The sequence below is a fragment of the Serinus canaria genome, chromosome 2, assembly GCF_022539315.1.
Source record: "Serinus canaria isolate serCan28SL12 chromosome 2, serCan2020, whole genome shotgun sequence".
NCBI lineage: Eukaryota > Metazoa > Chordata > Aves > Passeriformes > Fringillidae > Serinus > Serinus canaria.
The window spans coordinates 105,170,599-105,406,285 of NC_066315.1; the positions used below are offsets into that span (position 1 = coordinate 105,170,599).

Below are 235,687 nucleotides of genomic sequence, written 5' to 3' on the forward strand. Positions count from 1 at the left end.
ATTTCACAGAACATTTCTTTTTAACACAATTCAGTTCAAAGCTTGATCCATTCATATGAGAAGTCATGGGATCAAGGCCTAATCAGGAAATATTTAAGAGTCTAAAGCAGAAGACTTATTTTTGAAAATTAAAAACTTAATAAGAAGACATAGGAATATATAGTTACTGTCCATGTCTTTCTGAATCAAAACCTACCAAAACCCATTTTCTTAATCAGTGCTTGTACAGCTGTGCAAGAATAATGATTTTTTCCCAGGGCAGCAGGACATTGCTTTGATATTCTGCTCACATATAAAGCTGTTAATTTTAGACTAATTAGATAGAGGGGAGCATGACAGTAATCTTCATACCCCAAAAGGCAGTTGCAAAGGAAAAGAAATAATCTCTTTTCACCAGGCTAAGTGCAGAGAGGGTAAGAAACATGCCGGTACTGCAACACTAGACAAAGCCACTCTTGCCAGCATTTGCAGTGCTGTAGTAACCAATGAACCTGATGATCTTAAATGTCTTTTACAACTTAAATGGTTCTATGATCCTAAAATGCCTTTTTGGCACAAGCCTGTGTTATGCCTGCAGGTTGTGTGTTACAGCCTGGATCCCTACCCTCTTCCAAATGGTTTGTCTTTTAGCTGGGAACTTTCTGGGGTAATGAACTCTGGAACAGAGTTCATTACCCAATCTCCTAATGAACTCTGGAACAGAGTTCATTAGGAGATTGTAATGTGTTACGTCATTGCAGGTTGCTAAGGACAAATAAGAAGAACTTTGGCTGACGAAGCTGATCCTTACATGGCTGAGAATTTATATGAATGGCCTTTACTGGGCCTGCCTGGCAGTACAGGCTTTGCCAGATGTAAAACAGGGAACTTACTCCGAGCAGGTTGGGGGATGCCACAGAAACTCTTACCACTTCTGCCCTTGCAGCCACCCAGCTTTCCTAGGCTGGTTTTCAGATTATCAGCAGTGACTGTGACAGCGCATTTGTCTGACTGCAGACAGATACCTTCAACAGATGGTGACCGGCCAGCCAGAGGAGATTTCTAGGTATTGCTTCCTTCCTTTAAGGAAACTTGCCCAAGTAGACCTAATGTGCCATAGCAAAACACTGTGTCCTGGAAATAGGGCATTTTAGTCACAATACTATTTTCCAGATAAACATTACATATAAAATCGAGATGTAAAAGGTAGCAAGTCACATACAAAGTATTTCAATTTATATCTACAGTGACTTACAGGATTGGGATAAAATTAATTTGGTAGCAAGTCACATATAAAGTATTTCAATTTATATCTACAGTGACTTACAGGATTGGGATAAAATTAATTTGCTTAAGGATTGGTTAATTTGTTGTATTTTTTCCTGTTCCCTCAGTTACTTCCTGTAATAAAAACAAATGCCAACTATTTCATTTCACAGAATCAATCAGGTTGGAAAAGACCTCTGAGACCGAGTCCAATCTATGACCAAACACCAAGTGGACTGGACCATGGCACTGAGTGCCACATCCAGTCCTTCCTTAAACACCTCCAGGAATGGTGACTTCATCACCCCCCCAGGGTAGTTCACTCCAATCTAATCACCCTTTCTGTGAAGAAACTCTTCCTAATGTCCAATCTAAACCTCCCCTGGCGCAGCTTGAGGCCTGTGTTCTCTGGTCCTGTTGCCTGGGAGAAGAAGCCGACCCCTAGCTGGCTACACCCTCTTTTCAGGTGATTGTTTAGAGCGGTAAGGTCACTCCTGAGTCTCCTTTTCTCCAGGATAAACACCCCCAGCCCCTTCAGCCGCTCTCCATCAGACTTGTGCTCCAGACGCTTCACCAGCTCCCTTGCCTTTCTCTGGACTCCATTTCATCCGTTTGTTTTGCCGCTGGCTTCCCGTTTGATTTGCTGGGTTTTTTTGTCCTCCCACCGTTCCCTTGGTTACGTCCCGAGATAGAAAACAAACGTCTCCAATTTAATTTCTCCCTTTCGCGTTACCGCCAGCCCGACTCTGTCCCTCAGCCCCCGGGCAGGGGCAGCCGGGCAGGTGTTCCGCCCGCAGACTCCGCACGCCGGCGGCGAGGCCGCGGCCGGCCCGGTGACATCACCGGAAAGGCGGGTCACCCCCGGCCAATGGGCCGCCTGACGGCCGCGGAGAAGCGCGGAGGACCCGGAAGGTTTCGCAGTCTGAGCGTTGCTGCCCCGCGGAGAGACCCCGCTCCTGCCGCCGCCCGCCCCTGCGTGCCCGATGGACTCGGTGGGAGTCGCTGCCGCCGCGCCCGAGGCCAGGCCGGGCCCCGCCTGGCAGAGCAAGGTGAGCGCTGTGCCGGCACTGCGGGGCCGCGCCCGACGCTGTCCCGGCTCCGGGCAGCTGGAGGAGGAGCAGGAGGAGAAGCACCGAGGCCGTGGAGAGGGCGCTGCGAGGTGGTGCCAGCACCCACCAGGGTGGCTGTCACTCGGTAGAGCGACCCGAGCGCGGTTTACTGCTACTGGCAATTATCTCCTTTGTGGTGAGAGCTGTTGTGACAGCCTGATAACTGAGCTGCTTCCCTCCGAGGGTGTTGGAGATGAGTGAGCTCGGTTATCCCGGCGGTAGGCAGCGAGTCCCGGCTTGCCTGGCTCGTCGTTGCCCAGCCCCCGCCTCCCCGAGCGAGGTGTTGTGTCCCTGTGCGGTTTTGAGATGGCATGTTTTACAATGGCTTTCAGGGCTCTAGGAGCGGGGCAGGAAGCTGTGCGTAAGCCACTGCTCTTGGGTTATTCCAAGAGAAGTTTTACATAGGTTGTGTGTCTCCTTGTGTGCAAACCTCCTGGGGAAGCTTTACCCCAGTCTGCAGAGGCTACCGACACTGACAAACTGACTCTTTTCCCTTCATTAGTTAGTGTCTATCAACAATTTTTCAACCCCCGTTCTCTCTGCTGAGTTTATGAAACTACTCTTTGAGTAGTTCCCCAAGTATCTGTAGAAGAGCCCTTACAAGATTACATGAGCTTATTTTGGATGCAGCGATAGCTAATTATCCTGATTGTTGTGTTGCCACTGCACGAGTCTTGCTGACTTGAATAAAATGTTTATTTACAGTGTCCATGGGGAGCCCCTAGCACAACATCAATATCATGTTCTCTTGCTGATGTAATGAGTGAACAACTGGCAAAAGAATTGCAGCTGGAAGAAGAAAATGCTGCTTTTCCTGAAGTGGTTGCGTAAGTTTAAGTCCTGGATTAGTGCTTTCCCATAGCTGTGATGCCATCTTCTCTCTCTTGTGCATTTTCTTACAATGTGCTCAGTGCATAGCAATATAGTGATTTGCCTGTTCCCTAACTCTGCTTCCTCTGATATTCTTCAGTGAAGATGGCTTCCCCAGCTAAAAGTCTTCCTTAGATTCTCTTCTCGGTTGCTTTTCCTTCCTTATTGATGTTTTCTTTGCATTTTCTGGGTGTGTTAACACAGTCTGTAAGCTATATTTAGAGAAATGTCAGAAATGCGTTTTTTCTACCCTTTTAGGGACTCTTGTCAACAGCGTACAATGTAATTTTGAGAACTATCAGGTATATCACCTGTATCCTCCCACTACCTGAAAGCTCTAAAGAAAGGCCAAGAGCTTACTAGTTCCAAAATTGTACAAATTTTGGCTATCTTTCCTGTGAAGCAAAACAAAGCAATACTATTTGGGATGTTTTAAACATATAAATAGGTATACACATGCATACACCTGTATACCCTTTTTTTTTCCCCTGAAGGACATCTTAAAAATAGAGCTTAATGCTTTTTGCTGAATGGTAAACAAGCAAAAATTTGAGTAAAATTTGCATCGTGAATGAGTAGCAAAGAGAAATGAAGTCATGATCTATTAATATTTAGTGTTGGCTTGGAGAGGAGGCAAACAGCTGAGATCCATTCCTTTCTGTCAGCTCTGCATGAAGTCTGTTGTATAGAGTGGGAAAGTGGTATAAAACAGTGTTTCTGCTTAGATTGCTGTGTTTAATTTTTTAAAAATTCCTGTTTTCATCTTATGTAGTGCTGCTGAAGGACCATTTATTACAGGAGAAAATATTGACACTTCTAGTGATCTAATGCTAGCTCAGATGCTGCAGATGGAATTTGACAGGGAATACGATGCGCAGCTTCGACGCGAAGAGAAGAAGATCAATGGAGATAGCAAAGGTACCTTCATCAAAAGGAATATTTTTGCTGTGGAGCTATTCTTGGCACGTAGCTTAAATTGGCAGAGGTGTGAAGAAGTAGCAAATCCCTGATAATCACAGACATACTTATTTGTTTTGTTTCTCAAGTCTCTATATCCTTTGAAAATTATCGGAAGGTGCATCCTTATGACAGTGACAGCTCAGAGGATGAGGTTGATTGGCAGGATACCCGTCATGATCCATACAGAGCAGGTATGTGACGGCTTTAAGCAATACAATTTCTTTAGCCAATAGACCTGAGAGTATGACAGAGTTAAATTAGGTCTTGTTTTAATGTGAGGAGAGACACTGGCTACATTTAAAATCAGGTCACCTCAATGGGAGGTGTCAGCAGGAGATTGGGTGGGTAACTTCAGGCTTCTGTGAGCCAGTATATTGGCTTCAGCGGCTGAATCTCGAAAAATAACCAGTGTACATAGGAAGTATTGTGGGATGTGCTCATCTGTCATCTACGTTTGGATGATATTGAATACTCATGTCGTAGCATGCCAGAAATGTGTCTGACACCTCAAAGAAGACAGAGAAGTAAGTTGTAACATAGCCAAAGAAGCTGTCGTGCTTAGGATAGGATAAGACTGCATTAAGATCATACAATTGAAGCAATTTATTCTGTTTTATAAATAAAATTATATTACTTTTGTGGGTATTGTGGACTTCTATGAGCATTGGTTATGTTTGTTTAGATGTAAAGTTTGGTTTCTTTTTCTCACTGCTGGCAGATAAACCTACTACTACACCAAGAAGGGGTTTCATAGGAAAAGGAAAAGACATTACTACGAAACATGATGAAGTGGTATGTGGAAGAAAAAACACTGCTCGCATGGAAAATGTAAGTGAAAACTTAAGGAAACTTATTTTGTGTGTAAAACTGGAATGCTGCAGTTCAGCCAAAGAACTAATGCTTGTCCACCAGTGCTGCTGCATAGGGTGCTGAGTTTTATTTTTTTCCCTGTTGGATGAAAGCAATGCAGTCTTTGCTTTATTGGTTATTCACATTGGCAGTTTGAGTTTTGTGGGTTTTCTGTTTAAAAGTAGTTTGTTATTGAGCAATTCAAGAATTTGCACAGAACTGTTTTGGGAAAACAAAACTATCAGCAAGTCTGGCACACAATCAAATAAAACACGAAAGTTATTTTTGAAAAGGATAGATGTTGTGTAATCTTTCTTCTAATTAATTTTGTCTGATAAGCCAAGTAACTTATTTTCAGTCAATTGTTTGACTTACAGCTTTTCAGTCTGTTTATCTTTAGTACATACCTTTCATTGTTTTTAAGGTAACTGCTGCAACTTCTGTAAGTAAGGAAATGCTGCAAGTGCTATTTTTGCAAGATGTTAGGTAATCTCATATCAATTTGGGCAGAACTTTGAGTTCTGAGTTTAAAGCATTGTGTTTGTGCAATGTTGTCATTATGTTCAAAAACAGTGGGTTTCAAATAGGTCCAAATCTATAATAAGTTTTTCCAAATCAGAATGAGAAATTTGTTTGTGCCAACTTTTGGCATCTGCTAGTAACAATGCTTAAATTCCTATTATTTCTGCTCGTAGTTTGCACCTGAATTCCAAGTTGGGGATGGAATTGGGATGGACTTAAAGCTGTCAAATCAAGTCTTCAATGCCTTAAAACAGCATGCATACTCTGAGGAACGTCGAAGTGCAAGGCTCCATGAGAAGAAGGAGCACTCTACTGCTGTATGTTTTTAATAAAGTCTCTCTATCTACTCCTTATCTTGTGTAATAGCTAAACTCTGCTGGGTAACTTCTTGCAACATTCCATTTTTAGTAAAACAGCTAAGCAACATTATGTTAACGTTGCTGAAGGAAATGATATCAGCTAGCTCCTTCTAGAAAAAGGCTCTTTGTTTGAGCTGCATTACTGTGAGAACCATGTTGAAGTAAGAGCAAGCAGCTACTGTTTTTTTCTCTTTGTCTTTCTAAACTTGTCTCTTAATCAGCTATGTTGAATAAACTGCCTGGAAGTTATTTATAGAAACATCCAGAGGACTAATCCTCTGCAGTTGAACCATATGGCTCTAAATATCTGTCTTCATAACAAGTTTCAGGAGGATGAGGTGACCAACTGACCTAATAATTTAGGAGTTTCCTTGGTAGAATGTATGGGTGAGTTTGAAGTAGGGCCTCTGGTAATTCCTGATGTGGACTTCTTCAAATTTGTGTGTTTTGCTTTGCTTTATTGTTACTTATATCAAACAAATATAATACTTTGGATATTGTGATTCATAATTTGTAAAGGCTTCTTGAAAACACTGTAGAAAGTGCTGTTGAGCCACAGTCTATATGTACAATTAGTAAAATATTCTATGTGCTGCACAGCTGATGGGAAACTAAGAATATTAAATCATTAAATCAGTCCTGAAGCAGATTTGCTTGCTTCAGATGTTTATTTTGGTTTGGCTTTTTTTTCTCCCTTCTGTCAGTTGAGAGAAATTTTATTAATATATATTCTTTCTGCTTAGTTGAGTTCTTGTGGTATATAAGTATTCTAAACTTATGGTAAAGCAAAGAATTGCTTTATTGAATTGAGTGTTCGTGTCTTGCCTATTAATCTTATTCATCTCTTGTAGGAGAAAGCAGTGGATCCTAAAACACGTTTACTTCTGTACAAGATGGTCAATTCTGGGATGCTGGAGACCATCACAGGCTGTATCAGCACGGGAAAAGAATCTGTTGTTTTTCATGCCTATGGAGGAAGGTGAGTATATTGTTTGTTACTGATGATAGCTTTAAGTACAAGAGATGATTTTAAAAGCAGAAAACACAAAAATATTTAAACATCTGCACATTTTTTATTTCTGAGACTTAAAGGCTGTATTTGTGTATATGCAGGTAATAATAAAATCTGAAATCCAAATGATACCAACCATAAAGTAAAAGAATCCCCACTTTCCTCCTTGGAGGCTATTAATGAATGGGGACAAATCCTCCATGCCTTTCTGTGGAAAAAATATGTACTCTTTTTATAAGAAAGATATCTTGAGATTTTTGAGACACTCTTTCCACCAACCTTCCCCAGACCACAGAGCTGATGTGAGGATCTTGGGCTACCTGAAGGTTGTCTCTCCATAGAGATTGCTCTATTGCCAGCTCTATATTTGCAGCTCAGTGGAGGTGCTGTTTGTTACTTTCAAGTTATCTTGAGAATAGTGTTGGGATGCTGCTCACTTCTTGAATCCTTCCCACCGTACTGGAAGGATTAGAGTGCATTATGACAGCTGCCTTGTATTTAACTGACTTTAAAGTAGTGACGTTTGAGAAAGAACTAATAAAACTCAAATACAGATAATGTATTTAGAGATGTCAAGGGAGAAATCGGGAATTTTGGAATTGGGAAAGTTGGAACTGGGGAGAAAAGATGTGCCTTAACAAATCGGGAGAGGCAATCTATTTGATAAGCAACTTATAATCAAAATGCCAAACCCCAAACATTGATATGTAAGTTTAATCATAGAATTGTTATAAACTTAAGTTGGCTTCTAAATGTGATAGAAAATTAGGTCCTCTCTTATATTAAAAATTGCTGTATGTGGCAATGTATAAAAACCCAAACCAATGCATTTGCTTGTAAATATGTGAAACAATGTTAACTTTGTTATATATTTGCCTTTTTCCATGAGCAGTGCAACTGAAGATAAAGTTATTCCTCCAGAATGTGCCATCAAAGTGTTTAAAACAACTCTTAATGAATTCAAGAACCGTGACAAATACATTAAGGATGACTACAGGTTTAAAGACCGCTTCAGTAAATTGAATCCACGAAAAATTATTCGTATGTGGGCTGAGAAAGAAATGCATAACTTAACAAGGTAAAGACAGATAAAGAAAGTGTAGCTGCCAAATGCCTGTCAATTTCCTGTTCCCTGTTTAAGGCAGATACTTTATGTCTGGGTATTTGACTTTTAGGCCAAAATAATATACAACCTGGCACAGATTGAATAAGCCTCTGGTTTTTTTACAGTTTAATAAGCTGTGTCAGCATCTTCAGTGATTTTGCAGCAGAATTTACAGGCTCATGAAGTTAACAGGTTCTAGTTGTAAAAGTGATTAGTATTTAGTGAGTATTTTTAGATTAACTTTCAAACTTCAGAATCTGAATTTTCCTGTGTAAAATACTGTGCAATATATATAATTATTCCATTTTTAATTCTTTCAAAGACTTTGTTTACTCTGGATCAGGTTTTTCACGCAGCTGTCAGATTGAGATAGCAGGAACTAGAACTTTGGGGACTTTGAAGCTTTTGTTCTGTCTTTCTTAATCAGTATCTATTTTCTGATCCACAGAATGCAAAATGCAGGAATTCCTTGTCCTCAAGTGGTTATCCTTAAGAAACACGTCTTGGTTATGTCTTTCATTGGCCAGGATCAAGTCCCAGCTCCTAAACTAAAGGATGTAACACTTAGTAGTGAAGATATGAAAAAGGCCTACTATCAGATTCTTAATGTAAGATGATGCTAATTTCTCCTCCAATTCTGGTTTGTATTTTCTTTTAAGAGAATAACTGTAAGGACAAATGAGCACATATTTACTTTTCAGGATGCTTACATAATTGTCAAGATACAAAGTCCAAAGTCTTATTTTGCTGCTGTTTAATGTGTGACTTAGTAAGAAAGTATGCACTTAAAAAAATACAATTAAATTTAATATTCATCTGAGTGGTAAACATACTGTAATTTGATGACAAACAGATGCTTAGCAGCAGAGGAACTGTGAGCAAGTTGTCCTCCTTTTACAGAAGCAGTATGTGGTTTAGAAAATTCTCTGAAGTCTTTCTGGGCTTACCAAACACTTAATTTACAATGCTTAAGCACTCTCCAGTGAATTGCCCGCCCCCTTTACAGCAAACCAAGAAATGGGAGAATTAATCAGAATATTGCATGGTGGATGCTTTAATTTCCTATTATCTGCTTGGTTCAAACACACCAACTGCTAACTGTCCACTTGCTGTTACGTTATAGAAATTAAAAAACCCCAACCAGGCAACCAGCCCCACAGCTTGGTTACAGGAGTGGTCTAAGTCTCAAATGAATGAGACCAGTGTGCAACACAGCTGTGTCTTAAGTGAATTTGTGTACTGCTTAGGACTCAGTCTCTACAACTGTGAGACTTCCTTCCCATGTTATAGGAGTGGAAATGACATATATTTAGAGAATATGCTTATCTGTCTCCTGCACTTGGACTGCCTGGCAGAGCTGACTTGAGTTTACCAGAGTAGCTCTTCTGACTTTGCCAAAGCTAAGCTCAGTGATAAGAACTTAGTTTGCTGGCATTTTGCCAGAACTGCAATTCCCTGGATGGAAGTGTATTGAAGACTTGGATACAAATGATGTAAATTATGTGGGTGATTAGGGAAAGGTTGGGGTTGTTTTGGTGTTTTGTTTTTTTTTTTTTTTTTAAGTCATGCCAGCAATATTTATTTGGAGTATAGCATACTTCCTTCATTAATTTGGTTCCTTGCAGATGATGCAGCAGTTGTATAGGGAGTGCAACCTGGTCCATGCAGATCTGAGTGAATACAACATGCTTTGGCATGATGGGAAGGTGAGTTTGTTCTTAATCTGTGAGGGAAAAGTTTCATCTACTGTGAAATACTAATACAAAGTGAATTGCTATTTCTCTGTGACTACAGGTCTGGCTCATTGATGTCAGTCAGTCTGTGGAGCCAACCCATCCTCATGGACTTGAGTTTTTGTTCAGAGACTGTAGGAATGTTTCACAGGTGGGACCTCCTTGTCTGACAATCTTCTGTTATGCTGTTTGTTTTCTAAGATACAAGATATCTTAGATATGTAGAAGATTGCTCTTGTACATTTCCTATGCTCATAGTGTCCTTCTCTGAAAGTAAAAAAAAATGTGGAAAAGTAAAATTGTACCACTAGAACTTAAAACTACTTTCAGTTACGTTTATCTGTGGGTCAGCAAAAACAAAAAAGGAATTCTGGGTAAATGTAGTAACTGAGGAAAGTCAAAGGAATATTTTGCTCTGTGTAGTAAAGTGTTTAATGTGTGCTCTTTATATTGACTAGTTCTTCCAGAAAGGAGGCGTGGCAGAAGCACTTAATGAGCGTGAACTCTTCAACGCTGTCTCAGGTTTAAATATTACAGCTGACAATGAAGTAGACTTCCAAGCAGAGGTATTGCTTTCTCTGTCTAACAATTTAAATTTGGTTAGCTGTGGTAGCTATTATAATACCTTAACTTTCTAGATTTAGTTTGTGTGATTGCTGTGAGAAAAATTTCAGCAGTCTTTCTGCATCTCTTTTTAAAACCTTGAGTATTCAACCTAGTTCAAACATTTCCAGAAACTCAGATTGACAGACCTCTCCACCGCCTTTCCTGATCTCCCCTGCTCCCAAGCAAAAAAGACTTCATGTTGAATATAGTTGCTTCATTTCAGCATTAAGGCAAATCTAGTGATCTGTTTTAGTTTAAAAGCTGTTGTCTTGCCTTACATACGTTAAAGGTACAACAAAAGGAAAGTTGGGTTTAAAATAATAATTATTCTACTGCTTATTTTTCATGGTCTAGATGTTAATTTATTTGAATTTAAAATTAGTCTAGCATTTTTAATTTTGAAGCTTAAAATCATGGTAATGTAAATATGGACTTAGGAATCTTTGGTCACTGTTGGCTTTTAGTTTTCAACCTTTGGCTGTAACTCCTCAAGGCCTGCATCCTGATATCAGATTTTAAAAAAACTGGTTGTCAAACGTTCCATATTTTCTACTTAAAGTAAGGGCAATGTGGCAATTCTACTCTCCCTGATTACTAATGACATTGCAGGTTTGTGCTAGTCCAGCGTGGAGTAGGTGGGAGCTGGTAATTAGGTGACTCCTGGGGCAGGTGGTCAAAGTAAGAAAGAGATAAAGGGAACACAGTGCCACAGTTCCACAATCTCTGTGTCATTGGAGAAAGGCACACTTCTGTACTTTGAGGAATACAGCTGAAGTCTTAAGAAATCCTCCGGTCTTCCCTGGTGCATTTTAGTTACATGGCTTCAAACTTTAAAGGAGTGCTGCTCATTTTAGTAACTTGGTGAGAACAGATGTTTTAAGGTGTACCTGGCTGTATTTGAGCTGTTACATGTGACTGAATATTTGAAATAGCAACAATTTACATACCTGCTCTGGCCTCAAAAGCTACTTTTTAATGCTGTTTAGAAGCCTTCTGCTGCTGGCATGGTTTTATGATTTCAGCATGGTTTTATTTTGGGCTCTCTAGATTGAAGCTTTGGAGAAGATGAATGAAGATCACGTGCAGAATCATGGAAAGAAACTGTCAACGTTTTCTAGTGATGGAGACCCACCTATATATGATGAATAGCACTGAGTTTGTAGCTGCTGATGAAACAAAACACAAATTTACTGCTTCTAACTACGTTGGTGCAGTGGGAAATGTCAACTGCCAATGTCAAGAGAGTGGTTGGTTGGGAATACCAAAATGGAAAACACAGCAAGCATATGGTGATGCCTCAGTGGTTTGCTTTTTTTTTTTTTAACTTGTCCCACACATCAGGCTGGCACTGTGAGAATGAACTGTCACTACCACTTTGAACAGACTGACAACTTCACCAATTGCCCAGTTACATTAGACTAATGTAGCTCAGATGGTCATACTTTGCATGATTTAGAGCTTACATATCTTTTAGTCTAAAAAAAATATTTTAAAATCATTTATATTGTCCGAAGTATCTAGCGGGAAAGCATACTAGAAGAGTCCCTCTCTTTTTTTTCCTAATGCAACTTGGAAAACTAATGAAACCTTGTTTATGGACACAGTGTTATTCATCCACCTCCACCAAGGGCAAAATGAAAAGGCAAACTATGCACTGCAATCATATGAAAATATTAATTTAGCAAAGTAATATATTTATAAATGCAGAAGTCTGGACTTTTAAATTTGAAGTACAGGGAATGTGGCTCTAATTATCTCTGTAAATGCTGTTGGGTATTATATGGAAAGCATATTCGAAATCCAACCAGCAGAGGACTTTCTTGGTGACATGCCAGGAAATCCTGAGTCAATGATGTATAACAAAGAGTCAGTTCAGGTAGCTTCACTCTTAATACACAAGTGGTTCCAAGAACTTGGTGTAAGCCAAAAACAAAACTATAATAATCCTGTCTATACCTAGAATATCAGTTTGGAGCATCAAATGTTCTTACCCTAAAGATAATCACAGACAAACCTGAGTATTCTTTTTGTACCTGTAAGCAAAAAAAGCTTTGTTTAGAAATAATGATTACTGATACTGGTTTCCACAGTCTATTTATTCTTAATGTCAGGGTTTTTTTGGGGTTTTTTTGGGTTTTTTTTTTTTTTTTTGTTTTTTTTTTTTTGGGTTTTTTTTTTTGTGAGCATCCTCTAAAAATCTACTGATGTTTCTCTCCATAAAACACATTTAAAGATGAACTGATGTGGTGGGATAGTTTGGAATTAAGGAATTCTAATCAACTTCTTTTTAACTGATTTCTGGTTTCTAGTTTCTGATGCTGCTCTTTATCAAGCAGAATATAGTGATGCTACATGTGACCTCACAGTGTGCTGTGAAAGTGACTTTTTAATCTCTTTTTGTTGGAAAACTGGTGGTGAAGTAAAAATTTAAGATCATGTGGTGGTATTCTTGCATGGTTCTTTGCATCACGGAGGCCTTCACTGATCTTTGGTGCTTCACTAGAGCATTCTTAGGGTAGGACTACAAGAATTCGTTACAACAATAAAAAAATGACTCTTTGGGTAGGTACTACATGAACAATAAATGACCTTGGTTTTGCCAGTTTCATCCCAACACTTCCTTTTTCTAAATCAGACAAGCATCTTGCATTTACCCCTTACTTTTGAAATAAAGTAGCTTGTATCTTTCGGGTACTTAAGTCTGTTCTGAATTTCTCAGTGAAACAATTTCCCAAAATAATGGTATCAGGGAAAGGACAGACTAGGTACTGCAAGGGAAGTGCTAACCTCTTTAGGAAGACTATAAGCTGCTGTTGTCAAAGATATCCAGATCTCCTTCAGAAGAGAAGGCTTTAAAAAAAAAAAAGATAGTACTATTCTTGGCTTATAACTAGTTTTAATATTAACATTTGTTAGGGGGGAAGATATCTCAGAACAGTTGCTAATGCCTTAAAATGTTCTTGTATAAGGAAGTTTTTAATTGCTACAGCTATTTGCATCAAGAGAGAGGAAGAAGGCAGAAATAACAGGAAGAGAGGGGAGAGTGATTTTTGAGCAATTTTTCTTGCGTCTAATTCAAAGCTACTGGGCCCAAATATATAATATATATTATACACTATATATCTTATCTATTGATATATTTTCACTTCCAGCAGTAAAATTGGCTCAGGAATTTGCTTTGAGATTTCAAGACACCTGGGCATGTTTCCAAGTAGTTGAAAACATGAATTTGCTAAAACAAGCATTTTCCTGGACTCCTTTGGAATAAAATGTTCCAGGATTATTATTGGGCAAATAGAACCTTAGTTTTGAAATTGGCCATTAAGGTTTATTACTGTCAGATGAGTTGTGTGTGTTATTTACTCATCAGCTGATTTCCCCTCAAAGATACCTCAGTTTCTATTGCACGTGTAGGAAGTCCATGCTGGTTTTTAGAGAAGTAGGAAAGGGTAAATGTCAGTAGAATTTCTTAAATTTTCACCCTGGACTAACTAAACTTCTGCCTAAAAAGCAATAAATTTTGTTACTTTGTCAAAAATTATAAACTTTAATGTACTTCAAATGCTTTGGATACACTTGGCATCTCCAGTTAACAGAGCTGTTTGATGATGCAGGAGTGTTCTGCAGAACAAACAGCTTGTTGTAATTCTTAGTTGTGACTTAAGTATCTTTATGTGAAATCTCTTTAATATCTGATGTGAAATTAGTGCAGGTGGACTAACTGGGTCACAAGTCATCCAGCAGTTGTTTCATGATACTGTATTAGTACCTGGTACTTAAATTTCTGTTCTTCCCATACTAAGCTGTGCTACCATTTTAATCTGAAATTTTAAAAATTGTTATGATCTTAGTCTTTTTTTCCCCCCCAATTCTTAACTTTTCCTTTCTAAACCAATAAGCAAATACACAATTGATATTCTCACACAATTTCTAGATCATAATGTAGGGCTTACAGGTAGTGAGCTAAGGCATCAGCCAGTGCATCAACAAAAAAAACCCATTGCTGTTTCATTGTCCAAACTAAAGTATATTCTCAGCATAAATGCTGAGGACCAAGCCAGACTTTGACTTCAATAATGCTTTATTAATATTTTTCCTGAACTATTTTGCAACACTAAAAAGCAGTAAAGGCAGATCTCAGAAGCAGTTGCTTCCTTTTTTTCTCCACATAAAAGTTTTGGGTTTGTTGGTTTAGGTTTTAGTTTGTTTAGGTTTGTTGGTTTTAAAATCATTTTAAAAGACTGGGCCAAAAGCCCCAGTCCGCTGCTGCAGCCTCCACACTTGGTTAAGGAAGACAGTGGTTTTGCTTGCCTGACATTTTAAAGTCCATTAGCTTTGCTTTTAAAAGCAGAATAAATCCTCCCAGCCAGAGCAGTGCCCTGATCGGTGACACCGGTTGGAGTCAGAGCTTACCCCGGCACCTTAATTCCTTTATTTCCCTCCTCTAATATGCGCCCTCCTAAATATTTGCAAGGTGGTCCCGCACTGTAACGCTATGTGCATTCCACGTCTTTCTTTTCTACCACCTTGCCATCATCCACGCCTTTCCTGACGCAGATTTTGCAGTTTCCCAGGTCTCTGTTTCCGTTTGTTAAGCTCACTGATACCTCTCATACCCCGGCGTTCAGAAGTGCTGGCCGTATCCCTGCTCCCGGTCCCTGATCCCTCTCCCGGGCCGCTGCGCCTTTAAGGCGGGAGCGTCCCGCGTCACGCGCGAGGGGAGTGTAAACAGGAAGCGGCCGCCCGCAAGACGGGGTGGGCAATGGCCGCCGCCATGGGCCGCGAGCCGTCGGGGCCGGCCGAGGACGAGACGCCGGGAGCGGCGGCAGCAGGAGCAGGAAGAGAAGGTGGAGGAGGAGGAGGAGAAGAGGGCGAGGGGCGAGCGCGGGGAGGCGCGGAGGCCGGCGGCTGCTACCTGGCGCTGTGCGCGCGGCCCGTGCACTTCGAGAAGGCGAACCCCGTGAACTGCGTGTTCTTCGACGAGGCCAACAAGCAGGTGGGGGCGGCGGGGCCCTGCCGCGGGCTGCGGGTCCGGGCCTGGGGGCCAGCCTGGCCCGCTGCTGCTCGCCGCCTTGGCTTTGGTTTCCTCCTGTCCCTCGGCCGCCGGGCATTAGCCCTGTTGTTCCCCTTCGGGATTTGTCATCGTGCTAGAGGCGGTAGAATTTTTTTTTCCTTTACCGATTTATTAGGTTGGTTTCACCTGCTTTACTCTCACCGCCCTAAGGTCTTTCTGGAATTCATCAGAGTCAGCACTTTTCCTTTCGGTTCCAAGTGTCCCCACCTGACCTGCAAACTTTGTCACTTTGCTCTTAGCTTAATTTCCCTGAATTTTTCACACCCCTTTCAATATAGTCATAAAAAAAATGAATAATTACGGCTTTCCTTGTGGCACAGACCCAAGTGGCTGTTTCTTGGCTTTAGTGCTTTTAAGCAAGCAGGCTCTCCTTAATATCCATGTGGGCTCCTGGGAGCTCAGCTCACTACAGCTAAAAGATCCACAGGCTGTCCTGAGGCTTATAGAGATGTGGATACATTCCACTGTAATTCCTCTAACTGTTTTTTGACCTCAGCATTCACGGAGTCAGAACCTTCAAGTTTTCTTCCCCATGTAGCTGGCATGTGTCGCCCCATGTGTGGACATGATCAGTGACATGTTTGGAGAGAGACAGCAATATTTCTGGGGTGTGTTTCTTGCTGTTGCACTCTGTTCAGAATGATTACAGAATCATTTAGGCTGGAAAAGTTCTCTGAGATCATCGAGTCCAATGTTTCACTGAACACCATCTTGTCAGCTAGGCCATGGCACTGAGTGCCACATCTAGTCTTTCCTTAAACAGTTCCAGGCGTGGTAACACCACCACCTCCCTGGGCAGAATATTCCCATGTCTAATCACCCTTTCAGGGAAGAAATTCTTCCTAATGTCCAACCTAAACCTTCCCCAGTGTAGCTTAAGGTGATGTCTTCTGGTTCTATCACTGGTTTCCAGGAGAAGAGGCTGGCCCCCACCTGGCTGCAGCCTTTTTCGGGGAGTTGTAGGGAGCAATAAGGTCACCCCTGAGCCTCCTTTTCCCCAGGCTCAAAAAACCCAACTCCCACAGCTGCTCCTTATAGCACTTGTGCTCCAGACCCTTCCCCAGCTCTGCTGCCCTTCTCTGAACACACTCCAGCACCTCAGTGTCCTTCCTGAACTGAGGGGCCCGGAATTGGACACAGCACTGGAGGTGTGGCCTCACCGGTGCTGAGCACAGGGGGACAGTCACTGCCCTGGTCCTGCTGGCCACACTATGGATGATACAGGCAGGATGCCATTGGTTCCTTGGCCACCTGAGCACATGCTGGCTCTTGTTCAGCTGCTGTCATCCAGCATCTCCAGGTCCTTTTCCACTGGGCCACTTTCCAGATTTTTCTTCTTATAAACCATTATCTTTGAGGGCTACTTGAAATACCCTATCAGGAGGCACTGTATCATAGTGTGGATGTGATATAACTACATAGAAACTGGTTGTTGAGAGCTCACTTAAAAGACTCATATTTTCCAGTGTAAATTTATTTCTCTGTGTTTTCTTGTTATCTAAAATAGTTTGAATTCCAGTGTGTCTCTGAATCATTTGTAACCTGCATTTCAATGACAGTTTCACATGAGAGATGTGTTCATGTAATCTACTCATCTTGCAGAGATTAAGAGAGTGTTGCTTTCTTTTTCAGTCTCCATAATACTAAAAATAGTTAAACCGAGTATTTATCATTCTAGTAGGGCTGTGGACTTGCTTGCAGTTTATAATCTCGATACGTATATTTCCTGCCTGAGCATAGCAGACTGGCAACATGGCTGATATTACAGAAAGATGCCCCTGTCACCCTGAGCCCTGCTCTGTGTGCCTAGTGCTGCTGCACATACAAAAGCTACCAATAAGGCATTTGCCTGACTTTCTTTTTCCAAGCTAGGTGTAGTTTGTAACAGCGTGACTTTTTTTTCTTCTTTTTTTTGGTTATCTTATTCCAGCTCAATATGTGTCATAGCTCCAGCAGGTTTTGTACACTTATATGTGATGCTGGGCTAAAGGAATTCTCAGTTGTAGGGCATATTGGCTGAATCTCCTTAGGTAAAATCTATTGAAAATCTCTATGAAAATCTATTACTATTAAACTATTCTATTTAATAACATGTTCTGACAGGATCAGGCTTCTGGGTCATTGAGTTACATCTATTCCCAGTCCCCAAGCTGAGGTCCTTTTTGTTTTAAACAATGCCCTGATGTCTTAGATACTTTTACTAGTACATGACTTAGAAAAATATAAAAGAAACAAAGCCAAGATAAAGGTTCATAAAGATTTGTACTGATTTAAATTGCCCAGTAGTTCAGAATATGCCTGCAAGACTGTTGCAGTACCATGCAGTCTGATAACTCTAAGTAAACTTGGAATTCCAGATTGTCTCAGTGTGAACTGTTAGATCTGCAGAAGAACAAAAACTGTGTCTAGTAAAAAAAAGAAAGGTGTGGCTTATAGAAGAGGAAGCAGGGGAAGGTTATGACTTTGAAAGAGTTAAAGATATATGTTCAAAACTTTTTTTGTAGGTTTTTGCTGTTCGATCTGGTGGAGCTACAGGAGTTGTTGTTAAAGGTTTGGAGGATAGAAATCCTATTTCCTTCAGGTAAGGCACCTTTCTCTTGGGATAGAATGATGCAGTCTTCAAATTATGTGGTGGTTGATCCTGATCCACTGTAATTCAGGCATAAAACTGAGAAGTAATTGTGATCATATTTTGACTTGTTCTTAGATATAATCTTGCAAGAGGGTATGCTTTTCCCTCCCTATGATCTCTGGGGGGAAAAAGTAATTAGGGTGTGACTTCTTTTTTTTAAACAACAGTCTTTTATTATAATGTGCTATACATATGAGAGAATGATTCCTACAGCAGCAATGACATATCCAAGGATACAGTTTAGCAAGTGATGTCTGTGATTCAATCACAATGTCCAAACCTAGATGTAGGTTTCTCATGTTCTGTTCCTTGTTTCATCTGAATGGGCTTGTGAAAACATTTTTGCAGAATTTGACAACAGTGAACTATTTTATATATGTCTCTGTTAAAAGTGATGGCTCTTTGTACTCTGCTGTGCATATGTAAGGAAGTATTCCTTTATTCCATATCAATCCAAATACAGATGAAGCAATTTGTAATCAAAATGTGTTTACTGTGATCTCTTGGATATTGCACAGGGCTTGTCCTGAAGGTTGCTGGGTTTATTTTACTTTTCTATTTGATTACATTTGTCAATCCTGAAGGAGCTGAAAATATTTAGTAAACTTTATGCTGTTCCAGCTATTTTCATACTTGACTGTCTCTCTCTTTGGCCTGACTTAATAGCATATTCTGGAGGAACTATATATACCTTATTCATGCCAATTGTGCTGATGCTTGTTTGGTAAGAATACTTTTAAAATTTATTTTAATGGTGTGAAAACAGCCTCACTCTCTTTTTAACATCAGAAGTTCTTCCAGAGGCTGTGTCCTAGTGGGAAAGGAAGGAGGCTTGTGTCAACTAGCAGTAGTTCTAGAAGTAACACAGCAGATTGCAGGATGCTGGTGTCCAGAACTGAGGCTGCAGGTGTGGATAGTCCCACAAGTCTTGCAGCTCCACATTACAGGCCAACAGAGCTGTGCATTTGTAGTGATTTCAGGTGCTAATTTGTGTGAGCTTAGCCGTGATTTCTGCAATGGATGTGTTCAGGACTTCTGAAGAGCAAGGTGCCATTTTCTTTCAGTCTGGGTTTTGAATATATTAGTCAGGCAAGAGTAATAATCTGTATTTAACAGTATTTGCATTGCACTTTTATTTTCTCCATCATTGTCTTTTTTGGGGGCATTTTCTTTAAGAAACTATTTTAGATTGTATTTCCATAACTTCTGTTTCTTTCTGTATAGGATGGAGGATAAAGGAGAAGTGAAGTGTATCAAATTTTCCTTGGGGAACAAGATTCTGGCTGTGCAGAGAACTTTGAAAAGTGTGGTAAGACATGTACACCCTGCAGCTAGGGAATTGGAGCTGGAAATCCTCTACTTCCAGAGTAAAATTCTTAGAGACAAATATTCAAGAAGACTGTTGGCTAACAACAGCTGTAGTGAAAATTCCTCCACCATTCTGAGAGGCTGGTCAGGCCTTGTTGTCTTGCTAGTATCATTTAAACAAAAAGTGTAAGGGGGAACCAACTCTGACAAGGGTGAGGTGGAACAGAAGTTTTTTTTCTGTATATATTTTGCATCTAAGACAATTTAAAGAGCTAATATCTATTCCTTGCTATCTATGTATGTATCTTGTCTGTGCTTTGTAATTGCTAATCCACTTAATGGGTATTTTTGCAGGATTTCTTGAATTTTATTCCAGATAGCCCTCAGCTAGAATATACACAGGAATGTAAGGTGAGTTAAATGTCCCAAGCTTATATGCTTATGTGAAACTCTAATGTTAGTTAGGCTGGTGACTACAAGAGAACTAACTGAGGTACCTTTCAAAACACTAACATCAAGGAAATGAGAGATGTAAGCACTACTGTCTGTTGAAATTGAGTGAACAAACATATATTAACAATACCAGAAAAAACTTCCCTGTCTTGTGAATGTAATTGTTTCCTAGAGGGATCAGAAATGCTGTGGGAGCAACTAATGTCAAGGTTTGGTAAGGAGAAGAGACAAAGTGCTGATGATACAGAAACAGTGGGCAGTGATCGTATTAGTGCCAGATATGTTAATGTGGATGTTCTCTCCTAATGTCACTAATCAGTAATAGTAAGCTATTACTAGTTTTCATACTATGTTTCCTATTAATAATCCTTCTAAATTTTGATGATTATTTACCAGAAACAAGTACCATTGTCATTGCTTGATATTTTCCAACTTTTAACTAAAACTAATTACATTTTTGGTAATAGAATGCTAAAGTAATTTTTTATACATCTGATTTACACAGATCTTTTTATCCTTGTAGTCTTTAAAGCTGAAACACTGTCTGCTTCATTATTTAGGATTATGAGTTTAAGTAAATCATTCTAGCAAAACCTTTATGGTAATGAAACTTCCGAGCATAATAGGAGTAGATTCTGAGTGAAGTCATGGCAAATTTTTCCATTTAGTTTTTAGTTTCTCTCAACATCTCTTCCTGCTTTTCATGTCAGGAACTGGTTGAATTTGCAGTAGAATTTGAAGCAGAGGAACTTAGTTTTATCTTGGGTGAAAATAAAATTTGATTATATAATAAATTTGTAAATCTTACATGCTGCCAAAGATCCAGGTCCTACAGTAATTGTGTTCATGTGCAGTTTGGGAATGCTTTATAAAAGCAACTGATGCATGCTGGGTGTCTGGTTGGCCAAAAGTATTAACTCCAGAGATTGGATACCTAAATTGCCTTTGGTCTCATGTTCTTCATTTAGTAATATTACCTTACCTGAATAGTTAATTTTTCCAAGTAAAAGAGTGTTTTTCTTGTTTGTTAAAAGACAAAGAATGCCAATATTCTAGGATTCTGCTGGACGAGTTCTACAGAAATTGTTTTCATCACAGATCAAGGAATTGAATTCTACCAGGTAATATAAATAATTCCCATAGGACATGTAAGAGATGTGAAAATGTAAATTTGTAACAGCATATTTGAATTCTTTTCTTGTCTCTGTAAATGAGAAAGTGTGCTGCTAAAAAAACCAATTTCTGCTATTTGGTTTGCAGACTGCAATTTACATTTTTTTAAGAAGAATACATTTTTAGGGCAGGGCCAATTTATCATTTACAGACTTTAAAACCTTGTATAAAGGAGTACTCAACTAAGCCTTGGGAGCTCTAGGTTAAGAGATGCTCTTGACTTGTATGGAAATGAGTATTTAAATCTAGTGTGAAATACCACTTCATGCAAAACAAATCAGCATTGGGGAAGATGTATAAATGCTTAAAAGGTGGCCAAGAACTAATAATTGACCAGCTAGTACCCTTCTGCAACTTGGAGCTTTCTCCTGTGTTGACCTCATTGAGCTCCTTTAGGTAACATGGAATTTCCTTTGCACGTGTTTTTAAAGATGTCTGATGAATAAATAACTCTTTCTAACATTCATGATGACAGATATTTAAATTTTAAACACTTCCTAAACACTTCCTTAAAAAAAAGTTGTACACTTTTCAGTAGTTTCAGTCCTGGAGCTAAGACACAATGTTTCTCATGGTTACTGTTACTAATAACTAGTACTAAAGAAAGTAACTGAAAAAGGAGCATTATTTCATGCTGATAAAGGGGGAAAATATATATTATGCACCTGAAAGGATTATGAATGTCAACCCTGCAGGTAAAAGGACTAAATCAAATAAGTGTCTTTTTAAAGAGAGGGTATTTAAGCCCTTGAAATGAAGAGAATTGATCTATATACTTCTTAAAATATAAAAGATGAAGGAGGCTGGGGAGTGAAGGCAGCAAGAATATTGTTAGAAAAACTTAGAAAAACTTTTATTAAAACTTCACTAGTTGTATCAAGCCAGGTGTTTTCTCCACTGTGCACAGAACTTGTACTCAGATCTGGATGAGTGGGAAAACACAGCACCTTTAAGTTCATTAGTACTTGATGTGAGTTCTTTCCTTAGCTACAGTAAAGTGGGGCCTCGGCTGTAATTGTCAGGTTTCTGATTTTTAATTCTAGCAAGGTAAACGTCTTTACACTTATCTGTTTCTTGCTTAACATTCCTTGCTCCTGTGCATTAATTACCATTTATGCTGTTGGAGTCCTGGTGGTAATATAATGCCAATATTCTGTGCTTCCAGGTATTGCCAGAGAAACGAAGTTTAAAGCTTCTGAAGAATCAGAGTATTAATGTCAATTGGTACATGTATTGTCCAGAGAGCTCTGTTATCCTTCTTTCAACCACTGTCCTTGGCAATGTCCTGCAGCCATTCTATTTCAAGGTAAAAGGATATGTTCCAAAGCTGCTTCTTCATCTGAATGTTCTATTACTTGAATTTCTTCCAAAAGGTGCATGTGTTCATATCCTTGTATGACAATAAGCAAATCTATAATGTAGCTTCTTAAAATGGCTCAAAATTAGGTAATTCACTCTTTCTTACATTGGAAAGATGTGTGCCCAGACAAGGCTGGACAGTTGACCTTGAGAAAGGAAAGAAAAAATTTGTGGTGACTAAATATTTTACAACTTAAATGTCTTTAATTTTTTTTTTCTCTTAAATAGGTATTAATGATTTTCTTTTAATATGAACATTTGCTCTCTGTAGTATGATAAAGAAAAAATAAGGGCCTTTTTCTTGTGGTTGTAATTATAACCTCCCACATATGACTGGTTGAAAAAGAGATAAACAAGTTAGCACTTAAGAAGCAACTCTTGTCCCAAGCCAGAGGGGGCTTGTCCACAGTAGTTATTTCTTTTGGTGTTCTTCCCTGTGGGCAACACTTATTGTTACTGGGAAAATATTTTTAACTTGGAAAAAGTGTGTTGTGAAAACCAGAATTTGTTTACAGTTAATGATGCAGTCAGGTGATTTTAAAAATTAGAAAAGAATGGCAGTATTTGTTTTGCTCCTGTCCATGGATTAGGATGATTTCTGTGGCAGTTTAAAGGGAAGAGATTAAAAAGCATCTTACTCACATGAGTTTCCTGGTCTGTGTTAATCTTGTGTACTGCATCCTGAAATTATGTTCCCTTAGGTGACTGGGAGGAACCTACTAGCCTTTCACAGTTTTCTTTTTAACAACTTAGGTTATGGTTCCCACTCCTTCACATTTTGTGTCAAGTTGTAGGTTGAAGCTAAATAATTTTTATCTTGTGTTCAGAAGGTCATATTTAAAGATCTCCTGAGAAAGATCCTGTACTAAAGTAATGCTTGAAAATAGAGATCTAGCAAAGGAAATAGTTCTGTAGTATTCACACTTCACTCTCAAGAATGAATCAGTAAGAACAGGAAGTTAATTTCAGTAGAAGCTTTGGAAACTGTGAAAACTTACTTAGGTATAAATTCCATAGAAAAGAGGAAGAGGAGAGCAGAAGCTTTGGGCAGGAGAAGAGATATGCTCTAAGTAGAAGGTAGGAACTAAAGGAGAGTGTGACTGGTAGGAAGTAGTGATATTTTCTCCTTCCCAGGAAGCAGTTAGTTAAGAATTGGAGCATATACTTTTCTGGAACAGGGAAAGTAAGTAAAGAGAACTGCTGTTTGAGATCTCCAGACCAATTGTACGTGGGATTTGCATACAAATTTGTCTTGACTGAATTGAAATAGTAATATTTTTGTAGCTGAAGTCATAAAATCGAGACGATAAAGCTTCTGAAGTTACAGAAGTGTGTGTTAAGAATCACTTGGGTGTTTTTAAGGAAAGCAAGTATAAACCCTTTCATTTGGGCGATGACCGCCCATCGCCTCGTGGGGGCGCTGGTGATGCAGCTTTTGGGCAAAGGCGGCTCCTCCCTTTCGGTTCCACTCGTGACAGTTCTTGTTTTGCCGTTCAACAGAGTGGGACCATGTCAAAACTATCAAAATTTGAAATTGAGTTGCCTGCAGCACCCAAGTCATCCAAGCTCAGCCTTTCTGAAAGAGATATTGCTATGGCTACAATGTACGTATGTCGGGTCTTTCTTGGGAAGGTGGGGCAGGTTGGGAATGCTGGAAGAAGGGAAGGACATAACAATGGTTGCACTTGTTTCTTGTTTTAGCAGTGCTGTTGCTTTAAAGCACTTCAGTTACTGCCTTAAACAAAACATGTAAACAGCTCTCTTGGGGCAAGGTGGGGAGGGGAAGCTAAGGGAGAAGTCTTACATTAAATTGTTATGGATTACCAAGAATTTTGGAGAATGTTTCATTTCTTAGTTGATATTTTGGTAGAGGAATCTTTCACAGATGCCAGACTTGATAAATCATAATGCATGGCCTATAGTCATGCAAGTACTGTTTAATCTTTCACTTTTAATTAAATGACTACCTGACTTAGAGTCAAACATTTTCTCCCAGAAGAAAGGATGAGATTACCTAAGAGACTGGTAGAGCTCTTAATTGAAAATAATGCTTTAATCCTGTTGTCTTGTTAGATACGGGCAGCTTTACGTTCTCTATTTGCGGCATCATTCAAGGACTTCCAACAGTACAGGAGCAGAAGTAGTGCTCTATCACTTACCCAGGTAAAAGCAGAATGAAGAACTTTAGTGGCAGTAAACATCTGTGTCAGTGTTGTGGTTTAACCCCAGTTGACAACTAAGTGCCGCCAGCTGCTCCCCCAAAACAGCTGGGGGAGGGGCAAGAAAATCAGAAAAAGGTAAAACTCATAGGTTGAATAAAACCAGTTTAATAAGTGAAATAAAGTAAAAAGTAATAGTAGTAGTAATAAAAAGTGCCTGGAGGAGGGAATAAAACCCATGAAAAGCAAGTGACACAGCAAAAATTATCACCCAGCCTGTCCCAAGCATTGATCTGTGCTTCGTGGCTAACTTCCCCCACTTTATTATACAAGCATGATGTCCTAGGATATGGAATATCCCCTTGGCCAGTTCAGGTCTGCTGTCCTGGCCCTGGTCCCTCCCAGCTTCTTGCACACCTGCTTGCTGGCAGCATGGGAAACTAAAAAGTCCTTGACTTAGAGTAAGCACTGTTCAGCAACAACTAAAATATCAGTGTCTTATCAGTGTTATTCTCATAATAAGTCCAAAATACAGCACTGTACCAATTCCTAGGAAGAAAATAAACTTAATCCCAGCAAAACTAGGACAAAAAGACATCTTATATTGGCTTGTTGACCAGTTCTCATTTCTCTTTGTTTCCATAGAGAGGGCTCCTGTAAGAAGACACATATTTTAAAGCTCAACAGAACTGGGAAGTTTGCACTGAATGTAGTGGATAACTTGGTGGTAGTACATCATCAGGATACTGAGGTCTGATTTATTTTTATTGTGTTGTGCCATAACTTTGAGAAGTTAGGGGCAGGTTTTAATAACTTAGAAAAATAATTTCTGAATTAAAATAATTTTGGGCTTAGCTTGGCCAAAACCCAGAGTATTTGCAGGAGCAAAACCAGAATATTGTAAGAGATTCAAATTTATCCTTTTATCCTGATGGGCTAACATATAATCAAGATTGCTGGTAATGCCTGCTTTTTTCTTACACTGCTTTTGCTTCTTGTCAATTTCTTATGATGCTTTGCTGCTCCACTGTGCAGGCTTTTAAGGCATTATACAAAGAAGTAGAGTTAAACTGGATACCAAATTGTCAATCCTGGGAAACTTATCATATCACAAACATTTGAATGATAATGTTTCTGTGACACAAACATATGCTCATTTAATCTGAAGGCCTGGCTCTCTAAAAACTTGTGTGAACACAAATCTTCTTGTGCATCTGGCAGCACAGGTAAAACTTCTTGTCTGTAGTCCCAGCAGCAAGGCTTGGTCAGTGGGTAAACTAAAGTGCTTCTCTGCTCTTAACTTGGCAGAAGGCTTGGACTCATTGTATTATCCTCTCTTGGACAACTTCAAGAACTGGGGCTTGTTACCTCCTTAGGAAGAGTAGTTGATGTTTCAGTTATATTTCATGTTAATTCTACACATTAGCATTTAACCCAGAGCACTTCCTCCCCAGTGTTTTGGTCAAGCTATAAACATGACTACAGAACCCCAGAAAACATTATTCACTTTGCCTTTGGGAGACACCAGTAATTGAATTTTCACTGGCACTGAAAGCAAAGCTGCTTTCCCTAGTGGTCCATACTGGGTTAGAAGTGTTAGTGACTTGAGTTAAACAAGACTGAACAGTAGAAGTATGAGGATATCAGAGGAAGATAGACAGTTTTCCTCAGAGTTTCTAGCATCCTTAACTATGCAGTGTCAAAGTCATGTGTTGTGCAAGACAGACTGGGAGAGACTTTTAGAGACTTTTTTCTAGGGTGTGTAGAGACAGTTCTAGGGGCAGTGGTTTTAGACTAAAGGGAGATGGATTTAGATGGGATGCAACGGATGCAGCTTTTTACAGTGAGGGTGACCCTGGAACAGGATTCCCCATTGCTGAAAGGGTTCAGTGCCAGGTTGGATGGAGTCTTGAGCAGCCTGATCAGTGAAAAATGTCATCACTACATCCCCCAGTACATCGCTTTCAATTCCAACCATTCTATGATTCCAACAGGGAATACTAGATGGAAATGTGAAAAGCAGACCAAATGCATGCAAGTGAGTAGTGATTCACATCCATCAATACTAACTTCCTCTTTTTAATTGCAGACTTCAGTTATATTTGACATCAAGCTAAAAGGAGAATTTGATGGGTCCACAACCATCCATCAGTTTGTACTTCCACCTCGATCAATACAACCCTATCAAATACCTGTAGCAGGTAAAACCACTATATAATGAATAACCTAACACTTAGCAAGAGTACTTAAATGTAACAGCTCACATACAGAAGTGCTTCAGCTTACTAACACTTCAGTTTTACATATTTGAGAAAGGGTGAGGAAGGAAGAAGGTAAGAAGCAATTGAGCAGAAGTTGGTGTTCCAAATGTGTGTGCCAGCTAGAGAAGAGTTGCTGTTTAAGGTGCACGTTTCCTATAGTACTTTGCTTTTACACTTGAAAAGTGTTGGGTGTGGGGAGGTTTTTGGCCATGAATCTCAAAGCTTGTGGGTGCTCAAAAAGCACTTCATGCTTTTCTGGCTTAAGTCAGGACTGTGTGACTTACAAAGTTGGAGGCTGAAAGACAATACAAGCTCAGAATCAAATTTGGCACCAGTTTAAAAGTAGTGCTACAATCAACCAATGTTAGGACTCCAGTGCTTAGATTCTTCTTGGATTACCTTTCTATTCTCCAGTCCTAGAAGTGTGACAGGAAGTTAAACCTCAAGCTGGGAATATAGAAATAGCCTGAGCATAGTTTCACTAGCAGGTGAGAAAGCAGTGAGGTTGTCTTTGTAGAAGAGAAAGATGCTTCTATACAAAAAGATTGCACATTAAAAGCTCTAATATCTGATAACAAGTATGATAAATCTGCAGATGGAGATTTGTATTAAACAAAGGTTAGGATCAGAATGTACCAACCACTTCCTTTTAAAGAGTATACATTTAAATACAGCAAAGGGAATCTGTGTATTTAGAATTACAGTACTAGAGCTGGAATATTTCTACATACATTATTTCACTTGGCTGAAAAACAAAACAGTCATGTTTTGAAGGATTTGTTTGCCTTCTCAATGTCAGATTGTCTTTGTAGATCTGGCTACACAGAGAAATGGATCTTTCTTTTTGACTGTATGCTAGAGTGTTACACTCAACTTACCTTTTTGGCATAAAACACTTGGTACAGGAGAGCTCCCAGTTACTACTGTTCTTCACCTGATGTTCTTTTTTTTGCAGGCCCAGCTTCTGTGACAAGTCAGGCTCCTGTTCCGTGTAAACTCTGTATCCTTTAAATCCTCTCAAAAAGTAAGAACCTCATTCTATGTATCAAGCAGGGAAGAAGGTAGCATTTGTTACCTTGGCTCCTTAACAGAGCAGTTTTAGCTGATTATGCACATGTACTTCAAGACAAAATATGCTTCATAGTAGCCTTATAATGCTTTCAGAGAGTTGTAAATACTGAAGTCTAGTATAATACCACATTTCCTGATTATTTGAGACGTGTATGAAATTATTGAATAGGTACACTATAAAATTGAAGATAGCATTCCAAGAGCATGGTTCAAAGCCTCAGAAGTAGAAGTGACAGTAAATGAAAGTATATTAATGGGATCTGCTTCTCTACAGTAATGTAAATTCAGGAGAAACAATTTAGCATCAATGCTAATATAGGTGTTAAAACCTTAACATTTAGATTCTTCATCTTGGATTGTCTTTCAACCTGATATTATCATCAGTGCAAGTGAAGGTAAGTGGTGAGCTCTTGGACTCTACAATATTCAATATCAGGATGGCTAGTTTACACTTGCAGTGCACAAAGCAGCTTAAAACTGAAGGGACTTACTAGGTATATCTGCTGAGTTGATTGCTCTTGCTAGTGTTAACTAGAGGATTAGCTATTTCTACTACAACTTTTCAAGGATAATGCTGCTCTAAAATATGGGCTTAGAAAAGCAAGTAAACAGTCTCAATGTGTTTTCATTTAAAGGTGGAAAAGTTGTAAGTCTAGGCTATACTGTGCAAGACAATTAATTTTGTTTACTCCTTCAAATCAAGGTTACCTCTGGAGTCTTCAAGTGAAACTTGAACCTGTAGTTAACCTCTTGCTAGATAAAGGAAAACTAATGGATTTTCTTCTCCAAAGAAAAGAATGCAAAATGGTTATCCTGTCTGTATGCTCTCAAAGTAAGTTCAAGTGCGTTTTCTGTATCTTGAAAGTACAATACTGCTTATTCATAAATACTCACTCAAGTTAGCTTGGTTGTTCTTAGAGATGAGATCACCTCTGAAGCTGCCTGGGTCCTTCGGATGTCATTTGCCTCAACTACCCTCAGTCACTATTCTGAAGGAATGTAACAGCATGAAAAATTTACGTTTCCCCCCACTTCAATTCAAATACACCTGACATGATTGAAAGTATTTCTTAAAAGTTAAAAATCAGATAGAGAATAGAAATCACCTTTTGAAAAAGGTAACTTTCAGGTTCCTGGTTATTTCTTCTCATAGTTATTTATTTTTATCTTTTCAGTGCTCAGTGAGCCAGAGAGAGGATCACTGTCTGTGATTGCAACTGTTTTTGACAAACTGAATCAGGAATATAAGAAGTACTTGGAAGCTGAGCAAAGCTATACAATGGTAAACCATGTTAGCTATAGCAGCTTACAGAGACACGACAATGCTCTTTGCTTTTCAGGTGGCATCAAGGTGAAGGCTTGCTCCTTTCTACTTAGGAAATTTGGGCTTACCTCAAAAAGTCCTGACTGCCTCAGTCTCTCAAGTAAAAGTCTACTGTGGAAAATGCACTAAGACCCCCACTTGACCCTTGTGTGGCAGGTGCTGCATGGCTCATCTCTAGAGTGATGAGTTGACGTACCCCAGCTTGAAAGCAGAGAGAAGGTAGAAGCTGAAAAAGCAGCTCTGAATCAATACCTACTACCTTGATTTCCAAAGCACTGATTTCACAGCACACTGTAGCATGGCATAACAGGCAGTCCTGATACATCTCAGTTACTTCTGTTAAAGTACCAAATTCAAGCACTAACTCGGTGACTCATGACTCTTCTAAGCCTGAGGGCCTGTGTCAGTGTAGTTAGATTCATCTCCCGGCTTTGAGGTATATAAGAGCAGCTGTATTTATATAACTTTAAAAAGCATTTTAAAATTTAATGTGAAATCCCCACTGAACAAGATGTATCGGATATAACATGGCCACAGATATGAATTTTCTTGTTAACACAACAAGTTTATTGTTGTGTTTCAAACAGAAAACAGTCTGTACAACTGAGATTGACTCAGAACTGTACTACACTACAGTTTTCTTTTTAAAAGACCTTTTTTTCTTCCTAGGTGGTAGAAACAGGCCTGAGTAGAAGTAATCCACTCCTGAAACGTCCTGTCCGCACTCAAGCAGTTATTGACCAGTCTGATATGTACACACATGTTTTATCTGTTTTTACAGAGAAGAAGGTAAGTTAATTTTAAGGGCTAATGAAATAAATTTAAGGGCTAATTTGGCAGCAGTCTCAGATCAGCCAAGCTAAGTTGATGGCTTGAAATTGGCTGCAGGAAGCTTTGTCAGGATTAGGGTATTTTGATGCCTACTTTTATGGGGTTAATAACAGAGAAGCCATGCAAATTCCACCTAACACTTGCTTCTTTGTCCAGGAAGCACCTCACAAGTTCACTATAGCTGTCTTGATGGAATACATTCGCTCTCTCAACCAGTTCCAGATTGCAGTTCAGGTAAATCACTTATGTGCTAAGTACATTGCCCCACTCCATGAAATTACATGCAGTTTTAGTCCAGTCTTGGTCACATATGTAAGTTCTATACAATATTGACTTGTAGATTCTAAAAACACATACAGAGACCTGCCTTTGATTGTCTTCTTCCTACATTCACAGCACTACTTGTATGAGCTGGTCATCAAAACCCTTGTTCAACACAACTTGTTCTACATGCTCCATCAGTTTCTGCAGTACCATGTGCTCAGTGACTCAAAGCCCTTGGTATGTAAGACAAGTAGCTCCAATAAGCTAGTGAGGGAGGTGGGAAGCCTTCAGAATTTTAAGGTTATTTCTACTTTTGCCCTAGGCTTGTCTCTTACTGTCCCTGGAAAGCATTTACCCTCCTGCACATCAGCTCTCACTGGATATGTTAAAAGTAAGCATTTCTGACTCTAATAACTCCATGTCAGATGTGGGTTAGACTGGTCAAACAGCTTCCCTGACCAGGCTTGAAGTCATAAACTAGCACCAATCATTTGCATGCATTAGAAGCATTGTCTTACAGGTGTGCTTGACTTCACAGAGACTTTCCACAGCAAATGATGAAATAGTGGAAGTTCTGTTGTCCAAACACCAAGTTTTGGCTGCCTTGAGATTCATCAGGGGTATTGGAGGACACGACAGCATTTCAGCCCGCAAATTCCTCGATGCAGCAAAACAAGCAGAAGATGAGATGCTTTTCTACACCATATTCCGATTCTTTGAACAAAGAAACCAGCGGTTACGAGGAAACCCCAGCTTCACACCAGGTGAGCAATAAGCAGTTTGACCAAGATACTCAGTTGTGCAAAATCCAGTTAAGCCTGTATTAGATGATAAAACTCTTGGCATAGTTTAGCCTATATTTTATGCTCACCTTTAAGCACAGTTCCAAATTAACTTGTCTTACTCCTTTGTCTACTGCACCCAGGAGTAAAAAGGTTGAACTAAAACTTGCAGATGAACCTGTTTGACTTGCATTTGCTCTCACTGCTTAGGTTAGCAGAGCCATTATCTCCAATTAGTGCTTTCTTCTGAAGTCAGCAACCAGCCTGGGAAACCTTTGAGTTCAATTGTCAAAAATTCAAGGCCTGCTTTATACTACAGTTCTTTCTTTAAAAGCCAAGCCAAACTGCTTGCACCAGCAACATGTTTGTAACCACCAGACATTCTGTAGGTGCAGAATCCCACCCTACACTCTTGCATCTTGACAGTAAAGGTCTCTCATGGCTGTGAATCTGCTGGTTAGATCCATGAACTAGATCAAACATCTGCTTCACCTCAAGAATGCCAGTCACAGGACTGGAAAGACTTCAGCATTCCAATGCTTTCTGTTTGTTCAACTCTGGTACTCAAACGGATTAAAGATAAGAATTAGTACAGATAAATGAAGTTAAGTGAAACTACACAATCTTGGTTCTTGGTTTGTGAGTTGTAAAGTGAACATGGAATTTTTATTTTGTCTCCTGTAGGTGAGCACTGTGAAGAACATGTCACCTTCTTCAAACAAGTTTTTGGAGAACACGCTCTCATGAAACCCACAACATTCTGAAAGACTCTTCAACTGAAATGTATAAACTTAATTTATTGCATTTAAGTAGATTTTTGAACTACAAAATTGCTATTTTATAATAAAGTATATACAAGACATTTTGGCAAATAGTACTAAAAATATTACAACTTGTGATGGCTTCCCCCTAAAAATAGAGACAAAAATTGCATTGACCTGCATTTAAAATTAGTGTCAGTGGTTTAGCAGTCCATTCTCATACACATCACCTACAGCTGGTTTGGGTTTCTGAAGGAAAAAGATGCAACCTCTTGAAAACAGAAGTGTTTTAGTAATCTTATTAACACATCTAGTTTTATAATACTGTTACTTGAGCCACACTTAGCATTTCCTGAGTTTAAAGCTATGTCCAAAGCTGCAGCTGGTATCTTCTAGTTGAATCTGTGCAGGAGTCAAGTCTGTGGTGGTTACAGTGTGATAGTCATAGAACATTGCTGCGCTTCAGTTCTTAGGAGTTGGGCCTAAGCCACAGTTCAGGCAGTCCACTGAACACTGTTAAAAACTAGAAGTAGAGGAGTCTCTCCCGTTCTGTACCTCTGGTCCTCTCTTGTGCAGCACGAGTTTTAGCTTTATTTACTGATGGGCCTGAGTGAGAGAACACAGTTATCCAAAGGCTCCGTATTTCAGCTGATCAGTCATCAGGAAGCATGCATCATCTTACTGTCTAGGGCCAGCTTAACAGCCAGAAACCTGCTTCAGCTCAGCTGTTAATAGCTGTCAGCCTCAACAAAGGCAGTGGTAGATGAATCCCCATCAGTCTTAAACCCATTAAACGTAGACTTAAACTGAGCCTTATTTAAGGACTATACTATATACATGCATTATCAAATTCAAGAGGACAGTGCTTGGCCCATCCTCACTGAAAGGCAAGACTGTTTCTGCAGATGCAGGAACAGTAACTCACAGGAGGTTTGTTGTTTCCACCCACCATCCTGTCCCCAGGTCGAAAGATGCTAATCATGCTGCTGTGTAGGACAGCAGGCACCTTCACAAAACACAGCAAAATGCAACCACGTGGGCCAGGCAGTGCTTGCTTCAGTTCAGCAAGCCCACAACAGTGAGCCTGCAGTGCCACCAGTCAGCCTCTGCTTTCCAAAGGACAGGCCTCTTGGATGAGAGAAGCACATTCAAGTGCTGCTTTTCATCTCTGCAAGCCTTTCCATGTCATGGAAAGTCCACAGGTGGCTATTTTTGTTTGAAGTGTGGTATAGAGCAGACTGTCACATCTTACCTATGTAACTAAGCAGAACTGGAAGAAATATCAGTCCATGTATTGCTCCCAGCACCACCATAGCTAGATACATCCTGAAGTAGAATATCTTGAAGATTTGAGATTTGGAAAAAGCCAATACTACAATTCCTCCAAATTTGGTCAGCGTGATACCACTGAACACCTGGCAATAAAAAAGTGGTAAGTAGGAATTTAGATAATCCATTTCCTTCAATTATTTAGCATTTGGTAATAGATTATGCATGTTCTGCATAATCTAAGGCTCCTATATGCAGTATACTTCCTGCCCTGCCAGTCTAGAACCAAATCAAGATGCACTCAGGAGAAAAGTTCATCTTTTTGGTCCCACAGGACAGGCTCAGTATTATTAAAAAACCACTCTGATCTGTGCAGCCACCTAATTAATTTTTGCTTCAGGCAGATACAAGTGAAAACCATTACTTAATTTAACTCACATTCCAGTTAAGTTCTGTACCTGGGTGTGGTACACACATCACAAGAACTGGCCATTCCAACCCTATACAAGTCACTTAGTCTTAAGACAAGTGACATGATACTACTGCCTAAACACCAAGTCCTGCCTGTTCTCTACAAGCTCCAACTACATCCCATATTCACAACCACCTTTCCTAGTCACCTCTGACTATCTGGAAGAGAAACATTTGAATTTTATTGGGACAATTTGAGGTTTATCAAAACTACTAGTTCAGCTAAAGCTTTTAGCTCTCTTCTACTATGAGGTAGTAGTAACAACAGATTAACCCCTATTACTAGTAGAAGCCTGCGTTGACCTTAAGAGCTTTAAGCATTCCAAAAAGAAAAAGCAAGGCCACCTTTATGACTTAAGACTGTCAACTATAACATTTCTTAAAATAGTAAGGCTGTTACTTGGCTATTTGTTTTCCCCTCCCCACCCAGCAGATACTCACTGAGCTGCCCATGTGAGACAGAGCTTCTTCTGCACGCTCCACTCTGCTGCCCTTGGTACTGATGGTGAATGCTCTTGTCACATGACTGCAGAATTCCACAGCGATTCCGCAGCTCTGGAGAGTGAAAGGAAACATGTGAAAACTTCAGTTAAATAAGCACTTGATGGCAATGTCTCTACTCAGAATTCTGGATGACCTAGAAAGATTCCCAGCAGCTGTCATCAGTCCCCAGAGTAAAAGTACCATGGGAAGTTACAAACTTAGTGTTGCTTCCCAGAGGCTGTTGCAGGTGTTTACCACACAGGTAAAAACACTGTGTGGTGTTTTACCACAGTCATTACTAAAAGACAAACAGGAAGTGGAACATGAGATTGTTTCAGAGGTCAAGTTTCCTGAGGCTGAAGCAAGCTGGCTTTGATGCTGCGCATGTAGTGAACATTGAACATTATAATCAGTTTAGAACTATTAGCTGCAATAACACTGCTTTAGAATAACACTGAATATACATCCTCATTTGATACCATGACAATTCAGCTGGTCAGTCATTTGCAACACTAACTGAACACTTGGCTAATCTCTAATCTTAGCCTTATCTAGTAGAGAGACTTGCTTGGATATACATCTCATTGTAACATGGGCCAACAGTTTACACTAGCCCTCAGACCTGCCATAAACCTCTAGAGAAGATGGTAAGCCAGAGCAATCTGCTTGCTGGAGCTAGTTCTGGAGTGCTTTACCAAGGCTCTCTCTGCCCAGATGATTCCATCCACTTATGTGGGAACATTGCTGGTGCTAGCACATCCCAGATCTACTCTGTAGAACATAAATACAGCAGACAAACATATGCATCCTCCCCTTCATCATGAGCCACCCGTGTTGATGTGGAGCAGCACCTAGCCTAGACAGCGGCAATGCAGCTGTTGCTGCAAAACAAGAGTGACCTCCACCATGATGCAGTATAGCTTCATACCAGATGCTGTATAGTTCAACTCCTACATCTTATTAGTACTAGGACTAGTTGTCAGAATAAACTTGTTTTCTCTTCTAGATGTGTTAAGATATTTCCACTACTGTTGGCCTCTCAAAGTTTAGTAGCAGAATACTGCTCAGTATCACAAGTATAAAAGTAGCACACAGAACTGTTTAAAACTGGAAAGAGAAGCAAAGAGAGGTCTTGTTGACTTACCATGACAAGATTTACTAATGAAACTGCATTCAAGCTGATGCCCCAGAGCCACATCACTCCAAACATGTTGACAATTATCATAGCAATAGTTATTGAAACCACAACAGCAGCCCATACTTCAAAACCAAGAAGCACAGTTGTCACCAGAAATATTGATCCCAAAGAGATGCAGAGGTTAAAGATAGCATCGTGCACAATTGTCAAGTATTGTTCATAGAAGACATAAAACACACTGTAGAAAAGAAGAAAGGTTGTCATTAGGCATCTTCCCTTTTATATGCTAATATCAGATTAGCTTCTGTGCTAAGGATAAAGTAGTTCCCCCACCCCTCCACAGAAGTCACCAACAGAAACTGGCTTCCTTGTATCAGTGGAATGTCATGTAACAGCCAGCATTTTGTAGGAGTTAACTCCTCACTAACACATCAAATAAAGATCACGGTCTCAAAGTCAGTGTAATTCCCATATTTCAATATAAGCAGCTATAGTAGATACCAGAAGGCAGGTTCTCCATTGTGATATCTACAGGAGCTACTGCAGGCGGGCCATAAGTGCTGGTAGGATTTTTTGATGCAGAGATCAGTATTTCAGATGCACAGATATCAACTCCAACTCAATTTCAGTGTGGCACTCCTATACTTGACAATTCTGTTGCATTTGCTTTACATTTAAATAACTTATCTGAAGTCAATACATTCACATCACAGCTTGCCATTACCCATGTCAACATATCTGCTTATGTTTGAACTATTAAACCCTACTATGAAAGCTATGAAACGCCCAAAATGGAGTCATACCTTTGTAGTGAAGGATTTAAATGAGTTATCAATGACGGCAGAAAGAGACCAGTGCTACGGATACAAATTATATCTTCCTAGTTTTACTAGAAATCCCCAAGTCTCTGCATTACCTTCTGTTAGACAAAACTCAGGTTTTTAATATGTTATTAGCCAGCACCTTTTCTGTGTTGATCAAGCATTTGTCACCGAGGCAAGGTAGATCTAACCATACCTGTAAGGAAACACCCGGTAGTTCTTCTCTTTGATGCCCATGGTTTCAGTAATATTGTCTGCTATAATCCGAGCTTTCCTCATAGCATCAATAAAATCAGATGATGTTTTCAATACAGTATGGTAAGTCATAAAATAAGTGGCTCCAACCTCAGTTTTGTTGTTTATAAAGTTGACAGCAGAGTTATATGCAGCATGTCCTCTATAGAAACAGGTATCAGATGTCAGCACCATTCAAATTTATTAGCTTTTAAAACAAATAATCTTATGGAATGGTTTGAGTTGCAAGGGAGTATAAGATCATCTATCTAGTTGCACCTCTGCCATGAGCAGGAACACCTTCCACTAGACTGTGACTGCTCACATCCCATCCCAACTCATCTTGAACACTTCCAGGGATGGGACACAGCTTCTCTAGGCAATCTGTTCCAGAGCCTCACCATCCTCAGAGTAAAGAATTTCTTCCTAACATCTATTCTAAACTTACCCTCTTTCATTTTAAAGCCATGCCTCCTTGTTTATCACTACATCCCCTTGTAAAAAGTCCCTCTCCAGCTCTTTTGTAGGTGCCCTTTAGAGGGCTAACAGCTGGTAGTTGTTTCTAGCAGTTTCTAAAACTATAAAAGCTTCAGAGCACAATACATTTCAAGATTGCACAGGATATTCTAGAACAGACTGACCATAGATACTGTCTCTCTTTGTGCAGGGGAAAACTGCTGTTCCATTTAGTTGATGACGCATTTGGGTTTTTTTCAGAAAATAGTACATAACTGGAGAGATGTCAATGTTTGTATGGCTTTTAGGAGGACATTAGATATCAAACCTCCAGACAAAACCCAGAACAATTTGACACATAGGTCTAAGCAGGGTCTATAGAATAAAGCTCTTACCCTTTGCCACATTTAGGATTAGGGTTGTCCGATAGGAACATTGGCAAAAAGGTCATGAAATCTTCACCCTGTGGTCTCTGCTTGCCCTCTTGAGTCAGTGGTCGACAGCGAGTGCACGATGGATCGCTGACTGAAGAAAGACAGGAAAAAGGTCATCTACAGGGTCAAGTATTCTTTTTCCTAACACTAGTAACTTCTGACTTGCATTAGTACAGGATGCAATTCCATAAAAAGCATTTTTACTGATGAACTAACTGATCCATCCTGAAATTCCATATTAGATTTGTAGCCCTTCATTTGATTTATTGCTACTAAGGCAAGGGCTGTCAGAGAACTCTTATTTGTGCATTTATCTCCATTAGATCCGATGAGAATTACACCCGGCTGAAGGACCTGAAAAGCAGAGCACCAAGTTTGTGTGCTCTAAGAAAGCGAACAGAAGGATCAGAATTATTATAGCAAGTTACATTGGCTGTCTAGGTAGGCTGTTTTCAGTCTGCAGCATTCCAGTAGAATACTTAAACTCACTCAAGCAGCAGTTCAAATAAATTAAGAGGACAACTCAAGAGGTTCCTACTTACAGCAAGAAAAGGTATTCACTTGACTCATACCATGAGAAAATGTTTTGGCTCTGAAACTTATAAACTAAGCTAATTCACTAGCAACAAGATGGATGCCAATACCTGAAGCATTGCAAAACTGGCCAGTGGTATTGTAGACTCTGCAACAGGACGACTGTGGCTTCACCCAATCAAAGTAGTCATCAATCCAGGATGATGGGGCATAGCCTATCCTTGTGCTAAAAATAACACAACATATCCATCATCAGTAATTTTATGTTTAATTCCAAAACATATCACTTGATCTCTCCAGTGCCAATTTATGCTATGTCAAATCTACTCAGCTCTTCGTATAGTCCCATGCTCCAGTACCCCATCCAAGAGCCATAATGTTCAGGTAGCTCAGAAAACTGCAGCTAGAAAACAGAAGGAGCTTTTTTACTGCATCCTGTTCTTCTGCCAAGCTCAGCTTTCCATTTTCCTGCCCACTCTGTTCCCCATCCTATTCCTGTTGCTCAGTTTTCAAGCAAAGCTCTTCCTTCAGTTTGGCTGAAATGAACTACAGTGGAATTAACTGGGAAAAGACTTCCTTGAGTTGATAGCTGCAGATAAAATTCCAGCTTAGTCTTCCCAGGCCAGTCTAGTTTATTCACCAGGTTTAGAAGCTGAGCATGCAGCCATTTTCCAAAACACCATAACCCCAAGGGGGATCAAGCCCCCTTTCCAAACCCAAGTACATCAATGTATCCCCCATCAGTCCAGACAGGTTTTATCCTCATTCTAGAAGACTGTCACAGCTACTTCCAACCCCCTTCCCTCCCAAACCCACAATATAAAGCAAATAAAATAGAATGTCAGTTTACAACCAGCAGCTGAGCCTGAACTAAATCAGGTGGACACACTGCTCAGCTACATCTCTTCCATGCAACTATGCAGAGACAAGCATGAAAGACTTACTAGCTACCAATTTCTGCAGCATTGAAGACTTGCTGGACAAGTGAATCATTATTACATCCCGTTCCACCACACACCATGTTCTGCCCTTCCAGAGAGGTGTAGTTGTGTCCTTCTTCTAGGACAAAGTAGACAGGGGGACCTGCATGCAGGTACTTGCTGATGTGGCTGAAGTAATCTATTACATAGGAGTCCTTCAAGGGAAAGCTTGGAGTTACTCTTATGGAATTTTGAGGTAGCACAACAAAGTTTCAATTCAGGCACAAACTGCTGAACAGCAACAGGATCATAAGACTTACATCTGGCATTGAGAGAGACTGATCCAGCCCAATCTCTACATTGTGCATAACTGCTGCACTGAATGACAGGATACCCACAAACACTGCTATCTGCAAAAAAAGCAAATCCATTAAGTGAGAATTGTACAGAAACAACAGGCAGTAGGAGTCATTTGTTAAGCTAATAGGAGCCATGCAAAGAGGCTCTAGTTTAAATATGCTACCCAGGCTTAATACAACAATGGTAGTACAACACAGCTACTCAGGGGTCCCTTTGCAACTGTGAGGAAATTTATTCTTAGAAATCATCAGTGAAGGTTACAAACACCTGTAAATAAGCATGGTAACCTTAAACTGAATCAGAGATTCATCAACAATGCTCTGGATTAATGCAGTGTAGAAGCCAACACATGCTGTTTTTTTACATAGGCTAAAGTAATTTGATTGACTGCAATGCAACACAACTCTTAAATCTGGGCTTTAGACAATCCACAATCAAGCCTCTATTTACTGAAATACTTTTGCACTTATAAAAGCTTATTTCTATTCTTATGCTGAGAACCAGAAAAATATACCAGAAGCTTCATTTGTTTCCCTGTATTGAAGATTTTTCTTCCGTATTTAGGCCTTCAGGCTTACTGCTCTTTTGCTCAAGTTTAGAAGACTGCTTACTTGAAATAGATTATACATACTACTATTGGTCTCATCCAATCCTTAAGCAGATATGGAGAAAACAGATTTTTGAAGAACAGAAATAACATGTTCTCAGAACGCTGGACTCCACTCATTTCTTCACTGCTTTTGATGCAACACAGAATATCCAGTCTATTACTCTGAAAACAGATTAAATGCCAGAGTTAGAGCAGTTCTGCATATGTCATCTTCCCTGTGACACTGCAGTCACAGATGCACTTATATTCACCTCTTGACGCTTAATATCCAAGCCCAGGAGACTGACGAAGCAAGTGACTTGAAGAATAAAGTCTATGAGCACAGCCATTCCAGCAAACAGGGAGAACGTGCGAACCGCTGGCATCGTAGACAGTGTCCCTGGAGGAAGTGACCCAGTTTGTTAAGAGAGCTCCCTTCTCCTAGAAATGCACGAGCATTTTCTAGACAAACATCCAGTTTAAGTGGTAGCCTTATAGCAGGACAAAGAGCCTTTCTTTCCAGAGCAAAGGAAACAGCCCATACAAGCCTGGCTACAGCTGCTGTCTTTGACCTATTTAACAGCACTGAGGCTGTGCAAAGGAGTGACTCGTTCTAAGCCATTTCTCAATTCCAAATTTAGGTGCAGACTGTGTAACAGGGCAGTTAGGGAGTGCTGTCAGGCAACATCTTGCTTCAATATTAAGCCACTCCAATGCAAGTTGATCCAATGACAAATTACTCTGCAGGTAAACAAAGCCATTATGAAACAAGGACAAATTATACTTGTAAGGCAACAAAAGACTTACTTCTAAAACATTATAAAGTGAGCCTCAAACATAAATCTGTCATAGGGACATTTTTCCAACCAAGGGGCATTTTGGCAAGATGAATAGACACAATATAGGAGTTCATACACCCTGGTATTTGATCTATTCCTAAGGTCAAATTTAGACTTGTCAACCCCTGCAAGTCAGTAAAAACCTCCAGCCTTTCAGGCTGAAAAGTTTGAAAGATTCAGAGTTGGATCTTTTTAACTATGCCAGACTCTTAAAGTACTCCAATGCCTATTCCGAGCAGAAGTTTAACTTGTTAGTAACAATGAACAACTAAGTTAAACAGCCTTTACAAATTCTTATTTTGCTTTTATATTTTAGTATTGCATTTATTCTTGAAACATGAAGTTTGATAAGGCCCTTATCTTCAAATATTAAAGGAGTCTTACCAAGAAAGAATGCCACAGTCTCTGAAAAGGATGAGAGAAACATACTGGGTGCCACATCTCCCAAGACTCTGCCAATCTGTTTATCCAGAGTTTCACCCTGAAGGCGTTCATCTCTCTGTTTTAAGGCAATAATTTACTATTATTATGAATCATGCAATTTATAAAGCTATTTCATATGGCTTTAAAAAACCTGAAACTTTTAAGATCTCCTAAGCTATCTTCCGTTGTTTCCACTGCATTAACAAGAGTTAGATAAAAAAACAGCTGAGACTGTAAAACAAGAGCAGCCTGAACATTACTTGTTGTCTTACTTCAAATTTAAAATATAGTACTAAGTTCAGTACTTCAGATAAAACTACACATGTATCAGAGGCAGTACCAGTTTCAGTGGGTTATTGAACCTGTCAAATTAAAAAGCTTGTTACCCACTAAGACTTAATGTCAGAAGTTCCTAGTCTTAAACATATAGTTTAGTTCATGACTACTGCTTACAATATGCTAAAATTACAAGTGATCAAAATACCAGTTGAGTTCTACAACTATTTTGATATCAAGCAGCAATACAAAAAATGCAGAGACATAAATTAGGGGTTTTTTTGTGAAGGTAGAATGTACACAGATTCTTGGCTCTCTTCCACTCTCACAAGATATCTTGTGAGTCCAGAGCTGCTCACACTGAGCTGAGCACTGGAACACAGAAGACTCCCTGCTCCAAGTTTACAGCCTTCAAAAATGACAGGCGCTTTTAGAGGACTCTGTATGCAAGAATAAATACCTGAAGTGTCTGAACCATAATGAAAATGTTGTCCACTCCAATAGCCAGCACCAAGAAAGGAATTACTTCTATCACAATCAGTGTCAGTGGGATTCCAAAGTAGCTGAAAATGCCTATAGAACATGCTACTGAGCTCAGTACAATCAGGATGCCTGCAATGCCCAGAGAGATCTTCGAATCCACCTAAAAAAAGTTGTACTGAACGTCAACCAAACAAGCATCATCCCACAGAACAGATTACTGCAAAAGCAAAAGCTGTATTCGAACATTAAGTCTAGGTAGCAGAAAACATTTCAGGGTTTTTTTGAAGATTCAGATATTTAAAAATAAAATTATCAACCTTGAAGCTGCCTTAAAGCTGATGTTAACTGAACATCAGGTGAAAGAACTTAGCTGAGACTATGAAATACACATGAATTGTCTAGCAGAAAAATAATGCTCCCCCTAACTCCTGCCCAGGAAAGACTCAATGCTGTAATAAAAACCTGAACATCAGCATTCTGCAAAAATATTAAAGTCACTTATAGCTATCAGCGAACTCTAGCTTCAGTCTTTATAGCAATGAAAACTATACACATACCAGCAGTCTTCTACAGCTCTGGATATGTCCCAAAGCTATGGAGATGTAGAGGAACATCACAATATAGCTTATCAACACAACGCTAATATCACTGTTGCTTTCGCGGTTGATCTCATCTTCAATACTCCGTTCAGCAGAAAATGATATTGTTAAGTTTGAATTATTGTAGTTCTTCAGAAAGTTAATAAATCTAAAAAACAAAACCAAGAGATTGATCACACTTTGAAAGGATAAAACATCTTCCACTAGATATACTTCAAAGTCAGTTGATGGCAAATGTACATCATCTGTGTGGTACAAGAGTACCTTTTGGCCAGACGATAGTTTGAGGGAACTTTTCTCAGTTGTAAAAGAGAGGTGCTGGCTACATATCCCTGGAACTCTACTCTAAGAACTAGAAATACACTACATTGAAATACTTTCCATGTTCTTTTAGCATGTGAGGACCAATAGCTACTTTGCATGAGCTATTTCAAACTCTAAGTACAATTTTCCTCAAAGCTAGACCTAGAAATACACACATGAAAGCTGACTGCATCTTGCTTACAGTACTGGGACAATTTATTAGCCCTTGTTTCAGTTCCCCAGCTTGGGAGGTGTTTGTGACACAGGCAGATGCTTGTCATACTTTTATTTTGTCACAAACTTTCTAGTACAGTAGTTTTTATCTGAACTGACAGCCAGAGCAGCTGGCCTGTGTAAGCTAGCTCTTCAAGGTGGTAGAGGGGACAAAAGCCTTAGATCTTCATCTGGATGACATTTTTAAAAATTAAAGGTAAAGAACTACAGCATCAGGCTCAACCTTTCCACCTATGGTTAATGGTCCAGTAAATTAAAGAGACTACCTGTGTAATTCTAGCCACAATTAAATAAATCCTTTCTGAAGTTACTTATTGGCAAGTAGTACTGGGCTAGATGGTCACTAAGAGGACTAGAACCTATGTCTCAAAGCAAATTAAGTGTGCCAGACAAACTGAAGGTCTTATGACCAGCATAGTCTGGTTTTAAGCAGTTTTGCTGCCTCTCAAAATGTCCCTGTAGTTATACTAAAAAACTGTCAGTACAGTGCAGGTGGGTTTTTTTAATCAACACTTAGAGCTGCTTTAAATCATGCATGCATTTCAGAACACAGGAAGACTACTTACTCTTTTTCCCATGCCAAGGCCTTCATCAGTTTTTTTGAGTCATTGTAGTAGTTATTGACAGGAAAAGTAATAACAAGAGCTGTAGCATTATTATAGTTATCATCTATAGAAGAAACAAAATGTTTGGCATTAAAATATGGAACTTATTTGTATCTGCTGTACTAGAATGTAAGTTTAAAATTAGCATTGTCCAAAGCAATCCCACCCCTACAACTCCACTGAACACCACTGAGTTCTCAAACACCCTACTGAAATAAGAACCAAAGCTGATAAACACTACAGATGCATTCCGGAGTAATTATTCATTGTTTAACAAGTTCATTGCACCACAATGTTACATTGTTGCACAGTTAAGACAAAAAGCTACTATATAACCACTGCTTATGACTTTCCATCTAATGAGAAACGTGGCTTCCTAAACACTGTACCTCTTGCATACTCAGATTTTACTCAAAGCAAATACAAATCCCCTAGAGTTTAACAAATAAGCGCTTGCCTTTAAACACTATTTTAGATATATTAAACACAAGTTTAATTCGATAAATTGCTTGAACAAAAACCTGGCTCAAGAACAATTATGAAAGAATTTCCTTTGTGAACACTTTAATCTATTCTCAATCACTTTATCAGATCAGTGACAAAATATTCTAACTCAAAGCAAAATACACATATGTCCTAGCATGTCAACCTGAGCTGCTTCATGTCTTTATCTTTTACCAGGCCCAAAGCAGACCAAACATTTCTCCTGTTGACAAGTATGTTTTAATTACAGATTGCTTGCATTTTGCATTTCCAGAGTAGTGTGCCTCTAATCCCAGCACTGGTCTACTGAAAATTTACTTAAAACACCCTTACTTACTGAAAGTTTAACAAAACTCCAGTTTCTCTAGACTGCATTTAAACATCTGTGTTAAATGAAAACGTACCTTTAGCACAACGAACAGCACGTAAGTATGTACTCTCAGACTTCTACTGCAATACTGTTTTTCCACTCACCATCATATCCTCCCAACACCAGCCATGGAAATACAGGTCCACCAAATGTTCCTAAGCAGGGATCGTGAAGCAAGCTTGTGTCATTCAGTGATGCTGGAGCCCTAAAGAGATCAGCAGCAATAACTGTTAGCTTCTGCTTGACAGCTGAGGTACAGAACAATAAAAAGCACAAAACAGTAAAAAGCTGTTGTGTTACAACTGAAAATCAAGACAAACAAGACAAGACTGCTAGTAGTACACTGCCCTTGTGCTGCATTTGCTTTGAATTTAAATACAGTTTTAAAGGTGTCTGCCTTATAGCCTTTAAGACCAGGAGCACCTCCTAACCAACTGAACTACAAACTAAAGAGAAAGCTTAGAAACTGATCTTCTGTTCAGAGCTCTCCAGTAGCATTGAAAACATGTTTAAGGTAAACCAGAGCCAGCATCCACACAAACCAAGCATAACTGTCAACGTGATTAAAACACATGCAATTGTACTGCTTACCGAACACAGTATAGGAAGTGAGTGTGGTAATCAGCATAGACAAAGAATTCATCCCCAACAGTGTGATCCAGAACAGAATGGCTGTTCTGAAAGTAGTTGAGTACGCTCAGGATAGTGCAGTTGTTGTTGTAGGGAGCAAGAGGAGCCAGGCAAATGTCCTTCAGCATTACAGTCTCATTGTCATAAGAAGCAGTTATGTTGACAATAGCATCCTGCAAATCCAGTACCTTTAAAACAAAACAAACCATAGTTTTAGAGCAGCATAAGAAAGCACTTCCCTTGCAAAACAGGACTTAAGTGCACACTATATTCTTGCAAGTTTCCAGAGACAGAGGCATATATCAATAGAAACACATTACAAAAACAATATTTCTGTGCTATACTATGAACAGAGACTTAGCTTGCAAGTGTCTCTCTAACAGAAGGGTTTGCAGCAAAAAAGCTTTTATAGTAAGGCTCTGATTTTTAATAAGACTATCTAGTGACTGTTTTGATGGATACATAACATTGCAGGTAGAAACCAACTTCATGTGGTTATATCTGTTAAGTATGCTTAGGTCTTTGCTCTTGGTAAATCCCAATTACCTGATGGAGAATATCTTTGGTAAGGGGAGGCCCAAAAGGTACATCTTCTCCTGATGGGTAAGGTGAGTAGGTGTCTGGGTGGCTCTTTGGTGCTTGAATAATAACTTGTTCAGTACGGAAGAAAGGTCCAAAGTGTGTGTCAAAGTATTCCTTCTCCTTGCGGGCTTGACTGCTTGGGGCTGACCAAAGATCTACAGGATTTGTAGTTGCTTTTATATATACAAAGCCTGAGCAGCACATTGCAATGAAGACCACAGAGAAGAGGATAACAGGACGTGGATTTCTGACACAGAAAGCCCCCCATGATGTAAATGTCATCCTCAGGCCATTCTCAAACCTTTCACCAAGCCTTTCACCACAGGTAATGTTTCCTGCAAGAGCAAGTAAAACAGTAAATATTTGAGAAGTCAGTAAAGTAGCATTTTCTTGGAGTCCACTCAGAAAGATGAAATTTTATTGTTTGTAGGAAGCACTAGAATCTATGTCTCCACTGACAGACAGATCCTGGGACCAATCCCTAACTGAGGCCAAGGGGCAGAAAACAGCTCATACCTATGTTGCTCTTGTAATGTAAGTTTGTGTTTGACAGCAGCAGATGTAGCAAATAAAGCTAAAATATATATAAGCAATAAAACAAGCTACCTTAGCTGGTACACAAGTAACAGTACAGTTTTTTCCTAGCATGCCTTAAATGGATATATGGATGAGTCAAAACACTATCAAACTGATTTTAGCATCATGTCCTCCATATACTCCTACAACAAAGCTCTCCAGAACTTCCTTGCAGCTTAGCTAGATCCATGAGGGGGTACCCAGGGCTTTCAGCATCCAGGGAAATAGGGGCAAGTACTACTCTGAAAGAAGAGAGATGCTGGTCAAAAGGCTGAAGGCCCTCTCAGAATGGCCTTTTTTTAGCCTAACAAAGCTAAAACTCCAGAGCCCAACCATAGGAAACGGATGCACTTGAGTTTGTAATAAACCTATTACTGTTACCCAAGACATACCATTGTCACGGTGGGAATTCACAGAAAAGGCTACATTGCTGTCAATTGGGGTGTACTCCGAGACAAAGTGCCGCCTCCTGCAAGGCAAGAAGCTGTGTTATCCTGCTTGTCCAAAAAGGCATTTGTACTGTGTACTGTTTGTACAAGTCTCCAGCTTTGTGATCTTTTGGAACACCATGTCAGCTACTTAAGAAACTTTTTCAGCTTACATCAAGCACCAATTCTTTATGCACATTTAGAAGATAACTAGCATTAACAACACAAAGAATTTCTTTAAATTGATCCTAAGTTGATATTTGCAAAAGATTTTTACATTAAAAATATGAACCAGGCATCTCAAACACACCACTTCATGATGCCAACTAAGGTAAGGCCACTAAACATATCAAATTGTCATACCCATTATCCTTTTCCAAGCAGACTTAATTCTTATTATAGAGCAATTTCAGTTTTCTGGTTATAACTGAACAGCCATAGAATCAGAGTGGTTTAGGTTGGAAGCAAACCTTTAAGATCATCTAATTCCAACTCCCCTGACATGAACAGGGACACCTTCACTAGATCAGTTTACTTAGAGCCCCATCGAGTCTGGTCTTGAACACCTCCAGAAACGGTGAGTGCACAACCTTTTCCACTGATTCAATACCTTTATAGGACAGAATTTGTTTTTAAGATCTAATCCATATCTACTCTCCCTCAGCTTAAGACCATTGCCCCTTGTCCTGTCACTACATGCCCTTGAAGAAGTGCCTCTCCAGCTCTCTTGCAGCCCCCCTTTAGTTACTGGAAGGTGCTGTAAGGAATCCCTAGAGCCTTTTCTTCTCCAGGCTGAACAGCCCTAACTCTCAGCCTGTCTTAATAGGAGAGGTGCTCCAACCTTGTGATCAAGTGTGATGCTATAATTACTGAAAGCTTAGCTTTCATTTAATTTTTTTCAAAATAGGAAAAAGTATTCATTATTTAATTTGCAATAGAGCAGTGACTGTTTTGTTACGAATGTCTGTTTTCCCAGACTTCTGTATACTTAGTTATGAAAGTTGAAGAATAGTGTATGTAATTCTGTAGCTAAGAATGCTATGACACGTGCATCAACTAAACCAACTTCTGCAATCGCTATTTCCCAGGTTGTTTTAGCTGTTAGAACATTTTTTGTAAGTATATGTGATATCTGCTACAAAACAGACTTTTGGCTGGCTGAAGTAGTCAAGACATAAGCATCTGATAAGGCAAAGAAGTTCTCAGAGATAAACAATTAACTTGAAGAGCTTGTTTTGAATGCTTTACCTGTAACACCAGACTCCAAAAACTAGTGCAAAAAATATGAGTAGAAAGCCCATGTATGAGATCCACATGATGACATACACAGCATCCAAACCAAACAATAGCCAAGGAGGAGGCAATGGAGGGGGCTGAGGTTTTGGACCACAGACAATTGAACAGTCCTGACAGCTGCATGGTCCTGTTGAATCATCCATGGACTCATTACAGCCTTTGGTAGCGTTATTCATAGGGTTCATTCCATGGACAGGAACATCTATGACAAATCACAAGTTGTAGAGCCAGTTTACTACAAGGAAAAATTCAGGCCTTCCCAGTTACGTGAGTTAACCCTTTATATGAAAGCCCACAGCCCCTGTGTACAGCAGCATTTCTTGGTCTTACAGATGAAGAATCTACTGCCTTTTCCACAGCAGATACCAACTATTTACGGTTGTCTAATAATTAAATGAGTGGTCATGTCTATAACACTTTAGTCTGTAAAAGTAATAAGCACATACTTCTATCACCCCAGCAATGATTTGTCATCCCTCTTATCTATTCAGATTGTGAAATGTGTAACAATAATTTCCAGTTAATGAAATCCTCAAGGATGAGGGTACTGCCCATTTCCCAAGGAATACAAGTAGCCAGTCACCTAGGCTCAGTCTACCACAGAGTTTTATAGATTTCTACAGGAAGAAGCTGTATAGAAAAAAACCCAAAGCAGAAATAAAAAACAGTAAGTTAATCTCACATTGCTTTGAAAGCCTGTGACTGCAGACTTCCATTGCTGGGCAGCCGTTTAAAAATCAATGCTCTAGCCATAGCACCCAGCCTTTGACAGGAGTTTCAAAGGCAAGGACTATTCAGTTTCTTACCTGAAAAGATTGGAATTATGCTGAAAGGAGTTTGTCCATTATCTTTACTAAACATGTACTCAATCCAGTTGGTTGCATTGCAGTCTTTAACATCCTTCCCACACAGCAACCCCAGTGCTTTGACATTGCTCGATGGAGCCTCCACATCTTTGCAGGCATTGTACATTGCTGGGAAAAGTCATTAAACCAATCTTATAATTTGAGTAAGCATTCCAAGTATTTCCAACATTATAGACTCTCCAAGTTCCAGGAACATACAGTTTTCAAGTAGAACCATCTTAGGATAGTGAACTAATGCTTTCAGTTGTATTTGTAGTATTCAAGGTTGCAATGCTTTGTTACAGCTACCTTGCTCTGAGAAAGCCACTCAAACCTGCATTATGCTAGAACCTACTTTTCTGCTTGACAGGAAACATTACCTAATATTATTTTCAGGGAAAGCTAGGAAAAGCATTTAAGGTGCTTTCAACTTGTAGACAGTATATGACTTTCCAGTGTCTCAATTTTATTAAAGTTTACTGCAAAAAGCATAACAAGACTGAATTAATGCTTTAAGCTTGCTACAAAATCAAAATACAACCCAAATGTATTGTTCTGTAAAAACATCTAATTTTGATAAAGGACAAGGCAGTCCATTTCAAGACTGAGTACCTCTTAGTGAACCACTGTGTGTACAAATTTTGTTGACATGCTTGCCAGACTGTTTTAGTATCAGGTAGACTTTGGACATTCAATACTTGGCAAAAACCTTAATTTTTGTGAAGTTAAAGTCATCAAGGTTATCAGCTATTAACCATTTGTATAGATGTTCATCCTCAACTGAACCTTTAAAACATTGTTATTTAACAGTGTCAGTGTAATGAATGTCCCCTGCCCGGGCAGAAGTTAAGTGTTCCATAAGTTTTAAGGGGGACCAACTGTTACCTATGTGATGACTCAAACTTCAGAAAGACAGAGAGATGTTTCCCCCTCCAAATTCTTTCTGAAAAAGCACTGGTTACCTGGACAAAAACCAAGGTAAATTAACAAACTGTTTACTCACCATTTGCAAATCGATCGCCAATGAAGTACTGCAGCTCTGTAATGCTACTTTTGTTCTCTTTTAAAACGGGATCATAGTAAGGTATGGTGCTTGTAACATTCAAAAACTCAGACTGATTTGGACTACAAGTCAGTTCACAGAAGAGGTTTATCAAGTTGTAAAAACATGATGGACATCTGTAAGGAAAGCCAATTGGTAGGAAAGCCAATGAACAGCAATCAGATTAAGAGGTAAAGGTGCTATGTAGGTCAAGTCAGATACACCTTGCAAATATAAACATTCTGCTCAGAGCAACAGAACAAAATATTTAAATTCTGTAAGACTTTAATCAGCAATATGACAATTGTTGTTGATGCTACAGATGAACAATTTTAAGCACCATAAATCACTAATAAAATTGCCTGCCTCAAATAGCAGATTGAAACAATTTTACTAGAATTTGAAAAAAAACTTAAATGTTGCTAGTAGAAAGACCTAGACTTCTTAATGCTTTAGTTAGAACAAGACCAAATGCTACATTGTCACCCTCTTCTGAAAGTTTCATTAGATAAAGTAGCTTGAGACAAGCTAAAGGAATGTTTATTCTTACTAGCTAAATAAATCCAGACTGCAAATAGTTGTTTCATGACATTGCAGCCCGCTGCTATGGATAAGAAAGTCACTCCAGCAGCTTGCTCCAATAATCCTTTAAATGAAATTACCACTTTTTCTCCTTTTCTACAGTCTACTTGAAGACAAGTGTTTTGATATCCTGTTATTAAATTAGTTGCTTTGTCATTCATTAGCATACCTGGAGAGAAACTGCAGAGGCAGCTGCAAGTTGTTTTTCAAAGTCTGAAGCTGATGAACATCACAGCAAGTGCTAACATTGCCAAAGAATAAACCCGGACAGAGTTCCTTAAGAAAAAACCAAAAAACAAACAACATTGAGATCAAGTGGAAAGGAAGAAAAAGCATGTTTAAGACTTCAAAACTCATTCTAGTCATAGGTTTTGCAGCAACATATTTCAGAACACAGTAGCTGTTGCTGTGGGAGACACAGAGGAGAAAAACAGTCCAGCAAACAAGATTTTTGTTTAGAGACTGGAGAGAAGAATCACTTTTTTCACTTCTTTCATTCAAGGCAGCACTTCCTTTTGAAAAGCTCCTTCAGATGATCTTTACTCACCAGGGTCTAAATATAGAATGATAATGGCATTTGAGAGCCTATTGGTAAGAGGACAACACATGTTTATCCAAGTTGAAAGTATTCCTGCAGCTTATCCTCTAGTACTCCTTCTGGATAGTATCAGATTTTAAAGTCTCAGAAGGCAAGCACTAACCATAAAACCAGTGATTACCTGGAAGAGGTGCTTCATGTTCAGTTTGTAGAAGAGACAAACACATTTAACACAAGTACAACTGATACTAACATACAAGAACTGTACATTAAGTCTTCAGAAACAATACACAACAGCAGTCAGCTGACCTACATATTTAATGAAGTCACTCCTCTCACCAGTCTAACCATTGTTTAACCTGTAGTTATTTCACTCTTTAAAGCTTTGAACTATCAGATGTCAGAAGGAAAATCTGGCAATATGCTGTGTTGTGCACGAAGAGAGAGACTTCTCATACCTCTGAAAAGAAACTGAGGTAAATTACCTTAACCCAGTTGGACCTGAGAAATCAGAGACAGTCTGTCTACTTTCTCATCAGGTTAGGATGAGAGGTCCATAGCACAGGTCCAAAAGAGCCCAATACAGAATTCTACTGTTGGAGAATTTTTTTTTCAGCAGGAAACCTACAAGAGAAGCTCACCTGCATTAAGTCATAGCCATCTTCTGGTAGTGCTATTGGTGGCCCATCATAAGCACAGTTGTATCTCTTGTCTCCAGAAGCAATTCCACACTCTCCATACCAGACACACATTTGTGGAAGTACCTAATCAACAAAACAAGTGAATAACTGCAAGGAATAGTTGCTGATATCTCAGCTATTGTAGAATTTATGTGCTACTACTCCAAAAACCAGTTGCAGTCCAGATCTGATAACTTCCTGCTAATTCAAACATCAGTGTGTACTACATAAAGCACCCATCAACAAAAGCAGGTGTTTTTGACATGGTGCACATCACCACTGATCTTCAGCTCAGCTCCCCACCTTCCCTTGATCATTACAGAAATAGGAGGTGCACAACCTATAGTTAAGATCAAGTATAAGAATTACTTAAGAAGAACCTAAACAATACCTGAAAAACATCTTCAAGAACAAGGTGATTTAGAAAATAATTTGTTCATGCAAGACAACACAATAATTGTTGGGTTAAACTGTCACATTAGAGCACGAGTCAGTGCACATGGAGAGAAACTCATTGCCTATGTGCAATTTCACTTCCTCCTGCCACCTCCTGATCCTTCCTAAAAATTCATTATAGTGACAGATTGAGGAAGCAGCAGCACAGAGAGGATTCTGAAACAGAACTTCATAGCTCTGCATCTGCCATACATACATTGTCACAATCTCAAAGGATGCCCTCCATCACCACTTTCAAGCCTAAGCATGGAACATTTAAATGGCATTACGGTGCTAAGAAAAGATCCTAATTTTAAAGATGTTTTAATTTAACGGAGGGACTATTGAAAATTCAGAAATTTGTTCTTTATTATGTGCATAAAAAAAATTGAAAAAGGGCAGTGGCACCTTGAAAGCCTTTCATTTTTGTTCAGTAGTACTGACACTGAAACGTCTGAGATACCAAGCCAAAATATTTATGCTGGAAATTAAAACATTTAATGCAATAACAAGCTATTTACAACAAAAGCTTTAATACAGCTCCTAAGTTTTCCTACTACCTGAGCCGCAAAGCAGACTGCACGAACATTTGCTACACTTCTGCCAGCTCTGATCAGGAGTTTGCTTAGTACAGTCTGAGATATAACTGACCTATTTTGATCTCCAAAACAACCTTGACTTAGCATTTTAGAGACACCATATGTTGTTGCTGCAAGGACAGACTGCTGTGCTTTGTGCTTGACCATGAATAGTATTGTTTACCGACCAGAGAGGCCCCTGAAAGGCTGTCCTGACAATACCTGATAGCTACCCAGAAACACAGTGCCTCCGTAACATCCATTTTTGTGCTGAACATCACTGACAGTTCTTCAAAAAGTACATCAGTAGTTGGTTGTTTATCAGGGACAATAACCATCACTAATTTACCCAACCCAAGACTTGTTTCCTCTTTCCCCTAACCAGGGCCAATTCAAAGTCACTCACTGCAAGCCCGTCTAAAAGTCAGTTTAAGTGCCACTCATCTAGATCACCATTTCATTTGTCTATTCTAGAACATCTTCTAGTTAAACCCACAACCAGCTGTTAAGTATTACAATGTTCTATGATACAAGCTGGATAACACCCTTTAAGATTGCACTTATAAACACTGAATGTTTAACACCAGCATAAGCCAAAAAGTCAAAATTCCATAACTTGTGGACTATATCTCAAAACCCCATTGTAAATTTGTTCATACATCAAGTTAATCCAAGAAGTTAACACTACTATGATGCAAATTTAGAAGTCATCATCTTCAACTCTGCTTCCTCACACCTATACGTCCCAGTTTTAACAGCAAACAATCTACTAGCAGTGAAAATGTTCTGCTGTTTGTACCAGCATCAGAAGTGAATGGTTTCTTCAAGAGGAAGCACAGATTCACTACTATTCTTGCAAAAGGGCAAGGAATTTGGAGCTGCTTTGCAACGCCCGTGAGAAAAGGATTAGTTATTTCTTCCATATCAGGCTGGCTTCGGTATTTAGTCTAGAATGATTTGTAAGCATCCTTTCTGAAAAACACTTCCTGTGCTTCATTACATCTTGGTATCTAGCAGTTCTTATTTTTTAAAACACGCAAAGTAATCAGCCTACTCTTTAGAGAAAGACTGTTTCTTCCAGAGTGGAATGTGTGGGGAAACCTGGTAATGTAGTTAACAGTTACAAAAAACTTATCAGGGCACCTCTTGCATAGAAAAGCTTGAGTACATTTCAGTTACCTTGTCAGTCGGACTGATAGTTCAATTGTTTTAAAAACATTATCTGTGTTTCAAGGCAGCACTTCCTTGGTTATAGCTACATGAATACAAAACATAATACAATCTGTCTTATGTTTATAAATTTACCTACAAGGCTTTCTGTCATCATTTTCAGGACAGAACATAAACCAACTTATTTGCACACAACACTTGGTAATGTACCAAAAGGTACATTAAACAGCTAATCACAAAAGAAAAATAAAGCAAGACAAAGTTCAGTCTAGTATTAGTTTATATTTGACTTTGGATAAAGAATTTCAAATCACATTCCTGAAGTTTCACAGCAATAAAACATACAATGGAAAAAACAATGTTTGCCACTCAAACTTTCAGCCTGTTTAAGAAAAGCTGAACAGATCAGCTGCTTTAAACTATTAGAAGAGCATTTGGGCCTAGAACTGTAAGTCTGAATACTCTGTTTCAGTAGTAACACCAAGAACATAGTTTCAGAAACAGTTCAAGATTTTACATTTATACCATTACCTAGCAGGATTTCACTAATAAAAGCTTAAGTTTGTCCTCTGAACCAGTAAGCTTTGGGGATGCTTGATTTACAGCAGTTGAACCAAGTCCATAAGCCTAAAAACCACCAAATCATTATGCATCAATAGCCTAAATTGAACAACACAGCTCTTGAACATTAACAAGTTAATAGCCTGCTTACCATTGAGTCAGCCCCAAAATACAGGAGAGGACTGGTCTCCTATGGCTGAAACAGCATTCAGGGATACAAATAACTACATAACTACTCCACTACCACAGATAAGATAGAGCTGACAGTTCTTCCCTCTGAAAACCCTCTAGTAAAAGCTAGATTAAGTTAGAGAGTAAGACAAGCACTTTGCTCTTTCCATTCTTTCGGACAAAATGCTCCTATGAGGGTAGGGTGAGATGGGGATGACTAAGTGTGGTTGTAAATAAGTCATAGTTGACAAAGATGCTGCTTGCAGAGTCAGACTTTTAGGTCAGATAATTGTTTACCTGGGTATTAAGTTTCTTAAGTGGATGAAAGCCTAGTAAAAAAAAAAGTAACAGAGAAATGCTATGTTAAACCAAACTGCCTTCTAAAAAAAGGCAAAATACTTAAAACACTCCATAAGTAACACAGGGCTAGTTCATGGTTTTGTTTTGGTTTTTTTTTTTTCTTCTCTGTATGTTTTCCTTTTAAGATCACATGACTAAGTACTTGTTATATTAGAATGGGACTTTCCTAAGTATTTCATAAAGCAACATAACCTTAGATAAAGACTGTTCCTTCCTGCCTCTAGCATATCTTAGAAACCACTTGCCAGTACACTAACACCAACCTTCAGTACATCCTCAGAGTTCAGAAAACTGTACTCCTATTTCTGGCAGGCTTAGCCTGTTTGAAGAGAAATTTCACCTCAGGCCAAGGCTCTAGGAGCCTTTAAAAAGAACTTGCACATGAGCAAGTATGGGCATTCTACAGAAGTTCTGTTAAGAGTTTTCTGGTTCCCAAGCATTACCATTCATTTGTAATAGAACTAGAGTTCCAACAGATCATAAACACATTTAATTCAGCCCATGTTTCTTCAACTGCAGGTTGAAACACACTGATAAATTTTGATGCTTCCAGCAGCATTCACCACCACCAATGAATACATACTGTTAAGGAGACAAAGAACAATGATGATGCTGTACACAGAAACAGCAACTGTTTGTGGTGTTACAAATACCAGATGACAAGTGAACACTGTTTGATTCTTCAAACTAGGATTACTAATGTATAGAAAAGGCAAGAGCATCAGATACAGCTGTTTCCCTTTCCTTCATCTAGGATGATGCATCTGGGATCTTGCAGGGCAAAAAGATCAATCCAGGAAAAAGCACACTCTTCCCCTGCATCCCTTAATATCTGCTATTGCCAGCTAGGTTGAGAGTTCTAAGGAAACACTACACCACCCCTAATAAATGGGTGGTGTATGGGTGAAGACTGGCTTAAGGAAACAGGAGAGCAGGTCAGATTCAGAGATCTGTCCCAGAAGTTGCGTTTTACCTCACAACCCTTCCTGTGGGAGAAAGAGGTGCATGGACTAAAGGAAACTTTACAGGTTTAGTTGTAATTCTTTGTCTATTTCAGTAGCTTGTTCAAAGCCATGCCTTATCTGCCAAGCTCTTCCAGTTCCTTTGCTCACCAGCCTGTTTCCTTTCAGATGGAAATATCATTACTACTCCTGGTCAGGCAAAGCAAGCTCTGGAGTTATCAAAGAGCATTTCAGATGCCACAGTAAAGTCAAAGTCAAGTAGGAAGAGAAAGCTGCAGTAACAGTAAGAATTCAGTATCTGTGGGGACAAGTTGATGTTAGCTGCAAGGATGCATGCATGATCAGGAAGTGTAGGGCCCCCAACTAGCACCTGTCTGCAGCTAAGTCCATCTGCACCAAAACAGCTCTGATGGCCTGCAGGTTAATAATAATACTACTGTACAACACCTGGATTGTTTTGGCTACTGCCCAGCTAGGTACTACTCAGTTCTACCAGTCACTCCCTTCAGTCATCTCTCCCCTTCTGAGGCAGCTTCCTCACCATCCAGAAAGGCTGAACAAGTCACTCCTGATTTTCCAGGAAGTAATTTAGATGAAGTGGTTACTGTCTTGTTCTGGAGCTACACTGCCATCCCTGTTCCAACAGACATTGCTCCAAATAGGAAACTGCTCCAAACAGACATTTCAGAACTTCATGTCCGAGGTCAGGTAACACCACACTGCAGCCACTTGGCATGAGCAGCACTTGTCATTAACACTTTCCCATGGGATTTCAGAAAATCAAATTTAGCTTGGGACCCCAGCTGCTGATAGGAAATCTGTATCCAACCTTGATTAGCCAGTGATTTAACAGCTTGTGTTTTAGTACAATTATACAAAGATCAATTGCAATAGTGGCCACTAAGCACACAAATACCATCTAGTGCATTAGGACATTCATAAGAAAATAAAATAGTAATGGATAGCTGGCAGAAATCTTGTACCATGCACTGTTCAGAGTGAAAGATACTGAACACTTCAAGTTCATTGTGAACACATATATAGTGGAAAGATTGTGAGCTGAAGTGCCACTCCAGCCCACCGACTGCTTTGAAGCAGAAAGAAACATGACACAGGGCACTTTGGATTACAAACATCACAACTGAAAGCACAAAACCATTACACCAGCAGTACACTTGAGGGAGAGAACAGTTTACCTTTATAATGCTTCTCTTCAGCAAGCATCTAACACTAAATAGGCTCAGTCTAACTGAAGGACCAGCTTCTCTTTGAAAGATATCAAGGGTCCTCTTTGTGAAGTGTCAGGCTGTAAATAAGAGTTAATGGCAAAAATTTCCAATAAAACCAGATTCTGCCTTCTTACGGTACACAACTGAGACTTGCATGGTTAGAGTAATTTTGTAATATTTACTTTGAGGGACCACAAAGCCTCTACAAGAATTCCCCTAAATATCTGGGGAACTTGTTTCAAGCTCCCATAGGTCAGTATCCTCCTGAAAAGGAAAGCCTTCTGTCATTTCTTTACCAGCCTAGGACACACCCCATTGCTCCAAGATGATATCTCCCTCCAAAAAACATCACATAAAGGTGCATTGGTTAGCTGTGAAATATCATTACTTACTCACCTGAAGATCACAAGTCACGACTAACAATCACCTTCTCCAGTGCTAATAGACGAATGAATACCTCATTTTATGTTCAAGCTCTTTAAAAGTTTTTTCGAAGAGGATGAGAACAGCACATACACAAGATGACAAGCTCCTAAGTTTAAAAAGAGCTAATCATAAAACTTGACCTAGAAAGTATGTTTTCAAGTAGGTAGAGAGGGAAAGAAAGCCAACCACTAAGGCTTACAAGACACTCCTTGTTTCTCCTGAGGAATGTGGAGTATCCCGCTCCTATCTTGCGCTACAGCATAACAAAACATGACTGAGAAGAGTGAATGTTTTACCATATTTTTTTCCTAAAGCTCCCAAGACACACTCGAGTCCTCAATTTTAAGGAAATATGTGGTCTTACTACTAGCACATGCGTAAACAGCAGCTCTCACTCCGCACAGACCATTACTTCTAAGAAGTCGTCACCTAGCGTAAGTTACACCCCAAGCAAAGCGAACCAGACACCGACGACATCTGCAAGCCTCTGCCGGGCATGTGACTGCGTGGCCACTCACATGCACTGGGCATTGCATAACCAGGGCACGCCACGGGAGCGCGGCATCCCGGGGGCTGCCGCTGCCGGCTGCGACCGCAGCCGACGGGGACTGGGCAGAGGCTGAAGTTCGCGGGTGCTTCCCAGCGGGCCTGCCGTGCCACCGGCTGACAGCCCCGTCCCGACGGGGAGCAGAGGCACAGGAGAAGGGGGGCGAGCCCCACCGGGGACGAGGAGGGGACACCCCGGTCCCTTGCTTCAGCTTCGCGCCGCCCCGAGCCCAGGGGCCTAAGCCGGGACACCGCCGCCTTTATCCAGCCCCGCCGCCTGGGACACCCCCGGTCGCGGGACGCCGCGGCTCCCTCCGCCCCAGGCAACACGCGTGGGATCCCGCTGCCCACCCGCCGCTCCCTCTCCTCCCCACCATGCCGGGAGGCCCGATATTCCCCATGGACTCACCCGCACGGGCGACAGAAGCAGGAGGAGGAAGAGGAACCGGAGGCCGCCTCGCCCAGGGCTGCCTTGAAGGGTCCCCATGGCGGCGCGGGCTGAAGCGGATGACCGGCAGGCGCTGTGGGCAGCAGCACGGAGCAGCAGCGGATGGAAACAGGAGAAGGGCGGCGAGGCAGCCGCGCCAGCGCAGTCTGGGAGGGCCGCTCTCGCCTACCGGGGCGGAGCCGCCAGCCCCTTCGAGGAGAGGCCGATGGCCGCCCCAGCACCGCCGCCAACCGCGACCGCCGGCCCGCCCCCAGCACCGCCTCACCCCGCGCAGCCGAAACAAGAACACGCTCCTCGATACCACCCCCTTCACAGCCTGCCCAGAAACACCGCCCCCGGCACCGCCTCCCCCCTCACGGCCTGCCTAGAAACACCGCCCCGGCACCGCCTTCCCGTCACCGCCCGCCTAGAAAAACCGCCCCGGCAGCGCCTCCCCGGCACGGCCTGTCCCGGCGGCGGCGGGCGGGGCGCCCATCACGCCACGGCCGCTCCGCTCCGCCAGAGTGCGGGGGGCGGGCGATGCTCTGTGGGGCCCCGGCGGGAAGCTCGTCCCGGTGCGGGTAGGGAGGCGTTCTCCTCCGGGATGGACTATCCCGCCCAAGCTGCACCGGCAGCCGGGCAGCAGCATCGTCCCCGCGCGGAAGTCTTAATCGCATAGTTTGTAAATATCAAGAGTCGCTTTAAAAGCCAATGGGTTTAGGAAAAACGCCTTAATTTGGCTTCAAAAGCCACTGATTGGTGATTTCTAAGGCCACGCGCGGCAGCCACGCATGCCGTGGGGGTACAATCAGATGCAATGATCGGGGACCTAGGCTGCCCGGCCAAGGGCCGCTGTCCCGGGCTCTGCCGCTGCCCGGTCCGCTCCCGGGTGGAGCTGACCGCTGTCGCAATCGGCAGTGCTGGGAGTGCTTGCTGCGTTCTGCCAGAGCTATCTGCGTGTCTGGGCTCTGTTACCTTGGGCCCTGCTTGTTTGGGCTCTGTTTGGGATCATTTCGGGACCTGGCTGGGAGGAGGCACAATAAAAGCAGCACGTGAGGCATTCCTGTGCATGCAGTCTCTAATTTCCCCACCTCTTTATTGCCTTCCTCGACAGGTAACTCGCATTGCCGTGCTGGAATAAACATGTAATTTAGCTGATATTGCCATCTGCTGACGGAAACGCAGACTAGTCTAGGTGTCAGAGCCAGACTGACTCGGGCTGGCGTGTTGGCCGGCAGCCTCCCCGGGGTCACATAATCCGACTTTCCGCTGAGGGTGGAACCCGGTTAAAGCAGGTGGCTCAGGGAATTGTCCGGCTATTAATAGCTTCAGAGATGGAGATTTCACAACTTCTTTGGACAAACTCTTTCACTGAGTGACAACACTTGGAGTAAAATGTTTTTCGTGTATCTCAAGAGAATTTCCCATCTGGAGGCTGCTGCCTCTTATGCTGTCATGATGCCTGACTTTGAGAAGAGTGTGACTCCTCCTTCTCCACATCCTCCCGTTTGGTAGCTACAGTGATTAGTAAAATGTCCCTACAGCCAGCTTTCTGCTTCAGGCTGAGCAAATGCAGCTCACAGCTCCAGCAGCCCCAGCTGTTGGGGGGGCAGTAAAATAGATTTTGCTACAATACGTCAGTATCTTTTTTGTTTGTTAGCTTCCTTTTTTTCTTCCTTTTTTTTTTTTTTTTTTTTTTTTTGGGGGGGGGGTGTGTTTGGTTTTTTGGTTTATTTTGCTTGTTTGTTTTGGGGAGCCTAAACCTGGACACAGCACTTTAGCTCTGGTCTGACATGTCCCAAAGAGAGAAAGAATCCTAACCCTTGACCTACTGACCACCCTCTTGCTGATGATGCAGCTTGCTGACTCATGTTCAGCATTTCACCCAACCACCCTGTTCTTTTCTTCTAAACTGTTTTCATCTAGCCACTGCCCAGCTTGTACTTTTCTGTGGGACTACTCCACCCTAAATGCAAGACTTGGCATTTGGCGAGTGCCAAACAAAGCTAGAGTAGTTAAAGTTATATTGTGTTTTAATTTTCATGTCATAAATAATAAATTTATTCAGGACTATGCAGTGTGATTCTAGAAGCGGGAGATCTAGTTCCAGGCACTCCACTTAAGCAGAGAATTCAGTGGGCATAGCTTGCATAGCTGCAAGGTAAAAAACTGCAAGAACCTTGTTTCAGTGCTTGTGAAAAAATGCAAAGGATAGCAAAACTGGCTGAACAGAAATGTTGTTTTCTTTCTGTATAAATTACATAGATAATACGTGATTTAAGAATGAGAGCTGAAAGAGAACCAAAGTACAGTGTTGTGGAACAAGCAAGAGGAAAGCTACTGCAAGGACAACTTTCACCATAAAGTAACATCACCCTTGTCTACCACCTACAGCACAAAGAGAGAGAAGGGGTAGTATTTTAATATTTATCTAACTCTCTCACAAGTATATCTAGATGACTGACTAAATTCACACTGTTACTCCAGTGCAATCCCTCCGAGTGCTGCCTTTTTGTACTCACAAGCTGAAGTGCTGTAAGTATGAAGACCAATTAACAAGAAATGAAATCCTGTGCCATGGCAGATGCTGAAACTCAAACAAGTATCTGTTTTTATGTGGCCTTGATACCCTGGCAGCCCCATGAACAGAACAGGGTATGCCTTCAGTCCTGCTGCAACCGTTGGTCTTGGTCACAACTCTGTGCCAGATTTGGGGAATGAGGATGCAGAGCTATACCTCATGGGCGTTTAAGTACAATTGCATGAGTGTTATCAATGACAAAGCTGGCACCATGACTGTGTCACCTTAAGGTTATCTCGTTCTTTGTGGGCAGGGAAAAAGTAGCCTGGAACAGTTAACCCTGGTCAACATGCTGACAACAGCTCATTGCCTTGTCTGTGACACACACAGCCCAAAAGAGAACATTCTCATTCCTTCCTGCTCCTTCAGAAGGACATTTACTAAGTTATGTTTTGTAAGGGTCCCTTTTAAATCCAGGATTATACATAACTGTTACGGACTTGGAAGGTTTATGGGAAACATTTACTCTGGTTCTCACCAGCATATACAAAACAAAATTTTCCTGCCTGGAAGAAGAACCTGCTACTAATTAATTTAATAAGTCCTTTAATTGTCCATTAGGGTCAAATCAGCCCATTCCCTCACTGGATACCCTGAATGGTGTAAAGTTGCCTGCCAGAAAGCTCATGTGAAACAACTTTGTTTTCTGTGTCTTTGATGGAAAGCTGGGACTGTTGCCTGCAGAGGTATGGGCTTTACTGTGTACCCATCCCTTTATTAAATGCAGAAATGAAACCTGTGTTACCACTTCCAGTAGAAACTGAACACCTAGTGGTAATGACTTTGCAATTTCTATATGGCAATCTGTCTGTCGAGTTACTTGTGCCTACCTATGGAAACACAGTACGTGACTGTTTTGCAGCAAAATCAATTAAAATGTCTATTGCTGTTTATTCTCTACAATTTATAATAAGCCTTTATTATTTCTATTGCAATAACACCCAGAGGCACTTGCAAGGACTGGGAGCTATGGTAAGCCACACCCTGCAGAAGCACATGGGAAAGCGGGATGTTCTCCTCGGGGATGTCTTGCAATCTGTGTGCAGACAAGTTGCAACAGGTGAGTGAGAAGTTTCACCCAGTTTCTCATATGTCTGGTTTTTGTAGGCTCACTCAGACAAAAACCACTGTAGCTTGTTCCAAGACTGTTTCTCCAGCTAAACCAGAATAATGCTAATACCAAACAAACCTGGTGTTTCCTATTTGGTGTTATAAACTACTTGTATTCTTTTGATAAGCTCTCATTTGTCTGCCTTCCCCAACTGTGGAGGCCGGCTCGGTTTTTAATTATACACAATTCAATGTACCTGTCATTTTGGTCAGATGCTCTTGGCTCCAGATTAACCATGTGGCATCAAATCAGAGTGAGGGGGCTGAGAGCAATGTGTCTGATGCTGCCAGTACTCACTTAAATATGCAAGTAGAGTGTCAGGTGATGCTTAATCAAGTCTGTTTATCATCTTTTCATCTTTTTATCTGCCCTAGTGTATTTTGCTCCACTAACTTGTGCCAGTGTGTCCTTATTTAACCTTTGACAGTTCTTAAATCACATCCTTTCTGCATTTATCATTGAAACTTGTTAATTTTTATTACACTTAGGTAAAATTATTTATTGCATTCTAGCAAATGCTTGGGACTTGAATTGAATCAACTCAATGTTTGTTCCAGCTTTGCTACAAACTTGATGGATGAAGTGTCCAGCAGGTTCCAATCTAGCCAATTTGATTTCCTCTTCTATAAAGAGCTGCCAATTGCATGGTAATATGTGGCCCAGGAGCTGCAAAACCAGGTGTCAACCACTGAGCTGTTGAAGGAAAACACTGTAGAAGTGCTGCTTATTATTGCAGTGGAATCTCCAGACACTCTGCACTTATTGCTGTGAGCAAATATGTGCAGTTTGTCCTCATGCCAGACACTATGCATAAGCACTGAAATGCTGACAAATTCAAAGTTTGACCTATGAGCTGTGTATGATTTGCATGACCATCAGTTTACTGAGCTCTCATAGCACCATGCTGCCACATGGTGACAATTAGCTGTCCAAGTGGAAAATATGGGCAGAACTGTCACAGAGGAGTGCATAAGGGCACTACCAAAATCTGATTTGTCAGGAAGAACAGGAGATGGGTTTCTGAACTACAATTCACCTGAGGAACAGACTGATTTTGTTTCAAAGTCGTTTTGTCAGTTTTATGTCAGTTTGTCCCAGTGAGTAGGGTCTGATGCAGTAGCATGGCCAAGGCACCACCTGCAGAAACTGTTCTTGGAGTCTTCAAAAGGAAAATAATTCTTCCGCCTCTAATGCAATCTATTCCAGGCAAGCACATCATGAGGTCAAGATATCACTTTTCCAAGGGGATTATGAGAACCTATATCCATATGCTAGATGCATGCATACGTGTGCATGTATATACCACACAAGAACATATCTGTATAAAATTGCAGAGTGTTTCAGCTCTGCACTGTAGCTTATTGTCATGCTCCATCTGTGCATCCAAGCCATTTGCCATTGCAAAAAGTTGTGTCCCATGTTCCTTCCTCACTTATCTATGTTACCCAACGGCACATCCCAGATCACTCTGCTGATCATTGTTCCTGGCAAGGTACAGCACTACACAGCTCTGGTGCCAGTTCTGAACCAACTGACTTGACATTAAAAGCAGGACATTAAAGCATTAGTCCAGTTAAAATGCCTTCTCAACATTGTGAGAGCAAAATGGATTATCTAGAGACAACTTAGGTATGTTTCTGGCAGATTTCATCTTGCCACAGTTGCTAGGCAAATGGTCCTGTTATTGATCCCGTGAGAGTTAGTATCTCTCTAAGTCACAGAGGAGGTGAAGCAAAAAGTTTATTGTTTCATAAATTTCAAGATCAAAGGGACTATTATGATCACAGAATGTTAGTTCCTGTATGTCATATAATTTCATCCAGTAGTTCCTGCATCAAACACAAAATGTTTCAGCTGATACACATCTTTCAGAATGAAAAGTAATTGTTGGGTTTTTTTTTAAACTCAGATGATGAAGGAACCATCTCAACAATTTGTTTGTGAAATAATCATTCTCAGTCTTGAAAATCCACAGATTGAAGTTTGAATTTGTCTAGTTTCAGCCTCTTGCTACTGTTTTGATATGCTTTCATGTGCAAAATTAAGGAGCTTTTCACTCCCAGAAATCATCCTTTGTAGTGATTTAGGCCATGAACAAGTCACAGTACTTTCCCTTTATATTCTCTGAATAGAGTGAGATGCTTTATTGAGTTATGACCATAGGAATTTTTGATGATGAGCTACTCAAAATGTAGCTCATCGCAACAGAAAATTGAAGAAATAAGGCAAAAAGCCTGGGATGTCAAACACAGTGAAAATATGTCAAAATATGGGCTTCAGTGTAGACTTTTTCCTTTTTATAATGCACATAATCCACTGCACACCATAATAAGCATATCAACAGGGTGTTGACTTTTTTAAGCTGAAATATGTCTGATCATTGTAAAGGCCAGTTTTACATCTAGGAATAAAACAGAACCACAGAAGACATGTTTAACTAATTAAAAGTACTCTCTTATTCCTTTGGTTCCTAATGTTACTTTTTATAGTCTTCCCTTCATAGAGATCTGACCTAATGGATGTTAATGTAAAGGGAGCTTTGTCAGTGATGTCTGGATGTTTGAAATAAACCTTGTTATGTTATGCTAAATTAATAAATTAAGTTTTCCTGTTCCCAAGCCACACCATTTGTTTTTTCTTTTCTACCTTTTTTTTTTTTTTTTTTTTTTTTTTTTTGGTGAATGCTATCTCATCTGTGAAGACCTGGAAAACAATAACAGTCTAATTAATTGACTGGAATAGAACAAAGTGGTCTTTGTGTAAATAAGAAACTAATTCTGGTATTGTAAAAAGAGTAGACTAGAGAAGAAAGTAAAGAAATCTTGAACTATGCAGAACAAGATTATCTGAGTAGTATATTTTTGTCGAAATTATATGAAAAAGCATATTTTAGTAAAGCAACATTCCGTTGCAGAGTAATAGTCTCACATGGAGCAACATAAATTTATATATGCTTTATCAAATGCATAAAAGATCAGGTCAAAAAAAAGGCAGAATTGAGAACAGTATGAAACTCTCATGACATTCCCAGGGGCCAAAAGCAGAGCTGCTGTGAGAAGGCACAACTCCATTTAGTCCCAGATGTGCAGTACAATATCCTGTTGCTGGGAAGAAGAGCCTTGTGTATTACTTTTGGTTAGGCCTGTAGCAAACATTACCATTCTAACATCAGTGACTCTAGACAAGGGCTGTATTTTATGTCTGTTCAGTGTTCATATCAAATAAGTACAAATGGGCTGGAGTTTGTGCTACCTCATATTCTGTACTACGGTTCTGAAATTTCTGAGACACCAGATTTGGTTAACTTGTGGATTTTCCGATAGTCACTAGGACTGGCTGGAAAAGGAAGTGTGAATTATTCTTGCAATTAACTCTGACACTGAGGCAGATCATCATCATTGTAAGGAGCATTAAATATAACCTGCAGCTATTTGATCTCATTCTCTAATTCTCTCAGCTCTTCTAAGCTAAACAAAGGTGCGTGAATCAATAGTGAGATGGTTTCATTCCAGGAGAAGAAGAGCATGTGCAAGTCAAGTGGAACAACATTGTCTTTTGTTTCATTACTGAATAGATGTCCCTGCACACTGCATTGCCGTGATAATCTAAATGAAGAGCTCCATGTGTTTTGGAACCTCTGAGGCTCCACCACTACTATGTCTATGCTGGGATGTCACTTCACTCTAAACCTTGCAGGTTTTTCCTTGTGCTCATCCCTACCACACAATGGCTTGATGTGGTGACAAGCAGCAGGCCTGTGTAAGGCCTTGCATACTGAGTCTTGGTTCAACATAGCCGTGGAAAAGCTAACAGGTCTTCATGAAAACAGAAGCAACAGCAAAAAATAATTCTACACATCAGGACTATTATTTCCTTGCACCTATTTCAACAATACCAACTGTCTCAGTAAAAGAACAAAAACAATATCCCACAAACAACCCTTTCTTGAACATAGACACCTTCTCCAAGGCTCACCAATTACTACGGGGTAACAGCTTGTAACCAACCAATAGGAGATACACATGAGATGGTTTATAAAACTCTGTATAAAGGGATGTGAAAAACAAAGTTTTAACTTTTTTCTCTCCTTGAAAGAGTGTGTCTCATTCCTCTGAAATGAGATCAACAGTGACAGCTTGATTCTAGTGAAATAGAAGGAAAATGCCCTATATTTTTCCTTGACTCATTGGTGTGGCCTTTTACTTGGTTGCACATCCATTGTACTCACTTGCAGCAGATGGGAGGTCACCAGGCTAACAGCACCTGCATAAATGTAGAGGGGATAGCAGGCTGAGCCTCGGCCTCTGAATGTGCAGAGAGGCAAACCTGAAATCTGTGCTAGTGGAGCTTATTGGTTTTGGGTGTAAGATGGAGATATATATGACACTTTCAAGGGAAAAGAAACCCCAAAACCCAACTCAGAAAAAATTGTTGTGTTATGCTGTCCCAGTTCTATTTCACATCTTTATGTTATATCTATCTTCATCCTGTTATCTATGAAATTAGTTTAGTGTCCCATAATTTCTAAATCTAAATTTACTCTTTTCTGTTGACATGAACTGATGAAGAGCTACTGTATTTCACTGGTCTGTGAATGAAATAAGTTACTTCCTTGCTTACCTCAGCAATACATTTTGGAACATACAAAGATAAATAAAGTCTGTAGAGCACTTGGAAATCCTTACACAAAAGGCACCACAACTATGCAAAGAGCAGCTGCCAGTATTAGTGAATCACTTTGGCCACTAAGGGAAAACGGGCTTCCTTTTTAATACAACAAACAAACAAACCACAGCAGTATTTACTGAACACTTTAAAGATAACAACAGCTACATAAATACTAATAATTATTAAGGTTTCTTCGTGAAAACATTAATTGCATGGTGATAAAGAGTATTGCAACTTTAGAGCCCATATACAGGCAGATTAAGCACCTTTGGGTTACAGGGAGCCCAAAACTGAAACCATCCCTCTCTCCAAAGGCTCCAAGATGAAACAAATGCTCCCAGAAAGAAGGTTTCCATGCCAGAAGTCTCATTTTGTTTGAACAGTGTCTTTGCTGAAGCTAGATTCAACTTCAGCCTGAATCAGGCAGAGAAAGGCTTCAGTGCCAGCTCTCCATGACAGCTCCTCCCAGACTGCCTGCGTGTTGTATCAGCCAGCACTAACAAGAGCAAGAAGAGTCCAGCAAATCTCTCCCTTTAACCTGTGCTAGCCTCGCATTTCAAATGTTGCTCAGAAATAAGAAAAGCCCATTATAGCACAGGATCACTCAAAAAAACCCAAAACCAAAGCCGAAACCAAAAACCAAAAAACAAACAAAACAAACCCAACCAAAAAGAAGAAAAAAAAACCCAAACAAAACAAAAAACCCAAAACAAAACAAAACCAACCAAACAAAAAACCAACAAAAACCCCAAACCTGATAGCCGCATCCTCTCAGAAGGCCAGCTGAGATGCTCTGTATGGGACACAGGGACCCAGGTGTTCTTCACATGTTTCAAGAGATCCCCAGCTGCAGTGACCATTCACAGCTGGACACAGGATTTGGAAAGTCCTACTCTAAGCGGTGAGGAGCAGACACGCATCTTCTCATGCACAGGCATAGCTGAAGAAGCTCTTTGCTGAGTATCTGCTCCCTTTGGGATGAGACAACTCTCCCAAGAAAACACAGCTGGCAGAAAGGAAGGGCCACCTGTAGATACCAGATACCTGCATTTGTTGTCTCAGCTTCCTTACTTCAGCTGTTGCAGGACCACTGTTGGCTTGCCTTGTCCTCTCTCCTATGCTCTGCTATGAGGAAAAAATTGGAGACCTTCACCAAAAATGGATGATTCACATTTTTTAGGACAACTGTGTGATTACTACAGCCTGTCTGATATTAAGAGTATTTCTTGCATAGCTACTGAAGACCTTCTAATTATTATTCACCTCCTTTAGAAATATGAAAGGGCTTTTCACTGAGATTGGGGTTGTTGCCCGTTGTTGATCTGTAGAAAATGCAGGGTGAAAGTTTAATATTGAGGCCAGGGTGCCCAGAGTCCCTCTACTGTTCTCCAAAATAGTATGTTCATCTTCAGCCCAGAGGCTCCAAATAAACCTGTCCTCTCCAGTGTTGTTTGTTAAAGAAGTTAGAGTGCAGTCCCTTGTAATGCTGTGCAATTTAAGATCCCAATAAGGCTCTTGAGATTTCTGCATGCTCAGTATTTGTTAGTCTCTTGCAGAAGTTAACCCTGGATACAGTCATCCTGTCAGCATCTTGCATAATTCTTTGGTCCTGTACCAGTTCATCTGCAAGTTTCTGTTAGGCACAACATTATTTTAATTTAAAAATACAGCAGCATAAATTACCTAAACAAATAAATTGTTCTTATTACATTGTTGGAAAACTTAAAGCTTTCCTATTTAATGCAGAATAGAAATTGAATAGGAATTCCAGCATGCAAGAAAAGGTACGCCTGGTTCTGTTCTCTTCACCAGAACACTGACTTCTTAACTAACTAACTCACAGGAAGAATAACTTTATAATTTGATAATTCATATGGCTAATGTGCAATACATAAACTACATTCATTTGTGTTAGCTCACTTATAGACTTCCTTTTAACTCACTAAAGCAAATATGCAGCAGTTCAGCTGAAACATAGGCAGACATTTCTTAAGCAAGAATTATTTTGTGTCCTTACAATCTTCCTTGTCTTCAACTTTTAAAGCAATTCAATAATTTGCCAAGGTTTGAAAGTGGGTGAAGTGCCTGGATTTATGTACTGTACTAACCTTTTACCACAACTCACTGTAAATTAATCTCTAATGTTTTTGTGGCTAACAGGACATGGTGTATATTGTTTATACTGCAGAAATGACTGGGTTTTAATGGGGTGTCTTAGAGCAACACGGTTAAAACATAGCTCCTCATAAGCCACCTGCAATTTGCACTGCCTTCCCCACATAGGCACTAGTAGCATGTCTAAGTGTCTTAACCACAATAAAGGCCAAAACTGCTGTTCAAACTTCATTTTCCATGTCTGCAATAATTAGTGGGTCTGTTCAGCTATGGCTAAGTGTAACTCCTCACTGACTGCTGGAACACCTGTGCATTGTGCATTTCTCTCTTAGCTCCTGCCACAGACCTGGGGAATGAGTGCTTTGCATAGTAGCTGTGGGTACCAAACCATAGTGTCACATATCTGGGTGCAGAACATACACATACCACTTGTGTAGCATCTGTGTGGTTTGATGTGCCTGACAGCTGAGTTTCTGATGTACTTGCTCCTGTGGAAAAATGCCCTTTTGGGCATTGTTGGTTTGCTCATCAACCAGTCCTCCTCTACCCACAAAAAGGCGCACAAGACTGGGGAAGGATCCCCATAAGCTGTGTAGGCATTTTGAAATAAGCTGTTCCACTGTGTTTTGTTGCTGGACAGATTGGCAGATCAAGATGCTGCAACTGAGAAGACTTCCCCTTGCTTTGTGTTTGGTTGGTAGCTTTTGGCATAATTTGTAATACTCTTGATCATTTTTATGGAGCTTCGTCTAGTAGCAAAAATGTTACCTCAGCCCTGGGCTGGCAGGAAAACTTTTGCTGTTGTGACGGCTCAGGCAGCATCTCACCTCTAGTCTCACGTGGCACTTGGAGGTAGAGAGGAATGGTCACTGTCAGCAAAGGGAGGGCAGGGATGTCATGGGGCTGCTCCATGGCCAACTGAATCGAAACAGCTGCAAGGTCCAGGTATCCTTCTGGCACGAGGGCCGAGTGCTCCCTATGCACGCTGTCACAGGTTGTGCCATGACAGTGTGGGGATGTGTGTCTGAAGCAGCAGGGGTGCTTGCCTGTGCTGGGAGGAGTGGGAAGCAAACATGGGTGCTGGGATCGGTGGGATCCCAGAGGACAGGCAGGGCTGTGGTGCAGAGGCAGCTCCTGGGCCACCCCCTGCTCTCATCACGGTCCCGCGTTCAGCGATGCCAGGCGGAGGCCCCAGCCTGTGGTAACTCTGTGGTGTTCAGGGAGCATCTACTGGACAGGCTAATCAGTTCTCAAACTGTTCCAACCTAGGATTACTGTCATGCTGCTTGTGGTCAGGGCACATCTCTGTCAAACTGCATCTTCTGTAGGGCTGCATTAGCTTTTCCTTTGCTTTTCCTTTGCACGGAGGAGTCGGAGGATGCGTTCATTTTTTGTTAGTTCTGCTGGCAATTCATTTGCCTGGAACAAAAAACCCTTGAGGTTAGCAGAAATAAAAGAGTATTTCCCAATCATGGTTGAAAGCATTACACTCTAGAGAAGATCGTACTGGTCTTTATAATGACGTGGTTTTTTTCTAGTGTTGTCTCCAGCACTGTTGAAAATATCTTAGGAAACCATCTTTCAGCATTCAAGTCTCATTTAAGTCTTCAAAACAATCCCATAATGGAATTTGAGTGACAGCTTATTTTGTGCTGACTGTCCAGGCTAAATGCCCTTGGGTTCCCTATGCTTCTGCCACAGAAGTAAAGGAGAGCATAGCTGCTGATTTTTCAGGGGAGATGAGGCAGGTCCTTATGTACTAATATCCATAAAACTCCAAGGGATGACTTAAAATAGAACCCTATTTTAGAACACTATGCTGTAAGGCTGGTAATAGAACATGAGTTTGTTATTGTTTTTTTTTATTTACTGAATACAACTTTGGTAACACAAAGAATTTATGATGAAGCTGCTTCTTAAAATCAGTAATTCTATCCTGCAAATGTACTCTGTCATGCCAAATGGCATGTTGTTTACAAAAATTGAAAAAAAAAAATCACTAGGAGAGGCTTCAGCCACACACTTTCTTCTACTGCACACCCCTGCTGCTGTAGATCATTATCAGTAGCAGAAAAACCTTGTGCATTTTCAGGTTATATTACAAACCCAAAATTTCTATTAACAGAGACTACTGTGTGAGTGGCATTAACTGTGCTGCCATCAAGTGGAATGATGAAGAAATTAAAAGCCACAGATTTTATATTAAATGACCAAAATATTTACAACATATGTCCTGGATTACTTGTTTTACAAACTTTCACTCACCCAGAAGTCAATGCCAGATCATTAATTTACAGCTTAACAAACCCATATGAAACCTGAGCAGCAAATAGTTCAGAAACATGTCAGAAGAAGATATATTCACAGAATTATCAAACAAGTAATTTTAAAACACTTCACAGGATAAAACTGTGAGAAGTTTTCTTAGATAAGAGCAATTTAAAAATTGCTGTTATCAAAAGTATGCAAAACTAATAAAAAAACCCTAACATATCTATGTAAGATATGGGAAAGGTGCATCTAATTGGGAGTGGGTTTTTTTTGGTTTTTTTTTGTAATGGCAATGCCCTGAATTCTACGCAGAAACATGGGCTGTCCCCACCTCGATGGCACACATGGCTCTATTGCTGAGCATTCCCCTGTGCCTGTGAGGATGGCGAGCCAGGACCTACCTTGTTCCTCAGGCACGGATCCGCTCCTGCCTCAAGGAGCAGCGCCACTGTCCTCACGTTGCCACTCAGGACGGCTGCATGGAGGGCAGAGGTCCCATTCTAGGAAATGCCAGCAGAGGTGTTTGTCCCGTGCATGGGAAGAAAAGCAAAAGGCAGTGAAACACAAATGCTTGCAAAGAACAGACCTACGAGTGAGAAAGAAGTAACGTGGGAGAGATTAGGTCATCAAAAGCATAGGGTCTGATTTAGGGTGCTGGCAGCCCTTAGTGGGGTATGAAGGATGTGGTTTTAAATGCTTTAATAAAAATGAGAGTCAAGATCACGTTACCACAGCAGTATTTCCTTTTAAGAATCAGCCTTGGCAGTAGATCAGAGGTGACATGAACGCAGCACTTGTTTCTGCCTGGCAAAATCAGTCCTTAACAAGTGAAACAGAAGCACAAGCAGTAATGGAAGCCATCTGTGCATTTTATCTTCTCTCTCTGGTGATTAATGGCCTCAGTGTCAGGCAGCTGATAGGTGGGGGTTTTTATGGCTGGCCTTTTGTTTGTTTGTGGTTGCAAACTGACAGTTCAAATATGTGTGGAAGCTATTTCATACTCAAAATTAATAACAAAGTTGATGCCACCTACATTTTCAAGTACATTAAGTTTGCCAATCATTTGCATGCACAGAGGCTATCAAAGTATGTGATTTATGGACGCTTAAAATTAGGTCAGCCATTAAAAAGCAGCTTCCAAATAGTTGTTATTTTTCAAGTCACTTTACAAATTCAGAGGAAAACAAAATCAAGTAGAGAATCTGCTCACAACAGAACTTTTACACTATTTTGCTGACTAAATGCAATAAAAGGCTGGGTATAATGTTAAAATTGTACAGTCAAGAGTAATCTGCTTAAAGTAGAAAGAAAATCAAGTGACAAAAAGCAGAATTTCTTCTGTGACACAATGTGCTTCCTCATTCCAAGAATTAAATTCACAGTTTTGTTTAAAAAGATTTGTGAGTGGAATTAAGGCTAAAAAAGATAATTTCTTTTTTTTTCTTGACTTTTTTTGGCTCAAATTCCTATCATCTTCCACTAGAGTAGTCATAAATGACAGATTTTTCATCAGACCCTTTGTCTTCTTTTGTTCTGCCTAAAAAAATCTCTGTGTTTCACTACTAACCTTCAGCAGGCCAAGTGTAGGAGAGAATTTCAGCAACTCTTCTATCACATTGTTGTAGCCTTTAATGGCAGCCTTCAGTAGAGCAGTGGTACCATCCTGTAAAAAAAGAGGAATGTCAAAAATGCCTTGCCTGCATTCCCCTATCAGGGGAATCTGGAGGGAAAGGAAAAGCTAGAGGGAAATGCCAGCTCTCCCCACATATCTGAGAGGAGAGTCTCCTCTGCTCATCACCTTTGAGGGAGCACCTCCCCAGCACGTGCTGCTGGTTTTAGGGTGCCTGGAGGACTGTTTCTCTGGTGAAAACTTCAGGATAAAATGAACCAGTGACACCATATACCATCTTTGTCTCTCAACTATGTGGACATTTCCATTCCCTTATTCCAGAAGGTCTCTCCAGGAAGCTGTCCCAGGCACAGCGGGGAAAAGGAAAGCTGTGGTGGGACTTTGCAACCTGACAAACAGGACAGACTCTGGAGGCACCAAGCCTCCATCCAGGCAGACTTACAGCCCCCAAGTGAGGCATTAAGCTGCAGGCAGAGCACAGGAGGAAGCGCTACTCACATCGCGCGCGGCGTCTCGCTCAGCTCCCCGGAGCAGCATCACTCGCACCACTTCGCTGTGACCCATCTGCGAGGCAATCCACAAGGGAGCTGTCCCGTCCTGCAAGCAAAATATGACTGCTGATGGCTTCACTTCAGGGCCCTCTGATATTTTACTGCCCAAGCCTGCTGGAACTGGTGTACATCAATTACTCAATCAAATCCTACAGGGAGACAAAAGCAAAGCTGTGTCCAAACCCGTGTGGTAGGTTGGCTTATTAAGTTAGGACTGCTTCAGTTTGTGGAGTAGAGCCCCCTTTTTGCCTTCTCTTGCATAGTTTGCCAGAAATGTGCATTGCTCAGTGAAATTAAAGCCCAGTAAGCCACCAGCCATGCCTAAAATACACAGGGAAGTTTGAAACACAGGGGCTAAAGGTATCCTGTGTACTTTGAACTCTAGGTGATTAGATGGGACAGAGGATACAGAAAACCTCAGCATGCACAGGCAGATTCTGCAGCTGGGTGCCTGCACATAGGGAGTGAAAGTTGTTTACAGAAGCTAGGGAGCAATGCAAGGTGGTCACCAACTTCAGTACTGAATTACATTATCCACCCTCAGGGAATTGGGTAAAAACATCCTGCCTTACAGTGAAGGTAAGTATTTCAGAAATTTTATCTTCAAAACTCCACTACAATACAAGGCAATTATCAAGAAATCCAGCATGAAACAATCAGCTTTGGAAAAGTCCTATGCAATCATTATTTGAGGCAAAGCCTCAGAAAATGTACATTCAGAGTAAGTTAAACTTTGCGATGAATTTTCCCCCCAAAGGCAAAAGTGAGTTGAAGCACTAGAAGTATTTCTCACTGCAAGCAGAATTTAGTTTTTTTTTGTGTCTTTTCCTCTTTTTGAGTCTAAATGGCTCGATTCCCCAGACTCCAGCAGTTATGTAGTGCCAAACTAATTTTCATGGGTCTTTAAAAAAGGTTTTGCCTGTATGGACTTTAACACAGAAGTGAGGCCTCACAAAGCAGGGTGCCTGCTTCTGCCTTTAGGGCTTGCCAGCTCCCCTCACCACCCTCTGCAGCCTGTAGGCTTGGCTTGAAAGAGGACGACAAACTAAACTGAGACTTCAAAAACAGCCTTAATGAGAAGTTTCAGGAGAAATCAGCTTTTTACCTTAAATAAGATATTGCCACCTTGGTGAAAGAAATAGTCTCTCTTCCTAGTGCCACCTGAAGATTCCTGTGACTTGTTCATGCAACCCAGAAAACCACTATTGAATCAGTTCTCTGCTTTCCATGGACTATGAATTAATCCTTTGAAGGAAACAGAAAAGTTATTTCTTCCTTTGATATAATAATCTGGGCTTCCCTTTTTCTGATTCTGAGAAGGAACATATTCATATCCTGAAACCTTCAGTATTCTCAAATGGTGATTAAGACAATCTTTGCCCACCCTTGTATAATTTCTCTATAAATTAACTCACTGAAGTTAGTGACTGAACTCATTCTGGTTATTATCCTGTTAATACAAGTGCTCTTTGTGATTCAAAAATAACAAAGGCTGTCTTGTATAGAGAGTAAGTGATGTTAGTTTGATGGCAAAACCTGTCCCTCTCCAATTTATTTATTTTAGTGTTCTCCCTACCGGTAAGCTGGCGTTTCATATTTTTCTAATCTCCCCCCACCAGAGGGCTCTAGAAAATAGCAATAGGTGCATTGAAAAAGCCTGTAAAACTTGGAAAATATCTGAGAGCAGCTTGCACAATTTAATCTGTGTGAAGAACCAATGCTGTGCAAATCCATATTTGTATTTACACTAGCAATGAAATCACAAGCTCAGCATAGGAAATAAAGTAGCTTTTGTTTACTCACAGTGAAATTTGTAAGAACAACCCCTATTTTCAGGTATGGAAAGGAGCAAAAGGAGGTGCAAATGTTGAGTAATATCACTGCTACAGTTAAATGTCAATAACAGTATTGCTGTCAGACGTTATCCTCAGCACCTCAGCTATAGGATAGAGACAAAAGTACTTTATGAGGAAGAGTGGCTGTATTGAAGGAGTTAGCCTGAAGAGAAGAAAGATAGTGAAGATAATGATGGGCTCACATTGACTATGGTCAGCTTCTTTCTCTTAAGCAAACAGCATCTAGCACTCAAATTTATGCAAATATCTATATTTATATGGAGTAGATGAGCTTTCTGTCCATTGTCATGTTGGTGAAGGATGCAAAGCAAATACTACATTTTACTGAGAAGTCACCTGAGAATTCATGTGTAAACTGATACACAGGGCTTAGAGATGAGTCAGGAAGAAAGTGAGAGTAGGGAAAGATGCAGTTCAAAAGCTACCCTCCTTTCCTTGTCCCTCTGCCCAGACAGCAGACTGCAGATCACTACATTCCTAGAATAATTTTAAATATCCTATCTGTTTGTAAGGTGTTCTTTTTTCCACATTTGGTTGCAAGCTAGTAAATACAGACAACACTTTATTATATCCAGCAGCCAGAAGTTCCAAATATACTCTGACTGAAATTATTAATGTTCTTTCTCTTACCATTAACTAATGACTTCATCTTGCAGCTCTGAATCTCAACTTTTGCTGATGGCTTGACATTTTAGAAAAGGTCAAACCTCTCAAATTTCCAGTAGGTATTTCCAGGGGCAGACCACCCCTACTCTCAGGCTACTCAGTGTCATATCCTCCACTGTTCTGCCTATTAGTCCACTTGCACTAATACAACTAATTTGTCAATAGCAAATTTCTTGCTTGCTGAAGTGCAACCCCATATGGATTTACCGGCTTGCATGTATGTGTAATTGCATATCAAGTGCTAAGAAAAAAGTCATTAATTTTCAGGTTATTTTGAATCTGCTTAGCCAGCCAGAATAAAGCCTGTTGGGACACAGACTGCCAAAACAGCATTGGCAAAGAATCTTACAGCTTTGTTTTGTAAGTCGAAGAAGCATAGAAACATCTCCTGTAGCAGGCTTCAGACATTGCCCCCAGCTCTGTCTAGACAAAAAGATGACAAAAGAATTCCTGACCAGCTCCTCAATTTTGGCAAGAGCAGAAGGCAATTACAACCCAAGAGAAAGGACACTGCCAGGGAAGAAACTTTTCAGGAAGCTTCACTATTTGGTCTTGTGAGAGCTGAAGGGCTTGCACGTGGACAGCCAGGACCATCCAAAATGCTCTGCAGTGTCAGAAATAGCCCCATGGGACGGGAGGTGGGACACCAGACTGAGGGGAAACTGGTACCCACCATAGCAGCAGGAGGAGACATAGAAGGCAGACACATGAGCAAGTCTGTGGGTTAAGCCACCAAATTCCCTAGGTAGAGAGGAAAACTTGGAAACCACGAGGAAGGAGAAGATGAACTCACACCTGGCACTCTGCAGCCCTGTATTTGAGGCAATGTTGCCTGGAAAAGTTTTTTACCACAGTGACAGCAATGTAGCTTGTAAATGAGAATTGTCTGGCATCAAAACTGCCCCTTCTAGAGCTACATTCCTCATGACCAACACACCCCCTTCTAACAAAGTACAAATCCATTTGTTAGTAAGAAACAGACTGCAGTCCATCCAACCATTACTTGACTAATTAAACAGTAAAAATGTTCCATTTGTTAAGGAAATGTTTCAGATTACAGTGGGCCCAAATACAAATGCCATGCACTTATCCAGGCATAATCTTAGCAGGGATCGGAGGTACCCTCAAGCAAAGAAAGTCTGTCCTGCTGGAGATGAAACACAGGAGCCAGGAGGAACATTCACACAGAGACAAGTCTTTGCCTCAACTAAGATTTAAAACTGCCTCGTGAAACATTGTGTTGCAGAAATTGGATTAGAGAGCTAAAAAAATAATGTCAGAAAGAATTAGCTGCATTATAATTACAGATAGCAGAAAGCAGTTTTAATGGCAACAGCATTCAGCCAGATCAAAAACTCCTCAACCTTATTTTGACTTACTCAAAAGGCATTAATGCATATTTTGGTCTCTCCTTCTACATTGAAACTTTAGACATAATTAACAGTTTTTAACATTTATTAAGCTTTTTCTAGGGAGACAGTGTGGAGTCAACCTAGAAGCAGCTAATGCACCAATCCAGGGGGTAGCTGCCAGCACAGCTCTGGTGCTCAGAGGTGGGGCTAGGGGCAGCAGGAAAACTATTTCAGTTAAGGCACTTAAAATACTAATCCTCTTTCCACAGCTAGGAGTGTACACAGACCTACACAAGCAGCAGAAGCATATAGATCAGTGTCTGTTGCCAGGCTATGATTTGTCAGGCTTTTTGTGCGCACGAAAGGAAATACTGAAAATACCTGGCAGAGATTGTCTCATGCCACGTTATCCACTGTTATTAGAGTTTTCACACTCATTTGCTCTTGCCTTCTGCTTTTTCACTTGCTGCAGTCAGTGATCACAGCCACCTGGCTGACATGCATGACTAATTACAAGGACAAGACCTTATCCCATCAATTTCAAATGTGCACTGAAGACCCAGGACAGCTACCTTGCCTGCAGGGTTTCAGCAGAACACAGGCAAGGGTCTCTTAAAGCAGGTAGAGATTCCTGAGAAGCTCCATCTCTAACCAGACATTTCTACATGCTGGGTGTGAAGCTAGCTGTGTAACTCCACCTCTGGCTGTTTAGGCACTGATTTTAGAGTCAAGAAACAGCTAAACAATTAAGAAACCCCTTTATTTGGAGATCAAGAGAGCTTTCATACTGTATACTACCTATGCTTACCTATCTCACAGTTAGTTTAAAACCTAGAAAGCCCCTTGCACCCTTACCTAACTCCAGCATCCAGTGATGCACAGTGGACCCAGCCCCTGACCCCCTAGCAGGTCTGAACCAGCCACAAATCTAGCTCACACTTCCCATTTAATGATCAAACATCAGCCCTACTGCTTCCAGAGGAGCTAATTTCATGTTTACAGCTGCCACTGCTTGTATGTGTTAGCAACATCAGGCCCACTAGTGTGAGTAGCTGGAAATGGGGAAAAAAGCTTTCCATATGTATCAAGAACTTCCAGAGATGAAAGCAACACTCATGCTTGAATTTCAGATTGCACAGGAATGACGCAAAGTAAAACAAACAAATAAATAAAAAGTTAAACTAAAAATAAAAACATTTGTCAAAGATAAACTTTGACACCAAAACCATGTCTGAAGGTCTGGAGATTTCAAATTTAGTGTTGCCTCCTCCTAGAGCACCCAGATTTTCAAAAGCTTTTCAAAAAATTTTCAAAAAATCTCAGGGATGTTGTAGGCAGTGTGGACCTTCAAGGGTAATGTCCAACACAAGCAGATTGGTAGTTGCAAGAGGTAGTGCAAGGCCCTTACATCAACATTCCATACTGGAGGGTTGGTGGAGGATTTTATTTTGATTTAGTTTGGCACCTGATCCAAACACACGTGTGGTCCTAACCTGTTTAAAGGAGCAGTCAGTGGTTTGATCTGCTCTAGAATCATAGCATCATTTAGGCTGGAAAAGGTCTCTGAGTCCAACCATTAATCCAGCAGGGCCAAGTCCACCACCAAACCACGTGTCCAAGTGCCACATCTACACTGTCTTTTAAAAACCTCCAGGGATGGTGGCTCATAGGGTGTAACATATAGATGTAGAGCCAGTTTCAATTCTTTCAGAAATAACTGTGTTATTGACTTCAAAATCATGTTACCAATCTGAACTAAAACACAGAATGTTGACACAGCTACAAACCACCTTCCAATGAAACACCTCCACAGGAACTCAATGCCTGGAGAAAATTCCAGTGTTAATTTTCATAACTATAAGATTAGAACTATAAAATTCTGCCCTGAAGTGTTGATCATACCTGTCGTGGCTGGTTGACCTTTGCTCCTGAAGAAAGCAGCAATCGGATGACATCCAGATATCCTCCTTGTGCTGCCAGGAAAATTGCAGAAGCTCCATCCTAAGAACAAACACATCAGTCTTACACTGTGTTGAAGTGATGCCATTTTTCCACACAAAACCAAATCAAATTGAATTAAGTTCTCAGTCTTTAGTCATTATGCTTTGTAACAGCAGATATACAGCCATGCTCAAGAAATAACTAACAAAATGCCAAGTCTAGTTCATAATAAATTCTGGCAACATTTTCATCCAGTATGCACAAATACTGGCTCCCATCTCATTTCAAATCCAGCATTAAATCCTGTGTCTGGAATACAAAGAGTCTAGTTCTTTGAGGCATTGAGCTACATAACTAGAAATTAGCTCCTGTACAGCAATACAGGTTCATTTAGCTTTTATATGTTCATGAAGAAGTGTTCTGCTACATGGATACATGGTGGAGAGATGTCAGGTACTTTGTAAGACTGCAGACCCCAGCACTGAAGGCTGCCCTTGAGGCTGAAGGAGTAAGGCCTGTGCCATACTACTGTGCCACCCCAGAAACCACCATGCTTCTGTTCTGGCACATCTTGTAGAAGAGCCTTCACCTGTAATATAGGTGATGGTTCTTCTACAAGAATACAGTAATCTAAAAGTAGCCATATCAGAAACCAGAATTTTCCTGCAAAAAAAGCTTGTGAAAGAATAAATTGTGAACAAATACAGGGTTTTGTTTTTCTTTGACATGTCTTTCATGTGCAGATGTTCTCAGAAGTTTACTTCAGAGAAACCCCTTCCATAGGAAAAAAAATTATAAGTCATATTTCATTAAGTGGTTTTGATGGAACATTTTCAAACAGCATTATAATCCATCTAACCAACTATAAGTAGCAATCTGTATCGAGGGTGGGACAGGTGTTTACCCATCCTACATCCACAGCACTAAGCACAGGATGTGCTAGGACAAGTTTTCCCAGGAGGCGAGAATCTTTTCATTTAAATACAGACAGGAATTAACCCCTTTACTTCATCTCAGATGTGCAAGTACACCTCTCATGCCAACTCAGGCAGGTGCTTATCACAAAATACAGAGCATTTTAGTGAAAGCCTGCTGTTGACCTTGTTGGTATATCACTATATTGGGACTAAATGCTGTTGTCTGCAGAGAGAGTGTGCACAGCTACTCCCCTAGCTGAAAAACTCAGCACAGATTTGGGGGAGCATGAGCTGAATATAGTGCCCCAGGGACTGAATTTAGGATGTTTGACATTGATTTCAAGACAAATATCCTGGTAAACAAAAGAGGTGTCTGCTGGAACTATTAATGCCTGTCCGTGGGCCCTCTGGTGGGCTGTTTTCTCTGGTTGCTGTGTGAGTAGATGAAAAAACCTGGCAGTACCAGAGCCAGAGAACACTCTCCTCCAGAGACAGAGAATACTTCAATTTAGAAAGTAAACAAAGTAATATTGTGTAATATTTAAAAAGCTCTTATTGTAGGATCAATCAAGATAGAGAACCTTGCATTCACTGGTATCTATTTGATTTGAATGGATGCTGTAATAAGAATGCTGTTTTGAGGCTATAAAGCATTTTCACAAGAAATACTATTTAGTTAGAGTATTCTTTTGTCTCTTGCTCTCCCGATCCCTCACATGAGTCAATTTAAGATTAAAACATTGATCTTGATGGTTTTGGGAGGCGTATCCAAATGTATGCTCAAAATCCCTCCCATTTGGCTGCCAGTGAAACTGCCATCCAGGTACCACTTGACAAATGCAGTTTGGCCCATAAAAAGAGCTGGACAACACTTATTTCAAGAGATAATATTCTTATTTTATTATACAGCTCTTTCTGACTGGCTTTGCCCAATGTCTGTGAGCAATAAAAGTACATTTTAAAATCTCATTGCAAATATTGCTCATTTCCAGAAGACACAACAAGGAAGTAATTTTACTGCCTTGACCTCTGGGTAAGAGTCTGCAGGTGTGGCAGCACAGCTATTTTTAAACTGAGTGCCCCTGGGATTACCCTGCAGAGGGATGAATCACTGCCCTCAGATCAGAAAGACAATTTGCACAACAGCAAGGGTGGAACAGCCTTGTTTATAAATGAGGGGTGAGGCAACACTGAGGTGGGATCCCCCTATGACCACTTCTGCAGTCACCAGCTCTCAGCTCCCCTGCAAGCCAGTAGGGATTGCAACAGCATCCTTCAGATCCAAAGCCAATGGAAACAGCTGAAAAACTCATATATCTCAGAGAAACAACTTCCTCTTTGTCAGTCTTGAGTGCCCTGGGGTAGGAAAGAGTGGGGTGGGAAGCAGAGGCAAAATCTGCTACTTGTTTCTGTTGAATGCTGAAAAGCTTAACTTATCTGTGTCTATGTTGGAGTAAATTAAATCCAGAGCTTCATTGGTTCAATCCAGCTTTCTGAAAAGTCAACTAAACAACATCAGTTCAGCCATTTTAACCTTACTTTGCCCAAAACACTGGCAAACTGGAGATTCACAAATACCAAATAACATAATTTTAATTGATATTTTAAAAAACTGCTTTGGAGTAATTTAAATATTTTAAATTTTGCTATTCTTTCTGGCAGAAAACTAATGTACTTCAGAGGCTCTAGGGCTATTCAGTCTCCTGCATATCATGGTAGAACATGACATGATCTTTCTTCCAGGGCTAATGGGTAGCACAAGTCTGTTCCACATTTGGTACATATTGTCCATACACATCATGAACCCAAAGGCAGCCAAAGAATCTTTTCTGATTTTGTGCTACTTCTCTCAGCATCATGAAAAGCAGACAGTTAACATAATCCACATCTTAGAGGAACAGAGTTCTGTAAAACTGCAGCGTTTGGCAAATGCCTGTCTGTGCTGGAGCCAGGGTGTCTGCTGTTGTCCAAGCAACAGCACATTTGTTCCACCACCACTATTGTCAATATTGTGTGTGTCAAATAACTCACATAGAGTTGATCGTGAATGTTGGCGCCGTGCTTCAGCAGAGTTTCCACTACTTTTGCATGCCCATACTGACAGGCAGCCAGCAGAGCTGTGCCTCCATCCTGTGAAAACAAAAAAAGAATGGGTACAGTCAGGTGAGAGGTCAGGTACTGGGCTGAACTTCACCATAAAAAATAAAAAGAGACAAACTTTAAGACTTTTCAGAATTTGGCTCACAGCAGTTCTGTGATGAGTAGCTACTGAATCTTTCATAACTTTAATGCCAAGTGTTGACATGTACATCTTTCAACTTGGCTCAGTCACGATATAAATTTTTCTCCTGAGTTTTTTTAGGGAGGGAAAGGAATGAAGAAAATTCTGTTTTTCATTCCTCATCTTCTGCCTTGCCATTAGAAGCTTTGTTCCTTTCACAGCTTCAAACTCCTCCACGTCTCTTCCTTTTACAGCCAAACTCCTCATGCCTGCCAAACTCTTCCACTGATGGAAGGACAGCACACCTTTCCACTGCTCCAGAGTCTACTGATCATCTGCTCTTCTTTGGCCAGAACCTTGTGCCCTGTTTTGTCCTGCCTCTCATTGGTGGCTTGTTGGCCTGAAGCTGAGCAGAGAAGGAAGCATTTTAAAGTGTGCTAGCTGACTGTGGATGTGTGAGTCTGGCCAAAGGCACGACCACCAGTGAAAGCACTGTTACTACTGCTTGAGAAGTGATCCCTGCAGGTGGGGTCAACCCCAGGCAGTTTGAGTTGTTGCATATCACCACTAAAGGGAGACCTAGGCACATGCATCAATCCCTGCTTGTAGAAACATTCCCTTGGGAGCCAGCTGAGAAGGGAAACACCTCAGTGTCACTGGTGATTGACTCCAAACCAGCTCAAACAACTGAGACAGCAAACATGGGCCTTGCCATCTTAAATGTGCTGTGCCCCACTCAGAAATTACCAGTATTTCAGAAACAGCTATGCACAGCAAGTTCTTGTCGTCTGCCTGGGATGGCACCAAGCCTTCAGGCAAAGATGATGCACACCCCAAAAGGTCGCCATCACAGGTCTTCTCTCTTCTCCCTAGCCTTCTCCCAGTCTCAAGCCTATCCTCCACAAAATAAACTGTCTAAAGTGTTTAATGTAAATGGTTTCTAGAGCTGCTATTAATGTGGACTCAAGACTGTGCTTTGGCTTAGACTTGTTCTCTGAAGCAACCCCAAAGTTGTCTGAAATTTTCCACACAGATATCCACAAAAGAAGTTGCAGCTTGAGTGATCAAATGTGTCTTTTATAATGAGAAGCGCCAATCAAATTTGTTAATCAATGGTGCAATTTCATGGCTGTAATAGCCTGGTGAAAACTCAAGCTCTGACATGACTGAACTAACCCACAGGAACTATTTATAACTACCCCCAAAACCTCATGTTCACCCTTCCTGCCACAACATTGAAAAAAGAAGGCTTGGGTGTCAGCAAAGCCAGAGATGTGAGGCTGTTTTGTGACAGTCTATGAATTGCCTATTAATTCTGGATTATTTCACTAAATACAGTGTGTAATCAGGTCAGTGGAATTGAGTTTCTCTTATGAGAAATTAGACCTTCCTGCCAAATTAAACTACTGTAACTTAATGGGAACTGCTGGAACAAAACATAAAAGCAATCACAATTGTTCTTGGATTTAAAAACACCTTATACACATTTAAAAGACAATGGAAGAGCTAATTGCTTCATGTAACCTATTTCCTCTCCCTAGCCAAGTGAAAGCCACTTTGTTCAAGGGGTGATTTACTGGATCAAAGGGCTATAAACAAAACAAAACAAAAAAACACAGAGAAATTTTTAAAGAATTTTTCCCTGAATGATGTTGAGAGAGAAAGGTTAGTGAATTAAGAAAAGAAACTGTGCTATCCAGACTGAAAGTCCTCTGTGGAGAGGCAGGGAAGGAAAAGTTTTAGGAAGCTTAAAAATAATTAACGTATGGAGGGTAAATGGACATGATCAGTTGGCTGCATATAGGAAAAGTTTGTTTAGTGCTTTATGGTCTGGCTTTTGTTTTCTAAAATTCTTGTGTTCTCCACAAACTTCTGTTATTTTTAGAAGATTGTTTGGTTATTATGTAATTTCTGTAGGGAACCAAGGGACACGTCCCAGGTAAAAGGCAGGCCTGCAAAGCTAACTCCAGTTAGCACAGCTGAGCTGAAGCCCAACAGGAATCCCAGTGTGTGATCCCACCTCAGGAGATGTGACAGCTTGAGGTTAAGAATGGCAACACTCTCTCAAGACATGTTTAATTAATTCAAAAAGGGGTTCCTGACCAAGTGTTTAGTTCAACCCAGTGAACAGTTTTAGACAAGTAATTTTTTTTTTTTTCCAAAGAGTAACACAATTCCAAAATATGCCATTTGGGTCTTTCAGACTAAAGTGACCAAGTTTTCCTAGATCAGTCTGGTCAGAGTCCAGGGATTAGAAGAGGATCACTGAATGGTCCCCAGTTTCATGTGTTCACTCTGAATCAAATATTTACTGTGGCAGAGAGAGGTGGGTAACAATTCCTGGGCTCAAAGATCTGTCCCTGATCAGGAGGACAACTGAGCTCTAAGACCTGCTCTACTGTCTGTCTGATAAATGAAGCTGAACACATTCAACAGAAGGGAGTAGGATTCCTCTGCATGCTCTGAGTTGGAGGTACCACTGTGAAAAATCAGATATACATTTTTCTGTAAGAAAGGGGGGCTAGGGGCAGGAAACTTCCACTGACCATGTGATAAGACAGCACTTAGTAAAATCAAGGAATTGTCAAACAGTGCAATGGTTTATTACTCAGTCCTCCTCTTGCCTCTGTTGAGCTTCCATCTGGTTTTCTCTTACACTTAACTCCAGCAAGCTCTAGCTGAAGACCCCAATGCCTTACAGACCATAGGGAAAGCAGATAAGTTCTGGGGAATAGAAAAAAAAAATTAATGACGGAGTTTTAACATCCCTTTCAGACATGTGATTACCTCTTTCCTTTTTTGCTTCAGCTGACATTAAGTAAAAAGCTGAAGCAGCGTCTTTGGTACTGGCAAGCCTCTTGGAAACTCTGAGCAGGGCAGCAAGTGGGAGCTGGCCATGTGAGCAAGCACTGAGGGGCTCCTGGGGCTATCTCCCCTTCTGCAGTGAGCAGGAGGCCACTGTGCAACCTCTTAGAGATGGCACATTGCCTTGGGTTCACTTCTTGCTCATATCCTGTTTTCCTGACAAAATGAAGCTTCTATTAATCCTGCAAATATTTCCAGCTCAGATAGGAGCTGGACTTTTCTCGGCTACCTCTGCAATTCTTCCCCCGAAACCATTTTTGTGCCCTGCCCAGGGTCTGTCCCCCTCACTGCCAGCAGATAACAGCAGCTGCCAATCTGCAGTGAAAATACTTGGAACAGCAGCACTGGGTAACACCATGATAAGTGGTGTAGAGGTCCCTATCTGTTTGCTGACCCCTTTCCTCTGTCATCATCACCTGAAATAGAATTAGAATTATACCTTTTTTTACCATCTCTTAAAATGGAACAGAGGAGAACTGAACTTCTGCAATCACTGCCTGCTGACAAACAGCCTCTGACATACTGTTCAACCTGCAGTGCTGCTCAGAAAATGTGCCACCATGCTTTTTAAGAACTCACATGCTTATCACATCTATCAGAATAAAAGAAAAAAGATTCAACCTATGTTAAATATTTCTGTGGATGTCAGACTGGGACAATGCAGAATAATATTAATGACTAATATTATATGTAATAATTATATAATAATTAACCTTCAATAGTACTATTCCTTCTCTTTAGAACATCAGCATTTATTGCTAATTACTTTATCACACTATTTTAGAATAATTTTACTTTGCCTGCCATAACAAATATCAATTCCAATGATACAAGGCTTAACAAGAATAGCATGCTTGTATTACGGCAGTTCTCCAGAATTCTCATATGTGAGTAATAAATGTAGTAATCACAATTTACAGATAAGTGCATAAAAAAGATGTTGGGCTTTGCATTTCCTTAAGCTAAGTCTCTGTTTTCTAGGATACATTTAATTTGTGTGCTTATTCTAAATCCATGTTGTAATTTATAATAGAAATACATATATATTCTTTGTTAATTGATTAATTTTGCATTGCCCTTTAAAAACAGGATCAGCCATATCTTTTCCAGTGCTGCTCCCAGATGAGTGTCTTAGTGAGAAAATGACTTGTCCCTAACCTGAAAAGGTTATTTTATCAACTATATTGTTTCTGGGGTATGGGAGGGATAGAGGAGCCTGTCACCTTGGTCACCTGTTAACAGAATGATGGAATTATTCCAAGCTATGAAAACCACATTATAAAATCAGAACACTGAACTCATACAGTGGAAGATGTGGACTGTCCATGCACTACATCTGACTGGTGCCTCCTTCTCAGGCACACGCTGGGTGATGCTGCTGGAAAATCATCTCACATGCACACCACATGCCAGTTTCCCATGTTACACCCATTGGGAGCTGGTGTTATCTTTCAACCAGCTTGTCTGGATGTAACAGAAAGCTGTGGCCTGGAGAGGAAGAGTAACCAGCAGCTCAAAAGACACCTGGGACTGGCATATGGACCAAGTCAGGTCTGGGTTCAGCAGCAGGGTCAGGCAGGAAAAGAGGGTCTGGAATGAAATTTTAAAGGTGAACAACAGTAGACCCCAAACTTGCATTTGTCCAAAGATGGAAGCCATTTGGAGCAGCTGAACACAGGAATATTCTTTTATAATTGAAATCTTTGCTCTCTTTTATCTGTGCTAGTGTTTCACATCAACATATTTTGCATGCTTCATAAAAGATTGTCATGAAGGATCAGACAATTTCAAGTCTGTGGTTCACTTCTTGGATCAAATCTTGGCCTTTTCACAAACTCCTAGTTCACAGGCTGTGGAAAGACTGAGTGAAGATGTAACTGTCTGTCTGGACAGAATAAGGTAGTGAGCCTCTGATTTGCCAGCTGAATGCAAGGGAAGATGACCCCTCTAAATCTTGCTAACCCCCAGCCATACCCTGAAATAAAAATCAGAGAAGCAACAGTTATTTGAACGTGCAAACTTACCCAAGAAATTTGTCCCACATAAGATTTTCCAGCACTGTAAGATACAGCTGTTGTATTTAACACTGCAACCTCCTCATTGCCAACTTTCACAGCTGCACTCTGTGTTGTGTTGTGTTAAACAGCTACAATTTCATTCATGTTTTTATTACTGGTTGCTGCTGCAGTCAGAGAGTCGCTCACCACAAGCACAGCTCCCTGGGGAATCAGAATCCTGCTCTATGGGCACGTGTGAACTCTGGCCACAAACAAAAGGATTTTTAGCCCCTAAAGCATAAGGAGCTGAGTTTCTCATGTTCCATCAATTCCCTTGTATTTAGAGCCTGTATTTCCAGGGACTACAGAAAGCAGGTATGGATTGAGAGAATAATTCAAATCACAGACTAATAAAATATCTTGAGAAATGGATTGCTGTGGGGTAAAGAACTAATGCTTCTTCAAAGACATCACTAGGGACGCCAGGATAAGTGACTGGCAAGTGTCCTCCTCCCCAGATTATGGGAACACTTCAAAATGTAGCCAGCATGTCAAGGACAAGTACACTTAATGAAAATATGTTGCTTTCCCCCCCTTTTGCTGACAGCAGAGGTGCTAATACTGGCTTGGGCAAAAAAAACCTGGGTTGATGTACTGCTGTCAGTGATGAACTGCTGATCTTGCTGCTGTTGACCCCATGAGGAGTGAGGAACCCAGGCCCTGCCACCTGTGGCTTTTGGCTATTCTAAGAAGATTTTGGAAAAGGACCTGCCCGAACAAAGAAATAAAAACTCTGAGGTGCATTTCATCTTCCTGTCAAAGATAGGAAAATAGGAATTTAGGGAGGACTGAAGGCATTATATTTTTATGTATCCTATGGTGGCATGCAGAGACATCCCAATGTTGATGAAATATAAGTTCTATGCAACCAGAGGACACAAACACCTAAGTCAGGATCCTACCTGGTATGTGCAAAAAGACCCTTTGATCTTGTGTTGGAAGATGGCTTATGAAGAAAGACTGGTATCACTATTAAGGGACTTTGATGAACTTATGCCATTCAGTCTAGGTAGGAAAAGCTAGTCCAAAGTTAATATTTCACAATGTTTCGCATTACTCAAAAATGTTTACATGAGGAAATTTCATCATCTTAACACTTCCCTGTCATGTTTCATGTAAATACAAAAACCCAGCCTTGACTGTCAGAATGTATCAGCATGCAAAAATAGACACATCATCTTACTTTATTCCTAAATTCAGTGGAGGCTCCAAATGAAAAGAGAAACTTCACTACATCGTTGTGGCCTTGCTGTGCAGCAAAGAACAGAGAAGTTGCACCTGACTGTAAAAGAAAAATGAATTAAAATAGTAACAAACACATAACACACTTGACTGAGGTATAGACCTTTCAAATAAAAAGTATTGAGCTCAATCAGTTGAATATCAACTGAAAAGACATGATGAATTTGAACACTCCAGAGGACACCAGGTATCTTAACTCAGTCTTCTGCCCATTGCACTGAAAAATCTGTCCAGCACCATACATTTGGGAGGGAGGGAGGGCTCTCCTGCCTTTGGGCTCTCTCACCCCATGTTGAAAGTACAGGAAATGGGAGCTAGATGTGAAATTCACTCCAGGGCCCAAAGCTTTTACAACAGTACGTTGGCCCATTTAGATAATTTCAGAGCCCTCTCTTCTGGCCACATTTATGAGACTCTCACTTCCCTGAGCTTCACAACTTCAGAGAACAAGAGCACTGTTTGGAGCAACTGCATTTAGCTGCAGAACAGAGCCCTAGGTCTTTAGCACTTAAACTTCATCTGTTTTGCTCCCTTTCTGCAACAGAGTGAGTTTGGAGGCTTTCAGTGTTTTTTTTTTTTTTGTTGGGTTGTTGAATCAGTATTTCCTGAGTGATAATCAAGAGCAGCCCCATAAAACTGTTCTTAACTTTTTCTTTTGTTGCTTCTTTCCAAGCAATGTTTACCTAAGGGAAGGGATGTATTTAAGTACATGTTTTGTTAGAACAGGACCCCACTGAAAGACACCAACAATCATGGTTAGAGCAAGTTTAGGCCAGTAAGTGCAAAGACATCTACATCATCAAACAGGGCATTCACTGACTCAGTAACTTGCAGATGTCAGTATGAGATTAATGCTCTGGTTCCCGGTAACCGAGGAAAGTAGGAAACCTTGGCTTGTACTGTTTGAGCAATGAGCACACTGCTATCCTGCACGACTGCCACCATGCCATGTAATTTTATGCCCTCCTTACACTCCTCTTCTCTTAAAACCAGTGGTTGTCCCAGAGCAATTCTGCTCTTTGAGCAGTCAACACGCAGACCAGAGCAACTGCAATCCTTACAACTGTCTGCATGGAGTATGAGTGAAAGGCAATTTCCCAAAAAAATCAGTTGCTGATGTATCTTCCATGCTGATGTCATGGTGCAAGACATGCCTTTAATGCCAAGCAGTGATGCAGGGAAGGGTACAGATGATAAAGCTGTGTGACTGCTAGAGATGAGTTGGCTCAGACAAAAAGGCAGAAACTCCAAAACATACAGGATCAAAAATAATCCCTGTACTAGCAATGGCATCCACTCTGTTTTAATGACCCGGCTGCAAATCAAAAGGTAAAGGTCTTCTTATTATTTATACCATCTGGAGATCTGTAAACTGTTGTGCCAAAAAGTAAAACTGCAACTACATAAATGGCATAACCCTGGGGGGTTACATTCCAGATGTAACTGACCCTCACCAACCAGATGTGCTGAAAATGTTTCATGAGTTATTATGAATTTACCTCTGGCATCTGATTTTCTATTGTAAACTCCAGGTATCTGATTCCCTGATGTCCTCAGAACAGCCGGTTGTACATGTTATAAATACACTATACAGCAAGTGACAAAGAAACAATTGGCAACAAGCAGCAGACAACACTCTTTTTTTGTAACAAACCAACAGTCGCTTAATCAAGCCCTGTTTGAATCCTACCTCTCTCTGCAGATTGATATCTGCTCCTTGCAACACCAATTCCCGTACACAATCTATGTGGCCATAGTAAGATGCTACCATCAGAGCTGTTGTGCCAAGCTGGGAGTAAGGAAAAACAAGTCAGTACCTTCAACAGACACCTACAGCAATGAATCAGGCTGTCTGGATGAGACAGCATCTCTGCCAAAAAGCTGGAGGGAGCTTATGATACCTTATTGTCCCAAAATAAGTGCAACAAGTATAAAAAGAATGGGCTTAGTTCTAAACAGCTTTTTTTCCCCTCTTTTAAAACAGAGAATCTCAAAGTTCTTTGCATCATTTCCAGAAGAATAACCCTCAGACACAGGAGCTGAGTGACTCAGCTGAGTCACTTAGAATTCTGAGTCATAGTCAGGAGAAGGGGCTGGGTGATTTGAACAGCAATTCCCTATCCAAATAATGAGAGCAAACTCACTCAGTGACTCTTCACATTATAAGAGAGAAATTTCTGTACAGAAATCTGTGTTCAACTCCCTCAGTACACTATAAGGTCACTTCCAGTGAATGAAGTAAGATTTATATGTATGCAGTGTATGGACAATATGCAGAAACCACATGCATAAGGACATGAAACACATCCTTCAAAACCATTCACACACAACAGCTCAATTTAAAGAAGGAATGGGTGACATTACAAAAAACAAACATGCCATCTTAATTGTAAAAAAAAGAATTTAGTCTAGAAAATGGGTATGTCTGATACAATTATTATTACAGTGCAGTGTGAAAGTCCTTGTCCAAAGTTAGCCTTTTTTTGAGAAAAAATGAACAGTAGTGACTATATTTTTTCATACTGATCTCTGTCCTGTTTACTACAAGCCTGTATTTGAACAACCTTCCGTCCCTTGTCAGAAGGACAGTCATAGCAGCAGCCCCAGAAGTGCTGTAGGACAAATACTTGCCTACAGGGCAAAAATGAAATGAAAATGAAAAGATACAATAAAGATCAATGGGCTTAGAAAATCTCTTAAACTTTGAAGGTATTCAAAGTGAGAGAAGCTGTGGCAATTCATGTTTTGGGCTGGAAGTGGCATCAATCCTTACCAACACCAGCATAACTCTGTGTCAGTCAGTCCCAATGCCAAACAAAAGGAACCTGCAACTTCTCACCCTCCTTTTCCCCTTGCTTTTTGACTCAGCTTAGCACAATCAAGTATCTCACCACGTGTTGTAGGCAGAATAGAAAGACCTGCTCATTATCTGTGTTATCAACCCATTTCTGATCTCAAAACAAATTTCAACCCATGTCAATCACAGTAAGGAAATTCCCATGAGATCTGTCATGCATCTGGGCTTATCTTGCTTGGCAATCTTGTGCCTTCATGTTGGTGTCCAGTCCAGAGATTAGGTGGAGGAGGAAGAATTCAGGAGGACAGCAGTTGCTCTAATTATGAGATCATTTAGCTGACAGAATCACTGCTACCTGGGCTCAATTCAGCCAACTCTTCTCTGTGATCTATTACTGCAATGACATTTCTTTGCAAAGAGAAGCCCGAGGTGCTAGGATGTGTGTTTTTAATGTCAGCACCACAAATAACTGTGTAAGACACATTTTTGAGTGCTGGCAAATTCTTAACCCCTTGCCACTGATGTAAATCATCACATTATTTTATCTTACATTTCAAGCTCGATTACTGACAGGAGAAGGTTTTAAATCATCCTGAAGTACCATAAGACTTTTCATTCATATGTTTCATGTTAGATCCCTACTACACTCTCTGCATGGTGGGCTATGGAAAGTGATGCAAAATGAGTGCTGTGGCTGTAGCTGCATGGTGTGCATACGCTGTCTTTGCAGTCCACATCTACTCGCCCACTGTTCAACAGCAGCTGGAGGAGAGCCAGGTTTCCTTTTCTTGCAGCCCAAAATGCAGCATTGGCAAGTGGTGTTTCTTTCTGGTGGAAAAAAGGAAAAGGAAAAAAAAAGAAAACAGAAATAAATCACTTTGGAAAATACACTGGGCAAGCATACACATCCCATACATTCTGCATTCAAGCCAGGAAAGTTTCAGCTTAGTGTGCTGTTCTTTCAAACTGAGAGCACAGAAAGGAAGTTAATTTAATTTCTTTTTGCAATTAAAGAGACCAGTCTTCCTGTGCTTCTTCATGTTATTTCAAGTCTTCCTTGTGTCCATGGCAGCCTATCTCTCTTAGATTGCTCTGTAATGAGAAACAATGATGCTAGGCCAGATCCAAAGGGAAACATCACAGAAAACAACATGCTCAGTGATGCCTGTATTGTCTGCTTCTGTGGTGGGGCTGGCCACAGTTAGGCTGAAGCATCCTGCTGACATGTCCTGCTGCAGGACATCCTCTTGGGTGTCAGATTAGCTTTCTGTCATCTCCTCCTTTTTTTCACACAAAGTTCCAATACAGGAAATGTATTGCTCATGCATCTCCCAGACTGCTTGTTCTACCTCCTGCCTAGAATTAACACCCTGGGACTGTGGGCATGTGCAATATCTCCTGGGCAGGAGTGAATGATGACTGCTCCGGCACAGGAAAAGGACAAAAAGAAAAGACATGGACTTTGCTCCTACCCTCTTTACCTAACCAAAGCAGACAGCTGCCAATATTCTGCCTCGACAGGTAAGCACTGTCAAGGGTGAAGTGTGGGGGGGAACACTGTGATGGCAATGATACATATCCTAGAGCAGGCCTGTGCTGTTGATTTTTTAATTAGGGCCCAAACCACCAACAGAAGTGTAAAACATCAGTTCACCAAAGCAGAGTCAAAAATACCCAGGATCATTGCTTTGTAGTGGATCCTGCCCTCAGGGTAACCCAAAGAGAGTGCAGAGTGGATATTAAAGTCAGTCATTCAGCTTCAGAAATGACATAGGCACTTCTTGTCTAAATGTCAATGTACACATGTAATATGGCAGGGAATCAGGATTCAATAGTTTTATGCTTTATAATTAAAATGCACAAATACAGCACAGTTTGAATTGCTTCCTTCACGGACATGAAGACAATAAACTTTGCAGAAACCAGCAGACACAAGAATCATGAATCTGAATCTATCTCAGGTCTGTCACACTTTCCATGGGTTGAATTTTTAATATCAATAGGTTGGAAAATTGGCAGCTGTTTCAGATGAGAGACATTCCAACCATCCAATAAATTATAAGTCACTTCCTATAAATTGATAGTGGTATTTCTTGTACCAGCACATGCAGGGGCAGGAGTCTAAAAATTTTAGCAATCACAACAAACTAAATTCTGATCTTCTTTTCACAGCTGTTGTATTTCCCTGGACTATCTGTAGATAATGTCGATTAAAGTAGAGATAGCAGTTTATACCCTTCTTGCTAGCAACACTGTAGTGTCTTCCTATCTTAACCCTTAGAACCACTAAAATTTTATGTAAAAGCAAACAATTGACCTAAGCACACAGAGGCTCATGTTGCCCTTTTCTGCTCTGATTTACTAGATAGATATTTATTTATAGAGCTGGCAGTTAGGAATATTGTCTTATTTGCTTTGTTATTATGATATTCACTGGAAAGCCATTGCAAAAGAATTATGTTTAGGCCTCACAGAAGAGACAATCAGATTCCTTGTCTTTTATTGTCCCAAATTACCTCTTAAAGTTTTAGAAAGTTTAGAGGTATGGCAATACATCCATAAAGGGAAAGATTGATTTAATCCACCCCAGTTTTAACTAGAAGAGCACAGTAGCAGACTGAATTTTATTATGGCTCATCAGACACCACCAATTTCAGTGGTTAGGTAGGCAAGAACTGGAATCCACAACCAGGAACTCCTTACCTGCTTTCACCAGTCACATGAGAAGAGAACTAAATGTCCAGTGTGACCCTGGATGGGAAGTAGAAGTTCAAAGTCTTTGGCCTTATGAGTCATAAATTCCTACCTCTTTTTTCTCTCCTGTACGTCCCACAGTAGCTCTCCAGCAGAGTTGTCCTTATACTTTGGCTCAGACTCAAGGAATGGAAGAATTCTTCAGTGCACCAAGGACACAAAACTAAGTTTTTTCTCATTTGAACTGACTCTAATTAAGCACTTTTACTTCACCTTGTGCTTCTGTGTTGCTTGGGATCCCTTCTATAAAAGTAGAGTCTACAGCACACTCAGACCATCAACCATCCAGTGATTGGATTAAGAAAAATCAGATGAAAATCTGAGCTATTTTACGTGCTAAGATGAATGAAAGTGCAAAATCATTCAGATGATCTGAGCACCTTACAAATACAGCCTCATTGTGTACTGTGTGGCAGTTTATATATCTGGATCTGTACCTCTGTGATCTTCATTTTCATCAGCAATACTGACATCAGTAGTAGGCAAAATGTAAGACAGCACTTTGGGGTTAATTATCCAATGAACTGAATTATTTTTTTAGCAATAAATGGGTTTATAGCTGCAGGATGTGACTGCTGTTGTTCAGTTATGAACTCAGTCATGTCTCATCAGATACTTCCTAGGGAGATGTAATGTTGAATTTCAAAAGATTAATTGGACAAAATTTTTATGTAATTTTTATCATAATGCTAGTCTGCTCCCAAAGCATACTCAAAGTAAACAACTGATCCTCAGCACTGACAGCCTGGGAGCAGAATGTAATAAACATTTGAAAATGATTAGCTAATAGCTTTCATGAAAATTGCTTGTTTCATTCTGTCACTTGTACCAGCATCAGCAACTTTCAGGATAAAAGTTCCTTCACTTCATCAAGTTCTCTAAAGTATTATTTAAAATCTGGCTGTGCTAATAATTTTGATTGTTTGTCTGCTTTTATGAGAACCCAAAGATGGAAAGCTGGCATTATATTCATGCTGTATTGACAATTAGAAAAAACACTTTTCCAAAAATGGCCTAGAGGAAAATATATTTAATAAATCTGACAAAACCATTTCTCTGCAGGCATACAGAAAAAAATGAATTGTGTTAAGGTATCTGTGTCATTTCAGGAATATTGAGGGGGAAAGTATAATTTAAATGCTGCGACCACCAGGTCCTGCTCCCTGCCCTACCTTTGATTTGCTGTTTGCAGAGAAAGGGCAGGTGACAGTGGGGTGACCGCTGAGGAGGAAGAGTGCAGTTCTTAAACGGGGATCTTGCAGGTGAAAGAAAAGGGGCTATAGACAAATAGAAAGAATAGAAAGGAAAAAGAGAACACTAGTCTGCCCACAGGCTTGTTCCTTGTGCTGGCATAATGCAAGAAATGTCCCTTCTCTTCCTTAGTTTCCAAACCAGTCCATGTTGTTTAGTCAGGCCAAATGTGGTAGAAGAGAGGATATTTGTGTGAGAAAGAAAGATAAATGCTATGCCATGGGTAAGTAGGATAATAAGATGGAAAATGTGAACAGCCAGTGGCAAACCAAGAATCCAAGTTAAGTTCATGATCTGAGAGAAAGAGAAAATGCCAAACAAAATGTCACAGGAAAGGGAGAGAAAACAGAGAGAGGGAGGTATGGTCTGCAGTTCTTCAGAGGAAAGGGAAAGCAGTGAGCTACTTTGAACAGGAAAACTTGAGGGAATACAATATGAGAAATAGGGCACAGAAAAGAAGCTGATAGGGATAGAACAGAAACGGAGACCTGAAGAACAAGTTAAATAAACAAGGATAAGAAAGGATAAGAAAAAGGATAAGAACGAAAAAGACGTTGGCATCACCAGGAACATGGGGCTGTTAGGGTGGATGCTTGTGAGTAATGATTGTGGGCAAAAACTCACATAGACAGAATGAAGGGACAGAAAAACTAAGAAAAAAAGAGAAAGAGGTGTGAGACCAATTCAGGACCAAAAAGGGGATGACCACAGAGACTGCAGTCCAGAAAACAAAGTGCATCCTGGGCTACATCAAAAGAATCCAGACCAGCAGGTTGAGGAAAGTGATTCTCTCCCTCAATTCTGCTCTGGTAAGACCACACCTGGAGTACTATGTTCAGCTCTGGGGCCTCCAACATAAGGATTTGGACCTGATGGAGCAAATCCAGAAGAGGACCATGAGGATGATCATGAGAGAGTGCCTCTCTTATGAAGACAGGCTGAGGGAATTGAGGTTGTTCAGCCTGGAGAAGAAAAGGCACTGAGGAAACCTTAGAGCGGCCTTCCAGTGGCTAAATGGCACCCACAAGACAGAAGCAGAGGGACATTTTACAAGGGCATGTGGTGATAGGACAAGGACAAATGTCTTTAAACTGAAAGGGGGTAGGTTTAGAGTGGATATTTGAAAGACATTCTTTACTGTGAAGGTGATGAGCACTGGAACATGTTGCCCAGAGAAGGTGTGGATGCCCCATCTCTGGAAGCGTCCACCACTAGGCTGGATGGGACTTTGAGCAATCTGGTGTGGCGGAAGGTGTCCCTGCTTATGGCAGGGAGCTGGAACATGATAATCTTTAAGGTCCCTTCCAACCCAAGGCATTCTATGATTTCACCACCAAGTGTAAGACTGAGCTGCCCCTGGAGCAAAGGTTCTCTGCTGCCTCCACAGGAGAGCTTTAACTGCAGGTGGGAACCACCTGCTGCGCCACCATTGAACTGACACGGTGACATCAAAGCACCAGCATTCCAGGGGGGAGACACCCTGACAGGAGAGAGGCAAGTACAGGGAATAATCCATCAAATCAAAAAAAGCAACACAAGCAATATGGCAAAGGACTGGCACTGAGCTGCTGATCAATAAGAGAAGGGCAAGCACAGCATCCAGAAAGTGCGTAACAGAGAAGATCATCCATCACAAATATTATCTGTTAACATCATTAGTAAATTGCTGCTCTTTGCCAAATAATCTTATTAATCCTGTCCTTAAATTAAAAAAAAAAAAAAACTTCTTTAAGGCAATCTTTTTAAATGACTGCTCTTGTGTGGGTTTGGATGGAAGGTGTACAAAAAGTGGCAGGAATCACATCTGGCAAAGGGAACGAAACAGTCTGGCTTCAGTGGCCACCACAGCCTGAAAGGAAGAGCACGGAAAAAGACTGCCTCCTAACTATTACACAACCAGCACCAGCAGAGATGGTCGCAAAAGTGAGGAGGAGGCTCCTGACTGCACCAAAACCCAGAGCACGGAGCCCGGCCACCCCAGAGCCAGCGTAAAGCTCCACGGAGGCTCTCAGTTTATGTAACACAAGGCACGCACCCATTTGGGGCTGTCAGCTGTGAAAAGCGCCCGCTCCATCAGCGGCCACCGCAGCACTCCCGGGGCACCCCAAAGCCCGGGAAGGACGTTACTGCTTCCTTCCTTCTGCCCTACACCACCGTCATTTTTCCTCAAAAAATAAAACAAATCAACCCCCAAATCCACGCACACGACAGAGCACTCCGCGGACTGCCGGCATGACAAGCGCAAAGCGGGATCCCAAACGCGCATCCCCCCGCCCCTCTCCCCTTGAGGCGCCCAGCTCACCTTGAACGACATCCTGCACATCGCAGCGCTCCGCCCCGCTCCGCTCCGCGCCCGCCCGCGCAGCCTGGTCCGCACCGCTCCGCGCCCGGGGCTGCGCGGGGCCGGGGCGGGGCGCGGCGCGGGGCCGGCGCCTCCCCCCGCAGCACCTTGTGCTCACGGGGTGCTGGCCACTACTGCTCTTTAAAGGTTGTCTTTGGGGCGGGAAGGGAGTATTTGGTTGTTTTTGTTGTTGTTATTATTATTATTATTATTATTATTATTATTATTATTATTATTATTATTATTATTATTATTATTATTATTATTATTATCGTCATCGTTGTTCTTCTTCTTATTATTATTACCTAGCAGATATATTAGATTATTATATTAGATTATAATATAATTAATTGTATTTGAACACATACTAATTATATCAGCATACAATTTTATATAATTACAGAAAATTATATGTTATTGCTATTTTTGTCGCATAATTATTATTACTCTATCATTGTTGTGGTTATTAGTTATAGTAGTAGTATTAGTATTATTTAAAGTGGGCCCCGGCTCCAGCAGCATCCTGAGAAGCCAGCACACAGGGTGGGGGACCCACGGCACTCAGCCTCTGGTTTAGACCTATGGGTCAGGCCTCTGTAGCTCAAGAATAGCTACTGGAATGGTCCAGACCCCAGGCACCCTCACCCCAGCCCTATCCTCATCACAGTACTAATGCCACCTGCACAGCACCACTTTTGTATTTCACAGCCTCTTCCCTTCATAGCTAGGCAAAACCTGTTAAGAGGTACTGTTGTGAGTACAGCCACAGTGCTGCCACCCAAATCTGTGGGGGGGGTGCAGGTTCCTTCACCTTGCCTGCATCCAGCTATCACCAACACTATCTCCCACAGCTGATGTGCTCTCATTAGGAAGCCAGTAAATTCTTAAGGGCTTAATTGTATGCCTTTAAAAATGAACAGTCATAAAGCCAATTCATGTCCTGTTTTGCCTGGCTGCCACAGATTTCATTCAAAGTCTTCGTGATATAAAGTAGGCAAAGCAGGGCATGCTCTGGTGAGAGATTCCTGAATTTCTTTGCTATTGTTGGTTTAAACTGAGCCCTTAGGGATTTTCCTCTTTTGATGTGCACACATAAATCCCATTCACGAGAAAATTATGCGTGTGCACTGAGAGAAAATACTTGTGCTGAGATCCAAATAGTTTATTCTACAAATCTGCAAGTGAAGGGGTTTCTGCAGATCTTTTTCCTGAGGCAATGTTCATCTGTGCATCTGTGCATAGAGTAAAACAAACGGGAGGCATGCAGATGAAAGCTGCTAATAGCACCAGCTCATCTCAGAATGCATGGCCTGGTGTGAACCTTAATTACTGAGATCCTATGATCCTGGATGATCACTCAGATTTCTTCTTGAACTTCAAAATACCAAATAAATTCAGCAGATTGCAGAGTTGAGAGATAGCCTTGCTCTGATCCAGTTGCACAGTGATGATTGTCCACTGAAAGAGGAAAATACTACTGAACTGTACACACTCCCTACCTCACCCCTGGAAAATCCCAGTGTTTATTCAATCTGTTGTGAATAACATGCCAAACTTTTCACTTTCATCAGACCAAATATTAAATTTCATGACCAAAAACCCCAAAGAATTCTTTCGATGAACAACAGAAAAGGAGATGAAAGCAATATACTTTTTTTGGGGGTATGTATTTATCTTGGGTGTTGGGAGAAAAAATTTAAAGTGCTTTTCTTAAATATCCCCAGAAAATCTGAAATATTTTCAGTTGCATGTGGTCTCTTGTCACTTTTCTGTTTTCATATTTAGGTACAATAATTTGTCAGAACAGTTGAATACAGAAATACATACATAAATTATGCTCCTTTCTAGTGGTCCTTTGAAAGTTTATCCCAGAAAGCAGTAGAAACAATAGTTTTTTATGTAGATGTCTGCCTATTGTTACACTTGTTTATGGGCACAGAGGACACACACCTCACATATATATACAAACACAAGAATTTGTAGTTATTATAACTGAATCTTAAGAGTCTAATATAAGAATCCTTACTAGAGCAGATGTAATTGTAGTGGAAAAAGAAAGATGTCTAAACAGAGAAAAATTCAGTATTAATAACATTACAGATAAAACTTATATATGCATCCTAGTTTTTACTCTTTTTCTGGATGTTATCCTCCTGCATCCTTTCGCCTGCTCTGCTAGGTCCCAGAGTTGGTGGTTTAATTCTGGTGATGATGGTTTGTGAATTTATGGTGAGCTGTAGCATCTGGAATTGGTCATTTCAGGGACTATGATATTCATGTTAATGGCTTCTTCTTCTTCTCCCCCTAGGATCTGCCTAATTCAGTTTTATACGTTTGCTAACATGCTGTTACCTCTGACTCTTTTTTCACTGGTCTGCAGCTCCATATTATAACCAAATTAATTCTCATTTCAATTAGAAAAGCTGCTGTTAGAGATAAGCCATGTAAAACAAAATTGAGGGAGGTCAAGAAAAGTTTAAAAAGAGCAAACCTGGCAAGCCTCAGTTCCTGAGGCCCTGCAAACTCCATGCCTGTTACTATCATGGGAATACTGTGTTTTAGGGCAACACATCTCTATTCTTTAGTTTTGGCACAATATTTAAGATTGCAAGATACTCGGACTGGTTGGGAGTTGTTAGCTGCTTGGCAGAATTCATCTGCAGGGCAGCAGGCTGCATTCCTCTCACCTAGTATTTCATCACAGTGATTATTTCAAATGTCCTGAGTCATGTTGTTTTGTCCAAATCTGAAGGCTACCTAAGATGAATTGCAGGAACAAATTAAATTATTGCATTTAAAAGCTGATCCAACCATTCTGTGTAAGTCACAGAAAATTGAATTGTTCTGAGCCAGAACAATTCAAGCACATCTATATATAGATGACTAAGAGAAATAGCACAAATTTTGGGTTAAAAATAATTCCTTCAGAGATTATAATCTAAATCTTTACAATTTTTAATGCAAAGATGACAGTAAATTCTATCTGCTTTAAAAAACATCAATAAATGAACAAATACCCATTTAGAAATGTGAATAGACAGCAATATAAGTTTGCCTGCTGTGTATGGAAATGGATAAATACATTTCAGCAGACAATGTGTGTTTTGTCAATGTGTGTTTTGTAACTTCAGGAACTGTGACATGGGATTCTGCCCCCATCTCAAAAACCTGTTGTTAAATTTGCCTGCCATCTTGCAGACTCCAGAGCTCTTTACTGCAGGGTGTGCCACACAACTGCATCTGTGTAACTCAGAAGATACTGCATTGACAAATATGTTTCTGCAATAGCTTTTGTCATTTCCCATATGGCTGTATGTCAATAATGTCAATGCTTTTGCTTTCAATATCACCTGTATAAAAATCATTGATGAAGGTCCATGACATTTATTCTCTGATTGTAACTTACTTTTTTTTCTGAAGCTTTGCAAATGGTGGAGATCTTAGTATAATGTTTTTGATTACAGCTGTATCTGCATTGCCTTCTCTCCTTGGACATTTGCTTCCATTAACATTTAGTTATTTAAATATTTTTAAAATGTAAATAGGTTTCTATTTTTTTCTAGAAATAAATTACTTTATCCAAACTATGAAAAAGAAAAGCAATTTAAAATGTAAAGTAGAGCAATCTTCAGCAGTTTCAGTTACAAATTTTGATGCCTGATTTTACCCAGACAACAACAGTAATAAGCCTTACTACAACAACAGTAATAAGCCTGATTTTACCCAGACAACAACAGTAATTAGCTAAGTGAATAGCAAATTCTATTTCTATTTTGCTAAAGGTATAGATGCTCTTTAATACTATAGCTCTCTCTGCATGATTTCAAAATCCTGGACCATTGCCTCTTACATGACTCTGTATTTTTCTGCCTATGACCTCCTATGTGGGCCTGGGCAAGCCTTTTGTGCCAAAATATTTAAAAATAACTTCTCAGTTTGTCTTCCTCATGATGGTGTCATCATTTTGCCTTGTAACTCAAAATGAGGACACCAAGACAAATACTACTTTTGAAACCATCAGCCTAAGGTTTTTGCACATCAGTTTTTGTCAGCAACACTCAATACCAGAACACAGTAAGAGAGCAGCTCTAAAACTTTTGTGCCTTTCCCAATCTTTGGACTCTATGTTGCTGAAATCATTCTTGATCTTGACTAAATCCCGCACTGTGCTATGGAGTGAACTGAGCTGGCAAGCTCAGACACCACCAGCAGTTCTGCTGTGCCAGCATGGACATCTGCATAGACCAGCAAATCCAACTGCTTGGCTGGCTAAATCAGTTCATGCTGACCTCTCTGGGACAGCTATTTTAATACTCTAGTCTGGGTGAGGAGTACATAGCTGAAGTGAATCTCCTGATTGTCTCCCCTTATGACACTCTTTTCTTATTGGCAAGGGATCCTGTACCATGAGAACTGGATCCAGTTTGAACTAACCTCAAAGAACTCCTCCAGGAGCAGACTCAGTGGACTGCAGCTGCCAACTGGGATTGAAAGAGAGCTAATCTGAATTAAAACTGACTCATCAGGAAATGGGTACATTGTAGACTTTAGGTCCTCGCACCGTTTTCTCTGCAGATTCACTCCTGTCAGGCTGCAGTACCCGCAAATGTAGACAGCCTGTGTTGTGCTACTACTACCCCAGCTATCTTAGACATCTCTAAACTGCAGTGCAATCTTTGGTACACAAAAAGTACCTTGTAATAAGATGTCTGGCACAGCCACATTGGCCCCTGTCTCCAGCCTGAAAAGTATCCGAAGTCTTGTGCCATGGCTCCTTTCCTTTGCCCTGTTCTTTGCCCTGGGTTCTCTCACCCACTGAAAATCTGGGAAGCTTCACTATTTGCCCAGGACTTGCAGATGTTCTGCAGCACCTACAAATGGGCCACAAACCATCAGGAAATCTGAGGCCTCTCCACTGCAGTCCATGGTGGGATTCATGTATGTTTGCTTCACCAACACATTTCAAGGACATGGTGAACCTGACCTTTTTCAGGGTGCACAATGCTAAGTCATGGTACATAACATACACAATAAATGTAATACTTTCTAAGTATGCTGTATCTACTTGTGTCATCAGCTTGTACATGTCCAACAGGAGTGATACGCCCTGGAGTGCCTGGGCTTGCCCATTCCCTGCCTGGGAGTATTAATCATTCCTAATCCAGCAGTCTATACCACCTAGGAATATTCATTCCTAAAGGAATCCTTGTCTGTTTCTTGGTTTGATGCCCTTTGGCTCCTTCACAGCACTCAGGGTTGAGTAACTGGGCTTGCTTCTTTCAATGAGAGTGGTGCTGCTCATCTCATGTTGAAACACTTGAATAGCCATGGAGAAAACCTCCTGGCATGTCTCAGATTGATCATTGCTTAGGTGCATAGCCAAAGTTTGCACGCAAAATTCTAGGACATTATGAGGTAGATATTAATTTGAATCCAAGGTATTATTGCTATTCAAACTGTCTTTTGATTAAAAAGAGGAATAGTGACAGATCTGAGAGGCATTTCTAAATTAATTCAGCAAACTGGTACTTTACTTCCACCCTTGCCTTGTGTGCACAAGGAGTTTTAAATCAAGAAAGCACCAGAACAGATCCATGAATGTGTCACTATGAAAGTGCACAGAAATACACAGAGCCTTGTTGCTGAGGTGGTATCTAATCCCCTAAATTTTTATCTTTATGAACAAAAAGGATGCTGCTCATAAGCCAAACATCTTATTCTTTCTGGCACTCCATAGACAAAGATTTCAATAACATAGCTTTGGAGAGATCTGCTACTTGAGACATTGAAATCAGGAAATCCTACCACACAGTGACAAGGATTAATTCATGGGACTGCATTAGGTTAATTCATGCTGTCATGCCTTTCCAGTACATTTTCACCCTGTGTCATGAGCCTGATTTCAGGATTTGTGAAGAACTTTTGGGTGATTCTTTAAGGAATACAAACTTGTTTGGTTATTTCTTTGTTGTAGGACCTACTTTAATTAGAAGATGGAATATTGCAAAATTTAAGGAAAACTAAGCTAATAGATTGACTTCAATTTTGTAATTATCAGGAACATTACAGTCTTCAAGTTATATATTGCACTTTTCATTATTATTTAAATTTACGTTCTTCATGTTGAAGAAAATGCATTTAAATCAACAGTAATAACTTTGATTAAACAGTCTATAAAAAAAAAGATTTCCCACCTGGTTTACTATTTCCACTAATCTTTCCCTTGCTAAACTGTAGAATTAATAGTACATGGCCTGTTCCTTACTTCCATAATATAAAAAAAACACAGGTCTATTTTACAAAAACTAGTTTATGATGAAAGTACTTTGAGTTACTCTTTTTTTTTTAATGTATTCTTGGAAATGAATAGGTATAATATTAGAAACAGCAAAAGTTACTTTGAAAATAAATCTTGCAGATTTATCAGGAAAACTGTACTAAGTATTTATGTGTCCCATAAACCTTTCAAAAATAGAATGGGAAATTTACAAAGCTGGACCTGGAAATGGAAAAGTTTATCTATTAATAGAAATAGTTTACCCAACATGTTGGTAACTGTATTCATTCATCCTTCTTGGGAACTCTTACCTTGAATCTTTCTTTTTACTACACAGCCATTTTGCTGAGGCCTCCTATGATATCCAACTTCCTATCAAATTTGCAGGTATAAGCTGGTGTAAGGCCATGTAGCTGCTGGGGACCATAAGAGTGTCATTAACTTCCTTCACATGAACCTTTGATCTGATGCCTGGGCTAATGACCAGGGAATCAGAGAGAAGTTAGCATTGCACTTGAATAAGCAGTAGAGAACAAATTCCACAAATTGCCACTTGAGTTTTTCAATGAGTTTGCTCTTTTCCTTCCTCTTTTCCATTTGTTCACAGCAAATTGACAGCTTCTGTCACAGATATGAAAGGACAGGTCAAGGAAATCAACGAAAGGACAACAACTACCATGTAACACCAATTTCTGTCCAGTATAGGCACCAGCATGCCATCTTCACTTAAGTGCAAATGCCTTCCAACCTTCAAACAGCTTAACTTAAGCTTCTCTATGTTAGCATCTGTATGTCATACTCAATTTTTTTATATTTCTCCACCCAGTCTTGGAATTTTTTTCTCTTCAAGTTATATTGCTTTAAGACAGTGTTTACAGGTTGTGACTGTATGTTATCTTCATCTGTCATTTCCTTTTGCTTTCTCTGCTTACCCTCTGTATATGCTGATTTTATGACTCAGTCTGATGTGAATTGTTTACCTATTATCCATCTGCTTAGCCAGGAAGAAGCCTGTGAGCCTGTGCTCAAGTTTACAATCTTTCTAACTCTATGCCTGGCATTTAAATGCTAATGGATAGTGGCACAGATAAATGAAACTGAGTCCATGAAAAATCTAAACTTCATTGCTAGTGAAGTTCTCTAAACAGAAAGACATATTCAAGTCAAACAATATCATATCCATTTTCCCCAGCCATTGTTTGTATATTATTGTATATAACTTTACTGCAAGAAGTGTTGTGGACCTGAAAACATATGTGTCACATGAGTGTGAGAACAACGCATGATATATCCCATATGCTAGTGCAGGTAGGAAAAATAGCAGATTATCCAGGGCTTGCTATTTTTTTTCCCCCATAGAATATAACAAACTTCTTGTAAGTGGAAGATTTGTGTACATTTACCAAGACAGAACAACCCCAGTGCAATAAATCAGGACAAATTCTAGTTATCCTCCTAAGCCTAAGTAAACAGAATTGTTAAAGGGGGCCACACCTCACTAGCACTGCACAGGAACCACGAAACTGCTCTGTATTTGGCATGGAAGTGTAAGATTCTCACTGTCTCATTCACATGACCAGCTGAATGGTGTGTGTTTAGCTATTTCTTCTCTGTCCCAAAAGCTTTGAGGACAACATAAGCTGTTGTGGAGCACAAATTTCAGAGTCCAGAGTCTGAGATGCCACCCTGAAACCTTAGAGCTCACCCCACCCAGTAAAACTTTTCTGGTAAATTAATTTCATCCTCACTTGGAGAGAGTGGAGGTCCTCAAAGGAAGGAAGTGAGACCTTGGACTGAGGGTATGGATGACATGGCACAAGCAAGTTCAATAGGAGTCAACTCTATGCATGTGAGAGAGAAAGTACTTGCCTTGCCAGGTAAAAAAAAATATGAGTTGTTGGCTACAGCTCAGTCAGTTTGAGTTCTCTGCCTTATGCTCTGCTGGTCAGAAAATCAGTCCACTACTTGAAAAGAAAGGATTTGGCTAAAGAACATATGCATACAACTGTATGATAAAACACCCAAATGACAAAATAATACCACAGTAGGGCTAGCAAGCACTATCACATCTCCTAATGAAGCTCCTGATAATTAACGTGATTGAAACTAATTATTACTAACCAAAAAAAAAAACCCAAAAAGCAACCAAACCAAGGCAATCAAACAAAAAAAGTGATTTATAAGAGCTGCAACTCTTTTAATTTTAAATTCTCTTCTATGAAGAATTTTTGAAGTGTATTATGTCTGTGTTACAGAAATCTGTAATTGTGCTCAAAAAACATAGCAAAAGTATTCTCCACTTCATTTTTGGCACTTTCACAAGTTTTAAATAAATAAATAAATATTCCTCAACTACATCTGTTCGGATTTTCAGTTACATTTTTTGCCTGATCCTCAGCTAGAATAAACTGATATAGCACTGGAGTCTCCTCAGTTTGTACTGCTGAAAGTCTGGCTTCCTATCACATTTAAACATAAGGTTCTATTTAAAAATTAGGAGCTTGATGAGACTATGGTCAGGCTAGAGCTGAGATTGAAGTAAACCCGAGGCAGTGCGTAAAAGCAACACTACCTAAAACCTTTCTGGAAACAAATCCCAGAAAAAAACACTGTCTTATTATTAGAGATCAGATCAAAGCCAATTCTGGCAAAGAAAAATATGAAATTCAAATGCCAATCTAATTTAACCAATGGCTAAAAAAGCCTCTTAGGAAAAGCAGTCTACACAGAAGTGGTTTCCATGAGTAGCTGCTTGGCGTACTGTGGCAAAGAGTCTGTGGAGTGCTGTTTTCCCTTATTATGATGGCCAAAGTAGCAATAATAGCATCAATGTCAGCAAATAGAAAAACAGGATGTGAAAAATACAAGAGCTGACATTTTAGTTTTCCCCAGATATCTGACTGACAAGTCATCGGGTACTGACCAAAGGGAGCATGTGCTTCACAAAAAATCAGCCATTTTATGAACAAGACTTGTTTTCTTCTTTTTGAACTTTTAAGTCCATGAGCAACTCTATAATAAAGTACAGGAAGCCAAGAATAAGAAGGAAATCCATTAAGAAACAAAACAATAAAGTGGATGGATTTTAATGTTGTCCAGTAGAAAGTTTATTCAAGTTAAAAAAAAAAAAAAAGATACATCAGCCTCTGTAGTTAACATGAGTTATGGTCAAGTGTAGTTTGCTTAGGGAGTCTCAGCTCTGCCTTTAGCTACATAGCCCAGAGTGTTCCTCTGGACTTATTCATTGGAACTGGATGACAAAGAAGTTGTGTCTCACTTCCAGGGTTGCCCTAGCCCCAGGATATCCACTGAGTAAACATAAAAAGATCAAAACTGGGGCGGACTGTCATGAGTTCTACGCACTGGCTAGAGATGAAGGGTTATGTTTTTGCCTTGAATGTATAATTTCCCTTCTCAGGAAAATGCAATTTGCCTTCCCATTAACGGGGAAAGTGTTGTAAACTAGCAAACACTCACCTTCCCTCCTCTTTTGTGTTGGCACTTTTCTGCAGTGAAAGAGCATGAAAATGCAAATCTGCCACAAAGCCATTTTAAAGTTTCTTGGCCCACAATCCCATCAAGCCATGACTGCTTACTAGTAAGTTGTTTGTAGGCAGGACATTTCAAGAAAGACAAGAGATAGGAAAGAAAGACAAAAGGTAAGAAAAAAATATAAGAGCTATGATGAGAATGCTCTTCAGATGTTTCAATTTAACTTGAGGGCCCTTAGAAACTGAGAGTATTTACAGTGGTTTTCTATTATAAGACTATGTCAAGTTAACTTAGGAAGCAGAATGTACAGTAAAATCTTAGTACATGAGATTGCTGTCTGGCAGAAGGAAAGACAGACCTTGTGTTAGGCTGTAAGACAATGCTAAGTAAATGGTAGCAACTAAACTTCCATACAACAAGCACATTTGCATGGTACAGCAACATTATGCAGCCATCTAATTATGAAAAGGTTCAGAAAGCATCAGCTGAAATACCTGAATCTTTTGAGATGATAGGACAGACAGTAAGAGAGGCTCCAATGGATGGATAACAAGATCTAGCGAGCACATTTCAAGGACATTCAGAAAAAGATGGTCTATTAAGGAGGATGGTGCAATCCTAGTGTATAAATCTAGAAAGAGACAGGTGAAAGAAACAAGAAAAAACATACTCAAACCAAAGGACAGAACAGAAGTGCAGTTCTGAATAAGTGAGTTTGGGATTACACTCAGTAATGTAGCAACCTAAACTATTTCTGCTGATAGAGCTGCATTTCAGACCTCAGGCCTAGCCTCTGTATGCCTCTCTTCCAGTTACAAAGAGGATAATTTATCTTTTTCAAAGTGACATGGTAGGGTCCTCAAATACTATAAGAATTTCTGGGAGATGAAAAAACTGCTTTTGTCAGAAAATCAGAGACCAAAATGATCTTAAACAGAAAGCATTTTATTTAATGATATTCATTAAATAAATGAGGTGAGGACACCTGTCTTGCAGCATGCTGCACCATTTTCCTATTAAACCAGAGTGCCTGCAAGTAACCTTATTTTACTCTAAGTTTACTGTGAAAAGCTGTTATGAAAACTAATGAAAGTTTACATACAGACACAAACTGAGTATTAGTCATGCACAAGCATTTATGACAGGATGTGATAAGTGCCTTATTTCCGTGATCAAAGTAGGGATCATTATCTGAGCTTGAAAGCTTCTGGTTGGGTATTTACACTCTAAGCTACAGTCATGCTTACCTGGTGAAGATTTAGTCTGTGGGAGAGTCTTCCTGCAAAGTATTGAGTCTCTCCTCAAGATTACTAAGACTGGCTTAAACATAAATAGGAAACATAGATAGGAAACATTAATGGGGTAACAAGATGCACAATTTAATCTATAATGATCACTGAGCAGAGACTCAGGACTATCTAATCTGAGAGACTTTCTGGCTACCTGGTAGGATATTGATTCATTATTATCACAAAAACAAAGAGCAAATTCCCATAACACCACGTGTGGCAACATGGGACGGTGAAGTAGGAGCTAAATATTACCACTAACTGCTCAGTGAGCAATAAAAAATGTTACTCACTGGGACTATCTATTGATGGTTTCATTTTCACTGGATGTTTAAAACATAACATACATGAAACAGCAGTACAAGATGAGATATGCTGTATTGCACATATCAATAAGAGAGTGAAACAGAATTACATCAGCAAGGCTAATTTTCAACAAACATTCTTGACTTGAAATTTTAAATGAACATTATTTAAAATAGAAAGAATGAGCTATATTCATAGTAGCGTAAATGCCTAATAATGTAATGTAATCTGCTTAGGTTTTAACAATACAGACCCAGTAACATCTTCAGTTGCTTACACTTATTCAAGAAAATGCTCAACATCAGTCAACTAACAAAGTTTACTCCTTGCAGATGGGAAGAAATAAGGAAAGCAAACCTTAAAAAGGCTGAAGGAAAATGGAGGAAAGGCTTTACTGGGAAGAAAAAATGGCAGATAGCTGGAGAAGAATGTTTTCTGCAGAGGTGCACTGTCTCATAAATGCTGACTGCAGAGAGCTGCCAGCTAATAAATTCTTACTTGTGTTTCTAGAACGTGTAATTACAAAAAAAAAAAAATTACATGAGGGGAAGATGAAGTATTACGTCATTAATTATTGATAGAGACCTTTTTAGAGGATCAAGTTCTACATTAGATAAGGTGAGCCAAAACTCAGTGAAGTCACAGAAAAACTTCAGTTTTCCAACTGCTAGTGACAGGCCATGCTGTTATCATCACCTCCACATACACACCCACACTAGTGCTCTGTCTGCTTCCTCATGCAAATTATTATCTCTGGCTTAGCATAGCTTCAGGGCTCTCTGCATAAAATTTTTGGATAATTCTGCATGAACTTTTTATAGGAATCAAGTTATTGAGTACCTGTGCTGGGAATGCCCCTATAAACATTTTTTCCAACCACTTTGAGTCAAAGGCAAAAATTGTCATTGCATGTTTCATAATACCTGCCCACATATTTAGAGAGATTTCTAGAGATTTTTCAAGAAAATCTAAAATCTCTAGAAATCTCTCTAAATCTAAAATCTTTAGAAAGAGAGATCAATATCTCTATTGATCTCTATTTCTAGAAAACACTGAATTTAAAAAAAACAAACCCTTGTTTGGAGTAAGTGATTTCCAAAAGGACAGAAATATCACAAAGGACAACAAAATGTTTTTAAATCTAGGTATACATTAAGGAAAATGCACACAATTTTATCAGGGAAAGAACAGGAAAATTTCTATCTCTCTTTTTCTATCTGATAGACTAATTTTGTGAATGTTTACAAAGTTTCCTGGTTTTAACTTTTAGAAAACTAGATCTAAGAACGTGTGATTATTTTACTAAACTATTAGATTCTTGCTTAAGTTGTGTTTTCTCATGAAATGCTTACCAATAAATTAAAACTCTTTGTTTGAAAATGGACATCTGGGTGAGCAACCCACCAAACAGCTCACAAGCACGTTCTCTTCAAAGTGAGGTTGCAAAGGATCTCCTGAAGCAAGGTTCCTTACCTGAACCCAAAAAAGTGGGCAGGCCTTTCTAAGAGCTTGCTTGTTCTGGACTTCCATCAGATACTTCCAGATCTCCATTTGTAAAAAGTGATATACTCCAGGATATACTTGGAATGTAATTGTTTTTCAACAAATGGTTTGACATGCTCAGTGGCTGTCCTATCTGACAGCATGGCATTTTGGTTAATGGAACAAACCTCTTGTATTTCTCATGAAGTGCAATCTGTATGATGAAGTGAAATGATGTACATATGCAATAAGATGTCACAATTAGAAAAGGGGAATATTTTTAAGATGCTCTAGAAGAGAAAAGCATTTTTGAAATCCAATATATTGACAGCATGCTATATTTATGAAAGTCAACTTTTATTATGGAGGACACAAAAATTGTCTCCCAGAGAAATGTCTCTATGGTCTGCTAAAGGCATGGCCAAACAAACAAGGGTGGTGAGATTTTCTTGTAGGCAAAATCAATAGCTTGGGGCTGGTGTTTCCTGAAACAGTACACCAGGGATCTCTCTTGCCACTGCTCATGGCATGTAGCAAAGCTTTCAGAAAGTTATGAAATGCTTTGCAACTCACATGAATCACTCTTAAACTATTGTAAGCACTTGTATCTACCCATATCTTCTGTCTGAATCCCTCAAATTGTTTTAAGAGGAATGAACACTGGATGCATGAGCATGTGTAGGATTGGAAATGTGAATTGGTATGAAACTTAGGGTAGCAATGCCATTAATCAGTGCAAATCCTGATGCAGATGACATGGTTCTTAGGCCTCCTTCTCCCTCCCCAGCCTTCCCCCTCACCCCCCCAGCTCCTGTGTTATCCAAAATCTGTGCCAAACAGCTTCAAAAAGACAGGAGACTCATTGTCTGCCCTGGATGAGCAGGAACACCCATTTCACAAGGAGCTGCGAGCACTGACTGTGCATTGCAGGAGGGTGGTCCAGACTGCAGGGTTTCCAGCAGCCTCAGAGCACTGAAAACAGCTGCGATGTCTGCGACAGTCACACAGGGTCTTCCTGAGGACCTGCAGAGAGCAGCAGGGTATACCTTGTGTGGAGATGCATCTCCTTGTGGGGGCATGTCCCTGCCCGTGGAGGAAGCTCGGACAGCTTAACTTTACTCCCCGTATGTGACATGGCAAGTCAGGGGTTATCAGCGAATCAGAATGGCTTGGGTTGGAAGGAACCTTAACGATCATCCAGTTTTCCAAGCTCCCCTGCCCTGGGCAGGGTCACTTCCCACTAGGAGGACGCTCAGAGCCCCATCCAGCCTGGCCTTGAACACTACCAGGAATGGGGCAGATTATGAGGGTGGCATGCTCTGAGACTTCTTCACGGTCTGTCACGAATACTGACCCGCGCACTTACCGGGGCAGAGGAGGCTCACAGAGCTCCAGCTCAGCCGGGGGCGGCACCTCGGGGCATGCCCGCGGAGCTGGGCGCCCAGACACACACCTGGGGCAACCTTGCCAGTCCGAGACCCTTCCCCCGTCCCGTCCCGCCCCGTCCAGCGCACCGCACGCCCCGAGGGACGGGGCTGCGCCTCGTCCCGCCCCAGCCCGCACCGCGCAGCGCAGCGCAGGCAGGACGCGCCAGAGGTGCAGGCAGCCCCCAGCCTGTTCCTGCTCCTGCTCCTTCTCCTTCTCAGTCGCCGTTCCTTCTCCTGCCCCGCTCCCGCACCGCCGCGGCAGTGCCCCCCGGGGCGGCGAGGGCAGGGCCCGGCGCAGGATGGCCGCGCCGCCGGGCCCCGCGCTGCTCTGGGCGCTGCTGCCGCCGCTGCTCGCCCTCGGCGCCGCGCAGCCGGGCTCCGCCGGGGCTCCGCCGGGGCTCAGCCTCCACCCGCCCTACTTCAACCTGGCGGCGGCCGCCCGCATCTGGGCCACGGCCACCTGCGGGGAGGCGGCGGGCGGCGGCGGGCGGCCGCAGCTCTTCTGCAAGCTGGTAGGGGGCCCGGCCGCCGCCCCGCTGGGACGCGCCATCCAGGTAACCGGGCGGCGGGACTCCTTCCCCGCCAGCACTTCCCCGTCCCCGCGGTGTGTGGCTTTTTGGGGGGGTCTGATGTGACTCTGCTGTGCGCGGTCTCGTTTCGTCCGGGCTGTGCATGTGCCACGGGCATAGGAAGGGAGCGTGGACCGGCGGGAGCCCAGGCAGGGAAGCGCCGGGCAGGATGGATGGAAGCGGACAGCGCACCTGCCCTCAGGTGTCCCGGCACCTCCTGGAGGCACACACCCGCACACCGCCCCTCGGCCGCGGTGCCACGGGGTTGCGGCTGCTGCCGGGCGTGCGTGAGCTGCTCGGGCTCCTGGAGTGCCCCGGGGCGCTGTGTTGTGGCCGCAGCGCCTGGCCCGTGGTCTGCGGTGAGCAGCGAGATCATCGCGGGTAAACCAGCGAGCTGGGGAGTGCATGGGACGGGGCTTCGCTAGCAGCTGCTGACTGGACAGCGGGCATCTCTCTGCAGGCGGTAGGAAAAGAGTCCTGGCTTTAGTCAAGTATTTTGTGGTGTTTTGGAAGCACTACATGTGAGGCTTATCGTTTGTGCCTTGTATTGCTTGTGGGAGGAAGCCAGAGACTTCTTGGGACTCTAACAGGGAGTATAAGTGCAGAGGGCAGCAAGGATCATGCTGTTCTTTCCTAGCATAGCTCAAGATTACTACACACGTTTTGTGCCAGTCACAAGAAAGATAACAATAAACTGCAAAACTTCTTAAAAAGGATTAATGGAAATATATCTTTCCTTTGGGAGAAACATGTATTTCCACATTTATTAGAGGATAAGGAAGGAGTAACAAATGCAGAAAACTGTTGTACTGTGATAGATGCTTGATATCTGTTTGATCAGAGCTTAGTTAAAAGAAGGGACTTTCCTGAAGCATCAGACCTTCCAAAGTTATTTTAATTGTATTCTCTCTTGTTGGGAGGAGAACCAGAAAGAAACTGCAATTTGAAAGGGATTTTGAAAGCTTAAAGGTCCACTGTCTGACTTTAGACAATACAGAAAGCATACAAGTAAATTTTTAGCATCTTGGAGGAAGAGCTAGTATTTCTAAGTCTTATGTATGTTTTCTAGTGAAATAACCATTAAGATATGGTTTTAGAACGGGTTGCAATGGATAACAGAGTAGTTCCTCTCATTTTAAATGAGAATAGGCACTCCAAAGAGGGGGAGGGGATGATACACATGCAATACAGCATGTGTATTGCCATGTGCCAGACGGGAGAGTGCCCCATCATGCAACCTGTCCGCACAGTTCATTGGGCAGCCACAGACAGCACTGTGCTTTGCTCTGGACTTCCCTCTGCCATAACTCCCTGCCTCACAATGAAATTTTCTTATCTCTCTCTCTCTCTTTATATTACCTTATATCTCTGTAGTGCTTTCAGTCATAAAAAAAGCTCAAAGTACTGAGTCGTATACAGTTCTAGTAGAAGGGAAACTGGGACACAGGTATTACATGCTTAAACTGAGGTTGCAAAAAAAGATTGTGATGATCAGGAAACTGCTTGATTTGCTGTTTCTAACGCACCTTTAAAGTTTAGGCTCCCATCCTTCCATACTGAATGCAACGCCCATGTTTAAAGTTGCCTGAAACAATCGTGCCGCTAGGTAAATTGTAAACCCAGCAATCTCTCAGCAACTCGCTACAGCCCACTGCTGCAATGAAATCTCAAACCGACATGCCTTGAAATATCAGAAATCACAGGGCAATAAAAATCAGCCAAAGCAAACATCAGATAAACTTGTCAAGCAAGCGGAACGAAGCCTGCGTGTTGCCTCTGATGGTTTTTGTAGTTGTTTCCTTTATATACTAACACTCAACTGGAAATGAGAGTTTGCTCTGTAAAGGAAGAGGGAGGCTAGAAAGGGGGGAGTTCTTCTTCTTAAATATTTGACCAGCAGGTCCTAGGTTAGAAGGCTCTTATGGTTCATGACCAATTAAATTTTCCAGAAGGACTACTGATAGCTCAGCCCTGGCATGAGAAAGCGTGTTGTGCCTCTCAGAGCGTTTGTGTAAGGACAGATACTTGCAGCATCTCTTTCCACTTTTAACAAAGCTCCATTGAGATACATAACATGAATACTTCTGTGGTTTACCAGTAGTTGTTGTGGTTCAAGAAGTGCTGGAAAGTCTTTCAAAAGGCCAGGAAAATCCAGACATGGAAAATGCACAATGTGTGTATTCTCAAGCCCCTTCACCTCTCAACTTCAAAGACACTGTAAATAAGAGAATTCTTCTTTCATGGAAAATTGGAGAGAATTGCATTAAACTTTAACAGAACATGAGCTTACATAGAAGGATTTAAAAGCAGCAATTTAAAATCAAGTGGTGTTTCTTGAGAGTCGTGAGGGAAGGTCATGCGGCTTTTATAAAGTGATAGGTGTAGTAGCCACTGTGTTGTGCTGGTTCAAGTTCAAGTGATACCACACACTTGAGTCACTCTCTTTTGGACTCTCTACAATGCTGGATTGCAGGAGTTGCTCTATGAAATTGGAAATTGGATGAATAGGGAAATTGGAAAGGAGGTGCAGAATGTGATCCTCATTCTGGCAAAGGGAGCAGACAGCTCTGTTGCCAGTGGTATCTGAAAATAAGGCAAAGAGGAAGAGCAGCCCCAGCATGATTACCATTGCTCTGCCATTGATTGTTCTCATTCAGCTTATCATTTAGTGATGTATCTTTTAATGAAGCCTGTAATATCCAGCAAATCCAAAAAGAGCATTTAGATGTTTAAAGGTGGTCAGTGGGGTGGCCGGTCCCTTAGTGGGCAACTCAACCAAGGCTCTTAAGGCAGTGCTGGACATACACTGTAAAAAGGTTGGTTTCCCTTATGTAGCATACTGGCATGTAGGAAATGACTTAATGAGAACAGTGTTGAGTGAAGAAATGCACAACAGTATAAAATATTTCAGCAGCTGATAGATAAGTGGCATGCCTGGTTTTGCCTGCCAGTCTGTCCGCAGTGGTGTGCGGGCGTGAGTTAAAGTCTAACTGCATACCTGTCCTGCCCTGCCAGTGGCACAGAGCTGCTGAGTATGAAAAAGTGAACAAATCCTTCATTGTTATCACTTTTCTATTACTTACAGGCAAGACATTTTCATCACTGTGTGTCCCTGGTCCACACTAGCATGTTTCAGCAAACTCTTTCATGCAGTTCCAGGTCTCTCCTTTGCTCAGGAGAAGTAGGGGAAAGGAGGGTAACAAGGTCACCAGTAAATGCACACCTGCCTGTCTTATGAACTGCAGCCAAAATCAAACCAAGTTTCAAGGCTCAGTTTACTAGGAATGGAGACGTGTCCTGTAACAACCAGGCTGAGCATGATGTGCCTGAGATACTGCCAGTGAGAAGGGAGGAAGGCTGCTCTGTCCAATAATTTTTTTCTTTCATTTTTGTTTTGCTGCCTAGTTGGCAAGGTTGCTGGAATGTAATTTAAATAACTGAAACTCCAGCTGTTGCAATGAAATTCTTTGAGTTATGTGCCCAAAAAGAGAAAGATGGTATCTTGAGTTCAGATCAAGTGATCTGGTATACTGAAATCACATAAGTGCATGTAAATTAAACTCTTGTGTTTAATACTCCCCATTGTTTTCTTCTCATTCAACCTTTCTTTGAGGTTGTTTCCAGATCAGAGCTGAAACTGCTGTAACAGCAACTGTTTCCTGTGTACTTCCAGCCTCATTGTGAATGTAATTTAGATCTAAAGACTACATTTCAAGCTCATTATGTGGAAGTTTGCCCTGTTGTAACATATGTCAGAACTCAGGTATGCATTTGTCAGGGAAGATGCTCTGATGTGGTAGTAAGTGCAGTTGCCAGTGCATAGATTGATTTCTCAGGGTATGGATTTTTGCAGATAGTGACATGATGTTCTTTGTCATCGCTGCACAAACTGGCAGCGTTGCCTGTAGCTAACGTGGGCTGATGTGTATCTGCTGCAGAGGGCTGGCCTATTGTAGTTTGTATTAAAGTCAGCCAAACCATCTTCCCTAAGAGAGCTGCGTGTTATAACATGACCCCAGCTGTAGTTAACCAATTTGTGTGTGTATTTAGTCTCTTTGAATTGTCAAGAGTTAACCCCCAGCCAGATTGGCATTGGCTGTGCTAAATCAGATCAGCTCATGGTAGCCATGTCTTCTGGAAACTGCATCATGTTCTGGGCTTTCTGGAAGAGCAGGATGAGGATGGAACTACTGCTAGATGCAGATGCTGAAATCACTGCTACTGATGCAGAAATAGTCAATTCAGTGAACATCTATTTCAGTTTCAAACATGAATTTTCTATTCAGTGAACATATTTAAAAGGCACAGGATGATCTATTTGTATCACATGAGATTGTTGAAGTATTTTCCAATCTGTTAATAACTATAGTAGATGTTAAATACATTCTGCTTAAACTCATCAAGCTTGCAAGACTGCATCCAGCAAGAGTGTGAGAGCTCTTCTGTTACTTCTCTGTAAAAAGTGGACAAGTATGATTGCTCCAGTTACTTTACACAGGTTAGTCTGACAGCAGTGACAAACAAAACAATGGCATTTATATACGAGTCTGTTAATTCTTAAAAGGTAGGAATGTGCTTCATGCCCAGCAGTGCAGATTGTGGAAACAACAAAAGATTTGTCACATGCTTTTGATGGTAACATGTGCTTAGTTGACAAGGTAACATTTGCCCCATTCCCTTTATTTTAAACAGGAGTCCAGCACAGTGTCAGTGACTCACAGACTGATGGATTAAGCAACTGTCCTACTGAAGTAGCCATGGGGGGTCTATTGCCATTCAATTAAAATGTTATTTTTCTACAAAGATCTGTAGCTGGCACAGTTTAGCATTTTCACTGATTATCTCCACCTAGTGTTGGAATAAGAAGTGAATGGGATGCTAAAAAGATCCCTTAATAACTAATTTCAGCAGTTCAGCACTAATCTTAGTAGACTGTAAAATCTGTTTTCTTGGAGATAAAAATACCTTGTGGGGGAAGCCAAGATATGAAAACAAAAGACAATTAATTTTCCTAAAGTTGATTCATCATTATTGTACAAAGAGCTTAAGAGACTCTCAAAGGGCATCTCCGGATTGCGGCTTTAGTTGTGAACTGGAAATTGGGCAGTAACTTCTTGAAATGAAGGTACAATGGCATTCTTTAAAGGGAACCGTCTGTTGCATTTTCCACCAGTATATATTGTTTAGAAAACTTGGATTCAGAATGTATTTTAATGGCATGAAAAAAAAAAAATGAAAACAGTGTTATAAAATTCTAATACCAAACTTATAGCCAAGTAACAGATCTTTTTTGTTATGGTTTTATTTCTACCAGGCAATGTGCATATGTGTTCATGGTGTTTTAGAAGAATTGAGGATAATTTGTTGGTTGTTCCTGATCCAGTTCTAAGAGCCTTTATTTCATTAATTTTCTGCAGATTTCCTGCAGACACCACTGTAGAAGTAATATAGGTAGTGTCATCGAATGTCAATAAGTTAATAAAGATTTTCTGTAGTTCCCTCATTGAGATTTATGAAGCCTTAGTTTGCAACATAAAAGTTAATGTGTTTCAGTGTGCAATTTAATTACCAGGGGAATAATCTATACATTAAAAATTATGCTCTATAAAGGAGCAAAATTTACCCATGTTTTTAGTCAGCACCCTAGTTCAGAATCTCCATTAACAACCATGTGTTATCAATGTGTAAGATGTTGTCTGAGACCATGTTTTTGATTGATTGTGTTTCAGGGCCAGTTTTGTGATTACTGCAATGCTGCTGATCCCAGCAAAGCTCACCCAATAACCAATGCCATTGATGGCACTGAGAGCTGGTGGCAAAGTCCCCCTCTTTCCATGGGCTTGAAGTACAACGAAGTCAATGTCACCTTAGATCTGGGGCAGGTGAGTGCCTGAGCCATGGGGTGAAGTGTGATCATTTCTTGCACTTGTGCACATGCTTTGCAGTTGGGAGAGATGTTTGAGCTGATGATTTTTATTTCCTGCCGTCACTTCTAGCTTTTTTGTCTGGTTTATGTTCTGTATTATTTTACCAAGTATACTGTATGAAGTGATTGTTTTCCTTTAGGCATTTTGATGATAGAGGTTCTTGCCACTGGGATCATACAGATCTAGTGATGGTGTACTTTCTTGCACAGACACTGTAACTCATTAATTTGAAGTGGCATAGGGGATCTCTCAGTTGAAACTCAAACTCTACCTTCTGTTTAATATTCCCCTTTTCCATGAGCTTGGAGAGAGAGAGGTTTCATGATCTCTGTGCATGCACGCATTTTGAGAATAATGTTTGGAATCTGCTTTTGCCTCAGGGGTCCTTGTGGTTTCTCTGTCATCCAGCAAGATCTTCAAGATAGACAGAAAAATACTGATAAGGTGGTCTAAAAGGGAAGGGACAGCAAAACCAGTGTAATATGAATTAGTAATGAGGCAGTAACAAGAACACCCATATTTCCCCTGCAAGCAAGAGGCAAGTAGCTGAGAGTGAAGCCTCTATCTGGTTTTTAAGCTACAGGGTTGGATTCTCAGCTGCCATGACTGGGTGCTGATCCAGTGAATTAGTTACACTGTGCAAGTTCACACAATGTGAAAACACATGTTTATAAATATATGTGTGGGCCTGCAAAATATATGTATCCACTTGCATATGTATTTTGGACTGCAGTAATTGTTTATTGACTGATTATATAGGACAGGACTTTTTGAGTAGGCTTTCAGTTTAGTTGACAGCAAAGTGGGAGATAACTAAGAAAGAAGAGAAGTATTTCTCACAGAGAAATACTTTCCCCATTTTGCTGGGGATTCAGGTGCAACTTAGTTTACATCTTGTCTTCCATGGTTTTCTAATACTCTTGTTCCTCCCACGGGTGGAATGGTTCTCATTTTGAGGATATCCTCAGTCAGCGTTTCTGCATCCAGTAGAGCTGCAGTGCAGAAAGGCCATACTAAGCCTATTTTCCTGCTGTGCATTTTTTACCTTCCTTGGAGGACCTGCTGACAGACACCTTACTTTTTATGTCCTGATTAAAGTTCTGAGAAACTTCTTTCCTTGAGAGGAGGGATATGAGCTAAGTGTCTTCTTTTCATGGGACTCCTTGGACACCAGCAGCTATGTGCTAAGATTTTTGTGGTTGTTAAAGGATTTCTTGGAGTGAGGTTGCGTGTTTCTCATTACTCTGGTACTACTTGGAAAGACGACTCTGAATCCCCTTTCCTGGAAATGAGGGTCATCAAAGGCAAAGGTGAAAATTACTCATGTCCTGTGATCAGGAATGAATCATTTTAGCTGGTGGATAGATGAGGGTTTGGTAAGATTCATATGATTTTTTTTTTTCCCCCCACTTTACAGACTTTCATCATTTAACTGCTTTCATCCTGAGGTTAAAGTTAAACTTTAACCTCAGGATTTGTTTAAACTTGAGATTCACGTTTGACATTTTGCTTAGTATTTTCACTCCCAAATTTATACAGTGGCACACAATACTACTAATAATGAAGAACGTTAATACTGTCACAGAGTAAGTCTACTCAAGTGAACAGGTAAGCACTGAGACCCCAATTCACCTTACCTTATTTCCTGATCCTAAATATTAAGAGCTTGATGTGTCTTAATGATGCAGACTTTCTTAGTAATGGACAATTTTTCAGAGTTCAATTCCCCCTCAGCTGAGCTGAGATGAAAGTTTTGTGTTTTAAGGAAAAATAAATCTTAGTTAGATGTGTATCTAAATACAGAACCACATACTGTAATATTGAAAAGATAACAGGGATGCATTTTTCCTCACTAATTATTTGTCCTTTTTGTTTGTTTTTTGTTTTGTTTTGTTTTGTTTCTTTTTAATACAAGTTACTTTTTTCTGCAAACAAAAAATGTAAAAGTTTTTTGGTGCGCAGAACATGACAAACATGTACAAATGCATGCAAGGAAGCAATGACTGAGTGTAAGCTGGTCATCAAGTATCCACAATTAGAGGAAGCAGGACATGGTGTGAAGTCAAAAGCTTTTATTTTCTGCATTCCTGCCATTATATCTTTATGACTGAGGGCAGAGTCCCAACGGAGCCTCCTACCATGGTCTCACGACAATATTAAGTTGAAGAGCTGCCCCATGATGGACGTTTCAGTGCTCACTACAGTGAAGTTGGAGCAGAACACCCACCTGGTGCTGCTTCTATTTCACAAGGGCTTGGGTGATTTTAAAAGTCAAATGCCTTCAGGCTGTTAAATCTGTTTGCAAGAAGAATGTTCATTTTGCTGTACTTCGTAATAGGAGAAAAAGCAAAAACCTGGAAGCAAAACTTCTGCTTTACTTCCCTTACTGACTTTCTGTACTATAGTTACATTTCTAATCAATCACAGTCCTTCCGAATAACAATTATAATGTTGATCCCTGAGGCACTCTCTCCATTCTGTTAACATACCTGCGTACACTGTGGCTATTCCTGACTTGTTTGAAATATTTGGATCAAATGAAATCTCAGTTATTCCTCTAATTGGTTATGTTTTTCCCAATGTAGTTTTTAACTGCCTTTAAACTTCTGAATCCAGTATGTCTGACTGAATTTCATTGCCCTTCACCTGACTCTTTGGATTGCCTAATTTCGACAGGTGTGTCCTCATCTTTGGCTTGCTTAATGCTCAGCAGATATTACAGTAACACTGCCCCAGGTATTTTTCTGAACTCTCTCTTCAGAAGAAATGAAAGTTCAGGATAGCATGATAGTGTATGATGAAAAAGAAATGTCCATCTACAATAGTTCAAAGAAGTAAAGCCTGTATACTTTATTGTTGCTTTTAGTCACAAATTTTTTTTTTTATTTTAGCTGTCCATTTTGGCAATAATATAGTGTTGAAAGACTCAGACTCAGTGAAGCCTTGAGCACTAATATGTTGAATAGTTTTTATGTAGCAATACTATTAGTCACTGATGTAAATTAAAAGTACACAGTGGAATGCAATGTCCAAATTAGTACTTTTATTAGGGATGGAGGGCAACTCAACCATAAATTTAAGCTAAGTGGTGTGGCCTGTGGAGGACTTCATGCTTTTATGTTTTCTATCAGTTAAAGCATATTTTGTAAATAGCGTCACAGTTTGGCAAATCTTCTGAGTTGCTTTTATATGGTAGAGGGCTAACTTTTATATTTGGTACAAGTCTTTGATTTACAAACAATATTTGTTGCTTGGAATATTATTCAGTTCTGGCTAAATTGTTGAGAACTAAAACCAGTTGTTCGTAACTTAAGAAAGACTGACATGGTAACTTAAAATATTTCTGAAGTTACAGTTAATTTAAGTGTCATTCTGTAAAATAAAGTGTCCTGTGATCACTTCTTCTGTAGGAAGAAACTCTCAAGGTGGTGGGAGATTTATCGCAACCTGCATTGAACTGTGCTCCCAAAAATAGGCATTGCACTCATTGTGCTTGGCTTTGTATTGTTGCTGACCCTGAAATCAGACCCAGCTCTAGCCTGAAGTTGCATAACTTCTATAATAACACTGGAAAATCCTTCAGATTAGGGCATGAGAACCACTGCACAAGGCTTCTGCAGTGCTGCAGAGCCTCAGGGACACAAAGCCCTTCCTCTGGAACCCCTTCACAGCACTGAATCCACAGCAGCACCTAGCCCTCCTCTGCTGTCTTGGTTCACACTGGGAAGAAAAGGGACTTTTAAGCCTGGGGAAGGTGCAATGCTGTCCCTATAGTACCCAAAAATGGGGATGCTAACAGCACAGAAGTGTTCCTTTGTATTAGAGAACTCTGGTTCTGAGTATTTCAGTTTGTGCAGGAAGCTGACTTGGGATTGTGCTGCAGAAGCAGAATGCTTTGAAGTTAGTTGTGATTTTTGGCTCATACCACAGGAAGGTGCATCTAGTTGTGAACTCTAGAGTAACACAACTTCATCTGATGAAGTAACATCTGTCTGATAGACTCTTCTAAAAGTTGGATCATGTAATACATGTTTAATTTATTCCTAGGTCATACTACAAGCAACTCATTCAGAGTTGAGCTACCAGCCTTAATAAGGAAAATACCTTAAAATACATTCTTTCTTGCTCATAGGTTTTCCTATAAGTTGTAGTCAAGGTATTGTGGGTTTTTTTAAGCTTTAATTAAAGACCTTTTCAATGGCTCAGCATTTTTTTCTTATGTTTGCATTAGTTGCATGTCATTGGTTTTAAAATGCATTTCTGATAATAATTTGATATTATTTTGAAAATGTACCGGAGAAAACCTCACAAGTGTTGTTCTCCTTTCCTTTTCTGACTGTCTTCCTTTGGCTCTTCTTCAGCATCCCTTTAGGAAGGTCTTGGTTCCCACTCACTAATCTCATTTCCCTCCCTTCTTATCTGTACTTCTACTTCCCCCTTCTTCCTTTCCATGCTCATTCCTACATGTAACTTCAATTTTGTGATATGTTGTTCTAAATACCTCAGTTTTAACCCAGTGCAGTAAAAGCAGAACCTCTGCTGATTGTCTCTAATCCTTTGCACTTCCCTGGGTTTCCTCTCAGTGTTGACAATCCTACTGTGTTCCTTCTTCTTTGGACTACAGCCCTCATAGGGAGACATTTTCTTCTGGACAACTGTGGGATGAATTGTACAAATCCTTTCCCATATCAATAGCTTCAGTGTTCTGTGAAGAAATGGGCCATATGTAAGAAACAATTATGAGCACTGAGTTGGTCTTTGTCCAAATCCTAATGGAAAAGTGGCTGCATGAAAAATTTCAGGGAAACAACCGAGACTCGTTGATGTAGCAGCCTGTAGCCTTGGCAAAAAGACCAAAGACTGGTTGAATGTGGAGAAAGGACTATCATTTTGTCTCTGGATGCAGTTCTTCCTTCTAGAGTACTGCCCATGCTATATAGGGACAGCTTCTCCCTTCTGGTCCTGCCATCACCTGGGTCAGAGCAAAGATCTCCAGATGTGTCTATGAGACCTTTTCAGAGGCACTGACTTACCTAACTAAAGATATTTTTCGGCATCAGTGGCTGGTTAAAGGAAAGCATGATGTGAATGCAGCACGGCCAGGGATAACTGAACAACATTGGAAATCCTGTGCTTATTGCTGGCTTCTTCACCTCAGACTAGGAAGCTGGAACACAAGGAATGACTTCAGCGTGCTGTGCAGTGGGAGCCTCTGCAGGCACTGTCACTGTTTGTGTAGTGTAGTCATTGCTGTGTACATGTATGCTCAGTTAAGCTGGATGGAACACACTCAGGGGGTCTGATGCCTCTCAGGTACTACCCACACACGATTTTCTCTGCACCTCTGCCACAGCTATTTTTCCACATACCCAGAAGAGTAGCTGGCAGAAATGCTGGCCCACCTCTCTCTCTAGTTGGCATTTTTTTGTATTGTCATTTATGTTACCAAATACATGGCTGGGAATTGATGAATACTGTCAGGAGTGCTTTATACAGTACCTGGATCTGCCAGGGTGCCTGAAACCCTACTGAGATGTTTGAATGAAAGGACTGCTTCCCTCTTTGCAGCATCAAGAAATCAAAGCCTTTAATTTTAGCCAGAGTTAGCAGGATTTTTATTTCATTTGAACAGATTGATGCTTTTGTGGCTTGGTCTCTAAAACATTGCTCAAGACCTTTTGGCTTCATTGCACCAGGAAACCAGTGGTCATGCACACGCCAAGCCTATGCAGTCAGTGGCACTAAGGTGTGTTCTGGAGCAGGTGCTGGGCACAGTTCACACTCCTTGAATCCCTCTCCTGCATCAGTCTCCCTTTGAAAAGTTTAATTTTTTACTGAGTCACATTGGATTTTTGTCTGTTCTGAGTAATCTGCAACATCAACCACATTTTTCAAGAAAATGAAAGAAACCCAGGATGACAACCATACTGTGTTGAGGGAAGTTTTGGTGGTGCAGCTGTATCTGCCAATAACAGTCTGAGGGAATTTTACCCTGTTGGAAATAGATTCAAATTAAATGAAGAAAGATTGCTGTGGTGTCTTTTTGAATGCATTTAAAGATCTACACAATGCCTCAGATAGATGGTCTACCTGGATTTAGTTGGATTCTTGCTACTGCCACATTCCAGGACTTTTTTTCTTCATGATCCAAAAAGGAAGAACAATCTTTTCCTACAGAAGCAACACACACAACATCATGATTGTTTGGAACATAGTGTGTTTTTTTCTTTTGTGCTAGTTTATGTCCAGCACTCATCTAAAGAGTCATTTCAGTGTTTTCATATCCTGGTTTGAGTTTATGGTGTCAGGAATGGAGGGTAATGCGCTAGACCTTTATATATTCATGTCTAACTTTTAGCCATTTTTAATGCTTTCTAGGAGTCAAAAAAATCTTGGAAATTTCTCTTTGTAAATAGTTGTTTAAACTTTTAAGGAGAAAATAGAGAAAACATTTTAAACTAATATTATTGAGAATTTTACCATTCTCTTGAAAATGCAGTGGGTAATAGGAAGTTTTCTTTCTGTTGGTTTAAAATAAGTACTGTGCTTGCTGTCAGAGATCATGAATATTGTATCATTAATGGTACAATGGTAGCTCTCAATCAGTTTAAATGACCTCTTTTAATATCATCTTAAGGTCACCTGAAAGAGTTTTTATAGAAATCTCTCTCTTTATAATGTAATATTTTTAATGCATGATCCTGAATTTTAATTTTCATTCTCAGAGGAGGAGGGCATTTTTTTCATTCTACTTGATGATTTAAAAAACTTTTTCTGGGTTTTTGTGATTCTTTAAGGCCATCGGCTGCTAGAACATTTTAAATCTGAACAATCCTGAGTGAACAATAAAAAGGTCACATCAATGTGGAATTGATTAAATTCCAGCTGTTGATAATCCATCAGGTTTGACCTATGGTGCTGGATTACAGCAGGATATGATGTTTGACTCTTACAGTAATATATCCTCTTTTACGCATGCATTTCCAGAGTGCTCTGTTACCATTACTGGAAATAAAATGACGTTTCCACTTTTAAATTCGGTTCTTTATTAATACAAGAAAATGGTTAGAATTTTGACAAAGTCATATTTCTGGAATTTTTAATGAAAATTTTTTACTATTGTATAATTATACCAAAATGCTGACTTACAGTTTTAACGTTCCTTTTTAGAGATTGTTGTTTTTTATGAAACAAATTTGGCTTAAAAGCAACCAAATAAGCTTTTTTTTTTTCAAAAATTAAGGCACTTTCTTTTTTCTCTCAGAACTAAATGGCTGAAGGAAAACATTGCTTTGAGTTTAGTCTGCCTTTTTTTCAGGATAGGTTTTAGATCAGTCTCAAGATTCAAAGTATTGAAATGCCAGCTTAGAATATGTGATTAAAATTGGCTTTAATGGTTGCTTTCTAGGTCTTATGTCAGCATGGTTACTCTTTTATCTTCAGATGGGATTTATTTGCTAAGCCAAGGATTATTTTTCTTCTCTTATTCTCTCATCAGCTTTGCAGAGAGACCATTCATCAACTTGGTCAGTATTTAATCTTAGTGGAGGTTTAGATGTTCAAGTGCCCTTCTACATCCTTGATCCAGGCCAAAACCAAGTCATAGGCACTCATGCGAAATCAGAAGCAGGACAGATATTAGGCATGGTGACTGTGTTTTGGTGGTATGTTTGTTTCAGTTATTTGTCATTAACTGAAACCAATTTAATTTTTATCAGACCTGTCCCTTTTCCCTTTCTGAATGTGCCTGTACAGACCTGAGCAGTGTTTCAAACTCAGAGATGGAAGGAGAGCATCATGCAAATACAAGATTTTCATGTACAACAGAATTGTGAAGTTGCCATACTTCTTTTTTTCCTGCCATTTGTTATTTGCATGGAAATATGCAAGGAGTGGTGCTGGGTGGCAGTTCTTTAAGCATTGGCTGACTTGCAGACTTCCTGATGTAATACACATTTTGAAGAGTAGGTATAAGGTCACTGTTGTAAATGCTCCACAATGTGACTACAAGCACTGGAGCCCTGGAAAAGACAGGACATTGTCTATGTGCTTCCTTTATTTCCCCTTGAGCTTTCTAAACCACTTGTTATCAGCACTTGCTAACATGCATGTCAAGATGGGACTCCCAAGGATCTCAAGACATAGGGGAAGAAAGACAATGTATTAATGCTGCCTGCCAGTGCAAACCTGGTTTTAACAGGCAAATGCCCCTTGAGAGATTCAGCTGACCAAAAGTGAGAATATTAAGCACTTTTTTTTTAGGAGTTTCAGAACTATTATGCTTTCCTAGAATAATACTAGTCTTTGCACTGAGTAGCCATACCAGATGACATGTAATGGCTGTATGGCTGATATCTCTGCTCTGAAACTTGACAGTGAAGTAGCAGAAGTTACTCAGACAAAGAGTATCAGAAACTCAGTAAGAGCAAATCTTGCCTCTGTCCGCAAAATATTCACCTATTTCTGACAATGTCTAAAATCAGGCTTTCCATCAGCATTTTGAGGGCATTACTCCACCTGTGCAGTCATAGGTCTGGGTTTTGTCACGGCTCTGTCGACAGAATGGCTGCCACTTACTCTGCTCAGTGTTGTTGTCTAGTAAGTAACTTTTCCTATGGAGGTGATGTCTGCTTGCTAATTTAATATCTCCGGAGATAAAGCTGGTGCTTTTCAGGCTGTGTTAAATAGCAGGTTAAATTTCAGCAAGAACAGAAAAGTTGGGTTATTTTTCTCCTGGTTCTCTCTGCACTGATCTAAGTCAGCATCATTCAGCAAAGCAAAGTTTCTGAAATAGTTGCAAGGTGCAATACCTGCTGCAGTGCCTGTGTGTGTGTGTAGAACAGGGGCTTGCCCTGGAAAGTAGTTGCACATACTACATAAATGAATGCACAACAAAAAAATACCTTTTTTTTTTTTCTTCTGAGATGTGAGTTATTATCATGAGAACATGCTCCATGAAGTGCCTGAATTCCTTCCATTTCTTCTTGAGGTTTTACTTTTTACTGTGAATACAGTATACAGGTATTCAGAAGCTGATGTCTGAAATAGATGTGTGAGCATGGAGGCTGCATGTGCCGAGCTGGTTAGGGACAAGTATTTTCAGGTATCTGCTTCACTGCATTATTCGCCATTTGCATCTGCCTCTTGGTGGTCCCAGTTGGTTTGACAGCTATTGAATTGTTCCTGGCTGACAGCTGAATGGGCCAGGCATGCCAAAAGATGCTGTTCCTAGTTCATGGTTGAGAGCTTGTATGCACTTGTGCTTTGGAGTCTAGTAAACTTTGTAAAGTATTAGTTTCAGGGTTATGACATTTATGAGGTATGAGCAAAGATAAACTGCTTGGGTGTATTTGATGTGGGGGCTCTGGCAGCAGTTACTTGACAGACTGCTGACTGCAGTCTCCCCCATCAAAGTGAGAATCTCCTGCCAGCAGATGATTCTCAGTTGAGGTTGTTGAGGGGGAAATTCCAGTGCAGCTTCACTTTAATATTGAGTGTACCTCAGTATTGGTTCACTTTCATTGACAGCTCCATCCATGTCATAATTTAATTTTTAAATAGCCTCTAGAATCAATCTGTGTTTACCTTTTTGTGTAAAGGAAATTTTTATTGATGTCCTGATTTTTAGATAGACTGTGGACTATCCCAAGACTCTTACGGTAAGACTTCCTGTCTTCTAAGACTCATTTCTTCTCTAGTGTTTGGGAGTCCTCTGTGTGATACACAATGAGCACCTAAAGAAGCCAAATTAAACTCTTGGTCTTGGGAACCTTGAGCTGATTGAGCTCTTTGAGCTGTTTCAGACACTGAATGAGCTACCAGTTACATAAATCTCTCCTGTGCTATTTGATCCCCACAAACTCTGGGGTGGCTTACTTCCATTACTTGGAAGGTCTGTCAAGTAGCAAATTCATCTGGAAATAATCTTAACATGAGGGAGCGGGTGGCTGGGATTATTATCAACCATGGGAGCCCCAGTATAAAGGGTATTTGCATTTTCTCTTCTATGATTTTGATATGCCTTAGCTACAAGCACAATTATGTGCTTGGAATGCATCACAAATATACCAGGGTGCTGCAAAAGCAGCTTAGTTGAGTGATACAATTTTCCAGGTTGAGTACTGGGCCCTTAACACACCCAAGCAATCAGCCAGCTGCACAACAGACCTGTTCTGCAATGTGGGAGATGGCATTTAACACAGTCCTCTTGCAGATGTCTTGATGTTCTTGAGCACATTGCCAGGTGAAGTAGCCAGCTGAGAATCTGGCCTCTGATTTTAGTAGGCATGAAACTGCAGAGAATAACCTTCTTCCTGTGCACTAAAGAAAAAGTGTTTATTTGCATTAGTTTTATTATTGCTGTGCTTTTATAGAGTTCTAAAAAAGCTCCTGATAAGATCTATGTATATTCTGTTACCAGCTCTTCCATGTTGCCTATATCCTTATCAAGTTTGCAAATTCTCCTCGTCCAGATCTCTGGGTCTTGGAAAGGTCAGTGGACTTTGGAAAAACTTACACTCCCTGGCAGTATTTTGCTTGTAAGTATCAATCATTGTGTCACTGGTCTTCTGGGGACAAGTTTCTTTAATAATTTCCTCAGTAGCAGCAAAATCAATCCATACCTCTGCTGAAGATTTCACCTGCAAAGAAGACAGTGAATATTAAATATGTTTATCTTTTCTTATTTAGCCACAATAAATTAGTGGTAGGAGTGTATGGGTATGGTATTTTGAAAGTGTAACTCAGTACATTAATATTTTTCACTTTTTTAGAAATTTCTGATTTGTTTTGTTTCTCTTGTTTTTTCGGAATGTCAGAACTTTGGTGTCCTTCATCCCTTAGCACCCTGGAGTTTCTTGCAAAAATCAAAGTGAAATACAAATGCAAAATCTTGGAGTAGCTATATAGCTTTTTTTTCTGTTTATGATATGAGAAATACTGTCTTGTCAGGCACCACAGAATTGCTTAGGAAGAGAGATTATTGTTTTGAGGAAGGTCTGTTACTCTGTGCTGAGTGACACAATCACTGTTATTACTCTGTTATTGGGAGAATTTACCTGAAAGTACAGCAGATACCTCTCTGCTAATTTAAATTAGAACAATAGGGCCCATTTTATATAAAATTAATTTTGTTCTTGCTTGATTAGACTCGAGAGCAGATTGCTTGGAGCGCTTTGGAAAAGAAGCAAATCTTCCCGTGACGAGGGACAGTGATGTCCTGTGCACCACTGAGTACTCTCGCATTCTGCCTCTTGAAAATGGAGAGGTAGGTGCTTTCAGGAAAGCATGTGTGATGCTGGAAGCAAACATCACTGGTTTCAGAAGTTTGTTGGAAGTAATTTTTTAGCTATGACTGCTTGAATCTCCATCAGTAAGTCCAAACCCTAAACCTCAGTGAAATTTTGGGAGCATGACCTGACTCCTCCCAATTTTCAGCATTCCCTATAGGGGTAGGGGCTGCTCAGGGAAACCTGTGTTTATATTTATCATAATTTGTGTACCTCACTATAGCCATGTGCATTTGAAGGTGTTGACTGCATTTTCTGAGTTCTTCCAATGTGTGTGGCAATACTTGGTACACCAGAATTGCTCATGCGAGTGAAGGCTGTTGAAACAGATATTTACCATTCAAGAAATAGTAGCTGTTAAACATTTTTTTAAAATGTTTATAATATAATACAAGTATTTGGAAAATACTGCTTTGATTTTAGCTATTGTTACTTGCTAGGCAGAGCTGTGGCTTGTATCCTTGTATTACTTGAATGAATGTTAAACTCCTGGATGTGCTGATGGCTCCTCCTGGCATTCTGCTCTTATGCCTGATGTTGTTAGAATCCAGATCTAAACTCCCAAGAGTTATTCAGAGTTTTGAGCAGATGGATCTAGGGTTTCATATTAGAATAGAATTTATTTGTAAAGTATCTGTAAAATTCTCCTAATCAGATATTGTAAGGAATAATTTCCACAGAAGAACACTGCTGGTGCCATTCCCTATTACATGCTCTATGATTTTTCTTGAAGGAATTGTGCTGCAATTGGAACAATCATCATACCTTTGTTATGTACTTCAGAATATAGGAGCCCTTTGAAAATAGAAATCTGTTATCTGGATGGTTGTAAAAAAATTCAAGTCTTTTACTGACATACAAACTGTCAGTACATACAAACGAGGTTTTTCATTCAGTAGAAATTCATGATTGCTAAGCTGCTGGCAGCTGTTTCTTTAAAAAATAAAAAAGTATTGGATCCCTTGTTTTGGAAGTCAGAGAAGTCTGCTTTCATGTGAGGGGATTTTCTAAAGAAACACTGTGTACTTTCTTCCAGAAGACCATTAGTATGCTCGCAGGCACTGGACCTGCTAACAATAATATTTTCCAGGAATGTTTATGCCTTGACCCAAAAATAAATGTGCTTTGGGAAAGAGCCAAAATCTGATGTTTTTAATCAGGGTAAACTTCCATTGACACTGTCAACTATTCAAACAACCACGTGCAACTATTCCTATTGTTCTTTTCCTATTAAAAATGAACTTTTTGCATGCTATACCTGCTGTTTTCAAAACAGATAGAAGTACTTCTTTTTTTTTCTGATTTGTTATATGGATAATTGGCAGGCTCCAATGCTAACAACACTATTTTTCCCAATATCCTGATTTCAGTATGAAATGCCTAATTGTTACTGCAAATATGTTAAGAAACAATAATAAGTTATTGGATTCTTTTATTGATCCTGCTTTATGCTGCTCTTGGCACTTGATGTATTTTAACAAGAGTGTGCTTACTTCTTTGTTAGATTGTAGTATCTTTGGTAAATGGCCGCCCAGGAGCAAAAAACTTCACTTATTCCCCTGGTCTTCAAGAATTCACAAAGGCAACAAACATCCTCCTCCGTTTTCTGAGAACTAATACTCTGCTTGGACACTTGATATCCAAAGCTCAGCGGGACCCCACTGTAACTCGTAGAGTAAGTACTGTTGTCACGGAGGTGTAAATACCCAACAATCATACCCAGCATGCTAGGGACCAAAAAACGGTCTGAATGTTTTAAGTTTGCAGCATCCTGACAATGAGATTTGCATTGACCCACCTTGAAATCCCCATATTTTTCTCCAGGTTTGTTTGAGACAAGAAGGTAACTGGGCCAGCATGGATTTATGGAGGGGCAATAATGATTAATGATTTTGTAACAGACCATTTTCATTCCCTGCTTTCCAATATGGAAGGAAGCTGGGTGCATCATGGGAGCTACAAAGAGCCAATGCAAAATTATTTTAAACTATCTTATGCAGAACTGAGGAGTTAAATCTCTTCAACTTTATTTGGTACTACTTTCTGATATTTATTCGCAAAAGCTTTTCAGAAAAAAGTACTTGAGTTTATGAAAGAGCAGAAATCAAAGGCCGTATTTGAAAGTTGCTCTCTTTCCACAAATCATTTGAAATGCCTAGGTGTTTCCAGTACATTTTGGGCTATCCAAGAGCTTGAAGGCCAGAGTTCCACTCCCATTCGGTGGGTAAATATAAGGAAATAGAGGGAACACCACACAGAAATTCATAAACTCACAGAGATTTCAGACTTCATATTGTATTGCTATTTTTAACCTTTTCATTTAAAATGAAGATTTGGTAACAATTGGAGGAAACCCTGGGGTGAGGCACCACACAAATGTCTGCACTGAAAAACATAAAGCTATTCCAGTTATTTGACAGCACTCCCATTAAATGTCCTTGCTGCCTTACGTAAATTTAAGACATTGCTCACAGGCAGAGGTAAATGCAGAATGCAGTTTACTTAGTTTACTTGGCAAGCAGCACAGCTTTAGTGTGAGGAACTTCTGGTGTTATCCTGGCCATGGGTTGTAGGATAGATGAATGAAATCTCAAGTGTTTTATTAAATTCCTAAAGGAGAGTAAAAATTTTTGTTGTAGAGACCTTCCAAATCTAGCGAACCTGATGTTGATATTTCTGACACAATACAAGCAAGGAAAGATCTATACCTACTTCTTGTGCTTGTTCCACAGTATTACTACAGTATAAAGGACATCAGTATTGGTGGTCGATGTGTTTGCCATGGCCATGCTGAAGTCTGTAATCCAAAGAGTGCTGAAAACCAATACCAGTAAGTAAATGGAGCCTCACATTTATCAGAGAAAACAATACATTAGTGCTTTCAAATAACCTTTTCTTATTATAGAATTATGTAGTTTTACAGGGATTTTTTTCTTTAAATTAAAAAAAAAAGAAATAGAACCTGCTAATGATTGGCAAGAAAATGTGTCAAGAGTGACTGTATGTGAAAGATAATAATAGAAAATATTTAGGTTTTTTTTTTAGGTTAGGTTTTTCATTTTAATTGAAATACAAGTTCGGCAGATTGAATAATTGCTTAGAAACCCAAAGTTCTTTGAGTTGAACATCACCTTCTGATGATTATATCATCAGACATGAGTTGATAGCACCTTCTTGCATCAGGAATTAGAAGTCCAACTCAGGAACAAAATTGTGGGGTGATAGAATCTCACCCCTGAGGAGTTGCAGCTGTACTAATTACCAAGGGCTAGGAACAGGCCTGCCCTTAATAGGCCACAGCTGTGTCCAGTTAGGATGAGTGCTATAAAAGAGTGGGTTAGGTAGTTGAGAAGGGAGCTGGAGTTTGTTGGCTGTACTGTGAGGAGCTGCCAATGAGAAATCATCAAGAAGGTCTGAAAGTTTTATAGTAAGATAACACAAAATCAGTTGACTTCATGGAGATATTGAGCACTATAATTGAGCTCATGCAATGTCCAGTGGCTTTAGATCATTACTGTAAAAACATAAAATCAAACTGAATGAAGTATTCCCTTTCCCTGTCAAGGTTTTAACCTCTGTGTTGATTTCACAAGGAGTTAGATTAGGCTACTTGGCTTGCCTGCTGCAGGGAAATAAATATGAATAAGCAGCCTGTCTCAAATATATTTTAAAAACCTACTCTAAACCCACTGTTGCTCTTATCCATGACTGTATTAAAACAAACTTTTATCAGGACGATGCAATATTTTAAGTTATGTTTTAATGAGGAATAAGTAGGGGAGATGTTTGCCTCCATTCCATGTGTCTCTGCTACTGAAAAATAAGTAAGGTGAAAAATCTATCCAAATAGGATGATTATACTGGAAAGTTTTATTGCGCTTGTGTTATTACACTTCATACATAAGAGAAGAATGTTGTGAAAGGCCTCCTGAGTCCCAAGGCCTTTGTTCCTCCTGGTATTCAGTTACTATGCAGGATGCTGAGTCCTAGCTCATAATTAGACCCTGCCTGTTAACTAGGGTATTCAGCTAAATAAATCAATAGTGTGCACTGTCTTAAAGATAACAAGATCAAGTTATAATCTTGGTTCACGAAAAACACTGATAATATTACTGTAAACAAAGCATAATGGAAAAGTTATGAAAGCATGCATTTAAAGGTGGTAAAAATTTTGATTACTGTAGGCCAACAAGCTTGAACCTTAGAACAAAGTTAAAATAAGATACATTCTAAACTATTGTATATCAGCTTGATTTAATAATCTACAATAGTTACATAATCTAGTCTATGGAATCCAACTATAAACATTTTCTATAAGGTATGGGTTCTAACAAACTCATAATCACATGATTGAAGTCATCAACATTGAAGAATTGTAGGAAAGTTCCAAAACATTTTAGTCTTACTGATTGACTTACCTACATGTGAGGTTTATGTCCTATCTTTTTCATACCATATGTGAGTCTTGGACTGCAGTAAAATGAAGAAAAAAACAATTATTTTTTATTTAAAAACTTAAGAGACAAATTTTAAGCCCAGCTTCATTAAGAGGCTTTTATTTCTGTAGGTTTCAGTGTGAATGTCAGCATAACACTTGTGGGGAAACCTGTGATCACTGCTGCCCTGGGTATAATCAGAAACAGTGGCAACCTGCAACAGCTGGGAGCACAAACATATGTGAACGTGAGTAGCCAAAAAGATGGTGGGTTAAAAGAGATACTGACAAGAGGGTGGGAATTAGCTGTAGCAGACATGTTCATGGAACATAACCAAAGTGCTTTAACACTTTTTTTTTTCCTGTATAGAGAAAATGCTTTCCATACAGGAATAAAGAATCAAAAATGCAGTGAATATTATTTATGTTCTTCTTTCTTATTAAACAGTGGAAGTAATAATTTGTGAGAATATGACATGAGAAAAGTAGAAGAATTTTTGTAGAGCATTGAGTCAACATTTCTCCCCAGTCATAACTGTCTGCTGACAATCTGTGGGTCTCCAAGCAGAGCAGAGACAGTAGGCGCCTCGTACAGCTCCAAAATGTTCCTTTCCATCACTTGGCCTCTTGGTGTTCAGATTGCAGAGAGGTTGTTCCGGGCTGCCACTGCTCATAGGTGCTTGAGCTGCCCTCCCTCCCTCCCTCCCAGGCTGAGAGCTGCCCCTCACTGGCCGTGTGCCAGTGGCACAAAGGTGTTTGTGGTGGGGAATCCTGGCCATTCCACACTTGTACCTCTTCCCATCCTTGTGTTTGGGCATTTGGAGAATGTTAGCCCTACAGACTGAGTAGTCAAGCTGGAGAAGCCCATTCATTTGCCTTTCTCCCTCTTTCCCAGTGTTTCATTCTTAAAGAAAGTAGCAGCATGGACCCTCTTTTGGTAATGGGTTTCTACTGTCACACACAGGTGTTTTGCATCCCCCAGGTAGGAAGCAGGTGGGGTGGTGCAGAGCATTGCAATCTCTGAGCACAACCATTTCCTTTGTGTCTGGCCTGATCTATTTTTCTCATCTGCCTTTCCTGAGAGTAGCATAGCCAGTGGGTACAAACTCTTTAGCAGGAGAACTTTATTTGAAAGCCAGAGATGTACCTGTATAATTAATCTGAGGAATAAAGAGATGACTTGTTTAATTAAAACTGCAGTACTAAGACTTAGGAGGGGGGAAGGAGGTTTTGTGTGATTAAAATGTTTGATAGGAGGTAGGCATGTTGGGACACAGTTTTTGAACAATATTTGAAACCTCATTCAAGTCCCTCTCTTTAAAGGAAAACTTTTTTGCCAGAATAGAGACAGACAAAGAGCATAAATAATGTCATGGTTTTTGAAGAATTGTGTACAGCAGATCATCTACAAGATTCTGAGCCAAAACCACTTCGTTTCTAACTATCTCTGAAAAAAAATCCTTTTTAGTTTGGATTGCTCCTAGCAGTTTGAAGTGATTTGTTGAGAGCATTTGCCAGGTGCAGGCCTCTTTAGCTGGCAGCCAGTAGTGAAGGAATTAAAAGAACCTTATTCAGCTTTCCAGAAGCCTGAGGTTCCTTGAGAGAAACTGATTGAAAGAGGTTGGTGAAGCTTGTAGGGATCAGCCCAACATTTTGCTGTGAGCTTCCTGGTATCTATGGATCAGCAAATGGCCCAAAGTGCTGGAAAGGTGCTTGATGAGGTAGAAGGAGTTTCTATTCCCCTGAAAGTGCTGCTACTGTAATCAGGGCAAATTTCCCATTGATGTTAGAAGACATAGCTGAGCTGTAGCTCACAGGTGGTTTGACCCTAAAGGCAAGGGAGGTTTTATTTACATTGTAATTATACATATGTATATATAATATTCTCCTTTTTTTTTTTCTGACTTAATATCTTGAGCCAGCATCTCATTTGTGTAATGTTTTATTTTCTTGAAGAATTTTATGAGTAAGAAAACCCAGAGATCTTCACAGGCTGTTACATCCTCGCTAGGGAACCCAGTCTTGAACCTTATCCAGTTCTTGTCAGCAGACCATAGGGGAGCCTGATGGCAGAGCACCTCCTCAGCTTTGTGGTTGGTAATTTCTAGGAAAAGTCGTCCTTATCCACAGCTCTTCAGATAAAAAGGCATAGGGAGAATGCAGAGAATGATCCAGTTTCTATTGTCTCTGTGATTATGTAGCAAGACACAGAAAATCCATTGTCCCTGAGTTATGCTCCCAGTTGTGCCAGGCACTTGGAATAGAGATTGGAAGGATTGCCTCCCATATGCTTTCCTTATCCTGAAGAAGGGCAGAGCCCTTAGCTTCTGTAACCCATTGTCTTCCAGAGTATTTTGTCCCCTGGTCCAGATGAAGGGAGGGTTTCCCTAAACATGAAGTAATACCTTTATCAAGTCATAACTTCAGGAATTTCCTGGGAAAGTAACTTCCTGTAATTAAAAGATCAGCTAGCACTCAGATGCTTGGGGAAGCCTGTTTTTGCTACCTGCATTCTTTCAAAAATATTCCCATTTGCCTCTCCAGCCAAGAAGTAAGATAAAATCAGAACAAAAAGAGGACATTGAATAAATTAATGGCCCTTTGGTTTATTCTATTTGTTTGTTGTTATGGTTGGTTTCTACACAGATTATAGCCAAGTTTGCTGGTATATCTGTAGCTACAGCTCAATATGAGAGTTCTTTGGTGTAGGTCGTTTTATTTGAATGTATCTTATCTATAATTGTTAATTTTAAATAAAGGTTTAGTGCACATAGCATTGGTCCAGATGTATATTTGAGACATGGCAAAATAAACTTTTGAGTATGTTTTTGATAATTAAAAAAATCCTGCTGTGGCCATTCTTCTGGAGCTTTCTACTTGCGCATTTATGCACAGCTATATAGTTTTGAGATGGTACAGCAGCTGCCTTCTCTAGTAAAACTAGCTGCACGTTTTCTTCATGTCCACATTATTGTACTATGTTTCTGGTATGAAAATCCAGTTGTTTATAGGTAAGTACATTCATTGGAGTATACTCCAGCATGCCTGAGAGTATGTACGCATAAAAAAAAATCTAACCTACTTTTACCTGCTGGAGGTAAATGCTGGATATTGCTAAATTCCAGCATTATAAAGAAAGCTGACTTGGAACATTACTTTTTCAGCCTGCAATTGCCATGGACATGCTACTGATTGCTACTATGATGCTGACGTTGAATGGCATCGAGCAAGCTTAAACATCCATGGGCATTATGAAGGTGGAGGAGTCTGCATTAACTGCCAGGTAAAAAGGTCATTTTGATCAGTTTAAAAATATGTTCACACCAGTAGTTTTGGGTCTGACCAGATGGGCCCATTTTTCTGATGGTGCTACTACTTGTACTCCAAGTGTGGAAAAAAGACACGTGAAAATAATCTATCTTGTTCAACATTGCTTGGTCATGTGTAAAAGACACATAAAAAATGTATTTATGCTCAGCCCTGTGTGATCAAAATAAAATCACACAATCAAAGCAAACAATTTGATCAGCTATAAAAATTCCCTTTCCTTTTGTTACAAAGTCTGCCATTTCCCTCCTTAACAGAAGGAAGTAAAATTTACCAAATAAAATGCCAGCTCAAGCCAGCTAGTTCTTTACTGCAGCAAAACACAGAGAATTCTCTCTCATCAGCAGAAATAAAGGAGGATCTAGACTATACCAAGATGGGAAGTTATAGATATTGGGAAAGAACAGAATCATGGAAGAGCCCTCTGGAATCTTTTTGGACTAGTGCTCCACTTAAACCAAGGCTGGATGCAAAATTGTCTCCAGTTGCACTGAGAAACATGCAGTTGAATTCTACAAATTTGTGAGGATGCACTTTACACACACTCTGGGTGATCTTTAACAGCACTTGATCACACTGCTGTTCAGCAGGAATTTTGCCAATTGCAGCTTGTGTTAGTTGGCTTTTGGGCTTGTGCTGTGCTTACGTGAGAAGAGTTGGTTTTGTCTTTTGTGTAGAGGAAAGATGACTTAGGTAGAGAAAAACGGCCATCAGGCACCTTCTCCCTCCACACCAACCAAATTCATTCCATCAGTTTCCCCTGAAAACTGAGGGGATGAGCTCCATAACTATCTTAGAGGCTCCACTGGATTGAATCAGAAGTTGTAAATTTGGAATCAGAGACTTTACACTGTGTCTGTCATAAATGGATAGCACATTCTTGGAAAGAACAAGAATTTCTTTCATTCTGACTTTGTTCTACTCTGGCAATGACTATGAAGAAAGATCAAATAAGACTCTGATAAAGATCTAATCTTGGCCTTATCTCTGCGGGACTGAACTACTTGACCTCCTGAGGTCCCTTACAACCTGAGTCATGCATTGGTTCAGTGATCTCGTGGTTAAATAAATCCAGACTTACTTGGAAGTCTGTCTTCCTTTTGTTGTCAAGTCATCTGATGTATGACAAGCAGCTGACCAGAATTTTGCATTGCAGGAAAATTATTATCAGTTCTATGTTCCTGTGAAGTCTATGCATCATGATTTATGTATTACCATGTTGTGTATTTTAAAATATAGCTGTATTCAAGCAACAAAAAAGGCAAATATCCAGTATAGATTATGTTTTCCTTATTCTTCCCACAGTATAATGAGATATTGTCCAAAAGGCATTCAGAAGAGAGTAGCGTTATTTTTACTAACATGAGTAGAAGAAATGTTCTTTGTCTTCCCATTGACTTTTCTGTGCAGAACTTTGTTCTTACAGTGTAGTAAGATTTACCATGCTGGTCCTTTCTATCAGCTCTTTGTTCATGAAAGAACATTTCTTTTAATACTCTTCAAATATAGAAAATAGCAAAATTAGTCTAAATCTACAAATCCTACTTATATGACTGATATGAATTGTTTGTAATTAAGTTTGTGGAAGTTAAGGTGGATTAAATGAGTTTAAATCCAATTATAGCTTTCTTTTTTTTTTTTTTTTCCCTTTTGTTTTCATTGACAAAAGGGATGAATTTTAGTTTACTTTTTCTGTTTGTGTCAGGGGAAAGCAAAGTTTTAGGAATGGATGCCTGAATGAAGAAGTGATATAAATGAAGTGTTGCACAAAAAGATAGAATCAGTTCCTTTAGCGTATGATGACAGAGGTGCTCTGGAAACCACACAATCCTACTCAGAGTAGGTCTAATTTGATCAGGTTGCTGAGGAACTCATTCTTCCAAGCTTTGAACACTTCCATAGACTGGAATGCTGCAGCTACTCATGGCAACCTTTTTCAGTGTTTGACTGCCTGCATGACCTATTTTGTCCCTACCATCTAATTGAAATTTTCCATGTTCCAGTCTGTGCCTGTTGCCTCTCATCCTTTTTCTGTGCACCTCTGACAGGAGTCTGGGTCCATCCCCTCTGTATTCTCTGATCCAGTAGTAGTAGTTAGCAATAAATTCACCCTTCTCTTCTTAATGCTGAAGAAACCCAACCATCTTCTTGGATGTCATGTGCTTCAGTCTCTCACCATCTGCATGGGTCTGCCCACAGCACCTGTTGTCATATCACAGAGGTCCATGAGGTTGATTTGGGAATATTTTGCACTGGGTAAACTTGTCTGGATATGTCCCATCACCTTCCTGTCCTTTATGTGTTCTAAATTTGTTCACTGAATCTCCTTTGCCACTGAGCAATGGGCCCCTACCCCCATTAGCTTTTCTTTTGCTGCTCCTCTACTCTTGGAATATTTCTTTTGGCTCTTCACCTTCCTTGCTAATTTTAACTCTGCTAAGTTTTGGCTTTCTGAACTCCCCTACTGCATATTTGGGCGATGTCTTTGTATTGCCACCAAGTAGCCTGCCCTGCTTCCACCTTCCATGCACTTTCTTTTTGAGTTTGAGATCAGTCAGAAACTCTGCTTATCCATGCTGGCCTTCTGCCATGCTTGCATGTTGGAAAAAGCTGTTCTAGTTCTAAGGAGGCTGTCCATGAGAGTCAACTCTCTTGGTCCCCTGTCCCATCCAAGACACTTTCACACAGGATCTTGTCAAGCAGCTATCTGAGCAAGGACAAATCTACTTTTCAGAAGCCTAGAACTGTAATTCTGCTATTTGTCTTGTTTGCTTGTCTTTCTTTCACACATTCAAAATAACTTCTGGACTACTTGCATCCTGCTGCATTGTCCTTCTGGCATCTTCCCGAAGTTCTGTTTGGGCTGGTGCTGCTGATGTGCCACTGGAGTGAGCAGAGCTGAAGAACATGCAGAGTCCTGAGTGCCCTGCTCATGAACTGCTCACCAGTCCAGCCAGGAAATGCTGTGCCCCTGCTTAGCCCTGAATTGCAACACCCCCTAAGGAGGAACTAAACAGGGAGTGGGAGCTGGGGTAAATGTTTTGGTTGCTCCAGGGCAGAGCTTCCTGCTCTGGTTCCCTGGCTCTCATGTCTGAGCTCATCAGGGTACCTCATGACCATGATTTACTCAACTTGTACTTGCCATCACTGCTCTAGTTCAAATTACTTAGGGTTTTTTTCTTTTTCTGGTGTGCCTAAACCACTTTTTAATAGAGGCAGACACTTTTCTAGTGGAAAATCTATTTTGTGCTGGCTGGACTGTTCAGTTTTTTGTTTCTGCTGGTATGGCTGATCTCAGAAAATTAATATGTAGTATAAGAAAAAATTAATGTTGCAGTTTCTTGAACATGGCGATAAGAAAGTAATCTAAAAAGAGATATTTTATGATAGAAAGAGATGTTTTTCCAAAGGTTTTTTTAATGGGACAAGAGGTTTAGAGTGCTTTAAAGAAAAAGTTCAGCTGCTTTGTGTGAGAATACAATGATTCAGAACCTGTAGAGAACAGGTAGTTAAAGAACACCACATGATTGACTCTTTATTGCAGTCCTATTTAGTTTTTTCCACTTCTTAGTTGTATATAGACACGGTGTAAAGGATGTTATTGTTTCTTAATTCTTTTAAGTTCCTCTCTTTATCTTGTACTATCCTTTTGTTTTACTTTGCACAGCATAACACAGCTGGGATTAACTGTGAGAAGTGTGCAAAAGGTTACTATCGTCCTTATGGTGTTCCTGTTAGAGCTCCCGATGGTTGCATACGTGAGTCCTTCTCTATGGAGTATCTTCTCTTGCTGGCTTGAGGGGTTTGGGCTGTAATCAATGCATAGGATGTGTCTTTGTGGAGGAAAAAATGAAAGAGTGGGCAAAAGATGTTGGAGGAGAGCTACAAATGAATTACTGTGTTGCTTTAAACCTTTTAAATTATATTCTTCTCCTGTGTTGCATGAGCATATTGAGAACAGCAGAAAGAAAATAGGCCATAAAAGGATATGGAAGAGATAGAATCATGGAAAAATGTGATGATGCTACACACCCCACAGTGAGGAGGATCTCAGCACCCCTGGGAAGCCATTCTCATCTCCTGTTCTCGTGATCTTGTTTCTCTTAGCTCTCTGATGTACATGTGAGCTATCCTTTGACCCTTGGTCACTTGAAAATTTTATTCTATAGCTCAAAAGGTCACAAGGATCACTGCATCTGATCTCATGCAGTGCTGAGCCCATCAACTAATAAGTGATGCAATAAGGTAATTACTAATAGCACACTTGGAAAAGAACTGAGTATAGGTAAGAGGAAGGTGTTGGATTACAAAGAGGCTGAAGGAGACATGTGACAGGCAGGAGGAAACTACAGTTAAATTGTGTTTGGGGATTAAAAGCAGTGGGAAGCCGGCAGAACTGTTGTCATAGTGTCGCATGTAGTGTGTAAATCAAAGTAAATAGTGTGGTGCTTAGCCTGGACTATAGAGAGAGATGAATGGTTGCCACAGAAAAATTGCTGTGGAGGAACAACATGCAGCTTTTGGAATTTAAAAACTCCTAAATGCTCTAAGAAAATAACACAGGTTTTGCTTTTAAGAGATGTATTGGTGATATTTAATATTTGGGAAATGTTCACTCTTTAAATAATGAGTCATTCACATCTGCAGGTTTGTTGTTACAATGCCGTTGTGCACTGCTGTAAAAGAAAAATTGATTATTTTCCAATTGCCTAATTGCTGGTACTTTTATTTAGCCTGCAGTTGTAACTTGGAGCATGCAGACGGCTGCGAGGAAGGGTCCGGCCGCTGCTTCTGTAAGCAGAATTTCCAGGGAGACCACTGTGAACGCTGTGCTGATGGATTCTATGGTTATCCATTTTGTGTCTGTAAGTATACAAGTAAAATTGCCTCTTTTTCTGTATTTTAAATCTGCATTAAAGAATTAATGGTTTTCATTGCTCTTGACTTGGTTAATAAACATCTGGTATTTCGGCTTCGCATTTTTATGTGTTCTGATAAATCAGTTGTTACAATGCCGAAGAGAGTTGGGTTATTTAACAAAATGGTAGTGACTTGAGAAACAGAGATTGTGCTGCATTCTCACAATTCTGAAATCATTTGAGACATCAGGTTTGCAGCCTGATGAGTGAGCTGTGAACTCAGTGAGTTGTGAACTCCAGTCTAAAGCCCTGGACAAATTGTTTAAACATGTGTCAGGATTTTTAGGGGTAAAGACCGCCTGCACAGAGAAGGAGAACATGACTGTAATGACTGAGAGGGAAGAAAATGGGTATGTGTTCTCCTTGACACCTCCTAGGATTAGGAACTTGCATCTCTGATAAAGTGCTTTTCCAAGAAAAAATTACATATAAAATAACTGAGCAGAAAATGTAGCATCAGGATCGCTGCATAAAGACTTCTGACTCCATGAAAGGATTGCAGAAATGCATCAGAGGGATGTTTTGTGCCTTCAGGAAAGATGTGTTTCTGACAGCTGATAAAAGACATGTGTTGATCTAGGACAAGATCTGAGGTCTGACTAGAAGAGAGATACCACAACAGAAACACAAGAAGAGGGAAAACAATACAAAACAAAGGAAAGAAACCCCTGTGAAAATTGAATGTTGTTTGAATTCAGTGGCTGCGATAGAATACTGTCTGTACACTGCATTCTATATTATCACATCTCATACATCTTCTTGATTGAAATCTGACATTTTTAAATTAGTTCAGCTCAGGTAGACATTGATCTGATGTGTGTAGCTTATTGATTTGGATCCCATCTCAATGCAAGAAAATTTAAAAACAAGATAGACAATCTGGACGACTCTAAAATAAAAGCTTCTAAGATGTACATGTGATAAATTATGGCAGTTCCTGTAGCAGGTGGTAATGCCACATGGAAGGAGATGGACCTTCAGCTCAGGAAGCAGGAAATGTGAAATAAATACAAACATCCTTAGGTAATTCTTACAATGCTGTCTAGTTTAAGAAAGCTTTCTGCAAAAGAATAAGGAAGGCAACCTGGTGGCATTTCCAAATGGTGACTGGCCTTTCACACTGCTTTTTCAAGAAGGGAACCTTGTGTCTGAATTGGGAATCAAAAGTGCAACGTCTCTTACCTTTTTCCTAAGAAAACTAAGCTGAAGTTGGTTACTAGAGTCATATGAATATCATGCTCTCTGTATTGCTGGTATGTAACTTCATTGTTTGTCATGATTTTTAATGAATTTAATATGTTTGTTTCCAATGATCCTCGCTGTTTCTTTTGTTTTAAAGATACTCCAGTATATCCTTCTACTTCTTCAGTTCCAAGTGATGCTGTGGCTGGTGACATAATAGGCAAGTTCTTGGTGGTTTTTCCCCATTTCACTGTTTTTCCCCATGTTGCTATTTTTCTCTGTTTCAGTGGTGCCTGCTCTTTTGTAGAATAATAGAATCATTAAGTTGATTTTTAGGTAGTAATTTTGCCTCTGTTGGTATTTATATTTCAAAAGAACCTTTGTTCTTGCCAAAAGTTTATCATACTGTCATGTTTATACCAAACAGTTAGGTGGGCTAGCTCCAGAAGGAGTTATGGATCAAAATAACTTCAGCGAGCCTCTGGCAAACATCTGCAGGAGGAGCTGACCATCTTGTTTGGTGCACTTAAGAACAGATCCATCAAGAGTTTCTGACATGTACAACTTTCTGACATGACAACCATTGCTTTGTGGTGTAAATCTTTCTTGAGGCTAGCTGGCCTCTGCCTCTGGACTGTCCTCAGTCACCTGGCGAATTGTACGTTGCCCTTGTCAGTGAAGGACTTGGATTTCTAAGAAAGTTTCATATTTCTTGTTTAGCCCACTGTAAAGCTGCCTGAAATCCATACAATGATTCCCTTGGTGGGCTTAATTTTTTTATCCTATGTTATTGTTCTGTGCAATGGAGACATCATCACAGCTAGCATTTAATCTCTTGCATACATATAATGCACTTCACCTTGGTACAGCATCCAGAATAATTTCCCTGGTAGACCTCTGGGTATTCTCTGTTGCATATCCCCTTTTCTCACAAATTTTTTAAAGGAAGAAGAAAAAAAATCCAAAGGAAAGTGAATAAATATAACTGGAGAAAATAGTTCTCGAGCTCTTTACCATTTCAATGAGCAGCATCTGAATTTGAAGACATAAGAAAGGCAGCTGCTTCTAAGTGGAAGTTTTAGTAGAAGTTGTAAATTTTTGCTGTCAGACTGAGCACAATTACAGATTGTGGTTTTTGAATGAAATGTTGCATGTAAGACTCAGACAAATAGGATATTTTTGTTCAAGAGTAATATTTACTAAGTACTGATCTATTTTTCTCTGCAAAATTACAAGGAATTCTGGGATTATATACACTCACTTTGTTTTTTTTCTCTTTTCCTTTCCTGTTTTAACTAGAAGGAGGCTGCAGACCAGGGTATTTTGGCCCCCAGTGTCTGTGTAAGTGGCGTAGTTTCTTTGACACTTGGAGCCTGTGCTCCAGGATAAATGCCAGCCTTTGGCTTCCAAGGGAAATAAGAACTTTAAGATCATAATACTGCAAATGTTTTCTCTACAAATGTGCTCTTCAGCGTGCCAGTGCCATGGTGCAGGAGTGCTGGGCAGTGACTGTGATAGAAGTACCGGGCAGTGCAGATGTCGAACTGGATTTGGGGGTTTTTCCTGTGATACCTGTGCAGCTGGCTATTTTCAGTACCCCTTCTGCCAGGGTAAGCCAAACATTCCCCTTTGGCAAGCATATCCAAAACACCAAGTTTTATACTGAAGGGTGAAGTTATTTTACCATGGAGATGTATTCATAACAGGCTCTCCCAAAACTCACAAAAGTCAAAGAAGAATAATGTGATGAGGGGAGATTTTGATCTAAAAATTCCCCTGTTTCCTTGGTTGCTGTCTGCTGTTTGATGCAGCTGCTAGACTCTTGTTTGTGTTTGGATTTTGTAACATTGATTAAACTTAGAATAATTTTGAAAATATTTCTGGTACTTATCCTTGGAGGTTTTTTAAAAAAAATGTGCTTAATATGAGTTTGCAACCTCACTTTGATGCACTAAGCTACCCTATCTAATCAATACTATAAAACTGACTGGTTTAGAACTTTAATAGCTGTCTCTGTACTGTCTTTTTAAGCTATTTATTGACCACTCCCACCCGAGAGTGTAAATCTAAACCATGAGTTGTTTTGCTTCAGTCCCAGAAGTGATGGAACTACTCTCAATAGTTGGCAAACAACTTGGAATTGATAAATCCGACACTCAGTGGGGCCAGTCCAAGTGTAGTGCTTTGACACTGATAATTGAACTTTGAGCCAGCTTCCTTGCTCTTTCATTAATGTTTTCCTTGTTCCTGAATTGTTACAGATGTGAGCAATCAATAAAAGCTGGTTTGAATCCATATAAATCTGATGGGAAAATTGTCACCCTGTTGACCATCAGGGAGCAGGGAGTTGCTTTTACTGCTATTTTTTTCAAATGCATTTTTATTTTAAGAAAAATACGAGAGCCTGTGCAGAGGCTGCCTCTGAAAATATCTTTTCTCATTGGCAGTGTGTGAATGTAACTTGATGGGTACCCAGCCTGAAGTCTGTGATTTTCTTGGGAGGTGTCTTTGCCGCTCAGGGGTGGCTGGACTTCAGTGTGACAGCTGCCAGCCTGGCCACCACTCATTCCCTGCCTGTCAAGGTAAGGCTGCTGATTGCATGTACAGCATCAAACAGGGCCCTGAAAAGGCAGACAGCAGTGCTTTCCAGGACAGCAGCCAGAGCAGTGTTCACAGCAGCAAATGGGCAACTCCCTCTTGTGCTCTGCAGTGAAATCATCATATATTTTAATTCTCCAATTTCAGGCCTTTTTTTCCCCTTGTAGTCAGACTGTTTGTACCCTCAGTCAACACAGCTGTCTTAATAATAACCAAAGCATTTGAGAGCTGTTCTTAAATGGAGGCCCACAGCAACAGGGCGCACTTGACTGCCAAGGAACCAGCGCAGCAGAACTGTGAAGCCCTGGTCTGCTTTTGCAGGGAGTCTTTGGGACCTTGTGTGGTACCAAAGTTTGTTCTGTAAATCTGAAGCTCTTATTTTGCCCTTCATGGTGGTTTTTCACTTGTTCTGAGATCATCTGACAGGAGCTAACCCAACCTGTGTCCATGTAGGCATGAAATATGAAAGATCTCTATGGAGTTTCCCACCAAGGACTAGCCTGCTGTTTTACAAGACAAGGAAATTAATGGAGGATAACTTTTGAGTATTGTAACGGTTTTGTGTGCGTAGGAGGACTCCCATCAACTCCTACTTTGCCCTAGGTTTTGTCTGCCTTTGAAGTGAATGAGAGAGGGGGCCCTTAATCCTTAGTGATTTTTCCATAAAGGAAGAATATAGAATATTGCAGAGTTCTGGTATGTGCTTTCCTGTGCTGATTAACAAGATTTATGTATAAAATTATAATTTGCTTTCTTCTGTCTTGTTATTTTTGTCTGTTGACTACGTCAGTCTTCTTCCTTTGGGCTTATACAGTTGTTTATCTCCTATAAAGGGACAGCAGAATTCTTTATGCCCTCATGCCCTGGTTTCAGCTGGGTAGAGTTAATTTTATTCCTAGTACTGTGTACAGTGCTATGCTTTACCTTTTTCCCCCAATTCTTCTCTCTATCCCATGGGTGGGGTGTAAGTGGCTGTGAGTACCTATTTGCCAGCTGGAGTTAAACTGTGGCACCTTGCAAAGATGGGCTGAGTTGCGTTACCAACACAATGGGTGGAATACAGAAACACCACATCGCATGATTGTGGGTTTCATGGTCTGGAGTAGATGAACATTTTTAATGAAAAACATAAAATCAGGATTCTGCATTGGTACACACTGTTCAGTGGTTTTAAAATAACCTTTATTTTTTCCTAGAGCAAAATCAAGTAGCAATCTTAAAGCAAATCAAACCCGTATTGAATATGTTTGATCTTTGAACACCAAAAGCTGAAAAGAGACATAAAAGCTTAAAAGAGCATGCAAAAACAAATTGTAGAAGACAGATAAAAATAGCTGAAAACACAGTCAGTGGGATTACTCAGAACTGCTGCAGTTCACAGTTTGTTCAGTTAAAATGAGCTGCCATGGGTTTAAACATAAATTAACACAGCATGCTGCAAGCTGTGGGGGAAAGTGAGCAGCCCAGCCTCCTATTCCTGTAAGGAATTGTCATCTTCAAAAGAGAGACAGATCTGTATTTTTTGGGCTGCTGTGACTAGAACTAATCTCTCTGGTCGTGACTTGTTGAATTCCATAGAAGCTTTATTCAAACAGTGATATCAAAACAAAGCCTTTAAACAAAACATTAATACTTAAAATTAGGAGAGAATGCTATATAATAGTCAAATGATGAGGGATTCTAGAGTAGGTATTGTTCTTGGAAGCTTCAGTGTTTGTATTTCTCTTACACTACTTTCCTAGCAAGCCCTGTGTCTTTCCAAGCATCTTTAAAGTAAACACAGCAAAGTCAGACGTCTTTGACTGCAGCAGAAAGAGGAACCAAAAGGGGGAACCAGAAACGTGAACATGTAGCAGAAGACAAAGTTTGCTTTGTATTTCTGTCAGCCAGCCATTTCTGGCAGTCATAACATCCAAGTAGTTAACTGCAGCACTTCATCTTGTACCTGGGACAGCTGAGATGCCCAGATGGGGTCCTATACCTGTACCTGTGAAATATGACCCTGTGGAATATTCCAGCATCATCTCAAGAAAACAGCAGGTCTTGTCTTTAGCTGTTATCCCAAAACAGTGGTAACTCCATAAGAAGTTCACTGCTACAGTTGACAACATACTTTGAATATATCTTTTAAAGATTTTTAAAAAGTATTTCTCTCATGTGACATTCTTCCCAAATGTAAGATGGATTTATCTCCCTTACATGTGTCTTACAAGGCATCAAACCAACTCTCTCAGCTGTGAGTTACAGAACTGCAAGAACCAAGATTATCAGTGGTTGAGGACACAATTGCAGAATAACTGTTTTGGGATATTTATTTTTGCTGGTAAAATTATGGTTTGTCTGGTTTTCTGAATGTAAATGATTGATTTACATTCAAAGGTAAGTTTTTTTGGCAAATTCTAGATTTAGACATGTATCTGTTCTTTTTTTTTCTCTGTGCAGCATGCAGTTGTGATGGTGTTGGCTCATTGGGGAATACCTGTGGCCCTGGAGGGCAGTGTCCTTGCCGTAGTAACTATGCTGGGCTGAGATGTGACCAGTGTGCTCCAGGATATTACAGCTATCCCAGCTGCTTGAGTGAGTAAAAGCCTTCCCTACTTTTACCAGGGTTTTCCTTCCTATTTCTGCAACGTGGAAGAAAATAAATCTTCTCAAATATATTTCCATTTAAAAGATTTTCATGTTGATGGCACAGGAACTTTAAGAAAATATCTGTCAGTTCCATAGGTTAGTGCTCTATTTTTCCAAGTGACTGCTTTGAATACAAACCCAAATACTATAAATCAGGCTAAATACACATTTTAAAAAATCATTATTAAAGGCTTCTGCTGTCTTGGAGTTTAAAGTACTTGAGTCTCTCCAAGGTAACTATATTAAAAAGCCCTTTAAAGCTCACACTGGCTACATTGTGCTGCTGCATTACTACATTCCACAGCCTCTGTTTTCAAAAGATCTTTCAATGTGTTTGTTTTATAAAGGTATCAACAGCGAGTGTGACCCTGCAGGTAGCATTGGTTCTCACTTTGTAAGTATTTTGCCACTCCAGTTAACAGTGCATGTTAATCATTCATGTGTCTTTGCTGAACACATCCAGCTCATTGCTCAAGGCCTGAAGCCTGCTCTTAGGCTCTAAAAGAATTTCAGGAGCTTGTTTGAAGAGTAGGAGTAGAAATAACTTTGTGTTTTGCTCTTTGATCATACCAGTGCAAAACCTTGTCAAGGATGGGGGGGGTTTATCTTTTATATATACAATATGCAATCTGTTTATGTCTTTTTGGTATACTCTTAACACTGACATATGCATGAAGATATAAGCCTCTGCATGTCTCAAAGACCTTCTGGGCCTGGGTTGCAACAGGCCTTTCAGCATCAAATTATTCTTGAAAAATCATTACATCTTTGTTGCCATTCCACTATTTTTGTTATTAATATGATGATGGTTATTATTGGTGTCTTAATGGTGTCTTAAGATGGTGTCTTCCACCAATAAAGAAAAGATTAAATATGAAAATGAATTAGTATTATTAGGGAAATATGGGGGTTTATTCTTTGTACAAACCAGTAATACTTTGGAGCAGTTCTAATAAGGCTATAAAAGAACTGGAAAGTATGTCCTTTGGGACCCTTAGAATAAATTAGATACATAAAAAATATGCAGGGTGGAACAATCCTGTGCTGATAGTATGAGACAAAAAAAATCTAAGGTGTCTGAATCAGCCTGAAGTCCATGTATCTGTAAAAGTCAGCAAACTACATGAGCTCTTAACAATATTAGGTTTTCTTAGTAGTAAAAATCACTAAGTTTTTTATGGAGCCTGTGTACCCATATTAGCTCCTTTCTGTTGTTAGGGATATTGTCAATGTCTCCAGCATGTTGAAGGTCCTACCTGCAGTAAATGCAAACCCTTGTACTGGAACCTGGCCAAAGAAAACCCCGAGGGATGTACAGGTATGGCTTCATGACATATTTCTTTGGCTTATGAAATGTAGTAATCTTTATTCTCTGACACTGTCTGTGGTGCTCTTTGTGACTTTCACAGCTCCTGTTTACAGCATGTTTCTCATGCAGCTTAATTGTAACACCAAACTACCCTTGATATCAGCAGTTTCTTTCAAAAACCAGGCCATAATTTCATGGGTGTTTGCCTAGTGCTGAACCAGGGTGTGCTCTGAAGTTCCAGTGATGTTCACTTCATATGGCCCTATGACAGATCTATTGGGGCAAGACAGGATTTTCACCTGTAACCCTAAAATCAGAATTTGGCTCATTGTTTTGAGAAAAAAAAAAGTGCTTTTTCACTTTGTTATTTCCTAGCTTGGAGTGTAAAGCCTTCTTGTGGCCTCAGGGTGTGACAGATCTGTTATGGTTTATAACTGTATAATAACCTGTGATTGTCAATGTTTTCCAACAGGGAGTGTGTGTTTTTAAGGCAGATAATAATAATTAATGAAGATTGAAAAGGGTAAAGAGTAAAAAAAAAAAATCTTTAAAGTACTCTTCAACTGTTTCCTTTGGAACAGATTCCTCCACAACAGCCACTTAGGATGAGTAGCTCTAGACCTGATAATAGTATCATTACATTTTTTACTTTAGATCTCTAAATACTTATCAGCTCCTCAAATATTAAGTACTTCACTTTCCATGTAATTCTCTACTTTCAGACACAGAGTTGATAGTGGGTTTGTCCAAACTTCTGGCTCAGCATAGTTCCTCCCTGCACTATTTTCTCCATTTCTATTTCATATGGAGAGTTGATTTGGTGCCAGAGTAGCGTTGCAGAATAGAAGGTGCCAGTCAGACTGGAAGACGCTGTTTTGTATCAATTGTCTGAATGTTTCTAAGAAAGAAAACAATTGTAAATTCAAACTCAATACTGTTTTTTGTCAAATACAAGTTAAATCACTTTAAAACATACCAGTAAACCACACATACCTAGAAGTCCTCATTCTTTCTCCTTCTGTTTTTCTTCTCACCTCATACCAGTCTGCCATTCTGAACTTTCCAGAATAAAATCCACTTTGTGGCACATGGATTCAAAATTGCAGATTCTGGGTGGTGGGGTTTTTCCATGTAAAGTATTATGAAAAGATGAAATGCAGGTGTCTTTTTTTTTCATTTGTGCAGAATGTCAGTGTGATGTGAGTGGAACACTAAGTGGAGTTGCAGAATGTCAGCAGGTAAAGAGAAATTTAAAGAAAGTTATTAATTAAATTGAGTATTGTTAAGATAAATTATTGTAACTACTTGTTAGGGTAGAAATCTTAGGACTGTTTATTGCTTTTGAACATAAAATAGTTTTATACATCAGGGGATCAATTTAATGCATCCTAGGGATGTATAAGGTTTTAAATTTTTTTTTTCTTCTTGAGTTTATGTATTTTCTGTAGTTTGTTTCTGAAGATGATAAATGACAGAGATAATGTCCAGATAATAGGGTTTTTTTGTGTTTGGTTGGGTTTTTTTTGGTTTTGTTTTGTTTTTTGAGATTATAAATTTTTTCCTCTTTAGAATTAGAGAGAATTCAAAGTATCGAGAGATTGAAGTTCTAGAAAGGTACTGAAACATTTTTGATGAAATTTATTTTCTTCCCAGGAAAATGGGCAATGCTACTGCAAATCTAATGTTTGTGGAGATTCCTGTGACACTTGTGAAGCTGGTTATTATGCTCTTGAAAAAAAGAATTATTTTGGCTGCCAAGGTAAAATGAATAAAGAAGATCTATAGTGGAACATTTGCACTTAGCACAGAACAGAAGTCTTTAGAATTCCCTAGGCCGTACTTTTAGAGTGAGGATGTTTGAATTACTCATGTGCACAGCATTTTGCACTGATGCTGGTGCTGTAGCCTTGCTTGTGACTCCTCTTTTGCCTTTCAGCAGGAGAAGGAACAAGGCAGATGTTACCACTGTGCTTCCCAGTCATTTTGTGCATGTCTTAGACAACAGGGTGCTTTTAGAGTAAGACATAAATCTTGTTTAGGAACACTCAGCCTTTCAATCCAGCTTGAAAGTTTTAGCCTTGACATACTTGTTCCTTAATACAGCATATTATACCCCATTACTGGAGGTGTCCTTTAGTTTGTGCCACAAGTCCTGTCTCCTGTAGAAAGCCATTCAATATTGTTGTCCAGTGTCTGTTGAAAATATGTATATTATATGAACACATACATTGCAATTTTGTCAGATTAAATATTAGGGTACCGGGCTTCAAAAAATTAACATCTTGCAATTTTTGTAAGTTAGGTTTTAGATTAAATTGTTAGATTTTGTTTAGATTTTGTTATTAGATTTTGTTGTCAGTGGGGTTTTTTTTAACATAATTATTCTTTGTGATATTGCTGCAGAAATTCTTAATTGCTGGGAACACATTTGAATAGTAGTTCTGCAAAACTGCCCTGCATTTAGCAATGTGTCAGGGTGTATTATTTGAGGTTTTTTTTTAAAAATGACTTTTTTCACATTCTGAGGAGAATTTAAAAAGGAAACAGGCACAAACACGGGAAGCTCAAAATGATTGCAGCTTATGCACGTGTATTAAGTTGTGTTTGAAAGAGTCTAAAGGGCTCTGGGAGGAGGAAGCGAGTCATTAATGGTGTTTAATCAGGTGAAGCCATGCTGATAACTTTCTCCACTCTTTTTCTGGTTGGCTGTTGGTGTGCCAGGCTGCAGGTGTGATGTTGGAGGATCCCTCAGCCCAGCCTGCTCCCAGCCCTGGGGCAGCTGCCGGTGCAGGGCGAACGTCGTGGGCACCACCTGTCGCGAGTGAGTCCAGCTGGCTCCTGGCACAGCTTCAGCACAGTCCCTTGTTATGCTTTCATGTGACATTCTGGGTTTGTTGATGATTAACTTGGTAAATTGCACTGGTTATTGATATTAATTTTCCTGGGAAGTTTCCTTCCTGTATTTTAGTAAGATTTTCTGACTTGTTTCCTTAAATAGCCAATACGAGTTTTGCAATATGTATCTATCAAGAGTCATATAGGAAAATGTATGAAAGCTGTAAAAGCTTCTAGAAAGAAAATTCTCATTTCATCCCTCTAACCAGCTGTCTTGAATCTATGAGCTGGTGTCAGAATTCCTCAGTTACCAGTAGATCACCTCCCTTCCTCTGCTTTTTGCCCTTAGATATAGATCATAAATGACTGGTTATTCTTTGTTGATTTGTTGTGGGCTTTTTTTCCTTTTTGAAAGGCCTGAAAAAAACTATTTTTTTCCTGATCTGCACCACATGAAGTTTGAGATTGAAGACGGTACTACTGTCCAAGGAGAGAAAATTCAGTTTGGCTATGATCCTCAGGAATTTCCTAGCTTCAGTTGGAGAGGATATGCACAGATGTCCTCTATACAAGTAAGCTGGTATTTCACTCAAGACTTGGGGGTGAAAATGAAAACAAAAGTGCATGGCACATATGTCTTTGTAATACTGCTATGTGTGTGAAAGTTCTTGGAAAAAAGACAGAAAAAAGGACAGGATCTGACTAATTCAAACCCTTTGGCACAGTGTTGCTGTTGGGATTAGTGACTGTGGGTATTTTTGTCAGGTCATTTGCATGTTGTTTGTGCAAATACGCCTTCTTCAGAAATGTTCTTTGAGGTTGGTTTTTTTTTTGTGAGACAGCTGTAAAGAGGGAGCTTATGGCTTTAAAGTCTCTAATACTAAGTGCAGAAATTATTGTCGTGCCAAGAACTGTGGGAAGAGCAGAAGATTAATGCTTGGCTAAATAATTTGAATTGCACAGTTCCATGACAGTCTGTATCCACAGGATTTTCAGGTAAATTCCAAGTGCTGTCACTGAAATCATCTTACACTTCAATTTACATGGGGTAGAGAAGAGAAAGGTGCCAGCTTTTATTATGAATGATACCTTCACATTACAGCAAACAGGAAAATGTGTGGCTCAGTAACAGAAGCTATGAGCAGAGGCATATTGGCAACAATTATTTCGGTTTCATGATAGACTATGAATAAACTAAAAAACAGCTGAGGGAATAAGTAAATCACAGGCCACCATAATTTCTCTGAGAAAGGTCCTTCTGACTTTGGATTCAACTGCTGATCAAATGAAGCAGAATTTTAAAACAGTAGATTTGAGTAATAAATGGGATTTGTTCACTCACCTTGAAAATAGGGCTTTGGTATAGTTGTGTCCAGCCTCCATTTGTCCAGGAACTAATGAATTACTATTGCATGGGACAGAAGCACGTAACCATTGCACAATGATTTCCTTTATTCCCTAATTTTTCAGTCTTTCTTTTTTGTTGTTTTGGTCTTGTTTTTTTTTTAATCCCATATAATTTTTGTTATTATTCCACATTCATAAATGAAGGCAACTCTTCAGTATCTGTGATTTCTTAACACCTGCTTTCTAATTCAGCTGCTTTTTGCATTTCTGTTCCATGGGCATTTTGTACAGGCTTTTTGTTCTATTGTCACATGTGGGAAACAGAAAGAACATTTGCATTTGAGGAAGCAGAGTGGATCACAGTGGTGGGAAGATCACTGTGCCACAAGTAGCTTGGAAAGGGACAGTGGGTGGATTGTGGTGGGTGAACTGGATAGTGAGGGGAGATTTAGGATTTAGGATGGAAAGAAAGAAACCAAACCCATGAGATTGTACCAATCCTTTTTTTGCCTAATCCACCATTGACCCTTAACATGTCTCTTAGTTTTTCTGAAAACTAAATAATGGGGCTGTGTGAATGCAGAGAATTTTGTGGGTCTGGAGGTGTCAGTTCAGCTCCAGGACAAGGACAGCATTCCTGGTATTGCAACTCTAAGCAACTGCAGGATCTGGTAGAGGATCAGCAGTTTCAGTGACAGTCTGAGGTGTCTGCATGCTGTGGGATCTCAGACTAGGATCAATGATTGTGGCCTGTTCCTTGGAAAGGCAGATTTATCAACAGCCATATGCCTCCTTTGTGGCAGGAGTGGGGAGAATAACAGTAAAATACTGTTACTGTATCACACTGACACACAGGTTAGTTGAGCCATTCCCTGTCCTTCTGGATCAGCTGGTATTCAACAAGAGTTTTATTTCACGGGAGATTTTGTTCTGTGCTCTTTTGCAAGCTGCCCGTACCTTTTTGTCTTTGCCAAGTGGTTTTTCTGTCTCTGGGTGATAGTGACAAGTAATGTACTTTCCATTCCTCCTTTTTCCCTTTCTTTTTTATTTTTCCCAGCCAGAGGTGGTTATGCCTATCACTGTGGCTTCCCCTAAGCTCTTCCACCTAGTCCTCCACTATGTCAGCCTGGGCTCAAAAAGCTCTAAAGGGAAGATCTCAGTTGCTGAGGGGAAACATGTTGGCACTAATTATACTTGTAAGTGAATTAATTTTCTCACTAGGCTTCCCTGTATTCCTCTGTCATACACCAGCATTGCCATTCCAGTATATACTTTTCTGCATGTGCCTCTTTCTTGTAGGACTTTAGTCTGGTGCTTGCATGGCTTCTGACTCTTCCTCAGTTCAGCACTTTACGTCTGTTTTTGTTTATTAACTTCCATTTTTCAGAATGAAGTGAGGATAACTTTGAATGTGGAAAAATCAAACCTCTACTTATTTCGCATTATCCTGAGGTATATTAACCCTGGAGGGGAAACATTATCTGGTCGTATATCTGCTTGTCAGTCTCAGCCTGGAGCAGGTAGGTCTAACTCAGCAGTGCAACAGCTCAGGTGATTGTTAGATCAGAGAAGGCTTTCCAAGGTGCACCTAGTTGTAATGTCTTTAATGTTGCTTAAAAGTCATCACTTTTAACAGTGTCAGTGCTTTTGGGCTTCTCCTGGTACATTTTTTCTGTGTAATTGATGTGGCTGTGTTTGCATGAAACTCCTGCTTGCAGTAGTAATCAGCATTTGTTTCCTCAAATGTTTGCCACACTTAGTACTTTCAGTCCTGTACTTGGAATCTCTGAACTGTGTGTTTTACGAAGTTTTTAAAGAAGGGGTAACAATACTTTGTTTGTTTTACTTGCCTTTAATATTTAAGTTTTAAATATGGCTTTTGCCTTCATTCACTGAGTAGGGTTTGTTTAAAATGATGAACCCAGTCTACCAAGTTAGATCTGATTACAGACCTCAAAAACATGTTATGCCTTTCAGACCCTGATAAAAGATAAGTACTCCATACCATTTGAATGGTAAGGGCATACCAGGCTTATGTTGAGAATTATGTCTTACTATTCCTGCCTTATTGAGAGGAGTGAAGTTATAGATAGTTTTAGAAATTCAAGTAAGACAAAAGTGAAGACTTCACAGACACCATTCAGCAGAGTGGCAGAAATTTGTGATCATCACTGGCTTCTAATGTCCAGGAGACAGGGAACCACATTTTGTCTGTGTCCAGGGTCTTCAAATAGGAAACCTTTAATATTCATGACAGTTGATCCTCATGACTTCGATTTGACAAAGCATACCACAGCTATATTTCTGTATACATAGAGTCACGGAATTATCTGGGTAGAAGAGGGCTTAAAAATCATCCAGTTCCTGCCCCCTACCATGGGCAAGGACACCTTCCACTAGACCAGGTTGCTCAGAGCTGCTGTCAGTGGCTTGAACAGTGCCAGGGATGGGTCATCCACAGGTGGCCCATCATCTCTGCCTAGAAGTTATCTGTCTGTAAGTAAACATTTTAGATGGTGCTGAGAGCCTCCAACACCTGAAGTATTTGACTTAAAGTCAAATGAGAATATGAAATGTGTCAGTTGAATTTATTCAGAGTCAGTGCAGAGAGAGGTTGAATGGAAAATTTTGGAAGGGGAAACTGAAAAAAAATGACTGTTTCAGATACTGCAAAATTGGCCTTTGCAGGGGCAGAACTCTGCTTTTCTGTGCCAATTTGCTCAAGAATAATAAGAATGAAACCAACCACTGCATAGCTCTGTGTCTGGTTGAGTGCATTGCTAATGCATGTTGACTAAAAATCATTGATCAACTCCTGTCAAACAAAGTTTAATAGACCAAATTATCAGTCCAGCCCGCTAAGCAAGTAGAGACATTTTACACAGTCACTCATGTATTTTACTTGATTTTTTTTTTTTTTTGTCTGGCAGGGGCTGCCCAGAGCAAAGAGTTTGTCTTCCCGCCCAGCAAGGAGCCAGCTTTTATCACAATCCCAGGAAAAAGCTCCACAGAGCCTTTCTCACTGGCTCCAGGCATGTGGACTGTCAGTATAATGGCAAAGGATGTCCTCTTGGTAAGAAAACAATTGAGGAAAACAACTGCTTGAAGGTTGTCATGAAGTTACTGCTCTGGAGTTGTGTGCTGGGAAGAACCCTGCAAGCAAGTGAAATTCAGCACTAGTGAAAGGAACACAATACAATTATGAAAATTTACACTTCTGCCTCTTATTTCTTCTGACTTTCTCCTGCTCTAATTTTTCTTCTCCTTACAGACTTTAGGTCTATCTGGAATCTGTACCTTCAAATGATATGGTATTATTACCATACAGCACAAAGTATAAATGCTCACAAAAATTAGTAATTTTTACATATCGGATGTTGTGTCTAGAGCTTAGCTCAGCCAAGGCCTTAGTTTCTTGACAAAAAAATCTTCATAAGAGTATTGTAAGATGAGCAGGTCAATTATGACTGCTGACTATGAGCAGGTCAATTTCTGACTGCTTTTCTCCTCCTGCCTTTTCTCTCCTTTCATTCACTGAACAATTGAAAAATTTTCTAACAGCAGTTCTAAGAAATTGCTAGAGAAAGAGAAATTGTTTGAGATGATCATTTATGAAAAACCTTCAATATGTAAATCACAAAGACAGCATACTGAAATTCTTACATATTTGTACAGGGATAAAAAGTAGTGTCTCTAGTCATTAAGCCTGGGGCTGTGTTAAATTTATGGAATACCACATGAAATATTAGTAAAGAGCTTGCAAACATATTTCTTGCTGAAAGTGACAGTATTATTGTGCTGGGTTTTTTTCACTAATACCTTTGAAAGGTATGTATTAATAATCTTAGCCCATGTTCTCACATTAACAGTTGTAATACTTAAACTCTAATATATTCATTTAAGTAAGCAAGGCAGAACAAAAACTCAGCCAGAGTTGAGATGTGTGGCTGTGGATTGCACTCATGGATGAAAACTGCAGGCATCTGGCAGTGTTTTACTGAGCTGTAGGGAAGCTCCCTTCAGTGCACTGTCTTGTACAACACATGATGGGAGAGTGGCATCAGAATTTCCCTGATCACAGGGCAGCTGCCTTCCTGCCATCTTTGTGAAATTACAGGGTCAGGGAAACACATTCTGATGTTATTAGCCCAAGCAGTAACAGAAAAAGCCCCACTCACTTCTTGCCAATACCCTCTGCACAAATTGTTTATGTGATTGGTTTAATTCATTGTTACACTGTGAAAGCCTGGAGATGTTCTTTTTGTCATTGTTTGAATGCTCTAGCATTTGTTGTATTCTTTGTTCCTAGGACTATCTGGTGCTGTTACCTAGTGATTACTACGAGGCATCCCTGTTGCAGATCCGAGTTACGGAGCCTTGCACTCATCCCAGGCCTGCTTCAGCAGAACAGTCAGTGTTACAGCCTAAACCCATGCCTTTGTTTTGTTATCATCCTGCTGCTCTTGAAAACAATAATAATCCTGTGTTTTGTTTGGTTTTTTTTTTTGGTTTTTTTTTGGTTTTTTTTTTTTTTTTTTTTCTTTTGGTGTAAGCTGCTTGCTGTATCAGCATTTGGCCCTGGACAGATTTTCCTGTGTCCTTGGTTCAGAGGCAGTGCATTTCAGACATGGGGGAGAATCCAGAAGAGTACCTGTGCAACAGCCAACTCCCAATCAGCCAGTGATGGCCCACATCAGTGGAAGAGAGGTCAGATTCCTGCCTGCTAATTGCAGTCCCATCTGTGCTGTTGACTGTAAACCTACCAGACTAAAATGCTTGCAGATTTACAGCTCAGGATTTTCAGACCTTAACACATCTCTAAAACTGACTCGGCACCAAGTTCTGCATTTTACACAAAACTATGTAAAAGTATCAGTGTAGGCAGATTTATAACTGTGACTGGAGTGGACATTCCACTCTGCCAAAAGCATTTCATTAAATAAAAATCCTTCTCCTTTAGGCATACTGGCTTGTTCAGAAGAAATGACATAATGATTTGTCAGCAGAAATGGCGTACATACATCACACTAAATTAATCTTTTTTTTCTTAAATAGCTACACTTAGATAAAATGTTTGCTTTACTGAAAAAACAGCAGAAGCAATTATGCTACTGCTGTAGGTCCTTTGAAAGCAAAGCCTGTTTTATGAAATGAGAAATCTACTAGAAGTGTATTTGGCAAAAAGTAAGGTATTTTACCAGGTATGTGATTGTGATGTAAAATGGTTATGGCCTCTATTACTATGCTTGGATAGTTCTTTTAAAAATATCAAGTCCAGCAGGAGTACTCATGTGCCACAGGCTCTGGTGCTTCATCACTGATGCATGTGCAAAATTTACTGGTATGAATAATTGCAGTGAAGTCAAGAGGGCTGTTGACAGAATTATTTACATGTTTAAGTGTTTGTAGCCTAAGGAAATACTGAGAAAAATTTGAAAATAATTATATAGTCAACTGAAGCAAAACCTTTGTAACCACAGCACTTAACTACTTAGAAGTATTTTGCATCAAATATTGTGTTAACCACTTTGTGCAAGAAACCTAAAAGAAAAACTTGATGCTTCAAAGTGCTATTGTTTGCTGGAGAAGATGCTTTCACTATTCAGGGAGTAGGGAATCAAAATACATCATTGCTATAGTAGGAATTTTGTGTTCCTGGAAATTTTTTTTCAGTGGAGAAGTAAGTTCATTTTTTGTATGCTGTTAAGGATAGCTTAGAGATGATGGTGACAATTTTTTAGCATCATAACATTTCTTCCCTTTCTGCTGGGGAGAAAAGAAATAATAATATAGCAATTTCCCAGGGTTATTTTACAGCTTTCCTAGAACTGTTATAATGGCAGCTGTTCCTTGAGCTTGTTTGACTCTTGTTAGAGGACAAAGTGATATTTATAAGCATTGTTTGCATTCTGCTGGGTGTCTTCTCTTGAGACACTGCAGGACTGGCTGTGGTCTAATGCTGACTAGTCAAAAGAGCAGGAAATGGGAGCTTCCTGCAAAAAAAAAAGGGAGTTAAGGATTTAACTCCTTTTTTGTTTTTCAATTATTTTGACCCAGGTCAATTTAGAGATGACCATAAATGTTCCTCAAGTGGGTCGCTATGTTCTGGTTTTTGAATATGCCAATGAAGAGGATCAGATAAACACTGCAGAGGTAACAGTGCATAGCCCTGGACCTGTCACTGAAGGCAGAGTAAGAATATACAGTTGTAAATACAGGTAAGAATTTTTGAAGTAATCACTAAATGATTCAATAAGCACATGGAATGTAATTATCCTTTTTTATATATTTGAATCCATTTTACCATGTAGATTGTTCAAATTCTAGGGTAATTTAAAAGCACGTGCAGGATTCTGTGGATGTTGTAGAAGTTTTTAATTTTCTATGTGCAGTCAGCTCATTAAATATTGCTACTGCTTCAATTAATTGTTTTCCTATTCAAAGGGTTACTTTTTAAAATGCATTTTTAAATCCTTATAAACTACTAATCCCCAGGTCCAGTGGAAGAGCATTGCTGTTGACTGCAGATGTCTGCACTGATTTTCTTCAGTTAAAATTGTGTCCAAGGGCTTTGGCTATAAAAAATGTAGCAGCCAGTTTTACAAGAGTATTCCCACCGTTTCTAACAAGATTTGCTGAAGCAGAAGTATAAAGGTCTCTGAAACTCTGCCTGTAGTCATCCTCTGGCTGTTAGGCTATAGGCAAGGTCTTCAGCCAAATGCTTCTTTATCCTTGTTGACTTATGAGGTTACTGCAGATGTTCCTGCACAAGAGATTTTGCCTGTCCTGAGTGAGATTGTCTTTAGCACTTGAGCACCTCAGCTTATTTTGAGCCTTTGGGAGAGCCTGCCCAGGGCCAGGGTACTACAGACACGCAGCCTTTGCTCCCATGAGCCAACTGCTTGGCAAAATGGAGGCTTAGGGATATTCAGGATGAAATTGCTCAGTAAGAAAAATCATTTTCATCAGCATGTTTGTGATACAGAGCACAGCCGTGTGGAGCAGTGACCTTGTCGGGTTATTGCTGGGGAAAGCTCTTATTTTAGCCTGTTACATAACACTTTGAGACCCAAACTTCCTGCTTTAAATCTTCCGTTTTATTGGGGTTTTGGTGGTTTTTCCCCAAAACACCTTTTTCCCACATTTTATGAGCTGATTTTGAACATACTTGTTTGTTTATTTGATACTCTGGAAATGTGTTCATGGAAATACGAAGAAAGCCCTTGCTGCTTTAATGTAGCAATGCAGCAAATCCCTTCTGCAGACATTCTGCATGAACTGAGTGGTCACATTGTGAGTGAGGTGCTGTGTCATCTTTCCCAAACAGGAAGATGGAAGACTCTTCTGATAAAAAGTAAATCAAGCAATGACATAGTGAGGTTCATGTAGATAACAGTAACTTGTAGAATTTGTAATATATTGTGCCAGACTTTCTTACAGCTCAGTGAGCTTGAATATTCCAAATAAAACATGGTAAGAGATAATAAATCACAGGCTTTGAGCAAATCATGAGTAAGGGGCCTATATTTCTCTAGTTTTACAGGTCCCTGGCCCTGAGCTGATTTTTTTTTTTTTTTTTTTTTGATATATGCTTTAAACAAGAATGAAACTTCCACATTCTCTGGTTTGTAGAGGAGACAAACCTGTTTTTTCACTTGCATTGAGGAGTATCTTAGCAGACAGAATAGCTTCCTAAGATGAGGCCTTGCCCAGCTGCCACTGTGTGTGCAAGAGCTGCTGATTCACATCCTCAGTGGCACGAGGGAGTGGTGGAAGGCAGCAGGTGGTGTGTGCTGACACCCCAAGGAACATGCTCCGGGCAGGAGAATATTAGTTACACACATGTTACACAGTGTAAAAATGTCTGCTGGTAGCATCTATGAGTAGCTGTCTGTCCACATCCTACTAAGCTAATAGCTCAAATGGGAGTCTGAGCTGAGATCTGGAGGCTTCAGCTCTACCCCACCCAGGATAAGCAGTGTTTTGTACATGGTAGATCCTGTGTCTCACCGGCGAGGACGGTGCATGTTCCACAGTGGTCGCAGGCAGGTTTGCTGTGGTCCAGCAGGAGGGCCAGGTGCTGTGGCTGGCCACCAGCCAGGCAGTGAAGCTAGGTGACAGCCTAAACAATGTGGCAATGCCAGCAGGCTCATCCTTAATCCTGCCTTCTGTCTCAGTTTCCTTTGTCGCAGCGTTGTAGTCGATGACAGGAACCGCGTTGCAGCCTATGACCTTCTAGCAGACACAAAGATACGTCTGAAGGTGTCATCAAGTAATTTTCTTCTGGTGAGTTCACATTTCCTTTTCCCTTTGGTCATACTTGTTCTTTGATGGGGTAAACAAAGATATTTGTCTCCCTATGTTCACATTCTGTAAGGTAACATATGAAATTATGTCTATTAGTTGCTTGACTAGACATGCTTTATATGCACCCCAGAATGCTGAGGCACACCTGTCAGTTTCAAAGACAAACAGAACTTTGCCTTTATTGGCAAGGTTTTTCCAGCTTTCTTGCGCTTTATTCCAGTTCCCCTTTCTCTTCTACAAGTAAACTTTAGAGGAAACATATTCTGGTAGCTTTTATACATAATCTTTTATTGTCCTTTTTTATCTCTCTTTTTTTTTCTAAATTCTCAAAACCCATGTAGGAGTTTCCCATGTCTCTTACAGAATTCAGGTAATAAATGCATTTATTTCAGGTAATAAATTCATTCATTAATCATATAGCTTTTAGGTATTTTAAATAAAAAGCCTTCACTGACCTCTTTTGGCCACACCAGGGATATACTTTCTGGAGACTAAATTTTTTCTACGCGTTGTTTCTGCTTTCTATTTCAGAAACACAAGGTTTGTTAAAATCTTGAGCTCCAGCCCAGCTAGTAACAACTAGCAGAACTAACAGCTGATACATGCTTTCCTCACTTCATGAGTCAGTGTAAACTAATACCTTTTACATTTTCAGTTAGCTTCCTGCAGCAACTGCTGTGCTAACAAGATCTGACCTTCGCAGCCTTTAATTGTAAAGTCTGCACTTAGCAAAAGATGGGAAAGGGGAAAAGAAGTGCTTTTGGTATGTAGACACTGATCATGAAGTCAATGGCAGCATTTTGGGGTTAAAGACACTCGTGTGTTCCCTTCATGCAGAGCAGAGAGGCAAATGTGAGCCACCTCCAATGCTTTCCCTGATGTCTTTACCACCATGGGTACAGCAGGACTACCACAGATTCATTTGTTCATGTCTACTTTTAGTTAAAATAAAAAATCCCATATGAGGTCTTGCTTCTTTTGAAATGAGTTCTGAATCCTGGGTGAGAAGTCCTGGTGTCACTGAAACTCACTCCCATGGACTTTGCACGAGCAAGTGTTTGTGCCTTTATTTGAGTAAGTCTAGGAGTCCCCCAGGGTCCAAAAGTCTCAAAGAGCTTTTCCCTCCTGCTTCTCTACATTCCTTGCCTTGCTTCTCAGCCTTTGAGCTGGTCTTCTGTCTTTCCCTTTACCACACATATATGCTTACCTTTTAGTTATGTCTCTCCTGAACAGCCAATATTCCCTTGACAAGGACAGAAAAATGCTATTTAACCCGGAGGCATTGAGTTGCAGGGAGATAAAGGGATCCAAAATCTTGTGGGAGGTCTATGACAGAACATGGCTTTGGGCTCATATCTCCCTATGCTAAAATTAGGCTTTGTCATTCCTATTCAGGCCTGGTCCTGTTATTTATGATATGAATTGTTAATTGAGCCTTGCGCTTGTTTTTCAGCACAAGGTTTGCATTATATCAGCTGAAGAATTTTCTCCAGAATACGTGGATCCTAAAGTACAGTGCATAGCTGCTTACAGGAGTAACAGTGATGGAAGGTAACTTGCTTGGTTTTATCCTTCCTATTATCTGAGGACAGACTTGAAAGGTAGAATAAATGGTATTTTAATTTTTTGAGTAAAGCTTTGACTCAGTGACTCACAGGTGATTTGTAGGCCTCTTCTGTAAAGTAGTCATTGTAAAGAAGCTGAAATATTAGTGTCAATCTAGACAGTCTTTGCACTGAATATTTTTTTGCACACTAATTTTTTTTCTTTGCACACTAATTTTTTTTAGTGTCAATCTAGACAGTCTTTGCACAGCCTTTTCCTGGCCCATCTGAACTTCCCAGTGCTGGTGTGTGAGAAAACACCTATCTTTCACATGCCATCCAGTAAGACAGGAGGACAGGTGTCCTGGTTTAGTGGCCTGAAATGCTTACTGTTCCATCTGAAGTTTTGTTCTGCATGTTACTGCTTTAGCTGTCCCAAAATGGCTTTAATTTGTCACTAGGTGTGGGATGTGACTGCCCTTTCGGGCACAATTTGGCAGCCTCAAATTAGTCAACATATAAACCCCTGCTTCCCAAACAAGCCCTTCCCTTTTCCCTGTCATAGTGGGCCCCTGGGGTAGGTGTGCCCTCATCATTGACGTCACACAGTAATGCCAGCTGATCCTTCTTCTCCATCATTCTTTATAGGACCAGTAATTAGGGGATTCATGTACTGCTTGGTTGATCCAGGCTGACAGCTTTTCTCTTGCTGTGAAGATCTGAACCTTGCCTTCCCCAGTGGTCAGGTTTGGGTTCTGCAGAGCATCTCCTCTGTCCTGTGGAAGCTCTTCCCCTCCCCATCTTTTGTTCTTTGGGACAGAGAGGAAATGTCACTGCTGCTTCCAAATTAGGGACCTCCACATTTCAGTGCCTGCTGCACTCCCCAGGATGTGCCTCGTGATGCCCACTCCTAAAGCTTTCTTCCTACAGATCTAGCAGTGGGAAGGGTCTCAAAATAAAAGTAAATGTCATTTGCAGGACTTAAGAGGCAAAAAGAGTTGGTGATTTGGTCTGATAGTTTTCCAAATGGTAGCTTGTAATATAATGGTTGAATTGAAAGAGAAAGCAGGAAAATCTGGGTAGTAAATTGGATAAAAACTTGTGACTGTGCTTGGTTTCCAAACATGCGTAGCACTGAATCACAGCTTTAATTCTCCTGCTCAGTGTTACCACTGAGAGCAGCTTTCTAAGACTGAAAATACTTGTCCTTCCACTGAATTTATTTTGCAAACACAGGCATTTGTATTTTGAGTAAAACAAGGAAAGAAGATGAGTGAAAAACATGATTCTATTAATGTAGAAGCTTACGTATTTGACTTTGGTTTTGTGTTGGGTATTTTGTTAAACTCTTGTTAAATTTGCGTTGTTTACTGTAGGTTTTTCTTTTGCTTTTATTGTTATCTGTCACTGACATGTTTTATGAAAAATCCTTTCCTTAGGATTTTTCCCCTCCTGAGAAACTGAGAGGCCTCAGGAACAAACTGTAAACAATTCTTATCTGCTGCTGTGGAATGCAACAGGGGAATCTGTGATTGGCCTCGTCAGGCTGTTTCCAATTAAGAGCCAATCACAGTTCACCTGTCCGGCCGGTCTCGGTCTGAGAGAAGACCTTTGTTATTCATTCCTTTTCTATTCTTAGCTTAGCCTTGTAGTGAAAGCCTTTCCTCTATTCTTTTAGTATAGTTTTAATATATTATCTATCATATAATAATAAATCAAACCTTCTGAAACATGGAGTCAACTTTCTCGTCTCTTCCCTCATCCTGGGACCCTTGTGAACAAGACCACAGTTATCTGCCAGCATTTTTGCTTTCCTGAAAGTGTTTTAAGTTCATCAATTTGAAAGATGCAGAGGCTTGGCTCAGTTTAACATTTTGTAAGTGGATGCTGCACATGATTTCCCACACAGGCCTGGCAAATGCATCTCAGTTCTGGCCCTGAAACATGCTTTCCATTCCAGTTCCAGGTCTGTCTTGATTCAAGATTAATCATTGTCTGTTGAGTACTTACTATAAGTGAATAAATACAACCAAGAAACCCCCCAAAATATTTTATCCTGCAGTCCTGGAAAATTCTTCTCTCAATCCCAGAATTAAATATGCCGAGGAAGAAATAGTTAAATGCAGCAGTGAATTAATAAGGATGCTCTCAAGGAGTACTGTTATTTATTTTGGCTCCAGTTCTACAAATATTTGAGTATATACTTAACTTCTAAATATTTAAGTAGTCCCGTTGACTTCAGTGGGAAAACTTGCATGTTTAAAGGATACACCTATGTAAATATTTGTAGAACTTAGAATTCAATATTAGTACAGATTCTGGTGAATGTAATTACCTGGATTAACTAAAATGTATTTAATTTTTAGTGCTCCTGATTCCCTTAATTTTCCTCTTCCTTAGCAAATTCTTTCCACTGAAACTTAAAGTTATGGAAGTTTTGTGTGAGCAAAATCAGTTAATACATTAAAAGTGTACACACTTTCCCCTTCTTATGGAAGTTAAATCCATACCTCTTGTTTTCATTTACTTTCTGATCATTCACAAAGAATGCAAATAGGTACAGGAGTTATTATTGCATTATCAATTACAATACAGTCTAATACACTGACTTTTTAAAGTCAGCAGCCTTTCCTGTTATGATTGAAATTTTTTCTGGCCCCAAGGATAATTACTGTGATTCTGTGTTTAGTGCAGCATGCATTCCCTCAGTTTTTGAGACTCCACCAGGAGCTTTGGTTTTGGATGCATTCAAAGACGGGAAGATTTCCGAAGTACAGGAGAATATACTCCATGATTCATTGAGTGCCACTTTACCTGCTGGTTCAGTTCATGGAGTCACCTTGACACCTTTACAGGTACCTCATATTTTGAAAACTTTGTTTTGCAAGTCACAAGGTATGTTCTTAGTAAAGTTAAATAGATGAAATTCTGTAAGATAATCAAAACTGAATGATGTGATATGATGAAAGTGTTACAAACTAAGTAAGCCACAGAGACGATACAAAGAATGGGGGGAAAAAAAGCCCCAAACACCAACTTCTTTCTGAACTACACAGCAGTCTTACAGACTGCAGAAGAATGTTAAATGTGCTTGGCAGGCAAACAGAGCATGCAGTTGTAAAGCCATTTTCCTTGAAGAAATTGAATTTGCTGAGAGATGCTAAGTCCCCTCTCTTTCACTGCAGGTAGGGGGCACTGAGCACAGCTGATAAGCCAAAGAATGTTTCACAAAACAAATCTATTCTGTGATTCTGTGATTTAATACCAGAGCTGTTCTTGTTTCTCCAGAACCAGATCACCTTGAGTGGCAGAGTGCCCCACTTGGGCAGATATGTATTTGTGGTACATTTTTATCAGCCAGCACACCCAGCGTTCTCTGTGCAAGTCCATGTGAATGCAGGACATGTGTGGTCAGGTAGGCATCTGAATTTGACCCAATCCCTTTCCTTCCTTAGCATTTTGGGATATGGAGCTGTGTTGAGTTGACCCTGGATGGACACCAGGTGCCCAAAGTTTCAAACACTTTGTTTCCACCTTTCCCTTTTTCCTGGGCTCAGCTTTACTCCCAGATTTCTCCACCTCCTCCCACTGAACGGCACATGGGTACGGAAAACATGGGCTGTACTCAGCTCATCACAGGTTGCCTCTGTTCCTTCCTCCTTAGCAAGGGACTGCTCACACTCTTCCCATGCTTTAGTGTAGGATCCCTCACATGGGAGAGAATCCTCCACCAGCTTCTCCAACATGAGTCATTCTCCTGGGCTGCAATTCCTCACTAACTTCTCCAGTGGGGGTGCCTTCCATGGAGTCACCAGGCCTGCTAGGAGACTGCTCCAGTGTGAAATTCCCAGAGGTTCACAGATCCTTTTGGGCATCTGCCTGCTATTGAGGGGGCCTCCTCCACAGGCTGCAGGTGGATCTCTGGTCCAGCACCTGGAGCTCTCCTTTTTCACTGGCCTTGGTGGCTGCAGAGCTGTTTCTCTTGCATGGTCTCACTCTTCTCTCTTGCTGTACCTGCTGTTGAGCTGGGGTTTTCCCCCTTTCTTAAATATGTTATTCCAGAGGCACTACCATGGTCAGATGCAGCCTTGGCCAGTGTTGGGTCTGTCTTGGAGCTGACTGGGATTGACTCTGTGGGACATGGAAGAATCTTCTTACAGATTTTCACAGAACCCACCCCAGCAGCCCTCTGCAATCAAAACCGTCTCGCATAAACCAAATATATTTTTTTCTTCTAGGTACTTTTAATGCTTCATTCTGCCCTCATACTTCTGGCTGTCGAGTTCAGGTGGTTGCAGCAAACCAAATTGAGCTTGACATTTCTGAAGCCATGGTCTCTGTTACAGTGATAATACCGGATGGAAGAACACTAGTTCTGGTACGTGTACTACGTAAATGTACTTGAAAATGTTATTCTCAGTTTCACCATTCATTTAGAGATAGATGCAAAGGTAAAATCCAAAAAGAATAAATTTTTTGATGTTGTGTTTCAGATTTTTAGGATCTTTTGCACTGCTTTTATTTTAAATTTTTAAAAAATTCTGCACTGTTTTTGTTGTACACTGCGTGTAGCATCACAACTTTGAGGGCAGTATGCAAAGTTTATTTTCTTATTTTAGGTTAAAATCTTAAAGGTTTTGAAAAAATCCAGAATGTATAATGAAGCAATATTTAAATATGTGAATGCCTTAGCTTGTATCTTTTTGTTTTTCTCTGAAATGTACAAATGTACAAATTAGCTTTCTTATTGTTTTAAGGAAAATATCTTAGTTGTTCCGGCAGACACCTACAGTTACACAATTCTTGACAAAAAGACAGTGGACAAGTCATTTGATTTTATCAGCCAATGTGGAGGAAACAGTTTTTATATTGAGTAAGCATTACTCTCTGAAAAACTGAACATTGACAACAAACTGGGAATAATATTACTTTTACTCTGAGTTAAAGAGCTGTCTTTAATCCCTATAATTGTGCTACAATAAAATGCTTTTCATGGCTTCTGCTAGCCCATTGAATTTCCATGAGTCATTTTTCCATGACTTTCTATTGCAAATGCAATGTAAAGGTAGAGCTTTATTGCTCACAGTACAAAAGAGGAAAATCTATGTCATCTTCCTGTCTTTGGTATTTCCTTCTTTGGTATTTGATCTGTTGCTTGCATGTCTGAACTGATACAACTAATCCACACTTGCTATGATAAAACCTCTTACCTGCGTGTTCAAAGCTATTCACCCCTATTTAATTAAAGTATATCCTTGCATGCGTTCTGATGCCATCCTTATGTCAAACTGCTTGAAAGACAGAGCCCTAATTTACTGAACCACTGCAAAGCCCTCTCAGCAATCCTGAGTGCCATCACTTACATGATTTATATTTCAATTTAAACAGCCCAGAACGATCATCGGCCTTCTGTAAGGACTCTGTGAGGTCACTGGTGGCTTTCTACAACAACGGAGCCCTGCCATGTGATTGCCACAGTGCAGGTGCCACCAGCCCTACGTGCAGCCCCCTGGGAGGGCAGTGTGCTTGCAGACCCAACGTCGTTGGTCGCCAGTGCAGCCGATGCCAAACTGGCTACTATGGATTCCCGTTTTGCAAGTGTAAGTATGTGCTTGCACTCCTTCAGCTCCTGGCCTGGTCACCTGCTTAATCCTCTGAATTTGCTGCAGGTGTACTGCAGCCTGACTTTTCTTTGTAGAGCCTGATCCTGTGAGAGGCTGGTCAGGCTGTTTTAGCTTCACCATAGCATTAGCTTCCAGTTTAAGGCAGAAGAAATCCCATTCCCCTAAAGCACACCTAACTCATGGTGAAGTGACCCTTTGCGTGTGTTGTCTGATCAGTAGTAGGCTTACAGCTGAACTGGTAAAAATCCATATTGCCACTATTCCAGTGAAATGGGTTTTCTTCTGTGCTGACTACTAAATAATTTCCAAGTTGTTAATGTTTAATCCCATTTTACACCTTCAAGCTTTTCCATAGATAATCAGAGACACAGCATTCCTAATTCCTCAAATTCTGAAGTTAATAACAACAACGGATCTATAGATCACGCCAACAGTCCTCAGCTGCTTTCATAGATACTATACTTGATGTTTATAAACACGGCTTTATAAATGAGGTGCTCTTGACACCAAAACTAATCCTTGGCAGTTTTGGACAATTGATAAAAAATGTCTGTGGTGAAGTTAAGCAACCAATCTGCAGAAAAGAGCCTAGCACTAAACCTGCTCTTTGAAACAATTGTTGCAGTCACATAGTTGGTTTCTATGACCCTGAACTTTAAACTAGTGAGAGAAAGAGTCATGTTTTCTGTACATAAAGGTTGTGTGTATTTGTTACATATTCAGTAAGAGTTGATTGTTGTAAGATGAGATGTGATTGATGTGTAGAACAATTTCTTTGATCTAGTATGCAACTGTGGGCAGCGTCTTTGTGATGACGTGACTGGTAAATGCATTTGCCCTCCACGAACTGTGAAGCCAAAATGTGAGGTGTGTGAGAAATATTACTTCAGCTATCATCCCCTTGCTGGCTGCAAGAGCTGCAACTGCTCAGAAAAAGGAATTGTTGATGTGGCAAGCCCAGAATGTGATATAACCAGTGGGCAATGCAAGTAAGTTTGGGTTGGATGTATTATAAACAATGGTTTGCTTTACTGCTCTTTTCAGGTGCTTGGGGAGAGTTTGGGAAATTTAAGATTTTCACTCTTCAGTGTGAGAAAAATGGATTCTATCCACTGAGAACAGTTGTAAACTAACCCAAGCTTTGTGGGTGATTGAGATCCCTGTAATTATTCATATGCTCACAATTCCCCATTTTTCTGTTACCAGATGCATGCCTTGAATAATGCCCAGGCACATTTTCCAGCTATAAATCTTCTTCCAGCTCTGCTTACCTATATTCAATGTCCATGTTTTACACCTTGGTGTACAGAGAGAGTAGTTCTGCACTGCAAGCACTGAATAGCTGCAGAAGTCTAATTCTATTGTGAGCATTTTTGTCCTTCAAAGTAAAATCCATTCCTACTCAGTTCTGTGGCCATTTAAAAGGTAAAAAAATCTGAGAACAATACTAACCTGCTGCTTTTTCTCTATGGAAGTCATGAAGTTGTGTCACAGCCATGCAATCCCTTTGAATATCCACCTACCTGTGGTTTTATTTTCCCTTCCCTGCTCCATTCCTACCTCCCTTATTGACTCTCTCCTCTGTGTTTGTTGATAAAGATGCAAACCAGGAATAAAAGGGCGTCGGTGTGATCAGTGTGCTCCTGGAACTTATGGTTTCCCTAACTGTGTGCCATGTAGATGTAATAGAGATGGAACAGAGCCAGATGTTTGCGATCCCCAGACAGGAATTTGTCTTTGCAAGGTCAGATAAATCAAATTATTTCTGCATTCACAAGCATCATTTGCATGCCAGTGACTATTTCATATATAATGGGGTGAATAAAGTGGGTTTATCAGTAAATTTTCAGTAAATATCAAATGCAGCTGTACAAAGCCATACACTTTGCAGTATGTGCACAGATTATCATGGTAACATTAAATACAATTTTTTAATGGCTTCAGTATCTGTCAGTTGTACAGGTGGTCTTCATTTTTGCAGGATGTTAAGAGAGCTGCAGAGTAGATGCCCATTGAATCACTGAAGCAGTCTGTACCCTGCACAGATCCACTTTATCCATCTGCATCTTGCCTTTTGGATGTTAACCAAGTCCCATGCTTTTTTTAGCCATATTATGTCAGTTGACATTTTACCACATCATTATAGCTAGGAAATCTTCTTTTGTTCTGATCTGCATAATTAAATGTGATAAATGTGAACTTTCACAAGTGACCTTTTATATTGTGGGTTTGCAAAAGCCAGCAGGAGGGTTTTGGCAAGCAAGTTACCAGCTGTCTCTGACTAATATTTATTACTCAGTGGTTCACATTTCAGATTATAAACTGCAAAGAAAGCTTATGAGATAGCCTCCAAGACAGTTTTATTTGCATTTGTAATATAGCCTATCTGGACAACTACGTATTTTCATTCATTTGTTAAAAATACATTCTTTCAGAAGATTTGTTTCATGTGCAGGAAATGTTGGGGACCTCAGCAAAGCAAAAAGAAAAGCACTGAAATTTCTTTGAACTCTGCCCTAACAGGAGAATGTTGAAGGTGCAGCATGTGACACTTGCAGGCCAGGATCCTTTTATCTGAACCCTTCTAACCCCAGGGGATGCACACCTTGCTTTTGTTTTGGGGCAACCAGCAGCTGTCGCAGCACAGATCGTCGTAGAACCAAGGTGTACCAAAGATCTTTTTCCTTTTCTATCACAAGCTTACACTTGTTCCATTAAGGAAATTCCAGATTTCTTCCAAAGTTGAAAATATATTTTATTAGCTTCTAAGGATGAGAAATATTCTCCAAACAATTCTCCGGGTGAAGATTTAGTACAGCTTTATTAAGATTAGGAGTAGTCTGAAAGTGCTGTTCAGCAGAAATGGCCCATCTCACCTGTTTGTTTACAAGTCACTAGTTGGACTGAAGTTGAGCTGGCCTTTATTTTGCTTGCTTTATCTTCAAACTCTATGTCATCATTGAAGTCAAGGATCTCCTTCAAGATGCACCTATCATTTTACATGTCTGTATTATAGATGGATTAAGAATTGTATGACAGATTCTACAGAGGTTGTAAAAATTGTCTTTCTTCCCTCCCTGTAAAAGAGACATGACATCAAGTGTGAGAAACAAGGATTTCAGTAGAATAAATGAACAGTAAAGTGGCTGAAGACTGAAAAAAAAAAAAAAGGCAACAGCTGCTTAAAAAAAGGCAAGAGAAAGGAAAAGAGAGGAGAACTAGAATGGTGGATGAGGAGTTTAGTTAAAGTTTAGACATAGACTAGATGCAATCCAGATTGTGCCCTTTACTGTTTACAAGCAAAAGGTGAAAATGTGGCCTAAGTGAAATCAGTAAAAAACTTCCTCTAGTCATTACTTGTCCTCACCCAAAACTAATTATGAAAACATGTCTGTTTTTTGGGTTTTTCGCTCTGGCCAGTCAAGGGCAATCCACCAGAACCCAGAACTGTTCTGGTACCTCATACACATTATGCTCTCTTTCCTCCAGCATAATGATGAAAAAAAGAGGCATGGTCTTTCATGAAACATCAGCCATAAACATAAAATGTGCATTAAAGAGACAGAATATTAGGCTACATTGCCTGCCTCTCTAAAATGTCATGCCATGTCCCCTCCCTTAGTTAACCTGTTCCAAACTCTGTCATTGATGTTAGTTCCCTGGGTTTTATTTTGGAATGGACTTTAAAAAGCATCTCCAAATTATATCCTCAGGCTTGTGTGCACAATTTCTAGTCACCCCCAGAAGGCTATGTCTTCCTGTGGCTGAAAACAGAATTTAGTTTCCAAGTGCCTGCATCCCAAGTAGCTTTGGCACATCTTCCTATTTTCACTCTCTTTTGAGGTCCATGGAATATCCTTTGTTCAAACACTTCAGGCTGGCTCTGAAAGGGTTGGATCTTATGCTAAGGAAATTACAGAGATTAAACAATTTCTTCTCATTACTTGGTGATGGTAGTTTTACAAAGGATGAGGCAAACTTTTGTTTCCTTTATGCTTTTCATTAGTTTGTGGATATGAGGAACTGGCGCTTGGAGGCAGTAGATGAACGTATGGACATTCCAGTCACTTTCAATCCAGTCAGTAACAGTGTGGTGGCTGATGTTCAAGAATTGCCAGCTTCTGTGCTTAATTTGTACTGGAAAGCACCACCATCCTACCTGGGAGAGAAGGTAAATGGCACCTAACTCTTCTGGTTTAGTAACATGTAATCATTTCTTTACCAGTGTCATTGACAAAGAATCTCATTGTTTTTCTTAGATAAGTTTACTCTCTCTTCACTTGTCTCTCTTACCTGTCATGCCAGGAATCACAGGATTTTACTTCTGAGTATGCTTTTGAAATTAACAGATAACTCAGAATTAATCATATTGCTTGGTACCAGACAGGTCTTAATGTGAACAGCATGATGAAGAGCTCAATGGCTCAAGCAGCTGGTACCTTCAGCTGCTTTTCTGAAGCCCAGAACATGTAGAACTTGCCAATGTGGCTGCTCTGAAACCCAGAACATGTAGGGCTTGTCAACTCTTTCGATTCTCTAGAGTATGTCGTGGGCAGATTTCCAAAAGAAAAAAGTTGATTATGTCCTCAGTGGCACACAAAAGCCCCCAGCCTTTTGCTTTGGATATGCTGCTTGGGAAGAGCATCAACTGGTTTTCTACCTGTTGTGTTCCTTGGACTGGTGGCTGCTCTGTCAGCCCGTGCATGGGAGCAGCCTTCTGCTCATGGTTAGTGCCATCACCTTCTCAGCCTGAGGATCACACTGACCAAGGGACTTTGCTAATGGTGACTTGCAGGTCCAGAGCCCCCTCTTTGGAACTCTGACAGTGCCAGTACTTACCAGCCCATTGCAGGACACAGGCTTTTCAGATGCAATCCTGCTGACACACAAGAGAAAACACATGGTGTAGACACCAAGACATGAAAGATGATACAATTTTTGAAGTTTCTCCTAGTCCTTATTTTAGAGACTAGAGCATTATTTTTCCTCCTGCTCTCCTATGCCCAGAGCTGTGTGTGTATATATATATATATATATATATATATATATATATATCTCAGGTGAACAGCACATTTAGTTTGAGTGCTTTTTCTTGATGTTATAAAGGTTCTCATTTCAGTGCCCACAAATTATTTTTGAAAGAAATTTCATATTAAAGCTCGTGTTATCACCTGCAGTGTTAAACCAAAAGTACTTTTGTTGCTCTATAACAAGGTATAAAGCAGGCAATAATCCTTTTTAAACACAGCTCTTAGGATCAGTGCTGACTTACGTTGCATGTCACAGTGCCTGCCTAGGTCCTAGGCCTGCCAATACATGCTGTTATTTACAATGGCAGCACTGCAGATAAAGTAGTTCTAATTTGGGTTCTGCTTTTGCTGTACACTGTGTATGACTGTATATTTTAGCACAGGCAATACTGCAGTAATGAAAGTCCCACCAAAATGCTATCTAACTGTGAGTTTACAAGTTCATAAATTTACCAATTATTAATGTTATTGTGTTTTGAAAATGTCAGGGTTTGGTCTGCTTACAGTGATAGCATCTCTTTTGGAAAATATGAACAAGATCACTTCAGCTATTTTTCTTTATGGTGAGGGTATAAATACTGTTTTCCATTATCTGAAACCTTTTAACTGGTTCCACTGGAACATTTATATTTAGCAAAGTATATTTTCTTTCCTCTCTCTGTCTTTTGTTTACAAAGTTAAAAGGGAACCAAATATAAAATGTGTAGCAGTACAGAAACTAAGAGTAATTGAGAAATTCAGATCACGTTGTGCCCATATTCTTTCATGTTTTAACATTCTATATATCAGAACTTTTGACATTAGAAAATAAATACTACAGAATACAGAGGTTAGTTTGTAACATCAATATTGTCCTGTAAAAAAATGATTGAAAAAGTAATTTAACAGCCTCTCAAATGTTCTCTCAGCCTCTCAGTTCAACTCTAATTTGAATTTTCTTATTTTTTTTTTAAAAAGAATTCATTTATACAGGTGATTTGATTGTGTTGGCAAGCTATAGCCAATGTTCCAAATGATGCTTTTGAAAATGCAGTTGTGTGAGGAGAGTAGCATTAATTATGGACCTGTGATCCATGGAACAAATTTAGTGTTGAGATGTCAGTATTTTGTTTGTAATGCATCATTGATATGCAGAGGGGTAGATTGAAGGCTGGTACTTCCCTGTAGAAGAGCAGAACCTGACAAAGCAATTCTTCCATTGCAAAACCAAGGATGAGATGTAAGGGCAAATGAGAAAGGTGCAAGCCAAAATAGGACATCCATGGTATAATGCCTGATTTTAGTACCCACAAACCTTCCTTTGAGGCTCTTCTTCTTCTTCCAGTCTGTGCCTGGAGCTTCCTTTGCTCCCAGGGTGTTTTGTACCGAGTCCCTCACACAGCACCCAGGGACGTGCTGTGTTTGTTGGGTGATTCAGCCACACTTGTCCCTGTTCTGGGCAGCAGCCCCATGTTCAGTTGGGTTTGAGGCCACCTGTGATCACCTGTAGGTGGTTTCAGCTCAGCCTGCAGGCACAGTCTGCTTACAACAGAGCTGATACCAGTAGAAATCCTGTCCTGAAGGTAGAGCAAAGGAATCCTGATTGCATTCATGTTTGCAGTAAGTTCAGAAAATGCTGGCTTTACACATGCTTAGTCTGCCTTCTTTTTATCCATGGCTGTTCATGAGATTCACCACCACTTTCACTGTCCGTCTGACGTCTGTTCTTGATGCACCAAATCTGCTCTGTACAGTCAGGGGAAGAACAATATTCATGTAACCATGACATTTCTCCACGACACAGGTGGTGTGAACCCAACTATGAAAAAAAAACCTCCATGATGCAGGTAACCTTTCAGGAAACAGTATCTGCTCATATGTCAGATACTCACAGTAAACAGAAAGTAACTTCTTCCAAACAGCAATATTTTCTTTTTTTTTTTTTAAAGAACTAAGAGTAAATCTGTTATTTATAGTGCTGGAAGATGAGATAGTCTGGAGTAAAAATTTGCATTAATATCAAGCAATAGTACAGTAAAGTATATCTGGTCTTGTGCATTTTGTTACAGCTTTCTTCATATGGTGGCTTCCTAAGTTACCAAGTGAAATCTTTTGGCTTACCTAGTGAGGGCATGGTTCTTCTGGATAAGAAACCTGATATACGACTAACAGTAAGCTTTAAAATACTATTTTTTTTCTTATAAACAATACAAATACCATGACTTTTATCTTACTTAACAACTATGGCAAATTTTGCTCTTATAGTAAACTTAACTATTAAAACATTAACTTAACTATAAAACCATTATTTCTGTGAAGGTGATTTTACTGCATTTTGCTCAAAGCCATCAACACATCTGTCTCTGTTGTCAAAGTAACATATCATTAAGCATAACTGATTTGTAGAGCAAGTAAGAAGATAAACTGGGATTTTCTCTGTAGAAAACGCCTGTGAAAAAAAAAAAAATCAATGCATTGCACACTTGTCAACAAGTATGGCCTCATCTCTGCAAAAAATGCCCTGGATTTCATGTGCAATTAATCTCATTTTCTGTGAGATTTTTTTTTTTCAGCATAAAACTAAGCATAATTACAAGACTTCAAGGGATGGAAACAAAAATGCAATTTAGGTTGACAGTTTTTTAATTTAACGACTTAAGAGCCAAAATTGAAATCTTTAGCTGTTTGTTGAGATTCTCAAGGGGCGTTTTGTTTCCCCACACCATCAGAAATACCAGTTGAATGCTCTAGGATTTTTATTGGGATATGTACCTCATAAATTGCTACCATAATACCCATAGTTGCTGGTGCACCAGGATGCAAAGAAGAATGTTTCAAAATGCAAAACCATTTTTATTCTAAGGTAATAACTAGTTCCTCTGAAAGTTGATCAGCATTAATTTGATTCTTTTGGTGTTTCACTCAAAAAACAGGGTTATTAATAGGCAAAAGCAGTGAAAATTCTGCTGGTACCAGAACACAGTGCTCACTATACCACTTTCCTGAGAAAAAGATGTACAGTTTTCCTGGTATTACTCAGTTTTGATCCCCCAAACAACAGGATTAATGTGCTTCACCAAATTTTACTGCATCTAAACACTTTCCCATAACAAGTAGTGAAACAGCAGTGTTGTATCCTCGTTCTCACATAGGGCCAACAAATGGAAGTTGTTTATATGGATCCCAGCAACCCGCTGCCTGATCGTCAATATTATGGCCGAGTGCAGCTGGTTGAGGTAAGAGCTGAAAAAGCAATGGCCTTCTCTTTTCCTTCCAGAGTCACAGAAAAATACACCCATGCAAAATAGGTGCAGAAATACCAAATACTTGGTAATGGTGAGGAATATAAACTTAAACACTGTAGACCTTAAATATAAAGAATATTTATAATCTCTCTTTACTGCCACAATGAACCTGGGTTCTGGTTCACGACACCTAATTTTAGCACCTCTGGGCTGAGCATCTTGTCCAATGTAGCCCTTAACATTCCCTCCAGGGCTAGTGGAGTAACGCTGAATCAGTCCTCAACAGAAGGTGATTCATTGCATCCACAGACTTTACTTAATAGGGATGGAATGAATTGTTATCTGTTTTCCTTGGTGTCTAGGTACTAGTTTAGAATGGGGTGTCCAACATTCAGGTAGGTGAATTCGGCAGGGATTATTCCTACCTTAAACCTGTGCTCAGAAAGTTGAACTGGGTAATAATTTATTCCATATGCAGGCTAAGAAGATGTTTCTTCAAGCCAAATTCATTTTCAGCAATGCTGTATTTATGAACAGCAAGAAAGCCCTGAAAGATTTGGTTTCTAGGATTTCGCTTACTCTTAAAAATAAAAGCATTTTCCTTCACATTTTTATGGTTTGATGGGTGATATCTCAAAGAAATTTGGATGACTGAAAAAGAACCTTGGGGCTTCTTCACTTTTTATTACGTCAAAGCCATACTTACCTTGCACAGTCAAAGCTACAGCCTTTCTTCATGCTCATTATTCTTTTTTCCACCCACTCTGTGTCTACTTTCCTGGACTCTATTACCCCACACCAGTTGGCACTAGACAAGTCTGCTCCATGGGTGTTTTGTCCCTTTTTCTGTCCTCTGGTCTTCTTTGAAGCTGCTCTTTCGAGCATTTTGTACCCCTTGCTGTGCAGGGTAGCTTCAGGCACGCCAGCAGCGGCCAGCTGGTGTCCCGAGAAGAGCTGCTGACCATCCTGTCCAGGCTGGATGGCTTGCACATCCGGGCGCTGTACTTCACGGAGAGCCAGCGCCTGGCGCTCGGGGAGGTCGGGCTGGAGGAAGCCAGCAGCGAGGGCAGCGGCAGCGTCGCGCTCAGCGTGGAGACGTGTGCCTGCCCACCAGGCTACGCCGGTGACTCGTGCCAGGTAGGAAACATCCACCTCCAAACTGTGCCATTACCTTGTGTCTTTGCCTACAGCTATACCTGCTGGGTTGGTTAGAGGAGCAGGATGGTGGTTTAAGTAGTTAAGTGTGCTTCCTGTAAGCCTGTGCACTTTCAATGGCTCAAGTGCTTTCACCGTCTGAGAAGCACTGTGGGGTTATTCTACTTGTGATTGCTTTTATGGAGCTGCAAACATAATTTTGCATATGTAAGGCACTATGATGAGGGACTCTTCTATGATGCCCTCTGAGAGGCTGAATGTTCTCTTTGCTGTAGAGCAGGTCAGAATTGACTTAATCAAAGTCTGTGAGACTATACACAGTAGAGAAGGTTCCTGATGTTTCTTATTTTAGCAGCGTCTAAGGGAAGTAGCCTGAATCCAGATAATTCAGGATACTATTTGTGTAGAAAAACATGTAAAACCTGAAATTACCGTATACACCAAAAATATTTGGAGATGTGTTTATGAAAGATAGTGTAGGCTTTGCAAAATAATGCTATTAGCTGAAGACTGGCACTACAGCTGTATATCCTGTTCCTGATGCAGTTCCTGTAGCTGTAATTCTTTTGCTTGTCGCCTTGCTTAGCTTAGAGCTTGGCTGTTGCCGTGTGTAAGCACCCAATGCAGCAGAATAAAGCACCAGAGAGATAAGCAGTGCACAAAGTGCACAAAATATGAGGAATTACTCTCAGAAAATGGTTGAGTATTACCATAAAGTAGCAATTGCTGTACTAACCTTGAAAAAGCTTTTTGAATTGAAAATGAATGAATAATATCTAGGCTGGAGCAGCTGCAGAGAGACTGAACAAAACCATGGATGGCTGGCTTACATTTTGTGCGTGCAGCCACTGCTCAGGACAGCTAATTCATCATCTACAGAGTAACCATTCTGGAAATACTTTTGATTTTTTCACACTTCCATTGCTCAGTGCCACACACAAATTGATGAGCATTGACTGAAAATTCTACTGCCATCCCATTGTTTTCAACATACTGCCTTGGTTAAACTAAGCTTCTGGGGTTTTTTTTTTATGTAACCTGGTGAAAATACAGAGCCTAAGGAAGTGATAAAGACATTCACTGGGAAGTTCGTAAGCCCTGTATATTTATGCAGCATTACTCAGGCAGTGATTTACTGCTCTAATCACCAGGCTCTGTCTGGCTGCCTTAGGTGGGGAGGAGGTGATCCTGCCACACCCTGACTTAGGTATATATTGAGCTACAGGAACTGCAGAGTTACTTGTTAACCTCAGGAACGGTGCTGTGTGCTGATCGACTTGACTCACGGATAAAGTTTAAAGGTGGGGCCCGTCCCGGCCCAGAACCTCAGTTATCTGAGTCAGAAGCTGGAGAAGAAGGGGGTGTAATAAGGGGAAGAGCAGTGAGCACCGAAGGGAGAGCAGCGAATGGTCACAGGGGAGCCAAAGTAAAACCATGGCCCAAGCACAGAGGCCAAGAAATGCAGGATGGCTGGTTGTCACTTTAGTGTCCCTTGGGCATTGCCTAGCACAAGATATACAGCAGAGGCTCTCCTATCCCCGCCTTCAGGACAGGAGTCAGTGGCAACAAGTTCAGATGGATTTTTATCCAAGAGAGGTAATTTGCTCAAATTTTCTTCCTCGCTTCCTTCCTTCTTTCACTTTGTTTTTAAATGAACTGATTTGGTAACAACTTCTGTATTACTTAATATAAAAGTAATGAGAAGGTTAACTTTTTGTCTCAAAGTACTTTACAAGAGGTTTGTTTTAAATTGCAGTTTACTTGAAAACAGTGATCCTAAAAAGCACTTGAAAGTGCCTGGAGCTTTATCTTCATGTGGAATCAGTTTATCATTTGTGTGGAATCACAAATGCTGCTTCAAAAACAATGTGCCCACATACTCCAAATGTGTCATTTTAAAGACAGCATTAATAGAAAAACAAAAGGCTGTACAGATTTTTTTTTCCAAATGCAATTGGATGTATTTTTTAAATGTCTGATTTATTTTTCTCTCCAAAAAGAGACTTTAAGTAAATAAAATTTATATGCATTAGAGCATGTATTTTATTTAGTCATGCTGTTTAATGTATTTCAGGCCCTGGTTTCTTCTGAAGCTGTGTATATTGGCTCCCTGTTGTTCAGGGAAAATATTCACCCTGTAATAAATGTGTCTGAAAAACTTCAGCTGTCTATTCTAAATTTAGTCCTTGCTCACACTGAAGTCAGTATTCAAAGCTATTGATGGTATTAGTATTCTGCATGCTTCTTTTTTTTTTTTTTCCACAACTATCCTGCGTGTAGAAAAGGCAAAGATGGCAGTAGTGATTGCTGTTTCAACAGCAGCAATTCAGTATTCCTTCTGGGATCTGCTTTGTGAGAGATGAGTATTTTTTTTCACTGTGGTAGTTATATCGCTCAAAAATTCTCTGGTTAGTCCTGCTTCTGCATGAATACTTATGCCTCCAACCACTGGAATATGATTTGTGACACAATCCCACAGACCTTTTGCTCTTCAGATTGGTTCCATCAGTCTTGGTGGTGCACTTACTATGAGGAAAGATTCATGGCTTTAGAGTTCAACTGTCACTTGTTCTCTGCATGTTGCTGGGGCCAGCCCCTGCCCGTGAGGCAGAGGCAAGGCAGAGGTGCAGCTCTCAAGAACATTGCTGGAGGCAGGATCCTGGGAGGTGCTGGCTTCGTGGGGAGCACGGCTTTCTCCCCGCTTCCGTAAGCCTTTGATCCTCCTGGCACCACACCAGCTTAGTTCCTAGGGGAAAAGAGCTACAGAATAGGGAAGGACAGACTGATGTCCAGTAATTTTTAGTGTGGTTGGCATGCCCGGAGTATTTCAGGAGAAGATGGGCGTGAATTTTTCATGTGTATGCAGAAGGACTTCATACCCATGAGGAATTCCTTGTGATTTCCCTGCTCGTGCAAAGCAGGAGCCTGGTTTTAACATATTAGTTATTACCTCCCTGCTGTAGGTAAACAAACTTGATGTCTCTTCCTTCATTCAGAACGTCCCTGTGGTTCAGCTCCCTGTTTAAATCCAACTGTGATCTGACAGGCTGTGCTCCTGCTCCTGTGCCCTCAATAGTTGGAACATTCTTGTCATGCTTCCCCAGTCTCCAGGGCAAGCCTGTACTTAGAAACTAGACCACTGTATGTTTTGTTACATCACCTAGCTATGTCTAGGTGTGGCTTTAGCTCTTGGTAGACTAAACTGTGGAAGTCATGATGAATGTATGTAAAAGGTATCCAAAATTGTTTCCAAGGAATAATACACTGTAGTGAAATTATTATCAAGATATAACCACTAATTAATATGTGAGATTTCCAGTATGTGAGATTTCTTCTTTAGATTCACACTACAGTGTTTTCATACTCAAATACTTTTCTGTGGTTTAGAAATCATATTCTACACCTTTGTACAAAGCCACAGGAAATGTGTTTTTCTCAGAGGTTAGAGTCAAAATTATTAAACCATCACTGCCAAAGTGTCTAAAGCACAGGGTTCAGATGAAACTTTATCTCCATTAATTACTATTTACTGCATTAAAAAATTTAAGCAATATTATGAGCTTAGGAGAGCTTGAAAGGTAATTCATGCTTTCACTACTCCTTGGAAGTGGAAAACATTTTCAAACTCCACTTTGTAACATATAAAACTTTCTACCAATGTTCACCAATTTTCTTTTTCTTCTTGATGTCCAGGAGTGTGGCATTGGATTTTATCGTGAGAATCAAGGAATATTTGCTGGACGCTGTGTGCCCTGCAACTGCAATGGAAATTCAAATAGATGTCAAGATGGTACTGGAAAATGTATTGTAAGTAATTAGTAACATTCAGTAAGTTAATGGGAAGAAAAGGAGAAAACAGCATTTATCTTACTGCAGTATGGACCATAGAGTATTTTTAAATTCCAAGCAACTAAGAATAATCCTTTTATGTCTCATTCTCTTAATTTTACATTGTTAATGAGCATAAGATGTGTACATTTAAATGTACATTTAATGTAACTATGATTGATTGGAATAATTTGTGTCCTTGTCTTCATTTCTTTCTTTCACCTGTAATTTTTGTTAGCTCCTGGTTACAAAAAAGTCCCCAAACTTGTACATAAGGAAACATTTGTAGTTATTTATAATAAACCTGGGTCTTATCTTGGCAGTCCTGAGCTTTAGACAGATGTACTAGGATATGTTTGTATAATGATGACAAACAGCACGTTCATGTATAGCACAGGGCTTTGCACCCTGTTTAATCAGCTTCAGTGCATCTCCACTAATCATAGTCTATAGCTAGATGGGTTAAAAAAAATGGAATTAAATAAGATGAAATTAAAGTAATAGAAGTTGGATTAATTAGAAGCTTTCAGCTGTTACAGAAGGTGTGGTGGGGTAGATTTTGCTCCCTGGCACTCTGTAATAAACCCAAAGCAGCCCCATGGGAGTGGATCAGCCCTCAGCTATGGAAGTGTGACACTTGGCTGACTGTGCTTCTCCAGTGCATATCCATGATGCTTCTGTGAATAGTTTGTCCTGAAAAATTCCCCCCTAAAAAGCTTTTACTAATTTTTCATTTACTGTGCAAACAAGAACCTTGCCAACATCTTTCCTGGTCTGTCTTTTCTGTTACTTCTTCCTCATTCGCAGTGCATCCATTCTGCCTGCGGTGCATTCCTGCACGTTATGTCATTCTCCCCGACTTTGTTCCAACCAACCCTGTTGCTTTAATGGAAACTATAAACCAATTCAGCACATTCTGGGAGATGACTTACAGGCTGCTGCTTTGGAGGGGCAGGGCAGGCCGTGACAGGAAAGTGCTGCAAAGCAGCAAGAAAGATCAAGAAGTTTCACTTCAGATTAGAATTATGAAGGCAAATTTTACTTTCACCTAATGAAGTATATGATTTAGGTTTGTTTTTATCCCATCCTTCTCACAGCTGGATTAACTTTCAGATAGGTACAGCTAAATCAGCCCTTAGTCCTGGGCAGGCAAAGTCATCCAGAATAATGTGGTGAAAAATCAAAGCCCTGAGGGCTTTTATTTCCACATGAACTTCCGCCTATCCAAGAGCAAGTTTGTCTCTCTGTAGAGGAGCCATGGGACAAAAACCTGACATGGTTCAGAGAAGACAAGGAGGCTTCCCACTGTGGAGCCATCAAATTCCACATCCAAAGTGCAAAGCTTGTTCACTTGGCTTCCTGCTCCTCACCTGGAGCCCCAGGCCTGAGTACCTACATTTGTCATTGTCCCTCCAGTGACAGCCTCCAGAGGCGTCTTGGTGACGGAGGCTAAGGCCAGGCTGGCCCCTTCCCCTGTGCAGCCGCACAACCCTCCCTGGCTCAGGCAGTCGCTCTCCCCCTGCTGCATGCTGCTGGAAGGAGAGGAGTGCACTGCAGTGCTGCTGGAAGAGGGGAATAATGGAGGGCAGGGGGATGTGGAGAAGAATGAAGACCTTGGTTCTCGTGTGAAGGGAAAAGCATTTCTCTGCCATTAATCAGGCTTTGTGTCCTCATGGTCCCTGCCCTTCCTCCTGGAAGGCACATTCCCTCAGCAGCAGCATGGTGCTGAGACTTGCTGATCCCATGGCATGTTGCTTCATGTCACGGAGCCTCACGTGTCTGATGTAAGCTTGGTGGCTCTGCTGTGGCCCTGACACACTCTGCTCTGACTGCCTGGTACCATGTGGGTGCATATGGAGTCAGCTGGAAGTTCTCCTTTAGGGTTTGCAATACTTGATGGTTTAGAGATGCTGTGATCTAGCATCTGTATTCTAGATGCTCTACTCTGATCCTGTAAAAGGATCAGAGTAGAGCATCTTCCTGAAGGAAGACCCATGGGGGAGTTGCTGCTCTGGCTCCATTGCACTGTGCCTAGGGAGCTCCAGCCTTTATATGCCATGTAGCTAGAGGAGCAGCATGGCACATTTAGGGTGGCTTATATGTGAAATAACTAAAATTTTCTTTGCAATTACAGAATTGCTTCAGTTTCTATAGACAGAGTGAGCAAAATAAAAAGCCACGGGATAAGCTTGTGGGAGGAGGTTGCTCTAAGATGAAGCCATCACACATATTTTAAATACATCTCTTTTTCTGCAGTTGAATTTATTATTCAGGATTATGAAAATTGACAGTAATTTTTCAGAAACATGTTCTGAATTTTCCGTTAGGCTTTTGCAGGAACATACGCACCAGCTTTTATAGAGGCCACATTTTAAAATGGTTTCTTTTGCAAACATAGTGCCTTTGTGATATTTGATGTTTAACTTCATGTCAAATGGCTCATATGGGAACTGGAGCTTCTCCTGTTCTTTCCCAGAACCTTTTATCAATGAGCCACAGATATAGTTCTTTAACCGAAATGGAAACAGATCAGGGGTTACCACCTGGGGAAGAGCTTATGGTTGAGGGAATCTGGTGTGAAGAAATGGGAAGGAGAATGGAGTTTTAGAGGAGATGAGAGAGACAGAGCTGTTTCTCATTTCTCATTTGTAGGGAAAACGCCAGTCATGGTAGTAGGGTCATTCATGGTAGTAGGGTCTTCAAACATAGCCCTGAGCCACTGAGGTCCCTGAAATGGAAACACAGTTTGCTCAGTGACTGCTTCCAGCCGATTTCCCACTTTCTTTTTTCCATCTTCTGCTCTGTTAGTAAGCCTTCAGCTCTGTGGGACATTTGATCAGTCTGTTGCACAGAAGACAAACAGTTGTAGAACTCAGGAGTGTGAATGCCTTTCGACTGTTAGTCATTTGATATTTTTCTTATGGCTGCTTATGTATTTTTATGCTGCTTATGTATTTGAACAACTTCTATTTTAAATTAGCAACACTTTAGGTAACGGAAAGGCAACTTCCTTATTCTGTACCCATAAAATATAAACGTATGACAATAAGACAGCACTAGAATTAAGAATGTTTGTAAACCAAGGTACAATTCCCAACAATTTTATCATGGGAAAAGGGGTCAGCTGCATCAGTTTCAATACTATTCTTAGCTTTTGCTTTCTGTTATTTATTCCAGTTACTACAGAAAAATACAAGTAACACATACTCTGGAGAAACTACATGAAATTCAATTCTGGTCTGAATCTACTACGTGAAACAATTTTTATATTTATTTAATGAGATTTTTTTTAAGGAATGTACTTGGGCTCAATTGATTGCATGCTTTTAGATGGTATCTGCCTTCTAAGAGTGTTAAGATGCAAAATTTAAAATTTTATATAAATGTAGTGACTTTTAATTGTAATATGAAGACAGAGAAAAAGCATTAATTGAATGCTCCTTAACTAACTATGAATCTAGCTGAGTTTCTTTAAAAATATGTTTAATTCAACTTATTTCTCTGTAGCTTTTCCACAAGAGGAAGGAAATTGTGCTTTGTACAATTAGAAAATGGACTGAAACTGTTCTATCCTGGCTATGAAGGCAGTTTGGCAATAAATGCTTGCTTATATGGAAGAAAAAGAACATATTCTCCTAGTAAATAGGCAGTAAATTTTTAAATAATAGTAAAGCCATATTGAGTGTTAAAGCACTACTAAATGTCTTGCTCATTTCCTTTCCAAGGACTGTCAGTACAATACTGCTGGGGAGAAATGTGAACACTGTAAAGATGGTTATTTTGGAGATGCCACTCAAGGTTCCTGCCGGGAATGCCCTTGCCCATATACAAACAGGTACAGTAAAAGCTTGTAAGAAGAGTCAAGCAGGGGAGGGAATCAAAAAAAAAGGGGAAAAAAATGAGGGAGAGAGAAGAAAAAATCCCAAAGCCCAAACTCTGCTACCATAGGAATATCATGATCTTCTCTGTTCTCATATTGAGAGCTTGGTGGTCTGTCTCACAGCATTGCCTTTTTTAATAAGCTGAGTATTCCAATTATAATTCAGATCCTGAACTTCAGAGGCACAGTGCTCATAGCTTTTGGGAGACCCAGACAGTAGAAGTGGGCTTTTTTTCAAAACCACCAGTACTTCCTTCTCCTTATAGTGAGAAATATACAATGAGGTTTTTTCCCTTACTGGGCATACCCAGAATCCTTCTTTTTTACTAGAATGGAAGATGTTTAGCATCATTACTCTGGCTAGGAGATAAGAAAAAACAGTGAAACAAGCCTTTTAAAGGAATTCAGAACAATTATTAAGATGCAAAAATAACATAAAAACATTTAAGGTCTTAAGCACATATCTAGAACTCTAAAAGAGTATGATTGCTTTTCCTATCAAAGTTCTGTTTGAAGTGCAAACACATTGAGATGAAAAGTGAAAAAATGAAACTTACTTGTATCAAATAAGGTTGCCAGGCTTTTAAAACTGAGCAGTTCATTGCATATTAAATGCATGGTGTGTTTAGCCAGATTGTCATCATTGGTCACTTCTAAACCATGGTAAATAAAATCAAATTTAAAAAAAACCCCAAACCCTAAGCTATAAATTGCTAAAGGCACCACATGGTATTGCCAGGTGCATTAGCACACACCACGTAACCTTAAGTAGGAGATTTACACCATCAGACAATAGACAGGTTTATCATTTATCAAAGAACTCTCTGATAGATCTGGTTTTGACAGCCTCTTCTGCAGGTGCTTGCCTGAGGCTGTCTGAACATGTTTTTAGTATTCATTTGCTTTTCAGAGTTCTGAAATATCTACGGAGACCATAAAACTGTGCAGTTTCATAACTGCAGATTAGAGTGCTGAATATCATTCTTGACATAGGAAATGCACCCCACCTGGCATTACTGGAGTTGACAATTTTCCATCTAGTCAAATTCCAGTAATTCTTAGTGCAGACCTCTCTCTTTGATACACAGACTTGCTTTATCCAATAGATTAAAAAATTAAAATAGCAAGCATGGCCCTGTTTCACCTCCTGCCTTCTCCTTCACAAACAGTGAACTTTGAATCCAGACAAATCTGCTTGAAAGAGCAGAGAAAAAAGTTCATTGTGTTAACCAGGTCCTTGGGATTCCAAAAATTGTGCACAACTCTACTTTACCTTGGTTAAAAAAAACCCTAAATAACACTATCTACATAAAAATATCCTTTAATTTTCTCATCTGTTGAAAAGAAAAGAAAATAAAAAAGTTGTATAAACATGAGGAAAGGTCTGTCTAGCACAGGCAATTGGTTCTTGCCTACTAAGATAAAATAGCTACCCAGACTTGTTTTATGACATCATTATTAAGGTTTATTTTAGGAATTCCTTTGGGTAGTGAACTATTATACTCACTCCACAGGGCCAGGAAATTATTATTTTTTGAGTCTAAGGAAATGATTTATGCAAAAAATATGAAATGTCCAAGAATTAGTCACAATAAATTGTCTAGAGGCAATTAAATTAGCTGAGAAGTAATTTGGTGGTGTAAAAACTTCACAATCTGAAAGTCATTAAACTGAACCTCTAGAGTCTAAAACCTACTTGATCATGTGCTCACAATAATATTTTTGCTTCTTCTCAAAGATTTGCAGTTGGCTGTGTGGCAAATGGTGAAGAAATCCAGTGTCTCTGCAAAGAAGGCTACACTGGAGCTCGTTGTGAACGGTGAGTAACCTGTTTCTCAAAACCAAGAGTGTTGAGAGACACGATAAAAGGAGGGATGTCTGTATTGGGACAGACACATGTGGACATATGGACATGCACCTGTGCACAATATGTATGTCCATAAGGAGTATACGAACAGCTGCTGAAGAGTGGTGCTGTGGTGTAATTCCAGCCACGAACACGATGCTCCCTGGGGAAATAAATCTAAGCAATTCTCTACACACTGACATTTTTACTGAAAAGAGGTGTCTGCCTCTTTGTTGAGTGCCCTATGCTTTGCCTTATCCTGCACTCTGGTAATAATGTCTCCCTCTTATTTCACCCCTTTTCAAGTTAAAAACATTTTCCCTTTTCCTTCAGTGTATATGATGGTGCCTCAACGGCCTTATGCAACAGCAGCCATTTAGCACCATACCCTTTATCCCAAATCATTCTGGTGTGCTCCTCAGTTGGCAATTACACACACCAGGCTGAAGCCATCTCTTTTGCTGGAACCTTGCAGCAGTTTGGCAAAGCAAGAGAGGAACAGCATGGCTGTTTCAGGCAGGCAGAGGAACCAATTTCACTGAGTTTCAAATCCAGACAGAACTGAAGTGTAATGGAGTGGTGTTGTCTGGTTTGGAAATGTGAGACTAGTAAGTCATGGTGTCATATCTGAAGACAGGATCTGCAGTAGGACCCGGTCTTCTCCTCCAAGACTGGTGCCTTTGACCCTGTCTAATCTGCGGGTTGTAGGTATTTTCTGTTCCAGGTGTAGCTGTACCTCAGCTGCTCATCGTGGCCCTTTGATGCTGCATTATCACCCTTATAGGTCTTACCACAGAGTGACTTCTAGGAATGGTAGCTATCCAGTGTGAACAATAGATTTTACTTTAAAATACTTAGAGATCAGTCACACAGACTGCTTTGCTGGCAGGAGGCAAGGGGGTATCACACAGCAGAAGGGTGATGATGTCATTCAGTGCTGTTGCTGTTTGAAATCTCAGCTGTGCTTGCAGTATGATCCCCCTCAGTATGTGTTTTCTGGTGAGATCACAGGCGAGAATGGTATGGTTTGCTTGGTTAAGCCTTGTCAAATTCTTGTCAGATTTAGTGAATTATTCCTGCAAGTGCACTGTGGGAGTTCTTTTATTTTTAGAAAAAAATCTGCAGCATTCACAAAGATATTTTTAGCATAGTGCAGAGGATACTGTAAACCAAAAATATATCATTTCTGTCTAAGTCAAGACATGAAATCAAAAGTTCTTGAAAGTTTCTTCAGGCGAATAACTGGGATTTTATCTCGAGAGAAAGTATATTCCACAAAATTAGCTTCAACTATTTAATAAAAATTACTTGTATCTCCTCATCTAGCTGTGCTCCTGGATATTTTGGAAATCCACAAAAATATGAAGGCTTCTGTCAGAAATGTAACTGTAATAATAATGGACAGCTGGCTAGCTGTGACCACCTGACTGGAGGTACGTGAGGGCCTGTGAATGGAGCATTGTTCTGAATGGAAGGGGGAGCTTTGTTTTCTCTTTGGGAAGCTAAGAAGAAAGGTACTTGGATAAGCTGAACTGAAGAAAAGATCTAGACTCACAAGACATGTAGATAAATTTTTTACAAAATGTAAGATTTCCTAAAACACAACACCATGATAATAGAAGGGCTGTCCCTGAGTCATCAGGTTTACCCTTCTAAACGTTTTTGTCCTGTATTTCCCTTCAGAAATACTGCCAAATTTTTGTTTTTATTTCATGGCAGTGTTTTTAAATATATCACGGTTCCTTTGTTGACAGGGTTAAATCATATCCTGCCAGTCTGTCTTATGGATTTAGGAAACTGAGCATCCTCAAAATGTCTTTTTAAAATGTATTTGGCACAGTTTAGTGAAATCTTCTGAGTCTGCTTCAGGCACTGCCGTCTTAGGTATCCAGGCTGCCTGCATTTGCAATGGAAGTTAGAACCTGACTCAGAAGGCTCTTTTATAAATCCTGCTACACTGCTCTTCTGGCTAAAACATTCATGATTTCCCAGAATCAGTCACACATGTACTTCACTACTAGTAAGCTCTTATATAATGCCATGGGCATTTGTTTGCTTTATCTATTAGAACTCTGAAGTAAAGGGCCTGATCTTACATTCTTCAGAGTCCCTTTACCTTGATTCACCTTAGTCCCTTGGGATACTCCTTTATATTCAGAAACACAGAGGCCACTGCTCTTGAAATGTCCTTGATTCTCCCATATTTTTATTCACCAGTAACATTTCACTTTTCCTTCCCAGTAGACAGATTTTCTTCCTCATATGTTAGTCAAGTTTCCAACTAAAAACTCCAAATATTTCTATACTCTTCATTTCTCCACACTGCTGTTCGTCCTGCAGTCTAGTAACTGCAAGGAATCCATTGTCTTTCCTTGGCCACAGAAACCAGAAAAACAGCAGGTGATGTGAACTGCTGTGGGCAGCTGGTGCAATTTTTCAATAGCTTGCTCTCATTTCATATTTAATCATTGAAATAATACATCTCTATTATACCTTGTAGGGAACAGATCCAAGCAGTGTTTGATGTTGTATCATTCCTTTCTTTTTTGAAGCAACAGTTTGCCAGGACAAACTAATCCGTAGGGCAATATTCAACAAGCCAGTTTGTTTTCCTCCAAGTACACCTCCTGATCAGCATTAGTCCCTTTCTCTGCATTAGGAATGAGCCCCTCTGTGATCACTGGCACAGCATGTTCTAGCAGGTTCCTTTTGCGGGATGTTCGGCTCTTGGCCAGCACTTCACCGTTTCTTGGCTGATGTTGTTGGTGCACAAGCTCTAGTAATAGTTTTATTTAACTGGTACTTGATGGTGACAGCTGAAATGTGCCTGCTGTTAGCTGAACTACACAAAGCAGAACGGCATGGCTGCTTGAATTTGGAGGAATTTCCTTCATTCTCTCAAAAATATATTCTTTATGATTTGTCTCCTTTTGGCAGCAGTGATCACTACCAACCCTGTTTAACTTCCTCATGACTTAATGTGCAAGTGCCAAAGGAAATGGCACAGCTAAGCAGTTTGTTCCAGGCTGTTTCATGCTGCTGGTAAAGTTCAGGTCCTATTTTATCACTGTATCCTCAGTGATAAACAGCTGCAAGCTGTTGATGACTCTTGACAGTGGCAGCCCATACTGAATGCATTCTTTTCCCTTAGAGTAAAAGACATGGAATCATTAAGGTTGGAAAAGACTTTCAAGATCATCAGGTTCAATCTTTGACCAACATGCATGGCCCTTTTCAAGAGGAGAGCTTGCCAGTGGGACCAAGCCTGTAAAAGGAACTTGGGCATCAAGCTGGAGAGATTGCTGTCCTATATGATGGCATTTTTAGGAGCCAGTTCCTCTCCTGCATCCTAGAAGTTAGTATCCTAGGATGTTACTCCACATGCACCTGGAGACGTTAAGCTTCTTATAACAGGGTTTGTAAAGGCCAAACAAAAGAGTGCACTGGACAGGAAATCACCTGTGCTGGCTTGTTGGAAAGTCTGAGGGATTTTTGTTATATATGACCTGCATCTGTGGTCCAAGCTGCTTGCTTGGTCTTACGTACAGTGCCTCCATCTCTGCCCACACACTGTGGATTTCTCTCAAGCTTGATTAATACCTTAATCTTGCAAGCTGTGGCAGGCATGAAGGAAGGCCATAAATATTTCTCAGTTCCTTGTGGGTAAGACATTCTTTGGGGAATCAGAACCTGTGGTGTGAACCAGATACTGAAGTAGATAGAGGGGTTTGAACTTTTGTCCTGCGTAAAGTGCTTTAACAATATAATCTTGTCTCCAACCCTGGTGGTGTTATTCTAGGCAAATTCTAGCAATACATTTGAGAGGGTCTCCTGCTCCTATCCAAGTAGCATATATTGTGGGATTACAGTAGGTTTCCTTTGAGGGATGGAAAAGATGTTGCTTTCATCATTAGTGGGAGTTGAAGGTTCTGGCATGCTCAAGCCTTCTGAGCGTTTCAGCTCATTCACAGTGGGTATGGATTTATGAAAGGGCAGCATCATGTTTTAATGGCTGCCAAACATGAAAAGTGAGGGAAAAAATGCAGTAGTATTTCCATAAGGAGACTTTGGTTGCTAATGGATTATCTTGTGATTTCAGAATGTTTCAATAATGAACCAAAAGATGTGGATCCCAATGAAGATTGTGACGGTAAGTGATAAAATAGAACTGCACTAGGATTACTTTCAGCTGGCTCTGGATGCATATGGCTGACTCTTTTAAGGGTGACATAGTTTAAAAAGGATTGAGATATTCTGTAATGAATGTTTTGAAAGCAAACATTCAACCAGCTACTTGGAAAAATGATTAAAGAGATACTCATCTAGTCAGATCTAAGTGGAACCTCCTCCTTACTTCTGACTTAAGTCACTTTCCTTAACGCTGCAAGCTTTGTTGTTGCCTTTGTTCTTCTGACTACACCAGGTGACAAGCCTCAAAGCTTTTCCACCATTACTAATGTGTTCAGTGAAATGTTCTCTGTGTTAAATACCAAGGATATGTATTGATTTCCACTGCTCCCTCCAGCCTGCGACAGCTGTGTGATTACACTGCTGAAGGATTTGAGCACCATGGGTGACGAGCTTCAGCTCATCAAGTCTCAGCTGCAGAATGTCCATGCAAGTACCCACACTCTGGAGCAGATGAGAGACCTGGAAACACGCATCAAGGACTTAAAGGTAGGCACACAGAAACGCAGAAAAGTGGGTTTCAGATTAAGTGGATAGGCAATGAACTCAGGAGCCTTTGCCATAGTTTTGTCACTTGCAAGCAGACATACATCAGCCCTGGATTCCAAATACCAGATGCTGGCAGCACTGGGCTTCACCTGTTAAAAGGTAGCTGTGGTTACCATGTCATGCTCAGAAACAGAATCAGTATCTCTGCTTTTCCTGAGGCTTGCTCCCCTTGGAAGTTATACCTCTGAGGTGTCCCTCTAGCTATGTCTATTTCAAGCACTTCATGTCTCTGCATTACCGAAAACCCCCAACACTTGCCATTACCAAAATTCATTCTAAAAAAATGTTCTTCAGTTGGCATAGCAGTTGCTATACTCACAGATAAAACCCTCAGGTTTTGGGAAGGAATTGTTCATTTTTCATATCAGTAATTCTGCTTTTATTTACCTTGGGTAAAGATTTAATCCAGTGGAATTTTTGCTTTTTGTCTGCTGGGCCGTGGGTGATTTATTGGATTATTTTTTTCCTTTCTTTTCAGGTCTTATTGAACAATTACCGTTCTGTTGTTCATAATCAAGGTTCAAAGGTAGATGAGTTGGAGACAGAATTCATTAATCTAAATCGTGATGTAAATGCTCTCCAGGAAAAGGTGACTTACCAAATCAATTTTAAAGTATAAGTCTCCTGACTATGTGTTAGCATGCTGAATCCAGATACTTTTAATCTAATAGTTTTTTGCCTTGCTAGGCTGAAATGAACTACAAAGAAGCTGAGAGATTATTTAACAATTTTGGCCAAACTCATCAGAAAGGAAAGGATTTGGTTTCACAAATACAAGTAGTGGTCAACCATATACGAGGTAAAAAATATTTTCTAACTCATGTTTTGTTTTATAGCATCTTTTTGGCTTATTTACAATATTCTTACACATAAGAGGTTTTCTTAGAAAACACTTTGTAAATCAGACTTTAGTCACAGCTGTAGCATTCACTCTTCCTATTAGAAATCTAATACTTAATGTTCGTTTAGGACCCTACCTTCCCTATGAAGGGAAAAGGGACAGAGAAGCTTCACTACAGAGACATTTCAAGCAACAAATTTGACTATCCTGACTCAATAACTTTGTTCTGGGTTGTTATCATGGGCTCTTTAAAGTTAAAAGCTTAAAATTATTGCTGTGAACTTGGTCATTTGGGACAAATTTCAAGGCTAATGCCATATTGCTCTCTCTGGTTGTGGGTCATGGGATACTTTTAATCTTAATAGAATTAATGGAAAATGGATCTGTTTCATTAAAGGAAAAAATAAGACATGCCTATTCCTGAGTTCATTAATGAAGCAGATCCATCTCAGAGAAGTTGTTGGCCCCATTATTTGGGAATTTTGAATAGGCTTAAGCACATCCTGTTTTTAACCTTGACAGTGCTTTTTTTTCAGTGCTCTTGGAACAGGTAGCTGGCACAAGCACAGAAGGGAACAACCTGCCCCTGGGAGATGCCTCTGAAGAGCTGGCCGAAGCCCAGCGCATGATGGCCGAGATGCGGAGCCGCAACTTTGGCCAGCTTCAGGCTGAGGCAGAGCAGGAGCGCACGGAAGCTCAGCGGTGTAAGTGCTTCTTCTCTCAGCTTCTGACTTTCTGGGAAGATCAGTCTTAAATCTGAAGAATTATTTAATTGAATTATTGAATTGAATAAGAATTGAACTGAATTGAATTGAGTAAGAAAAATTGAATTGAATAAGAGCTATTAATTGAATAAGAATTATGAAGAATAGGGTTGGAGTAGAGGGAGCGGCCTTTTGCAGTGTAGCCCTGAGATTTGAAGCTGTTGTTAGTCAACAGGAGAGTGGTCATTCTGGAGGGGATTTTAAGGCATTTAAGGGTGTCCTGGATATTCTGAGCTCAGCCCGGTCTTCCCTGACACACATTTTTAGTGTGTTATGGAAGAAAATGGGTTGAGCTGGGGAAGAAACCCAGTACATATTTCTTTGGTAACTAGATCCATCTCAGTAAAATAAAGATGTAGCCAGTCCTAACACACCTATGCAATACTTCTGTGTATTGTAAGAGATGGGCAATGCTACACAGAGTTGTTGTAGAGGAATTGCATGATTTATTTAACGACAGATTTTCAGAAGCTACCAGAGTAGTCCAAGGGCCAGGTCATACAAGGACGAGGAAATTCAGGAGTTCTAGTTGCACTAGTTGTCATGTTCTCTGCAAGTGTTTGACTGGGACATTCAGAAACTTGATTCCAGACAGTGGAGACATCAAGAGAAGTTGCAGGCTTATCTCCAAACCAGGGGAATAGTGTAGGACTGTGGAATGTGAATGTCACCCATATGAGTGACAGTTAATTTCCAGCAACCTTGAACATTGATACCTACCTCTGAGTGACTCTTCTGTATTCTATTTTGTCAGCAGTGAAATGGGCATGCTAAAGAGTGTGATTAATTTGACGTTTTTTGTGTTCCTATATTCTTTGAAATTAGATCCGCTCGTATCTCTCCATTGGCTACGGAGGAGGCTTTGATAACTAGTGCAGTTGTAGATGTCTACATTGTAGATGAAATTGTTGAAGAAATTATGTTATTTCCATATTAAAACAATTAGTGTTTTCAGATCAGCATCATCCTTACTTAATTAAGAGAACATTTATCTGGGTTCTGTGCAGCAGCAAACTAGTGAGCAGATTTGATCCAGCAAGATGCTGAATAGTATCTTTGCTATAGTAGCACTGAAATTAGCATTGCAGAAGATGCTCAGTTCACACAAGTAGAGCTTTATAATCCTGAATGCCAAGGCATTTTTAACGAAGTTTGTTCTGGATCCCTTCTCTGAACAAAACTTTTCTTTTGGTCCTGGTCCTGATGCTGCAGTACTGGCACGTATTAAGAATGAACTACAGAAGTACCACCAAGAGAATCGTGGGCTTATTAAAGTTGTGAGGGATGCACTGAATGAATATGAATCCAAAATCACTGACCTTCGTGAAGCTCTGAATGACGCGACAGCTCAAATCAAGCAGGCTGAAGGCTTAAACAGAGACAACACAGTTCTGTTAGAAGACATTAAGGTAATGGTGGGCATGAGGAGAAAAAAGAAAATAAACCTCAGAAGATAAGAAGTGGTTTTCGTTGCTGTTTTTGACCTCACAAAGCCAAGCAGCACTAATTCTTTATAGACTTTCTTCAGGGTCTCTTTCCATCTTCTGATGGGTGTGTGGACAGGTGTAAAGGTCTGTACTGCTGCTTATGGTCTCTCTGTGTGACCAGAACTTGTGACCAAGACATAGCTCTGATGAGAACAGGGAAGGACAGTCTCTTCCCAGCACTTCTTTCCAGCTGCCACTAAGTGCTTTTGTTTCCTTTTCTAGACCAAATTCCTGATGCTGATGGACTTTTCATAGTAATTTCTTCAAAGTATTTAGCCTTAACAACCATGAAAGATGGGAGCAGAAATGGGTGCAATACTGTTAAATTATTTGGGATAAGTGTTCCACGTAACAGCTTCTGAGGTCTCATCAGGACAAGGAACAGCTGTTATTACTGAGCAGTAGTTGAATTTTAGAGCTGGTAGAATAGTACAAGGAATAAGTGTATGCTTGTAGGACACATTCTCTTAATTGTATCTTGTTGAAATGTATCACTGGTTTAGCACAATCATTTAATGAAAAAAAGTGACTGTACCCTTGGTGAATCCTACTGCCAGCTAGACTAGGTTTGGTTTTGTTGTTTTGTTTTGTTTTTTTGGGGTTTTTTAAATTTTTTTTAATTTTGGTTTCAAGATACAGCTTTTCCTGCCTCTTTTCTTAACTCCATCACATGTTGTTCAACTTCTTATTTGTCCTCAGAAACGGATTGAGGACACAAATGTGCAACAGAATGGTGTCCTGGATATTCTGAGCTCAGCCCGGTCTTCCCTGACACAAGCTAAGAGTGTACTTGGATTATTGCAAGAGAGCAAAGAGGTAAAGTTTAAGAGAAGGTTAAAAACCCCAATATCTTCTTGGAGATGAGGCTTATCTGAGCCAGTCAAGAAAGAAAGGATCCCACAGCCCATCCAGGATGCATAAGGAGTCTGCCTGCCTGCACAGGTTTCTGTAAGAGAAGCTTGTTGAGGGCTGTGATGTGTTTGAGGAAGACACTGAGCTGCAGGTATCAGAATTTGGGAGAACATCTGTGAGAAGTGCCATAAGCAATTGTGCTTTTCCTGTCTTTCTTTCTGGTTAATTGCTTTTAGCCACTGTCAGAGGGGCAAGATACTAGGCTAGAAGGGTCTTTGCTCTGACTCAGCTTTTATGTAATGGGTCTGGAAGGATAATGTAATGACTCCAATAACCTGCAGAATAAGTTGGAAGGGAATGTTTTCCCCTTTGGTCTCCTCAGGTGCAAGGTATGTTTAACACTGAAGTATATATGGACAAAATGAAACATGTACAAATACAAATAAAGGTATATCTTTTGAATCTTAGGAATATGAAAGCCTGGCTGCTCAGCTGGATGGAGCAAGGAAGGACATGAATGAAAAAGTGGCAAATCTCTCATCAGCAAGCAAAGAACCACTGGTGGTGAGGGCCGAGGAACACGCCAAATCTTTGCAAGATTTGGCAAAACAACTGGAAGAGTATGTTGCCGTTCCTGTAAATGAGTAACTTTTGTACAGAACAAAAAAAAGTGGTTGTAATGGTCTGTTATTTCACTTGCTTTTATAACTATTTGCAAAGCTACAGAGAAATTAAGCTGATCTCTTTATGCTTCTTCATGATGTACATAAGTTTTCTTTTTCTCCAAAAACCACATCTTCCTGTATTTTTCCTGTTTTTTCCCCCCCAGAAATGTGAACTCACATAATACTGTTTTATACTACTGTACTAACACTTCATTAACATCTTACTAGCAAGAGAAGAGCCTCATGTACAGAGTGGGAAGATGTTTAGCATATTTTTTGTTGAGTATTTCAGGTACTCGTACTCAGGGATGCTTATGTGGTGTCAAAGAATTGAGGCAAATAATTTGAATAAATGGCTGTCTTGGAAGTCTTCAGACATGCCTGCTTAGCACTGTGGAGGAAAAGACCTCCATTGGTTTTCTCACCCTTCAAGGAATCTTCTAGAAAGGCAAAAATATTATAAAGCTGATAGGAATCAAGTGTTTCTCTCTCCATTATTTGTACTTTGCACTGGAATTATGAGAGGGGTTTTGGAGGCCTTCTATGATGCATCAGAACAAAATGAAAAAAAAAAGTGAAATCCTGATTTACTTTTCCCTGTACAAATTATTTGCATTTTGTCATTGCACCAACTACAAAGTCTCAGAAAGGTAAATTCTAAAATACCTAACATGGCTGGAAAATTCTTGGGTGAAAAGCCACATTTTCATTACTTTTTTTGTTAGTTTTCAGTGTGTTTTGTTTCGATTGAGAAGGCACTGTTCTCACAAATACAAGGCAGCTAGTACTAGACAGTTGTATAGTTCACAGGGAGTGGGTAGAAGAGATTTTCTCTGTTGTTTCTTTTGCCAGAGCTCCTGTGCTGGTTCTTGGGGAAAACACAAAAGGTCTTGATCTGACATTTACAGTTCTCTGAATTCCTCTTAACTGAATTGTATTTGGAGGGCTGGGATTGAGGTGCCCTATTATTAACCATATGCTTTGATGAATTCTCTCCATCTCAATCATTTGAAGGCTGCTTTGGAGTCTCACAGCTGTGCTTTTCCATCTGCCTGAACTTATCCTGTCTTCTGAAGAGTCTTTCCATGTTGGTCTATCTCCAAATTTGATATTTTTTGTAGAATGAAGTCACAGATCTAATTGAAAATCATCTTCTGTATTGGCATTACTTAAATCCTGAGTTCAGATCTGTTTGGAATCCATCTCACAGCCTTGGGAGAAGGCTGCATTTTTCACCCTGTTTCCCACAGAATGAAGAACAGTGCCAGGAAGGACGAGTTGGTAGGCTGTGCCGTGGAAGCTTCTACTGCCTATGACAATATTATTGGTGCCATCAAGGCAGCAGAGGAGGCAGCCAACCAAGCTGGCAAAGCCGCTGACTCAGCTTTATCAGTAAGTGGCCAAATCATGGTAAACTTTATACAACTGGAGTTTTATTTTCTTTAACTATCACAGAAGTGCCAAAAGCAAACAGCTGTGTGTCTTGGCATGCTTTATTTTTCTGTGACCTTTTGTATGACTTGCTGTTCTGCATGTTGATTAATTAGTCTTGGCTCAACACTTATCAGGCCAATTACTGCCTTTCTGATGGGACTGCCCATATGAGTACTGACAATTGCTTTCAGTGCAAAATAAAGGGGTCTTGCAAAGCAAGCCTGGTAATCACTGCAGGTGATTTCAGGTATTCTCTTTTACTCTGCACTACTAATACCCACAAGCGCTTCAGCAGAGTTATAACATCCAACAGCTGTATGCTAGTAATTTCCTCCTAATGCCCTAAAATCCATCTGAAGATTGCTAAAGACCAAGGTTGTAGTATGCTTGAATTAACCTGGGTAATTGTTGCTAAAGGTTATGTTCTTCAGATTAGATCTCAGTAGAATTGGGGGTTCTTTAAATTGGATTGGGCTCTATCTTTTGCTCTTTAAATTTTAATGTAATTATCAAGTGATCTTACAGTACCATGCTTCTATTGTCAGACTGTGAAGAGAGAAGACCTATCAGGAAAAGCTGCAAGGTTAAAAACTGAGAGCAGTGCACTCATGGATCAAGCACAGGAGACTAAAAGGACATTGCAAGGTACTAAGAAAGGAAGTGGTACTAGAAATGTTGGCACAGCATGAGAAAATTTCCTTGAACTATAAATTTTCACATCTCAGTAAAGCACTTCAGCACTTTTTCAATGAAAAAATGTGAGTTCCATTACAGTGGGACTTTTTGTCATGGTTATTTCCCATGGCAAAAAGGCAAGAAAGTAGATTTCTGGCTTCTGCTGTGCTATACACCTTTGCATTCCTCCTGTCCAGCAAATTCTTTGCCTTGTGCTTGTTTTGCAGTGGACTCAATGCTCAGTGGCAGCATGAGCTGTGTAAGAGTGTAGACAAGAGCTGCAACACCATCTGTCCAACAGAAAATTGATATTTTTCTTTAATTCTCATGGGGCTTTCACTGTTTTGCAGCTATTGGTCCTAACCTCGAAGACCTAAAGCAAAGACTTGATGTCGCTGATGGAAAGACAAATGCACTGAAAATTGATCTTGTCACTGCTCAAAACAATCTCAATGGGATAAACAGAGGTTTGTTACTTAGGGACCCCTTCTGGCCTTCCCCTTTCATCTGTTACTATAAGAATCTGCATGTTCATTTCTGTGTGTTTCAGGTGACATCGACAGCATCATCACCAGTGCAAGGAACATGGCAGAAGATGCCAACTCTGTCACCAATAGTGTGTTGGGTGAACTGGTCCCAATTGAAGCAGAAGTGGAAAGAATTAAGAGTAACTATGGAAGCACACAGAGTGCCAGCTTCAATAAAGCACTGATGGAGGCAAACAATTCAGGTATTGCAGGTGCTGTGTGGGACCTGCCAAAGCACCGTAAGGGTGAACATGGCAAGTTTTGCAGCAGAAGCCTTAATCACTCAAGAGTTAGGTGTGACCCTAAGCTAGTATTCTGAACTTCTTCTATGGCCAGTAGAAAGGGACAGGCACAGCAGAAAGTGACTCAGGCCATTCTGTGGTATGTGTTAAAAGCTAGTGCCATGACTGGTCTCTAAATGTTTGGAGGTCAGTGACTAATGGGGGATCTCAGTAGTGGGTCTGATCCTGTTCAACATCTTTATTAGTGAGCTGGATGATGAGGCAGAGTGTGCCTCAGCACATTTGCTCCTGACACTAAACCAGAAGGAGTGGCTGATACACCAGAGGGTCGTGCTGACATCCAGACAAACTTCAACAGGCTGTGGAAATAAACTGCCAGGAACCTCTTGAAGTCAAACAAAAAGAAGTCCTGGACCTGAGGAGAAATAAACCCATGTACCAGTATAGGCTGAGCAGTGGCCAAGCTGGAAAAAAGCTTTGTAGAAAAGGACTTCAGGGTCTTGGTAGGCATGAAGTTGAAGATGAGCCTGCAATGTGCCCCTGGAGTAAAAGGTTTAAACACAGGAGATTATGTCTGAACATGACAAAACAGTTCTTTTACTGTGAGGGTGACTGAGTACTGGCACATGTTGCCCAGAGAGGTTGTGTAGTCTCAGCCTCAGGAATGTTCAGAAGCCTGCCTAGACACAGTTCTGGGCTACTGGACCTAGGTGGTCCTGCTTGAACACAGGGGTTGGACACTGTGACCTCCAGAGGTCCCTTCCAACCTCAGCTGCTCTGTTATTATGTGATTTTCTTCTGCTTTGGCTAGAGAAGGGCCCTAGACTATTACCTTAGGTACATGTCTGTTAACTGAAATTAAGTGGAAAGGATTGCACAGAGCTAGTGCTGAATACAAAATAAGGGATAATCACATTCCCAAACATCTACATTTTACATCTTTTCAACAGCTTTATCTGATAAAGTCAAGTAAGAAAAAAACATGTTAAATCATATAAATATAGGAGCTAGTCCTGCATGGTAATGCAGGGTTGTAAGTCATCCCTGCAGTTAGAAAATTGGTTGATAAGTCATATTTAGAAGAAACAAAAGGTCTGGATTTCATTTTATTTTCCTTCTGCATCATTGGGTTGGAGATAAGAAATTGTTTCCTATTATAACAGAAGTTAAAATTCTCATCATATTTTCTTTTCTCTTAAATAAACCTTGCCGGATACCATAAGACACTACGAAACTGTGCTGATTAGCAACCTTGACACAAGAATATAATTCATGCCCTACTCAGTCAGGCCAGCAGTCAGCCTACCCCATTATTCACTCTCTGACAGTGGCAGTAGGAGATGCTACAAGCCTGAGTCCTATCTGCTCTCCTTTATCCTCATTCTCCACTAGCATCCACAGCCATTGGGTAATAATGTCAGAGACCACATTGCTGTTCTATTTAATACTCTTTTCTGGACCTTTACCTAAAACATTTTTGGAAGTGCTGAATCTGAGTGCTTCTGCAAATACCTTTGGCAAAAACTTTCAGGAGTACAATAACCTCTGTATAAACTGCTACTTTTAGTGAGAGCTTCCTAATATTGTAGGACCAGTCAAAACTGTTTTGTCATTACCCTGTCCACTGCTTTTTCTGATAACTGTGTAGTGATACTATATTTTTGCATCTTGTTTTCCTCCTCCTTTTTAATATCAATGATTTGCTCTCTTTCATTGCAGTAAAAAATTTGACAAACCAACTTCCAGATCTTTTCAGCAAGATCAAGAGTATCAACCAACAGCTGATGCCAATCAGCAACATCTCTGAGAATATAAATCGCATCAGAGAGCTGATTCAGCAGGCAAGAGATGCTGCAAATAAGGTCTGTCCTGAGCATTGCAATCATGCTTGACCTCAATGGTTTGGATACACAACAGTACTTTTGTTACTCTTTCTAAATAATTTTATTTCAATGTGTGTGAAAGACCAGACATAAGTTTAATTCAACAGCACTACCCAGCAACTGAAGTAACTGTGGTGATGGGAAGCTTAATACTTCATACATAAAAAGGACAGGATGCAGTAGCATCCTGCTACATCTTTCTTCCATTAGTTTTTCTCCCCAGGGCATCTCCATAATACTGTTTTGTACAGCAGCCTCTTGCCTTCCAAGGTGCATTGTTGTGGCTTTGGCAGCAGGGACAGAGTTGGCTCTGCTGCTTAGAGACAGGGATTCATGCATGGTCAATTGAAAGCTGATGCTGCCAAAGAAGTTGTGCAGCCCTGTTACTCCAGCTGCTCCAAAATGTTAGAAATTAGCTACTGGCACCTTATTAGACTGCCCTTTCTCATTTAAGGAGCTGCCGTAGTTGCTGAAGTGATAGTGTGGTCTCAGGTACTAAGAACCATCCCTGAGATCATCACAAATAACCTAGAGTTAAAATTAATAAGAGGAATTAGTGATCATGGTTTATTTAGCTGGAATAGGATGTGTCTTTATGATATCAGAGGCGCATTGTAATTCCCAACAGTCAAGTCCAGCTAAGTGAAGCACCAGGATGTGTTTGTAGACATCTCAATAATTCATAGACTTGCTCTCCAGGGCTGCAGGGCACATCTTTCCCTGTCTGTGTATTGAAGGTAACAGTTACTTGACAGAGGCACAGTAAGTATTGATTAATTGATGTCTGCAACAAAAAAGTGCTGTGTTAAGTATTGATAATACAGACAACTGCATTATCCACTCAGTTTCCTAATTATTTTGTTTGGTAGGAACCAGAGTCCAAATCTGTGATAATTAATGGCTGAAACATGACTAGGATGTGTAATGGGTTACTTTGCAATAAAACCCACCAGTGAAACAGGAGTGGTAGCAATAGTTAATTGTAACACACTCAACTTTGGTTTTCTTAACAGGTTGCCATTCCCATGAGGTTCAATGGCAGCTCTGGGGTAGAGGTTCGACCTCCGAGCAACATCGAAGATCTGAAGGGCTATACTTCACTTTCCTTGTTTATCCAAAGACCTCAGCAAAGATCAGTCACCCAGCAGAGGGCAAATAGATTTGTCCTGTACCTGGGTAATAAAAATGTAGGTATATTTTGATATTTAATCTGATTTTAAGACCAGATATAATGTTTTGAGAAAAGGATGGGGAGTGATCTGTTCTGACTGAAATTTGTAGCTAATGTTGGCCTATTTCTTTAAAATTGTATTATAGAAGCGTTGTGTCCATTCCTTCCCTGGCAAAGTAACTTAACAAGTGGCTGAGCCTTGTGCTTTGATGCTTTGCTCTTTTGCTCCTTGGAAGTTACTTCTCCGTCATGGATACCATCACACATCAGACCTGTCAGTTTCTGCAGCAGTCAGCACAAACTCAGCCCAGCTCCTGACTCAGAACTTTGACTCTCTTCACAGTATAAGTCACTCTGAGTTTCTCTGTTGGTTAAAAAAAAAATGTGATCATTCCACTTTTAAAATTCAGCCCCTCAGCTCTTAATTTTCTTGTCTTCTGAATATGCAGAATAATGCAGACCTGCTTGTGCATTCAGGTTTGCTCAATCACCATCAAACATTTAAAAAATTTCCTGCATGTGGTTCCTATTCTTGTTATTTGACAGGAGCTGGATCTGTAGTAAGCCTTGTGCTTACATAGAAAGCTGTTTAGAGGTATTTGTTCTACACTGGATTTCACCTTTTTATCCTCTGAATAACTAGCCAGGACATCTGTTGAAAGCATTTTAATGGTTACTTCTTAAATACAGAATCTTGAAGAAATAAAAAGTGATTTTTTTGGGGGAAAATGACTGCTCCCAGTCACCTCAGTAGGAGCCATTGTCCTTCACTGAGTCTTGTCCTGAATATCTTTTTTTATGTCACAGATGTTGAGTCTAATTCTTAGTAAAGGTGTCATGTTTTCATAGCTTTAGCTGGAAGATGTTATGATGGAGAAAAATATTTTACATAATGTTTTTACAAAAATAAAAACTCACACAATTAACTGACTTTTCAGTTAATTTGTAACTATATTCATTGAATCAGTGCAACATAGAAGGATTACAATTTTTTCTTCCCAGAACTGATAAACTTACATCTCATCATTAGGTGGGTGGATTTCTTATGACTCATGCACAGCATGATGATGTCTCTGAGGAAATGCTTCTGAATTTTACCTTAATTATAATTAATCATTTATTAATTATTATTTACTTACTATTTTTAGGCTTCCAAGGACTACATCGGTATGGCTGTGAAAGATGGTTACCTTACTTGTGTCTATAACCTGGGAGGTGGTGATGGAGAAGTGAGAGTGCAGTCATTGATGACTCAAAGCAACCCTGAGGAAGCTGTTATGGATCAAGTCACATTTGAAAGGTATTAGACCCACAGTGTACAACAATCTTCTTGAAAACCTGCTAATAACATCTTTTATCAGTGTGATGTGATATTCTGCCTGTTTTGGTTTTAGGATTTACCAGTATGCAAAGCTGAAATACATCAAAGCAGCAACATCAATTTCTCCAGATTATGAAAGCCCTAGGAGTGCAAGCAGTGGAGACAGTGACATGCTCCTCAATCTTGATCCCAGCAGTGTTGTCTTTTATGTTGGAGGATACCCACCAGATTTTAGGGTACAGAGTTTCTTAGTGTTTTAAAGAGATTTTGTGTTAATCATCCCATTGTTCTTACAAGTAAAGATGGGACCTAGCAGTCATTCAAAAGCCTGTGTAAAAGTTTACCTATGTCAGTAGGAACAGATGAAATGGAAGATGATACTTCCTACAGAATCTGCCTGGCTTGTATCATGCTAGAGTTCAAAGAAGGGAGCATAATGATATTTCACTTACCAAGGAAAGCATGAAACCTGTCCAGCCCTGCTAAGTTCTGTTCCCAATCCATGTGACTCTACTTTAAATTGTGCTGCAGTACACCTAGGGTCATATCAGATAATTTGGATATTGTATGCAGGCATGTAGTATCTTTTTTTACATATTTGGAATGTCATATTCTGTGTCTTAATAATATTTGCAGTAAGTCTTAGCAGTTAGATAGCAATGTAAAATTTTGTTAGCTAATGTTGATGAAATGGTTTTAATGGCACTGTTTTGCAGCCTCCAGATAATCTCAACTACCCTCGTTATGAAGGCTGCATTGAATTAAACAGCCTAAATGAGCATATTATCAGCCTTTACAACTTCAAGAGGACTTTTAATCTCAACACCACTGAAGTGCAGCCCTGCAGAAGGTATGATATGAACACAGAAGTGTTTCACAGTTCTTTGATTTTATCATTATGAATTCTTGTCTTTCACATCCAGAAGAATAACTACTGTAGCTAAATTGGTGATTTTTTCTAACTCTTGGCCCTTATTACATTTCTTAGAAAAAATCCTCAGTAATGACATGATTCACGTCTATGGCAATCTCAATCCATTTAAATTTAAGTGTTATAAAATCCAGACATAATTTATAGACTAAGGTGTTAATCTACTTTTTAAAGTAAATATTACATTAAGTTCAAAAAATACAGTCATTAATGATTTCCTCTCTAAAGATCAGATTTGTGAATCTGATAGAAGCCTACAGCCAGTGGAAGGTTTTCTCTCTACTTGGGTTAGATCAGAATTTGGCCCTATGCCAAAAGCTTTAACTTAAGCTTTTTTAAAATTATAATGGCAGTAAGTCCATGTGGTAGAAGTTTTTGCTGACATATATTCACACCTGTGACATTGAATTATTACAGGTATAAAGAGGAGACTGACCAAAGCTATTTTGAGGGCACTGGTTATGCCAGTGTCACAGTGGGAGAAAGAAGTGGCGAACGAGTTCGGTACGAGCAGACCATTGAGACGACTGCAGATGAAGGCATCGTGTTCTTTGCAGCAAATGGGGTAATGTGTGGAATGCTTCTGTCTGTTCTGTAGTGCAAGAACATCTTAAAAATCTTGCTTAATAAAGAACATGTTAGATACAGTATTAACTGTAAGGAAATAAAAGTGTTAAGAGTTAATAAAAGTGTCTTAAAAGTGTTATTTTCATCTATGTGGAAAATCAGTCGATATTGCTGTATGTTTAATGTCATATGGTTTAGTCTTAGGTAGTTGTGACAGGGAGCTGGACTTATGGGTCCCTTCCAGCTTGGGCTATTCAATGATTCCACCATGGTTGCTGAATACTCACTTTGTCAAGGCTGAGTAAAAAATCATTCCAAGAAGCTCCTCCATTAGGCCATGCAGAGAATTCAGAACTGGGGGCAGGAAGGGAAGAGTGCAATTGGGATCAAACCAATATTCAAATATTGAAATCCTTCAAAATTGGAAGTGCACTCTTCCCAAATCTAGGTATGTGTGGAAATGGAGTAAGAAGGAATATAGAAGTGACATGATGACTTATACCTGTAAAGATGCTCAAAACCACAGTGCTGCTACTTATCTAATATTCTTGTAGGCATATTTGCAATCAACGGGACATATTCTAGATAATTTTTCAATGCTGTAAAAAGTCAGTAGACATTTGAAATGACACAAAGTCCTTTAGAGATTTGGAGCTGATAGTAGATCTGTTTATAATAGTTTAAAATATTTATGATTGATTAGTATAAGTTTTAGGCTTTGTGTTATCCTTTCCCCAAAAAGCTTTCTAGAAGCAACTAGATAGCTCTGTTAAAATTATTCATATGACAGTGAAATATATATCTGAAATTATAGCAGTTTAATTGTGTTGGTGTGTTTGTTTTTTTATTGCAGGATCAGTTCATCAGTGTGCTCATTAGAAATGGCCATACAGTTTTTAGATACAAACTTGACTCTGAAACTCCAGAAGAAGTAGAAGCCAGAAAAACTGTAAATGATGGAACATACCAACAAGTATGTAATTTTAAAGAATCAAGGGATTATTATGTGTAAAAATACACATTAACTGAAACTGTCCTGTTTTAAAGTTTAGTTGTGGAGTTTTCCTTTTGTGTGAGGAAATCAAGTCACTGGAGACTAGTTTGGACATGTAAAAATGAAACTTTCTCTTGTCCTGCTTTAATGTGAATAGTTAAGTTTTAACAGTGAAAACACCAAAGGAAAAATTTTTTCAGAGCAATGCTTTACATAAAGATAGTTGTGTACAATGCAATTATTTGCATTAGTTTCATCCTTAGATTAGTGTTTTCACCACCTAAGGGTTTATTTCTTCAGGGTGGGCTGATCTTTTTAGAGATTACTGTTTTGCAGTCTTTGTTATTGCTTGTCTCCTTAGCTTCCGTCCAGCTCTTTTGTAGCACTACCAAAGTGAAATCATAAAGACATTGTTAAAAACCTTTGATTTCCTTGTTGATTAGTTCTCCCTTTTCCCCTTAATATATTTCCAACTTAATAGTGTAAACTGCAGGGTCGGCTGCAAGGAATCTGTATGCTTTACTGGGTTAAGTTACCTTCAGCCAGCTGACTGACTTAGTTTTTGTATTAAGCAGCAGCTTCTGAATCTTCAGCTAGAAAGACAAGACAGTATCTAAATCTTAGGGGAGGTGTGTATTTAGGGCAATCCTTCAGATGAAAATAAAACCTCACCTTGTATTTGGAGAGTTAACATTTTTCTTGCTTTGACTAAATGTCCAAAGCTTGCAAAGCACCTTTGTAGTACTGCACTAGTCACTAGTAAACAAGAGGAGGGGGAAAAAAACATCACTGCTCTGTGGGGGTACTTTTAATCAGGTAAATGATTTTTGTTTCTGCCAAGTGAAGTGGTTCTCATTATTCATGTATTTCAGATTAATTTGGTGCTTGACCGAAGAAACAAAGTTGTGTATGTCAGTCCTGGTATTAGAGCCAACATACAAGTCTTCAATTTCACTGAGTACTACCTAGGTGGAGTTCCATCTTTTCTACGGGAACGGTGAGTAACTATAAAAAGACTGTAATACACAGGCTTTGTAGGGAAACTCCATCTAAACTCATTCCTTACATAATTTCTTTCATGCTCTGTATCAACTATCTCATGTGACATAAAAAAACAAGTGTATAATACATGATCATGATCTGTGATTTTTGGCTAATGGTGAGATCTTTGTTGTAGCTCATCCTAAAGACTGGGTTTGATTAGCATGAGTATGTGTACACAAGAAAGATTGCTCTTGTCCTCTTTTTCTATATCTTATATTGTCAGCATTTATAGGTTACTTATAGTGGTGTGTGCTTTGAAATGCCAGGCTACTGAACTCTTTTTCCTTCCCCTCTCTGAAACCAGCTTTAATATATCCACACCTCCATTCCGGGGCTGCATGAAGAATGTGAAAAACCCAAGCACTGCATCTGTTGTTTTTGATAAGACTTTTGGTGTCAGCAAGAAATGTTCAGATGACTGGAAGGTAACTAATAAATTTCCTCAAAAACTTCTGCTGGAGTTCACAAGCTCTGGATTGTCTATAACTCCTGGACCATTATGTTTTTCTAAAGTCAAAAATTATTTTTGGTAACATGTGATGGCAGTAAAAGAACCTGGATTGGGTGTGAAGATGCAGAAATAAAAGAGACACCAGCCCTATTGTGACAGCTTGTTACAGCACATAGTCCACCCTCTTATTTAATACTGTTCACAATTAAGTATTCATATTTACCATGTAAGCTTGTTGGCTTCCAGTTGCTGTTATTGATTAGGCTGGAATACTTAATACTACTCTGTATCTTTCCTCCTGACACAGTGTTAACGCTTCCCAATTAAATGACCCCTCAGCCTTTTTTTCTTGAAAGATCTTAACAGCCTACTTCCATCAAATTCTCACATTCTAAGGCTCCACTCATCTGATTGTTTTGTAATTATTTTCTGTGCATCCTTGAGTTTTGCCATATTTTTTTTTAAATGGGACAACATGACATTTCAGTGCTGACTTAACTAGTGCTACATGGAGAGATTAAAACGATTGCTTCTGCTTCTACTTACTGCTGCTTACATGGTGCATCATCTCATTTGCCCTTTTTACTACAGTATTGCACTGAAAGTTTTTGCTTATTTTCTTTTACTTGTGGCATCTAAACCTTTCACAGAGCGATTTCTTCACAAACTATCTTTGCAGAGGATCTAATCTTCATTGTCTGTAGCTGCAAAACTTCTCATGTATTAAAAAGTGTCCAGTGACTCACACAGTTTCAATTATGTAGCTCATCTGCACAGCTTCATAGTTATGAACTATTCCTCCAGCTACTCAGCTTTGTCGCCTCAAATGTGACAACTTTCAAAGCCACAATAGCTAGAGATGAGCAGCTCATTATTCACAGCAAGCCTCCTATTGCCTTTTGGTTTCTCAGACCATAGTTAATGCTGGTAAAGCCAACTCTGACAGTCTGTTCTATACTGAAATAATGGTTTTTGAAGTTTCCCTTGTGCTTGGTTTTGCCTGGAGCTGGTCACAATTATGTTGAGTGGGGCAGCTGTTGTCTCATATTGGCATTTCTTCTGATTAAAAGCAAAATCACTGAAATAATTTTCTCTCTTTCAGCTTGTCAGATCTGCAGCTTTCTCCAAGGATGGAACACTGAGCCTGAGTGCAGCAGATTTCCCATTTCCAAACAATTTCCAAGTTGGCTTTGGCTTTCAGACAACAGCTTCTACTGGAACACTCTTAAATTACAATCTACGGGTATGAAACACATTCAAATTAGCACATGTGATGGCTTTTATCTCTAAATCAGTAATTTCGGTTTGTGTCATAAGTCTCATGTAAATTCCTGTATTTTAAAGTAAGAAATGCCTTTCTTGAGTGTGGCATCTTGCATGAGAAATGCATTCTGTCAGTTTCTTCACATGGCCAACAAGGAGTTTGACAAGTAACTGAGCTTTGAACTAGAGCCTTCTAGTAGTTCACGGATTGACACCAACATCCCAGCAAGAAAACTGTTGCTTAATTGGCTGGAAATTTTCTCAAGGAAAAATAGCACTCTGCCCAAAAATAGCACTCTGCCCATGTCCGAATAGGCAGAGGAAAGGGATTGGTTCTGGCTATGATCCCTCAGAAAGCAGGGAAGTTTAAGTAGAACCCATTCTGGCTGGCTGAAGGAGCTAAGAAGTGAGTGCACACCAGGTATTTGAGAAGTGGAGAACTGGCTCCTCTGCTTTTTGTAAAAGTAAACAAGTATTTTAATTAAATGTTTGCTATTCAGAGTGCAGAGGTATTTTGAAATGGAAGCTATGCTCATGATGCAGAACTTGGTACACATCTGGTACTAGATGACTGAGAAATGCAGGTCTAGTGTAAGAAAATTTGTTGCCTGCTGGCACCCACTGAGATCTGTATTAATGGCAGTAGCAAGAGCTAAAGGCTTTTGCATTTATTTAGCTGATCATTTTGTGGGGTTCTTTTGTAGCCTGACGTTCTTTCCATCTTTCTGAGTCCTGGCTCTGTTACTGCAAAGATACGAGATAAGGAAATTAAACTGGAAAAGAAATATGAAGATGGGTCAATGCATTATGTGACAGTAATGAAAACAGGCAACAGGTGAGTCCAGTTCTTCATCTAGATCTTATATGCAGTAGTTGGAGAAAGGAAATTCAAATTTTAGGGGACTAATTCTTTGGCTAAACAGCTTAAAATGGTCTCTTCTAGTAGAGGATACCTAAATAGTGAAGGGAAAGGAGATTTTTGTTCTATGAATATGGACGCTGGTACCTATGATGTTTCAGCTGTACCCTACTGTGCATTTCTTTTATAGGTTGTGTGAGTTTTGACTGCTTGTCTAGCTGGAGCTTTGGAGTCTTTGGAGCTCTTCCCCTTCCCATAACCTTCATGTATGTCTCCTATAAAGGACCAGGGAAGAAGCAAATGCTGTGTCTGTTTTTTCAATAATGATCTGTTATGCAGATATTGAATATTAGAAGAGACAATTTACTGAAAAGCTCCTAAATCATACTGATTGCATGAAATTACATAAGTGTTCGTTAAGTGGAAAGTTTTGAATGGTTGGCTGTAACTTTGGGTTATTGTAACTAAATACTGTCTGTTTCATTTTGACACAAAAACTAAAATCCTGTCCCATAGCTGACAATGAGAGCTTTTTCATGAATTTCAATTGCACCAGCATTTCACCGTAGGACTGAAGTATGAACTTCAACTCTTGCTCATTAACTAATATGGAAAAGCAGAGCAATTTCACAGCAGTCAATAAGCACATACTGAAAAAGTCCCAGAACTAAGCTAATGAAGCTCTAGCATAATCACAATGTAACAAGGAAACATATCTGTCAAATTTTTCTTTTATATATATGTATATATATATATGTGTATATATATATATATATTTTTTTTTTATTTAGTTTCCTAATTATTTCTTTATATATCATACTTATTTTCATTCGCTTTTTTCAGAGTACATCTGATGGTTGATGATGAGTCAAAAGCAGTTGACTCTCCCAGGTCATCAAACTCACAGGAATCAAACAGACCTATAAAATTTGGTGGAGATTTTGAAGGTTGCATCTCAAACATCTTTATTGAAAGGTATTTGGCCTAGAAAGAATTATGTTTCATGCATTTTGGCCTGTTCTCCTTCTTAAATCATTTTAAAATTACATTTTGCTAAAATACTTTTCTTCTGCATGTGTGAAGCCTTCACAAATGCCTAACTTTGCTGCCCTCAAATACTCTTTCATTCAGGTATATTATACATGGGATCCAGTTATAATTAAATCTGCTGTTTAGATGCAAAATAATTTTAGTCTAACAGACTAAATAATTTTGACAGACTGTTTAGCAGTCTGTTAGCCAAAGAATGAACTCTGCAGAGTGAGTTGTATATGTCCCAGCAAGGCATCCAAAAAGATTTGCTAAATTGTCTTGTTATAGCTCCCCAGGGAACCAGGTGGTAAAAGGAGCAAAGCTACTGACAGAATCAAAACAGTTACACAAACAAGTGGGACCATATGTGTAGAAATCATCCACCTTATTTAGGCTATTTCTTCTTTTCACATGTTTGTCTGATTATTAGAGACACCTTACAGGCAAAATTTAGGAGAAAAAATATGCATAAATACATTTCTAGAAGACAAGCATTCCATGAGCCATAAGTCATGTCCCAGTGAGACTTTGTGTTAGTTAAGTTTGATGAATATTTACACATGTGTAGAGTTTTCAAAAATAGTGTATTTTGATTCAATTGTCATACCACCACAAAATGGGAAGGGCTAGAAGGCAGCTTTAGAGATCCTCTAGTTTTAGCCCCCTGCAGTGGGCAGGGACACCTTCCACTAGACCAGGCTGCTCAAATTATGTCTTCATTAAAAGCACTATGAGGCAATCAAGTGATGCCAAGATGATTTTTTGCCTTTTATGTACCTTTTATGTATCCTCAGTACTCCTTGCATGCTCACTTGTAATTCCTTAAGTCTGATAACTCAGCACAGCCCTAGTAGTCTGTTAAGCAAGGAGTCCAAACATCCTAAAGGCCTTGAAGTAGGAGGCTGGAAAGCCCTATGCTTTCTTGAGATACCAAGGCCCCCTCTAGAACATATCCTCTAAACTAAGATTCTGCCCATCCACGGGAGAATTCCTTGGATGGGGGAATATCACACTGTTCATCCAAGCCTCCCAAGGGGGAATCCTTGTTAGACATCCCAATTTGTAAGGTCTGTGAATTATATATGTGATTTTATCACATGTGTGCATTGTGGTGCATCCCACCTTGGCAAAGTGGTGAACCATAAGGATCCTTATTAAAATACCGAAGTAAAACCCCCTTATCCCTTAACCTTGTCTGGCTCTCAGTTTTTTTAAGACCAGGAAAAGGCATCAGGAGTTACCTATATATATTAAACTTCCCATCAGAAAACAAATTTGGAAAGTTTTTGTGCCAAAACAGATGAAGAATAAATACTGTAGCTGGTCTGAAGGAGTGAATGGAGCATGAGCAGCATTCAAGAAGTTCAGGTTCTACTCACAAATCTACCACTCTTCTTATAGAAAACCACAAGCAAGGAGCTTTGTGGCTTTTTTGTAGCTGTAAAGTTTTTTGTAATTTACTGATTAGAGATTCTTTGTACAACTTAGAAAATTATAGTATTGCTTAATATTATTCTTTATACACAGGGTAAATTGGTTTTGACAGTCTTCCTGATAATTTGGCTATAATACTAGAGGTACATGTGAAGTTGTGACAGGCTTTGTCCCTTGACAAAACTCAATGGAACACCTTATTTAAGGAGAAAGTGAAGCAGAACCTGATGATGTTATATTTTCTTGATTTGAAATCGTTTATGTATAATTACCAATCAAAGTTTTATAGTCTTTATAGATTCAGAAATGTTGATCAAAGCTGCTGTCATTTTTTCCTCTTTTTTCAAGGACCACATATGTTTGTGTTTTTTAAATAGCTTATAGCAAAAAGTACTTTTTTTAGAAAAGATGAGAACAGAAATCAGAGTTTTTTATAGCCAAAAAGAAATGAGCAGAGCCAGGGAAGATATGATTTACAGCATTGAATGTACATATTTGCTTGAAAAATAAAAATTGGTACTCTACTATCATGTCACTACGAAATATATTTTGCACAGAACACATTTTTACAATATGTTTGTTGTTGATTACACTAAAGAAAAGGAATGCTGAGTCAGCACTTACTGATTTCATCATGACAGGGTAGGTCAGCTCCCTGAAGTTCAAAATCTTGTTGCTAATACTGGGAAGACTGGTGTATCCCTTGGAGCTTGCCAGGAATATGAAAACCTTGAACCAATGCTGCTGCAGGAATTTAAAAATCCTCTCAGGCTTAAGATGCTCAAGGTATGCTTATTGTTACTGTCATCTTTGCTCCATATTGATGCCCAGGGTTTCCATCATTTCTGGAACTGAGATTCAGATGTTCTTTCTTTCCTTCCATCTCACATCTGAAGCAAGTTCTCACCATGTTGCAGTTTCATGCTAAACCCACACCTGTCTAGAATGACAACAGCTTTTCTGTCTTTTAGGGAAGGCTGCTTTCTGCCTTGGCTGGGAGCTCTTAAATGTGTTGTTGACTGAAATGTTTCTATTTATGTGCACATATAATAAATGTTTCAATTCTGTCTCGTGCACAGAATGAAAAATACCTTGATTATTTGAAAGCTGCTAACGTGCAAAACCACTCTATACCAGCTCCATTACATGACAGCAGTGAAGCATATCTCCTTGGAAGCATCCCAAACAGTTTCATATCCTACATGTTTTCTCCATTGTTATCTACAGACAGGTAATAAAAATGTTCTCTGTTCTCCTCCTAGTACTTGAATTGTTGAAGCTTCTTGACTCTTAGGGTGCTGATTTTCTTCTTGTTTATATGTTGGACCATAACAAAAGGTGGTTCTAAAAGTTCAGGCTTTTTTTTCCTGTGCAAACATTTACCTAAACTGAGTAGATTAATTGGGATGTGGTGAACAATTACAGTGCATGTTAATGCCAGTTTCTTAGCCTGAATGTGTCAAGTTTCATTCACATTCAGAAATGCAGTGTATAATAATGCCATAATTCCTCCCAAATGCTCTTCTGCATTTCCCAAATGGAGTTTCATGGGAGAACAGAAAAGATACAACAACCAACAAAATAGACCTTTACTGGAATATGCTTGCTTTCCACTACAGGTTACATTTCTCTGTAGATGTACGGACTCGATCATCAAGAGGATTAATAGTTTTCATGGAGGAAAGCTCTGAGGACTCTTACATGGCTCTCCACATTTCAAAAGGACGTTTTGTCTTTTCACTTGGCTCTGGAGAAAAACAAATCAAAGTCAGAACCAGTATTAAATACAATGATGGGCAATGGCACACTGTAAGTAGTATGGAACCACAGTGTTAGCATAACTAGCATTCAGCAGGCACAGCCTATTGCATTTTTAAGAGAATAGAAACTCAGTTTTGGTCACTGGAAATTAATTCTTTTGCCTGAAAGTTCATGTGGTAGACAGGTCTCTGAGAGACCTTTCTGAGGCTGATGGTCCCAGGATGTTACTTTCAGTTTAAATATTCCAACAACATGGTATTTAATTTAAAGACAAAGAAAATCTGCAGTGGCTTTTGTTGGCTTTTGGGTTTTTTATTCTGTTATCCTTGCCTCCTGGAAAGGTGGTCTTCAGCACAGATGGAAAGAACGCCCGTCTTGTCATTGATGGTCTAAGGGCCCAGCACAGAAAATTGGCAACCAATTCTGCCATCAACATTAAGCCACCAGTCTACGTGGGAGGGCTGCCACCACTGAAGAGACAGGTAAATCACTGACAAATCCACCCATGCACACTCCCTGTGCTGCACTAATTATATGGGAAAGTCTTTAATGTGCAGGATTTCCATGCTGAAAAGCTTTGGGGAGGATTTCCAAGGACCACGTGTGCACCATCTGTGGCTGGTCTTTGCAGTGGCTCATTATGAACCTTTTTCCTCATCTGTTCTCACAGCCTTCACCTGGACTCGTATTTTCAATATGTTGCTGAGACACTGATGACAACCATGCACTCTTTTCATTTTTATTCCTTAAAAATAGAGAAGACCAAAGTCACATTTTAAATTCCAGAAATAACCATCTTTCTGCAGAACATTTGCCTCAGTAGACTAAGCAATAATTAGTAGAAAAGCAAAAGAATCATTCTCATTAAGGAACTATGGATGTAGAACTGGATTTGAATCTGAAATACATGTGGTTTCTATTTTAAAAAGAGGACAGTTAATGATCCAGGGTATTTTATAAAATCAGATTTAAATAAACAGAAGTAATCTGCTTCACGGATTTCACAATTCCTCTTGCATTGTCTTTTTGATACATCATTGGGAAGTATGTTTTACTAGCAGGAGTCATGTTAATTCAAAATCAACTCTTACTGAGTTTCAAGCACTTTTTTAGAATTTTGGAATACCATTTCACTGCATCAAAGATGGGTACTAGGTGCCTTTATTGCCACTTGGCTTTCTATAGTCCAGCTGTCCAAAACAACCAATGTTTAGTATTATTTCTGAAAAAAGCCATAATGCTTCAGTATTCATCTTTTGAAATATGCTTTCAGAATATGCCAATGAAGAGTTTCAAGGGCTGCCTGAGGAATTTTAAGATGAATGGAAAAGCCATGAATGCACCTAAACAAAAACATGGCGTACTTCCATGTCTGGATGTTCCCATAGACACAGGGATTTACTTCTTTAATGAAGGAGGATATATCACCATTGGTAAGCTGTGTAGAAATTATGGTATATGGAATTGTGTGAAGCACATAGGTGTATGGGTTACTTGTTTTTACGTGGTTTTCCAATTATCTCCTCCTATGATCATCCCTCTCCCCACTGTTTAATTCTCCACAGGTAATTTGCTGATGGGTTTGGATTTCAGGATTGCCTTTACCATTCGACCAAGGAGTTCCACAGCTGTACTCCTCCATGCTGGAAGCAAGCAAGACAACTACTTGACTGTTTACATGAAGGGAGGAAAGGTGGGTACAGACTGTGTCCATTCCAGCTGTATTGCCCTCATTCAGCAGAGGAACTCTGACCTTCCCCTGTTGCTCCTGTTCTTTGTCACAGTAGCTTAACAGGTAACTTCTCTACAGGTGATTGCTGCTGGAAATAGTGATGCTGGAGAATTCCAGGCATCAGTCACACCTAAGAAACCTCTGTCTGATGGGCAGTGGCATACTATTGCAGGTACATTGTACATACCATTTCTTCTGAAGCTTTGAAGGCCCAGTGGGCACAGAGCACTGCAGCTCCAAATTTTTTATTAATCATTTCACTTCTGTTTAGTCTGAGAATACTCTTGTATTGGGTCTTGTTTTAATTAAAGGCTTTATATAAGATTTTTTTGGTATGATGACCTAGGCTTGTCAGTCTAACACTGAATTAAAATAAAATTAGTTTTTTCTATGCCTTGAATTTCAAGAAAGATGCTATTTAAAAATAGTGCCATATCTAGCTAATTCTTTAATAGGGTTGAGAAAGAGTTCTCATTTTCCTTCTTCTTTGTAGTCTCTCAGAAGGAGAACGCCGTGCAGCTAGAGGTGGGCACACAAAGTAACTATACCACTGTACTTCAACCATCTCCTCCTAGACGTGTGTATCAGCCACTCTACTTTGGCAAAATTCCAGGTAATATTACTGCTTCTTATTTTTTTCATGTTTTTTCCTTTCCAAAACAAAGATCCCATCCATTTATGTTCTCCCATATAATTTTCCCTCTTTTGAAAGCCCTGCCATAATTAATGTTCTTTAAAATAATTCTTATTAACTTGGTCTTTTCACCTTGGTCTTGTAGCAGATTTGGACACCCCATGGCTTCCAGTTGAAGACCCATATTTTGGGTGTCTTCAGAATATGACCATCAATGACAAACATGTTTCCACCAGGAGGATTTCAGAGGTTCATGGTGCAGTGAATTTGCAAGGGTGCCCAGAGAAGTAACTCTGTTGTTACAGCTGTCGTGCACACATCGGGCTGTGTGGATTCCCCTTTGCTGACCAGCATCAGGCTGCTTCTTCCGAACAGCCGGTGAGCAAATGCATCCTCTGGATGTGGACTGTGCCAAAGCAAACAAAAAGTATTTGCTTTGACAAACTCCCTTTTAAATGTCATTGATTTCTGAGGTAATCTGTTGTGCCTTTGGAGATATATGCAGAAAATGTAATTGCATATATCCTACTGGGTCAAATTCTGCTCTCATCCACAACAGCAGAGACTTGAGCAACTCCAGTGTCCTAATTTTCCCTAATGTTGGCCGTCTTGAGAGCAAATTTGATCCATTAATATAAAGAATTTTATTAAAATATAAATCTCTTTGGATTGTTGCTTATACAGAAATGTACATTGATGTTCAAAGTAATAATAATAATATAAATGGAGTTTGAAGCACTTTAAGGAGTGAAACTCTGGGGGTTTGTTACAAAGTTAGGAATTGTGGGACCAAATAAATGCAATATGTTCCTAAAACCTTTCATTTTCCTGTTTGGTTGTTTTAACCTGGTGGGTTTTTAATGTACTTTTTAGAAACTGCTAAATCCTGCTTGCTTTGTGCAAATATTTTTGTAGGTTTAAGATGCTGATTTGCCTGAATAACCAGGAATCCATCATTTCTCCATCTCTGCTCATCACAATTTGATTATCTAAAAATTTCAAAAAGAGGGTCATTTTTTTGCAATATTCAGAGACAGAGAGTCTCTTCCATAGGCAATTTTTTGCCTAATGAAATGAAGAAAAGTTTTATCAAGAGTAACAGCTGCATTTGCTACAATTATGTAGCACAAATTACAGGACTAACCCAGAAAAATTGTTTTCTTCAACATTCAGATATTTTGTTTTGTACCTAATTGTGACTCACAGTGGAGGGCAGGGAACCCACTTTGCTCTACTCTTCTGAGAAGAGGGCTGGTATAGACTTGACATGGCTTCTTTTTCCTCTATCATTCAGAATCAGCGTGTTCAGAAGGAAATGGGTTTTTTTAATTCCCAACCCCTGATGCCAACCCTCTTTTGTAAAATGAAAAAATAAAAAAAAAAGAATGCCTTTTCTAAGGCTGGTCTTCGATGTAGGAAGGCATGCAGACAAATTCTCTTTCACTCCTAATGCTCCTACTTTCCACTGCCTTCTTCTCAATGTACAGCAGGATGTCTTTGGTGTGTCTGAAATGTGGTGCAAGCTGGACTAATAGAAGCAGATGCCAGATCAATAGCCCTTATGACTTTGGTCATTAATCCCTTTGCAGCTTTGCAGGGTAGCAAAAGTGTCAGAAAGCTGTTCACACCAAATCTTGTGTTGCTTTCTCTTTTATGGCAACTCTTTCACTGGCAAATCTGTGTCCATGCAGAGGTTTCTGAAGTGTAAAGCCGATTTTGTTGGGAATGGGATGCATGCCAGGGCTGAGGGCTCAGAGGGAGCAAAGGCTTGACATGGCAGACCCCTCTCCCTATATTAGACATATTCTCCTGTACAGCAACCTGCCACATGAGACAGCAGCACCCATCAGGCTGGAGGTGATGAGTTCAGAAATAATCTCTTGTGATAGCAACAACTGAATCCTTTCTATTTATAAAAGCTCAAATACTTATTTGACCAAAACTGTGAAAATACTCAATTCATTTACTGGCGTAATTGACACTAAAAGTTTCCAGAAGGAGAAAGGAGGAACAATTGCATTTTATCATGCAATTCTCTAATAACCTTCCCTATCTCATGCTCATCAGACGGCTCTGTGAGGTAGATTTTCCCAAACCACAAAAAAAAGCCTTTTCATTCTTCTCTTACTGCCCTCAGTAAAACAAAGACAAAAGCCATGGCAAAAATTTTTGCATCACAACCTGGAGCTAGTCCTGGATTTCAATTCCCCTCCATTTGATTTGATTTTATCAGAAGTAGTTTTAATGCTGACAAAAAGGAATGAAAAATGTATAAAGACTTGAGTAAATATAAGATATATCGATCAGTAAGTATTAATTCCAATACAATACTACTTTTGCACAACAAAAAAATAGAAAAGTCTCCTTGGTTTTAAGGTTCTTTGTGGTTTGGGTTTTTTTTCTCCCCACAATTTTTTGAGTTGCATTGCTTCCACAGAGTCAGACAGTCAGTCATTGTTGGGACAATGAATAAAAGCCAACTAGAGTTTCAGGTTCTGTACTTTCACATAGGTAAATCTACATCAGGCTGAGGAACACTTAATAAAAACCGTTTTCATAGAATATTTTGAGTTGGAAGGAACCCTCAAGGATCATCAAGTCCAGTGGATGATCTTAACCTGAGGAAAGAAGTTGTTCTGTTTCAATCAATGAAGAATTTTTATTATTGAAGAAACCCATGTGGACACTGTGTTATGGGTTTTTTTAATTGTTAGAAGTAGTAGTTCCAAGACTTTCATCATCAGTGTTGCCATTTGACAATAACTTGAATGAGTTGCCTCTTTTGGCTGTAGCATTTCAGGTGTGCCCCCAAAACTAGCAATTCCCATGTTAGAATAAAATAGTCACACAGGAGAGGCTTTCCCTATAACATTTTATTCTATAGTCATTTTACTAATCAAATACCATGTTCAGTACACTGAGAGCACATGGCTAAAAAGCACACGCTCTTTAACAGCGTGTTAGAGTTCTTCTGAATCCCAAATCAATTACAGGAGAGCAGATTTCCACTCTACACTAAACCACATTGGTATTGTTAGCATCAAATCCCTCTCTTGTCCATATAAGTATCAAGGGCAAAGGGTTCTCATCCAGTTAATTTGGATTAGATTTAATAGGATCATGTTATCTGAGGTGGATGACACCAAGGTCTGTGAGTTTTCATTTATTAGAACTACAAACCACAGCTAGATTATTGGCAGCTGAAAGACAGAAAGCCTAACACTGAGAACTGAGAGCAAATAAAATGAAATAGATCACAGGGCACTGTAGAAGGAAATACACATTCGTTGTAGAAAAAAAAGCAAGTATATATATAAAAAAAGGAAAACATACTGCCTTTTCACTGCTTATAAATGACTGTAACTTCAGCTTCTAATAACAAAAGCTTCCAACTAAAACTTTTAACATTCTTTCTGTACCTGAGCTAACGTTTTGTGCTTTTGTTTCTGTGGAACTTTCATTTAAAACACAGAGCCGTTGACCTTTCACACTGTCACCAGAAACATGAATTTTGCAAGCTAACTTTCTGTGGTTTTGTAACCACTTCTTTGAGTCACCTGTAAGCCAATTCGTTTTAGCTTTCCATCCTCTTTCCTCTTCATAAGTCCTGCATGGGTATTTTTCATATAAGGTATTTTTTTATTATGTGGGGTATTTTCTCCCTTCTCCTTCCTTTCTGCCCTTCATAAAATAGCCTTGAAAATGCAGTCAGTGAAAACACTATAAATGTGTTATGGTTTTGTAATGGACTCTTCCCATGCTTTTTGCCTATCATCATTCTCTTTGTGGTTTCCTCATTTAAAAAAACCAAAAACCTCCTGCATCTTACTCTAATGATATAAGGAAATTTAGGGCACAACCTTCTGTAAATCTGTCTGCATTTTCTAAAAATACATTAAATGGACATCCCTGGCAAAAGGGATGTTAAAGGGGATGGTGCTATAATACAGTATTATAGCTTCACTGGAGACATTAAGGCTGCAAGGCAGAAACATAAACATCCTTTGTGCAGCTGGCCCAGACATCTTAAAATTGCAAGAGACTGGTCATTGCCTGAGCTGCAATGAAGCACCCTCTGAGTATAAAGAATTGCAAGCAAAATAACCAATGAGTTTTTATGTTCTGTCAGTTTAGGGGATCCTCTGTAGCAATAAAACCAAACTGTGACCTGTTGGTTGTATTGTACAGTGTCTCCTGCTTTGCAGCTGATAGCATAAGATCTTTTTCCAACACGCTCCTGTCATTACTTTACACCTCAGCCAGTCAGTATGTTTCCTACAGGTTGTTCCAAATGTGAAGCACATGTGAAATTTCCATGAGAAACAATTTCTTTGTTAAGGTGTCACTCACTCGTTGATAAAGATGGAACACTGCTGCATTGTCACACACAATAAAAAGAAAGGTAGTTGGCATCATGGCCTTTTGTCTCTGTTCAGTTATATTTAAATTGGGAGCAACAACAGATTTCTCATTTGTGTGGGAGCTTGTGTCTAAGATTTCTGTCACAGGAGGACTATGCACTGGTAAGAGTGAATAATTACATTTATAGTTGTGTCAGTAATTTATAAAATAATATGCATTATGGTTTAGGAATGGTGCTTCACAGTTCAGTGCACCCACTGAGGCTCTCCCAAACTACACTGACACTTGCCTACTCCTTTCCGCTGCTCCTTCCTGGTCTGGCAGAGGAAATTGAGAATTAGGGCACAAAAGGTGAAGATCACAGTTGAGAAAAGAACAATTTACTGGAAACAGCAATGAGATAAGAAAATGAACAGTAATAGCAACAATATGAATAATGGCAGTGTTATTCAAATAATACAAAGAGAGGGCAATTCATGTGCAAAGATGGTCACCAGGGACCCCTAAGACAATGAACCATGGCAGACAATGCTGCCATGGTTTTTTTTAACCAGAAGCCCTGTCCTCTCCCACAGAAGTCAGAATCCCTTACCCCTGCTCCTGGCAATGACCTGAAGTGGTATGGAATAACTTTCTGCCATGCCCCTTGACCCATGCTCTCTCAGCTACTGCAAAAAATTAACTCTGTCCTGGCCAAAACTAAGGCAACATGGAAAAGAACTATTAGAATTTCAATCCAGAAAGAGTTGTTCAGATTGTTTTTTGATGCCTGAAGACATAACAAAGAAAAACATTTTAAAGGATCGAGAAATAAATGATTTTGTGTCCAGCCAGCTCTTGCTGACACAGTTTTAATTAACAAGGTTAATTATTAGTATAATAAGCCAAAATCTATCAGCATGAGATATTACTTAATAGAGGAGTTGTATAGTTGGGTAACAGCACCTACCATAAATCTTTATTCTAGATCCTGATTACTTTCTGATCAGAATTACTCTCCTAATACTGAAACCTAGAGAACCAGTAATATACCCAGGCACTGACTCCTGCGGTGAGGTCAAGGGCTTCAGCTAATAAAATTTACCTGAGAACAAGGTGTCAGATCAGTAATAAAGTTCTAACTTTCCCTTTTCTGCAGTCATTTAAATCAAAGGTAATGACATGTCCCCAGGGCCATTTACCTAAGCAGTAAAGAAGCTAAAAACACTCTGAGCAGTTCTCCAGGGAAACACATAGGCATAATCCAAAGTTCAGGGGTTTAGTGGAAAGATTGAACCAGTTCACAGGACTTTGGTTCATACACCTTATTAAAACATGCAGTAAATCTTACCTACCGGTTATAAAAAAATGTATTCTAAAATATTGCCAAGGTTTATAGAGAATTGTTACTGCAGATTAAATCTGTTTATTATGTAATGAAAGGCAGGACACAGTCTCCATAAAACCTAAGATAATCCATCTAATGCAAATATACATAAATGGAAACTTTACACAAACACGAAGGGTATTTTCATCAGCAAGAAGAGTGGAAGCAAGGACACCAGGCAGATAAACCATGCTCCCTGAGGAGTGTCAGTGGTGAAGGCAGTGCTGGGAGGTCTCAGAATGCCTGCTGTGAGCCATTCAACCTTGATGCCAAAGACCCCACTGTGGCTCAGCTGTTTCCTATGCTGCTCAAAATCAAAAGTAACTGCAGTCATCACACTAGGCCTTTACCAGGCCAAAAGGAAAGAAAACTCTTCTGGCAATTTCATTATTCCTGCATGCAGAAGAGTAGTACTAAATTTTGGAGTGATTGTTGTATTTAGTCAAATTCTTATAACTTGATATTGGCATGTTAAAGGAAGGTAATGTTCCCAAAGCAGAGCCACTTATGAGGACATTTGATCCCTGAATCTATGTATATTGCATTTATCATAAAAGATGAAATGAATCAACAGAACATGTATGCTCAGCACAAATTTAATTTGAAACAGACACCATGAAACCACTACTGGGCATTACTGTTATTTATTTAAAATGGAATGAAAAGATTAAATCTTTCAAAGAGACACTGCATGCCATCAAACAGAATAAAGGCCAGGTGCCTCATCAGGATAAATTGACATTACTCTTGTTCCTGGATTTGGGCAGATAGGAGAAGAGGATCTAGTTGTGTTTGTGCAGCTTTGTGTGTTTTTAATGTTGGGGACCCAACTCAGAGACCTTATAAAAAGGACTTTGCTGCAAAGAGTTAAAACTAGGAATGTTACAGCTCGCTTTCTGTGAAAAAATATAAGGTTTTTTTTAATCAGTGCAAAAAAAAAAAGCTTAAAAACGAGATACAAGCCTAGGGGATGGATAGAAAGATCTTATAGTTGAAGAAGAAAAGTAAAAAGCCTTGGTATTGCTTGGAGAGTACTAACCCCTGCCAAGGGAAGAGTCTACAGCAGAGAAGCTGTTAGAAACTGTTGTTAATTTGACTGGACAATTATATGGTGGTTTAGTGTGGACAATTTATGTGGTTACAAGGAACATAGGCCCTGACTGCCTCAACCCCATACTCAGTTCTGCCCTCCTGGGCTGCTCCTGTGTGGCATCCAGGGTGTCCCAACCTCTTCTCAGCCCAGGGGAGGGCGGTGGGACTGACTGGCTGCCTGCACCCCTTCCCCAGTGCTGAGGGGAAAGTATTTGCTTTGGGCAACTGCAACTTTTCTCAGGCTTCCCCTCTTTCCTGACCAGATGTAAGTCTATGAGCTTACAAATCTCTGTCTGTGATGAGGAGTTCAGAAAAATGGTCAGCCAGGCCGAGTATATGCCAGGAAGGAAAACATCACGAAGCTGCCACTCCTGGCCCTTTTATTTTGTTCTCTGACCCTTTTTCTTTTGTTTGTTGTACTCAGTATAATGGAAGGGAACATCTGGACTCTAGTGACAGCAACCAAATTTGCATGCATATAGTAGATAATTAAGCACGTTTCTATCTGCAGCTGCAAACAGCAATTAGTCTTAAGATAGCTTTGCACACCCCTTCCTGCCTATTCTTCTGTTCCCCTCAGAGGGCCCTCTCACGTGCGCATCTCTGAGAGGCACGGAGTGCTGGCCTCCTTTTTATTTGTGAAGACAGTCGTGCAGCTGAGCTTAAACCCTTCAATGTAACTTTGAATAGGATGAACTTCCTCTGATCTATCAATTTCCAGTAGAAACGGCTTTCTGCATAAGACATGATGCAGTGACCCAAATCAAAACATCCGTGCTTACATCCCAGCGTTGCTGAGACTATAAGCAGATTTCATTCCTAGTTCCTCCTCTTAGATCTGAGGAAACTGAGCTCTAGAGAGTCACTTCTGACTGCTGATGTGTTTTGTGTGGCTGACTCTTGCCTCTCTGCAGTTGCCCAAGGCAAATACTGCCTTCTCTGCTTCCTGCAGCTAGGAAGAAGTTTACATTTGCCCTATAGCTTCCACCCCAGGGCCATGAAGGGCATTTTATAACATCTTATCCTACCAAGTAAATACATTTATCCTATGCTTGTCTTTTCAGTTATAGAGTCCCTGGCAATGAAACCATAGATAGCATTTTGTTGCCTAGAACAGTTGGCCTCATTTCTCCTGTGATAGAGTCAAATTTTCTAGACAGGTACCATAGAAGCTGCTCAGCACTGCAACTAAGAGACACAATTTAGAGTAATTTACAAAGCAGAGGAATTTTCCAGTTTTTTGAAAACCAAAGACTGCATTGCAAATTCCTAAATTTCAGACTCTGGCAATATATCTTTTATCTGTATGCTAAATGGAGTGTAGTAATAGGGTGGGCTTCAGTGGGGCAGGCTCCAGTTGGAGAAGAAAGGGCTGGAGTGTGATCAAAGAGACCCCTGCGCCTCAAGCAGCGATTAGATTCAATGGAATGGCTTCGCAATCTAGACAACAGTGATTATTCCATGTGGCTCTTTGCATTTGCTCATTGTATGACCCAGCTGCCTGATCAAGGCTTTTGTTGAGGTAAGAGTCTGTGTCATTCTCTCTGCTGGGGAATTCCTGAGCATGTTTGAATTCTTGGGTATAATGCGATGTTTCCATTGGATTTACTTCTATGTAAATAAAATGTTGGCATTCCCAGCTATAACAAATTCACACAAATTGCAGAAAGTGTTTGCATTAAGTGGTAATTTGAAAACAAAACTGCAGTTTCAGAAACTTATTAAGGCGTAGAGATCTGTTGGAAAACAAAATTATGCTTCTATATGGAGAACATGAATCTCCTGTATTTCAGTGGGCAACACCAACAATGTTTTTTGTGAATGCCTTGTAACAGCAATGAACAAAACAACCCTGGTTGGCACCAACAAGCACTGTAACACTGTCACATGCATCTGGATTTCATGCATAGTTGTGCTTACACTGGAGCGCATTCCACTACCAAATCCAGAGAAAAATGTTAAGGCTTTTACAATAAGAATAGGTGAACTCATTAATTTTCATTTGGGAACCCACAGAAAATTACAAAATATGTGGACCTATGTATGCATGCAAGTCTGTCTAGCCATTCCAAAATCAGCCAGTAGCACTGGTAGCACCCACTTGACTTGAGTAAGACCCATAGCATTTGTGGAGCAGTGTGGTTACTCATCTCACAACTTCAGGTGGACAAAAAATTGGTTGTATACTGTAGGCTATCTTTCTGTAATCAGTGGAGGAGGGTTATTTATCCTCAAACAAAAACACACCCAGACACCATCTCAAACATATGCTGTAAGAGGACATGGCAGAGCCCAACCTAGCTCTGGGCTCCAAGCAAGAAACCCCTGAAGATGGATGCAGTGCTTTATTATACTCTAGTCCTCAGGAATACTCAGCCCACCTTATGACCCTAACTATAAAAATATCATTGTGTGATATTGTCAGCAGGCCGCAGAGAAGAAAAGAACAAGCCACAGGAAACAATCTCCTGCTTCCAATTACAGGGAAAATTTGACATTATAAATGCTTTTGTCACTCATCCTTTTCAATACTGAGTCACCCAGACATAGCATGGATAGCTTCTTACATCTCCATATGATGAACTACTTTTTTCTGTGCTTTGTATGATTTGAAGCTTGAGAATCTAAGAAGAAAACGTAGGTTGAACCCAAATGAAAGGCACATAAAGTAAAGAGATGTGAGATATAAGGCGTATTTATGTGTGCTTGTATACGTATAACCCCTCTAAAAATAGGTGAGTGCAAGAGCTGTCAAAATGAAAGGAATGGAAAGGAAAACAGAGGAATCCTTGCTGGATGAATTGCAGTAGAAAATAGCATTTGAGAAAAAATGCTAATGAACTGAAAAATGGGAAGTGTACTGAAAAAATAGGAGATTGTTTCTCCTTGTGCTGTGCCTGGTAAATGAGCTCTGAAGAAATGGCCTGCAGTAAAAGCACAGCTTTTCACACTGTATTATCCTGGTTATTGCCATGCATAACTCATAATGGCTAAAATTATGCAACTCAGTTTAAGGTACTTGCCTTGTACATAGCTTTCAGCCTCCCAAAACGTGTTTGTAGAACAATTAACTGTGAGTCAGTATGGGATAAGTCACCCAATGTATGGTTTTAAAAGACACTGTGCTTTCACAAAGGCAGGAGTGCTTTCAGAATCCAAAAACACTTTTAAAAAGAGGAGGATTATTAATTTTGATATTAAGCTGTTACTTTAGTAAAAATCTTGTTGCAAGTTAAGATTTGTAAGTTACTCCTGTGGTTACCATTACACACACTCAGAATCTTGACTTTGATGTCTCCCTTTATCTGCAATGCAGTGTTTTGCTTGCAGAGCTTGCCACTTCCTGTAGTGGGAACTGATTCCGGTTATCACTACTTCGAGGAATCTATAATTGTCAAGAGTGTTTTCCAGCTCACATACCTTGATTAACAAGTGCCCAAATAGGAACATATTATAAATTAATTTGTAAAGAATATCCATACCAAATAAATGGCCTGAATTTCCAGAAGTAAGTGGAAGAATGGAAAACCTAATGGTAAGCAAAAAGAGAAATCACTTCTTATTGTAGCGAATAGGAACTCAACTGCATGTTGCTTATTTCATTAAGTTCCTGGAGGTAATACATACATTTCTGGGTTGCTAATTTCATTACAGAACTGTCAGCACAAAATCTGGTTGGTCAAGCAACAGCTCCCAGTCTCATAAATTCTCTTTAAATGTTGGCTGCAGAAAATAATCTCACCAAATGATAAGAGTGTACTTTTTATGTTTGCTTTACAGTTTTACACATGAAAATATGAAGAATCTTCCATTCATATCAACTGGCATCTTATTCACTAAATTAATGTTCATGAGTATAGAACAACCCAAAATTAGGGCAAAGACTAGAATGAAGATTATTTAAGCATGTGGCTTTATTTAGCTGTTGTCTCCAGATAATGTTGGAACCTGAGTGTACCTAAACAAACATACTGCCTGAGTACACTCTTAAAAGAAGATGAACATTTCAGGTTTATACAAATAGACACAATGGCTTTTCTTGCAAATTAAATTCTCTAAATTAAATGGTACAGCTAGTTATTTTCTTGAGTGAGCAGCAAACGTTGTCAGACCAGATGAAAAGCTAGTATCCAGAAATAAAAACTTTGATATCTGAGGTAGCATCTGTCTCTCAATATGGTTTCTAGGTTTTTTTCTGACTTTTGATATATGCTGCAGATCATAGTGTTTCTTTTAAAAGCAAATCGTCACCTCTATGTGTGCAAGCCTCAGAGAAGAGTTTTGTAAAGAACAGCACTGTGCTCCAGAAGACATGATTAAACTCCCAAAACATAAGGAAGTCAAATAATTTGGGACAAAGGCATCAGTAGCTAAGTAGGTGTAAATGCGAGGGAAGGAGCTCACCATCTTTGTAGTTATGGTTTGTATGTACACTTCTGACAGTGTTGCTCCAATGAATGTGTCCTGCTTGGTCTATTTCAGTGTCAGAAAGTCAAAATGCTTTAGTGTGAGGCAGTTGTAGGTCACCAAACATCTTCACGTAGCATAGCCACTAATGTTAATGCACAAAATTATTGGGTATTACAATCCCATCAACAGATGTGAAAAACAATGCACGGACAATTTAAGCAACTTGCTGAAAGGCACTGGTGGAGCGAATTCCTCCATATGTGACTGACATATGGCTGTCAGGAGACAGTGGTTTCTTAGACCATGAAGTAGTACTCCCATCTTAAAATGTACAGAAAATGTGAAAACGGGCCAAAAGGGACATCTGCACAAGAATTTATTGTTTGCAGTTTTTACTAATGCCAGAGTGGGAGATTCACAACTCTGCTGTGGCTGCTTCATAAACACTTGCTGAGTTCTCGTCTGCCTTCATGGGTTGTACCCAACCATCAGCCCACCAGCCCCTTGTTTCCTCATGCCTTCCTTTCTGCTTACCTCAACTACTGGGCATTGCAGTTGTGATGATCTTTCAAAGCATGGACTGTAAAGCTAGGTCTTAGTCTCCTCTAAATGATTACCTGGGACAATCTGGCTACATAAATTTGTGTTTCATGTCAGGAAAAAAAAACTGTCACCAGTGGGGTCTGCTGATATTTTTGTCACTAGAATTTTAAACAAGAGATTCCCCACTCTAAGTCGAGGAACAAAAAGAAGAGCAAAAAATGTAGATTTCAAAACTGAAACACAAACGTGATGCCTAACAGCCAAAAGAAAGCCTCTGCAGCTCAATTCTGCTGAATGGCCTTTCCATTTCTGTAGCAAAGGACTACAGAAAGAAGAAAGTGAAAACTGTTGAAATGCTACCTATAGAATACATATAATGCCAAAAGTCCCAAATGGAAGTAGAAAAGTACAAAATGGTGCTGACAAGTGTTCTTTAAATAGTCTCACTTCAAATCACATTATGCATCAAGCTGCTTGACACCTGTGAGAAAATATTTACTGCTAAAATAGTGAAAGAAAAATAAGCCTTAGTTACATACTATCTTCATTATGTTCCAAACAATTCAAAATATGCTTTACAAGGTGTTTTGATTACTGTGACAAGGACTGGGGAGAGCACTAACACAAAGGGTGTTTATTGCAGCTGATATGTTTGCCACAGGTTATCTATGGCCTTGCTGATTACTTGCTTCTCATCACAAGCTTGAAAGTACAAAGGCACATCCTCACTATCTGGGTAAATGATTTGCTGACAAATGCTACACATATAGTTAGATACATGTGCATATATATAGAGGAACATATAGAAAAAAATCCTTCACAAAGGCAATTGATCTGTAAAGTGGCTTCAAGCAGAAATGAACAATGCAGGAAAACTGGAGGGTCCCTCCAAACTAGATCAGCAAAAACGATAAGAGGTTTAAAATGTATGACCTACTTGTGGAAAGTCAAAGTTGCTATTTGTTGTAAAAATTGAAAGGCTAACAGGGCCTCAATCAAGAGCCCATAATGTAGAAACAAGGGATAAACGATGTTTATATGCTCCAGTTTGGGCAAGACATTCTACCTCACCTTCCATACACAAAACCATTAAGCTCACCTGTTTTAATTTGCCACTAACCCCCTGCTTCTATAACGAAGACTCATATAATTGTTTTCCTTGTACGCTGGAGCAAGAACATGAGGGAAATAATCTACAGGCTCTTCATACTCAAAGTATTTCAAGAACCTTCAGAAAAAGATTTTTCTTTTACCATTTAGATGAATTTGTTCTAACTCTCCAGAAAGGACTAGGCTAGAACTGGTGGGTTCCTGGTGATCCCTTTGGCCTTTGAATTTTCTGCTGTGTGGCAATACAGAGCAGGTATTTTTATAATGAAATGTAGATCTGAACTCTGTAGGAAGTCATTCCTCTGAAAGTAAAACATTTTGAACTGGCTCTTAAAAATTCAAGTGGCATGATTATTTTGAGTGGAAGTCTTTCCAATTAATTTTTATAAAACAGGACAGCATGTGTCTGCTGCCTGAACAGAGCAGCTGTTAGTATTTAATACTTGTGTATTCCTTTGTTTTCTCCGGAACTGTGTGCATGTGTTTGGCCATTAGCGCATTCTGGGAGAAAAAAATCCAACACTAAAAAGCTGTTATTTAGCATTCTTTATATAGCAAAAATTATACACCTTTATATGCTTCACTAAAAATAACTCTGTGTGACTGAACATCAGTTTATCCCAACATTTGACTGATTATACATTGAGTCCAGAAAACAATGTGTGGATAAAAATAAACATTATCCAATACAAGCAAATATGAAAAAAAAAATTGCCCTTACTTGCTCCATCTCATCTTTCATTCTCCTTTTTGAACTTCCAAGAACTTTACCTGCTCTGACCCAGCCATCTCTGTCATTGCTCTGTGCAGAAGTGACACAGCACAGTCTGTGTTACAGACTAAATGAGAGCAGTCACAAATCATTGCTCAAGAGACCAGGACTAAAAGATCAGTCACCTTGTATCCGATAGCTCACCATACCCAAAAGGCTTCCTGAAAAAAAAAAAAAAAAGGCAGAGAAAACAGAAAGCTTGTGAGAGGAAGGAGTAGTTGATTCTGAAGTAAGGTCTACTGCAAAGAAATAGTGGTTATTCTTATTGTTATTACAGTAACTCTCTTTAATTAAAAGAAAGGGTCAAAGGACTAATTTTTTGTACCCTTGGAGTACTTTGGATGAAGAGACTCATTGAACCTGTTCTGTTTCACCAGGGTAGTATGCATATTCCTTGTCTATTGACAGAACAGACAAATCGTTTCATGCGTGTGTCCTCAGGCAGGGTTTAGCCCTGAAAAGGACAATGCATATTAATCAGGAAATGTCAAGAGCCAGCTCTGAAGATTAGCTGGGCTTTGTAGTATTGCTTAGTTGCTGTGCTGTATGGAAAATGCATGATGATAACCGATGCAGAGCTCACCACTCATAAATATTTAAGTGACCAGACACAATAGACAGGCATCCTAATTGTTCAAGATCAGAGTTACAGTGTGAGGAACAAAGCACAAGAGTAAGTGACTTTAGCCACTTTAAAAGTACATTTCCTTAGAAATGTACTTGTGAACCTATTTTTTTTTTCTTCACATATTCAAAAGGGAAGATCCCCCCATTTATATATTCACTAGCCATTACTGGCAGTCACTAACACAGATAAGCCCCCTCTGACGGTTTGGAGAAGATGGCTGTACTCTGGATTGCAACACCCCTTCATAGCCAACAATGGGACTGCATCTGATATTGCACTAGAAGAGCAAATCCTCAAAAAGGAGCTCAAAATTACAGAAGCAGATTCTGCAGGTTTGTGTCTGAGATTCAAAAAGTGTGGGAGATGTCTTTATGATTTTAATAAATATTTCCAGCATGTTACATTCATACACAGTCACATTTTCTGGGGAAAAAAAAAAAAAGTTAATTCCACCCTGAAGGATTTTTTCTCTACTGAAATGAGCAGTGATTCAAACTTCAATGCTGATTGTCAAGTATTCTAAATCAACTGCTGAAATTTCATCGCCATCCTAAAAACTGCAAATTTTACCAGGCTTATTGAGGTATTCCAGGACAGAGGTAGAGTTTTGGAAGAATATATGTAAAGGGAAACCCAACAAAATCAGATTTAGGGCACTCTGAGACAGAAACAAGGGGTTATGTTGCTGCATCCAGACACAGTGGAGAAGAGCCCTGAGATAAGTGGGACCAAAATTACAAACTAGGAAAATGATATTAAAGAAAAGATGAATATAGGCTTGCCCTTGGATTTAATTCTTTTCTCTCTGATGCTCTAGATAAATCAATATGCTTTTCTGTAATATTTTTTCCTGCTACTTTAACTTCTGCTATTCTCTGTTGTTTATGAGTAGGGCTAAATTCCAGTTAGACTGTGGAGGAAAAACATCAATATTTTTACTCAGGGACCAGTGTGTGATGACTAACCGTACTTCTCCCTTGAATTGGTCAGAAGCTCAAAGACAGGGCAGAAACTCGGAAAGCTTGTCAAAGGGAAGAGCAGTTGAGTATTCAAAGGTACAGGCTATCTTGAATTACAACAGCAGTGTTGTGCAAAGAGGCTGTAACACCACCACAGTTCTGTATCCCATATGGGCTGTGAATATTGTAACCACATCCATTTATCTAACAGCTTCTGGGAAGTTAGAGTAAAGGTCTTTCAAATTTCAGGCCAGTTAATTTATTGAAAGTACAATTCTTGCTCACCAGTAATTTCACTGTCCTTGAATAATTACAAATCAGTAGCCTCAGCCTTTTTTCATGAGAGGTAACAGGCCACAGCAGCACAGGTTATTCAACACTGCCCTGCAGGAAGCTGTGAAGTGAGGAGAAAGCTAGCCACCGACTGATCCCTCTGCTGAAATTGTTGGCTGATGACTGCCTATTTTGCTGATGATAACATGCTACCAGGTATTAAAAAAACAAACAAAAAAACCTCAAGAAAAATGCTTAGAGTGTTGTTAGACTGCAAAGTCAATGTAAGCTTTGATTGGCACCTACAAATCATCCATGTAGTCTTGTTCAATGTGGTTTTTTTTGCTCCCTTGGCCATTTTTAGTAGGATGAATCAGCGGTACAACATCCTCCATGTGAATCAAACTAATTGTAACCCATCACAAGACCTCATCTGCTGTTACATGGAAGGGAGACCTACAGCTCTGCTGACTTCCAATCCAATTCTGCAGGAAAACGAGGTTACAGCACAGATCACAACAACACAGGCACTATAAAACTGCTGCTGCTCAGCTGATGAAGTCCAACTGCCCGTGTCTACTTCACTAAGGAAGGTGTGTTGAATGTGTTACTTGTCTACTTGAACAGCTAAAGGGCAGTTTCATTCTGCCATTTTTTTTCTGTGCACTTATAACTGTGTTTCTGTAGAACTGATTCAGCAATTCACATCTTGAGTTTGAAAATTAATAGCTAGCTACCGGGTACTTATAAAAGCATTTGCTATGGAAATTATCAGTGCCAGCCCTCAGCAAGGTCTAGAGCAACTGGGTACTAGAAAGAAGATCTCAGAAGAATTCTAGCTTCTTGTGCATGGGACCCAAACCTGCAGGAAGCACACAGCCCTGCTATGCTATTACTCAAACACAGGGGCAAGGAAATAGGAGTGTAGCATTGGAGAAATGGAGGTGTTGCACAAAGGACTTGGCTCTTTGCTGCTCCTCAGAAATAGTACTTGGAGGTAGGAGTTAGCCTATGACAAGTTTTCAGGGAATACACAAGAAGATTGCTTCTTGACTAATTACATCTGATAAAGGGAAAGGATACAATAAACTGCTCCACCATGACCCCCTGCCAACAGAATCCTGCCTGGCAGATGATACTGCAGGAGTAATTGTTTTCATTTGGAATGCAGTGTCTTGAAACACTACAACCTGTAAGAATAAGGAATAAGGGTGGTGCAACTGCAACCTGAAATTTCCTTTTAGTGAGGCTGTTCGCATTTTTGGAGTCCAAATTTCACAAATAACCTGTAAACACGCTGTCCCCTAGTCATGTTGTGCTTAGTTTCTAGAAGCCCTTTAGGATTTCTAGGCTGTGTAGATCTTGCTGTTTTGGAGATGTGCATTGTAACTAAAGATGTGTCCTCTTTAAACTGCCCCTAAGTGTCCAGCCCTGCTCAGTAACAGAGGGGCTGGCAATCAGCCAAAGGATGAGATTCACACCTGACAGATTGCCAAAGCCTCCTGGCATTAGGCAATCCACACCTTCCAAGAACTGTTCTTTCAAGAAGTTATTGGTACAAAGCATTTCCCGAGGGGGTGGTAGCAATTCCCACAAGGCATGTATGAAAATATGACAACTTGATTCACAGGAAGACAGATGTTTTGCTTGATGGGGAAAAGGGGTTGCTAAAAGTAGTTTTTGGTCCCATTCTTTTGTATGCTACCAAGGGCAGGTGGGGGAAGTCTGAGTCCTAAATTTTTCTCAAGAGCAGCTGTAGCACTCTTCTAGACATCAGGAAGCAAGACCAGGTCGTTGGTATTAGCCTTCTATACACCTAAATTTAAGCACAGCAAAGAAAGCCTCTTCTTGCAAAGAAGGATGGAAACAACGTGGATGTATTTTCAGTGTCCAGTTACTTGGCCATTTTGGGTTGGAATGGATACATTTACACAAGTGTACTTTCTCACCCATCCTGTGCTTGGAAATGCCTGCCAGACTAGCTTGTATCTGAACCAAACTTGCAAATACTGATTTTTGCTGTCAGTATCACAGGTAAGTTCACATTGCTAATCATGAAGGTATGTGTCAAGACAGGGAGCAAATTCCTAGAAACCCCTGTTTCCCAGACTTTCACTGGGGAGGTCACAAAGTCACCATTGTATGAAAAAGGAACTTTTACTCTCTGTCCTAGTGACTGCAGTCACTGAATAAAACCACTAATTAAAAAAAAAAAAAAAAAAAAGAGAAAAATCAATTCTCTGGAAACGGAAAGCTGCATTATCTGTCAGAGAAGGACTTTGGACTTCTCTTCTTCACACTCTAGGCTGGCTGCAGCCCCAGTTACTACAACCCACCCATTAAAAACCACAGCGGATTTTGCAAGAAGCCACAGGATTGTGGAGGGAAGGAGGATG

The 235,687-nt window shown here is 40.0% G+C and overlaps 5 protein-coding genes across 13 annotated transcripts; 3 read left to right on the top strand and 2 right to left on the bottom strand.

Annotated features, from left to right (window-relative positions):
• The first annotated feature begins 2,086 nt into the window (after positions 1-2,086).
• On the top strand, positions 2,087-12,806 carry RIOK3 (RIO kinase 3). Its single transcript, XM_030231225.2, has 13 exons — positions 2,087-2,294; positions 3,060-3,181; positions 3,997-4,142; positions 4,271-4,375; positions 4,903-5,012; positions 5,729-5,872; positions 6,766-6,893; positions 7,819-8,004; positions 8,480-8,639; positions 9,657-9,737; positions 9,826-9,915; positions 10,223-10,330; positions 11,418-12,806. The coding sequence occupies exons 1-13, from the start codon at positions 2,229-2,231 to the stop codon at positions 11,517-11,519; spliced, it is 1,548 nt and encodes a 515-aa protein (XP_030087085.1). The 5' UTR covers positions 2,087-2,228; the 3' UTR covers positions 11,520-12,806.
• A 1,796-nt stretch (positions 12,807-14,602) lies between these two features.
• On the top strand, positions 14,603-31,923 carry RMC1 (regulator of MON1-CCZ1). 3 transcript variants are annotated; one of them, XM_050971612.1, is made up of 20 exons: positions 14,603-15,366; positions 17,949-18,025; positions 19,301-19,385; positions 19,739-19,795; positions 20,872-20,958; positions 22,176-22,316; positions 23,870-23,973; positions 24,443-24,532; positions 25,174-25,279; positions 26,618-26,729; positions 27,745-27,789; positions 28,202-28,255; positions 28,564-28,692; positions 29,036-29,142; positions 29,854-29,973; positions 30,172-30,249; positions 30,412-30,516; positions 30,602-30,670; positions 30,800-31,043; positions 31,746-31,923. In XM_050971612.1, the coding sequence occupies exons 1-20, from the start codon at positions 15,133-15,135 to the stop codon at positions 31,823-31,825; spliced, it is 2,124 nt and encodes a 707-aa protein (XP_050827569.1). In that variant the 5' UTR covers positions 14,603-15,132; the 3' UTR covers positions 31,826-31,923. The 3 variants fall into 3 exon arrangements, with proteins under 3 accessions (XP_050827569.1, XP_009100789.1, XP_050827570.1); XM_009102541.4 differs by having other exon boundaries at positions 15,065-15,366; positions 30,818-31,043; XM_050971613.1 differs by having other exon boundaries at positions 15,098-15,217.
• NPC1 (NPC intracellular cholesterol transporter 1) lies at positions 31,839-58,484 on the bottom strand. 2 transcript variants are annotated; one of them, XM_050971611.1, is made up of 26 exons: positions 58,193-58,484; positions 57,208-57,343; positions 51,307-51,429; positions 50,297-50,403; positions 49,507-49,682; positions 48,465-48,632; positions 47,611-47,860; positions 46,327-46,403; positions 45,323-45,693; positions 44,738-44,964; positions 44,251-44,351; positions 43,255-43,357; positions 42,110-42,299; positions 41,530-41,712; positions 40,755-40,869; positions 39,804-39,931; positions 39,574-39,714; positions 38,903-38,992; positions 38,607-38,797; positions 37,773-37,888; positions 37,090-37,219; positions 36,201-36,401; positions 35,190-35,421; positions 34,004-34,117; positions 33,075-33,237; positions 31,839-32,428 (listed from the first exon to the last, which is right to left on the bottom strand). In XM_050971611.1, the coding sequence occupies exons 3-26, from the start codon at positions 51,415-51,417 to the stop codon at positions 32,346-32,348; spliced, it is 3,768 nt and encodes a 1,255-aa protein (XP_050827568.1). In that variant the 5' UTR covers positions 51,418-51,429; positions 57,208-57,343; positions 58,193-58,484; the 3' UTR covers positions 31,839-32,345. The 2 variants fall into 2 exon arrangements, with proteins under 2 accessions (XP_050827568.1, XP_009100778.3); XM_009102530.4 differs by lacking the exon at positions 57,208-57,343.
• A 6,085-nt stretch (positions 58,485-64,569) lies between these two features.
• ANKRD29 (ankyrin repeat domain 29) lies at positions 64,570-111,739 on the bottom strand. Of its 3 annotated transcripts, XR_001989797.3 has the most exons (11): positions 97,359-97,436; positions 91,769-91,879; positions 89,945-90,043; positions 88,196-88,294; positions 81,901-81,999; positions 78,914-79,012; positions 73,085-73,183; positions 72,524-72,619; positions 71,358-71,456; positions 69,513-70,104; positions 64,570-67,695 (listed from the first exon to the last, which is right to left on the bottom strand). XR_001989797.3 is itself a non-coding variant. In XM_050971379.1 (10 exons), the coding sequence occupies exons 3-10, from the start codon at positions 90,023-90,025 to the stop codon at positions 70,021-70,023; spliced, it is 756 nt and encodes a 251-aa protein (XP_050827336.1). In that variant the 5' UTR covers positions 90,026-90,043; positions 91,769-91,879; positions 111,610-111,739; the 3' UTR covers positions 64,571-70,020. The 3 variants fall into 3 exon arrangements, 2 of the variants coding, with proteins under 2 accessions (XP_050827336.1, XP_009100802.1); XM_050971379.1 differs by lacking the exon at positions 97,359-97,436 and adding an exon at positions 111,610-111,739 and having other exon boundaries at positions 64,571-70,104; XM_009102554.4 differs by having other exon boundaries at positions 64,571-70,104.
• A 230-nt stretch (positions 111,740-111,969) lies between these two features.
• On the top strand, positions 111,970-221,949 carry LAMA3 (laminin subunit alpha 3). Of its 4 annotated transcripts, none has more exons than XM_050970291.1 (77): positions 111,970-112,224; positions 117,969-118,121; positions 128,587-128,704; positions 129,314-129,432; positions 130,959-131,129; positions 132,187-132,284; positions 134,022-134,137; positions 137,054-137,172; positions 140,884-140,974; positions 141,950-142,081; positions 143,475-143,537; positions 144,617-144,658; positions 144,790-144,927; positions 145,765-145,899; positions 148,358-148,492; positions 148,894-148,940; positions 149,765-149,864; positions 151,041-151,093; positions 151,509-151,614; positions 152,577-152,676; positions 153,106-153,262; positions 155,095-155,233; positions 156,968-157,110; positions 158,347-158,447; positions 158,591-158,744; positions 160,095-160,255; positions 162,215-162,323; positions 163,798-163,895; positions 166,578-166,743; positions 167,177-167,303; positions 168,127-168,266; positions 168,646-168,761; positions 169,277-169,488; positions 170,297-170,501; positions 171,112-171,256; positions 172,036-172,176; positions 173,519-173,683; positions 176,591-176,692; positions 177,674-177,757; positions 178,673-178,903; positions 182,615-182,728; positions 186,475-186,584; positions 188,368-188,448; positions 189,802-189,908; positions 192,575-192,625; positions 193,001-193,152; positions 193,691-193,801; positions 193,900-194,011; positions 194,590-194,757; positions 196,030-196,226; positions 197,004-197,120; positions 197,625-197,776; positions 199,072-199,213; positions 199,801-199,900; positions 200,281-200,397; positions 200,481-200,660; positions 202,419-202,561; positions 203,596-203,769; positions 204,902-205,053; positions 205,148-205,310; positions 205,791-205,924; positions 206,423-206,570; positions 207,426-207,545; positions 208,439-208,563; positions 208,915-209,035; positions 210,164-210,304; positions 211,029-211,159; positions 212,027-212,158; positions 214,291-214,435; positions 214,729-214,880; positions 215,269-215,458; positions 215,752-215,892; positions 216,684-216,843; positions 216,976-217,103; positions 217,221-217,314; positions 217,636-217,755; positions 217,922-221,949. In XM_050970291.1, the coding sequence occupies exons 1-77, from the start codon at positions 111,970-111,972 to the stop codon at positions 218,065-218,067; spliced, it is 10,158 nt and encodes a 3,385-aa protein (XP_050826248.1). In that variant the 3' UTR covers positions 218,068-221,949. The 4 variants fall into 4 exon arrangements, with proteins under 4 accessions (XP_050826248.1, XP_050826249.1, XP_050826250.1 ...); XM_050970292.1 differs by having other exon boundaries at positions 217,925-221,949; XM_050970293.1 differs by lacking the exon at positions 155,095-155,233 and adding an exon at positions 155,425-155,557.
• Positions 221,950-235,687: the final 13,738 nt, after the last annotated feature.

Coding starts and splice junctions, on each gene's coding strand:
- ANKRD29 (XM_009102554.4), bottom strand. CDS start 97,379: ATGTGCAGGATGTCGTTCAAG. Junction 73,184..78,913: donor AGGTCAACCAGCCACGACAG/GTATGATCAACA, acceptor TTTTGCTTGCAG/GACGGGACAGCTCCCTTGTG. Junction 70,105..71,357: donor ATCCGTGCCTGAGGAACAAG/GTAGGTCCTGGC, acceptor TTTTTGTTCCAG/GCAAATGAATTGCCAGCAGA.
- NPC1 (XM_009102530.4), bottom strand. CDS start 58,270: ATGGGGACCCTTCAAGGCAGCCCTGGGCGAGGCGGCCTCCGGTTCCTC. Junction 48,633..49,506: donor TGGCGATCGATTTGCAAATG/GTGAGTAAACAG, acceptor GACTTTTCCCAG/CAATGTACAATGCCTGCAAA. Junction 32,429..33,074: donor AGTTCTGCTTAGTTACATAG/GTAAGATGTGAC, acceptor TCTCTCACTCAG/GCCCATCAGTAAATAAAGCT.
- RIOK3 (XM_030231225.2), top strand. CDS start 2,229: ATGGACTCGGTGGGAGTCGCTGCCGCCGCGCCCGAGGCCAGGCCGGGC. Junction 6,894..7,818: donor TTTCATGCCTATGGAGGAAG/GTGAGTATATTG, acceptor TTCCATGAGCAG/TGCAACTGAAGATAAAGTTA. Junction 9,738..9,825: donor TGCTTTGGCATGATGGGAAG/GTGAGTTTGTTC, acceptor CTGTGACTACAG/GTCTGGCTCATTGATGTCAG.
- RMC1 (XM_050971612.1), top strand. CDS start 15,133: ATGGCCGCCGCCATGGGCCGCGAGCCGTCGGGGCCGGCCGAGGACGAG. Junction 25,280..26,617: donor TACATCATCAGGATACTGAG/GTCTGATTTATT, acceptor TTTTAATTGCAG/ACTTCAGTTATATTTGACAT. Junction 28,693..29,035: donor CCTGTCTGTATGCTCTCAAA/GTAAGTTCAAGT, acceptor TTATCTTTTCAG/TGCTCAGTGAGCCAGAGAGA.
- LAMA3 (XM_050970291.1), top strand. CDS start 111,970: ATGGCCGCGCCGCCGGGCCCCGCGCTGCTCTGGGCGCTGCTGCCGCCG. Junction 177,758..178,672: donor GCCGAGTGCAGCTGGTTGAG/GTAAGAGCTGAA, acceptor CTTGCTGTGCAG/GGTAGCTTCAGGCACGCCAG. Junction 217,315..217,635: donor GCAGTGGCATACTATTGCAG/GTACATTGTACA, acceptor TCTTCTTTGTAG/TCTCTCAGAAGGAGAACGCC.